General features: G+C 37.9%; 4 protein-coding genes and 1 long non-coding RNA gene across 8 annotated transcripts in view; 2 read left to right on the top strand and 3 right to left on the bottom strand.

The window, feature by feature from the left end:
* Nucleotides 1–10,677, bottom strand: part of fscn1a (fascin actin-bundling protein 1a) — an 11,346-nt gene extending 669 nt beyond the window's left edge. Inside the window, exons 1-5 of the mRNA XM_066688953.1 lie at nucleotides 9,713–10,677; nucleotides 3,707–3,863; nucleotides 3,057–3,178; nucleotides 2,538–2,705; nucleotides 1–2,268 (exon numbers count right to left, since the gene is read on the bottom strand). The exon at nucleotides 1–2,268 is cut by the window's left edge and continues 669 nt beyond it. Of these exons, the coding sequence (XP_066545050.1) occupies nucleotides 2,063–2,268; nucleotides 2,538–2,705; nucleotides 3,057–3,178; nucleotides 3,707–3,863; nucleotides 9,713–10,535 (1,476 nt within the window). The 5' untranslated portion in view covers nucleotides 10,536–10,677 and the 3' untranslated portion in view covers nucleotides 1–2,062. The remainder of the gene's footprint in view (nucleotides 2,269–2,537; nucleotides 2,706–3,056; nucleotides 3,179–3,706; nucleotides 3,864–9,712) is intronic.
* Nucleotides 10,678–63,773: 53,096 nt separating this feature from the next.
* Nucleotides 63,774–67,732, top strand: actb2 (actin, beta 2). The gene is made up of 6 exons (XM_066690354.1): nucleotides 63,774–63,911; nucleotides 65,316–65,445; nucleotides 65,571–65,810; nucleotides 66,169–66,607; nucleotides 66,732–66,913; nucleotides 67,022–67,732. Exons 2-6 carry the CDS (start codon nucleotides 65,323–65,325, stop codon nucleotides 67,163–67,165), a joined length of 1,128 nt encoding a protein of 375 aa, XP_066546451.1. The 5' UTR covers nucleotides 63,774–63,911; nucleotides 65,316–65,322; the 3' UTR covers nucleotides 67,166–67,732.
* Nucleotides 67,733–71,691: 3,959 nt separating this feature from the next.
* On the top strand, nucleotides 71,692–113,226 carry fbxl18 (F-box and leucine-rich repeat protein 18). 2 transcript variants are annotated; one of them, XM_066690353.1, is made up of 5 exons: nucleotides 71,692–71,856; nucleotides 72,726–72,923; nucleotides 73,925–75,477; nucleotides 78,387–78,605; nucleotides 112,949–113,226. In XM_066690353.1, exons 1-5 carry the CDS (start codon nucleotides 71,800–71,802, stop codon nucleotides 112,995–112,997), a joined length of 2,076 nt encoding a protein of 691 aa, XP_066546450.1. In that variant the 5' UTR covers nucleotides 71,692–71,799; the 3' UTR covers nucleotides 112,998–113,226. The 2 variants fall into 2 exon arrangements, with proteins under 2 accessions (XP_066546450.1, XP_066546449.1); XM_066690352.1 differs by lacking the exon at nucleotides 112,949–113,226 and adding an exon at nucleotides 97,755–99,915.
* Nucleotides 113,227–116,140: 2,914 nt separating this feature from the next.
* tnrc18 (trinucleotide repeat containing 18) lies at nucleotides 116,141–198,987 on the bottom strand. 3 transcript variants are annotated; one of them, XM_066689269.1, is made up of 30 exons: nucleotides 198,589–198,987; nucleotides 196,741–197,070; nucleotides 173,581–173,757; nucleotides 165,234–165,362; nucleotides 162,089–163,909; nucleotides 159,340–159,442; nucleotides 156,705–156,910; nucleotides 155,798–155,944; nucleotides 153,642–153,826; nucleotides 152,697–153,123; nucleotides 151,109–152,113; nucleotides 150,679–150,830; nucleotides 149,756–149,892; nucleotides 149,269–149,391; nucleotides 148,625–148,799; nucleotides 148,106–148,481; nucleotides 147,091–147,357; nucleotides 141,715–141,939; nucleotides 139,065–139,534; nucleotides 138,106–138,255; nucleotides 136,870–137,014; nucleotides 135,904–136,021; nucleotides 129,543–129,618; nucleotides 128,523–128,631; nucleotides 126,475–126,591; nucleotides 125,552–125,710; nucleotides 123,520–124,799; nucleotides 123,027–123,263; nucleotides 122,695–122,769; nucleotides 116,141–122,268 (listed from the first exon to the last, which is right to left on the bottom strand). In XM_066689269.1, the coding sequence occupies exons 2-30, from the start codon at nucleotides 196,949–196,951 to the stop codon at nucleotides 122,062–122,064; spliced, it is 9,009 nt and encodes a 3,002-aa protein (XP_066545366.1). In that variant the 5' UTR covers nucleotides 196,952–197,070; nucleotides 198,589–198,987; the 3' UTR covers nucleotides 116,141–122,061. The 3 variants fall into 3 exon arrangements, with proteins under 3 accessions (XP_066545366.1, XP_066545367.1, XP_066545368.1); XM_066689270.1 differs by having other exon boundaries at nucleotides 129,543–129,612; XM_066689271.1 differs by having other exon boundaries at nucleotides 138,106–138,210.
* Nucleotides 198,988–275,938: 76,951 nt separating this feature from the next.
* Nucleotides 275,939–278,543, bottom strand: LOC136712748 (uncharacterized). Its single transcript, XR_010804883.1, has 2 exons — nucleotides 278,334–278,543; nucleotides 275,939–276,664 (listed from the first exon to the last, which is right to left on the bottom strand). It is a non-coding gene; the product is annotated as an uncharacterized LOC136712748 (long non-coding RNA).
* Nucleotides 278,544–288,358: the final 9,815 nt, after the last annotated feature.

The raw sequence follows: 288,358 nt of genomic DNA, 5'->3' as shown, positions 1-288,358 counted from the left end.
GAGTAAGTATACTGAAGTATTTAAAACTTCACATTTGAAATTCTTAGCAATTTAAATATATAGTCATGGTATAGTTTGTTTCCCCCCACCCCCTTTCCTTAAACCTCAGGCCATGGTTTTGCCTGTAAACTAATTGTGCTGTCATATTGACGGACAACAAACAAATCACGCAAAGTGGTTGTGGGCTGACCCAGCAATATGCAACGCTGTCTCTGCATTGAAATAGGTCATCTTGCAGCGGAGTGGGTTCCAGTTTTTGAATCGGCTTTGCTGTTAAGTTGCTTAAGCAAAAAACAAAACGCCAACATTAAAAATAAAAAAATAATAACAAAAAAAAAAAAAAACATCTAAATGATAAACACTGTGCCTTTAAAAAGTACAAGTTTGGTAATTATTCCAGTAATTCAAAGGATTGTGCATTTAACAAATTTGTTTCTGTGAAGCTTTTGTATTATAGCAACAGCGGAGCACAAAAAGCAATCCTGCCATGGATTTGTGTGGTTCAAGGTGAATCATTTAATTTTTTATACAATTATATAATATGTTGAACCTGCAACAACTTCAGATCTGCAATTAATACAAATTGTAAACCTATGACTACAGAGTACCTCTTTTAACGGCAATGAAAGGAACTCGTCAATTGCAAGAACAGGCTTAAATTTGCCTTTTTTTTTTTACCTTAGCACAGGAATTTGATTGTAACATTTGGCCAGATATTGTGAGATGAGTAACACATCGTGCACACACTTCAGCTCAGAACACATTATAAGCATTTCCAGTTAAGTTTTTCTTCAATGAGACATTAACAACCGTTTTATGGCACAAAAGAAATAGTAAACAACATTAGATCATTACATTTTATGTTGATTTTTCACATTACAAAGGTCTTGGTTGAATATCCAACAGAAATCAATGTACAGGATGCTTTGTGTAATGCTGTGGGGGGGCATTTGAAAGCTATTTTTACCTTTCTAACAAATACTGAATCAAAAATATGGTAAAAATTATATTAAAAAAAAAAAAAAAAAAAAAAAAAAAAAAAAAATCAAACTAGTCATTCTCACCAGAACGTAGATAAATACTGTAAACAAAGACCTTTCAATTTTAAATACTGAGAAAGCTTAAAACCTTGAAATGACAGGACTGTTGGCTAGGCTCCGCACTGTATTGAATAACAGATGGTTCCCAAATGTTGGCATGTTTATTTATGCACTGCTTTCAGTTTGGTTTGTTTGAATTGCTAGTATTAAAGTAAAAGGACACCCAGTGAAGTGTCCAGAAGACTCCATAACTATCAAACCCATCCAGGTCTGAACGTCCTTTCACCGGTCTTTAGGATTACTGAAAGACAACAGACACAGACCAAAGAAATAGGGGCTCAATGAGAGCTCTTTAGGTTTCAGGTTGGCAGAAAACATAGTAGAAAAGCCACTGGTATTAAAGGCAGGTTTGTTTTAAGCTGCTAAAAGGGAATTCAACAACAGGGAACAAGAACTTATCTGCCAAAGTGGAACAATTGCAGAAATCCTCCCAACTGATTTATCATCAGTGATTTTCTGCCAATCCACAAATGTTTAGTGCACTGCTGGTTCCCATTAGCAACACATAAGCAAGTAGGTTAATGGAATAATACCATTAAATGTGCATCAGAAACAGTTTGGCCTTTCCAAGCCTGGCACTTAAATCACCTACATTGAACTATGGCCTGCAAGTAAACAGATGTACAGATCACTTAGGTCATTCATAATTCAATCAGGCACCAGGTCAAAGCTTTGCAAAAGCAAGAACAATGAACAAGCCAAGACTTACACAGGCCCTAGGCTTACCACAGGCCTGGTCTAATTGAGGTTTCTGGAAAGGATACTTTGTCTAAAGCCAGTCACTATTCCACTCAGAGTGGGGTACATGACAAGTCCTGAAGGCTAGCAAGTTTAGCAATCCATGGCAGGTCTGCAACCTTTTCAATTATGAAACCCCACATGCACACATTTGAAATATTAGAGGTAAACAAAAAACAAAAAATTTAAACAAAAGAAAAGCCACAGTAGTTGCTAAAGTGCTTCTAATACTCCCACATTGTGGAGCTCTCAATGCTGTCAGCATTGGCTTTGAGCACGCCAGCATGGTCCCCCTTCAGGTACTTGCCACCCGAGGACTTGATTGCCACCTTGTTGTAGTCACAGAACTCCAGGAAGAAGTCCACCGGGGTGTCACTGCTGCTCACCACAGAAGATTCGTTGCCAACCATCCAGTACTTACCAGTGCAATCTGAGGGACAGAGCAGACCAGTCAAGCCAGAAAAACCATAAAAATAAACCGTGCTAAAAGATCTGTCGTGTTGGCAGACGCTAAACCAAGATATTTACACTCCTACAATTCTTGGCTGTGGTAGATCCCCATGTTTTGGTAACTTTTGTACTTTTAATGAGATTAATAAAAGAAAAGCATTAAGAATACATTTCTCAGGAATGTTTTGAAAAATCTGCCAAAACCCCTAATGCTGAAGAAAAAACACCCACCCCAGCACCATTACTGACCTTTGAGATTATACGCTCCATTGTTGAATTCCAGCTGAAAGACGTCGTATGAGGAGCGGTTGGAGTCCAGGGTACCGGTCACCTTCCTGCAGCCAATGAAGCCATGCTCTCCTCGCAGGACGATGATGGGCCTGTTAATGAGCTTCATCAGAAACTCTTCAGTGTCACCTTGAAGTAAAATGAATCAGGTAGGCGATGAGGAACAGTCCTCCTTTAAAGATCATAGATCCCATCAATTTTGGAGTCTTATTGTTACACTAGAGCCCTCCTGACCATCAATGCAACTAATTTAACCGAGGTTCTAACATTGAGTATCAAGGGTGTAAAGTTACCTACACCTTGTTCTACTGGATGCCAAAAGGGTCACACCAGTGCAAGGTATGGGAGGAGGACAGATGCATACCAACTACGTTAATTTAATCAGCTGATCATTTGGGGTTAAATGTTAAAAAGAATGTATATCAGATAGGAAAAGCAGACATGGTGCAGCAAGAACAGGTGTTCACCTCCGACACTCACCTGCAGAGTCAGTGGTGGCTGCAAGTTGGCCATTCTTTTTGGCGGCCACATATTTCCCATTGGAGGCCTTCAAAGTGATTTTCTTCTCACGCCACTCAATGTCAAAGTAACAGTTAGGAGTCCTGAATACATAAATAAAAAAAAGCAAGAACTGAATAAGACATGTACTAATGGGCACTACATTTTCATTTTTTTTTTCCTGAACAAAGAGAGCTTTCCCAAAACCTGGAAGAGAAACTTAGTTCAGTGAGTACTGTCAGTGGGTCAGTTTGAACACTTACAACACTTAGATATTATATAGTTTTACACTACCCTTACCAGTCTAGACTGCTATCCATTAATATGCATGGATTCCTTACAATACAATCAACATCTAACCCCATTCTTGGAAATGATCCAAGTTTTTATTCTATTATTTAATTCAATGTTCCCTACTTGATTCCAAGGTGGACTTAAGTGCATGCATCTTCATCAACATTCAACATGTGAGGGGGGAGGGACTAAAATGATAAACCTCTCCCTGAACAAGCCAGCTGACAAATTAATGCACAGCTGGAATGCAGACCAGTAGACTCCCCCAACTCATTAGGAAAGGAATGCGATGTCCTATTTGATGTGCTATTACTCAGAGAAAGGAGTCCTGGACTCACTTGGTGGAGGCAGTGCACTGTACTCCTCCATTGGGGGTAAGGGTCCAGTACTTCCCAGCACAGGTTCTGAAAGCACACTTCTTGGTGTCTTTGCTGATCTCCATTTGAAAGGTCTCTTGGTCTCCTTCCTCATCCTGGTTAGCAGAGAGGTCCATTCCTGAAAACAGAAGGCAGGGAAGATCCACTTAATTTCATTTTTACTCAAATGTTAGTCAAAATCACATTAAATGGGTATTTGAGCTAAACCCAGGAAATAAAGTCACAGTTAATTTGTTAGCATTGATTTGCCTTTATCTTGCAGGTAGCTTTATGCAGCTGCTTCTCATTAGGCTACATTAGTTTGGCTGAAGTTATTCTGGAGCTTTGTTTGGGCCTTGCAATACAAGTATGTACAGTTATTACTAAATCCTGTATATGGAGATGCTAACCCACAGACCACGCAGATCGCCCAGTGTGTATTTCCCAAAGCCTTTATCTCAGTACATGGTGAAAATCTACTGGAATCAGATTTCCAGCATATTGAAACTAGTATAGACCAGAACCTGTGTTACATTCAATACATTTTCCCAACATTGCAATGCAAACCTATTTACTAACACTAATGTAAAAGATATTCCAATACAAATGCATAGGACAAAATAAAAATTGCTTCTAAACCATAGTATACAGTAATAAGAGATTTTGAAATATTGGAATTCCTTACATGACATCCCAGATTAGTGAAATACCTGCCTCAAATGAAATCCATAGTCCTGACTGAACTAGACACAATGAGGTAACAGGCTAACGGGCCTGTTCCATCACTCAACATTGAAATTGTGAAGTCGCCTACGATACGATTAGCTACTTTCATATAAGCATGTAAATATGTGATCTGCTGCTGTCTTGATGAGATCCTGTACTAATCAAGACAGCAAAGAAAGTAAATTATACAACATTTACCAGTATGAAGTTTCAAATAAATTGCATGGGAACATTCAAGATTAAATCTGTAAAAAATAGAAAATAGAAACGCCTTTGTGAAACCATAGTAAAAACCTTTGTTATGGGAAGCTTAAATTTCATATACAAGATCTCTTTGAAAAAACTGCAGGAGCCCTTTGTCTATTCAAGGAACTGCACATTGGCCAAGCTTTTTAATTCCCTGATGTGAATTACTACTAAATCTTAAACCCTGTGAATAATATCTTGAATACCAGCTTTACCAGGCTCAAAAGGTTTCCTCCCTAGAAATCAATGTAAGAAAACCTCCACTGGCTGATTACGTTTTTTCAGAAATATGCAAGCGAAAGATGAGAAACACATGGTTATAAGTGGCTGTTTAGCAAGAACTAGGGGGGAGGAGGAGGATACAGAGGGGTTCAAACAAGCCTGAAACTGATCCTAGGCCAAAAAAAAAGGCTCTGGTTAAGAAACTGGCAGGAACATGCCTTCACTCAGCACTTTTAATGTGTAACTTGGATCACAGTCGTCTTAGTATGAACAATTTCACAAAATGAAGCATTGCGGATATTCATCCTAGGGAAGATGTATAGGCTGTGGAGCGATTCAGAAGACGGCTCATACAAGAGATCTGGGACTCAATCTGCAATCTCTTTAAACAAGCGCCATCCACTAACACATCACAAAGGGCGTGTGTAGAAACCTGGTGCGACCCCACTGTCTACACTGAACATTTGCCCTCAGGAAATGGGCTCTTTCAATCTTTATGTAGGTCCATAAAGAGCACCAAGCCCTTTGCAGATACAAATCCTTCGCAGCCCTAAAGACAAATATGAAATATGCAGTGTAATGAATATCATGAATTTGAAGAGCCACAGAAATAACTTTAGTCAAATTACACTGTAAAAGCAGAGTTGCCCTGGATAAGGAATAATAATAAAACCATATGATGAGTTACCATTACAATTTACAGGGGAGAAGATTCAGTGACCCATCACAACAATGGAACTAGGGAGCATGAACTAACCCCCCCAAAATCAAGCATATTTTATACAAAGTTTGCAAAAAATATGAAGGCGTCGCAAAATGTGGTATTCACTTCAGCTATTGAAAAGCACAATCAGAATCAATGAAAAAAAAAAAAAAAAAAAGTAAAACGACTGTGGAAACCACAGATTCTACCCAAGACTGTGGTCCATCCAGAGACAAAAAAACACAAGCTTCAGTATTCTTCTATGACAGCCCAGGCAAACAGGAATGTTGATGGGGGAAGAGAAGATGCAGGAAGAGCTTAGGTCAACATTTCATGGGGACTCTTGCTCAATGAAGCACCATAAAGATCACACTGAGGCCAAATAGTACAAAGCCTGTCCCAGGAAACACTGGGTCTGTTTCTCCAGCACCAAAGAGCAATTTAATTTTAGAACAGCTTTTATGTGATGCATCAAGACTTTTGTACCTTACAAAGCAAAGTTCTTTAGAAAGAAAAATATATGGATGAGGATCAAATCAATAGAATTAAGACATTCCAGATTTGTTCCTTTAAGGGTATAAAGTAAATGCAATCAGAAAAAAAAAAAAAAAAAAAAAAAAACATGCTTTTATAGGTGAGCTAGAAATGTTTTATACAACTGCAGAGCTACATGGTGCAATGAAGGACCCAATCTGAAGTGTTTTTATCTTTCATCACCACGTCCCCACTTGCAAGATTTGCCCCATAAAGCATTTTCAATTACCGGTGGAAATGTGGGGTCTGGAGCCAAAAGCATGAAAATAATCACCCTGCCAGTCTCTCAAGCTCCCACCCCCGAGAGCAGCTATTGTTCAGCCAGCCAAGCTTGTGGACTGGCAGCTGCAGCACACAGGGAGCCCTGCTGACATCACAGGGCCTTTGTTCTTCTCAAACCACACTGGACGACTCTCAGCCGAGCTCGTCTCTTAATTTTTATACGAATCTAAATTTATAAGCATTTGATATTCAAAGCTGCTGCAAGGTTGAGAGATGCAACACATCAGCAAAACAAAAACAAACAAAAAAAAAGATTTGCCTTTAGATGCCATGGAGAGGGTGTCATGTTGCAGGTATTTTATGAAGCCCAGGCATGGTATTAAATTGGAAAAAAAAAAAAAAAACTTTGAAATACTCTGTGGCTCCAGCACATTTTTGTTAGTTTGATTTTCTTCCAAACGTTTACATATTGTTGGGCTGAAACACCATTCAGAAATGCACAGCCATTTAATTACATGCAGTATTTAAAACTATGGCTACAAAGCTGCCACAAAGGGGAAGGGGTGGAAACTACATCAAAACAGTACTTCAAAAGATCTTTAGTAAACGTGACTCAAATCTACCTTAAAGGGAAACTCTTGTAGGATTATGGGTCAAGTTATGACATCAGTAGTAGCATGTCTGGTTCATTAATTCAAAATTTAGATAGCAGCTACTAGTTCTTCAAGATGTATACTGTTGTTAGACAGAGCCTAATAGCATACAGATGTTCCTCTCAAACACGCATTCCTTCCCCAAGCAGTAAAATCCATTAAACCGTTACACGGCAAGGCTTTGAAGGAACAGAATCCCCTTTTGTTTAAGGGAAACTCTTCTGGTGCATTTATGAATGCGGACATCTTCATAAAATATTGTGCAACATGGGCAACAACAAGATCAGACACCATCTTAGCTTGTTCTTCCAGAACCACGTGCCATTACCTTGCTCCTGGCATTTAATCAACTGTCTGGCACAAATGGCCACATTCTGTGGTCTGAGCCACACAGACAGCACAACTGAACACTGAGACCATCATGACAGAAGACCTGAAGCATAAAACTATAATTTCAAAGGAAATGTGCTTTACCAATATTGCAAGGGCATGATCTTTACAATTGAAGTTAAAACCTCATGAACGATTCAAACAAACTGAATAATTCTGCCCAATTTAAAATGTACATGCCATTTAATAACAGGAAAGTTTAACTATTGACAATGTCTTGACTATGGATGACTACTTGTGTCACAGGAAAAAAGCTGCATTGGAAACCTACAAAAAGTCTGTTCAATATGGAGTCAAATCACATTCATACGACATGTAGCAAGAAGCTCAGGGACATGCAAGACACTTTGTAATTTTCCACTAGGTTCAAGTCTTGCTTTGGAGGACAGTATCCATTTCCACCACTGCTAGTCATACTGGGAGGCTGCTTAACATCTTATTTTGGGTGGTCTACAAGCTCATTCTGGTTTTCAGTTTGATTGAAGGGAAACCTATTAATTCAAGTCAGGTTAAACTTAGTCTTTAGTCCACATCTTGAATGCACCGTTAACTTCGAATTGAAGCGTTAACCACATAACTGACACTCTTTATATATAAAAATGGTGTGCAATTGCCTACATCCACCTTCCCAAAAAATAAAATGTTAGATTTGTTAAAATGTACTACATGCTTTGATTTGGATAGGTTGCATAGAGTTAATTCCTACATCAACAAACTGCTGCAGCTGTCAGTTACTGCTTACAACCAATTACTGGTCTTGGGTTAGTGTTAAGGTATTGTCCAGGAATAATGCATATTATGATTATTAATACGTTTAATATCTGGAGTTTCGCTTATATTTAATGCTGCTTTTTTGTTCTTAATCGTATCAGGGTGCCTGCATGCCAACTGGTTTATATGCGTGATTAAGCCCAGCAGCAGTGAAAGCATTTTGCAAATCATGCCACATTACAAACACAAACCCAGGAAAATAGTCCTGAAATGTGGACAATGCATTTATTTTGGATAAAAATAAATGTTGTGGTCTGTAAAGACAAATAACTATTAGGAAAACAAATAAAATGTAGTTGGAGGTTGTTTATTTTAGTACAAAACGTGTTCATTACAATGCCTCATTGTGTCTGAATGGTTTCGTTTATTTGATGAGGAATTATACAATGTAAGCTTAATGAATAGCAGAAATGCACAGCAACATTTCGTATTCTTAAGTATACATGTATAGAGTCATTTATCGGGTTGATTACATTAAATGACACTCACTGCACACAAATATTGCTTAGATTACAAGATTTCCATGATATTAAAAACAGGATGATATAGAAATCGACGATGCTTTGTGTTGAGGGGGGAAAATGGCTACATGTACATATACTTCATCTATGTTACAAATACCTCGACAATGAACCCGTCATGAAAAACTAGGTTCATTATTTGGGGTTGATCTCGTTTTGGAAGGTCTTTATATTGTGCAGTCTCGGAAGCGACACGGGCTGGAGAGAAGAGTTTGGTTTGCAAAGTAGTCCTTTATCCGTTTTCCTTCATATCCAAAACGGTACGTTTGTGAAAAATACTCGTATCTTGACCAAGCCTCCAGAAACCGAAATATACATACGCGTGGTTTTAACATGTGAAATCTGTAAAAGGTCTATCACTTAATGACATTTAATGACCTGGTTAACTGTATTAAAAAGCGTTTAATTAACAGATTGATTGATTGCGTTGACAGAAAATTGCGGAGAAACGTGCAGTATTTATTCCATCAGTCTACCATTCACTAAACTGTCTAGCAGCATATAGATGGTTTTATTGGTTTCAGTGTGTATATATTATGTAGGTATATTCAGCACATTTCACTAACGAATGGTACACGACATCTGAGATTGGGTGTGGAATACGATGTTCTGATTCTACAACAGATCAGTCCACCAGGTGATGCTTTCAGACAGGGTGCCAGACTCCGGTCCTGGGGGTGGGGGGGTGCAGGCTCTTGTTTTTGTTCCAACAGGATTTCCAATTAATTTAAAATGTACTCATGTAGGCTTATCTAACACTTTCCTCATTTTAAATCTTGATAGCGGATACCTTACAATTAGTTGATGACTCAAAACACTGATCCCACAGAACATTTCAGAGTCTGGAGAGAAAAGTGTTCAGTTCAGCCAGTTAATTGTTTAATTAGACCAATTAAGGGGCGGAGAGCTAGGCGGTGACGAACCCCAGCAGACACTGCGGCCCTCCAGGACGAGTCTGACACCCTTGTATTAAAGGGTACAAATGAAATGTAACCCCTACCTTGCCGGGTAGACACGTTCCTATCATTGGCAGCTGTGAGCACCACTTGTGGATGGTTCTGCTCCAGTACAAACAGCTCGTCTTTTCCCACCTTGGAGCTCTTCCCAGACTTCATGGTCCCACTGGGCCCCGAGGGAGCCAAGTATTTCCCCTCGCAGTCCCTGAAGGCTACCTTTCCCGAGCGGAACTCCAAGGTGTACCCGGTGGTTTTGTCGGATTTCTCGGCCAGCGAGCCGTCATTCTTCAGGAAGCGGTTGTCGGATGTCTGGAGACTGTACCTCTGGTCCTGAAAGACCAACGTGATCAAGGAGTCGACTCCCCAAGGGACATCTCTATCGATGGCAATCTCGTCTTGCTTGGAGCTCAGGTGAGCGTATCTCTTCCTGGTGAGGCTGAAGATGTTGACTTGAGGGTGCATGGCGATGTGGACGCTCCATTTCTCCGCCACCGAGATGGTCTGGGCAAAGCAGGTGATCCGGTCCTCGGTGCCGCCCAGGTAGCGCTTGTGAGGCTCCGACTGCAGAGACCAGCGCCCGTCGTCGTGGGCAATGATGATGAATCTGCAGTCCACGACGGTGGTCTCGCTATCCCCGGTGATGTTGCCGTCCTTGTCAGCTGCCAGGTACCTGCCCAGGTGGCTTTTGAGGAAGACCACGTTGGAGTCATCACCATCCTGCTCCAGGGTCCAGATCTGCTTCTTCTTCATGCTGATGGCAGAGGCGTTGATCTTAAAACCAAACGCTTCAGCCGTGAGGTATTTGTTCCCACAGTTGATGAGCCCAAACTGGATTTGGACCATATCGCTGATTCCGTTTGCCGTCATGGTGGTTGTAGGGTATCACAATGGAGCGATGGTTGGGTTCTGTTGGTGTGCTTTTGGAGGGAGCTGGTCTTGTGCAGGGTGGTCGTGGTGCTTGTTTGGGGGTCTTTGTGTGGAGGATGAGCGCGCCCTGTGCTGCAGCCTCAGACAGCCTGGCCCGGGAGCCTCGGCTGCAGCTTTTTATACAGCTGCGTGACGTCAGCGGCGCGACCACGCCCCCGCTTTGAAGCAGGACTTGGAGAAAACTGCAGCAAAAGCCGGCCGTCTGCGCAGGAAAGGTGGGTATGATGGCTGCAGCCGATACTGTTATGGCAAGCTGCTGTAGTAATAAATGTGTCTAGCATAGGTAGGCGAAACTGCACTTGCAAGAGCCATAGCTTCCTAAAAATGTCCCAAGCTTACTACAGCATGGGGAATGGTTAAGTCTAATACGGGTCAGATTTAAAAGCAATTCCCATGCAATGAGTTTTTAATCTAACCCAATGCTTCTTAGGTTTCCATGACAGTGAAACGAAAAGCAATGGCATGTTGGCTTGGATTCTCGGGTATGCACGCCATTTTCTCCAGGAATGAAGAGCATCCAGCTGACCTGCAACTTTGTATATTTCTGCGGGTTAACTCTTATGTTAGCTGTGTCTCTGAAGTGAGGGTATATTATACAATAGGTTAAATGTTGCAATAATACTACTGCAGCTTTATACATATTTTTAGGCTACATTGTGTCACAGTTTTATATACTTATGAATATTGAAATAGTAAGTAAAATGGAACATGTCATGTGAAAGAAATGTTCTCCCACATAAGCAACAGGGAGACAAAACTCAGAGTGTCCAACTGATACAAAGATCTATTCATTGCTGTGATAAAAAAAAAAAAAAAACAGTTCAGAAAGCACCACTGCAAAGCAAACAAAGCCCCTATCTACATAATACTGGCAAACTTCATATTTTTGTCCACAGCCCTGAAAACATGGACTTTGCTTCCTATTGTGAAATGCTTTTGTATGTTTTGTGTGAGTGCATACTATTACTGATTATAGTGTCTACAACTTTAGAGGTTCAATTAAACGTTGTTTCTTTAAAATGATCTTGTGTTTAATCTGAAACCTCACAAAAATGGCAACATCAAATTATTTGTATTAACTATATATTCAGGTAATTGTTGGTAAACAAAGATTGTATGTTTTTCCCACAAAATTGGAATGCTTGTTCAGATGATTCGAAATGTACCCTTTGTTTGGTTTATATGAGTGAATAATGGTGTGGAGAACGTTAGAAAAATTCTAATTGGAGTGTCTAGGGCTGACGTGTACAGCGGGTCTTATTAAAGGCTTGGTATGTTTCACAGTGTCAGGTGGGAGACACTGGAGAATTGGAGAATGAATGGAGGAAGGTCAGGGAGATCTGATGAGGTCACCTGGGTATTTGAGAAAGATAGACATAGCTATATAAATAAATATAAGGACCATCCTATAGGATAAATGTGTTAAAGTAAGGGCACATATCACCCAGTACCAGTAAATCCCGGTTGATTTTTTTTTTCGTTCAATTTCCTAATCTGTCCTTTGCTTTTATTGTCGTATGAGCAGGCAAACCTGCCTAATAGTGTGTGTTCTACCATTACTGTCATGTGTGGTAGACAGATCATTTAATTACAGCCCTGACTGAAGAATGACTCAGTGTAAGTAGTCACTGTAATGAAAGTGTCTAAGTTTTTACAGAAGCTGGGACGAAATGAGACCATTAAGTGCCAGGATGCCCCAAAAGCCTCAGCTTTATAGTTTCCAAATGTCCCCAGGTTTTGCTGTTATGACACCTGTGAGAAGTCCCCATCATTCATGCTTTGTTGTTCTCATTCTCTAGAAGCAAAACTGTCTTAAAAAACATGTAGCAGGGCGCTGAAAGATTTCGTGTTAAAATAGTGACCCTGTGTTTTTGTTGCTTTCTGTGTTCACATTGAAACATTTTGGTACATTTTAAGTGTGACACTGTCACTTTCAATATGTCAGCCTTCACTCATATAGGGGATCTGTCTGCCTGTGTCAAGAAGACTCTTGCAACTATTTCTGGCTAACATTTGTTTGCGTGCTGACTGCATATATTGCCATAACAGAAATCAAATATTCAGCTAAGTTGTACTTCTGTATATAGGATCCTTCTGACTGTCATCTTAAAAACACAGGTGTGCAAATGAATACTGTTAGCAGCATAATATTAACCAAAAGTGTTTATTTTGAATAATATCTTAATACAAAACATGATAGCAACCTATATTTGAAGCTTTCTCAACAAAAGCAACTCTATGATAAAGTTTGAAAAGAGGATGGTAATTGGCCTTATCATCTTGTCTTTCTCCACCTTCTAGTGTGAGGACAAAGCCAACTGGTATTGGGGGAAAAATATATATATATATATATATATATATATATATATATATATATATATATATTATATTTATTTATTTTTACTGTCATTAGTTCCAGTGGTCATTTTAAGACAGCCATTAACCAAAGCAGTATTATGCTCAGCCCTGCCCCACACTGGTCTTTATATCAAAGCTCTTCACTCAGGACAGACTAGTTCACTCTCACCCCTGATGGGGGAGGGTCCACACTGAATTGGGGATTTCTCTTCAGCAGCTTCTCACAGTTTATTATAATGCAGCCCTTTCGTCCTGCATGGGGCTATCTCACATTCCAGATGGTTAGCTCCATTGTTGTTGATGAAAGACGTCCATTTGTTTGCCGAAGAAAGAAGGCCTCTAATACTGAGCCCTTATACTTTTTAATTATTGTGAGTGAAAGGAAGTCAGGGATTTATTAAAAAAAAAAAACGTCCATGTAATGTTTCACAGCAATGAAAAAGAGAGCAAACAGAAAGATGGGAAACAATGAGCATCAAATATAAACCACTGCTTTCAAAACAAAGGTGATTTAATACAGAAGGGATCTACTGAATCTTTGGGCTTGATCCTATATTTTATTAAATGTACAAGCTGTAATGTTTTCTATGAAATTGTGATGCATTTTTTCATACTGCCCAAATATTAAGAGTTTCTAGAAATCAAAAGAGTGGGGTTATCTCCGGCCCGCCTTGAAGCTGAAGTGGTTGCCATGGAAACAGGGTTTCAGTGTGCTCTGGGGGAGCAGCAGGCAGTGCGCTGCTGCAATGTGAGCGCTTTCATGGGAAAAACTGCAACTGGAAGAAGTTTAGTCTTTCATCTTGAATATATTGCCAGGTATCTTCCCCTGATTATGATCTAAACATGGCATTACTCATTAAGACTGATCCTATTGTAAGAAAGTACCTTAATGTTGTAAGCCTAATGATCATGTTAAACACCTTAGTCACAAAAATAAATTTACATCTTAGTCCACAAATACACATGAAATGTATACAAAAATATACAGCTTAGTTCACAAATACACCCTTAATATGATTGATGACTAGGTTATTTTATTATATTGAAAGACAAAAGCCTTTAAGCCATTTGGCAACTGATTTCACATAATGGACTTCTAAATAAAAAATCTTGTTATTAGCAGGTGTATACAGATTAAAAAATGTTGGCCGTTGACAAGATATAATCTTATCCTTAACTGGTTTTCGACCTTAATTCCAAGTTTATACAATACAAAAACTCAATATTTTGCATAAAACACTGGTACTAACAACCTGAAGGTTTCTTTGTTTTACCTCCAGAGTTCAATGTAAGGGGTCCATCGCCTTTCTTTAACAGCAGTTTACTGTCAACAGTATAAACCGCACTTGTGCTACACAAAGGAAAACATGCGATATGCAATGTGCAATGCAATGCAATGTGTTAGTTAAAGTGTGCACATTTAAATGTCATTGTTACCCATAGTTCACAGTTTAGTAAGGTGTTATATGTGTTGTGCCCACTGCTTAAAACATTCTCTTGTACTTTTAGCATATAACTGTGAGCATTAGCAATGTGTCAGGGGTTCCTTAACAGAATGAAATACTCCTAAACATGTGACTGCTAAGCTTGCACTGCAGATGCTTCAAATATATTGCTAGTCTACAGCTGCAAAGCTCTTTTTAGTCAGATATAGCCAAAAGAGACACCAGCCTCATTTACATCTTTCTAATATTAATCTCTGCAGTTTTTGTGCTTAGTGATCTGCAGTTAGAAGTGCTCTGTCTGCCTGAACCAGGAGGCGGGTTTTTTCCAGTGTCACACTGCAAGCATGATAATAGTTTACCGCAACACTGCGTCAGCAAGGATACAGCTGCCCACTGATGCGACAGAGGTCTCTAACAGAGAGTGAGCTCTGAGAATTACAAACATTTCATCTGGCTGCAGAAAATACCAATTAGGTTTAATTTGATACACATTTAAAACCAAGACCAGCACATGAACACTTTGTCAAACCCTCCTGACACAAAAAAGGATTCAACACCTGAATACATATCAAATCAGTAAAATGTCACAACCTCTTCATACACAGGGAACAACAGGTTTAACACGTTAATAGTATAGTACATTTCCCTTTTTAGGTACTTGCATTGCCTTGAAGTAAGACATTTATTTATAACAGAATATTGAATGAATAGTAGTTTAAAAAAATAAGATGACTGACATGCACAGAGTCATTCTAGCATATGAAGAAGCTATGTACAGCAGGCTGTAGTGTTGTTTACTGTAACTAGAAAATACAATAATTTACAGTAACATCTGGAATTCATATTCCTTTACTTCAATTAGACATTCTCATGACTTCATAGTATACAATGCAATAAAGATTAGCTGAATATGTGGACCTGAAAAAAAACATCACTGCATATATTTACCATAGTAATTTGGTCTGCTTTATTTATTTATTAGATTATAAGTCTTTAGTTTATGATTGTTTAATTTAATATTGAAAGTACAATTCAATACATTGCTCCATCAGCTTCAAAATATGAAAATAAAAAATATATTTTTAAGAATTAGTAACAAAAGATGTTTGTTCTGTAATTCATGTCCCACCATATTTAATGTTGTAATTAGACTGATGAGTGTGAGTTCCTGTTGCACAGTGCTGCTAAGGAAATGGATAGGGTGTCCCTGACACTCAACCTAAAAGCCAGCTTTCCTATACACACCTTCAGGATCCTGCTACACCCAAAATAATGTCCCCGGTCAGAAGCCTTTCCTCTTCACATTTATAAGTATCTGCCACAAAGTTTTATTGAAAAGAAAGACAGTTAAACAAAAAATATCTAGTCACTTTATTCCAGTACCAGGTCCTAGACTAGGTAATTGCTATAATTTTGATTAGTTCAAAAGATACAAGGGTTTCCTACCTCTTTAAAAAATAAGGTGTCTGTCTTAACTGATCTCTGAACATAAAATTTTCAGTAGGTGATCTATGAGAACACAGAATGAATGATAATTATCTAGCCAAAAAATGTAAAGAGAGTTCAAAGGAAAACCAAGAAAGAACAGCCCTCAGGTCAACATATATTCTCCTGTAGGAATGTCAAAAATCAGAAGCCTGTTAAAACACAACACAGTAATGAAAATTACCCATGGGCTATCTGTCTATATATATTCATGGTCTACAATTCTTATTACATATATACTGTGGTGCACATTCCAAAAAATGGTTTGCATTTTAAATTAAATAGATTTCCATCTTTTAATTTAAGTATATCCAGAAAGAGAGATCAGTTGCAGCTAAGGCATAATGTTAATGTTTTCTCATGTTCGCATCCTCTTCCCATGATTAGATTTGGAAAATCCACTGTCTTGCTAATGTGTCTGTTGATTCACAGCATGTACATGTATGTGACAGTGTATATCACAACTGCTGAAATGTTCTCTCCTGAGAGCTCCTTGGGGTTTGAAATTCAGTTTGATTATGCATTATCCTCCTAGTTTGCTTTTAAAAAGATACAGCAAAGAGACTAGCTGACAGCACATACAAAATTAAACCTGAGCAGGCTGCCGACTACATTAATACTCATTTGCAAGTATTCCCATGTGATATTTTTTGATCCTATGCAATGTTATATCGAGATTGTTATGGTCCATCATAAATGTTCATTTTGTGCTTCTATAACTAATTGGTCATAGACTTGTTGTGTACTTCAAATCGTTATCATTATTGGCTAGTCTGTTGGTGACCAAGCTTGAGCTTGACCAAGTTTAATTGGCTTAAATATCTTGATATTTTCCCTCCGTTCCTTAGTGCTATGAAGGGAACCCGCAGCGGATGATGCATAAGAGTCCCAATGCAAAGCAGATCTGCCATCATGCTTCACACTGGATATGACATTCTCCTCAGCATAACCTTAGCCTAACTCTTGTTACGCCACATATATATCGCTCGTATCAAACGCCTTTTTAAAATAGAGACCGGTGGTTGCCATAATATACCAGGATATACTATAGCTGAAAACTGGAAACACCCTTTATTAAGAAGCTCAAGGTAAAATATTATAATTGCTATATTTTTTAATTATACTGTGCTGTTGTGTAGGAACTTTAATTTCAATGTGAATACATAAAGCAATACAGATGTCACTATGGAGACCTTCTAAGCAGTCAAGGAGAAATCACCATGACCAAAATCTATCTATATGCAGTATCTTACAGCCATCTGCACATTACAAACTGATTTTGGGAAAGTATAGTGTTGCAGTATGTAATCCTTAATGACAACAGATCGAGTATTACTTGAATGGTGTCAGCAGCTGCCTATTGTTTTCTCTGCTGAAATAATCAGAAACAAAGGTGGCATTACATACTGCATTATTCCTGTGTCACAATAATTATACGGGTCCTAGTATTATGTTATAGCTTGTGACTATAACCAATAGAGTGTTCTTTTAAGAGCTTATGTCCGTTTGAAAACAAACAAAATGCTGTCTGTTATTAGCGGGAAAGCATTTCGGATACTGCATTTCTGTTCTTTATTTATTGACCTTTCATGTTCTGCAAACAGGGTTGCATCAATTGATTAGAGAGGGAGAAAGAGGAAAGTTATCCAACAGCCTTGTTTACTTCCTCCAGGGCAAAAGTCCCATTCACAGCAGTTTTACAGAGACAGCAATATATATAGTTTAATTGTAGACTGTAGAAAGATTTAAAAATGCAAAAAAGATGTGTTACTTTACTCTAATGTGAGAATATCAAGAGCAGGTTTGGATAACTTAATCTCAGGAGAGAGACATTCCCTTGTGCAGATAGATTTTGTAACATGGTACCTAGATTGAGAAATGGCCTTGATTTGGAGGTGTGTTGGGCCTGTATGCACTGGTAGCTGAGTAATCTATACCAGCATGTCTGTGAATGTGCTGTAGGTAATCCCACTTTGGCACCTGATGACGAGGACTGATTCCCACTGAGTGCCTTCAATACAAATTTAAAGACTGATGCACCTTGTCGTCAGCTGCTTATAGCTGTGCAATTCAGAAAACTGTGACGCTGAAACCCTTCCTAGTACTTTAACATAAACAAAAGGCGTGTGAGTCACATCCTGCCATTTTCTACATTAGTCAAGCTGCTTTTCCTCCTCTTTTACATTTTAATGTCAGTCCACATATTGTCATATAACCCTACAAAAACCCTCCTACTGCAGATAAAAGGAGTGTCTCTAGAACACTGAGAAGCTTGTCCCTTAACACTTCTTTGCAGGGGTGTATTTGGTTTAATGAAATACATTCCCTGCACTATAGCTTTGCGAGTTGAAGATGTATCTAAGATAACGACAGCTGGTTAGTCTGTGATTAAAGGAAGATATCAGCAGGAACTTAATAGTTTTATACCAAAATTATATTCAGTTTCCCCACAGAAATAGAACCTGTATCAGTCAAAAAGCTCTGTAAATTGTGCAGTTTGAACATATATTACTCTTGGATAAAATTTCCCACACAGATTGTGAGCCCATGGCATAATATTTTAGTATTTCTGGATGAAATGGCAACTCTTGTAGCCACAACATTAAAAGATCCTACTAAATATTAGCCCCAGACAATGTTGCCTTTCCCATTTTAGAACAAGTTGCGCTCTGTCCTTTAAAAATAAATAAAATAATAATTCAGTGTGAAATCCCTTGTTAGTTGAATACTTTCAACGTAGTGCTGGTTGCAAGGAATGTAAAATACACACTATAACATACACCGATCAGGGTGCCCATGCTGACCCCTGTCCACTGCCGAAAGCGCCTACAATGGGCACATGAGCATCAGAACTGGACCATGGAGCAATGGAGGAAGGTGGCCTGGTCTGATGAATCACAAGTGTTGAATTGGCTTCCAAATTCCCCAGATCTCAATCCAATCGAGCATCTGTGGGATGTGCTGTACAAACAAGTCCGATCCATGGAGGTCCCACCTCGCAACTTACAGGACTTAAAGGATCTGCTGCTAACGTCTTGGTGCCAGATACCACAGCACACCTTCAGAGGTCTAGTGGAGTCCATGCCTCGACGGGTCAGGGCTGTTTTGGGGGACCTACTTAATATTAGGCAGGTGGTCATAATGTTATGGCTGATCGGTGTATTTTGCTATGTATTCAAGTTTCAGTGAATTCTACTTTCTTTCTTTTTTTTAATAAGATGAATTGGGTGCTGGGTGGGGGCTCAGGGTGATGTAATTTAAGATTGGTTCAGTTTACAAAGTTTTGCTAGATAAAGAATAACAGCAACAAGATACCAATTTATTTCTACCTCTTTGTTGCAGTACAATATTTTCTGCTTATATTTCTAACATTAGAATATAAACTTTGGTCTAAAAGTATATTTTGATGCAGAGAACATTAGCTGGTTAATGTCAGAGATGTGACTACCACAGTAACTGTCTATAGCCAAGTGATAGCATTTTTTTAACCACAAATAAAGGGCGCTAAGAATGGAGCTGCAGTACAATCTAAATTAAAACAATCCTGTGTATCTATTTTTGGAAGACATCTTTATCTGTAGAAGCCTTTATGCTCTCTCTACTTTCCTGTTAAGCAGCAAATCTATAGAAGCTAGTGACAGAATTGTGACACCCCAGAGTTCTTTCATGCTCAAAGTGTATGTTAAAGCCAGGTGGTTCAGCATTTGTAGAAATCATATTTAGTTCATCCTTTTCATTTAGTTAACAGTTTAAGGTGAATTGTAGTTTTTATTTTATTTTATTTTTACATGTTTCTTCTTATTATTGTTATTGTTATTATTATTATTATTATTATTATTATTATTATTATTATTATTATTATTATTATTATTATTATTATTATTATTATTATGTGAATGTGCTGCACTGTGATGGTCTGACATCCTGTCCATTTCATATATCATCTTGTGCTCTGTGCCGGCTGGGTTAGAAAAAAAGGTTATTGAAAACTGATGCAAATAAGAGGATAAGATATGTTTTTATTTTGTAGTTATAAAGCAGTTATTATGGTAAGTTACACAATAAGCTTGCTTGTTGTTATCACAGATAATGTAATTTTACATTCCAACTGATTTAAGTTTCTTTAAGCTATATTTGTCTATTCAGTATTCTACAATTCACTACTATATCAGAGATTCATGGCTTGTACACATATTGTATACATATTTTTCTTTGCAACCCATTTCGTTAGCCTACCCATTGCTGCCCACTATGTTTAATCCCCTTTTTGAGCACCTTGCCTGTCACTGTGAGCAGGCAGTGGTGCAGACGGAGGTTTCTTTCAGAAGGAGATCCTCCCCCAGGCCCTAGACCTTCAGACATGGGCTTAAAATGTGGTGGGGGACATTCCTCTACTCCTGAGTATGGACCATAAAAGAACAGCATTACACAAAGACAGAAGCCATTGGCAAGTGTGTTTTCAGTTAAGGAAAACTTAAATAAAATTGGCCAAAAACTTAAAAATAACAATTTCCTTTACCAATAGAAAATTTGTAACACTATAATAATCACACAAGATATTTGTGTAATGTTATTACTGTTTCACTGTTGAATAGATCACTCTACAATACTGCACAATTGGCTCATGCTCCTGTCAATCACCTGACTAATTTCAATACATTTCCTCTACTCAGTCAACAATAACAAGTGTCAGCATGGTGTGATTTAGCTCTCGTGTATTATATTGCCTACCATAGTATTTTATACTGAACCTTCAAAAACAACAGGTGTCAGACGAAGAGAGTGCTCGCTTTGTGATTCTGACTCTCTAATCAAAACAGATACAGGAGTGTGTGCAAAATGAACTGCCAGGAAAAATCCTGAACTGTGTGCACAAGCATCTGCATCTGAGTTTTCACAATGTGAGGAAAGGTTATCAGAAAGTATTTTGGAAGCAAGAGTTAACCTGATCATTGGATTCAACTTAAAACCCTGATGCTTAGGTTTTGAATTCAGTTAATTACTGTGTAATAATAACCATAAAAACTAAATCATATTTTGAAACTGAAACAGAATTAAAGTAAAATCATTCTAAAATTAAAAGAATAATGAAATGAAAGACTGGAATGCAAAAAAAAAAAAAATGCTGGTATTTTCTCTGCACAGTAGTCACCTTGACCTTTGATAATGACTTGCCCAGATGCTTTGGAGAGTCAGAACTGCGGATTAACAGGTCAAGGACCAGGACTGTTGGAAACTGCCAGTGAATTATGGTGTATAAGAATGCAATCTTATCAAACATAACCTTTCACTGTAATTCACATATACATATAATTTAGAAGTGAGTAGTTCTTCAAGATTTACGATTATACAGTATTTAAAGTATAATTGTAAATCCCAAAAAACTACTCACTTCTAAATCTTTTGTAGTCATTTTTGTATTACTTTAGTATAAATACATGTTAATTTGGATTCATATGTTGTTTTTTTCTAACTTTATAGGTCAATTTCTTAATATCACTGTCCTGGTCACAAAAGCAAAGTTTGTGGGGAATAATAGCCAATTTCTATACTTTTGAGGGATAAGCAATAACACTTACTACCCAGGAACAAAAAATTGTTACACGGTGTAATTAAGTGATAATTAAAGTGACTGGTCAAATATTAGTTACAAATGCCTAGAATGTGGTCAAACATGTCCTGTATTTGCAAGTTGTTCCTTTTAATAATATAATTAAAAACAATCCATTACAGAAAGCTTGTAATTATGTTACTTTTCAATCACTTTCAAAGTGCCCAGGCTTATTATAATTACAAGCACACAAAACGTGCAGAATGCATGTGCTTTATTTTTAGAAATTAGGGTTAATGTGAAACCTCTATTCATAATTGAAATCCATTCATTTATGGTGTATAGCTGGCAGCAACAAGAACACTTTGAACAGAAACATGAAAAAAAGCAAACAAACAAAAAAACATGAGAACGGTGGCCACATTTTGATTATTCAAATCTGAAATGTGGAGAAAAATGATTGCAGATTGTGGAACACATAGGTTATTCTTCTCTTATTGCACAGAAAGCAAACCTTTTCGAAGGCCTCTGTGTTTCAACAAAAGCTGAAATCACAGGGGACCCTAGCTGTGGAAATGGCCCAGTCTGCCAGTGAGTTCAAAGTTCACAGGTTTGTTTTGCTGGGCCAACGTCTGTCACTGCGCCCTGCGATTGTCATGCTGACAGGAAAACGATCTGCGCCTATTGGGCCAAGACTAACAGAGAGCAGAATGAGCCCACCCCCTCCCAAAAAAGCCAAAGGTTTCTCTCTTTATTTATCTCTTTTATCATTGGAATGTGTAAGCTGAAGTTTACATAACCCTGTGTTTTTTGTCTTCTTTTTGATCTGTAGAAATAAACTAATATATATGCCAACCTGTTATGTTTTAAGATATTATTGAAGAGAACATAAGTATTTACACACCTATTTAGTTACAGACACTATTGCCACAATAGCTTTCATTCCTTCAGGACCGTAGTCCAAGAAATAGAGCCACTGTTGTAGAAAGACATTGTCGACTTGATCATCAGCCCAGAACCCTGAAAATGTATAATTACACTGATTATATCATCATTATACTTTCTCAAAACTGTTTTTATACTGAAGCACTGTCACATATCCAAGGGACTAAAACCAAGGGATATTATTTAGTTTTGCATTGATTTCTCATTTACTGGCTGATCAGATAAAAAATCTGCACAGAAACAAACAAAAACTTTTTTTTTTAATCATTGTCGACAATTTCAAAACGAAAAGTCCTCTTGGGATTTTAAAAGCATCTTATATGGAGCATAGAGCTACTGAAGAATGAGAAAACTGGGCACTGGGCATATCTGTAATTTCAGTCGTAGCCCAAAGTAGCACTTAGAGACAGCCCTTGAAATACTTTACAGTCTAGCAGATTAAAGCAAACTATACTGCCAGCATATATGATTTAAACTCTCCTTGTGTAAATGCACTTTCAGCACTTAGAGCTGTAGATTTAAGGGAATACGGGCACATATAGGTCACACTGAAAAGCGGGAGTCACTGATGCGTGATGAAGCAGTGTCGGGGGAAGTTTCAGACCTTGCTGCTGACCCACTAAACCAGAGCTCACATTAGACAGATGAGATCGCTCTGCCAAAGACGATCTCTCTTTGATGCTTCAATACTACATTAACAACACACTCCCAGGGACTTTAATTCAATAGTTGTTAACATGGGATATTGTATGCCATTCCCAAAGGTCTTCGAAATCGCTGTGCTTCCTCACAGGGTTCTTAAAGAAGTAAAACAACATTAAAATACTGTTGTGCTGAGCCAAAACCAGAAATATGCACTGATGTATTAAGTCTGATGGCTTATTGTGAGTATAGCCTTTCAGATTCATAATGAGTGCTTCAGGGTTCTGTAAGAAAGGGGCCCAAGTTGGTTGAAGTCTTCTCCATCATATATTTATTAGGAAGTTAGGATATGCACTCATTCAACTCTCCCTTCTTTGAGAGCTGCATTTCATTCATTGTACAATTTCAGCTTTTACTGTGTGGCTACATAGGAACAGGAAATTTGACTGCTGGTGAAATAATTTCTATTTGTATTGCTGATGGCTGTGATCTTAGGATTTGTGAGGAGGATATTAATGAAATTGTACTTAGTCTTGCAAGCTAGGGTCTTCTGTTCTGCACTACAAAAAATACTACTAGCAGCAGGTCTGCAGGTTTGTAAACTGCAAACTTTGTTAAATGATAGAGAGAATGGTAGCGTGTACCCCAGACATTTCTGAAGCACTTTAAATAATTAATGATAAAAAAAAGCTTATTCACCCAAGCACAGTATTCAGTAGATAGTATTGTAGGATTGAAGAAAGTGCACAGCCTCAATTTTGATGGAAGAAGAGGAGGGCAGAGAGAGAGGGCTCTTTCCACATCAGTCTAACGAATGCAGATATCAAAACTGGCTCTTGGGAGCTTGATGCTGCAGTTTTTAATTACCTAAGGTTTCCAGCAAGGTCAAAAAGCACAGACACATAAAAAACATAGGAGGAATCTCAGCAGGCTCTTCTTATATTTCAGAGACCAATGCCCCACACAGCAGCCCAGCAGGGAGTCTTACACTTTAAGTCAGAGATGCCAGTGAAAATTAACCTCACTATATCTTTACCAAATTTACTGCTGCGACTAAACCAGAATGTGAACACCGTGTTAATGCAGCTGTCTGTAATACAGCACAGATAGGATTTGTTTTGTTTGTTTCTGCATCTCAGATTACTATAAACTCAAAACGTTATGAAATGTCCAAAGTGTAGCTGTACTAGAGTGGTTTCTTACTTCAATTAAAGAGAAAGCAAAGTGAAACCAGGCTTAGTCAACAGTTGTGGCTTTTGGATTTGGTGTGGATGTAGTACAGGAAGGCCTGGAGAACTTAGGTCTGCTTTAGTGCTGCTCACAATGATTTTTTGGGAGTTGTTCACTGGGAGTTTAAGAGTAAGTACATTGATTTCCCTGTGTGTTAGTTTTGTGGTTATTTCAATCATGTATCAAAACAAAATAAAGATGTCAGTGAAAAACATTTAGGTTTAACTGTTTTTGGGAAAACTACATAAAAGCTGAACATATAGTTCAGCTAATCTGCATTCTCACTAGGTGAATTAGTTTGCCTAATATTTCCCACAGTTCCAATGAATCAGTACTAGCCCTTGCCCTTTTAATTGTCAATCATCTGAGTTATTCTCTACCCCTCCCAAACACTTTTCCAATAGTTATTGAAATTGACCATCTATTACTGGCACATTCCTCATTCTGTTTCCAAGACATCCCTCCCACCACCCTCTCCCCCACCCCCACTCACATCAGGGTGGCACACATTGGTGAAATTAAACTCTGTGAAAATGTGAATCTCCACATTGAAATTAAAATAAGAATGATCAGTTATGAATACGGCAAGTAATTACTAGCACATTGGGGAACCCATTCAAGTTAATTAAAAGTCAGAGATGATTGGAGTAATTATATTTCGGCAACCACTTTTAGCTCCCGGGTGTCAAGGGGGCTAAACTCCTCAGCAGTATTTACAAGACATCAAAAAGCTCCAAACACTGAGTTTGTGTTATATTAGTTGTCTTGAAATTGCGTAACTTAATGCAGATGAACCCAATAATTTTAAAGAAGGATAATGTTAGCGAGGTAACTGATTTGCAGTTCCACTACACCTATTTTTGGGCATGAAAGGGTTAATGGGGAAAAGGCTGGTGAGGAGGCACAGGGAAGGAGGAAGAGGAGGGACCGGTTAGCTTGAGCCGGAAACCAAACTAACCATACAAAATACTTGCAACCATGATCCAGTCTCAATCTTGAGAGCATGGGGATTACTACAGATGTAGATCCCAGTTCCTGTGGGTTAAGTAAAAGATGGCAGCTACTCCTTAAGTAAAAGTAGAGTACAACCCCACCCCCCCGAAGCAGTCTAAAGTGTCTAGCTTTCGGATCATCATTGGTAACCTAAATGTGCAACTCTCTGGTATGGATCTAGAGCCATTACCAACGAACCCAGAAAAGATCACTTAAATACTTTTATTTGGGGTTAAATGATGTTCCTTAATATATACAGTACTGTGCAAAAGTTTTAGGCAGGTGTGAAAAAATGCTGTAAAGTAAGAATGCTTTCAAAAATAGACATGTTAATAGATTATAATTATCAATTAACTAAATGCAAAGTGAGTGAACAGAAGAAAAATCAATATTTGGTGTGACCACCCTTCAAAACAGCATCAATTCTTCTAGGTACACTTGCACACAGTTTTTGAAGGAACTCGGCAGGTAGGTTGGTCCAGTCATCTTGGAGAACTAACCACAGTTCTTCTGTGGATTTAGGCTGCCTCAGTTGCTTCTCTCTCTTCATGTAATCCCAGACAGACTCACTGATGTTGAGATCAGGGCTCTGTGGGGGCCAAACCATCAGTTCCAGGACTCCTTGTTCTTCTTTACACTGAAGATAGTTCTTAATGACTGTCGCTGTATTTTCCGGGTTGTGGTCATGCTGCAAAATAAATGTGGGGCCAATCAGATGCCTCCCTGATGGTATTGCATGATGGATAAGTAACTGCCTGTACTTCTCAGCATTGAGGAGACCATTCATTCTGACCAAATCCACAACTCCATTTGCAGAAATGCAGCCACAAACTTGCAAGGAACCTCCACCATGCTTCACTGTTGCCTGCAGACACTCATTTGTGTACCGCTCTGCAGCCCTTCAGCGAACAAACTGCCTTCTGCTTCAGCCAAATATTTCAGATTTTGACTCATCAGTCCAGAGCACCTGCTGCCATTTTTCTGCACCCCAGTTCCTGTGTTGTTGTGCATAGTTGAGTTGCTTGGCCTTGTTGCCACGTCGGAGGTATGGCTTTTTGGCCGCAAGTCTTCCATGAAGGCCACTTCTGACCAGACTTCTCCCGACAGTAGATGGGTGTACCAGGGTCCCACTGTTTTCTGCCAATTCTGAGCTGATGGCACTGCTGTACATCTTCCGATTGTGAAGGGAAGTAAGCATGATGTGTCTTTCATCTGCTGCAGTAAGTTTCCTTGGTCGACCACTGTGTCTATGGTCCTCGATGTTGCCCGTTTCTTTGTGCTTCTTCAAAAGAGCTTGGACAGCACATCTGGAAACCCCTGTCTGCCTTGAAATGTCTGCCTGGGAGAGACCTTGCTGATGCAGTATAACTACCTTGTGTGTTGTTTCTGTGCTCAGTCTTGCCATGGTGTATGACTTTTGACAGTAAACTGTCTTCAGCAGCCTCACCTTGTTAGCTGAGTTTGGCTGTTCCTCACCCAGTTTTATTCCTCCTACACAGCTGTTTCTGTTTCAGTTTATGATTGTGTTTCAACCTACATATTAAATTGATGATCATTAGCACCTGTTTGGTATAATTGTTTAATCATACACTTGACTATATGCCTACAAAATCCCTGACTTTGTGCAAGTGTACATAGAAGAATTGATGCTGTTTTGAAGGCAAAGGGTGGTCACACCAAATATGGATTTGATTTAGATAAATATAATCTATTAACACGTGTATTTTTGAAACCAATCTTACTTTATAGCATTTTTTCACACCTGTCTAAAACGTTTGCACAGTAGTCAGTACTATAAGTCGACTTATATTGTGAATCTACCTCAAGTTGCCGATTTATTGGTGTATTACTGTAACAGGATGTGACACACACTGGGGTTCAGTGATAGCTGCCAGGTGTTTTAATTATAACTTGCTAGGGCAAAGTGGAAAATGAAACAAGAAAAAGATCCCCCTTGCAGAGGAATCTTCAAATGCTCGGGACGGGATTCAAAAATAACAAGCTAACACAATAAACCAGGGGTGTCAGACTACAGTCCGGAGGGGCCACAGTGTCTGCTGTTTTTTGTTCATCCAGTTAATTGGTTAATTAGACCAATTAAGAAGACAATAGCTGGGCTTGAAGGGAACCCAACAGACACTGCAGCCCCCCAGGACTGGAGTCTGACACCCTTGCAATAAATTAAACAAAAGAAAGGCAACCATGAGTAGACTTTGATCACCGGGGTGTTCCAAGGTAGGGTGTTTTTTTTTGTGTGTTTTTGGTGTGTCTGCTGAAGAGAAGAAGGAAAGGGAAGTTAAATAAGGCAAGGTACAACTTTGGTGAGAGTGCTGATTGCGACCTGTTTCAGCACCTTGACTGTGTCCAGTGAAGTGGTGAGGAGCTGGTGGGAGGAAATCCTGCCCCCACCCACAGTTGTATCTGAGCTGTCACATATACACTACTGGTCAAAAGTTTTAGAACACTCCCATTTTTCAAGTTATTATGGAAATTTAAGCAGTTCAAGTCCAGTGAATAACCTGAAATGGTACAAAGGTAAGCGGTAAACTGGCAGAGGTTAAATAAAAAATGTAGGATACCAAAAACTGAAAAATATACTGTGTTACTACATCCTCTTAAGCATTATGTGTCAGTGTTACATGCAGCTCCTGTGCATAGAAGTCACACTGAATTCCTACAATGCACACATCATTTGAAAGCTTATTTTCTTGGCTACCAGGGTGTTTCATTCTGAAACACATCCGATTTACAGTCTCTGTGTCACCCGCTGTCATTCAGAGCCCAGGGGGTATACGCGCAGTGCGGGGGGTCTCATTCAGACGGTCACAAGATCACTCAGTTTCAATAGGATTTCTCTGCAAATAGACTTGTTTTGTTTGGTATATATTATTTGATGTTCTATCAGAGTTTTCCATCTGAACATTTTGAGCTCTCTACGGGTGTGTGTTGCTTTTACCAAAACGTGGATGGTCTTGTTTTGATCAGTAGACTGTCTGGTTCCAGAATATGTCACAATTTAATTCATGATTATGTTAGTTTGTCCAATTTCTTTTGAGACCCTAAAATTGGGGGGAACACATATAAAAATGGGTGTAAGTCTTACACCATTCACCCCATTTGGATGTAACTACCCTCAAATTAAAGATGAAAGTCTAGACTTAAAAAAAATCTTGATTGTTTCCTTTCAAATCCATTATGGTGGCGTACAGAGCCAAAAAGATGACAATTGTGTCACTGTCCAAATATTTATGGACCGGTTTATGGAACTGTATACCATTATTCAGAGAGTTCAGAAAAGAAGGGAACCCCTAGATTTATTTAAATAACTTATATCAATTTCTGTTTCTCAGTCTCCCTCTCAGTGGCTCATTGTGATACATTTTCAGGCCACTCCGTTTAATTATTTTTAATCAGGTTTCCTGTTACAGCAATGGTGACTGAATTGCATTGCAAATTCCATGATCAAAAACAAGATTTCCTGGCAATCCTGGTATTATTCACATCATATTAACATATTATTTTCTTTAAATACCACACCCAGCAATTACTCTCCTTATGCTCCTTTTTTTTGCCTTTTTTCATCATCATCATCATCATCATCATAATATATCAGTGTAGGCACCTGTATAGTTAGTCTTTCAAAAAGATTTAACCACTCGGCACACACAACTGCACTTCAGTGTGTTGTTTTCTGTTCCACAGCCCTCTCAAACCACACGTCCTGTTTGCTAATCTGCCCCCCCCCCCTGTGTTTCTGTCTGACTGCCTGGAACACTCATGGACAGGAAAAGTGGTCTGAAATTAAGCAGGCAGGTGCCATGCTTGCACTGTCCCATCATTGATTTCCTCCTGAGTGAAGTAATCATACCCTATTGTTTGTAAAAAAGCCAAAGGCCCGGCTTGTGCCTTACATTAGCAGACAGCACAGACCAGCTCAGATCACAATACCCTAATGGAGGCTTTATTGTTGGGGAATTTCACCACATTGTTGAACTCGGTGCATACATATATTATGTTTGTATTATTTTACCCATTCATTTGTGACTACATAAGACTATGTAAATGTCTGCACAGTTCACTATAGTATCCTCCTAAACTAAATAATCAATTTTAAGTAGTCTGCTATTATTTGCATTCTCTTATTCCCAAAAGCAATGATATTGAAATAGCAAACAAAGAAGACTATGAATGTGTTATGAGCCTTTATTCGATGCAGTACAACGACACTCGATTTGGAAACGGAGTAAATAATGCAAGATTAAAATATTAATGTCTTTCTGTTTTCCATCAGAGGATCAGAGAGTTGGTGTGCATGCCAACAGACAGGGAGAGGATACTGTAGAGCAGAAGTGTATTGTAAACCATAGATAAGCGCATGCTCACCTTGAAGTAACCAACAGGTTCCAGGTACTGAGTGCAGATGAGTGCCCACTGCACCCCAAAACAGGGAAATAGTCATAGTAGGAGACTCATCATTAGTAGGATAATTATAGACAATGAGTAAGGTGTGCCAAATGTTATAAATGTTTATTTCACACAGGTGTTACCAAGGAAGAAACTAATAACATGCCCCAGGTTACCATGCATTCCTACCCAATTTTAACATTATCATATTAACAAAGAGTAAAGTATTAAATAAACTAGGAAAACTTCAAATAAACAAATAACCTGGGACAGATGGTATATTCCAAACTGTACTCAAGGAAATGAGTAAAAGTATTAATAAAATATTCAAACCGACTAACAAAACAGGACTTGTACCTATGGTTGGAAAATTACAAATATTACACCTATTCACAAGAAAGTGGAAAAAATAATAGGGAACTAGTAGCATAGGTTATACAAATGGATCTTGTCTATATTCAGTTATGGGTGACCTTGCAAAATACCTTTATGTGGGTAAATGCAAGGTTTTGCATGCAGGGAATAAAAATATAAACCATAAACCATACAATGATAAGTATAGAACTAGAGGAAGTGGTATATGAAAAAGATCTATGAGTTTATGTAGCTCATCACTTTCTAGACAGAGTAGAGAAGCTAATAAAAAGACAATGTTAAATGACGTAATGTTAAAGCTCCAGGACTGAAGGGAATGTACTCGGATAAATTTGATCTCTTCAGCCTGAAAACAGAATATATATTTATTTATATCCACCAGCTCTGGACTGTGAGATACCTATCACCCTGTGACATGACATACAGGATGCAAAATGAGCTGATTTTTATCATGATCCTAAGTTCTGCTGTGTCTGTATCTGTTTTATTGAAGGCTGTTCAGGTGCACAATGACAACTTTTCCCAGAACCCTATCAAAGTTGCAGCACCGCAGAATGAGTGCACAGAAGACAATAGGCCTCCCAAAGCCCGAATCCTCTCAGCCTTCTGTTTTTTCACAGGTCCTGCTCGAGACGGCTGGGGCAGCTCATTAGTGCTGCTGCTGGCTGGTCCAAAGCCAGCTCTGCTCAGCAGAAAGAAAGGCCTTTCTCTGATTTGAAAACTGAATGGAAATGAGGGGAGGAACAGGACAATGTTTGATTATATGGCTGCCCTCAGATCTCAGTGAACAGTTCAAGTGAAGCTGGCAGGCTGAAGTTTACCTTTAAATACCTGTACATTTATATTTAAAATACATCTAATTCGAATCAACAAAGAGCCACATTAATTTGGGAATGTTATTCATTATTGTATGGATCTAAAAGGAAGCAATGGAAATATCTACTAAAGCTGTCCCTCTATAAATTGCTTCCCTTGCATATTGCAAGTTTCAATGCCTGTCCATGGGTTGGCAATATAATGGGGGAGGGTGTATCTGCAGTCATGTAATTGTTAAATTAAAACATGCATATCCCTGGGAGTCTTTCTGAATTGAATTAAAAAATGATATGAATCTCATGGCCAGTTTAACCATACACTGGAAATCTCTGATACTGAGTAAATGTTATCTATCAACACATGCACGTATATTGAAAACAAGGCCATTTGTGTATTATTTTTGTCATCTACATTTGTTTCCTTGTTGCTCGGTTTTTGTCGGAGCTCTTCAAGCAATGCAAATATACTCCAACAAAATGTTACAATGTGTTTTCATTGTGGCAGAGGGCCTTTTGAAGTTCATCTGCAATTCAAAACATGTAATCATGGTAGCCACCTCAATACTAAAAGACTGGCCTTTTGAAAGCCTTCCTGTTAGTAAATAACACAGACATGTTGCATTCTATATAAATGAGAAGTGTACAGACCCTTACGTTGTGAACTATCTCTAAAGATTTTCAGCCTTCTATCAAGTTGTTTACTGTGCTGCAGGAACCCACAAAGAGAAGAGGTATTATCCAATTATCGGCTAAAAAGGAATGCAAAACAGGAAATGGTATTGTAAACACAATTTTTAGCAAAACAATAGAAAACATACCTAAGAATGAAATCCCCATCCGTCAAAATAAGCAGTCTGCCGGAGCAAATTTAAAACAAGTCCATAAAAGGACTTCATCTGCATAAGCTGTGTTTCTCTCATTACTGTGTAACTGTTGATATTATAGCATTGTTCCCTATGTATCCTTTGGCGTTTAGATTGCTGGTAATGTGGCTACAGCTGGTAAAATTATTTATGTAATCTGTTCCTCAGGTGTGCCTGTGTTTTTCTTTTTATATTTCTTTCCTACAGTTTTGATAGACGACTTCCCAGAGCTAAATACAGCTGGAAAATAAAAGGCAAAAATTAGGTTGCAACCAAAATAAATCTCTTTTATAAAACATGTATATTATTATTTAAGAAACTGAAATGATTCAGTGATCGCAAAATGGGGAAGAAATATTCTGAATGTGATCCCTTTAAAGAGAGAAAAGAAAGAGGAGGGCATTTATATTTATATATAGTACTTATCATTAATTCATACCTCTCACGTGTGGTGGTGGTTTTCAAGCTTTTCAAGCTGGTAGTTAGCACCAACGTTTGGAGCTATGCACCACCAAGATCTAACAGAATTCAATCTTAACATTAGTCTAAACCAGTTTAACCCTATTCTAAACCCTAAACTTAATTCTAGTTCAAAATATTGCTGGATATAACGATAAGACCAATCCTACCTTAATCTGTATCCATAAGTAACTTAACCTAACCATAGTCTTTAACCCTAATGTAAGTCAAGGACTACAGTTAGATTAAAAGTTAATTCTGACTCGTTCAAGTTTATGAATGGTAAAAACGAATTGACTTGGTTTGCAATCAGTCTTCATTATATATCCCTTAGGAAGAATGCTCAAAGTGAGAGGGTTTGATTTGTGGTCAGATGTGCCAATGCGGACTCAACCCTAAGTCCAAGCCTAGTCTCTACCTTAAATCAACAGAAAAAAATGGTCAGATAGAAAAAAATGCAGATTTATTTTTCATTTTAAAAATACTGTTCAATTGATATTCAGATTAACTGCAGAGACAGAAACACTACTGTGAAAAGCTTAGAGGTATATCATGAGCATGAATTGGAAATGTGCACCATTCAAAGTGGACTTTTGTCTTTATGGAACCAATAAAGTATTAGCCCAGACATGATGTGATACACAGAAGAGCTCTGGGATGCTTCTTCTGAGAAGCTGACTTGACTGAAATGGCACAGGTGTCGTCTTTTCTGTGTGGCTCATTCAACCCTCCAACAGAGGATACCTCACAATTAACAAGTGCTGCACTGTCTCCCAAACAGAGAGTTGCTGTTGCCCTTAAATTTGCATATTGGTACAAAGTCTGTATTTACTCCATATTTACTACATATTTTTGCATTTATAAACTATTATTACAATATCTTCCTGTAATAAATATTGCATGGAAAACCATTATAAAATGTACTGTTACTTGGACACAGTCAACAGCAAGAAACCCTCCATCCTTTATTTCTTTTGAGTCAACCAGGCTATTTACTTTCTCTAAAATGTATTTATTTTTCTCTAGGCTATCCATACTGAACTGTAAACTGGGGCTTACTGTTACTGGTCAGGGCTCTGGACTCCTGAGCAGAGGGTTGTGGGTTCAGTCCCAGGTGGAGGACACTGCTGTTGTACCCTTGAGCAAGGTACAAACACAGCTGTATAAATGGGAAATATGATATATTGTAAAGTCACTCTGGATAAGGGCATTTATATTCCACTTAGATGGGAAAGCAATCTAATTTGCTGATTTAGGAGAATTTAATCAGGAAGTGAATGAAGTTGACTGTGAGTTTTCTTTTAATAAATCAATGACAGTGTATTTCAGTTAAACATAGATATGGTAAGACAATCAATTTTCACATCCCTTTGGCACTAAAGCGAGCCGAGTGTCAGAACAGGGATGTAGGCCATAAGTGAAAAGAAACATGTGGTTCAAAAAGCAGTTCAGGCATGGCTGCTTCATAGTCTGGCGATGTCACAGCTGACAACAATTGTCTAAGTCCTGGCAGAGGATGATGGGATTCAAGTCACCCAGTATTTCCTCAGTTTGCTGTGCACCAGCAACTCCTTTGGATGACCCTGCAAGTGTTACTAAAGGAAGCTGCCCTATAATGTCATTGCTCTACTGTTTGCCCTGTGGACTGGGAAGGTAGAAGTTGCTGGGAGAATTTAAACCATTCTGCATAAATATAAGTTATATCAAATGATATTCTATTTTAATTACCATAGATTATCCTTGTATCCTTATGGGCAGGACAGCTGGCAATAGAACCAGAAATAGACTGTGTTTGACTTATATAGTATAAAATGAGGTAGGGGTGTTTATGATTTAAGATGATGTTTAATTTCATGTTCCCCCATGCATCCTTTTTATGTACCACATTGGATTCCTCCACTGTGCCCAGTTTTCACAAAGCAGATGTTTGAGTCCAGCTAATTATAAGCAACTTGTAATTTGAAAGACCTTAAACAGAATGAGTTCAAATAATATAAATTGATATGTGAACAAGGGGACAAAATGGAATTTAATATCTTTAAGCGAAGTGGGGATGTATGTATATTTATATTATATAATGTGTGTGTGTGTGTGTGTGTATATATATATGCATAATTAAAACATGAAGTGTGTAAATTCAAGAGAGGCAGTAAGCAAACAGTTTTACAAATTCATATTTTATATACATGATGATGTAATTATTGCTACTGTTCTACTTTTCAACTTTTTCTTTTCAAGGCCCGGCCTATGAGTCTTTTGTTCCACTGTATCCCTAAGGTGACTTCTGAACATATTTGCCTCTTGATTTCCCTGCAACATTCAGCAATATACCATATAATAAGATTAAATTACTTTATTTGTAAAGGAAATCTGCAACTAGGTATTTGTTTTTTGGTTTTTTTTTTTTTTTTTGAGGTATTAAATATCTTAGCTGAGTAAGTCTAAAATCTTACACCACAAACACCTTAGGGGCCCTTGTGTTACAGTCTGATAAAGTCAAAGCAAGTCAAATGTTATAAATAACGGATCTGTGTAACTGTGTGAAAAGGTAGCGTGTGCAGGAAATGTTAACAGGGGACAGGAAGAATGTGCAGCTAAAAATGCCTATCCTGGAAACAGCATTGCGGCCCAATGATATTGCATCAATAAGAAAGAGGAGGACAAACTGATTCTATTAAAGAGACTAGAACTTGTTTGCACCCCCCACAAGATTAAAGAGATTAAAACGTTTTTTTGTGACCCTAATGTAACAAAGGATTTTTTATTTATATTTTCTAATTCAGTTTTTAAACTTTCCTTATCCCCTTCTTATCCCCCCAAGCAGTCATAATTTCACATCCTCTGTGCAGTTTGTATTTAAATCAGTGAACTCCTCATCATCTCCCACAGTGTTTATATGAATTGCACTCTTCATTTTCAACCTCCTTTCAACTTCATTTAATCCCGATCACCTCAGTTTCTGGGACCACATTTGGACTTGGTATCCATAAAGGCCTCCCTCATGGCCGAGCGGATTGTCTCTCCTTGTTCAAGCTGGGAGTGTGTGGAAGAGTGTGTCAATGGCTGCTGGGGTTGCTAGTGTCTCTTTTGCAAGGCCAGCCATTGGGCCTGCTTCATCTCCTTTGGGACTGACAGCCCATCCATGGTGTCCTACATACACCACCATGGGTGCATGCATTAGTCGATAGTACAGCAATCAGCCCTGTGGCCTCTCTCAGAATGGTCCATCTCCCAGTACTGGTGAACTCGGCAGCTCAGTTTGGCAGGATAGGTGTAGATCTCTTCACCTCACGAGAGTCAGACTCCTTTGAGAGCGGATCTGGTGTCGCAGGCCCAGGGAGTGCTGTAGCACCAGAACCCAGGTTTGATGCCGCTTTGGCTTTGATCCCTGAACAGGAGCATCTGTCACATTTAGGGCTATCATCCACTGATGTTGCTATATTTGTAGAGTGTAAGACCACAACTCCACAAGGTTGCAATATATGTACCACTGGCAAGCCTTTCAGAATTAGAGTTTGTGTGAATATCAATATCTGGTCTCCTGGTCGATGGTGGTCATTGTCATTTTTGCAGCAGCTGTTGGATGCAGGGAAGAATGCATCCCTGCTCAAAGTCTGCATACTTTCTCATTCTTTTCCTTCCTGGCACCTTGATGATATGCTTGATAGAAGGTCCCGTTTGAGCTGTTATACTCTGTGGAGCTTTTTATTTTCTCTTTCAGATAACCTGGACTTTTGTCTAATGAAAAGTAAAAAGTAAAAAAGTAAAAAGTATCATCAGGTCTGTTCATCCTCAAAAGCCACAAACTATGTTGCTGTCACTATGGATGAGTCTTATGTGTTTTTATTATATTATTATTATTATTATTATTATTATTATTATTATTATTATTATTATTATTATTATTATTATTATTATTATTTCTAGTTCATAGTGCTGCCACCTACTGCATTATTCCTGAAATGGTTGTTGTACTGCAGAAGATGGATACATTCATATACAAGCATTCATTTTTCTCCAGTTGGTTGGTTTCCGGGCTGTGACTTGAAAAAATAGATGGCGTCATGGATTATTTTATTGTTTATTTTCAAAATCAGTAGGGTTGTTCTGTTTATACAGAAGAACAATGTAAGTAAAATCTGAATAAAAACTGATGGACATGTTATTATTTAATTTGTTGTTCCCATTATACAAAATGGAGACACATGTGCACATTACAAAATAAAGAAAGTATTATCTGATACTAGAATAACATTTTAAATTATTTTGCTTACATGTATTATGTAAAAGATTGGGTAAGCAAATCAAGTTATTTTTATCTACCAGGAACACAAACCCTGCTATTGGAAATCTGTGTTTTAATGGCTTATGCTATGAGGTTCTTAAAGTGAGATACTTCTCCAGTCTGCCAGTGTATGTACATTTAAAAAATATTTATCAATCACTCATTTGTATTTTTGAGAACAGTGCATCCATTTCAATTTTGTTTTACTTTATTCAAATAATTTAGGTTTAGACTGGGGTGTCTTTAGGATCATTATCATGCTGAAAAACAAGCCATTTCACCCAGCGTTCCTGAGAGTATTACAAGTCCTTGAAGCACAGAATGATACTTTGTGTACCGGTGTGTACAAATGTATCTTCTGGTTTTATGATTACTTGTGTGTTTCTGTTGCACTTCCAAAAAAATGCTAAACTTTGTATGTTTTACTCTAGGCCCCATACATGAGTGCAAGATATTAACATACCATAGTTTAAGATACCATACCATATCTCCAAGGACAGAGAAAAACCTTGATCACGTATGTACAATTACTTTCCACAAGATGGGTATTTCTCAGAGGGAAAATGCAAGAAATATCAGTGTTTCATTTCACGAACCAGTCTCTAATCAATATAAAACCAGTTAGCTATACAAATAATATAAAAAGTAAATAGCATAGAGAATGATTATTCAAGAGTCTAATGCTATTATCCATTTTGAGTCGTACATAGTTAATTAACATTATTTTCTTTCTTTCTTAGTTGCATTTCAGTAGGATAGCACCTGATCTCATTTTTGAGAGCATAAGGGAGAGTCACAGAAAAAAACACAACATATTCATCAATTCCAATCAATGTGAGCAGTGTCTTTACAAATATCTAGAAATAAAGTACTGTATTGTCCTCAAATTTCCATGTATCTCTGTTACTTTACCAAATGTGAGCTGTAGTATATTCTGAATATGTAGCTTTTATTTAAGTACCAAAGCTATAGGAACAGGAGCACTTCAACTGTAAAAGACAAGTAACAACAATAGTGTTTAATGCCTTTTTGCTTCATTTTTTTTTAATTAATATCCCTGCCAATTTGTTATGCTCAGCAGTTCTTTCAACAAAGCTCCTCTCCAGTGACAATAGTACTTTTTAGCTATCCAAGTAAATAAAAATGGCACAGTTAGATGCTTTCTGTAACCGTTTAATAACCTTTAATGTATACCACTCTGCATAAATTGACTTAATTGTTTCATAGTCATCATAGTTTGATGTTGCAGAAATAGAATGAATAAGCCATGAATAAAAGATGAGAGCTACCAATCTTTAGTAACATATTTTCATCCCATTTTATTTGAAAAAAAAATTACTGGTTTCTGGAACATGAGCTATCCTTTGTCCAGTAAAACTAACTATACAGAGAACTCTATATCTCCACCTGCTGGGTGAAAAAATTCAAGTGTAACCATCCAGTCAGACGGTGCCATATTCAACTCAGACTAGAATATGTCAGAGATGGATAGAGAGAGAGGGAGAGAGATATGCACAGCTTTTTAAAAAATGCATTTAAACTCATTGCATTCTGTCTCCACATATTATTTTCCTCTTCGTAACTGATCCAAGTTGAACGGTTACAAATAATAAACATCATACATCATCATCACCATCAGTATATATTATTGTATGTTCTCCAGAGAAGAAATGGACCCAGATTTTACTGTGTAATCAAAATGTGAGACACAAAATGTAATTTGGCATGCATAGTGAATGCTGCATATCAATGCCAGACACACGGGTCAAGCCCCTTGTAGCTGAGCTTAATGTTCATTTTACTGGAGACTGCTGACTTGACACAATCCACACACCCCCACTATATTTTCTCAGTGTTCTTGTTTTTTTAAATGATGAAGTATATAATATTTGAAATATGCATTAATAGCTTTTGCTTTGACAACCTCTAATTCTACAAAAAATATTACTAGAAAATCAATGTGTCACTCCTTCAAAAGACTCTGTATATCAAAGTATGATATATTTATACTTCAATTACCAGTGACAGCACCTAGGATTGTTAGTTCCTATTTTTTGTGTCAATCACTCTGTTTTACACAGTCTACATCACTCCCAATGTGTCCTAATGAAGCACACTACAATGAGAAAGCAAAAAATAAAAATAAAAATCTTTGAGGATGTGCAGCATTAAAGAAGATTTCTGTGTATCAGATTGCAGATAATTTTGGTTGTATGCTTAATTATTCAGCATGATTGCTTTTAAATGTCTCTGCATTGGCTTTATGGGCAATGTTGTCTGGGAAATTATATTTCAAGGGTCAGCATCAAATGTCACCATATACATTAGCGAGCCATTACAAAAATACCAGCAATGTCAATTTTGAAGATAATCAATGTGAGACTGCAAATATGTACATACAATTTACACATTCTCTAACATGATATTATCTTTAAAATATATAGTTTATTTTCGTATTTATATTCATAAAAATCTTACTACAGTAACACTGGACAGCTCAAAGAGATTCAAGCTCTAAATATTTAGCATTGAAATCTGTCTCTGTTCCAGTTTTTAAAACTGGTATTTTTGGATATTTAAAGCCCAGGATATGTATTCCTTAACCATCCTCTGTGTGTATTGATTTCAGCCCTGTCTCTCACTCAGTATACTAAGGTCTGTGAATGCTATTCACACGGGTGGCACTTCTTTTCAATCCCAGCAGTCTATGCCATGAAATCCCTCCCTGGACATCTGCTTGACAAGGCAGCAATTTGCATACAGCACAGTTAATGCTCCCCATTACAGCCCGAGCCACTTAAAAGGCAGGTCCAGATGTCTCTGTGAGCAATCAGGTATTTTAGATGCTAATTACATATATTCATTGAACAATGCATTAGAAACCCCCTGGAGTGGCCCTTTGCGGACTAAACAGCACTGCTCTCGAAAGACTTACAGCAGCTGGAAACAGCTGTCTGCAACAAATTGTGCTATTCTTCAGTTTTCACACAGTAACTCGTCACTGCAGCCATTAAGAATTTGTTTTGTTTACTATAGCATACAATGTGGAATGCACTGTTTAGCTTTTGTTTGTATGTGATATATCCTCATATCCTCCATTTTAATGCTGTTGACTTCATCATATTAATTATAATATCTTCAGAATACAGTTTGAACAATTTCAGCTTCTGTATAATGTACATTAAATAAATATTTGCCATTGTATATATTTTTGAGTATTAGACATTCTGAGAAGTTATTTTGTCCCCTTGAGTGATTTCCAAAACACTCCATGCAAGAGCAAAGCAAGATTTCACCATAACTTTTAATATTAAATATTAAATAATCCTGTATTAATTACCAATATCAGACTATTAATATCAGACATTTCAAAACAAGGAAGTGTTTTTTTAAGACAGTATGAGGTTGAATTTGTCAAAGTATTCTTCAAAATGCACAGTAAAATCCCAAATGTTTATGGAGTAATCTATTTAAATACATTGCAAATGAGGACTTCATGTATTGTGGCTAAACTAGAATTATATAAAATGTATAATTATCCTGTTTTTACAGAATATTTTACTAAAAACATGCAGATACATTCCACTCAAAATGCATATTTTTTCTACCTGTGGTCTCATTTAGAATTGTATTTTAATCTGATTTTGGCAATAGCTGATAAAAAATGTCATTCACTCCAATGTGTTGTGTATGAAGTAGCACTATTGAATTGAATTCCCATTAAGATTCTACATTTATTCATTTTAATTTGCTTTAATTCACAGTGATCACACATACAAAGTATAACCTATTGTCTTAAATTCACCCATACATCTATTAAATATAGCAGGTTCCGTTAAGATTTAGCAATGTGGGCATTGTGTATACTTATAGAATGGAGCAGGCCCCATCTGTTTAAAATAATGTCTCATTTACAGCTGGCACAGGTGGCCAGCACACACTGCACACACCAATCAGCCCTCTGGGGTGCCACTCACTGGCATTCACTGCGCCAGGTCCTGGCCCCCTAACCCAGTTTTGCCCATCTGGCACTGGTACACATGACACATACACCAGAAACCGAACCTTTTCAAATCAGTATGAAAGGTTAAAAGACAATCTTCAGATTGTAAACTGTGGTTTCTTACAATGACATTAGGCCTGGCTACAGTCTGTAATTTTGTTTGATGCTTCTGTAGGTTGTCAAGACAATCTGCTTTACCATAAATACAAGGTTGCAAAATTCCACCCTAACCCTACCCCTCCTCCACAAACACACACACACACACACACACACATACACACATACACAATCCAAATAATTGTGTTTGCAAAGCCAACAGAAATAAAATAAAACGCTTCAACCTGGCTATTCATTTTACAACAGACTCCTACCTGCATGTGTCATATTCTCAGTATAATCAAAAATGAATACTAATACATCCTCAGGAAATACAACACATAAACAACAGGAGCTGTTCTTGACAAAGGAAATGCACCGTCATTGAATGGATGCACACACACAACACAGACGATGGCATATAACACTCCCTCTGGCTAGACCATAGTGATTCTGTACTCAACTCTGCCCCTTGTCGACCCAAACATGTAACAACAGCCTTGGAGTGGCATTTTGGAAGCACGTTATTACATTATGCTGAAGACGCCAGGGCGTGGGGTGTGGGGAGCAGTAACTCACAGCTAATTTGTCTTCGTTAAGACAAGGAGAGACAGTCTGTTAGGGTTGCTTTTGGTTTGTTTTATTCTCCGAAGCATCTTCTCTTCCGATAAAAACTAAAAACGAATTAAATGATTACACATTTTTGAAGCATATCAACACCCTTGCATATATAATCCAACAGACTGGACCTAATGGAAAGAAAGCCTGCTGTCAGTGCCTTTTTTCAAACAGGTTTTTTTTAATTTACATAATTAGTTTTAATGCATTTGTGAGAACCACTTAAATCTGAGGTTATTTATATTTACACATACATGCTTACAAAGAAAATCTTTCTTACAAAGGTTCCAAGTGTGTGTACACTTTATAGCAAATAAAAGCCATTCAAATACATCTTAGGTTTGTTGTTTGTTTGTTTGTTTGAATCCCCCCCGCAAAACATTATTTCCTGGCAACAGTTGCCCAATTTTTTCCTGAGCGTGAAAGAAAGTGTTGAGCCCCCCAAAGTGAGCCCCACTTTCACAGACTGGAAGCTCTGAATTGTTCTGCTGGGGCTGAATTGTTCTGCTGCTGTCAAAGCGTGACCACGGCCACTTGCATTCCCTCAAATCTTTACAACCCCTGCTTCAAGCACCCGGGCAGGAGGTCTGGTAACAGCTTAGAAAAATAAATCTGGTGGCATTAATTCACTTGGTAAAAGTTGTTTCTGTTTCCCTTTATGTATGATGAAGCCAGATATGGGGCTTACTTAAAGCAGATGTATCACATGAGCCACTGTCCATGCAAAACACAAAAACAACACAGCTCGAATTTGAGGAAACAGTGCAGGAGAGTTAATTGTACTTCCCTGAAAGGCCTCACAACTCCCAGCTGTGTTTCGCCGACCAGTTCCAGTTATGCAATACCGACTCCCGGGTTTATCAGCTTACTCACTGTGGCTTAAGAAAAGGGTGTGTTTGCTGTACAGGCAGTAACAGTTTATTTTCTGTGTTATCTCAGCCCACTTTCTTGACTCCTTGCTTTGCAGGGCAAAAGGAGAAAAAAAATCAATCCTTGTGAAGCTCACACTCTGACACACTGGCATTCTTTGGATTGCAGACATGGGAAGCCCTTCAGCCTTGCCTTATTTAGTCAGTAACTGTGATTTGGTCAGGAAGGGTAGGGCAAAGCGTACCTGTTGTACACACTGTGTCATATCTTATGGTACCTGCCAACGCATATGAAACACACACTGTTATTCCAGGTTTAATGAAGCCAACCACAAGAGTCTAATTGGTTTGTTTGTAAAGTGTGTTTATAGATACCTGCTGTATGTCACCTGGGCTGAGATTTGGACAGGGAATCCACTCCTTCCTCCCTCAGCTTGCTGTAAGAAACCAGATTGCCTTTTAAGGGCATGGATGTCACAAATCTGCAGCATTTTCCTTTTTTATATATATCGTTTTCTGAAGGGTTTTCACCTTAAACTGTTAGATACACAGAAGTTTTTGAAATAGTCTAAATGCTGAACATTCACGTTCTTCAGAGAGGAAAATGACAGTTTACCACAGTTTTTACCTCAGTGTTTCTTTGTTTTCCATCTACTTTTTTTATCACGATTTGAAACAGGGTGGTTTTTAATGCACCTATTCAAATATATATTCAAAGCACCGAAGGCATGTGGTATGCTGTTTTTTTATATATGACAGGCAAATTCTTAGACTATGAATGAACAACAAGCCCACAAGCTAGCACAGTGAAATGAAAGAGACAGCAAAAGGAAACTCAGGCCACAGAGAAAGCTCAACTCATTCCTGAATTCGACTGCACCCCCCAAGTCATATTCACAGAACAATTAAAATATAAACATCTGACTTGGTCTGTTAGACAATTGTAATGGAAGAGACATGATTCCCCTTGACTAGTGACTGCTGTCTGTTCGTGCTCTACATGTCATAGCAGGAATCGTATGAATTGCCTGTATGTGATGAACGCTAGAAGGGATCTCTGTGAGAAACAATGGAATATGGAAGATTGAAGATGAGAGACTGTCTGTAAGCTGTACGGTTGAGCTCGATATTCATGAAACCGAGGCAATAAGTCAAATAGTTGCATCAAGGGGCCCTGATTTGGAAGTTACTAGTGTGGAAACTAGAAAGGAAACAGAGGCTCTGTTGGCTGAAGCTGCAGTTTGCAGTCACAGGCGTGTACGTTTTGCAGCGTGCACCGGCTCGTCCTCAGCCCTGGGCCTCTCTGCAGTGCAGAAACACAGCCTTACCCCCCAGTTACCCTTGAAGGCCTCCGGCTGACCTTGCAATGCCTCTCTCTCTATAGCATCTAAGGGAGGGAGAAAATAAATTATGGCTGAAAGACCTGGTAGTCAAGCAAGGGAACTTTCCTGAGAATGTCGGAGCCACAGGAAGTGAAGGCCTGGAAAGGAGGGGGCTTAGAATTTCAAGTGGCTTGAATCCATTATCTTAAGAAAGCATTCAAAGCCCATTGAAACAGCTCCGCTTCACACACACACACACACACACAAATCTGCTGTGTATATTTTCATAAAAACAGATGGCTGGAGGTGCTGTAAAAGTCTCTTTTCAAACACAGTTATATTAACGTGCACACACAGCTAAAAACTATTCAAAATATCTTAATTTGTCTGCTAGGGAACTATTATTGCTCTGGTTTCTTATTTCAGCAGCTTCAGTGAAAGTGGGGCTGGGTTTAAAAATGAGCAGGGCGAAGTCACATTCGACAGCTAGAGAGTGCTGTCTATTTGTCTGCTGATGCACTGCAACCCTTACAACAGCAATTAAAAAACAACAACATAATTATGTAAGACCAACATTAAAATCAATCCTGCATATTCATTTAGTTTTAGTTTCTTGCAGTGGGGATACAGAACAAAAAACAATTGAAGACTGCTTTTTTTAAAATAGCAGCTTTGACAAATACTAGAAAAGAGGAAGTCTTGTGTTCAACGGAAATCTCCATGCTGGAGAATGCCATTAAAGGGACAGTCAGGTAATTTTAGCCAAATTAGCAGTACTACACTCTGAGCATTAATGTCCATATTTATTTCACTTCACAACTGTAAGAGCACAAGGATGATCAAAAAGTATCTGGAGGATCTATAAACCAAGCATGTTTCAACATTTATACTGCTCTCCAGTTCAAAAGGGTGTGGTAGATACACACACACATACACACATATCTATCTATCTATCTATCTATCTATCTATCTATCTATCTATCTATCTATCTATCTATCTATCTATAAAGCAAAAATGAATCTGTATTAATGAAAAAGTATGTCTCTATTATTATTATTATAGTTATGTATGTGTGTTTTATTATTATTTTTGGCTTTTAAGTTTACTTTTCATGTCCTCAAAATTGTTTAAGAATTAAGTCACATTCTGGCAGAGGAATATAAACATGAATTAACATTTAGCAGTGATATGGAGCTCGGCCCAGTTCGTTATTATGCCTGTTTATACCCCGTTTATACCCTGTTTCTATGGATATGAGATGTTTGGTTATGGAGACGAAAAAACCTATACATACATTTTTTTTTTTAATGAAGAAAAATAACCTGCCATCCATTTTGCATTCTTACCATTGACACAGGCCACAACCGTTGCTTCATAAAATTACCATAAATGACTCACCGCTTCAACAAGGAAGGCCCTTTTATTAAAACTTCCTTTGTCAAAAGAAAATGGATCCATCATCCTGTATTTACTAAAATCTGTCTGTCCGCTTTATTGCGTGATGTGGCAGAGCAATTGAGAGTCCTGAGAAACACAAACAAGTTAAGCAAGTACAGTCAAGCTGCACATTCTTTAGTCTTCAAACATCAAAAAAGACCGCTGTGGACATTCAAACAGTGTGGATTCCTGCTTAAAGATTGTTCAGGACTAGGAGATCAGGAGTTAGAGGAACTTCCCAAGGATAACAGCACATACATTATCACTAACAGAGCAGCACAAAGAATATGACTATACAATAAGGCAAGCAGCTCTTGGATATTAAAAAAAGAGGAGCAGGAGAGTCATTTACTGTGTGGTAACTTTAACACATACATTCAAAACAGGTTTGGCTTTGTAAATCCCATATAACAGTGCCTCTTCTGTAGTAAATCTGATGCTGAAATCCATTGGCAAGTGTAAACCAGTAAGTACAATAACGTTGGATCCCAGCATCCCAATATACAGGTTAATAATACATTTAAAATACACAACTAACAAACCAGAAAAGCAGATCTCAAACAGTTAATGCCCCAGTAAGGAGCCGTAGCAGCGCTGCTTTGTCATAGTGCTTGCAGAGCAAATGAAAAAATACATATAAACGCCCCTAGAATGAGAGGAAATCAGTTGCTGACTGCGCACTGAGTGGACTGCAGGCTTTTGATGACTAAGTTTGGCAATCACTACCTGCTAGATTTTTCCATATATGGAGGCCTTGAGAGAAGAAAGCTTCATTGAGAATGAGGCCAGGCTCCACCCTACAGACGTGGTTCTAATGATTGTTTGCAGTCTAAACAGTGCAAGGAGGAGAAGGGGGCCTGGGATTGATAGTGTGTGTGTGTGTGTGTGTGTGTGAACCAGCAGTCAGGGAGTTGAAAAGGAATGCTAAGGAATCCGGTGAGTGTGAGAGAGTGACTGCATAATTCTGCGTGTAATGGAGAAAGAGAGGGAGAGAGAGAGAGAGGGGGACAGAGAGAGAGGGAGAACACGAGCTAGCTAGCTGCTGGCAGGAGTGATGACATAGGGCACAGCACCATGTACACAAAGCAACACAAAGTCAGCCATCTGTAGCTCAGACAAAGAGCCACTCATCACCTTTATCTCAGCCAAGGCTTGCTATTTAAGGCAATGCCTGTGCCATTTTCTAAAGGCACTTCCTGATTTTTGCTATGCCAGTATTGCATTTTTTAAAACATTGCTTGTTTTAACATTAGTGCCCTGGAGCCAATACCTGAAGTAAAGATTAAACAAAGAAAACATGTTCCAGGTCAACTGTTTTTGTTTTGTTTTTAAACATTAGTAGTCAGTTAGTAGTAGCATTAGTAGTAGTCAGTAGTATTAGAATTTTTATTTTTATGTTCTGCCTATATGTGCCTGAATAACATATATGGATTTTATAGTTTCACCCCCTATTTTGTATTCCTGGAATTGTAATAGCATACAGAACAAGGAGACAGAAATACACTCCATTCACTCAATCCTGCTCAGGAGTTTTTAAAGAAAATCTTACCCCTCTGAGAGGGAAGCAGTGCAGAGAGGAATTGAAAAAAAGAAAAGTATGAAACCACAGAGAAGAAAATAAGCTGAAATAGTTTACATTCTCCTATGTAGCAAAACAGAAGTGAAAATCTTCTTTGCTGCAAATTCCCCCCTGCTTTTTGGTAAGAACCATTCATTCATTTGGCCCAGCGGTTTCAATCTGATTTCCTTGTGAAAGTCCCATGTGACAGAGGCCTTGCATTCTTGACATTGTTACCATGTGACACACTTAAAGATTGCCTTTTATGGTGGTTACTGTTACATCTCCTAGAGGGCGAGGCTTCCCATAACTAAGTGTCAAACGCTTTAAAGCTAAAGCGGTTCTAAGAGGAATAAATGTGAAGTAGCTCTAGTGAAATAAAAATAAAACGGAGACGAGAATTCAAGCGCATAACGCACTTCTATATTCCCAGTGTGAAATATGACTCTTTAAGAGCAGGAAACACTGTTTGTATTTCAGTGTATCGCCTCTCCTTTTGTTTTTTCTACCCACAGCCATCTCCTCAGCACTGTTTTTGCAGTTTCAGAAGCAGTGACACTGTTTATTAGTGAATGTGTGTTACTTTATTTGTGCGGATAACATTACATATCTGATTCTGATTTTCTTTTATATTTAATCTGACAGGCAAATGCATGTCTTAAAAAATTAGGTTGTTAAACATGTCGTAAAAATGTATACTAATACTGTTAATTTTGTTTGTATACAAATACTATACTAAGTGTAACTATAAAGTGTGATACATAGTACCAAATTAATAATCTCTGGTACATAGTGTTCTATGGTAAAAGTTAATTCAGGGTTCTCTGCTGTGCTGCAATATCTGCCTGGAATTCCAGTAGCGTGTAAAGGCCAGTATATTGCATGAACAGAAACGAACCGCTCTACAGGAAAAAACTTGTTTCAGAATAGTCTGAGGTTTCAACACTTTCAGAAATGCTCCATCAATAGCAGCTCTGTGGCTGTGTGCATTTGATCATCATTTTTTCTATTATGAAAATTAAATCCACCAACAACACACACTTTCTGCAGGTTTGCACAGATCACTATTGTTGGAGAAAAATAGCTATGAAATGCAAAACCCACTCCTGCAGCCAAATGCCTTCCTAAAAAGGTAGTTGTGCTGTAGGTTATATATTTATGATACATAGGCAGTAATTGAAATGAACTTCAAGAATTTGCTGGTGGGCAGGACAGCTCTCTCGCCCCTAACAAGATCAGACAGGGAAAGCCAGCATTCCTGGGAAGGGAATACAGATTTAGGGGATCTGTTTGGAATGCTGACAGCAACTGATGAGGTGACAATGAGGTTTTTACATTCTGGTAGATCAAGCCCCAAACAAAAGTGAAAGCACAGTACTTCACAATACTTGCCACCTTTCCACACCCCACTTAACAGGATTTCAGAGATTGAAATGTGGTATAATTGCTAAACAACGAATTGATCTATCAGGAACTAGTTTGGTGGCTCCCAAGTGTCTCAACTGGTAAATACCATTTCTCAGAAAGCAAACTTGGGGGTTGATTGTCCAGAGATTGCTGGTTGTAGTGGCCTGTTATTAGCTGCCTGACTGGGAAGGCCTGACAATGTTGTGTATACTGTCTTCTTTCAGACAAGTAAATGAACAAGACACACAGATGATTAAGGGAACTAGGAACAATTTATTTAATTTTAATTTTATATACTTTCAGACTCCTAAACGGACACACTACACACCTCTCTCTGGTATTCTATCCTGGGCCTCTAGTCAATTTATGTAACTAGTTAGGACATGTATTGTACATAGGACTTATTGCTACAGGGGTATTATTGCTACTAACCCCATTTCACCAAAGGATGAGAGACTATCAGATCTATTGGATAACTATATTTCTATCAAGACCCCTGACTATAAAAGTATAGTATAGTATAAAAGTTGTCATATCTGAAGTGACATCATTACAAGGAAGGTGCAGATAGCTAATGCCCATTCCAGCTCAATATGAGGAGACAGAAGTCTAGATGATGTCTTCAGTTTAAAATAAATTCCGATACAACCTTAATGACATTTTGAGACCTTGTGGTGTAAATAAGCAGTGTAGAGATCTCTTTTAACTGTCAGCTTTTACCACAAAGAACAGATACACACAACAAATTGCTTATTTTAAGAAGCATGATTACAATAATGCAGCCTCTGTTATATCACATGTAGAACACAAAAACCTATTTACCCACCTACATTTTCTTATGGTTCTGTGCACAATAGTGATCTGTTTACTAGTTTAGAAAAATATGCAGTTGTCATAACTCTTAAAAAAAATAAAGAAGCTGACTTTCTTACTCAATCACTACATAAGCCCACAACAGAACTTTACATTCCTTTTTTTGGCCACCCTTTCTCCAGAGCTAAAATATCTGTATGCAACTTCCTGTGTCGACTCGCTCAGAAATGTCAGACCTAAGAAATGCAGTTCCTGTTAGAAAGCCTGTCTCTCACTAAAAATGCCCATATTTGGCTACTGGGATAGGCCATTTGTTTGTGGCAAGTTCTCTCACTGTAATATGTGTCAATGCTGATTACACTTTTAAGGAAGAAGTAATTGGGAAGCTAATATTATATTAAAAGCCCATTGGTCCTAAAACAAATCATGTAACTACCGGAATATGAATTTCTAAAACTGCATTTGCCTTCCCTAAAAACCTGCCTTAAATGTCAACATATTTGCTCATGCTCATTGTTCATCATATGCAAAATCTTAGACATTTACATAGCAGTTGAATGTGATTTTTAAATATTATTATTGCTAAGCAGTGCATTATTATTATATTTTACAGGCTTTTGCTAATGCCTTATCTCACTGTGGTGACAGAATCTTGAAAAGCTTTGACTACACCACAACCTAAAGCCATATCTTCTAAAATGTCTTTCACTGCAAATGACGTCAAATCACTTCTCAGTCCTCTGTTAAAGGCAAATGACAATATGATCATCTTGCTGCCTGCTTTGTCCAGAAAACTGTTGAGAGCCCTTGAGAGGCTATAGAGAATTGTATTTCACATACTAACAGTATAACCTAACCCTACATTTAAATCAGCTGGATGACATCACGGCAGATGTGCTCTCTGGACAGGGGCACACCTCTGGGTTCTCCCAAGATGTAATAGTAAATTAATTAGTAAGCAGCTGCACAGCTTCGTATTATAATAAAAATGTAAAATGTGTCGCTCCAAAACGGGTTGTATTTGTCCTGCACTGCGGCACAGGATAGGAGGAATGCTGCCTTACCAAGATACGACTTGCTGAATTTCTAACCTTGGCTGCTGATCTGTAAGGCATTTGATGTGGACTTTTGTGCTCACATAAACTAGGGGGAAAGATGTTGTGGGGTTTGATTGTTTTTTTGTTTGAAACGCCTAGTTCATACATTATTTTAACTGATTTGCTCAGCTGACTAACTAAGAGCTTGACCAACTCAAAACTTTGACTTACCCACAAATCACCAAGCACAAACTTGTATCCTATCCCATTTTAATTCATTGTCAGAAGGAATTAGAGGACCTGTATATTATGCAGCTGAGCCCTGAAATCTATATCCTCTGCTGATGAAAATCAGTGGTTTCGGCCTACACACTAGGGCCGTCTAGCAGATATGTAAGCAATGCAAAAACATAACATTGAACCTGTATATTGCAAATTATATATTAAAAATAAAACTTTGAGAAGCTAACCTTGTCATTCTTTGAATTGAGTTGACCACTGAGATATTCCAAAAACCTGCAAATCTTGTCCAGTCAGAAGAAGCCACTGACTAAAGGGAAATTGTGCTGCAAAAGGAAGTGAATACTGAAATGGCTACTAGGATGGAGTGTGAAGAAATGTAAGTATTCTACATCAGCTTTATACAGTGAGGGAAAAAAGTATTTGATCCCCTGCTGATTTTGTATGTTTGCCCACTGAAAAAGAAATGATCAGTCTATAATTTTAATGGTAGGTGTATTTTAACAGTGAGAGACAGAATAACTACAAAATCCAGAAAAACGCATTTCAAAAAAGTTATAAATTGATTTGCATGTTAATGAGGGAAATAAGTATTTGACCCCTTCGACTTGGTGGCAAAACCCTTGTTGGCAATCACAGAGGTCAGACGTTTCATGGAGTTGGCCACCAGGTTTGCACACATCTCAGGAGGGATTTTGTCCCACTCCTCTTTGCAGATCCTCTCCAAGTCATTAAGGTTTCGAGGCTGACATTTGGCAACTGGAACCTTCAGCTCCCTCCACAGATTTTCTATGGGATTAAGGTCTGGAGGCTGGCTAGGCCACCCCAGGACCTTAATGTGCTTCTTCTTGAGCCACTCCTTTGTTGCCTTGGCTGTGTGTTTTGGGTCATTGTCATGCTGGAATACCCATCCACGACCCATTTTCAATCCCCTGGCTGAGGGAAGGAGGTTCTCACCCAAGATTTGACGGTACATGGCCCCGTCCATCGTCCCTTTGATGCGGTGCAGTTGTCCTGTCCCCTTAGCAGAAAAACACCTCCAAAGCATAATGTTTCCACCTCCATGTTTGACGGTGGGGATGGTGTTCTTGGGGTCATTCCTCCTCCTCCAAACACGGCGAGTTGAGTTGATGCCAAAGAGCTTGATTTTGGTCTCATCTGACCACAACACTTTCACCCAGTTCTCCTCTGAATCATTCAAATGTTGGCAAACTTCAGACGGGCCTGTACATGTGCTTTCTTGAGCAGGGGGACCTTGCGGGTGCTGCAGGATTTCAGTCCTTCACGGCGTAGTGTGTTATCAATTGTTTTCTAGGTGACTATGGTCCCAGCTGCCTTGAGATCATTAACAAGATCCTCCCGTGTAGTTCTGGGCTGATTCCTCACTGTTCTCATGATCATTGAAACTCCACGAGGTGAGATCTTGCATGGAGTCCCAGACCGAGGGAGACTGACAGTTATTTTGTGTTTCTTCCATTTGCGAATAATCGCACCAACTGTTGTCACCTTCTCACCAAGCTGCTTGGCGATGGTCTTGTAGCCCATTCCAGCCTTGTGTAGGTCTACAATCTTGTCCCTGACATCCTTGGACAGCTCTTTGGTCTTGGCCATGGTGGAGAGTTTGGAATCTGATTGATTGATTGCTTCTGTGGACAGGTGTCTTTTATACAGGTAACGAGCTGAGATTAGGAGCGCTCCCTTTAAGAGAGTGCTCCTAATCTCAGCTCGTTACCTGTATAAAAGGCACCTGGGAGCCAGAAATTTTGCTGATTGATAGGGGATCAAATACTTATTTCCCTCATTAACATGCAAATCAATTTATAACTTTTTTGAAATGCGTTTTTCTGGATTTTTTTGTTGTTATTCTGTCTCTCACTGTTAAAATACACCTACCATTAAAATTATAGACTGATCATTTCTTTGTCAGTGGGCAAACGTACAAAATCAGCAGGGGATCAAATACTTTTTTCCCTCACTGTATATTGATACATTACAGTTATGTCTTTCATAGGCAAGGGATGTAAGTCACCTTCCTGTGACACACTTAGCTCACAGTATTAGCCAGTTATGTGGTTTTGGAGTTTACTTTTTATGGGCCCTAGGGTTGGCTGTTTGCACTTCTCTGACTCACACAAGAACTGTGGTGCTTTAACCAATTCTCCTTTTATTTTTGTTTTTTTATTTTAACAGTCTGATGTTTTTTAATGGATATCTGAGTACAAAGAAAATTGTTTTAGTTTTTTTCTGGAAACTGGGTTTATTTTCTACAACTGTTAGTGAAGGGTGAAACACCTTTATGTGATTGTGTCACATAACATCTCAGCATGGGTGAGATATCCTGCATTTCACAAGTAACTTGATTCCTAAAAATAAAGATTAGCAGAAATAATCTACAAATCCCTTTCTGCAGTCTCAAGAGCTCTTGACCATTCATATCTAAAAAAATCTAATATCTTAAAGCCTTTCTGTATGTGAATATTTCTGAGGTGATGTTAAGTGGAGCAATCTGCACATAAAGAACAAGCCTATGCTTGCCATTGTTTGCAAGCCATAGTTTATTTTTTTAACAATCTAATCAGAAGTTATAAAAATGTTAACTTGATTTACCTGCTGAAAGATAAATGTGCAGCATGGGCAGTAGATGTATTAGTCTACTTGGTAAAGGTATTGGTGGTATTGGGGGATAAACTGACGGGTTTACTTAGGATTGAACTCTGACAGTTCAATCACAGAATTAATTGATTTGCTATCAGTAGTGCAGGCATTAATTAGCCTCTAATCTTAATGCATCTCATGGTAAAAAAAAACAAACAAACAAACATGCTGAACACATGCTAAATGTTGTACCCTGCTTGCACTGTATATAGAGTTACTGGATAGTGTCAGGATTCTGGTGTTGAGAGCTGCATACTGAAGTCACAAGTGTGACATGTTCAGACTGAAAGGAGTGGTGTACTGTAAAGCGTTGGTGTTGACATCAGTCACTCTGAATGCTTCAAGTGAAGAAGTCCAAATATGGCAGGGGCACTTTCAACAGCAAGCTTGTTAAGCTTGCAAAGAGGAAGTTAGGTTTGCTAACAGTGAAGTGGTGATAAAGGAAGACTAGGGTCACTAGTAATGCCAGAGGATGAAATGAGGAACAGCAGCTTTGTTAAAACACAGAGTCAGTAGCTTAGAACATCTTCATATCCTGTTTTCAGCGCTTTCAATGAGATGTGACTAGATTTGTAAAAATACCAGCTGTAGAACATTCACTCTTTTCTTGTGTATTGGAGGTTGTACCTAAGACTTTAATTCAGTGCTGGCACCTATACAGTCGATGATATAGATGTCATTGGACACTTACTTGTTTATAAGTATGAGAAGGAAATTAACCACCCAAATCTAAAGTAGGCAATGGCTAACTGTGGAGGCCACAATCTTACTAAAATAACAGGAAATGGTTTTAAAGGTGTGGGTATCAAATTGGATTTTCTTGTTTCCTCTCACAATAGAGCTAGAACACAAGGTCATTTTAGTATATTTGCACTCTGAAATGTGGGATTGTACAAAATGTAACCTCTTTCTACAAACATGTGTCTTTTGTCTTTCAAAATCATAGCCTGCCATATAACTCAGCCTAGCTCAAGCAGAAATTGTGTTGTTTGTACAACTTATTCATAGCACCACCTGGTTGCTTAGGAGCATGATATACAGATGCCCATTCTATTGCCAAGTTCCCGCCACAGACAGCGCGGTTCAAAATTGTCTATTAATGAAGTAGCAGAATAACAATGACAAATGTTATTGAATAAAAATGACAAATTCCTATCACAGTGTTGGACCACTTGACAAACAAGTAATGGTTGTTATTTTTTCTTTTGTACAGTGCATTTCATTTTCTTTTATTCTTTAAATTTCTGTTTTTCTATAATCTCATACATTCAGTATGTACAAAAAAACATCCTTATATATAAATCGTTAACTAAGACCTATGGATCACATTTAAAATCATAATAGATTTTCCAAACAGTCTTCATTATGTTATTCAATTGTTACATCCAAGATCAGGATGAATAAAACAGTGTTGCTGCATCAATGTAAGGAGATGCATTGTATAGTTAAAAAAACAATCTCTGTCCACTCATACAACTGCATCCTGCATACTGTCAGCATGGGTGCTAACAATAAAGTCCCTGTGAGATTTATAATGCAAAATTCCCTAGGAATACTTCCTCTAAGGAGAATACGGTCAATGAGAAACCAGATTGCTGTCTCCTGATCTGCTCTACTGCTACAATGTCTTTCTGTGAACTATCATTTTCATTATATCCAGTCTATTCTAAATTTTAGAAATTCCCCAAATAATTTAACATAAGTGAACATTACTATTTCTACTAAACAGTGCTGCTCATGTTTAGCAACTGTTAGAATGCCAGAGCTAGTGTATATATATATATATATATATATATATATATATATATATATATATATATATATATATATATATATATATATATATATTAATTGAGAACATGTAGAATACAAACAACTGGTGCAATATAGTTTGGCTAACATAACGGTCAATAGATGTAATATCCTGAGACTTCCTGGGACATTAATTTCTCTCACACATAAAGATTTAAATCAGAATCAGTATCACGATAAATGATAAGAAATAAGATACCTAGAACAGCTAGCAATTAAAGATATGTTTTTGGAAAGGTGTTTGTTGATAACTAATTCTACTGTAAGTGGCTCCCTAACGTGCCTTATTGCCTCATAATGAACACCACCACCCTGCAGACATTAAATAATTAGGCAGAACTTAACCTTATTAGTTTCAAAGCCTCTTTGGAGGGCTTTGTCCTTCCAAATGGCCGAGCCCCAGATTTAAACCTTCTTGTTGCTTTGCTTATTAACAAAGAGACCAATGCAGATGTTGCATTTGATGAATGCAGCAAAATTAAAGGGGGGTTGAGGGGGTGCATTTGCTGAGAGTGGACTAATGCACAGATTGAATCCCATCATCACTTTGGTAATTACTGCAGACATGATAAATGTGGCTAAATGGACTTACTTTCCACTGCACATCCAATGTGAATTAAGTCCATTACTCCATTACTTTTCCCCATCATCATATACTACATATATATATATATATATATATATATATATATATATATATATATATATATATGTATATATGTGTGTGTGTGTGTGTATCTATGTATGTATGTATGTATGTATGTATTCTGAATGTTTTATATTTTCTAATACCTTTTAAAATTGCAGTGAATTAACAGTGAAACTAAATAACAGAACATGAAATGAATCATCAAATATGCAACAATGATGCACGTGTACCCTGGTACTTACAAAAAATACCATGATGATACCATAGTATGATACCATACTAAAATGAAAAAACAAATGGATTTTGGGGGTTTTGTACATAATTTTCCAGGAATACAATACTTTTGTTTTACGGTACTTGGTATAGACCTTCAGATCAAATCAACTTTGACCATGTGAATAGGTTTACAACAATCATAAATGAATAAGAAATATGATTTATTAATTTGTTTATTTGTTTGTTATTTATTTCTTAGCAGACACCTTTGTCCAGGGCAAGTTACAATTTCCATAAGATATGAAACATATCTTCATGGGTAATGCCATGACACACAGTTACTTTCCACAATATGTATGCATGTAATTAGCTTTCAGATGTAATTTACATACAGTTAATGAACACATCAAAATATATGTGTAAGATTACAATTTAAAAATACGTATATTTTAAGGATCTGTTTTTTCTTTGTTAAAATACCTGGACAATTCTGGAAGAAATAATTGCTGTAATATTGATTTGGGTATAAATATGTACATACTAAGCTTTGATTAGGATTGGATATCACCCCGGATTGTTTTTTTATGTTGGTACTGTAAGAGGTGGGTGTGGTGGGGTGGGGGGGCGGGATATGAATCCATTTAGGCAGTAAATTGTTCACTAATCCAATCTCGGTACTTAGAAGCCAGCTGGTAGATTTACTGTGACTTCCTCATCTCTGGCCATCCACTGGAGGCCTGCCTGGAGAGAGCAAAGTGAGCCCTCCTTGGATGTGGCCAGAGTTACTCTCAGATCAATCTTCTGCTACAGCTGACTTATAATCAATGACCCATATGCATCTACAAAAGTGCATGCTAGTCAATGGCCGGCATTGCCAGGACACTCACACACAGTGTCTGGAAAAGACAGGGTGGGGGAGGGGCAGGCAAGCAGGGTCTCTCTCTCCATGATGCTGATAAGGGAAACAGGGGGGGAGAGGGCAGTGAGCAAGCTGTCTGAGTGGGGCGTGGGGCGTGGGGGGTGGGTAGCATCCTGTAATACTACTATGCTTTGCCTTTTAGTTTTGGAATCTGTGTTTTCATTCAAACAAAGCAGGGATGGCACTTTTTCACATAGCTATGAAAAAATATTCTTTAAATTCAAGAGCAACTCTAAAACCGCTCCCCTTCCCCTTCCCCTCCCCCTCCCCCATACCCATTCAGCATAGCTAGCACTGTTAGGGCTGTTAACGCCTTTCAGTTAAGTTCAATGCAGAAGCCTCCATTTCTGAGAAGCAAATGAGGAAGTGTAGTTTACAGAACTGCTTCTCTCACACTCAGATCAGCATAAGCCCGCATAGCTCCTCCTGCACCTAATTAGCGATCAGACAGAGACTGAAATCTCTTCTGAACGGTTTAAACTGCGAGCCAGATTCAAAAACATTTGGTTTGTGCTAGACCCCAGACACACAGACACAACAGATTAGCACCAGAATGTTAACCCTTCACTGCTCAGGCAAGACCTTAAGACCATCAGGCACCTCCGTGATGACCCCCAGGGGATAAGAGTTAGCATAACACAAGAGCCGCCCTGGCCTGTGGATTGTCAGGCCTTACAGAGGAATTTAAACAATTCTAAAAAGACAGGTACAACTCTTCTCTTCCAGATAAACCATCAATTAACGCCACAGACTTTTGAAAATGTAAATAAAGGCTCACACAGACATCCCATGCTTTTATTATTAGTATTACATTTCTTGGCAGACACCCTTATGCAGGGCAACGTACTATTGTTATTTCACATCATTTTTACATACAATTACCCATTTATACAACTGGGTTTTTACTGGAGCAATGTAGTGTCCCCCACATGGGATTGAACCCACAGCCTTCCATTCAGGAGTCCAGAGCCCTGACCACTACTCCTTTGAGCACTTTGAGCAACTTTCCTAATAATATGACTATATGATTGATTTCTTCTTTCTTTATAATATTTAAAAAAAAAAAATTGCTCCAGTCTCTGCTTTCAAAAGCACCTAACGTGTGAAAAGCCAGAACACACAGTTTTACTTGAATGCACTTCCATGGTTCATCATGAGTTCCCATGGTGAAACAGTATGGCATATTTAAAGACTACTTATTATTTATCAATCAAGGTTTGCAAAAATGCAGGCTTTGACCAAATCTCAGTCAGAAAGATACATATTACATGCAAAGTAGTTTGGACCTCTAGTGATTAAAATAATAAAGTTTAGGGTATAAAAATATTCCTAAACTGTTCAATTTAAATGTTAACATCTTAACATTTTCATAAAAACTGCAATAGAAGCCAAACTATGCTATTTTACCTAGTGGTGCTTTAAACTGCATGTCTGTAGTGACTTAAGGAAGGGGGATGTCTTCAAAACAGCAGGAAAGAGGGGGGGAGGGGCAGTATGTAGTTTTTACTGCATTGTGTATAACCATATTTGAAGAGGAAAACCCATTCCTTCCATCATGTCCTGACCACAACTACTACTCTTTCGTAAAGTTCTTGATGAATGTTGTATGTTGTATTACTCTTGGGTTAGTATGGAACTCAGACTGAGGATTCATTCTCTCCCTGTATCCAATCACACTGGACCTCTCTTGCTAAATATGGTCATAGTCTTGCCTTATTGCTTACAAACTCATTCTTGTGTACAGCAGTGGGAGCAAGTTCACATTATTCATAGAAAGCTGAAGTGTTTGTCTCACAGGGATTATGACTATTTGTCGTAAATTCATAGTATATTTCTTAACCCCCACCCCCCTGTCCTAATAAAATGTTTACATCTCATTACAAAATGTTATAGCAGTATAATAATGCTGCAGTGCTTTTGTAAAAATCCAACAATCTGGGGAAATGAAAAATGAAGATGATCATTGGATAAAAAAAGTTATAGCCTTGCTTTTTATACTGCAGATTATTTTTATACTGTTACATCATTAAAAGCCACCAGTTAAGCTTTTTACATTAGAATGTGCAGGGGATTTAAACACCTGGAAAGACGTTCCATTACATTTTATTACAAGCAATATTACATTATTCTAAGTGACTAACATTTTAGTAACAGCATCATCACATAGCTGTAAATGTAAGCCTGCACAATCAGCTCCTTTAAGAAGAAAGACATGAAAACTCACACAATTCAGACAAAGGTATATTCAAGACATTTAAATATCAAGGAGGGGTGGAGTCCTTACTTTCACAATACAATGTCTTCTAAAAGGTCAGACTGTCTAGCCAAAGAAACAAGTGTTACATTACAAATGTTCAAAAATATAGGACCAGTTTGTGAAAATGAATCCAGTCCCACACTTTAGGAGTATCAAATATGTTTTTGTTTGCGTATTTTACATTATTGATAAGTAAACAACATCCAGTTAAGTTGGAAAACCTATTGAAAACCTGTTTGTGTTTCAGTCATGTCACCATCTCTTTGGAAACTGGAAGGATATCAGATGGTTAATAAGAAAACGGGGAGATGACCAAGGACTGTCTGACTGACCGCTGAAAGGGTTTGGGGAGCAGGTGTCCGCAGTCCTATCTCAGCCCCCTGCACGCTGTCGGCAATGTGGAGTGTCCATCAAGGCAGTCTCCTGGGTGCCCTGGGAGCGGAGGCGTAAGGCCAAAAATGAAAAGAAAAAAAACACCAGTGGAGAGCAATAACACTGGTGGGTCATGACAGCTTGAGCCCAGAGAGCCGTGCAGCATATTTTGACAAGGATCAGACATGGTACAACAGACCACATCAGAGAAACCCTCTACTTGGGACAATACAGCAGCTGAATGGTGCACAGGGACACTATAACTGTAACATATGTGCCTGCATTAGGGTATGAAGTAATAATGGAAATTGCTGCTAGCTTTTGATATACACACCCATATCATAAATTGGTGTGCCAGCCACTTGTTTTTATAGCCATGGCGTTTAGTTAATTAATTTCTTTTTTAGTAGATGGTGTAATTGGAAATACTTAATTTTGTACGCTGGACCTTATATAGAGGTGAGTATAACTAATTCTGTGGAGAGTCGTATAGATTTCAATAATGTATATTATTGTTTAATTTAGGTCTTTATAGGAAAACTGAGTTGTTTTCCTGATGTGTAGCAGGACCCCACAGCGAGTTAGAAAGCTGGATAAACTGCTCTTATTTTCAGCAATGTACAATATCTGCCCATCAGCATTGCTAAAAAGGATTAGCTTTCACCTTTGACCCAGAAACAGAATAACAACAAAAAACTGCAGTAGTAAAATAAGCAAGTGAAACAAGCAGCTATAATCAAATACACAAACACCCCAACTACCACCACTGTGATAATAAAAATAACATTTATTTGTATTCTCATTTAAGACAGTATCACTAAAACATTCACATATATTACAGAAAAAAATATATGAATGCTGAAAACACAGTATTTAAGGTAATTTACTGAGGATTCTATTGGATAAGATATGTTTTATGGAAAGCCTTATGCTGTAATTTCCCCCAAAAAATATGTGTGTATTAGGTTGGCTTGACAGTAGATATATTATATTTTCTCTTGTATAATAAAAGCAAGGGAAATATGTTTCTGAGCAATATGGAAATCACAAAAGAAAATAGTAACTTCAGAATGTTAAGGTTTAAGGAGACTAAGTTACAGTAAATACATATTTTTCACAAACATCTGTTGGGGGGGTGTGGGTCTGTTGGAAATGTATCTGGTACTTCAATATTATATTTTTACACCTGGAACTCAACACCTGGGTATGAATGAAACGATGATCTCCTCAATAAAGTGACCACTTTAACTGTCTCAAGTGTTTAACTAATTGAATGAGGGCCTTTGTTTAATGAGGTTAGAGAAATAAACAGAGTACAAGTACATGTGGTGAAGTTTGTGTTGGAAAAGATTAAAAGAAAAAGAAAACACCATTTCAACACAAGCAAAACATGTACATTGGTTTACAGTAGAGCCCATCAATGGAAAGGTGCCAAGGCTGAACGGTAAGGTTTAAAAAGTCTATTAATGAATATTTTCTCATGACTCATCAATACTGGATCTAAGTGGAGCTTGTGTTTTACTCTAGAATGCTGAATTCCATACATTTTTCAATAAGCACGTGTTTATTTTTGTTGTTTCCTTTTTCTCTCCATCTTTTCCAACACAAACCAAATGTACTTGTACCCTTTTACCACCTAAGTAGTTGAGAATACAAATAATATATATTTTTATTGATGAGAAAAACAGAATAGTCTGTGACTGGACGAACAAGCTCATGCACACATGTATTTTGATTATCATCTTACTGGTTCTTGTTCTTCTTTAGTACAAAATAAACCATCTGCCCTAATGGCTGGGGAACACAGTATGTTTAATTTAGAATGCATGCCTTTAAATTCAACACCGATATTTATACATCATACAAACACATACAGCCCACAATAGCTGTTATGTAATGCAAGATGAGATTGAAGTGAAGGTAAAATGGCTTTGTCACATTCATGCTACCAGGCATATTTACTCTACAAGCCAAACAGTAATCCTAGTGACTCAGTCAGTTTTATTCTACCCCACTGATAGAAGAGATGGAAAATCAGGATTAAATGTATTATTTTTGTGAGGTTTATGTCAGTATTTAGTCATTTAGATGAGGCCTGTTAGTCTAATTTATCATACACAAAAATAGACTGTTGAAACTTCTATACATGGTTCTTACTGCTTATTTTAGATAGATTTCCTATTACAATAACCATCCTTTACATGAATCTTAAATCATCGAATGTAACTTCACCTTGATATGCACAATAAAATCGGCTGGATTTTATTTTTGTATTCTTTTTCTTTTATCAGTTTCATACATAGACTAGAGAAAGTACACATACATATATGAAATATAGTACAATGCATTTTGAGAATACTCTTCCCAAGCAGTCTCATGGTAAGCAGACCACTAAACATTCACATTTTCTAGCACTTACTACATATAAGCCTGCTTTTCTTTCTTCTAAGGCAATGGTCTGATTGTCTGTTTTGTCTACTTCAAAATCCACAAATCAATGCAGATATTAAGAACAAAGGGGGAAAGAAGGATTGGAAGTATTGTTTTGCAGTAGTTAAATTCATTTTGTTTGAATGCTAAAGAGAGAGAGTAAATAAAAAACTGCAAATTAATTCAATATAAAATGATGTAAATGATGCCTCAAAGAAGTAAGAAATAATACTAATCAGCACAGCTTAAGGACTAGTTACAAAACTGTTGACCACAATATACAAAGAATAAGAAAAAGAAAAGAGAATACAAGTGTTATCTATATCTGATGCCTTGGCTGACACAATAAGGATAAGAGAAGCCCTGTTCTTTCAAATGTGTTTCATCCAATTGAATACTATGAGTAAGGGTGGGGGGGGGGCAGTAGGAGATATGTAGACAAAACAGACATACAGTCTGTTAGGAAGCAAGAGCATCATTAGAGACTAAATATTCTCAGTATTCAAAGTAGTGAGGCAGACTATACAGGGGGTGGGACAAACAGAAAGGACACAACATCCTGACTCTTTAGAGTCTAGTACACAAAGATTTTCTCAGCAGTTTATTTGTATGGAAATAACAAAACATATACCAAATCAGCCAATGGAAAATTGATATTTTACATTACATGATCAGATGTATGCTATATGGACAACATGTTATTTGGGGACCTGGAAGGCCTTTTATTTGCATTGAAAGCATGAGGAACATCTTATATAAACATATCATAAATAAGGTTCTCTCAACAATCATAATCTGATATTTACAACTAGAACAATACAAAGAAAAGTTAGGTGCACTCACATTCATACATGAAGTGAGGTCTGATAAAGTTAAACTAGTTAATGAATACTAAAACAACATATTCTTGTACTAGTTGCTGCTTAGTTTACAATGTCTTTTGAGCGCTCAAGAAGGCTGGAAACCTGAAACTGTGTGATTATTAAACAGAGTTCAATGGCCTTAGAATGGCTGTATAATATACAGTGACTGCTGACAGAACTCCCTTTGTAGCAATCAGTCAAAGTGCAACACCAAATATTTTATCAACATGCTATAATGTTTGTGTGTTACAGGGTCTCTGCAAATAACACTGTAAAAATTGAGTTCAAAGACATAATGAATCTCACAGCAGCAAAAGATCTCTCAGGCCCTTCACTACTTGCAGCATTGTACAGCTACACTCCCTGAGACAGACATTCGCTTATCACACTGGTGCCACGCCTACCCAGCAGTTTGCCTAAGGAAGCCTTTCTTTAGTGCCTTTTGTTTAGAAAGCCATATTTGTGATTTGGTAGGAGCATATTTGCTGTACTTTCAGAAAGAAATTAAATACAGTAAAACAAAGAAAACAGTTTACTTGATGCCACAACAACTAGAATCCTGTAATCCTTCTTAAAAGCTTTGTTCAAAGTAACAAAGTATTCTCAAAAAATAAACACACATATATGCATGTGTGTGTAATTGTATATATTATTCCATTTACAAATACAATTAAACTTAGTCTGAAAGACCCTGGTTGTTCCAGACATGTGGAGAGGCCTTTTATAATTCATTATCATGTGCACTGGGGAGCTGCAGGCCATTTTGCAGACAGCTATAATAAAATCCAACATAAAAGGAAGTAGGCCTGTTACACTACATCCCGTTTAGTCACTATAGTACTCAATTAATGTACAGATAACGATGCAAGACCAATCAAATACTTTAAATGCTAAATCATAATACGAATCCAACAAAGTAATTCCCCTGGTCTTTTTCATAATGTTTCGGCTTCAAAGATTAATGTCGCCAGTCACAGCCCCCCTAAGTAAGGCGTGGGGGTCTTCCCCATGTTTCAAACATAATTGCGATTTTAGCCCAAATTCAAATTAAAACATAAATCCGATGCCCTGTAGAGTCATCATTACATCTGCACACCTGGGGCAGAATGAACACATTTCCACAGAATCACACGATTACTCTTTTTGCAGATCATTCACACTGTGATACCGGTACCAAATGAGCATTACGATTACCGTATACCACTGGAAGCCCAAGTAGTATTAACACAAGTATTAAAAGGTGTGAATTACCTATTGAAAAGTTACATGCGATCGTAACATATCGGTAGCTAACATTTACACAATACAAAAAAATAATAAACAGTAATGTGATATCAAATAACTAAAACGTGGTTATAATGTAACTTCTCTCAAACAGACACATAGACCCATCTAACATCTATATATGCATGCATACACACACATTTATTCCCATTCAAGTGTATGTATGCAAGTATGCACGTATAGACCATTAAATGTAATACTATTTATGTATAAATAAAATGTGTGTGTCAGATAAGCAAATAAGACACAAAATAAACTGATTACCAAATTCTTACAAACACTGCAGGGATGTTAAAAACACTCAAGCGCAACTCTATTGAGTTTTTTCTTCCCCGTTTTCCTCCCTCTCTCCCTGTCTCGCGCTCGCTCTCGAGTTGCAACAAACAGTGCGGCAGTGCACGCGACAGCGCGGGTGCGTGACGCCGGGCCAATCAGAGCGCCGCGTTTCCAAAGTTTACCTTTTATGGCGAGAGCCGGGCATCTGACTGAGGATAAAACGGTGCGCCCAGCCGGCATTGAGTCACTTTGAGCTCCTCCAACACGCAGCTAGTGCGGGAAATCGTCAGCCTGTATTTTCTTCTTTAAGCCGAAAAAGCCCCACACCCAAGGTAAGGAAAATAAAAGTTCATTTTAATCCTCAGTGTTCTCTATTGTCGTTCACACGCTTAAGGAGAAGTATATTTAAATATTTGAGCGATTGGTTTTGTTTTTTGAAAGATTTTTCTGCGGTTGGCTTGCTAGCACGAGGTTCTTTGTTCTCCTGTGGATGTGGGGAAGATTAAAGCTGTATAATCTTACTGAAATGGAGGGAGTTGCTTTGAGTTGAAAACTACATTTTAAAAATTGTTCGATTTTTGTAAAGTTTAATCTGTATAATTTAAAAAGCGATTGAACCATAAGTTTGTTGTCCAGGATGTGACTTCTTCAATTTAAAATGTTTTTAATTGTCTTGATTACGGCTGCGAAGAAATAGCGCGTTTTTTCCCTCCCTCTCCCCGGTCTCGGTGCATGGGTGTGACCTGGTTAAGTGGCTTCGCTTTCCGGTGTGTCAAACCGGCTTTTTACACGAACTGCCTGATCTGGTCTGTGTAGGGCAGATCTGTTAAATTGTAGCATGTATAAATGCACTACCTATGCATACTAGGGGTTTTTCTTTAAAAAAAAAAACTAGAGCCGTTAAATTCCGGCTTTAGTTAGTGGTAGAAAATGGCATCTTGGTAACTAACTTTTATTCTTGGTTTCATAAGCTCCACTTGATTCATTCAAATTCTAGGCGTGGTTCGTAGCTCTGCACGGTCTGGTTCCTTGTCGTTGCATACATGCGTTTGACCTTCTGCAGATGGGGTTTGGCTAGTTTGTCCGCCACCCCTCCCCCACATGGAATGATCTCGTTGTGCTGCAGTCCTCGCTGATCTCCCTCCATGAATGGGGGCTCTGTAATGCGGGGTGTCGATCCAGACGTGGCGTTGTGAGGGTGACCTATGCATTGGGTCGTATCTTCCAGAGCCTGCTTAGTTTGCAACGGTAAAATGGGTGGGGGGAGTGATTAAGTGGGAGCTTCATTAGACGCTGGGTAGATGAGCTGTAGAGCAGTCTCTGGACTCCAGCACGCTGTGGAGCGAGTTATTCAGATGGGTGAAGGGATTGCACAAGTTGCCCGTGTGAGGGTTAGGGAGTGGCCAGGGCCGAGCGCGCATGTGCAGATGGACTCCTCGCTGAAGCGTCCAATCTGGCCGCGTGCCACGCCGCCGGCAGCCGCAAAGCTGCTCAAACCATTGCCTTTTATGGTAATAACGAGAGCGTGCAGCGGGACTTCCTTTGTCTGCAAGAGCTCGCCTTGCACTGCAGCGCCCGGGCGCCACCTAGCGGCGGCACCGCAAGCAGGAAGCGAGGGAGGAAGCCGGTCGCTTGGTGGCATTGTCTCGCTGCCGAGTACTAGAGCACTGTTCTGCAGTCTAACCTACGTGGGATTTCTGTATTTATTTTAATGTGTACGCACTTCTCTATTGCAGTTCAGCCATGGAAGATGAAATCGCCGCACTGGTTGTTGATAACGGATCCGGTATGTGCAAAGCCGGATTCGCTGGAGATGATGCTCCTCGTGCTGTCTTCCCATCCATTGTGGGTCGCCCCAGACACCAGGTATGCACTTCTGCAATTATGCTTTAATTAAAAATGAAGGTTATAGATGCTGAAACTAATATTTAAAGGGTTTGTTTTGAATCTTATTCTATATTCATACAAGATTCTCCCCCTTTCTCCTCTAGGGTGTAATGGTTGGTATGGGACAGAAAGACAGCTATGTCGGTGATGAGGCCCAGAGCAAGAGAGGTATCCTGACCCTGAAGTACCCCATTGAGCACGGCATTGTTACCAACTGGGATGATATGGAGAAGATCTGGCATCACACCTTCTACAATGAGCTGCGTGTTGCTCCTGAGGAGCACCCCGTCCTGCTCACTGAGGCCCCCCTGAACCCCAAAGCCAACAGAGAAAAGATGACCCAGGTCAGTTAAACACTTGTCCTGCTTTACAATTTCTCCTATAGGACTTGTAGGGTCTAAAGATCTGTTCCTCCTATTCATTGTTTTCCCAACTCTTTCAGGGATTCTCTCTTCAGACCTGAATTTCTCCTCTTTTGCTGGAAGCTGCAGGTTTTTTCCTCTCCTGTACCCTTTGTTTGCAGTTTCTACTTGCTGCACTGTTTTCACTCTTCTAGTTTAGTGAATGGATTTTTAGCTTGCTTTTTCAACTGCACTGAATTTCTGAACATACTAATGTTTTTGACATTTAGCATGCACTAATAAGTGACTGCATGGGTCGGCTTCTGTAACTTGGTTTTAACTTTGAATTATTCTCTTGCAGATCATGTTTGAGACCTTCAACACCCCTGCCATGTACGTTGCCATCCAGGCTGTGCTGTCCCTGTACGCCTCTGGTCGTACCACTGGTATTGTGATGGACTCTGGTGATGGTGTAACCCACACCGTGCCCATCTATGAAGGTTATGCCCTGCCCCATGCCATCCTCCGTCTGGACTTGGCTGGTCGTGACCTGACTGACTACCTCATGAAGATCCTGACCGAGAGAGGCTACAGCTTCACCACCACAGCTGAAAGAGAAATTGTCCGTGACATCAAGGAGAAGCTGTGCTATGTTGCCCTTGACTTCGAGCAGGAGATGGGCACTGCTGCTTCCTCCTCCTCCCTGGAGAAGAGCTATGAGCTGCCTGACGGGCAGGTCATCACCATTGGCAATGAGAGGTTCAGGTGCCCTGAGGCCCTGTTCCAGCCCTCTTTCCTGGGTATGTAATCTATACTACCATCCACTTTTTAGCCCTAATTGTAAGCAAATTCAACAAGCCTAAGATGGATATTGTAATGCAGAGCTTGGACAAGGTTTTTACTGAAGTCTCCTCTTTCTCCTAGGTATGGAATCCTGCGGTATCCATGAGACCACCTTCAACTCCATCATGAAGTGCGACGTTGACATCCGTAAGGACCTGTATGCCAACACTGTCCTGTCTGGTGGTACCACCATGTACCCTGGCATTGCAGACAGAATGCAGAAGGAGATCACATCCCTGGCACCTAGCACAATGAAAATCAAGGTAGGGGTTCTCTCTCTCTCAAATGTTCACTGCAGAGATTCGGGTGTTTGTATAGCACAGAATTGCATGGTAAGTACACTATACTGAGTCTCCTCTTCTCTCCTTTAGATCATTGCCCCACCTGAGCGTAAGTACTCTGTCTGGATTGGAGGCTCCATCCTGGCTTCCCTGTCCACCTTCCAGCAGATGTGGATCAGCAAGCAGGAGTATGATGAGTCCGGACCCTCCATCGTCCACCGCAAATGCTTCTAAACGGACTGTTACCACTTCACACGCCGACTTTAACTGCGCAGAGAAAACCAGAAACAACAAATTGGGCATGGCTTTTGTTATTTTTGGCGCTTGACTCAGGATTTAAAAACTGGAACGGTGAAGGTGACGGCAATGTTTTTGGCAAATAAGCATCCCCGAAGTTCTACAATGCATCCGAGGACTTAAAATGTACATTTCTTTTTTTAGTCATTCCAAATGTTTAATGTTAAATGCATTGTTCAGAAACTTATTTGCCTCTATGAAGGCTGCCCAGTAATTGGGAGCACATACATAAAAGAACCTTGTTGTAGTATTGCTTATATGTAAATTATGTAACCGAAAACAATGTCTGGGTTTTTTGTACTTTCAGCCTTAAATTCTTGGTCCTGTATTTTTGATTTTTGTTATGCAAAAACAAAGCTTTACCTTTATACAAAAACATAAAGGTTTACATCCCCCTGGGCATATGTAATAAGCCGTATGGAAAGTGGCGGTGCCAGACGACATGGTGGGGCCTACCTGTACACTGACTAATACAAATCCAATAAAGTGCACATGTTTAAGACATGCCAATGTTTGTTTCATGACTCTGAATACTTGGTTTTCATTTTACTTCACATGGTTTCTACATGGGGAGGGGGGTTGGGGCATTGTGAAATGCTGAAGATGCACTTGCAGTATGGTGACTGGCTGTACAACTGGTAAGGTTGTGTATCCACACACTAGGGGTTTACAATCGACTGCTCCTAATACTGACTTAATGGGGGAAGGGGAGGGGAATACACATGAATTCTGCACTTCAAATTCAACAAGTTCCATACTAGGATGTACAGGCAATCACTGCATTAGTGTCCTGGTCTAATCCTAGTGTGAACGGTCTCTAGAGAAGGATGAGTGATGTAATCTCCATTGTCATTAGCATTTCTTAACATTTCCTAACACAAGTGGTGACTATAAATGCTAAGCACATGGCTATTTTTGTAAGTAAAACATTGGTCTACAGGTAAAATGCCCTTAACAAAGGAAGGAAAGCTTAATTGGTAATTATAAAATCAAACCGGTTTCTGAAGTGATGGTTTTAATATGGAAGCTGTGTCCAGGTGTTCTCCTTCATCCCTGAAGACTGCAGTTATCAAACTATAAAATCTATTAGGTGATCACTTTGCATCCTAGAGCCGGTAAAGAGTGGCTTTTTCATGTGAAGGTGTAAATGGGTTTGTTAGATAATGGCACAATCCACACATATGCGTAAGTAATGTGTACTGAATTAAGGTCAACCTACCATTTGTAGATTTATAAACCTTGAAAATCCCGTCTATTCAGTATGAAGGTAGCACTAGTCTTTCCTATTTATAAATTGTAAAGCTCGAGAAAATCTTAAAGCCTTCACCATAGGCAACAGTCCATACAAATAGACCTGTCAGCCATCACTATCCACCAATTAATGCCATTCGGAGTTGGGGGGGTACAGAGGGTAGCCTATTTCAGCACTTTGATGCCTTTCCCCTTCCTTACTGCTTTTGACTTGATTGTTTAAGTTTGTCTGTACCAGAGTGAGAAGTTACATTGAATGTAACAGCAATGTTTTTGTACATGACTAAGTTACTTCAATCAAGCAGTTAGACTGAACAGGTGAAGTAAACCCATGCCATGATGAGGCCCAACAACAGGTATGATTAAGTGAGCAGGTTTATCTGTGCATTGTGGCAAACATACTGAATTAGCATAGGTTTACTGCATTTTCTTTAGAAGAGACATACACCTGGGGCTGTGACCATAAATACTCTGCTTGTTTAGGTATCCTAAGTCATTTGTAAACTTTTTGAGCATATACATATATTTATATATGTGCAGTTTGGATTAGTACAAGTAAATAGATGGTGTTCACAGAATCATCAAGGCTTAGAAATAATCTGTGATGAGTTTGTCACTATTAGTGAGAAGTTATCTTCACCACTGCTTTGAGATCAGGATCTACATTGTTAGAATAATTTATTGTTAAATTGTTGTTTTCTTTAAATGTAACATTGGTCACATTTATTGTTCTGCATATTACTTATTTTGCATAATCCATGCAAATGTGCGATTCATTTTTTCAGTGTATTATAAAATATACAGCACTGTCTTTAGTATTCGTCATCATATATGCAACATGTAAGAATTAGTGAACACAAAATAACATAACTTATCTGATTATTTGTTTCTTAGCAGACACTTTTAAAAAGTGATGCTACTTTTGATTATATATTTATTTTGAATTAAACAGTAGTAAACCAGATATGATTGTTATCTGTGACTAGATACAATTGTATGTATATTAATAATTAAACATACATTCTATGAAAGCTAACATTATGTACTTATATCTTGACCATATTTCATTTTCTTTTATCAATATCCATGTATACACTCACCTAAAGGATTATTAGGAACACCTGTTCAATTTCTCATTAATGCAATTATCTAACCAACCAATCACATGGCAGTTGCTTCAATGCATTTAGGGGTGTGGTCCTGGTCAAGACAATCTCCTGAACTCCAAACTGAATGTCTGAATGGGAAAGAAAGGTGATTTAAGCAATTTTGAGCGTGGCATGGTTGTTGGTGCCAGACGGGCCGGTCTGAGTATTTCACAATCTGCTCAGTTACTGGGATTTTCACGCACAACCATTTCTAGGGTTTACAAAGAATGGTGTGAAAAGGGAAAAACATCCAGTATGCGGCAGTCCTGTGGGCGAAAATGCCTTGTTGATGCTAGAGGTCAGAGGAGAATGGGCCGACTGATTCAAGCTGATAGAAGAGCAACTTTGACTGAAATAACCACTCGTTACAACCGAGGTATGCAGCAAAGCATTTGTGAAGCCACAACACGTACAACCTTGAGGCGGATGGGCTACAACAGCAGAAGACCCCACCGGGTACCACTCATCTCCAATACAAATAGGAAAAAGAGGCTACAATTTGCACAAGCTCACCAAAATTGGACAGTTGAAGACTGGAAAAATGTTGCCTGGTCTGATGAGTCTCGATTTCTGTTGAGACATTCAGATGGTAGAGTCAGAATTTGGCGTAAACAGAATGAGAACATGGATCCATCATGCCTTGTTACCACTGTGCAGGCTGGTGGTGGTGGTGTAATGGTGTGGGGGATGTTTTCTTGGCACACTTTAGGCCCCTTAGTGCCAATTGGGCATCGTTTAAATGCCACGGCCTACCTGAGCATTGTTTCTGACCATGTCCATCCCTTTATGACCACCATGTACCCATCCTCTGATGGCTACTTCCAGCAGGATAATGCACCATGTCACAAAGGTCGAATCATTTCAAATTGGTTTCTTGAACATGACAATGAGTTCACTGTACTAAACTGGCCCCCACAGTCACCAGATCTCAACCCAATAGAGCATCTTTGGGATGTGGTGGAACGGGAGCTTCGTGCCCTGGATGTGCATCCCACAAATCTCCATCAACTGCAAGATGCTATCCTATCAATATGGGCCAACATTTCTAAAGAATGCTTTCAGCACCTTGTTGAATCAATGCCACGTAGAATTAAGGCAGTTCTGAAGGCGAAAGGGGGTCAAACACAGTATTAGTATGGTGTTCCTAATAATCCTTTAGGTGAGTGTATATATATATTGTTCCCCAAACACTGTGTTTTTTATTTTTGTTTGAACGGATGTTGAATTGCTCACCCACAGCCACCCATAAAACTGAACAATATAAACATGCATGGAAGGAACACATTAAATCACCTTCAACTTTTAGTCAGTCCCTAAACAAATACATATCAAATCCTGTGAAAAAAATCATGGAATAACTAGATTTAGGTAGTAGGAAAGGTAAGCAATAACATAGAGCAATAATAATTATCAATGATAAAAATATAAAACTACAGACACACACACACACACACACATATATATATATATATATATATATATATATATGTCTACACATTGTTCTGAATGTACATAAAATGTAATACACAGGATATGTCAAAACAACTGTCAACACTAGTATTCAGTCATTGAAAGCTGAAACTGTATGGAAAAAGTGGCAACAGCTAACATGCATAATAAAATGTCCCTTGCCATTATATTACCATTGGTCCACGGATTATAAAAATATAACTTTTATATTTCACAGTTATTATTTAAATTTCATAGTTATTATTCATGGTCACACGTTTACGCATTGGTTTAGGTTCAGTTTAATTACATAAACTCCCATTCTTTTAATTTAGATCCTATTGCTTTTGTCATTGGTTTTAATACGTATCCACAGAACTTTTGTAAATTCTTTAGCAAACTGACATATGGTAGTTCATCCAAACGTATTAAATTAAATACATTAAAATACAAATTATCGAATAAACAAGCTTGCACCAGTCTGGTGAATATTTATAAAGTGTTTCATAAACTGAAGCGTTTCATTCAGGAAGACCTCACCAACATGTCGACAGCCAGACAGGAAGTGTGGCGTTTACTGTTTCCGGAAAAAAAGGTCCGTTTGAATCGTGCTCCGATGTTACTGTATAGCCGAGCTGGGGAAAAGGATGGAGGACGAGCTGAAATAATAATAATTAAAACCAGACATTTCAAGTTTATATAGTAGCTTCTTTATTACTAATAATGAATACTTTCAGAAAGAAGACTTCGGAAATAGACACCGACTATGAACATGTAGAGGTATGACTGTAATATAGGCTTTATAAAGTGGGGACAGTATTGTTTAAATACCCATTAAAAACGGGGGTCTATTTACCACGGACCTATATCACTAAATCATGTTGTCAAGGGTGTTAAATAGTGGATTTAATAACATACAGTGCCATGGAAGGACACTGTGTTTTTCTTTAATATTTGTTATATATTTTGGGAAGACTGACCTGTGGAGGTGTACCGCTAACGAGCGGTAATGATTCAGTTAATCATAGTATTTTTCATGTTTTAATGCCGCATTTAATGCACATAATGCCGGACTCCTTTACTTTTCTGAACTTGTATGTCCAAAAGTAGGACTATGGGACATATAGAAGCTTTTGGTTTCGTTTTTTTATGAAGGTAACACATTGAGATATCAGTTATTCATGCCTAAAAAGTAGTTGCTTTTTCTTTCTATGGAAATAACATCGGCTATGGTTTTCTATTGGGGGACTGTACAGTTAGGTCTACTTCTGTGAAACTGAGACTTCAGGTAACTGTTATCTTAAAAACAACCTTGGGAACTGACGTTACATTTGTTCATAGAATATAATAAATAAATGCAAACAATAAATAATCTTACATTTCTTTTTAAATCTAACCTTACTAAACTTACAAAAGCTATATCGTTTCTATACAATTCCTACATGAGTATCACTAGAGAAACATATATTATGCCCACGACATAGAAACCATTTCACTGAGAGGTTTGCATCTCCTAAAAACTGCATATGTCACCTGTCAATAAATAAATCATGCCATTTCCCTCAGAGGGATCGAATCTGATGTACAGATTCAGACACAGTGGTGAGAAGAGGTCATTAGGTCATGTGGATTTATTTCCTTCATTGCAGGGTATGTGCAGTGATGACTCTTTAGAAATTAATGGCATCAACATCGCAGAGTTTTCTGATGAGATTTTGCTGAACATCTTGAAGTACGTGCCTGGTCACGACCTGGTGCACTGTGTTAGGAGAGTGTGTAAGAAGTTTGACAGTTTGTGTCTGGATAAGAGCCTCACCAGCAATGTGCAACTTTCCAGAGAATATCAGGTCAGTAAGTGAAATCATCATAATTCTTAATAATTGTATAGATCTTGATGGGTTTTGTTTTTCATCTTGGAACACAGTGAAAACATAGGAACGAATCACAACTGAAAGTTAAAAAGTGCATATACACCAATTTAAAAAAAAAAAGTATGATATTTTTTTATTATTATATATATGGCCCTAATCACAACTGTATGAAACTTTTTTTATATTAAAATGTGGATATTTTTGAAGATCACATGTATACTAGAAGTTCCATGATAGTTAGTCAGAAAAATATGATTTAAGTATTATTATTATTATTATTATTATTATTATTATTATTATTATTATTGTAAAGCTGGCCTGAAAAAAGCACGACATTTGTCTATACCATTCCTTGTCCAAAATGTATTTGTATATATTGTATAAATTGTTTTTACTGCTACATGTATTTTCACGAGAATAATACAAAAGTTATCCATGTAACTTCTTCCTTCCATTGTGCAAAAGTGTTTGATGAAATAAAGATGTAAACCTAAGAATATTTATGAAAATGTAGGTAACCAGAATTAAGAAAAAAAAAAAAAAGTCTTTACCATTATCAGTGTATAAAAAAGATAGTGTACCAAGTGTTGGGAAAGTCTAATATATGCAAACTTGCAAGAATTTTAATATCTTCAATCTTGCAAAGTAATCCTATTGTTTAAAGTGAGATTGCTATATTTAGAAAACTCCTTACTTTTAAGAATCCTTGCTGTGATATTAGAACATCGAATGGTGTATCAACACAAATTAACTCTAATAACGTCTTCTTTCTCTTATCTCTTTAATTGTATTTTTCAAATGCCCATATCTTTTTCATTAAATGTGATTCATGCTTTGCTTTTTTGACAGAAGAGTTGTTTACACTGAATTTTTCAGTATCAGCCTGTTAAATTAACCTCACAGTAAATTATTTTCAAAATGGTATTATTGTCTTTATTGGAGTGGAAATGTGATTTGAGATTATTTTAATCTTTTAGGTAAGTGACAACAAAGTAAAGGAAATGATAAAAGAATTAGCTGGTGAAATCCAAACCCTTAGCCTGAGTGGCTGCTACTGGCTTTCTGGGTCAACCATTGACCAGCTGTCCAAATGCAAGTGCCTGGTGAAGCTGGACCTTTCAGGCTGCCGTCTGACCTCCTTGCGCCTCTCCAAGATCCTCTCCTCTTTACCGAGCCTGCGCTCCCTAGCCATCGATATCAATCACGGCTTTGACTCTAATCAGCTGAGCAGTGAGAGCAAGGCCACCCTGAGCCAAGTCAAGGAGCTCAAGCAGACTCTCTACACGCCCTCCTATGGGGTGGTGCCCTGCTGTACCAATCTGGAAAGGCTGCTGCTGTACTTTGAAATTCACGACTTCACCAGGGAAGGGACCACAGTTTCCTGCCAGCTGATGGTGGGGCAGAGCAGTGTCCCCCATTACCAGAACCTCCATGTCTTTTATGCCAGGCACGCACCTGGGTATGTCAATCAAACAGTCATGAGCCTGTATCTGGCTGTGTTTAGTGTGCGTGTCCCAGAGCACCTCAGGGCCTTTGTCATTTCAATCCCCGGAAACTTTCCAGAGAGTGGGCCGGCAGCTAAGAACCTCCTGGAAGGCATGGCAAAGAACGGGGCACTGGAGGCATTGCAGCTTCCTAAGACTTGGGTGGACAGCTCTTCCCTGATGCACATTCTGAAACTCAGCACGCCTTCCTACTTGAATTTCAGTCGCTGTACTGTTTCCGGAAGCCACCTGATCCACAGGGTGCTGAACGAGGGCAAGTACCTCAAATGTTTGATAAGCCTGAATCTCAGTGGTTGCGTGCACAGCCTTTCCACAGAAAGCTCCAGGAAGGCAGAAGACGATATAGACTGCCAGGTTCTGGAGACTTTAGCAAGAGCTTGCCCCAATGTTAAACACCTCAACCTGTCTGCAGCACACCACCACAGCCCAGCAGCCTCGGAGAAGCACCTGTGCACAGTATTGGCCAAGCTCAAAAGCCTGCGTTCTTTGTCGCTGCCTGTGTGCGCTGCGTCTAATGGTGTGAAAAGTTCAGAGCAGTCACCCAGCAATCATGCTCTCCCTGTGCCTAACTCCTTCACCCTGGGGTTAAAAAAGAGCGTCCGTGTCGGTATCCAAACCTACAATCCCAAAACCAGCTCTGAGCAGCGGGACAGTGATCACTCCAGCTTTCAGGCACTTGTTGAGGGCAACCCTTTCCTGGAAGAGCTGGAACTTATTGGGTCAAACTTCTCGTCGGCTATGCCCCGTAACGAACCTGCCATCCGCAAAGAGCTAACACCCTGTGCACGGGCGCGGAGCATTGGGGATGAGGAGCTGGCCCGCATAGGAAGACTCAGGTTCTTGAAAAGCTTGACTTTGGCACAGCTGCCAGGGATTCTCAATGGGGCTGGACTGGTGCAAGTGGCCACGAGGTGCCAAGACATCCAAGTGCTATCTCTGGCTAACCTGGGCATGCTCCAAAAAGTCACCTACATGCCAGCTCTCATTGAAACACTCACGCACTGTAAACAGCTGAAAGACCTGAGGTGAGGATGAGATTTAACCAGTCTTCCCATCTTCCCAATATGTTTGTTTTTATGTGCAGCAATTTCATTATTGATTACTGTTGAACATTTTAAATGTTACATGTTGATAACTGCAGCTGCTGACCTAAGTTTTAGAGTTTGCTGTGCATTCATCTCCTATTTGTTTTCCATGTTGCAGATTTTTGACATTAAATATGATTTCATACACGATACACCCTATCACAATCACAGCTGGTTCTAGCTTCCTGCCAGTCATTTATCACAGTCCTAGTACTTGAACTGTATGGATTGAACTTCATGAGATTAAATGGATATACGTCTCCTCCATACACATGGAGAATCATAATTATTATATGCTGCATATTCCATATAAGCATGTATTTCACCCAGCATTTTGTTACAGAAAGGTTGGATTTTGAATGTTGGGGAAACTCAAGTAAGATTCAAACACAGACTAAAATCTAAAAAAATGTGATATTTATATGATCACAATTCCCTTATCAAACAAAATTAACTTTCAGATGGTTCAGTGGCCATTCTTATTTACTCAAATCCAACAAGATATTAAAAAGTGTTTAACTTTGAATATGTTTATAAAATAGCCTTGAACATTAGTGCACTATAGCATATGTAAATAGTTTACATTTTATTTTAGTAAACATTGCTCTGTATGTCATGCAATGTAGGTTATAATGGTAAGAGAACATATAAGCATTAATGCGCACAACATATCCTTGCAGTCTATATATTTGAGTATCCTTGATGATTTATAGGCAACAAGATATATTTGTTCATTTAAATAAATGGCTTTAAAGGGCTGGCCTGAAACAGCTCTGTTAAACTGTTTAAAAAGTGATTAGAACCTCTGTGGTAAAGACTGATAATTGTGCTTTACAAGTGCATGTTCTTTAGACATGCTCAATACTCCCTGATATAATTCGCCATTAATTCATGCATCTGGCCAGATGTACCCAGTGAATATAATCTATAATCGCATTATCAAATATGTCCAGTAGGGGGCGATGCTTTGCTGTTCTGAAACAGAAACTGCTTTTTAGTCCAAAGAAGCATCCACTCTATAGAAGGACCCCAAGGGCATATTTAATGAAATTAATATTCATAGGTGAGATTAGTAATTCATGTGTAGTGTGGGTTGTCAAACAAACTACAGTATTGGCTCAATTCTGCTAGTCTTTGTAAATTTTTTGTGATGATTTGCAGGGAGGGGCCTTGCATCTTTTTATTTTTCAGATTTCAAATTAACTGTATTTGAGACCCATCTGATACCATTATGCAGAAACATTGCACCTCTAAAATAAGATGTTTTCCAGTATCGGAAGACCAATCATATTGTTTTAAATTATAAATGGAAATATTGAATGCAGACCATATCCTTAGAGAGCTTAGAAATTACATAGTATTTCTTGTATGTAAATATCGGTACATTGTCAAAATACAATTTTTAATGAACGTTCAGATTGAATTTTTGTCTTTGTTATGAGACTTGTCATATTTGTTCTAAAGGTCTTTTTAGGAAATGTAATTTTGAAAGAAAAGAATTCTAACTATTATGGGTAAAAGAATAATATCAGTTGTCGAAGGAAAGATGTTGACTCTCGCCAGTTCAAATTCCAAAGGGCAATAAACAGTTTACATTTTGCATGAGTCACAATTACATCAGTCTTGCAGAAGAAAAAGAAATCAAGATAAAAAATGACGTTTCACACAGCAATTTATTCATTCCAGTTTCTCTCTTCTGCAATCCATTTTCCATGCCTCTTTGATTACCAAACAAATTGGGACTAGCACTGCAGTCATGATTAAGATAAATGTTTTTTTTTTTTTTTTAGTGAGCCACAAACCCACGTGCTTATTTGCCTTATTTAGTTTCTAGTGAGAGAACTTAATTGGAGAGCAGGTAATGGTTTGGAGCCTGCAAAGTAGTAGAAACTTAATCAGAGACTCTTCTTTGCATTTTGAGAATATACCCTAGAAGTGCAGCAAAGAATGATTCGGAGGAGTGCAGAATGCCACCAACTGAGGTGATTGACACTTAAATTTGAATAACAGCTGCACAAGGCTTTATTGATTAATCAGCACTGTTGGAGGAAGTCAGGCAAAGAAAGGGAAACTGATTTACCTGGCAGGAGAGGATGGGAATTCTTCACATGACCATGTTTTCAGTGTTTATCTGTCTATCCTGCCGTCTAAATAATAAGTTGAATGCTCGTGTTAGTCAGAACTATACCCTAGCATCTCATATTGATCTCTAAATTAATATATTTTAAAAGCAGATAGCTACCTTCCTGTCCACAACTTTGGGGGATAAAATGTCATAGAAGGCTTAGTGAGACCAAATAGCTCCTTAGTCGCTGGGGCATTTTGAAAAACAACAATTTTATGTTTTTTTGATAGAAAGCCACTATCGTCTAAAAGTATAACCCATTTTGTGATGCATACTGGTGCTTAATTATTGACATAGTTATATGAATAATAGTTAACGCTGATCACCTGGTCACTATTCCTGCCACTGGTCACATCAATATTATGGAGTTGATCTGGGGAGTTAATTGACCTTGGTTTTCTATACAATTTATTATTAATTAAAAGAAGATAAATGGTAACATTCATATAATTAATTGTAAACAACAATATAAGAGAATATGCAACTTAGTAAAACTGTATAATATAAACTGTAAAGATTTATTGTTTAACTGCCATTGTCTAGTCCTGTTCAACAATGTGGCTATTGAACCATATGGTCACTCTACACAGGCTCGTTAAAAAATAAAATAATAATAAAACCCAATCTGCACATCATCCTCTTTGCTTTCCCTCCCATTTCATACTTTGCTGGTGGCCCCTGACCTGTTTTGCTGCCTTACTGTGCCTCTTCTCTGTGTCCCTAGACTAGAGCAGCCCTACATCAGTGCCAACATGCAGTTTTTCCAGGCACTGAGTCAGTGCCGCTCCCTGCGCCGTCTCTGCATTATCTCTCGCAATGGGACGTTCCAGCCAGACGCGGTGATGTCATTCATGGGCACTTGCTGTGATGTCATCATGTGCCACATGTTTATGGGAGAGACCCTGGTGGCCTGCAAGAACTTACAGCAAGCTCTTCTCCAGAGGTGAGCTGTCTCCAGGACACACACATGTGTAGTGTTTTTAGAAAATATTTAGTCCAGGGTTTTCATTTTTACTATTGGAAGGTAAAACCCCAGGTTTGGCATTATTATGAGAGTTAAGAAGAAGTTACAATTTAAGAAGTACTGTTGTGTAAATCATGTGCTTTGACAATTCCTAGCCATCTATTCTGTATTTTTCACCTTGTGATTCAGCATGCTTCCATGCCAGTAGACGTCACCTCCAGGAAGTCAAAAACCACTGCAGCTCAAAAAGTATTAGACATAAAACACATCTGTAAAAAGCCAGGTTGCTTTGTTATTTATTCTGTGGTTAGACTGTACATTAGAGATAGGCTGAAGCAATTTACCAATTTTATTATGGCAGAGGCAGCAGTGGCAGTATGTTTATATCTATAGCTTTACTCTGGAGACACAACGAATGACCCAATTTGTAGCTGGAAGTGAGTGACTCACAGTAAGTTCCCAATACTTCATCCTTGCACATGGATATAAAGCTACTTGAGGAAGTAGGGGGGGGGGAACGACCCACTAATGTCATTTAAATGAGAATTTGAATGCTTTTGTTATTATCTTGCCTGGTCCGATATCTACAGGGTGAATTCCAGTGTGGATTGAAGGTTGAGCACTGATTGATCAAGTTTCATCATATTAGAACAATAATCAGTCTGCCTGTCATCATATTTTCAAATGGTTTATTCTGAGACCACAGTATTGAATATTTTTTTAACAGGCAGTGTTTATCCTCAGTGCAGAGAGATATTGATTGGGCTGGACAGGATGATATCACAGCCATAAAGAGATAAAAAGGCTCTGCGACTGAGATGTAGGTCTTGGAACAATATTGATGTAAAACGCCTTTCTTTTTGTCAACCCTTTGTAAAGATAAAGGTAAAAAAATAATGATTTTAAGGCATAGAACTAGCAAGAAAATCTTCTTGAAATTTATTTATTCTTAAAATTGTCAGTTCCAGTGTACCTGGCATGTACAATCTTCAATTCAACTATATTTTCTGGTGTAAATCAGATAATAATCTAAACCAACACCTTGTACAATTTGCAGATTGTAGTCTTGAGCACTTGCCTGTAGTTAAATATTGTTAGCAGGTTCCAGTATTATTTAAAGCCTAGAGTCCTCTATTTATTTAAGCATTACTATATTCTTAAAGCAAATACTTTAGTTTGGCACTAAAATTTGTGCTCAGCCTCCCCTCCTATTCTACTGTTTCTGTCTCTAGCTGGACATTATTCAAAGGTAGCACAATGAATGAACAGAAATAAGCTCACAGGAGGTGCTGTATGAAACTGTATCAAATTCACCTCCACCCTCATCCCTCTTTGAAGACTAAGATATAGAGATTAGCTCATCCTGCCATATGCTGAACATTGCTTAGTGCATAGGTCAGCCATGCATGCCTACACAAAAGCTACAGAAGCCTATTTTTTCCAAGGCTTTTGCTTGCTTGAATCTATAAATAACACCCAAATAGCTGCATTTATTGTATAGACTTTGCATTTCTAGTTGTGTAACTTTCCCAAAACCTGTGCCCTTTTTCCAATCTTGAAGAGGCTCTTAGGCTAAGAATTTAATATTTTCCTTACAGGTAAAAAGGAAAAGACACTGGCTTTTAGTCATCTTAAGATTAAATGTTTGCAGTGTTGAGTATTCAAATGCCAATCCATTTTTGCATTGTCAGTGGTAAGCTTCTTCAAAATCATTGCTAATCGCAGTGATGGATTTCTGTGACAGGATGGAGAAACCCATAAACAGGCGTAAAAAGCCAAATAATTTGATGTGGGGTTTTGGAGTAAGATCCGGAGTTTAATAATAGTAAATTGTTCTCATTGTTTGTGGTGTTAAGCAGTTGTCTGATCTTTTAAAACGTCTTGCACCATTGCTATGACTAGACTTCCTGCTAAAATTAAGTACTACAATTGTATTAGCCGCCTCCAAATGCCTGTGACTAACCTTATTTTAAACATGTTGGAAAACTGGAAGTACTTTTGCATACAGATGCCATATCAGAAGCAGAGACATAAATGCCAAAACTTACATCCTTAAAAGAAAGCATATTTCACGTTCTAATTTCCTATAAAAGAAAACTCCACTTCATATGAATGTTTTTAATCAAGATAATATTATTAAATTCTATATATCCTCCTAAGATCTGAATTTGGGAATTGGGAGGTACAAGCATAATGACTAATATAAGGAAGTCAGGAAATGGTCCATCTATTCTTAGAAGTCGTTATCGTCTCCTTGGGTCAGGGGTGTCACTCTGGTCCCGGAGGGATGTGGTGTCTTCTGGTTTTTGTTCCAGCCCAGCTCTTGGACCCTTACTTGAATTAAATAATTAACTGGATTAATTTATCACTTATCGTCAGTCTCCAAAAAAAATATGAGTACAATGTCCCAAGTAATCAACCTATTTTAAGTTGTCAGCTGTAAAAAAATAAGAAATTTAAATATTAAATAAGCCTAACTGAGGAGATGGATACATTAACTGAATTCATGAGAGCTCCTAGTGGAACACTAAGCAGCCTCTGAAGCCCTCTGGGACAGACATTTGACACCCCTGCCATAGGTCATACCAAGCAAGAGTAAGGTGACAGTAGCTCTCCAAATCCATTGCATCAACATTATTTAGTAGATCTTAATTGATAAATAAAATAGAATATGTAAGGAGCATAATACTGGCAATTATGGTAAGGGTCATTTCTTGGGTAAAATGAATTGAACAAAAATGTCCTGAGTGCAACCTATTTTCTTTACACCAGCAGATGGCACTGCTGTTCATTGTTTGTGTTTGGTACCTCTTAAAGCACCCCAGATAGTTTGACTTCTCTTCTGATAGCTCCTGTGCAGATAGGGACTGCATGACAAACAAGTTAGAATTGGGATTTGCCCATGGTGGTAAGCTCCTTGATGCTAGATAACAGACACAATTCTGATTATTAAGAATAAAAAGAAGAAGGAGAAATGAACACAGTGACAACAAAACAAAAAATGAAAGAAAAGAAAAAACATTCTTCAAACAGTGTGCACTAATAATGGGCTTTTAGGGGGTGTTCTTTTAAAGCTTTGTAAACAGTGCCTTTGTGGTTCTCAATGCCTTGGATTTCTAAACAACAGATTGCTGCCCCAGTTGCATATGATTTATGGCATACATCAATGTGTGCTGACAAAGCTTGATGAAATATGATCAAGAGATAGTTAGTGCTTGGATTCTCTAGGAGGATTTTAAATGCAGGGGACCTTTTTTCTCTGCCTCTCTTTCTCTCTGGCTCACTCTCTCTTACCTCCTCCAGGCAATTTAAAACAGACAAGAATAAGAGTCACAAAGTAGTTGAGAAATTAAATTATACCCTATTGCTCAATGAGTGGAAAACCACTTGGCAATATCTATCCTTTTAAAAAGTGGCCTTAAAATATTAGGGTATAGTTGTAGTTCAGGAGTAGTAGTAAAGTAGTACTACTAAACAATGCATTTCTCATTGAAAAAAATAAAACGCAGCAAACCTGTAATCTATATTATGAATTTAATTATATATGTAATACTAGATGTGTAACCATCAGTGTTATGTTCTCTGCTTTTTTGCATTACACAACTGGCCTTGTTTCTGTAACATTTATAGAGGCTGGGTTTATTATCGTTTCCTCTGGAACATCAGTAACTTACTTGGAAAACAAGTCAAATGTCTACTTCATTAAACTGCAATACATAATGTATTTTTTATTCATTAAAAGGCATTCAATCTACAATAACCTTTTAAACCTCCCTCCTTCCCCCCCGGGAGTTCTCTTTAAGTAAACGCTTGGGGTTTCAGACTGTGGGCCAGCATGCTTAACCTCTCATTTCGAAAATAAATAAATATAATTACAAACTGTTTAACAAGTGAATGTAAAATGAGATTGGAAAGAAAAAAAAAACCTCCTGATCTCTTCACCGTGGTCTAATTTAAAATAGCTGTCAGGAAACATTAAAATAACACAATTCTCACTCTCTTTTGCATTCTGTATGTTGCTTTTCAAAAGTTGCTTTGAAAGATGTATGGTATTCATTTTTTTGAAGGAGTCTTTTTCCATCATGTCCTTCTCATAATTGTCAGCCTCTTAAAGTATCTTATTGGCTTGTCTTTCATATACATCAATAGTCAAGCAAGCTTATAAAAGTAACGCTAAGGAAGTCAAAATAAACCAAGAAAGAAAACTGTAAGGAATGGGGCTGTAAAATGCATGTGTGTTTTGGGGGGTAATTCTTAAAATGGAAAATGAGTTTTATATATTTGGTCTGGGCTGATGTGACAGAAAGTCCATTGTATTAAAGCAATGCTTCTGGGTTCTCCTGAAATTAGTTTCGGAGGTCTCCAAGCAATTTCTTCTGGTCTCTCAGCAGTTTCACATGGTGAGCATGTTAGGAAAGTAACGTGACCAGTTCTGCCGTCTCTAACTGGCTACAGAGCAAAGGCACTGGAGGAGAGAGAGGTGAATAGTGTCCATTAACTCATTCCAGACTTTGAATAAGAGCTTTGAATCAGTGCATAGAAATACATAAAATATAATCTCCTAAGCAACAAAAATAAATGGTTAAAAACACTTGCTTTACTAGCACCGATTGCTTTTGTTATGGTTATTATTTTTTATGTATTTTTTATTATTATTCTGACAGAACTTCCAAAGCCTCTAAAACCCACACCAGTCCAGCTCCAAATGTCATGAATCTTGTAAACACCTTTGGGTTATTCTTGTATAATGAAATGATTGACATTCTCATGGTATGGCTGCCATATTGCAATAAAGGTGCATTTCCGAAAATGTACTAAAATCATCTTCTCTGAAACTACTTGTGCTATACATCTGACACTTAGTGCAAATGCTTGCCTGATGGCCTACATCTGTCTTTGTCAAATTAATGGGAAGGGTCACATGGTTTGGTTGCCATGTTGCATCACTTGAAAATCTTTCAGTGACTACTTCTACAGAATCTTAAGACCCACTGTACTGAATCTTTGCATGCATCACATAAGTACAGTTCTTTATTAAGTTTCTTCATGGCAAGTTGCTGCAATGAAACACATGGTCGATGTGGGCCAATACATTTTTTTCATATGAAAGAATCACATACAGAATACAGTAGACTTATGAAAATTAATGTAAGAACAAATCTACTGTTTGAACCTACAAGAGACTGATGCTGATGGGCAACTTGGTTTGGCAGCCACATTGAATTAAATGTTTATATACATTAAAGTGTTAAAATGTTTTTGAAAAACATAGTGCCCACTGTGATCAAATGTTACCTACAAGGTACTAGTAAGGGTCATAACTGGTACAAGTGAATCAAATTACATGTAGGGGAAATTTTCCATGCAAAAAGTTTGAAAACATCAAACTTTTGCATCACACAAAGTCACCAAAATTAATGTAATGTCTTCCATGGGGTGAGTTTCTGACCCATAACATTTCCAGACCCACAACCTTCTTCTCTTAAATTACTTACAACCACTTACAACCTATTTAAGGCCTTTTCATGACAAGTCAATCAATCCCATGATATGGTGGCCATATTGCATTGTGCAGTGAACTTTCAGCAACTTTTTCAGAACTGTAAAGCCCACTGTACCGACATTTTGCATCCTTGACATGTCCTCCATGGGCCAATCAAATTTTTGCATTGCATTATGTACAAAAGTTGCTCTGTGTTACACTCATGAAACTTAATGTACCAACTGATATTAAGGAACCGCAGCTAAGAGCTGAAACAACTTTTATAGTTTTCACTGTTTGGTCACAATGGATAAGTAGCCATATTGCATTTTTGTATACATTTGGAAATGTTTTCCCCAAAATACTCTCCAAAACCAATTGCAGAAACTATATGAAATTTAGTCCATACTGTTGCCTTATGACCTACTTTTAGATTTGTTCATGAAAAGGCAATTGGTCAAATGGTTGGTGACCATGTTACATTTGATGAGATATCTCTTATCCATACCATCTCTGAAACAGTTTGTCAGATTTAAGTGAAACTTTGCAAGTTGCTTCATTATAAAACGACTTCCAAGGCCTTATTAAATTCGATCATTGCGTTACTTGCATAGGTAGCTCTATATATCTGTGAAATGCTAAAATACATTCACAAAACATCACGTATCAACTGATCAGTTGTTTGAATTTTTTATTTTCTAATCATCTCTCAGTCCATTTGTAATATGCTTGTGAAATTTAGTGCATAGTTAGATTTGTTCAGTGTAAATTGTTTGCTTATGTCTTCGCGGCCATGATTCCTTCCACCATCATCTCCGATCTTCTCCTAGATCTCAGAACTAGTTCATGTTATCTCTTAACATTGTTAATTCCAGCTGGTTGTGATAAATATATAAATATATGGGTAAAGTGGGTCAAACTAATGCTTTGCTCTGTGTTTATGTTCCTATAGAGAAACTGTGTGTTTTTAGGACCTTGTAGAAACCTGGTAGTAGCAGCCATTGTTGCTCCAAATCCGTCCTGTGTGTGTAGAACCAAAATGGCTGCTTCCACCCCGAGGTTTCCCCGAAGTCGCAAGACCTTGCTTCCACATTACATTACACTTACTGCTCTATTGTGTATCGTACAATGCGATATACATTTGGGATCACCCAGCACACCACATATTGCTATATTTTTGTGATCTGCCATGCTATGCTTGCTAGAACACTAATAATTACTGCTTGCAGATGTATTATTATTATTGATCTCATTATATTTTGCATTGGAAATCTGTCTGTAATAATGGACACCTTAGAAACTGGATTTTCTCATCCAGAGAGAGGAACTAACAGTGTCATTTTCAACAAAAGTTGAGTTTTGCTAAATCTCTTAAATCTTATTTGGAAAATGTAATAAACTTGTATAAAATGTATCAAATATCCACTTTGTGTGCTTTATAAATAAACGTATTTGTGTGATTTTACATGTTTATGTAAATAAATAAATGTTCTTGCATTATCTTGCCCCTTTTGAAAATAATGCAAGTGTTTAATGCTTATTGAGGTGGAAAATCCAAGGCTATAAATACAGTCTTTATTAATGTTTTGATCACCACCACCACACCTTTGGTGGAAACACCAGGCTTTGATTTCCCTCACTCCTCATAGACCAGTCGCCTCCAAATATTTGCTTGTTTGCTTGCCTCTGGTGAAAACCCTGCTATTGGAGTATATTTATAGTGGCAGATTTACACAGAAGTACAGTTGTTGGGCCAATTCATAATGACAAGAAACTTGTTATTGCATTAAAGTACAAATATAGAGCAGCTTGTTTATATTGTAAAACTCCAGTGTATTAAATAACAGTCTTGATAATCTGTAATCTGTCCCTGTTTTACTTAATGTATTTAGTAGCTTTATATATTTATTAGTAGTATAAGAACTTTACAGATTCAAAGGGCTGGATTTTCACATTATCACTCAACCATGCAATCCAAACTGCCAGTTGTGTGTATAATTACCCTGGGAAGTTCTTAATTCTCCTTATGGATAATTTGTTATACTACTGCTGATTCTATTTGATTATTTAAGGAAGCGACAGATTAATAAATAATATAGTCTAACTATAATCATACTACTGTAGTGTAAACATTACAGTGAGATAATATCCCTACAAAAATCCCAAGAGCTCAACATTTATTAACCCTAGCTATAACATCTGTAACACCCACACAGTATTTTTTATTTTTTATCAACAGAAACGTATTAAAATAATTACAGAACTGAATGTCATAGAAGCCCTATGTTAGTAGCAGAAACTCTTACTACATAAAGGTCAGGTATTAACTGTGCAGTAAGATGATGTTGTCGGTTGAAGACCGGCAGCTTCCTCGTCAGTATTCTGATTTTATTTTCGGTGTTTCGCCTATTCTCTGAGTCCGCTGTCCGTGTGCCAGATCTTATAGCATGAAACAAATAACTCCTATCTCCTCATTAAGCAGGAACTTGGTAGAGTGCCAAGCCAGTGTCCTTCAAAAATGGTCTCATCTGCCAGGTGTACTCCATAAATGTTCCAGTGTCTGTTTTTAAGTCTCCCCAAATTTACCCCCCGTTATCAATGTTCAACAAGATACATTGTAGCATGCCAAGCAATTACTTCAATAATGTACCCTTTCTTTGCTTATCAGCTTACTGTGCTTAAAATAAAAGTAATCAAATAAAAGATAATCATCACTGTAATTCGTCCTTCTTTAACCAAACTCATTTAACCCTTACAGTTACTTTCAGTCACAATATTTGGAATATCAGGATTAAATATTTCCCCAGTCTTCATTTGCTTTATTTTTAATCTTGTACTTCCTGATTTATAGTAATCAATCCCACCAAAGCTGAATTAATGTGTGTATTTATGCATGTATGTATCAGCAAATACAGTATATGATTTATTTTTTGTAATAAGAACAACTGGTGTAGTTTTGCTCTAAGAGTGCTACAAACACATGTTGGTAGATAGATTTGCAGTCATGTGTCATAACAGTCCACCCATCACTCAAAGGTATGCTTTTCCTGCTTTTCAGCACATGGGCTTTATTTTTTCTTAAGATAGAGTAGTAGATAGGCCAAGAATGCCTCATGCCTTGAGGACTACGTTGACAGTGAGATAGGAATCTGTCACTGGTTTCTCCACCTCTCGCAATCGGTCGTCTTCATTGTTGTCCATACAGTTGTATGATCCTGTTTTATAATGGCCTTTGTTAATGTGATCGTGGGAGGCACTATGAGTTTAAAATAGGAAATGTATCATTTCAGAACAGTTGTCAAAGGTTTGAGCACTAGAGTTTTGAGTATTGATTCCTAAACATTCAAATTAAGAATTGAATACCTGCATTCAACCTAGGCTAATAATAAATCCCATAATAACGCAATGCCATTCAAAGAGTGCTGACAGATTACTTAATGCGCCAACAATTAAAAATAAATCTCCAGCCGTTGCGAGTTGTTAGTTTTTAATTAGGTTATGGAAAATAAGCTGTTGAAATTGAATTATTCTTATATTGCACAGATTACAGTTCACCGTGAAACCTTCTTTATACAGTTTGTGGCAGCGCTTTTCTCTCGGTTCCTGTGTGAGATGGATTGTAAGCCACGATTGAGACAATCTCATGACAGTAGGTCTTTTTTGACTCAGCCTAAGGTTTACCTTACATGAAAGGTTTTAATTTAAAGTTGATGCTTAAAAAATCTATTAAAACAAAACAAACACAAAATATATATATATATATATCTCCATGTATCTGTACTGATGTATCATAAAGGTTTTCAGTGGAAAGCTAGACACCCAAAATGCCAAATTCTGTTTGTGACTTAATATTATTGGTGGGTTTAGGCTATTGAACAAATGCTGGAGTTTGTGCATTAAGGAGTCTATGAGGTCCTTTAATGTTATGTAAGGCCCGAGGATGTGAGGATGAAAAGTAAGCAGCACTGCTCCCTGACAACCTCTTAACTGATCTCTGATCTCTGTATCATTTTCTATTTCTTTCAGCAGAAGGCAATAGCTTTGTAACACACTGTTTATAGCTAGCCTTTAGCAGACTGTATTATTCCTATCTCACTCACTCCCCCCCCCCCTCGTCTTTTGTGGAAGCTAAGAGAGTTCATTCGGTGCACACTGAACATGAGATTGAAAGCAGTCGTGCAGGTTCTGACATGAGGAAAAGCCTAAATACACTTGCTTATTGCGGCTCATTGGCACTGAGGTGTTTGAGCTGACAGGGATGTTCTCGCAGACTTGCTCTCGCCTGCTTTCTCTTTCTCCCTTTCTATCAGGGTTTATTAAGCTGGGATTTTTGTGTGCATTGATGGTTCTCCTGCTTGTTGTGCAGATCTATTTGCTGTTCTCTGAATTTAACTTGGGAAAACAGAACAAGACGCAACAGCTCAGTTACTGTACCCAGCAGTCCTGTTGGCCAGGACAAGCAGCAGTTAATCATTCCTCAGGGTCACTATCCACAAATGAGACACAATGCTTTCTACTCTAGGTTATTCATATAATGATGCTGGTCTTTGATATTAGAGGCAAACTCTGGAAACTTGCTATTCGCTACTACATACCATTTTTTTATCTTGTTTCTAATGGTTATTTTACAGTTAACTTAAATAAATCTTTTCCAAGACAGAATAATCCAAGAATGATTTTAAACTACATAAAACGTGAACCAGCTCAAAATCGTAGTCCAGCTTTTGGGATATCTTATTATCGGGGAATTAGGCTTAATTTTAATCTTTAAATGTCACTATTTTGAACTGTTGTGTTATTTGAACAAGGCAAAGAAATATAACAGCAATATATAGAATTAAATTAAAAATTAAATAGAAAATGGCATGTACTTTTTTCATAGGAGAATATATAAACTTATTTTGGAGAGAGCTTAATTTTTCCTTTGTTTTCTTCTGTGAGAATGATTTAAAAACCTTGCATCATTCTTTGTGTATATCGGTCTTATTTGCTCCAGGTCACTTTAATTCATGGATAATGTCTGTGCTGTAACAGTTCAATCGATACTGCGATATGTAGTGTAAACAAGCCCATTTTATTTTTTATTTTTATACCCTCTCAATTTAGATTTGTAAGTCAACTTGGGTCAATGCAACAAGAAGGCTATAGACCGGAACTGCACAGTGTGATGGGCCACTATAGCATTGCACGGAGCACTGATACAGATCTCTGGCCATTGAGATGCCCAGTTAGCCACAGGGGGTGCTGTTTTGCATCTTGCAGACTTGAGCCCAAGCAACTCTGGCAAATGTATGCTGCCCAATTGGGGATCCCTGTGACAGTCAACTATCACATAAGCTTTGTCATTTCCCACTTTCAAATGCAATCCTAGCCATGTGTTACATTCTACAATGTATTTTTCATCATCTAAACCATAAACCCTTTGTATACCCATGACAGAAATGTATGTTTTGACGTCTGAACACGTACATGAGTAGGGACCTTGCTTTTCAATTTAACCTGTAATGCTTTTAAGTGTGCCAAACACTATTTTATTGTATTTCAGTTTTAAAATGACTGGATTTTCATCATCGATGTAACCACACCCCCAGAGCCCTGGAGGACCCTGAATTCTACCCCATTTGCGCGCACTTTGAGATCCACTCCCTCCGTGACTGCCTGAGCAGGGCAACTGGATAGCGCCCCTCTCCAGTGAATTCACGGGCCTGAGTCTCCACGCTGACTTGCCTGAGGCTCTACCTCAGCCTTTCCCCGCCATCATCTTAGACAAGTCCCTGTTCACAGTTGCCCCATTGGGGATGTAAATGTGCAGGCGCACTCGCCCCCTTTCCTTTCTGGTTCAGGGTACTCCCCAGTCGAAGACTACGACTCTGGAGCACGGCCAGTTCTTCTCCCTCAGGTGACTTGCCATTGATGCTCCTATTTCTCATGGGTACACATTTGGCCCAACTGTCAAGGCTATGCTCAGGTGCCTATCCCTGGCAGCATCTCCACTGCCTCAGGTGACCCACCCTTAGCCTAGCCCACTTCTGCCTTGGCCCCCTAGTGACCTGTGTAACTGCTGTACGTTTTCTGCTGCCCCACACAGAGCCCACGGCTAAGATCGGTGTAGCGATGGCCAGACTTCCAGCAGAGGATGAGTCCACAGCCGCTATTCGCCCCTCGGACCTAAAGGGTTCCATCAGTCTCTGACCCACTCTTTCATCCCCCAGCAACTCTCAATTTGGCACACATCTTGGGTGCTCCAAATTTATCAACATTTTTGTAGGTACAATTTTTGCAATTTCACTCCCGCCCCCCTGCCTTCCTGGGCATACACATTTGTGAAGGACAGCCTGCAGGCCACAGTGCTTCACACGGAATTCTCTGCCCTAATCTTTGTCCCACTCCTCGCTTTATATTATTATGGTGGGCAGGTATCTGTTGTTCAGTTTTCTTATTCACTACAGCTTGGCTATGTGGCCCCTGCTCCCATTTTCCTGATTGTAGGTGTGCGGGTCCCTATTGGTTCCCTGCCTCCCTTTTGTCTACTACTATATGTTGGGGGCTTACCTCCTAGTAGTCTGTGGCCTTGGGGCTGGCCTCCAACAGTACTGGACCGTACCACATCCCTTTGGGTAGAATCCTTTATTCAAAAGATGATAATAGGTTGCAACATCATTTAGCCTAAGTTATCTGGAACTAAAAAGCAGAAGGTAAATGGAAACACTGCCACAGATATTCCTTATTGCTCTGATCTCATTGGATCTTCTTTTACCCCCACCAAAGAGCTCCTCAACCCAATGGCATTTAATGCCAATAACATCTTAAGTGAACATGTTTTAAGACCAAGTCATGACCAAAACACCAGTTGTAGTGTAGTTCCCTGGCTGAGATATATTAATTAATATAATTCTTATATGTAGATATAGTTACAGATGACTTATGAAGTATCCACATCCTCAAGTCTCACGCATTGGGATTGGGACTGCATTGTTGCTAAAATCTCATGCATTTGCCAAAAAATATTCTGCTGCTTTTGCCGGCTGGAGTGGTATCTGTCACCGCATTGTTTTAATGTGACAAATCTCATGCACTGACGTTTTGAAAACTTGAGAGCTGTGTATCCATAGTGCAAGTTATTTTGTTTTGAAAGTGTGGCCACCCTTACTTTTTCGTCTTGTGTTCCTCCTTTTAATTTAAACACAAAGTTGAATAAATACAGAGTAGGGGAGCTGTGTGCTATTGTCTCTGCAGAATGTCATAGTCAACTCCCACTCTTCCCCCAGTGCAGTACAGTGTTTACAGCCTTAAACAGCATGGCGAGCATGAAACTCAACACAGCATTTTCTATATTGTACATTCAATCATCACAAGTGGGTGAAACGAGCCCCATGCAGCTTTTCTCAGTCAGTAAAGCCGTGCCACGGGTCTCAGGTTGAGTAAAGCAGAATGCCTCACAGCTGTACATGTTCGAAATTATGCTCTCAACTTCCTCAACTTTGAATGTGATGTCTGAGTAGCTGCATTTTTCCAACGAATGTGGCGAAACAACATTTTGAAGTCCCAGTATCGCCTCTCAGCGACCTGTTGGACCATCCAATTTTCATTTTTTGTTTTGTTAAAGCATTACGTTAAACACTGGAAAATTACTTTCTCAGCTTGCATTGCAAATATACACACAAATGAACCCCAATCACTCCGTCACACTCCTGCGATGTGCTTGCATTTTCTGTCAAGGGATCATTTTGCCATGTCTCCAAAGAAATTCACTTTATTCTGACACAATGGCAGTGATTATTATGGGTGTTTTATTTCATTTTCATTTAAATCATTACTTTGTGCTTCAAAGGAGGTTAATGTCTTTGGAAATTAAGCTAGGGGAATATTATCTGTTAAATATTCAATGAAATGACAACTGTGTCGTTTGAATGTAGGTATTTTGCTCTCTATACCTGGCGTCTACCTTAAGTACAGGTCTGCCATTATATTTAAATTAGTCTCCTCGTTAGAGTCTGAATATACTAGTATTTACATCCTAGCAAGCAAGCAGAGTGTAACTGTGATATGTGTAATTATCCCAAGATGTTTAATACTTTAAAGCATGTGGTGAGGTTCTCAAATGGGTTTCTGTACCCCATGGCAGAAACACAAGAAAGGTTACAAACAGAAAATAAAATTTGGCCCATCTTTCTTGTTCGCTATTACAGTAGCTTATTGATCCATTGATCTCATGTAGCAGTTTACTGAAGGATCCAAGGAATTTGCTACACTGGTAGAGAGGAGTAAATACAACATTTTCTCATTATTTTGAGACAGAGATATAGTTCATATCATATACATTTATTACATTTCATTGTTTTTATTCTTATTATTAATTTCTTAACAGATGCCTATAGAAACAATTGTCACAAAGTATATACATTTGAAGATGCACGCACCAGTAGCAATGAGATTTAATTTTAGACCTAATTAATGCAAAATACTGTGCATGATTCTATTAAGGTGTAAAAATAAGAATGACACCCTCATCTTATATTGGCTTGACTCATCACACTATTACTCCAGGTGACAAACCTGTATCTTCCCAAGTGATGAAAATGATCAATCTTACATCTGTTTGATCCAGCCATTTTCTGAAGGTTTCTAGGGAATTTGCTTCAGTAGTAGAGCAGAGTGGACTTTGATATGGCGATCATATATTTTCTGTCTCAAAATCCTGTCTGCTTTCTAACTTGGGCACCCTCCCCTTAATTCTCTCCTGCCTGGTTGTATCCTTTTTATTTTTATTTTAACTTGTACGTTTTTTCCTCCACCCCCCAACCCCCCCCCCCTCCACTTCCCTTTTCTCTTTCCCCCTCTTACTGCCTGTCAGCTACACAGGAGATGACAAGACAGGAGCCATCAGGCAAATAATCCCCTCTTTGTTCTGCTAGGGAGAGTCACAGCTAACTAACTCATCAACAGCACAGGGAGGAGATGGGCGTAGCGAAGCAGAACACAGCAGCAAATGGTGTACTGTTTTTTCCCAGCTTCTGGGGCGTCTGTGTCGTGGAATAAATGTGAGGGGGGGCACATTCACAAAATGGACCAAAAAAAGAAAGGAAGAAAGGGGGTTGGTGGAATAGCATAGAGAGACATTTTCTCATGTGTATACTGGCCAGCACTACTGGTAAAATGTATCAAAACAGGCCTTTATTTGTATTGCATGAAATGTTTTGATCTGGTAATTATGGAAAAAAACTCAACTTTGTCTCCCCAGATTGCCCTAAAGAGTGTTAGTTACCTCAGGGAAACCAATAGGTCTCCCATTGTATTACTTGTAAGCAAAGAAACAGGTAATTTAAAAGACACTGTGTACTGCACATGCTTAACATTACAAGGGTAACAGCTTCATTCTAAGACATCAATCCAAGCATTATAGTGATAATAATATGAAGTTAGAAGAGAAGATCAGAATGAGCTTTAGGTGAAATCTAAATGCACCAGAGTGGTGGTAAGGACACTTTGGAATTATAATGCTCATGGGCAGCTCATTAAAATGTATCAGCTGGACATGCAATGTGTGTTATGTTTGCCTATTATTATTATTATTATTATTATTATTTATTTAATAACAGATGCTTAAGAAAGTACATGAGAGCAAGTGTGCTGAACAGCCCAGGTAATTAGGCTGCTGTATTCTATGTACGGTCTGAGCAGATGTGTCTTGAGTAATCGCTGGAAGGAGGTCGGGACTGTGCGGTCCTGACCTTGTGGGAAGGTCGTTCTACCATTTACAGGTGAGAGTTGAAAAGGAGGAATGGGAGCGGACAGGGGGTACAGTGCGTTTTCTGGCACAGGAGGAATGGATTAGTCGGGTGGGAGTGTATGAAGAACTGATACTGTAGATGTAGTCTGGTTGAGACAAGGCAAGAACCAAAGTCTTGATCAGAATATGGGCGGTGATTAGGAGACCGTGCAGGGAGCAGAGCAGTGCAGTAGCATGTGCGAATCGGGGCAGAGAGATCAGCAGACGGGCAGCTGAGTTCTGGAAGAGCTGGAGCAGGCGGGTAGTGGAGGTAGGCAGGCCAACCAGGAGGCAGTATTCCAGGCCGTAGAAAACCATGGTCTGGACAAGCAGCTGAGTATAGCCGGCAGTGAGGAAGGAATGGATTCTGCGTATGTTGCTCAGGAAGACTTGGCAAGTGTGTGTCAGATTGGAGATGTGCTGGGAGAAGGACAGCGGAGTGTGAAGTGTGACTCCAAGATCTTTAGCAGAAGAAGAGGGGGAGAGTGGTAGATTCCAGTGGAATTTAAATGTGGAGAAGGTGAAGAGCAGGAGGGAAGGAAGACGAGAAAAGATTTGGAAAGGCCTATACCGTTTCCCATATACCAGCTCATATGCTGCCACTGACATGATTTGGTGGCCCTCTATTGTGATGCCAGTGCAGTGGGGCCCCCACTATCTTCTCCGCCAGACAGTTATTCTGTTTTAGACGCTCTGATGCCACCTTCGAATTTGGCTTGAGCACAACTCCATTTTGTGGCTCAAAACATTACCTAATAAATTATTAATGAAAAATAACTGTCTTCAGAAAGAGGCCCTCAAGAGGCAAAGGGAAACAGCTGTGTTTCGCCAAAGACGATCTATAATGTAGGTATAAAACTGTTTGTTTGTTTATTTTTGCATGTTTTCAAGTTAAGCATTGAAATAAGTGTGTGCTCTGAAAACATGGTCTGTTGAACTCCCTGGATTGCTGCTGGCTGGAGCATCAATGTGTTACTACTGTTCAACTGACCGCCAAGACTTAATTTCAATATGTACTCGAGAACAGCGGTGGTCTGCAAATGTACAGTCCAGAGGTTTGTTTGACCTTTGGTTACAGGCTACATTTTGCAGCCTTGGCAAGACAGAAATTGTGGTCAGCAGAACTTGTGCAGGACGGTTAAAACCCAATACACCAATTAGCATTAGGTATGAATCACTACAGTTTAAAACTGGAGACTGAGAGTATGCGGCATTTAACATTGGGTTGATTTTTGTGTTTGTTGATAGATGACTATCCAGTGAAACTGAGTTTCTCTACAGCTAGGTCTACCATTAATCTAGCTGTCTGTTACACATACCATCAGCTTTCTCAAATAAATGTAATGGCCTAAGATTAATACTAACTATTTCAGACTTTTCACACTGTTCCTCATAGTCATATGCCTTGAAGACAGAGCAATATGTTATTAATGTTATTTTCATTAAACTAAACTATCCTTAAGGCATTTGGTAGCTTGCTAATGAGGGGCTGAGAAAGAACAGTCCAATCAGCAGTTTCAAATATGGTGTTTGTTTTTCTTAGACTATATTGTGGATCAATTACCGGACCTGTTAGAGAAATATAAATGAGCTCAGATTGTCTCTGATTTCCTGTGTTTAAAAAATAAATATGATTTCTACAGTTTATTAGTCCTTTATGGTAAGTATGAGTTTTTCACAGTTTTAATTTGGTAGTGTTTGCATGGAAGGGTGCATATTATGGACAGAGAATACAGATTGTATACAGATTGGTTACTTTCCATTTTATTGTTTGGACTGATTACACCTGTGCTTAAAATTACAATTCAAAGTCCTTCAGTGTCTTTTCAAAACATTTCCTGTGTTCATATTTTTATATGAACAAAATATATCTAGATAGATTTTGTACATCCAGTGCTTGTTGAGGCAGGAGGGGTGGGGGGGAGAAATTATTTCTTGTTCCTTCAAAGTTGCTTCATTAGCATCAGTTGTATTAAAATGAACAGAATTCTTGTGGCAGCTTTAAGTCCTGTACGCCCGGGTTCAGACTGGTCAGGAGGCCCTTTAAGCTGCAACAGCCCATCTGTCATCTGCTTTGAATTGAAACCACCTGGCCAGGTGTGGAGGGGACAGAAAAACCTTTATTCACATCACACTGGCTGTGATCAAAGGATCAGCTCTCCTCTAGCAAATGAGAGAGTGCATCACATGTTAACACTTTAAACATGTCGAATCAATAGCACCTGAGGACCCTTTCTTACTGGAATTATGATTAGAGAGGCAGGTTACTTTAGAAGGCTGTGTGCCATCTGTATTTTTGTCTGTCTTTTCAGGCATATATTTTTATATAGATAATACACTGATGTTTACAGTCTTTTCATTGTTCTTTCTAAGCCAGGCTTAACAGCCTATCCACATTTACTGTAGAATATACCTCTGTCAGCTTGGCAGTTCTTAGTTTAATTTTCAAAATGCTTTATAGTTCCCAGGCAGTCCTATCTCTACGTTTCAGCTAGAAACCGAACTCTATCTGTATCTCTGCTTTTAGGTTCTGCTATGCTGTATTTGTATTTCTAAAGATATTTGTTATCTGTGAAAATATTGAGGAATTCTTTTGATCAGGAACTGGAGTTATTTTTTAAAGCTCTTTATCCCAATTCATGCATCAATTAGAAATAGGATAGGAAAAAATATTGGGGAAATGAACACTTTCATGTCAAAAGGAACAGACTTGAGCTATACATGTTCAGGAATGCATGTGTACAGACATAAAGTATGCACAAATGCTTTGAAAGGAATATTTCCAGAATCAAGGGTTTAAGTAACTTATTTTTTGATATCATTTTTTTTTAATGAGACCTCTTGGCTGCAAATCATATTTGTAACAAGTTGAATCTTTGGTTTTCTATCACTCAAACGTGTGTATTTAATCAGTGCTCTATTATTGTTGCTATTTTATGGTAAAACTAACCTGAAGGGCAAAAAAAAAAAAAAAAGTGAATGGATTGACTAATTTACGGAGTCCAGCTGTTGGCAGTAGGCTACTCCCATTAAAGAGTTTGATGGCTTTTTACAAATTATTATTTAAGCTTTTAATGTTAACTGGGTCAATAATTTGATGTGCTGGAACCACACCTGCTTTCTAGATGTGTCCATTATAATTCATATGAACATACAAAATTAAATGAAGGGTCAAAGTACCTTTAAACCACCATTAAATGTTTTTTTTTTTCATTTTTTTTTCATTTTCATTATTGTTGTGTTTTTGAAATCCACCCCAGTTCCAACCAGAACAACCCCTTTAAGTTTTCTGAACTTTGAAGTTTGTTTGATGGAGACATGCCTTCACTGGGTGTTAGAACCACAAGAATAATTAATATATACTGATGAGAATATTGACCTTATATTCCATTCTTAGATTCAAGTAATGATAATGCCATTTGCAGTTTATACAGTAGGTGTGACCAACCTTTGATTCCATTGTAGAAGTTTAATCCAACCAGTACCTTATTTGCTTAATTGATATTTAACTAGTTAATTGACCTTACTGCTGAAAATCAACTTAATAATAGAACAATGATTTGCAATGGGATGGAACGGAATGATCACAATAAACCCATGTGACCAGTAGTTAATGGATTATGGCAGGGGCTGACCGCTCCAGTCCTGAAGGCCCTACCTAGGTCTACTACCATAGCTCTTTATTGGAATAACTAGACAATTTGAACAACATTTCCCTCATTCTAAAGGTGCCGATGATTCGGAGAGATGTCTGAAACCTGCTGGATGTGGTCCAGTAGGACCAGAGTTGTGCCCCCCTCTTTTGCAGAAAATATCTTTTGAATATGATGTGTTGCTCTACCTTATCTATACTGTTAATTTCCCTGTACATTTCCAGCTTTCTCACTGAGCGTCCAGCACTCAACGTGGTGGTGTATCCTCTGTTGCACGAGGCCCTGGCTCACATCATCAGAGACGTGCCTCTGGTCCACCTGGATGAGATCACTCTCTTCAAGAGCCGTGTGGCTGAAGACCCCCCCAATCTCTGGTGGTAGAAGTAAGGAGGAAAGAAAAACTTCGGAAAATTGGGATGTGCAGTAAAGGCACTTCAATAGAAGAATTTCCATTGACGTTTCTTTTAACGTCTAGATTGACACTGCGGAAAGCAATGGTCAAAGACTCCATCGAGGAGAGACTCCTGGCAATGTATCGTTTGTGCTTCAGATTGGTTTGGAACAGTTTACTGATTTTTGTTTTTGTTTTTGTTTTTCTGCCTCTTTAATCTCTGTCTATCTTCCAGTGGCCTTCTGTAAGTTTTGGAGGGAACTGTACTGGCTTTAGATTCTTATCACTGTTGTTGTCTATTCGTTTGCTGTACTTGAGAGTCTGAATCGCACATAAATGACCCACTTCCAGACATGTTTGCCCCCGTTGTATATATCTTGTTGTCTAAATAGAGCTCCCCTGCTGATGCTAAGTTTACACTGCCAGCCAGGTCTCCACAGAGGTGCACTATTACCGACTGATTGCTTTTCACCCTGTGCCGCCAACACTACTTCAATCTGACTCCCCTACGACAAATGTAAACAGGAGGCAAACTGCATTACCTCTATTAACGCTGCTGTCCATCTGCTCTTGAAGGCTTGAGTGCTGTGAATATAACTGATTGCTAATTTTGTATTGATCACCAGTAATTTGTTAACAGTGCAATCTGAGACTTGATGGGGGAGGAGATGAGAGAAGCAATATGCCTTGTGACAATTCTATTTTCTCCTTTCCCACTTTCTCTCAGCTGGTGCACTTCTACAATCACAAGGGAGAGAGGCTGGAAGTGTAAAATGTTCCTTTTCAAGAATATAATAGCCACTGATCAAACCACTGCAATCACTGTGCCATTCTGAACACTTTCAATTTTGATTTCCTGCCAGTTACCTTTACCTCACACAGGATCCCTCAAACAAAAAGCACCAGACCTTGCTTGGGTGCTCAAGTTTGTCTGTTTTAATAGGACAGCATGCACTGTACTATTTTTGTTATTATATACAATTGTCTTTGATTTCTGTCTAATCAAACCAATTCCACCAATTCACTGCTGGAAATCCACCTGGGTTTTAGTATTAAAGCTCCCTTGACAATCTGTATCATAAAAAAACAAACTAAGATATGGCAGGAAGATATCACAAACCAAGGTATTTTGTATTTATTTTATTTTCCACTTTTTGCTTTTATGCTGTTACATTGGACTCATGCCTTTTAAAAACAACCAGGATAAAAATAGTTCAAATGCAGATGTATTTACTTGGGTTCAACTTGCTGTGCATTTGGGAAGCTGGTGACTTTTTATATACATTGCAGAATGGCTGAAGTTACAGTTAACATATAAACCTCTATAAGTGTAGCGTGTGGCAGTAGCCTTCTACAAAAGTGGATTAAGCATTGAAATACAGCTTAATCCTGTATGACAATGTCCGTTGTGCTGCCTTCTGATATATTGATCATGAAATTATTACTGTGTTTGAATCACTTTATTAATCATATTATATTTTAGACCTTCAAATATTAGGTGGTGTGCGTGTGTGTGTACAGTGCAGTGTTCAGGAAGTTCTACCTGTTGAAGTAACAGAAAAATGTAAATATTTAATGTATTTACAATTTAACACCATGCCAGTAAAAGATAGCATTGCTGGTCATTGTATGTGCTTTAAGCCAAGTGCCAAAATACAGTAAAATATAAAGGATTTATAGGAATGACTTGCATTGCAATTGAATGTAAATTGTATCAACAATGCTTACATTACATGCTGTACTTCTTTCTCTCTACATCCCAAAAAATTGTAAGTGTATATTTTTGAGTAGCATGAAGGTGTTTGGAGCAGAATATCATATCGGTTTTTCTTTTTTTTTCTTATCTGATGCACTCAAAAATTATTAAGTTTTGTTTCAATAATGGGCATCTAGTTATGTTTCTGAACCTATTTCATGTGGATGTACAGATGTTGCATGGTCAAATGTTTGCCAAATTAATATATTAAAAAAATAAGTCTTGGCCTTTTGATTTATGATTTTGGTAGTTGTGTTTTATTTATAAATGCCACTGCCATGTTATCTCTTTTTAGAACTACTCGTGTCTACACCTATAATATTTTTGCACACCCCGTGTTAAGAAATGTATTAATGAAATGTTCCAGTATTAACGCATGCCATTAATGCCCCCACATCTAAAAAGATGCATGCAGTGATATACATGCAGTCGCTGTGTCTGCAGAAGCTGCATGCTGACCTACTTCGACTGCAGGGTTACTACAAAAAACTGGAAGTATTTGTTTTCTGTGAAAAACATCATGTATATGAAGTGGTATACTGTCTTTCAAATGCACCATGAGGAACCAGCATGCCCAGTATTAGCAGAATTCAGAGCAATTGATATCACATGAATGAGAGTAGTCGGTGTCATACCCAGGTTGGAGAGGCCAGGTGTGCAGATCTGTGTAACGACAAGGGGCTGCAGTTCAGTAAAGATGTGTTCGTCAAGGATCACCTGGATTAGTTTAAATGAGATCCTTCTGAAGGCTTGTGTGCTTTCTGCAGAGTTTACACACCCTTTCAGCAGATAGCAAATAAAAAATGTCACAATCCAAAGCAACAGAATAAAAACTATTTTGATTAAATGACTGCTTAGATTCTACTAGATGTTGGATCACCATTGTAACCCATCTCTTTTCTCCCGTTTCTTGAATTGTAATTAATCTATATTGCTGTCACATTAAAAGAGGGTTAAAGAGCAATTTGCTGTTTGTGGTGACTTAGTGCTGCTTTTGAATAAAAACAGAATATGCACTACTTCTACCATTTTGAAGTTGTCTCATAGAATATTTCATCATGTCCTCATTAAAGTTAGGTCTGCAGCAAAACCAAGAAGCAGGTCTGTGCTACATCATTTATCAGCACTTGTTGCAAAGCTTTTAGGCTGAATGGAAAGCCTCACTGGGAGATTTAAATGATCTCTGTGTGTACTTGCCTTCCCAAAATGTAAATCTGAAACCAACCCAAGAAGTAGCTCTCTGGTCGCAGCTCCCTTGCCAACTTGTGATTTATCACCGTTTACACAAAGTTACCTTGAGAGAATCCTCTTTGCATGTGTATTTGCATTTTTTAATATGCTGGTATTAATTGGCATGGAGGAGAATATGATCATTTTTCATGCTGGACATGGAGTTACAGCCTGAAGAATATTTGCACAATAAAATCAACTGTTCATTTCTGCACTTCTGAACATGCATTTGTTAAGCCACCAGTGACATGGATTGTCAGAAATAGGTGAACAACAAGGATCAGTTCTGCACCAATCTTGAGTTACAATGCTTTACATATGTGGTGGAAGACCTTAAATACCAGGTCATGTTACTGATTTCAATGCAATTCACCTAAAGTCTGCCTTAGAAGCAGAACAAAATGCTAAGAAAATGACAAAATTGCTTGTTTTCTGTCCAACGTTTGGAATTTAGCTTTGCATGAATTATTTTGAGCAGGTATAAGGATTATCTAAGTGTATTGATGAAGTTTCGAGTTTTTGGGAATTCTTATTTTGTTGTTTTTTACAAGTATTTTTTCCCTCAATGTTAACACTTTCAGACTTGCACAACACTTCCATAACAATTTAGTGTGGCTTGTTTATATGGGAATGGTAGTGAGGAGAAACCGTGACAGTTGTAATTGAAGACCCGGACACTAATGCATCTGAACTATCGAATGTGCTGTGGGATATTGAGGCAACAGGGTAAATCACTCTGCATTGAGAGTGAGTGAGAGAGAGAGAGAAACCCTTTAACACACCACTGTGGTGATTTTTACAGATCACCATACTAATGGGGTTGAGGCAGCAATTTCTCCAGGTCTGGATGTGGAACTCTGGAAGTTAATGTCAATGGCTTCAGCCCAGAAAGCTAACCATCCAAATTTTGATCAATAATGTTGGCTTTTTAGAACTAAATTGAGGTTTCTATTGAATCTGTGCCTGACACAAGGAAAAATACATACCCACGACTGGTGCAAAGAGGTTTTATAATCCCGTCTACTAGAATTCTCTGATAGCACGACTGATTGGTAGTGATAAAACCAAGGCATGACCAGTTTTTCTGCAGCTGTCTGTCTTGCACATAACACCCTGCTTAATCCTGCCTCGACATGCTGCAAACATTGCTAGTTAATTGCTCATGTGAAAGTCATTTAAAATGAAAGTGGCCTTGTGGGGTAGAATATGCCAAGGTTGTTCTTATTCTGTCAAGCAGCAGAAATAATAATAAAAAAGAAAAGCTTTTAAGTTTGATTCAAATGAGTCGGCTCCAGAGGCAAGGAGGGCTTGTTTATCCATCTGCGATTACTAGAGCAACAGATTTCTCTGTGACTGCCACAGCCCAGTGGGGCAAATAACAGCTTCTTATTTGTAAGCATTATATTGTTGATACTGTGAGATTTTTTTACCAGAAGATATCTTTCTATTCCAATATGATAATTTTGGCAGTTTGCGTTTGGTTTTGAATTTTTATTCATAGTGGTAGTTATATGGCAGTAGTTAAAGTGCTGAATTGAATGTCATAAAAAATGCACAAGGTAGACCAATTACAGCTATTATATTTTAAAATGTGTTCTATGAAGGGGAAAGAATGAAATGCTGTCATTTATAACCCAGATGCAGGAAAAATCCAGTCAAAGTCTGTAGGGAAAAAAAACATAAAATAACACTTGAAAATGAATAAGCAGTATCTTACTTGTTGTAAATCAATAGCTGTAGATTAGCTAGGTGGAATGTTATTATTTCTATTTTGTCCTAAAAACAGTCTCTCAGGCTCCTAAGACCTGTAGTCTCATATCATCACAATGTGAAACAAGCCTCTGAATGTAATACAGTTACGATTCAAGACAAAACAAGTCTAAAATAAATACCAGGGTCTTGTGGTGTTGCTGGGAAGTCACAAACCCAGCATCTATTCACTTGTTCTCCATGAGACAGAGGCGATGCATTGTTGATGGATATCCAATTGATGCAACAAGGCCTTGCTGTTATATAAACATGGCATAAGTGGAGTTCAAACCCAGACAATGTCATACTCTGTATTTCCATGGTAACCACTTTTTATGTTTTTTCAGCTTCCAGAAAAAAAGTATGGAGGCCATTATCAAATTGAACACTAATGCTCAACGGATTCAGTTGACTGCAACTCAGAATCGAGGCCGACTTACCTGTAATTATGATCAGGCAAAATGTCAATAACCGTACTGTGGGAGCTGGGTTTATCTGGCAGTATCTATAGTGAGAGAGAGGTCTCAGCTGCACATTAATATAACGCATTCCTTAACCTATACATTGCAAAGCAGCCTTTGAGTGACTTTAACATCAGCATTTTCAAATGAGCATTCTGTCATAAAATGGCTTCAGAATTGTTTAGGCTTCTTTGTAGATGAGGCAAATGGAACATGGCGGCCTTATTTCTTTCCATTTCACCAGGATAATGATCTGCTTATTACGATGATAATACATCCAAATGCTAAATGTCTATATCCCTGACTGGGTTGTAGCAACAGTGAATATGACAGTAAGCAAGAGAGGATTAATTGATTTTAAATACTATTTGGCTGCAAAGAATTCTTCTCATGTTCTCTTCAGTTCCTCATTCCTCGGCAGCTCAGTTCAGACACACCAACTCAAAAGAATATTTTATGCTTTTTGCTTGTTTGTTTTTTTGCTGCATTTTATTCATCTTCATTGCTTAAACTCCTGGTAACCTAATAAACACAATGGTTTCCCTGCAGCCAGTGTGTCCCTTTGGCTGATGTGGTTTTCTTATTGTGTGGGTGCAAACTCCTGTACTCCTCCAGCAGAAGATATTCATGAGTTCCCATTTGTCTTGAAGCCTTTAGCTTTTCATGCTTGGTACCACCAGGGAGCAGCGCCCATTAGCTTTGCTGGTAAAAGTTTGGGAAGTCTGGAGGGCAAAGCAAAATCAGTGAGAGGGAAAGCCTGGCTCATAAGAGAGAGGAGAATTCAAAATGGAAGAACTAGAGGGCTTTGCAAGGCTTGTAAAAACAAAGGATTTCTTGCAGCAAAATAACACTTCTTTGTTCTAAATCACATTTCCTGACTGTCCTGCTTGCTTGTTTTCTCAGTTTTCTCATTGGCTTTTCTTTGAGGATGAAACTGGATCCAGTGAAGTTCAAGCACAATGGACATACAATGTTTACTGTTGAGCAAATGCACTGTGGTGCTGTTTATCTGAACAATGAAGTATTCCACAATGTTTTGAATCCTACACTGAATTCCAGTTTGTAACACATTTTTTCCTCATTCATACCTGATTCATACTACATTCTGAAAAAACCTTAAAGGTCTTCTATAATGGGAATGTCAAATTAAATAAAAACATATCCACCGGTATTTTTTCAGATTATACTTACATGTTCTTCATTATAAAGAGAACAACCCTACTGCTTGGGAGAAAATAAACAATAAAATCATCTATGATACCATCTATTATTTCAAGGCACAGCCCAGAAACTAGCCAACCGGAAAATGCTTGTGTACGAATTCATGAATAGCACAGTAGGTGGCAGCACTGCTAACAAGCATCTGAATATTATAAACGTATAATAATTCATATAATGGCTTAAGCAATATTTCTGGAGGCAAGAAAATAGATTTACAATGAAAGAACGAACAAACAAAAAGTGGATGGAACTTTTATGACAGCGATATATCAATAGAAAATAATCTCAACAATGTACATAAATGTAATACTGTTAGTTTCACAGCATTGTAAGGCCAGTGTCTCGTAAATTTTGTCTATCTGAAAAATGTTTTGATCCAGAATCTGAAATTAAAAAAAGGGGAGGTTTCTACGTCTTGCATCATATAACTCACTTAAACTCGCAATTTAATGCTTTTCAGCCTTTCATTTACATAAAGACAACACTGCTAATTTACGATGTATCTTTTGCCAGTAAAACAATACCTTACAATTCAGTTCAAACGTTTAGGATATTGGTATTTCCTAAAAGTTAAACTGAATTAATCATCATTACTTCCACGTAGTTAGAAACTGATTTATTGTTATTAATGTAATTTATTAAAGTATGTTTGCTGGTAATAGTATTTCTCAATAAACAAAATATGTTTTTTTGTTTCTAAAGTTATCCACCTGTAACTGCCAAGTTAACAAAGACCTTCCCAAATCTGAAGTCAAGGTTGGGGGATGGTCATGTAAGTATTTTGAATAGATTTTATTTTACAGGCAATCAGTTAGATTTTGGCATGTATTTCATGAGTGCAAATTACAATTATAGTAATGGGTGATTAAGAAATTAGCAATAAGTAGGAGTATTCTAGCCCATTATTTATGTAGTGATGAACATGAAGTGTCCGAAGTTTTCAATTCAAGGAGCATTTATATTCCCTCAAAAGTGCCACTGGATTCATCCCAAAGAGATTCAGGGAAATACACCGGAAACTGAGCCAAGATCAGCACACAAATAAAAAGAGAAAATGTAACCTGTGGTTTATTTCTGCAATGCTGGTTTTAATTAATTATTGATATGAGTAGATTAAGCACACGTGCAATGTACTTTAGATGTAACATATTATTTCACATACTGAAGCACTTGCACCATGATTTATTATAGTAATTGTCTTAATTGTTTTACTTTCTAAACCTTTAACTACCTGGTGCCACTCATCTCACTCATTGTTCCGTTTTCCTGGACATGCCTGGCTTTGTGAGTTATATTTCTGAAATAATTGTCATAAATATTTTTAACATGATCTTTCTCAGGAAATATTCTCCCCCAGATAAGCTATATAGATGTGGACTATGCATACTGTATTTTTATAATTTTCACAGATTTCCAAATTCTCCAGGTCTCTGATGGCAATGATGCAGCTGCATTGTTTGGGACTTGGCAAACCAAGTCTTCAGAATTTTGTCTGGAGAACTGTAAATACCCAGACATTGTAGAAAAACTTCACTGTGAAGCTATTTGTTTAATGAAATAGACACATCAGTTAATCACAGTTCTGTTGTGTGTATAATTGGATGATTGCTTTGGATTAGAAGAAAACCAACAAAACAATATACATAAATAAATGCTTTTCGCTTGCAATGCTTGGTGCTTTTTTTTTTTAATCTTCATTTAGGAAAATAAATACATGAACATTTAACTGTCAGAGCAGGTTGAGTTTCTCCCTGCCCTTTTCCTGGCAAGTTGTCTGAGCGTTGTTCCATCTTTTCTTGAAGCTGTCCTGACATGTTGTAACCTGTCTGAGCGGATTGCATTTTTCCCTGTTTTTATTGGCTGGATGTTGAGCATTGCTTCATCCATTATAATTATGTGTGCATTGCTTTGCACATTGTCATGGTGTGTTGCGTTCTCTCCGCTCTGTTGCAGGCTGACGTTCAGCTCTGCTCCATCCCTTATGTATGCGTGATCAGAGCAGGTTGAGTCTCTCCCTGTCCATTCTGTCCCAACGCCGGCGGTCAGTCCCTCAGCTGTGGTGTTCTTCTTTCCCATTGTGTTCTGTGGTGGGTGTCTCAGCCGATCAGTCCTCTATTGTGATGAGATGGGTGTGCATCCTCCCAACGCCCTCTGGGGAACTGTTTAGAAATGGAAAGATAACATTGGGTTATCTGAAACGAAGAAACCATTTTCCAGCTTTCATGGTTGCTCTATCAGACTTATATGGCTAGGCAAAGAGGTTGTTTCTCCTGTACACATTGGCCTATCGTGACTTTGAAATAAGTCTAGTTTCCGAGGTAAATGGTAATTTCCCAACACCCTCTGGGTAACTCTTTCTTAATTTCAGATAGCCAAGGTTGCATCCACAACCCACAAGTTATCCTGTGAAGCATTGCATGCAGATCTATCGAAAGATGCATGTGTACAATTGGTTGGTGTTCTATCTGTAAATGCCTGATTAAAATGTTAATGTCTTTCCATTTAAAGGCTACTTTAAAATCCCGTCCCTTCCCGCTGAACACGGTACGATCACAGTACCATTGAAAGGAGCTTCTGCGGGGAAGACAAATCCTGTGCGCTTTAGGTGTAGTCTTTTCTGCTATCCGGTAACAGTTGAAATCCCAAAATATAGAAGAGCTCTCCTTTGGGGTATTCACATTGGCCATGATTGTGAAGAAAATGTTACATTTTAAAGGTAACTAAAATTATAGAATGGAACTGAAAAATCTGATCCTACTAAAACATGAGTGCATATAAATCAATCATTCTGGTGAGTGCAGTAGTTCCCCTGTTTTTTCCCTTATTCTGTTTATGGGTATTTACTTTTCATTGTACAAAAGTCAATGTGCGTAGCCTGTACAAACCTTTGTGGTAGGGAATTTGAATTCTGGTTCATATTTGGTAATGTAAAGCCTTTTTACATGTGCATTTTTATTTTCATTGTACTTTAAAGTTTAAGATATGAGAACAAAAATAGCCATGTCTCCCAATCATGAATGTGCCCTTTACGTAGGAAGTGAAAATTGTAAACAGAGCTCTTCAGTGCAGTGCTAAACAGGTAGTTAATATTAAAAATTCACATAGATTTAAACGTGGGAAAATTAGATTCTAAAATGGTAATAAACCCAGACACTTCTGTAGCTGAAATGTACATCAAAGCATGGCACTCCAAACTGTTTTTCTGTGCCCCGTGTTAAACTTGCTTGGTTAAAAATATTCCTGTTTTCCCCCTGGAGATGTTTAGTGTTTTCAGAATGATGATGATATGGAAAATTCTTTGTAAACTTTTCAAATTAAAGACAGATTTAAAAGGGGGGGGGGGAAGTAGATCTCTGGTGAAGGAGATTCTTACTTATTTTTATTTAAATGTTATGGGATTTTGGTTTTGGTATCTTAGACAACTGTAGAGTGCTGTTTTCCATTCTTGATATGCCAAGGATTAGGAATGCTTTAACATTAGATTAGCTCTGTTAGTATTGTGTGGTACTCTCACAACTTTACACAGACCTGTATAGTAAACAGCAATGTCTCAACCTCTTTTCCTTTAATTAAAATAAATTGTGCCATGTAAACAATGAAGGATTTTGGTGACATATTATAATAAAAACACATTCCAAGATCACAATTCTCAATTCTAAAGACTACCATAGTTTTTTTTTTTTTTACAGGTATTTGTTTTGAATTGCAAACTGTCTTAATGCTGTTACTGTATGGAATTTGTCTACTAAATTAGTTACTAAACATTTATTTGTAAAGACAGTATTTGTCTTGATAAAATGGAAACACTGAGCCAATATTAAATACACTGTGAGACAATAAAAACAAACAAAAACACTTTAAATTGTTTCTTTCATCCGTATGACACCCATTATATAAAAAATATTCAATTCCTCACCCACAGTAACAGTTTGTGCATCATTACTTATGAAAGAGATGGCTGGCAGCAAATTGTCAATTTGTCAAACAATTCTTTTTATAATTCATATGTGTCCACTCCATTATATGTGGACTATCAGATCTAATTTAAAACATCTTTAAGTAAGTGTACAAACCTATTAGAAAGCTTTTAAACTACAGTCGAATTGCAGTTTGAGTAGAGAAATAATGGAATGTATTTGAGCCCTTTCACTGGAATGGCATCATGTATGGTGCATTAATTTGTTGTACACTTGCATGTAGCAAAAACAAAGTTGTTTTCCTCATCTGGCAAGAAGATAATTGATTTTCTTTTAAAAATAATTTATGCAAGGTCAGGACTGTAAACATTACTCCTGTGGTGAACTTAATTGCAGAGAAAAGTAAGATTTATCACAGTATTAATAGCTACCTTATTCATGAGACAGTTGGAAAATATGATACTGGTACACAAACTACATACACTACACACACTACACACACACACATAACATTTAATGATGTGATTTATTTGTTCGCAGTGACGATGTATAAAATTTTATGGTTCATAGTAGTAAACATCGCTTTTATATTCTGTTTCAAATTCTGAACATAAAAGACACTTAAAATATATGATTTAGGAAAACATATTTGTATCTGCCATATAACACTATATCCTTTAGGACTGAACATGTCATTTCTAAGTGGCCAAGCAAACAAACAAAAAAACAAAACAAAAAAAAAGGCAGGGAAGAAAGGAATTACCTTCACATCATAAACAATGCCCTGTGGAAAATGTACTTGACATCATACAGATTTTTGAAACAAATTATTTGAGTTTATATAGTATTCACAAATTGGAAGAGACTTTGCATTCTTTGTTGTGCAGGATAAATAATTTAATGTGAACCTGTGAGACTGCCTTCCATTCTTTTATGCGTATCCGTTAAAATATTTAAGCCTTCAATAAACATCAAAACCCACTTGTTTTTCCCTCTCCCTCTCGCATACTGCCTGCATGGAATAGGCTGGAACTGGATAGTTTATTAGTGGTCAAAGGTGGTTTTCTGTATTTTTTGTTTGTGTCACTTCGTTGTTTACTGCTTACAAACTGCACAGTGTACTAAAGCTCAATAATCTCTGAATAACCATTGGACGGATATTAAGTAAATACACATTCATGGCCCTGCCTGATTAAAATGACTGGATTGTGTAATGCTGTAAAGATTAAATTCTGAAATTAACAATTTACACCCTGACACGCTACAACAGATACATACACGCAACAAAGTCAGTCAATGTTCTCTTCAGATTTGCATCATATTTAGATTGCATAAATGACAGAATTCTGAATGTCTGAAACACACTTTCTTCCAGGTTACTGTGCAAAAGTAGGCTGACCGAAACCAATCCACACAATGCTCAAGTGCTGTCCTGAACCATTTGCTGGCACCCTGACACTCTTCTCATCGATCTTGCTCTGTTTCTCTCCCCGGTCTGCCATTTTCACTACATTACAATAGCAACATGCAAACACTTAATTCTCATTAAGAAGTCAAAGCATATCAGGCACATGAAGCTAATTGCGTTCATGCAAGTCATGAATACAAAAACTGGAAAACCAGAAAAAACAAAACAAAAAAACCCTGCTGAATATAAAAATAATCTATTTGATTAATTATCCCAGCACTAAATATAATTATTCAGAGACTAAAAGTTTCAGTCTCTGCAAATGGATGATTACTTTGAAATCTTACTGAAATCAAAACCAGAAGGAAAACTTAAATAGTTTAATATCAATTTCAAAAGAACTAATAGAACTGTGCATGCATTATACATCAGTCTCTGCCATGAAAGCACCATCTCTTATGAGACTGCATTGGGAGTTACCTAGCAATGACTTAAATTATAATAATCCTGTATCCATATTTTTTCTCCATGAGGACGGGTATTCAGTGAAAGAGATTACCTGAAATGTTTTGCTTAACAGAGTACAGACCACACGGAAACACGCGGGTGGCTGTAAAAAAAAATAGTCATAGCATAACAATTAAAAAACATGAACAAAAGAAACTATTTTGAATGGCCAGAATGAATAAATTCCTTACCAACACTCAGTTTACAGTTCATTTAAATTCCACACCAAATCTCTCCATATGAAAAGGAAGAAAAAAAGGATATCTTTGAGGAGATGCTATGAAGGGCAAAGTCACAGAGACCAAACCTGCAATGGGGCGAGGAACATGTCAACAACACATGGATGCAATGGACACAAATTGTAAAAAGGGTACTGAATAAAAGTGCTATGGACACATCAAACAATATTTATGATTATCAGGTCCAAGGGGAAACTATTTGAGATAGGTGATAGATTATGAAAATGTTGTATGCTTCCTATATAAAGGTGGAATTGTGAAGTTTTGGCACCTAGACTGACTCCAAATATAAAGATGAGAAAAAGGAATAAAGCAAAAACAGGTGTTGGAAATTATGCAGAATTATTCCCCCAGTTGCAAATCTGAATGCCACGGAAATGTTTTGCTGTGGTATTTTTTAATGAGAGAAAAATGTAGGAAAATGCCAGCACAGAATATCGGGTGCATTTTCCTTTGAGAAAATATTCCTGCGTGACACCTGATTGATATTTCACTATAATTATCAGATAACCATGTGTATATATTTATGTATTTCTTTGCAAAGCAGCTCATTGAAGTTTTGCACAGTGCCTAAAGACTATAAGCTACATATATGCAAACTGTGTCATCATATCTTTCAATAGCAGCCACATCCTATATTGTTCTTCAGCCTGGCAGGCCCTCTATCAAATATCTTTATATATGAGCAGCTCTCATTTTAGTGAGAAATGACCCCTGCAGCAGAGAGGGGCAGTTCTCGAGTTGCACAGGGGGGTAATGTGAGGCCTTGTGTCCACGCTGACCTCATGCATTCAAATTTTCCTGACTTGTCATCATCAGACAATGAAAGCACTCCTGAATAGTAAATTAAACAACAAACAATGCCTTATGATACTTGATATCAGCGCCGCCCTGAGCTGAGAGAAAAGCAGTTTGTGTTCTTGTCTCTTGTTCAGTTTTACAGAAAGTAAAAAATTGAATTGGTACATGGGGACCTCCAGCATTTATGTATTATAAAAGCCTAGGCATTACAGGGAAGGAAGGTGAAACTGAGTCGTGTTTATTTCCAGCAGAAATGTATCATTGCATGTGCAGATCAAGCATATACTCTGAGGTCGTATTCATTACTACAGTTCTCTTGTTTCTAATTACAAGAGTTATTGAGGTACTGCCTGAGAAAGATGGAGCTAGATCCATTAAAGCAGTTTGATTAATGTCAGATTAGTGTATTTATATATTATTTATAAATAGCTAAGTAGGGAATTAGGGATACAAACATTGTCTTTAGATTAAAGCCCATGCACTAGAGGGAAGAAAAAAAAAGCTCTTAAAAAGCAGGGGCTATATTTATTAATTGTGCGCAAATAAGTCACTTTATGCATTCCCAGAAAGTTCAGAACTGTCAGATATATGATTAGATCTGATTTATCATGCCTGCTTGTGGCCTTCACACCTTATATTTCAAAGTGATAGGTGTTAATAAACCTTGGTTTCTTGATTTGTTTGTGGGTGGTAATTTACATTTAAAATCCCTCTATATTGCCATATTTGGTAGGTTTATTCTGTATCTGGCAAATATATTGTTTAGGTAAAAAAACATCTATATAAAAAAAAAAAAACAACAAGCATGTTTTCTCATGCTGAAATAGATATCTTTCTTCAAGGTAATTAATGCACGGAAATGTGTGCTTTCTGAGAAAGTTACTTAGCTGTTAATTTCATCACGAAGCTGAGGAGTGGGTAACATTCATATTATACTGGTATTATCAATTGGTTTGTGGATTGCCAATATGACACAATTAGGAGAATAGTATGTTTGCTTTAAACAAATAGTGAATAGAAGTCATATTATTAAAATATCTATCTTAATTTACTTTTCATTACAATTTCAGCCATGTGCTATTCAGTAACAAAATGTTTTAATTTATACACACAGTTTATATAGCCATGTGGATCTTAAGTCCAAACTTTAACTTCCAGGATCTTTTTAACTCAAGGAAATGATTGTATGAATAGTCCAGATTGAGCATGAGTTAACAAACAGCACCAGCCTTCTCCTTCTAAACTGATTTTGTTGGCCTGGTTTTCAAATGAAATATATACTCAGACATACATACTATAAATGTGCCACCGTATAGAAGGCACTAGTGTTACCTTTCTCTCCTGTTTGTGCTTCTCTACTAAACAGCTAGTTAGTGATATCAAAGGTTTTACTCTGATAAATCCGGTTGCCTTAGAAACTGTTAAAGTACAGTCTTTATTTCGTAGTTGCCTCTTGTAAGATAATAGTGCTTGTATGAATAGATTGTGTATTATGTTTCCCAGAACAGTACACTCAGAGGCACAGAGACCGCTCTCCTGCCAAGAATGACTGTTATATTTGAATTCACTTTTTTTTTTTCCTTCCAGTAATACTGTACAATTGAGCATTGCGTAAAAACTTTCAGAGTCAGGGAAAGGGGACCGCTAAACTACAGGGCAATTACATCTCTAGTAGCGAATGGAAGAAAAAGCACACGATCATTTTTTTGAAGCCATTGTTGTTCACTTCCCTCCACAGATTTCACAGTGGCCCATCGAGAAGCCCAGCCAGCAAAACACGGATGTAATCAGAGTGGGCCCTGTTTGCGTTTCTGTATTAGAAGCAAGTGCCAAATTGAGTTAAACATACGGTGGAGGGCTGTACTGAGAGAACTGGGCTGTGAAGTCGTGCTGTGCAAATTTGGCCTGACAATACTAATCAGGTGAACCTGTTTCACTGGAAAAGCTACAAAAGCTTGTTAAGCTTGTATAAGAAATGGTAACGTTAGCTTAGTGTTTGTACAGTTTTTTTAGTAACAGAAATGTCAATCATAAAAGCATTAAAGCCCACAGCTGAAAGCCACTGTTTCCTTCCTTCATTTCTTTGACAAGAGTAGAAAAAAACAACTGGCCAAAATCACACAGGCCCTTAACTGCCTACCAAGTAGTTGAGGCTGGGATCCTGTATATCTTTGTATTTATAAGGGAATAGTGTTTTTACAATTGTAGGCAAACCAGTTACAGCTTACATTTCTGCCCAACAATAGTTTTGTTTTGTTTTGTGCATTTCTTAAGTTTTGAAGGAAAGTCCCTATTAATAATAAGTTTCTGCTTACAGACTTACTTTACTTTTATGAAGCAGATAATGGGTTGTTTTAGCAGGTTCTGTAAAAGTGGATGCTGTAATGGAGCGTAAGGCAACCTGCCAGGAGCCTGTATATGGTGCAGCTTGGGGATATACTGATTTGTATGTAAAATCATCAATCAAGTTCCATTGTATTCCTACCCATACTTATGTATACATCCAATGTAGCTGCCACTTAAGCAAAACACCCTCCCAAAACATGTATACCAAACACAGAGGTCCATTAAACAGTGTGTGTATGTATGTATGTGTGTGTGTGTGTATATATATACATATATATATATAAAACACTGGCATAATGAAGATCAGTGGCAGCCCCACTGCGACAAAAACCACAGGTAAGGTGCACTAGTTATCGCTGTACTCTCAGACCTTCTGTCCATACCTGTCGCTGGGTCCTTTTTGATTTCCCACAGGATCCAACTACACAATTCATATTACTCTACTACAGTTGCTTATCCCCATTTCATTAAACCTAAAGCACTTCACACCAATAGAAGAGATTAATAAGCTGTTTTTTTTGTTTTTTTGTTTTTTGTTTTCCTCTTCAATGCCAAGTCTTACTGCACTGTTTACCCTGTGGAGTTTTAGTTCAGCCAGGTAGCAAAGGAAATCCTTTCTTGTGGTATCGATTACTTACCAATAACCAGCCTCCTTCTGGGAGCTCCACCAGCAATACAGAGCTTCATCCCGGGAATGGCTAGCCGAAGCAAAAACACATTAAATACATGAAAAAGCCCTCCTGTAATGACACTACATCATCCTTTAATACCGACTAGAATAGGGTTGAGATAAGGGCTTGTGTAAGCGGAATCGGGGTTTAATTGAAACTGGGAATGTCTTTATACTTCAGCTGATCTGAGATACCAACCTTTAAAAATATATTCCGGCCACATTTCAATAGCATCTCTAGGAGCCAAACCCTTTTTTATGTTTCTTTAATGAGGTATGTGTCATAAGGAGACTGCTATAGCTTCTAATAAAGTCAGGATGCTCTGAATAATATCTCTTCTTCTGGGAGACAGGGTCAAACAGACAGCCTGCTCTATAAGAGGAAAGTTTAAGCTGAAAGGGTGGTTCATTTTTTTCTTTTTTTTCCAAACAGCAGCAAAGAGCAGACTGAGGAGGAACCATAGAGAAATAGTCAACAGCGTTTTACCAGATAAGGTCTGTGCATAGTAATCCCTGTAAATTAGATGTACTATACATTTATATTGGCAGACATGAAGCGCGATACAAAAACGTCCAGCAAGTTGATTTTACATCTCCTGTCTTTCAGTCGGTGTGGTAATTTGTACAGTATGCTCCTTTATGTGTATAAACATTATCAATCTATGTGTATGCATTAGTTCTATTGGTTCTAAAACCATTGATTTGTTGGCAGGACTTATGCTAGTTTGCTTGGAAATGCCATAAAAGCTTGGATGAAACATTTAGACCTCTAATACTTTGTTGAAATTTCTGATTGTTGGGATTTGTTGTTGTTTGGTCTGGGTGTTGTAAATCTGGGAGTTGATTACTAAAAGAAAACCAATATATTGATCCTCAGTATCCACAGACCAGCATTACAGAAATGATATCAAAGATGACATCCAGTAGACAGCACTAAAATAATGTGCAGATTTAAAACCCCCACTTACTTATACTTATACATGAAAAACACAGTCTTAGAAAAAGTTTGAAACATGAAAGTTAGAAAATGCAATATTCAAGTACATTTTACCACAAAGTAGAAGGCAATCTTGCACGCACACATTCATATTTTGCTTGGGCAGATCGTTTTCCTCAAGCTTCCCCTAAACGAACATTTGTCCTGAGTTGCTACTGATGAACTCATTACAGCTCTCCAAGACTTTTTCACACTTTCAGTTACAAATCTATGCCAAGGAATGACGAGCAATTAGAAACACACCCCAGATGTAGCAGAAGGCACTGTGTAGGTTTTTGCTTTCAACAACCTGTTGCATTCTGCTCAGTACTGAAATATTTTTTCCTTTGATTTGAGTATGCTGGGGTTATAAAAATGGTAGAAATAAGAATATATATTTATTGCCCATCAGACTGAAGTGTGTAAGGCAACCCCAAGGTTATGTCCATTATGTTATGTACGCCAAAAGCTTTAATCAAAATTGTTAAAAATCAGACCGACACAGTGAAGGTTTTACTACATACATCCCTACTGTAAGGCTTTTCCTAGAGTCCAGTAAAGAATTGTGCCAAAAATCTGCAACAGGCAGCAGTTCAGGGCTCTGGACTCTGGACTGGAGGGTTGTGGGTTCAATCCCAGGTGAGACACTGCTGGTGTTGTACCTTTGATAAGGAGACTGCTCCAGTAAAAACCCAGCTCTAAAAATGGGTAATTGATCCCAAAAAGTCAGCCAAGAAATATAATAACATTGTGAGTAGAAGACACTGTGCAATAAATAAGGAATGGTGGATTGCTTACCTAAAAACTGCACAATTTGTGGATTCATCTCAGAGCTGTAATCTCAGACAGAGCCAAGACTTATTTTCTAAGTGTTGTGTCTTGGCAAACCTTTTGCAAAACATGAATGGAATGAAAGAACAGACACTTGACAAACAGCATTTCATTTTGTCCGTTTATTGATGAATAAACTATAAAATCTTGAGTTACTAAAATGCTTTAAAAAGAACACTTTGTAAAACTCTGCAGTTTATTAATAATAAAAAAAAGGTTTTATGTGAGTTTTATACATGAGCTGCACAGCCCACTTCCACTGTTGGTTTTGTGGGGTTTGCAATGTTTTTTTTTTTTTCATTTTCATAATTTTTATTTTTTATATACATGATTAAATGCTTGTACAAAGATATTCTTATCATACCCTCCCCACCCAATAGAATCATTTACAAAATCTTGACACTTTTTAAAATTCCAAAATAAGCTTTTTTTATTTTACGGTTTAGTATTTCATAACACTTTCATACAGGACCTCACTGACACTGAAGGAAAAGGAACGACAGAGCGAAGACTAACGAAGGACCAGCCTCCGGTCTCCACCCTTTTTAAAAGTTTTTTTTTTTTTTTTTCCTCAATCTTTTCGACTTACAAACTTTTGTCACCCCACTAGCAGCTACCTCAGAGGACCCAATCAGCAGTATTGCACATTAATAACGGGAAATTGCTCTGTCTGGGTGGGGGAGGGGATGGGCACGGGCACAAAACATTTTGGAGAAAAAAAATCAATACAATAGAACTGAGAACCAGCATACATACAGACATTGCCAAAAAAAGGTGGGGGTTACATTTCATCACAGTTCAAACTTACTCAAAAGGCAGTATGTTAACTCACTTTCCAAATGAAAATCGGGCACATGCAGAGAACTGGAGACCCAGCAGTATCTCACACCAATCCCCCACACGCTGTAAATGATGTCCCCAGTATGCTTCAGTAAGATCAGAAATGCATGTATATTTCATTGAGCATGGGGACAAGGCAGGGAGAAATATAAAGATCTGTTGAGGGAATAGCCAAATCGGATTTGGTTGAGTGCAAATTCACTGGGGAGGGGCTGTATACAAATGCAGTTACAATTTGGCTATGGACTCCAGTCTTCTCAATATCAACTTCTGACTATCAGTTAAAGTGGACTAAATAATGCACCCAATTGCATCATCTTGTGGGGGGGGTGCTCAATATAGCAGTGTTCAATACTTTTCACTCTGCCTAAAAAAGTGTAAGTAAAGACATGAATAAGGAAGGGAGGTCTCCTACTGCCAGTCAAGGTAAGTGATTGTCATTTTTAGCCTTAGTTTTTACAAAGACTTGCTCTCCCTATCCATAGTGTCTGTAGCAGATCTTAAGGGTCTTCCATTCTGCCGGTTTAATATGAGTGATACTGAATGTGGCAGATAAAATATATATGCTTTGTCTGACCTGTTGCCTCAGCAGGCCCAAGGAAGAGGCTCGGTGACAGCACTGAACAGGATATTGATAAGCAGCACCGCTGTACGCCGGGCTTCCCTGCGATGCCATCCCAAACCACCAACCGAAAAGCGTATGAAGGGGAAATGTGGTATTGGAACTGACACTAAGACTAAGTGTTTGGTCTACCACTCTGGTTAGTGAGCATTTAATACATAAACAAAAGACACGAGCCCTTATCAGCTTCAACAGCTGCTATTGGAGGTGGGAGGGGTGGATAAACAAGAGATCTCTGGGAAGTGACTTACAATCCCCTTTGCTTCATTGCAAAGGTAAGAAAGTACATGTCATTGTATCGGGTTGTTTGTGATTTTTTTTTACTTTTACATTTGTAACGGCAACTGATTTTGGTTTGTATTTTCCCAGGGATCTTATGACATTTCTCACTTGGCTGTGACTTCACAAATGTCAAAGGGGCCCGTTTCGCATGTGGCAGAACAGCTCCCGACAGATGGAGGTGCGTGCAAATACAATAGCAGGGTGAACATTTTGTATCAAGCTGTAGGTTAACACTGTGGTGTTGTCTTAATATTGTGCAGCAAATGTTTGTGTGTTTCTAATACAAATCAGAAAGATATAGTGAAGAACAGGGACTGAATGCAACCCAAAATGACAACAGCATATACAAAGCACAGACATTTTGCTCGCATAAGGCTTAGAGTCAGGTCAGGAATCCAAATCCATGCTTTATACTGTCAATCTGAATAATTTGGCACCGTTACAAGTTCTTTTGGGTCCCCTTTATAGACTGAGAAGACAGATAAAAGCCATTTTAACCGTTAACGCCTGTGCAGTATTACACCAACTGCTGTTTCAGTGCTGCATCATCCACCAATTTCCAATATTCATTTAATAAACTATACTTTGTTTTGTGATTCTGTCTGTTTCAGCCAAAGTAAATAATAAAAAAAAAAACTCCTGGAAACATGGTGAAAAGATAGTGAAAAACCATGTTGCATAACACGTCCCATTTAGAGGTTTAGTGGTACATTCATATGCTTCCCCTCTGCACCACCTGATCAGGTAAGGCGAGGCCTCTCAGGAGATACTTGTGCTGCAAGTCAGCAATGCAAATCATTAAAACAGAATATGCCACTAAGAAGAAGTTATGTAGGTTATGTTTATTTAACCAGGAATATGGTTTTATTTTATGTTATGATGATTTTTAAATGAAGGTGACCTGGGTGACAGGTCTTGAATCAGACTAACCATAATTACATTATTTACATATTGTTTTCATTTAGAAAGGAAAGTGAGGAAAGTCTGAATGGCCATGCATTTTATAACTCTGTCTTCAACAGTGTCACTAAGAGAGACACAAAAGAGTGGGTTAGTGATGGAAGGAGGATAAGGGTCAGCAATTACTTAAACCACTAGGCTGGGGTTTTCCAATGGGCTCCCTTACTTCACCACACCGCACATCTTCACAAAACACTCATCCATTCCCTTATATTTTATCCCTGTAAGAGGAAAAAAACATTGTGTTCCAAATTTGATTAAATGTGGTCCCCTGAAATAACTACACCATCAAAATCATGGACACTGAAATCTGCATTTCACAAGAACCAAAAACCTATGCAGGGGAGAAATTTATCTTTAGAGGTAAACATTTTACTTAGTAAACATCTTTGGGTTTGAACACTATGTAAATGAGTAATTTCCAGAAATCGCAGAGCAAGGTAAAATTATATTTGCCATTAAGCAAGTGGAAAAATATTTTTCAAACCAATGCGGCTAACAAGCACACATGGCAAATTCTGATTCTGTGACTTTACGTGACATTTGCAGATGTTGGTAAAGGACACACCTACCTTCATGCACTGTCATTTTAATCAACACAAGTCCGGTGTTAAGAATTTACTATCCCGTCTGAATTCCTAATTAGAGTTATGGCAGTTATAAATATATGGTACACTGCTTTTTATTTTATTTTTGCTTTCTTTGCTCATTACCGTTTTTTTCTAGATTTGGATTATAGCTGCTTAACAGCTGTAAAAAAAAATAATCGGCAACCAACATTCCTAGGTTAGGTGAGGGTGGCAGAACAACATACACTAAAGGAATAATCAGTATAGATTGGACTGTGTTGGACACAAACAAAAACATAAGAGTCTACCAGATCTGATTGGTCTTGGTAGTACAGTAATTAAAAACAGGTTCCCACAGTAGTATGAAACGACAAGACATTCTGACAACCATAGTGAAGCTTTCATTCGGATTACAATACAATGTGCAGAGGGGGAACAATTACAGCAAACAGTGAACAATAGGTGTAAATAAACACACTGGTCTTGGAAATATGAGAAGGCTCTCTGGGATTAAGATCAAAGCTGCAGCAAAGGAATATATCATTTTTACCTTGAATACCATTGCAAAGCTAGGACATTAATGCAAATGCTCTATAATATGCACAGTTAGCATAAAAAACAACAAATATAAAGAAAAAAGTTATTGAAGTCTCCGTTCCATTCATTTCAGTTTCCACTGCTCAGTGCTGCATTCAATTGTTTTGATTTGTTCTCAAGTTACTTGAGGAAAAGTGCTTTTAGAATAGAAATGTTCGGTGCCATTTTAATATGTCATGTATAGCCAACTGTAAAAGTAGGTCTTCAAAAAAGACTAAGCATTTTACAAAAGCACTTGTCACTTGCATACTGCTGTGGACTGAACCTACACGGCATGGTAGTGAAAACAGATACAAGCACCTCCAATTTGAATCCCATCATATAGAGAGACCTGTGTCCCTAACACAAAGACAATGGAGCAACACCCTGGTGAACTCTCCTCTTCTTTCGATTGTCTAAATAATTGTCTTCTACACAAGGCAATGGGCAGTGAATAAGTGCTCTCGTTTAAACAACTGCATTTCTGGCCACCCACAGCAGCCACTAAATACTGTCAGCATTTCAGAACCCCCCCACCCCAACACACACGCACCTCCATATGCAATTCTTTAATACAATTAGTCATGCATGTCGACAGCTACTTAGTAAAGATCCAGCAACAAGATTAAATGATAACCTCAACCTTAGGTTTCCTGACTTTTTGAATTTTATTTCACAGTTTTATAAAGCTTTTCTTTTTTTTTCTTTTTTTTTTTTTTAAAAGAGTAATTTTACTTAAAGATATAGTACATGAAATTAAAATCAATTATATATATATATATATATATATTACAAAAAATATTGGGATCCCTTAAACTCCAGTTCAACTTGAGTCATGTAAAGGATTCCCCCCCCCCTCCTCCAGTCTTTTTATGAAAAGACCACCTATGCCAAACAATATGGTTCCTTCGGGACTCTCCATTTGGAATGGGAAAGCCATTCTCACATAGTTGGACACAAACCATTACAAGTTAAATAATGAATTGGCCCAAGCGATTGGCCAGCTGAAATGTGTCAGTCTGTAGTGGCTCACAGGTGGAAGGAGGTTGGTGGAAAATCTTTACTTCATTGCCTCCTAAGTGCTTGAAGAGATCTTCTTCCTTTGTCAGAGAAGTGTCTTGATAGGCATTGCTGATGTTACCGTTGGGTGGAAAAAAGTCATGTGGTAGACATGACAAGGCCAAATCTGTCAACAACACTTAGAAATTCTTATGATTTAAAGAAGCACGATGGATTTTCCAGAAGGTTGCATAATGATGATGTCATCTTTCCTGGTGGGTTCGTTTTAATGTGCATTGTCATCTCTAATTAATTGCTTTAGAAGCTGGGTACTAGGCTATAGGAATGCCTGAGGATTATTATAAGCAGACCTTATGGCCTATGAGATCCACTGAGTCCCTTATGAACAGTGTCACCTTTAATTGAAGTTTTGCTGGTGGTGGAGTCTGCAGCTGGTACTAGCATATTGTGTGAAACAAAAGCAAGCACTCAGCTGAGCACAAGTACTTTGCCTTGCAGACAATTTCAACACTTTCTCCAGTGATGCCACCTTTCGTCATGGCACCACAATTACTGCTCGATAGATTGGGAACTTACGACCTTGGTAGCAGTCTGTCCGCCCATCCCCTTACAGAAGTATCAATAGAAGAAGTTTCCTTCCCAGGAGGCTTGATTTGCAGCTCAGGGAATTGGATAGCCTCACACGTTCTTAATGTCACTAGCCTCCGAGTGGACACATTTCAATAAAGATATTCTTTGAGCTGCCACAGACTTGTTTTTATATTCAGAGTCAAATACATTTGAGGTTCCAAGATGATAGTGCTATTTTGCACTAAGGGCATATATTTCTTGAGGCATCAAATGATTCCCCAAAGAGCTGAAGCTGCTGATGCACTTCTTTAGCGGAAGGCTGCATACAGCACTGCCACTTTCAAGATACAGGTTTCTTTCCCCCTTGCTGCCCCTCCTCCCCATTCCTACAAATACACTCATTAAGTCAGTAACCCTGGAAGGTTACTTGTGTCCTTGAACAGTTAACTACTGTTCCTTTGATTTCAATGCTATATTCATCCAAAGTTCTCTCAATGTCTTCTCTTCAAGGCAATGTTGTAGCTGTGGTACACGCCCCGAGTAATAGGGCCACAGGCCTTTGTGCCTGAGTTCTGAAGGACGAAGCTCTTCAACATATGATTGGAACGCCATCTGTGTTGAATATCATCCCAGTTGTGGGCTCATAGGTCCCTGCCAAGTAGTAAAGATCCTCACTGTCCTGATACTTCTTGGTTTTAATCATCTGCTCATACTGCTCCAGACTGACCACTAGACACTTGTGAGAGACGGTCTGTACATCATTCTCATCAATGTGGGAGGACTGGTACAGAGCTCGCTGAATGGAGAAAGAGACAGAGGTGGTTGGTTGTCATTTATATACATTTATGCACTGGCACTATTCGTCTTCAAAGACTCCTCAGTTCTACTTCTCTACAGATTCAAGTTTGCCAAGCAATGCATAGCTTTCACTATGCCAACTGGTTTTACAACTCAGAGAAAGCATTTGATTAAAAGACACAAAAAATAAACAGCTGCTACATGCCAAGCCGTTGGCATGATACTTTAGGAAACCTTGAAATTAACAAGCTTTCACTTGATTTTACACCGCACAAAAAAACCAAAACAAGCTAAAGTTGTACAAATATGATTCCCTTCTGATACACCTAAAAAACAAACTTAATGTCTTAAATTAATAAGAAATTGACATAAATGTTTTATATTTAGCAATCTACAGTCTTAAAAGAATTGTAAATGTTCTCACTTCCATGAAGTCCTTTCTCTGGTTGGAAGCCTGGAGGGCCGCAGGGAGACCTCTTCCGGACTTCTGATCCCAATTCTGCCAAGAGATGGAAATTATAAAGCTCTCCATTCAGCCCTCTAAGATAAAGTTAGTTGAAAAGAGACCGCAAGAACAATAAACCTCTTCTAATTAGTGATCACCTCAAGGTCACTGTTTAATAAGTGATACTTGTTTCTTGTTTGAGATGGAAAAAAGAATAATCCATGTTTCTTTGCCCTTTCAAGTTTTAATTAAACAGATCAAAGCAAGAGATTTTTATTTTTATTTATTTTTTCCCGAGACTTGAAACTAACCTTTCCATCATGAAGCTTCTTCCCAGGGTTGGTCTCCTCTGGGTGGTAAAACCACTTGACTCTGACCACCATGTTGTTCCCCCAGGACTCCCACATGCTCTGTATGCGTCCAATATAGGGCAGGTTGGGCCGGCCAGCAGACAAAAACACTGCACAGTCTCCAATACGAATCATCTCTTTCCCTCGCACAATTGCTTTGTAGAACAGCTTCTTGGCTTTTCCCTTCATTCCCCGTCTCTGCGCAACAGTAAACATTAAAGGCCATTATGGAATATGTCAAAAATAAACAAAGATGCACAACAAACAAACCATCATCATCATGGGCATTAACAGCTAATTCAAATAAACTAGATGTTATGAAGAACATGTTAATGCAATAAGTGCAATTAGAAATTAAAAACCATGGTTATACAAATGGATCTGAATTGCATTTATGGACAACCTGAAGGCAAAAAAAAAAAAATCAATACACCCAGGCAATTCCAAAGCTCACCTGCGTGGGTTTGCCGAACCACTTCCACAGCTGTCGGGCAGGCAGAAAGGCAGCGATTTTAGGCCTGTTCTCCACTGAAGGCAGTCTCTGGCGCTTGGCCAGTTCCTTGGTGGTGGGCAGGTGGATCCCTTCCCGTTTCTTTGGGCGGTTCTTACTCTGCTGCTGTTTCTGTTGCTGTTGTTTCTGGCTCCGGACTCTGGACTGGGGGGAGGTTGGGATCTGGTCAGACAGCTTGTCCTCAGCTTGCGGGTTGGCCTGCTGGGCCGCAGATGTTGACTGGGGTGAGGCAGGAGTTTCCTCGTCAGAGCTGCAGGAGGACTCTTCGTCTGTCGTAGTCGAAGTAGAGGATGAGCTCGAGCCAGAGGACGAGGAGGACGATGAGGAGGAGGAGGAGGAGGAGGAGGAGGAGGAGGAGGAGGTACTGCTGGTAGAAGAGCTGGAGGAGTTGGAGGAGGCAGGACTGGAAGGCCTGGAACTAGTGGAGCTGGTGTCTTCTGGTGCTGCTCCATCCTGGTTCTGTTCATCTTCCTCCCCTTCCGACTCCGAGCTGGTGCTGCTGCTGCTGTTGCTGCTGCTGCTGCTGTCTGATTCCTCTTCTTCATTTACCTCAGGGTCCTTCACCTTGACCAACCCATCCCCACTGCTCCCCAGCTTCCCAATGCTGTAGGTGGAGACCGTGGCAGTCTTTGGATTTTCCTTCTCCGCAGCTTTGGTCTTGGGGGACTTCTGCTTTGCCTCTCCTGGTATGACTGTGGAGTATGCCATGCCCATCACGGTCTTGTTGTCCCTTTTATCTTCCATCATCATCAGGGCTTTTGTCTTCTTTGTTTTGGGGGACATCACCCCTTCGTGATCAAGCTTAATAAGAATTTCAGACTCTGGCTGCTTTCTTTGTCCCTTGACTCCTGGCCCCATTTCTTGATCCTCAGGTTTCCTTCCTTTCTTGGGCTTGATTTTTCCTGCACCACTGCCGTCACTAGATATGAATGAACCCAGTGAACCCGAGAGATCACTGTAGGCTTCCACCGAGAGGACTTTTCCATACGTGGGGGATGCATATGCCGTCTGTGGTTGAGTATTTACTTTGGCTGGAGCTTTTACCTTTGCAGTTTTTTTATGGGTCTCATTAGCTGTTGCAGTGGTAGCACTGGCACTATTGCTCTGTTGGCATTTTCTCCCTGGCCTGGACCCTGGCCTCCCCATAGACTGAGCCCTCACGGGGGCGTCTGTGGCAGCGGACGCTTCTCCTTGATCAACATCTCCAGGAACAGCTTCAGGCTCTTCATAAATGTGTGAAGAAGAGAAAATATCAGGGATTAAATATTTAAGACTGACTGACATCAGCTATTTTAATCTCTGGTTACCAGGCTACAGCTATTAAGATCAATCTTTTCTTCTTTGATATCAATAATTAGGCAAACAGGGAAGCACAATGGAAGCTACATTTTGACAAACTTTCTCTGAATTACTTTGCATGTCTTATTATAATTTCAATTTTCCCTATAACATATTTCATTAATCTTAAACTTTAAATATATACCAGCTTTCATTGTCTTAGTAATGATAATAAATGCAAAACAAGTGTCTCTGCTTAAGAAAAACAACTAAAAACCAAAACACAAATGGATTAGAGCTTAAAGGAATATTCACTATCCTTTTAAGTGTTCCCACTAGATCTTTCTTTGCATTATTTTGCACGTGACTCATTTAACAGCTGATCTCATGGTCTGGAGTGCTTAAATAAAGACAAAAGCTTTAACAGTTTTCTCTAGATGCAAGTGGTAACAAGGTATTATATTTTACTATATACCTTAGTCAAATATTAGCTGTCAACAAGTTCTCTCTGCATTGACATTAAACATCCAAATACTGTATGAGTTAGACCATGCCAAATGAATTTGGGGTTATATAAATCTTACTACAACACATTCCTTGGTTTAGAAGTATTAACCCTATTACCATTCTATAATGTAAACATTGACCAAAATATTGACACAATTAAATATTGTACTGCATCCAAAACTATGATTACCAGGTTTTGGTTTGGGTTTCCTTCCTCGTCCTCGGCTCTTTGGCACGGGCTCTTCGGCTGCTTGCAGGCCTGTCTCTTTGCTCTCCCCTACATCCTTACTGGACTTCCTGCTGCGTCTCTTTGTGCTGGGCACCAGGAGGGCAGGGGAGGGCTCTGCGCCTGCGTAACGGTAGCCATCAGTGAGAATTAGCTCATTATTCTAATACAGACTCCACACCTTAACCAGACTGGCACAAAGCAACTTAATGCCTGTATCACATCTACTGCAATGCTTTATTTTGAAACAGGAAATGCCCAATTTAAATGCAACCACAACTCCACAGTTCATGAGGCACTGAACACAGTCTTCAAGAACACAATCTAAGCAACCAAACAGCATCTTAAGGGCATCCTTATGTTTGACAGTCTTACAGTTCTTGCTGGGAAATGTTCATATTTTATTTTAAACAACCACAAAAAAGCACCTTGCTCAGTTGTCTGTGTTAACCAATATCGGCAACCCACAAATGAGTGTCAGGAACTGCTAACAAGTGGGAACCCTTTGAAATACAATATATTTGTGTCTAATTTGTAGTGGTAGTGAAGCACTTTATTTTTTGTTACAATTGGCAGAGCGTACGCCTTAGAAACGTGGATATATTAGAGAGACCGGAATCAAAATTACTTTTGGTGCCAATTTTAGAAAACATATTTCTTGTGTAGCATTCATCATTAAACTTCAAAAGTTGAGCCCAAAAGTCTTAGCTGTTGGAGTAGATTCAAATAAAACACTGGTACTGTAAGCTGAGCTTAAGTTTCTTGGAAGTGCTGCCTTCTCGTTTGTTTGTCTGATTGAAGTTTGTCATGTTCTCTCTGGGTTTTTCTAATTTGAATTTGCATTTCATTTCACATGCTTATGTGCAGCTGCTGTATGCAATACCTACACTGGATCTTGTAGTCTGGAGGTAGCAGTCGGATGTGTGATAATGGGATTCTCCCTGTGTCGCCATCATCAAACTCCACAGTTATCAAGTCATCATCCTCGTCCACAACAGGATTTCCTAACAGCGAAAGGGAAAAACCTTCAGAAATGGCAAACGAAGCACTCACTAATGCAGCTGCATTTTCTTTTGACCTGTAAGAATTCATTCAAGGCTTTTAAAGTAATTTTCAATTTTAAAGTAATTAAATGGTTCAAGGGTGGCTCTTTCCAGCTCTTTCAAGTCTTCATAAACAGATTGGTGCTGCTTTTATATATTAGTTTTTTTTTTCTTTCTAACAAATGTATTCAACCAGTATCTATTATTTGAACAAAGTAGATCTGATCTGATGTACATACTGTACAGTGCAGTTGGAATCATATCCTGGTAAATGAAAACCACTGGGTGACAGGATGAAAACGTGCAGTTGTGATTTCAGGTAGCAGACACAAAACACATTTAAATGGTGCATCCCTTCAAAGCACTGTAAACATAAAGCTAGGATGTGAATGTATTGAAATGTGGAGCATGGGTGATCTCTACAAAGCTCAGTCTGACTCTGACGATCCCCAGAAGGGCAAATTAGACAAAGCTCATTTAAAAAGTAGTTTTTGCCTTCCAGCTCCCCCCCTTATCCCATGCATAACACGTCCAATCAGAACCTCAGTACCAGCTCTGTATTCCCGGCTCCTCACTGACTATGATGAATGGATTCTCTTTGTATGCCCTAGTTCCCGTTACCTTCTCCCCAAAGCATGAAAAACTCACTTTGCCCAGTTTGAACGTGAAATACAGCATTTGCTGTATTAACTAAATGAGTCTTATTTTTCTCCAAGGCTTGACAGAGAACCATCCACAGCCTGAGGACTAAGAGGTTTTTTGACCATTTTCCAAATGCCTACCACCTCAGGTGAAAGAGTCTGAACAGTCTCCGCAGAGCCAGGCCTACACCGAGCAAACCGCACAGTCCTTAACCCCATGTCACTGGGCCTCCGGCTGAATGGATGTTTAATGAGGTTGTTAACATAACTTTCCTTCTTTTATTTATTTAGTTATTTATTATTCTAACCGGTGAAAGTTTCTAGGGAGTCTGAGACAGGGGAGGGAAGCTCTCTGGCAGAACATACCCTTGAATGTTTTTTAAATAAATGAAGTCTAACAGACATCCATTTATTATAACTATTTTATAAAGTGGACACCTTCATTTGTCAAACAGTGAAGGAGCCGTTAGGATTAGGAGTTGAATGGGTTGTATTTAGTATAAATTCAGAAGCTGGTATATTCAGCAGAGGTTAGGATGCTGATAGCAATCCACACTTTCGAAGTTTTTAAAACTTGTATTCATCTATACATACAGTGGGAATCCAAACAATAGGATCAAAGAATACAGAAAGAATCAGAATAAACTTGAGTTATATGAAAATTCATCAGCCTTCTTGGAAGAAACTGCAACAAAGGACTGCAGTCATTTAATTATTCTTCTCATCCAAGTGTCCTCCTCTGTTAGCTCTCATGCTTGCACTTCCTTTGTACAAGTCATTTTGATTTGATTAATTTTGACTTCCAGTGTATGTATGTGAGCACATCGATGTGTGTGCGTGTCTGCATTTATTCAGTTGCATATGTTAGTGTTAACACCCTGTATGTGAAACACGCTAGTTAGTTAATTCATTTTGTTAATTTGGACTATTTTATTGAATATTCTTAGCAAGTATTAAGTGAATCAACTGAATTAAGAGACAGAGTGCCAATACTTATATCTGCAAGTGTACATACACACAGCCACATGGGAGTATTCAAAATAAATATTTAACATGATCAAACTAACTGGGCTTAACAACCACTGCAAACTTCTTAAAATTTAAAATAAATAAAAACAAACACTATTTTGTTGAAACATGGGTGTATCAAGGTTTGCTGAATTCTGCTTATAGCACTCCTCTGGATACTGGAGGTGAGAAAGTCGGTGTTGAGCAGGATGCTTGTGTAAGTGCTGAAGAAATGGCCCGTACCTCTCACCACTGTCCCCGGGTAGAGGCAGCGGTACTGCTGGCTCCAGTAGGCTGCAATCCGGGTCCCCTCAGGAAGGTATCTTATGGAGGGAGGCCTCACATCAATAATCTGGGGAAGGTTGTCATGATGCATTATTTTAAATTATCAAAGGGTCAGAGACACACAGCATTGGTAAACTTAATAGGCTTGAGATCCATCAGGAACGCACTTAAGGTTTTGATGAAGTCTACAGAACTGCTCCCGGCTCATGGCTCGGAATGCAGAATCAAGCCTCAGCCGGTTCTTTGGGACTTGGCCTTTACGTATAGCCAGGGCGACTGGAACCGAGATATAATAAAGCTATGATAACAGCAGCAGGCTTTCAGATACTCATAAATGTGGGTAAACAATAACACAACATAACGGGACAAACGAGATTCATTAAAGGAGAGCATATTGGTTTTGGGGTTTCAGTGTGCAGGTGATTACTTCATTACATATCAGGTTAACTTCATAACCCAATAAAAATTGGAGTTTCCTAAAGAACAGTAAATTGTTTTGTGACAAATTTGATCTATTACATGGTATTCACAGGAATTACAAAACATCTTACCACAAAAGATGCAGTGCATTAATACAAATAAATCCCTTTTAAATGTAAGCAATTACCTAATATTTCAAAGAGAACCCATTAACAAGAGTATATTTTAAGATATCAAGTGGATTTGGTGAGTCTGTGATACTTGACTTTCAGATTTAAGTGATTTTGGCTGTCCTGCTGCAAAACAGATGAGGTAATGCCAAACAAGCTATTGCAACAACATGGAAAGCCAGGGGCTTGGTTAAGATAAATACTATTTGTCTTCATAAGACCTGCAGGTTATTGAGTTTCACTTTAACACTTATTTTAACTTCCAAAGAATATAGTGAAACCTTCAGTTTGATGAAAACAGCTTCATAAATCTGTCCCATGGTGACTTAAGTAGCCAAGCAGGTTTCTTGGCATGGAAACCTATCTAAGAGCACAGAAGGGCACGTACCGCTTCCTGTAGCAGCTGCTCCAGGCAATAGATATGAGGCCGGTTTCCCCGCTCTCCCTCCACCACAACTCTGTATCTGAAAGACATCACAGAGTTCAGCACACATGACAACACAGCAAGAGCCTGGTACACCCAATAAAACCAGACGTGTATGATTTTCATTTAGCCTTATAAACCTAAATAAGAATATATACACACACAAATACTGACATTTTTTAGACCAATATATTTGTGATCCCTTGGGCCTTCATTTCCAAGCACTGTCCTCAGAAGTATATGCAGGTATACGTTTCAGGACAATAATGAAAAGTGCTTGTATTTTTCATGTTTCAGGATATCTGACTGGATGGAAAGAGTTAAGCTGAAGTCAAATAAGTATAAAAGTAAAAGCTTCTATTGTGGGTTTAAGGCCAAATCAAAGCTCCTTTGATGAATAAACACCATTTCGAGCAGAAAGTTGCAGACAGAATTGCTCAGAGCACCTTAGGCCTGGAATGATTTAAGAGCCTTAAAAAAAAAAAACTCAAGTGTGGCTACTGTACAAGTTATGTAATTTTCTTGAGACATCAAAGTCACAGTCATCGGGGTGAACCAATGTGTATCCCTTGGGAATTCCTCATCAGGGTACATCTAGATATCATTCATATGATGGTTTTCCTACATTACTATGGTACATTTTTCCTAGTAACCATTTCTTTCAAATTGCAGATGTTCCCTGACTTACATAAGGGTTCCTTGCAGGAAACCTGTCCATAAGTCAATTTCCTTAAGTTGGAAAGCACTCTTATACAGGCTAGTGTTCGGGTAAGTAATGTTTCTGAGTTTCACATTATATCCTGTCCTATACTAAAAACATCTTGTGAAGAAAATAATAAATAGTGTATTAGAAAATCTTAAGTTGAGTTATCCATAACCCAGGGAGTGTCTATATTATTAATTATTATTATTATTATTATTATTATTATTAGTATAACCTAATTTGAACTACACAGGTTCATTGACTACTTATTTGATACATCTTTTACAAAGGCATTCGGGGAAGTAATTAATCTCTTTGAAGGACTGAGCTCTGAAATGATTTTTTTTTTTTTTCAGAGCATGTCAATTGTTCATGTGTGCTAAATTGTATTGTGATTTTTTTTGTTACTATTATTTTTGTATTATATACACATATATATATATATATATATATATATACACATATACATATATATATATATATATATATATATATATATATATATATATATATATATATATATACACATACATATACATATATATACATATATATATATATATACACACACATACATATACATATATATATACATACATACATATATATATATATATATATATATGTATATATATATATATATATATATACACATATACATATATATATATATAACACATACATACACACACACACACACACACATATATATATATATATATATTTTTTTACCAAATTCAACACCTTCCTGAAACGAGAGATCAACATCTTTCACTCTTGTAATAAGAGCAGAGTACAGGAGAAGGACACAACTAGGGTGGTTCTCCGTCTCTCAAAGGACATCTGTCATTCACCAGCAGCTCCATTACTCTGATTAAGGTCTCTTATGTTGATAGCAACATCCGTATATGCTTTACTCCACAAGGAATGCCCCATAGTCAAAGACTGTTGGCCCTTTGGACTGCTGTTGCAAATGCTTGAAGATGTGTTGGGGCTTGAGTATCAGTTATGTCTAAGGGGTTTGGATAATTTAAGATCTCACAGCCCAAGGAGATGAACAGTTTGCTGCTTTTGTGTTCTCTAAAGGCACTGAAGCAGTGTAACCGACTGCATTGCTAGTCTTCAGTGCATTTGATCAGATCCACAGTGCACACTGCCGTTTCCATTAACAAAACCCCCTGCCTAGCAAATGTGTATAGTCAAATAACTTTAGCTTTTTATATGAAAAACACTGAAAGCCACACTATACTTTTAGCTAATAGTATAAATTGTTTGTCCTTTAGTGTAACCTTGTTTAGGATGTAATTAAACAAAACTCACATAGTTGCAGTCTCTTCTTATGTTACTTCTTTTTTTCTATGATCATTAGAAATTACAGTTCATAATAAAGTAGTTTTTTGTTTTCTTTTTCTTTTTTCCAAAGTACCCAATGCTTCATATTACATGAAATATGAGATCTAATCCTCAATGTATTCACGTTTGCTACTGTTCTTGCCAGCCACATGAACCTTCAGTTTCAATGCAATATTAATTGGCATAGACTTTCAATTGAGGTGTCCACTCATATCACCAGCCAGGGAACACTGAAAAAGGTCTATGTGATCCTGAGAGCTCAGGTGGATTTAATGTAAATTCTTCCCCAAAGGAAATAATCTCATCAACCCCATTGATGCCTTGCTTACCTAGCACTTGTCTAGGTATAGTATGATCTGTGTACATAAACATTTTTTAAGGTGTATTTCATAGCTTAAATGCACCGAATAAGCAGATCTTGACATTGCTCTGACCACAGAGCAGGAAAATAGAAAATCAGTTGTCCCACACTGGCTTATCAGGTCTCCGGTCTCATCTTCATGGGACAACTTCAAAATGGACTCCATAGCTCTTGGAGTGTTTAATAGCCATCTGAATCCCACATTGACAATGGTGTTGTGGTTCTGCTGTGCCCACCAAACTAATTTCCCTCTACAGAGAGAAGAAATACACAAGCATGCCAACAGGCATGTCATTACAGCAACCTATATATAGGTAGTTTTCTAGTTTTTCTTCCTAAATATGTTCAGACATAAGTGCCGAGTCTATCTGCTTCCATAAGATTAACAGACATTGTAAGAGTCCATTACCATTAGAAATAATCAATTACTGACAAAAATAAATACAATGTCAATGGGCCTGGGTCGGGTTAGGTAGTATTCCCCTAACTCTCAGGAGCAGCTGATTTCTACTCATCGAGAATACAGTTTTAGATGTCAGCTGCAACATTTATTGAAGCAAAAAGTTAAACGTAGCCTCAGGCCAAAAAATAAATAAAAATACAGAGACTGATTCATCTTCAGAATTTAAAGCAGCAGTAACGAAGACCTAAGATAAAATAACACAACAGGCCAGTATGAATGCAAGCAACTATGAAATTAATAATGCATATGATTTTTCCATACCATCAAAAAGTAAGTCATCATGACCTTCATCCAGAAAGTAGGATAGCACCACAATACATACAACCTTTCACTTCAAGCCAAACATTCCCTCAAGTATTTAAATGTGAAGCACAATAGGTAAAGTGCACAGAAATCCTAAGTGACCCGTCTGTTTTAGTACCACTGTGATCGGAATACCGAAACACAACTTCAAGAGATCACTCCTCGGAGAAGCATTGATGAAAATGCAGTCTTTATTAGGTCAGCATATTCACAGCTAACTTTCCCAAACAGCTCCTTATGAAAATAACTGAGGATCACACATCCCAACTTTAATAATGAGGCAAGTTGCTCCCAAGGTATTAGCATTGGTTTAGCATTCATAACAACATGCATTAACATATAATGCCTTGGGGGGAGGGGGGTAAAACACACCAGAGGGTAAAAAATTAAAAAAATTAAAAAGAATGCAGGTTGTTATATTATATAAACCATATATTAGTGGAAAAGAAACTAAGTTGGGAATCTAAAATTACAGTATGATTTGAAGGAATGTTGTGAGCTTCTAAAAATATATTTACATATCTTTAAAAAAGAAAAAGAAAAGAAAAATACTTCAAAACCTTTGTAACAAAGTTGTCAGGATGTTACTCGAAAGAAAAATTCAGGTTTTCTGCTTAAATGTCTATGACAATGTGTGGGGAAGTGCCTTCTTCTGCCTGTTTCAAAATGACTCTGTGAGGAGGATCTCCATTGAGCACACGTTTCCATAAACCATGTGCCAGAAAGCAGACACATTCCAGTGACTCCTGCTTCACCTCTAAACTAGCCTTACAAACAACTAACAACTAATCTCATCAATACTAATGGTGCTACTCAGCAATTTCACACATGATAACCATTCACCCCCCTTCCCTGCCTCCCCCGATGAAATTAGATCAACCAATAAAACACACAGAAATGGAAATTCACAAAAGGGGAAGACAAATTCAAATTATTCTCCCATTACCCAAAAAATAACAGCTGAGAGTCATTAGTATGCACTTAACGTAGGATACATGATAAAGCCTTTGCCAATGGCTCCTTTTTGAACTTTAAATACAGCAGTTGTGAAAGGAGAGGCTCGGGGAGAGATAAGGAAGAGCTTTTGTTCCACCAAGTTCTGGGCTTTAATTCTGTATCGATCTTTTTAATGCTGGCTCATTAAGGACTCCAAAAGGGGAACAACAGTTTGTAGATATTTCCGTTTTGATGCTTGCAGATGTATTGATCTTCTCTCTCTGAAAGGGGGCTAATGCATTCATCTATTAAGGATCAGACAAACCAATGACGATGTGTAATAATAAATAATAAAATACATGCATACATAAATTGACGTATAATCTTCACAAAGCATATGATTTTCATCTTATGTGGAGCCTACCGAAAGATCATTTAGTGCTTCAAATAACTGAATGGTTTGTTTCTTTTCATTTAAAGCTTTTCTGCACAACCAATGCCTTTTTTGCACGTTAAATGCAGTAGTGAAACTAGGGAAGATTAACATCCCGTTTTCTTTTAAAAGTGCATGGTATCTTCTCTCTCTTCACTGGGGAGATTTCATCTTTTCAGAAACTGTTAAGATGTCACACAAATCCTTCTGACCCTATGCACATGGACTTCAAATAGAAACCATCACAAAGGCACGCTTTATTGGGGGGTATAAATACAGAAGACAAATTACACTGAAAATCAACCGTAGCTTGAATTTCGTTGTTTCCCCACATTCCCCAAAAGCTGAAGCTCCTTATAATATTGTGGGAAAATTAATCTAACAAGGATTTTCTAATGAAGGTAAAAACAGTTCAAAAGGGTTTTCAAAATTCATGGCCTGTTTTTAATGCCACAGTTGTCTCCTTCATTTAAAATACATTATCTAGCCTTTCACTCCCTGTTAATTAAACCATGGTCATTGGCTTCATTTGATAGCAAATCCAATTAACTTGATGTGATCCCTCCAAGCAACTATGACCTCGTCACACCTGCATTTTTAAGTTTTTTAAGTAAACCGCATTCCCCTGACCTTTTGGGGATAAGCCGGGATTAACTTGTTAGAAGAATTTGAAATCTGCCTTGGGGGGAGCACTCATTATTCAATGAACAAGAGGGGATATCTTGATTATATACACTAATATGCAGCATTCTAGGTCACACCATCTTAAAAGCCCATCATGAGATTTGTGGTTGAACTCCAACTATCCATTTAAAAGTGTTCAAATGTGTTTCAGTGTGTGAAGGAACTGGCATCCAGGAAAGCAAATCATTTATCAACAGTGAAGTCATCCCAGCTCTCCTGAAAGAGCCTTATGGGAAAGCCTGTCCATGCAAATACTGCTCATGATTCGACTAATATACGGTTTCTGGCTCTGGCTAAGTAAAGGATCTTCACATTTTCATAATTACATATGCCACTTAATGCACGCCAAGAGAACAACTTCAATCCAGGTGTGAAGGCACTAGGAGTTTCTTTTATTAGTGAGCTGCCTAGAGGGCAAACTAAACGGCTGCACAGTTCATGAGAGAGAAACTTATATTTTATAGAGATTGGGTGATGGGATTTGAGGCGTGCAGAGGCTTCAGATCAGACTTGCCATCACAGAACTAAACTCAGAAATATCCCTACTGTGATAAGTGGTGTGCATTGCTAACAAGATATCAACTCGGTGTGGTTTTTGCAGTTATTTCAGGGGAACTATCAATACACTTTTCTTTTTTTGAACTCATGCATATTCAGGATTTTGCCTGCGTGCATCAGCCTTGTATCTTAATATACACATTAGGCAGAAGCTTGCAAAGAATATCATAAATCCCTGTGGAACGGGCTGCGGAATTGCCAAAGAATAGAGCACATCTGAAGCACAACAATCAGAACTGCCAGACCTTTGGCACATGTGGTTGCAACCTAGTTTGTGCTCAATGTCTTAGCAATTATTTTTATGATTATTTTTTGAGCAGCTAATGAACTGAAATCCTCTGTAGCCATTTCAGCAACAGACATCCAGCAGCCCCTTTATGCTGCATAATATTGGAAAAGCTATTTGACTTACATTTATTGCATCCTTGCAGGTAAAATTAACACAGTGTACTTAAAAGAACAACAAAACAGCTCAATTGTTGGTTTCCTTTTTTTTTTTTTTTTTTTTTAAAGGGATCAGGTGTTTCTTACATGTCTGGTGAGTGAACGGTTTTGACATGGCCGGCGTACAGCAGCTTGTCATCCATGGGAATGAGAACACGTAAGCCGTCCTTCAGCTCATCCTTGTCAATAACACAGCTACGAGGGGCTGCAAGAGAAGACATCAGAAGGAAAATTCAATAAGGCTCGAAGCAGAGAAGCATCTTTGTTACTGATGGGCTGAGAGTACAAATGGGATTTCGTTTCTTTTTGCCCAAACAGATACCAACAATAAAACCGTGCAGAAGCAGAGTACATTTTCACTCAGGAAAAGGAAAGCCCAGAAGGGAGTCTGCTATCCACATTCACCTACAGTCCGTTACTGGACCTTGTGGTTTCCATTACTAAATTTTTAATCCATCACAATATAATGAACGTCATTCCTATTTTTACATTCCTTCTGTGAAATAATTTGCCACGTTTACATCTGAATTCTTGAAAATGTGAATACTTAAATAGGCATGTTAGAATGCAGTGTTTATTTTTAAGGAGTATGGAAATTACTGGAACTAAACCCTCACCTTCAAAATTATTTTTGATGTTGCCAACTCTGACAACTGTTAACCGCATTCTTCATCTGGCAGGGGATAGGTGTTTATCCATCAGATACGACACCTTTCAAATATTTAGCTATTTATGTTTCCTTCTGAATTAAATGGTACCAAGCCTAAAACTGCCATATACTTGCATCATTTTATGTAGTGGTAGTAGTGTGTAGTATTTCTGATACACACAATTAGTTATTAGGTTCAAATAATTAATTTAAATGTCTAAAAAGAAAAAGAAAAAAAGTGTATAATAATGAAACCTCCACATATGATTTTTTTTTTGTTTTGTTTTAAATGAGCAAGGCTGCACATAAACAAGATATTTGATGAACATATGAACTGCAGTGTTTTTGGTGCCTGTGAATGGCACATGAGGATGCCAAGAGAGTGGACCCCTGCCTATGCTGACCTGGCGTGCGTGGCCGGTTGGTGAGGGTGCTCAGGGGAACGTTTTCATCCTCGGAGAAGCTACTGTCCTGATTGGGCTCAAAGTCCTCGTCCGCCGCCATGCTCTCCATCAGTTTACTGACCGCCCCGCCTTTCCCACGGACCTGCTGTACGTAACACACAATCAGGCCCCTGCAGCCCTGCCTTTTTAAACAGCCCCCTTGGCAGCACACCATCTCCCAATAAAAGTTAAACGTGAGAATGCAGTTCACAGAAAAGCTCTAACACAACATGAAAGCCTTAAGTTGACTCAATGCCACTGTTGGCAGCCTTCATGACGTCTTTAATCTATCACATCCCATATCAATAATCCTCCACATTCAGTCAAGCTTCTATACATTGGTTTGGCTCTGAGTTAATTTAAGTTCTAAAACCCTGACCATTCGAGAAATTGATTAGTTTCCAATGGTTTACTACATTACACTGAAAATTCACAATATACTGTAAAATAAACACAGACGCTTAAACAGGACCCTATAAATTAAAAAGTAGAACATTCTTCTAATGAAACAATTTTTAATATGAATATTATAATGTAGCCCGTGCCATTTAGGGTTAAAAGAATTAATGAACAAAAACAGCGATCTAATTGAACTGAAAGTGGTAGGCTGCATCTGTGGACTAATTATTATTCTTGTGCTGAACACTAGTGCACCTGCTGGTTATTAAAAAAAAGCTGCTCATGTTTTCATCACCCGTGCGTTAGTATCCAGCTCAGGGTGCGTGTGATTGGCAGCACATTGAAATGCATTGGTTTTCCCAATGGGAGGACAGAAGGGCTTCAAGGCTACCATGCAAAATCAGCATGAACTCCCACCTACTCAGCTGAAGCACATTTGTTTTTGGCGACTTAATATTCCTCTTGATTTCAGACTCGTGGTCTGATTTCATTTCCACTATTCTCTGTCCTGGCAAGGGGAAATCAATCCACATTTTTAATTTATTTTTCATCCACCATTAATAAATAAATCTAAACTTCAGTGGTCTACCAGAAAGCCAGAGTTTGCTGGAAAGAGTAAGGATATATCTTTTTTTTTTAAATTATAATACTTATATAAAAAAAATATATATATATAAAAAAAATTGGAAAATCCTTTTCAACATATATTGGTCAAAATCCTATGAAATATGCAATCTTAAATTTGGATAAAGTTTGATGCAATTAAATCCATCAATACATTAAAAACAGATGTTTTACCTCTTTCTTAATCTCTCTGGCCCTGGCCTTGCCTTTGCTCCTCCGCCCAGGGCTTAGTTGGGGACAGGGCAGGCACACCCGCCCATCAGAGGGGGTGCTGGACAGCTGGGGGGGGGACAAACACAGAGGACTCTCTTTACCTCTCCTCACCTAAAAGAAAAATGAGAGAAAACTACCTGCCTGAAATCAACCTGGGAAACCATGAGGGCATGTCATGTATCTGTCCTGGTCTATAACACTAATACGATGGATAAACTGTGTGACATGTAATATATATTCAGAAATTATCATGTTTATCAATAAACAGCATAAAATATTAGGTCTGTAGCACTAGATTCAATTTTGTTTTATTTCCATGATAGTCGCGATGCCATCTCGTAATAAACATCCCCCAGGGTAATTTCAGGGGGGATAAAAATACGTTAAAACGAAATACTAAAATTCCTGCAGTTTACTGCCACTTTGATTCTATTTCACCTCATATAATTTACTTTCAACAGTAAAATCACTGGTGCGTGTGTTTGGATAGTTCGGAGAGCTGAGGCAGAACAACATTTTGAGGCTGTGGGAAACACCCAGAGGAGAGAATCATTAAACAACTAAAATCACTCCTGCCTTGCCCTGTACAAGGAGACCAGAGAGGTGGGGGGAGAAAGAGAGAGAAAGGGGAGAGAGATTGACAGAGGGAGGGAAAGAGAGAGAGTGAAGGAAGATATCTAAAACAGATCACTGGCAAGCCTAGCCTGGGCCATTTCCATCTTCCATTTAATTTCCCCTGCCATGGCACGCTCAGCTGGACACCTCTAATACTACAAAGCGTTTGGGACACCTGCTGTAAAATGTGTAGTGTAGGCTGATGTTTACCAGTTGTATGGGAGGCAGGGGAGAGTGGTGGTGCTGGAAAGAGGCAGGTGCAGAAACTTGAGATGTGCTAAGCAAGCCGGTGGAAAAAAGCGTACCTTGGTGGTGTCTCTGCCTTCCTTGGCTTTGCTGGCTTCCTTCTTGGGGCTATGTGGCGCAGCCTTGGGGCAGCGGCTGGCTTTGAGGGGCAGGGCTGGGGGGCTGCGGCCTGAGGGAGAAACGGGAGTGGCCACGCTGGCGTCGTGAAGGAAAATCCTCTCGCTTCTCCTGCGTGTCCAGCGCTCGTCCTCGCTGCCCTCCGTCCCAAAGTCAAAGCTGAACTCCCGTGGGGATTTCACTTTCTTTGGCCGCCTGCCTTTCTCTGCCATCTTCAGCTTGCTGGGGCCTGCCTCCTCTCCCAGGTCGCCCAGCGGGGTCAGTGGAGGGTCCAGCCCAGACTTCTTACAGAGCAGCACTGAGGAGGAGGAGGAGGAGGAAGAAGAAGAAGAAGAAGAAGAAGAGGAGGTGGTGGGGGTCTTCTTCTTAATCTTGATGTCACTCTCCGAGTCGGTGTATTCAAATTCCGTCCCTGCAAGACCACAGAAGGAAGATGAGCTCACAAGCCAAGAGATTAATTTAAAATATTAGCAATTCAGTGTGGTATTATTATTATTATGGTATTTTAGATTTTGTATTAAAGAGAAATAAGCAAACAACGAGTTCATGTAATAAATTAGCGGCAACGGTCTTTTCACGCACATCTGCTGCCGAGACAAAGGCAGATGCACAGAAGTTCCACCTGACAGCGCTTTAAAATGGAGCCCAGAAATCCCCTTTGCCTGGTGTGTGGGAATTGGGTTTCATTCATTAGTTAAAGACAAACAGATTAGCAGCCTCGATGTGGCAGCTTCTAAAGAGTTTGAACCAGTTCAGGAGAGGTGTGAGCAACATTAATTTAGCTGCCTTTTCAGGGTCCATTTCTTCTCATTAGAAAGAAGGCAAACTGACATTATTTAGAACTTCTAACGTGAAATGTAAAAAATGCAAATGTATTTTCCAGGGCAAAAAAAATGATGCTTGTGAGTAAAGCTTATGTATAATTTGACAATGTTTCCAAGTGGATTGGAGGGTGAGTTACGGTAACACGGTTCTATTACAAAGTTGCTTTTTATACGTCATGGTGACTACAGCTCTGATTGTGTGGATGGCTGTGAGACAAATGAATTCTCGCAAGACCTTCCATCATCCTGTTGGCACCATTGCCAAGCGTGTTCAGACTGCTAACACAATGCTCAAGTCGTTGGTCTACTGCATCTGTGACAACAGCAACAAACACCACATCCCTGTTTCATTAATAGGAGGTGCAACTCAGGGCAGGACAGACCCTTTCCCATATTCTAGAAATATAACAGACGTGCGTTAACACTATTTTGTTGTGGTTCTCTTTTTGCCAAAAACAGTTGAGTTTAACCGGAGTGCGCCAGCCTGCTTCAGACACTTCCATTGTATCGCAAAAAAAACAACTACAACACAAGAGCCTTGTTTCATAGATTGACTTCACCGAAACACCATCTGCATTGAAAGGTTACCATATCAGGCCACAGACATTATTCTAGCAGCAGTATCTGCACTGTTCAGGGACCACGGAGCCTTCATTTCCCTCGTCAGCCCATCAGGCAGCCATACGTTTGTTCTCTGTCAGAAGCATTTAGTCAAGACTCATCAGCCAGATGTGCAATCCAGTATTTGTTTATTTCCCTATCCCATCCATTTTCGTTAGAATGACGGCACTGTCTTTAAGGAATAATCCTTTATAGCTATCAACAAACATGTGGGTGGACAATAAATAAATAAATAAATAAATAAAAGACTATCAGGGGTATTAATTAGGGAACATTAAGCCACATCTCTCTATGCCTTTATCCAATATTTGGCAGGATCACATGCCACTTACCACTTCTCACCAGAACACTGCTTTTGAATAAATGTCCTAGTATCAGCCTAGGCATGTGCAATGCAGATGTATGTTGCAAAAAAATAAAGACATTCTCAAGGTAAAAGGTATATTGACTGATACTTTTAAAGTCCCTAACCCTAACTCCTAAATGATCCCTTACACAGTTATTTGTGTGTTAACCCAATTGCACCAAATCGGCCTGCTCCTGTCACACAGAGCACACAATGCTCAGCAGAGGATGAATGTTAGTTAACTGAAACAATGTAAATCATTTGAATTATCAACATTACAAAACAACCCCCCCTGCCCCTTTAACATTTAAATTAAATATTTGGAAGACAACAAGTTATAAACTCCAGATAAAAACTGGATCTGAATAATGAGAGCTACAGATAACACTAAAATAATTGACTACTTCTACATTGGTATGGAGCTATAAAAATATTTATTGTTACAATATTTATTTTTTTGGAGTGGGGGGGGGGGGGTCTCTTCAAATTGATCTGCATTGATCTACACCTGTTTATATGTAACATTTTTCCCTTTTTATTAATTTTTTACCCAATTTCGTTTAAGATATCTGACTGTGTAACCAAGTCGAGTAGAGTAAGGAGTGAGCATTGAGTGGAGGCTGGGGCTGTGCTGATTAAACTATACCTTTTTATCTATTTCCTAAGACACAAAAAAACTGTGCCAAAAGGCAGTTGGAGGAAAAGACTTGGGGATACTGCAACAGAGTGAAATGCCAGAGAGTTGATGCATTATTACAAGGAAAAATCTGCACTCTCAAAGGGCATGGGGTCATTAATTACCCAGAAGGCTTTGCCTCTCTTCCTTCTTCTTGGCTTTCTGCTTGGCTTCTAACTGGACGACAGACAGTGGAGGAGCAATGATGGGGCTGGGCAGAGCACTGGCAGCAAACCTGGCGAGCAGCCCTAACCCGCTCTCATCCAGAGAGGGTGAGCAGAGCCCATCGCTCCCATCGAGCTCGTAGTCATACTCTTCATCTTCATCGTCCTCTTTCTCAGTGGTGTAATCTGCCAAACAAAATAAGAAACAATCATTTGAGGCTCTGAGAGGAGGGAGACAGGCCACCGCAAAACAGGACACGAGTCGACTTAACACAAGTTTCACATTTATGTCACACCTTGAAGATGCACAAACTAGTGAAAATACCTTTTAAAATACGTGTTGGTATTAAAATATGAGTCACCTGAACAGGAAAATGGCTCATTTCCCTTTATTATTATTCACATGGCCAACCTCAATTGAAACAGACATACTGCTTGAATTTACAGTGGAATTATTAAAAAAAAAAAAAAAAAAAAAAAAAAAGTTAAACTTGTAATTTTTCAATATTAGCCATTCTTACTGCAAATTCTGCTTTAAATGGACTCGTGTGGCATTTTGCTATAGCCAGGTTTCAACTGGTTTTGGCAGATGGGATTACAGTTTGCCAGCAGGGTTTACTGGATTGGTTTAAAATTAATTCAACAAGAGGAAGAAAAAAAAGAAAAAAAAGAAAAGAAAAAAAAAAGCGTGCAAGTACATACAGTCATGCAGAACAGATGTACGCTGAAACAACGTCACCTACAATAATGTAACATGCATGCATTTTTTGTCATACTACCACAGACATTTTAAGGTTACTCGCTCACTGCATATGTCAACATGGTTCTCATCTGTAACAGTAATCTGGTACCGAAGAGGCTAAATTTAGCTTGGATAAAGTGTTCTGTATTTATGCAGGAGCAGGCTTGCCAATAAAAATGATTACAGTCCAAGAACTAAGTCTGGTGTAATGCTGAAACTCTGTGACAAGCAGGGTGGGCAGCATCTAGTAGATACAACAGAATTAAGAAGAATTAAAGCTGGATTTTATTTTGCATGCTATATAGCATCTCTCTCAAAGTGAAAGGCTTGTGATGCAAGGCAACAGATACAGCAGGACTGAACGAGAAAGGCTGGCGCTGTTCCTTGCTGATTTAGCAGAATGAGCACAATAATGGAGAAAATAAGTCATGAAAAATAAAGAGGGGTGTGTGTATATGGGGGGGGGGGTTGACAGGATGGGGTGAGATGAGATATCAGCTGCAAGCAGAAATCCTGACTAAAGAAGACTTAAATTATTAATGGTTAATTCTGAAACAAGCTTGTCAAAGGGGAGTAAAGGACAAGAGAGGGGAGGGGGGCTATAAAATAAAAAAATATTTCAAGCATCTTCAAGGACTGAGTTTAAAAGACAATAGGTACCACTAACCCAGTATCCCACACATTTAGCTTCATTAGCTGATGAAGAACACATTAATAGACAAAGACAGAAAACATCTTAGAAGACAACATTGAAGGTTATTGCAGCCTCTTTGCCAGTAGTTTAAGAGAGCGGGGAAGTGCACAGGTTAATGTGTGAGAAAAGCACAGGTATAAAAAGCAGACGTGATTTTTTTTTTTGGTCTTTGTTTTGTTAAATGTACACATAATTAGGTTGAAGCACCATGATTTTGACAACAGAGCACGATCATCTCAAACATACAGAAACAGCAGTTAAAAAAATAAAGACAAAAAATGCTGAAGGAAGTACAAGCAAGTCTACAGCGAACAAAGCAGGCTGTTCGCAGGCAGACGTTCACAGCTTCTGGGTCTTTTTATATATATATTTTGAGTGTCTTTACAAAAGTCTCTTTAGACAGATTAAAAGCATTCACTGTCTGGAGTTTGTATGTAGGTCCTGGCCTTTTCAGCCATGGTTATTTCTTTAAAAAAACAAAAAAAAACGAAAATACGTACAAATCTGATACTACCTCTGTATTTGAGAGAAAATACTGTTTGTGAAGAATGTAAAAGAATAATTCACATTTTTAAAACAATCTAAGCTTCCTTCACTAAGCCCTGCACATAACATGCAATCACTTGTTAACACATGTTCTGTGTGTATGTTCAATTATGGCACAGTTTGTGCTGCATATGCAGCAGGATTTTATTTTATTATTAAGTCTGCTTCGATGGGGAGAAGACTTTTTCATCCCTTAAAAGGCATTAAGGGAGACATTTTTATGGAGTGAAAGATCACTTGAAATGGGGGCTGTCTTTTTTCTCCTTTGCACTTTTATAAAACTATATTTGTAATTTGAGTTAAGGTCTACAGCAGATTATACCAAAGCATGGTTTAAATTGCCAATGACACTTCAACTGATAGACCTTAAGGGATCAAAGAAGTGACAGCATAGGGACGGCTGAGATTTAAGGGACTGTCTACAATGCAGAAAAAAATCCTTAATATTCTTCCAAATGGTTATTTTCTATTTTGTTTTTGACATATTGAAGCACTTTGTCTGTTTTAGAAATGTAAAAGTGCCCAATTACTGGCCCACAATAAAACACCAGTGGTGATGTTCAAGTGTTTAACCTCCACATCTGTAACATGCACAAATTCACACCATGTGGTACCAATCTATTGAAAACCTATGAGAATACTGAACCCAAAATAAAATTTGAAAGTTATACATGTTTATTTTGTTTATCAAAAATGAATGTCTACCCCTTGTTCATATAAAAAATAATCTAAAGGAAGAGTAAATGTTTTTTTAAATCCCAGTAAATGAAATGGGATCATCCTTAAAGGAGCAAATAAGAGTCTCTCATATTAAAATATTGCACATATTTTTTCCTGCACTGATACCCACTCATACCCAAACACTTTACGCTTGTCATTTACAATTGGAAATTGGTATTTTTACTTTAATAAAAACGTGTGATAATGCCCTTGTCTTGGTGCAGATCATCAACATATTGAAACCTTATGGGCTGGTTGTTATGAAGTTAAACAAAGCAAAATTACCATATTTCACAGAGCATTTAGTTCAAAGACTTCATAACATAAAAGCTTTGGAATGATCTCTCTCAGTTTACCTTAATATATATGGATGCCTCACATTTTTTAAATAAGATTGATAGTAAAAAACATTGTCTTATGTCAAAATATCTATCCTTGAAGTTTTAGTCTATTGCTATTAAGGAATTTAATTTGAAAAAGTCACTTTCATATCCTCTAAAGAGAAGTAAAGCACATTTATTGAAACAGAACGTCTGACCAGTACACCATGTTACTGTCATGAAATGATAAGGATACTAGTTAGCATATTCTCAATACAATATAAAGACTTGTAAATAACTAAAATACAGGGGGGGATTTATAAAGAGAAGACATGTAGAGGACAAGGAGACTAGAATAAGACTTGGGTATAGCTATAGTAGTTATACACCTCCCTGCTTAAACATGGATTAAGCCATTTGTAGGAAAATTGCTGACTTTATCCACCCAAACAAGCGATTTCGACTGACTCGTTCAAAGAAATAACCATGGCATTTCTGACACATCGGCAAGGTTAAATTTGAAAAGAAAAGGAAAACTAAATGTGTTAAGATACAAAACATGTTGCATTCAAAGGCTCTGTGGAGATATATGGTCTGTGAGGTTTTTGGGTTCGCATTAATTTTTTTTGGTTTGGTTTCTCGAAACTATGGAAAAAAAAAGGAGAAACAAAATTAGTAGTATGTTAAATTCAAAAGATCACATCAAGAAAGCGTGATATCATCCTACCTACAGAACAATGTTCATGGCTCAGGTGACATGGAAAGTGACCTCAGCGCTGCGCAGCTGTCTGCCTTACTCCCAGCCAATCGCTTTGCTTCTTTTTTTTGCAGCAGGATGAGCAAATGCATAGACCGATACATACATTCAAAAGCATCATGGGTAGGAGAAGGGGGTCAGAGGTGGAGGGGTGGCCAAGCAGCTGCAGGGAGAAAGCGAGCAATCTAGAAAAGCTAGGTTATTCATTTGTTTAGTAAACAGGGAAAGCCATTAGGTACCCTATTGTCCAAATATCCCTTCTATTTAACAAAGCATTCTGTGTAGTTGAACAACAAGATAAGCAAAATAATAATTATAATTAATTATTCATTCAAAGCGGTTTCCTTTTAACTGAGCACTTTCCACAAAGGTGCCCTAAGCCTAACAGAACAACGCCCATCACCCGATAAGGATACTGAACTGCTTTAACACCCAGATTACTCTTTCATCAATATCTGCACCATTTTAGTATGCCCACTTCAGTGACCTCACTCAAGCTGTAAGTCATCATTAGTAGGTGACATTTCCAAAGTGGCTGCCATACCAAGAGCCATGCTACATGCAAACTTCTGTTTTCAGAAGCTTGTTGTGTGTGGATTTTAAAAGTAAAAATATTTTTTTTATTAAACACCACTGAGCTTCTCCCTAAGTAATTTCCATTTCATATGAAAAAGGGAAATGATCTACTGTAGTGAATTTGGTATAGAAGTTGTGTTAAATGTATTAGTCTTTAGCAAGCAGTGCCCAGAACGATGCATCAAATTTAACTCTTGCCTAGCACCAGTGCTAGCTTTTCTACCACTGGTGTGTATACTTAAAATTATTAAACTAAAAAGAAAAGGTTAATCGTTCATTTTAACCCCTGGTATTTCTTTCAAATAAACTCTAAAAGGCCAGCGTCAGTGTCGAAACAATGCATGTGGTTTGCCCAATACTAAAACAGCATTCAGTTTTGAGCTGGAAACCTTTATGAGCTAGAATTTTCAAATGACTGACCAAAAAAAAGAAAAAAAAAAAGAAAAAAAGGGATATTTGAATAACAGAGCAGTAAACTGCATTTGGGAATGAAGTGAAGCGACCTAATAACCTAATAGGAGACACAGCAAGAGAGACAAAGCACACTGGGTTTTTGTTTTGTTTTTTAGTTAAAAATTAAATCAACATGTTTAATAAAGCTCAGTACCAAACCGCAGTACAAAGAACAAGCTCTTCACACACCCACACAACATTTTCCAATTTACAATTCCACTGACGCCTCTGAACAAGGCCAAGCAAGGAAACAAATTAAAATTAAAAACTGAAAAAAATTAAACAAAAGAAACAAAAATTTAAATTGAAAAATAAGAAATAAAAAAGGGGACTCTAAAAGGAGCCAATAATATTATTCACAATAATACAGAGAGAGAGAGAGAGAGAGAGAGAAGGCAGGCTACGCTGCCAGAATCAAAGATGGCCACTTAAGATTGACACCACCACCTTTATTTTTTTTGGAAGGGTGGGGGTGTAGGGGACTACCATCTTTTTTTTTCTGAACGGATTGAGGTTTTGGTCTAGTAACCTTGGTCAAACGAGTCCTCCGAGGAATCACTGAAGGAAGACCTGGCCTCTGCCTCCTGCAGAAGTAAAGCAAAGTGCTTGTGTTTTTTCTTGAGTGCCTGTTGAGATCTGAGAGTTCCTGACACCGAGCCCCTCTTGGACGATTGTCGGCTCTTCTGGGAAACTGAGCCATATAGGCTGGGACCCCTGGCTTTGGCTCCTGAAAGACCCAGAACTGACCGTGGCAGCCATCCCTCCTTCATGGATTCCTCATCCTCCGAGTCTGTATCTGTTTCAGAGGCAGGGGTGTCAACGTCAGTAGGTTAGAAACGGTCACTGGGCTTCCAGCAGATCTATACAATGAAAGTTTTCCTTTTCCTCTTTAACACTAGTAGTAGCATGGCCATTACCTTTGGAGCAGATGCATTGAGACTGAAAGATCAAACTAAATATGGAGTTTATATAGTGATATGTGGTAATAATCCCATCAGATTCACTCACAGCAATGGGAGGCTGACTTTTACTCACTTCTACAAGCCAGAACACTGACACTTCACTACAGTGATTACAAAACATACCGAGACAACAAACAAACAGCAGATTACAGCTGTGCTGAATGCATTTAATCGGTCCTGTAAGTCCTGTATCTTTTAGTATAGCGAGAGACATTGGCCCATAATTTCTATTCCAGATTCATTGCCCCAGTTCATTACAGAGGTGCTCTATTGAGGTTGTAACTCTAAGCAGTTACAAGCAGAAATAAATACATTTAATATCCCAGGTTTCGGATATCAATCACACTCTACCTTAAAAATAAATTTCTCATTTAATCTTTTTCATACACCAAAAAAGTTATGGGCAAATACATTTTGACTGTTCTTGGCATTTTCTGGTGGATATCTATATTCATCAGAAAAACAGAAGAGGGGGGATTCCTACTAAAAGAGACCTAACATTGTTGGAGCTGCGAAAATCAATGCGTTTACGTTGTGAAACAGCGATCACACACAAACAAATAACTTAGAGATCTCACTTACTGTATGAGTAACTGCTGACCTCCGAGCGTGCAGGTGAGTATGACTTCATCTGACCTTTCCCCTTCATCCCAGGTTCCATGTTCTTTGTTTTGGTCGCCATTTTGAGTTTACCTCCTTTTGATGGTTTTTGCAAGATGCCAAGGCCTTTGGAGAGATTTTTCTTTCCTTCCCGGCTTTTCATCTCCAAGTCGTGGAGCATCATGTGCATGTTGCAACTCCCAGAGCTGTTTCTTGATTTCCCTGAGGAGCCATCTACAAACTTAAAAGGGGACTTGTTGAGTTTACTGAGTTTGGTGAGAGACAAGGTCTTATCCAGTTTGGTGGCTAACTGCTCCTGCTCACTCACTCTCCTTTTTTTCTTACTCTTTATCTGCACCTGTGAGGGAACATAGTACATTTGTAAGATTGTAGAAAATCAATTTTGAGCTTAAGAATCCAAGAAAATCCATTTGGAATATATTATTCACATATATTATATACTTTCAATACAGAAAATAGGCCACAGATTTAAAGAATAACCTCTTGAGAGTAGCTTGAGGACGCCTCCTGGTCAATCCAGCTTTTGCTTTTCCTTTTCATTTTCATGAGCCTGCTTTCCAGGACTTCATCTTCTTCAGTGTTCAGCCCCCGAAAACGCTTTCTCACTCCCTCACCTGTCTCTGAGTCTTCAGACAACAGGAGGCTCCTGCCCAGCCTGAGGAGAGAAGAGGAAAGACATTTCATTTTCAGCAATCCTGCCCTTTCGCAACAAACATTTATGGCTGGACTTGGACTGGAAGGTTTTAATAAGCCTCCAACATTTTAGTTGTTGCCTTTACATTCAGTTGATATTAGTGGGAATTTTCAGTTTTGAATTTCCTGGAAATCATTGGAGGATCCAAAAAGAAAAATGGAAAAATCAGCCCAAAACTATTTTCTTACTATTCATCACAGCTCACATGACGAGAAAGAGAAATGATCCAGTCAATAGGTCCATTCACTTTCTAGCCCTGCAGAATGTTTCAGTTTCTTTGAAATGTGAACCAAATGAAGACACAAAAATAAGATTGCCCAAGGAGTCTCCCCTTTTGACATTTCCCTCACCACAAATCACTTAAAATCAATTTTATTTTGGCATCTTTTACTTTTCAAATTCACTATACTGGCTTTGACTGTGCTCTTACTTTCCACACTTAACGTCAAGTTTTCCAGCCGGCGGAGAGAGTGCACAGAGCCCATGCTTCCTCTTCCTCGGCCTCCCAGGACCCCTCCTGGCCAGACTTCTGCACTTCTCTTCGCGCTTCTCACTGCATTGCAAGCCAAAGCAAGGACTTCAATCATTAGGAAGGATTTCTATAAATCATGTGTCTCACAACTGTCATTTTCAATAAGAATATACTACTTGCACATCTAGTTACCCTCTAAAAGAGAATGGTGCATCTTATAGGTTTAGATTTAAATTAGACTTTGTGGGTGGGTGGGTGCATGCATTTTATTCTTCTGCAAGTGTGCTATTTTTATATTCAGCTGTGGTGAATGGGGGCCATGATACATTCCCCTATTTTGGAAAAGCCAGTTCTTAAAGAATGTGAAAGAAAGAAGCCCAAAATCAGGCCAGTGTTAAGCAGATTTTGACAGTAGTTGTCAATCATCAGTGTAGTGGACACTCACTCTGCATCCCTGCGTTTCTGCAGTCTCACCAGCTCCCTCTGTTTGTCTTTGTATCTCCGCTGCAACTCGGCCAGTCTCACACGGTACTCAAGCTCCATCGCATCCATCCCGTCCATAGCCGACTTGCTGGAGAACAACTGCAGTTGAAATTGAAAGGAGAAATAGTTTATCCTTCAACGTCACACTGCAGAGACCCTTCTATCCATCACTGAGGCTTCGGTCAGTTTAATAAAGAAGTCAGGAAAGAAGTGTGGCCTAAATTCTCCATATCCCTTTCAACAACTTTGGGGTCACACTAATTGCTTTCCGAGTTGAAGGAAGCAAACAATGAAAATCAAGAGAGCACTCTGCAACACAGCTAGATTTAGACAAATGGTTTTAGACTTTATTAAAATACTGTGCGTAGGAGCAGTTGAGGCATTGAGGCAACTGAGAAAGCCCCCAAAAATAATTTTCACATACTACTGGATACATTAGCTCATAGTTCACAGTGTGAACCTCAAGTTCAGCAAAATGCCAGAGTTTAATCCACATCAAATTCTGTGCACATCACCCACTGAATTTTAATTAAAGTAAAAAAAAGAAAAAAGTATTTTTAGTATCAGAATTCAAGAGAAACATTACATTTTTAATGGACTGTCTGGGCAAACCCTGGAAAGCATGCAAATTAAACTGTGCTAATTACACGCTTAAAACACTTTACTATTACAAAACACATAAGACAGTCTGTTTGAAGAGACGTCTGTGCCAATCATACTGCAGTTGAAGGGCCTTGACAAAAAGGACTTGGAAATCCGTCTGCAAACCCTTCAAAAGAAATCAACTTTGACAACATGCAGCTTGCATGCATATATGCAAAGAGGGGGGAAAAAAAACCAACAACTTCAAAACGACATATGCTGTAACAAACTCATATTGCTTACAGGCTCATCTTTCTTCTGCATCCAGCTATACTTCTTGTTGGGGTTGAGTTCTCGTGGGAGTCGGATGGTAACTGTGGGTTTACAGTCCAGTGCCTCCATTAACACTTGCCTGCCAGCAACCAGAAGGCTTTCCAAACCATCTTGAATCATACCTAAAAACGGACAGCAAATGTTACATTAATATGCATAGTGAATGTATTCTATGAGCTCTATTTTTTCAAATGTCTTTCCATCAAATAGCAGACAGCTGTACTATTTCATGCCATTCTAATCCCTCACTTTATTGAAGGAATAGGTGGACAGGGGTGTCTCCATGGGCCTAAGTGGTTGTATATTCAGCTGTTGTCAGGCGGTGATGGTGGACTAGATATGTACTGTGCATGTGGAAAACCATTTGAACTAAACTCGGTTTGAACTGAAAAACACTTACATTGAATCTCATTCTTACGTCTCTCCAGCTCCAGTTCTGCGATCTCACTCAGCAGGGCGATGCCCTGGAGCGCAGTTGCCTCCAGAGGGGAGAAGGCCGTAGAGCTTGTGAGGACGGCGGTCAAGGTATCATTCAGGGCAGTCAAGGAAGTTGCCTGGGGCAACTCTGTTGCTGCCACTAAGGCAATCATTCCTGCCATAGGGTCTTCTGGCATGATGGCTAGTGTGTCCATTGAAGACAGCTGTGGAGGTAAGGCATCCTGCTGGAAAGACAAATCTTCAGATGGGGATTCTCTCATATCCAAAGGCTCAGCAAAGGCCTCATTCACCTGGGACTTATAGTGTACTTCATTCGTGTGTAAAACGTTCTCACTTTGGTGTTGGACTTCCTGTTTCTCCATCGGGGGTTCAGAGTATGTCATAGAGCTGTCCAAATCAGACCTGGGGGAGCAGGCTGTGACCTCATGAAACTCTAATTTGGGAAGCATCTCTAGGGTGGAATCCTCCTCTCGGTACGAAGCCTGACTGCTTTGGACGGACTCTTCTTCTTGTTCTACCTCCTGCCTCTTCTCATCTTCCTCCTCCTCCTCATTGCCTTCTTCCTCCTGCGCTACCACAGCAGTAGATTGAATCTCCTGTTCTTTGGCCAAATCCAGTGCTTGGTTGGCACGTTCTGATAAGATCAAACGGTTGTGGAGCTCTTCAAGGCTCTGTGTGCCCAGGCCCTCTTTGCTGTCCTCTAGGCCCGGCTCTTGTTTAAGCACAGTGCTGTCCTCTATCGTCTCCTCCCGCAGAGAGGCCTGTAGAGGTTCCAACATGACGGGAGAGCGCAGATGCACGGGTTTGACATCGGTGGAGGTAGCCAGGTGTTCAGAGGTGTCTGCGGGCAACGGCACATCCGGGGCTAGCCCATCTGCATCAGAGGCAGCGGCTGGCTGGAGGAGGTAGGGGTAGTGGCTGCCAAATTGGGCGGTTATCGATTGGTAGGGGTAGCCTGGAGGGACTTCTGCAAAAACATATCCAGAAAGTAAATGTTACGGGCTTCCAGAGTTGATGCAAAGAAGCAGTGAGTTTCAATGGACTAAAGCTCCCTGTGACAGTGACAAAACGATTAATCGCGGGCTTATACTTTAGCACTGAGGCTTTTATGAAAGTTTCATGAGCCATATAGCCCTTCAAGAGCAAATCCCCTCAGTACTCTCGCTTACATATACACAAGCACATTTACCACAATTATACAATTCTATTTAAACTCTACACCAACATATTAAAAATGTGTGTGTTTTTTCCCTTAACATCTATTTTCAGGCAAATGACTGAGGACACATTAAATCTGAAACAGAAACTAGCAGCCTTTTCAGGTTTAGAGGCTAGTAATTTTGTAGAAAGGAACACTAAGCAGCACTAACCACAACTAGACATAGAATTTTACATTATAGAAGCAGGAGTGATGAATGTCATGGGAAATGCTTGACTTCCCAATAATACATATTTTAACTGCCAAATACCATATCAAAATTTTTGCCTGTACTTTAAAACTCATTAAAAAGGAATATAATTTCAACAAGAAAGGAAATCATTCTTCTTACCAGAAAATAAAGCCTGGAAAGGTGCAGAAGTCTCTTTCTGCAAATCTAGTTCTTTCTTCTCCGTGTCCTCCATGGCTTCCTCCTTAGGAGGGACCGGGGATGGTGGTGGTGGGGAGGCAGGAGCGGGGCTGGGTGGGTGAGGGGCAGGAGTGGAGGGATGGGAATAGGACTGTGGGGGAAGGGCATCCTCGGTTTTCTGTCGGACCTCTGACTTGAGGGTGGCAACAGGGGAGGACAGCGGCGTCACAGGCAGGGGTGTCAGGGCTTTGCCATAGGAAGTCGAGGGTGTTGGGGAGCGAGACGGGGGCTTTCTGGAATGCAGAGTCGGGGCAGGGGCGGAGGAGAGACCCTGCTTGGTACCTTCGCTGCTTCTCTTCGCAGCTTTGTCCTCCAGTTCAGCCCGTTGTTCGCTTGCCTTTAACCTCTCCTGTTGGCAGAAAAGGCTGCCGTTAGGGCGTTCAGTGAAGACACTTTTTCCTGTCCAAGCATTAAATATGAAAATGGATCTCCAAAGTATACACAACAGCCAGGCAAGCTCTATGCCAATGGTTTTTTGTGGTTCATCCATTTTTAAAAACAACTTCATAAAATCTTTAAAAATCCTAACATTGCCATAGCAACATTCTCAGCATCTGTCTTTTTCCTGGGAACAGTGATAAGCACAGATCGGGATTTATTCATTTCTCCCTCTTTACAGTGACAGAACGTTTTAAAGACATGGTGTTGTTCATAGGTCCAGCAGGGCAGGATTAGATCGACATCACAAGAAATACCTGCAAAACTGAATGCATGTGCCTTTTCCCACCATTTACAGAAGATGCATGTCAGACTAATGCATCTAACTCTTTGAGTGAATGAAGTGTAATAGCCATTTCAACTGCAGTCTGTTTTTTATGTGATTCCAAACAGTCAAAGAACATTAATAAAAATTAATATTTAACTCACCACAAGTTGGACACTTCTTTGGAGCTCCATGACCTGGGCGGCTTGTTGCTGTATCATGTACAGTTCCTGCTGGCGAAGGAGCTGCTGGTGAGACAGTAACTGGAGCTGGTGGGCATGCTGGAGTGAGCTGCCAGTTGGTGGGTACATCGCAGACCAGAGAGGGGGCCCTCTCTCCATTAACTCGGCTATTATACATTCAATGGAAAAGGAGATGGAAAGAAAGGAGAGGAAAAAGCATTAGCATCGTGAACACTACAATTGTAACAGAAAATAACTTTAAAGGTCTATTACTGCTTTAGGAATGGACTGGCACAGAGAAGCAAGAATCCCACTAGAGTTGGGAGTCTGAGAAATACTGCACTTTTCAGAATGTGTAATGCATTGCAGTTTGTCAACTTAACGTTCTGCAAATGTGTCTTCACACAGTGACAGGGGCTCATCAGTTATTCGTGCGAGACGGGGGTTGGCAACCCCCGGCACATGTGCCAGATATGGCACACGACGAGATTTTGTTGGCACGTCAGCCCTTTTCAAAAACCTTAACCAAGTCAAAGGGGTTTCATTAAATATAAAAATATTATTTATCTATTTATGTTTATTTAAGATTTTCATCATCTCCAGTAATTTAATAGGATTTCAAGTATTTTTTGTATATATCCAACCCATCCCTGCTCTAAACCAATTATGCTGTGATATGTTCTGCAGTCATGATTAAGACCTGGATAAGAGCAAAATATGGTTTTGAAAAACATATGAAACTCTGAGGGTTCGGATCTGTACCACTCCTCTTATATATCGAGCATAAGCAAATAGAATTAATAATTTGAACGTTTTAGCCAGCGTGGAGTGAAATGGATTCGTGCTAAAGGGGAACATGTTTTTTGCAGCTTGTGCAGTTAAAGTGTGGTTTCTCATACTTCCAGTATTTCACACCATTTCACAACCAACACGTCACACAACTTCTGTATTTTCAGCCAACGAGCAACAGCGCATTCGAAATGTAACCGATTGACTTCCATAGCTCAAATATTGGGGTGTCACAGTTCACATTACTGCGCAGTGAGCTTGAAAATGAGAGAAACTGGCAACCCAAGAACATGCAATGTCAGTCTTCCCTTCCATCGCTGTATGCCTGCATTAAAATGTTTAGTTTTTGCCATGTTGTCAGAATTTGGTTCTACTTATCGTTGTGAACAGATTGGTTTTCATTTGTGAAAACAATTCTCAATCCAGTAAGAATTCATCTTACCACCCACCATTGTGAGGCCTGTTTGCACCTAATGACAACAAACTACCAGCCTAAAATATCCCAGAAGCAGGGATAAGGAAGTCACCAAGATGAGACAAGTAATTTATTTGAAATTGATAGTTTTTATTTTATGTATTAGTTAATTCAAGTAATTTGCAATGTTTGTAATGTCATTTAGTATTTCAAAGAAATCACCCTTAAACTTATACAGAACATAAAGTAGGTACCTAATGTTTAATGTTTATTAAGTGATTAACCTTACTGCCGTGAGTGCTGAGAATCCTTGTTGGTGTTCGGGTCAGTTTCCCGTTTTATTTGTCGCTGGCCTACTGTTGCAATTTGGTGGTTATGTAACACCTGAAAACTTAGTCAGTTTGTCATTTATTTTACGAAACCATAACATTGTATACTTTGCACACCAGCATCTTTTGGCACTCTGCCCAAAAAACATTGCCGACCTCTGATGCAAGACATGTGGGATGGAAGCAGGTTGAGCTGGGCTTTCCCTGGAAGGCAGTGGGTTCAGATATACATCTTAAAAAAGGGCAGAAAAACTAAACAAAACCAGCAACAGGACTAGAGGCTTTTTGCCCTGCTGTTTAGGTTTAATTGTTAAGCAATGAAAAGCTTTCTTTGGAAGATGTCTTTAAAGCTTTGTGTTGATCCATTTCTTCCCCTATTTTATTTCTCTCCAGTGACATGAGAATTGATGAGAATAATCAAAGATCAAGACCCTTCAAATCTATTTAAGTTTAGGAGATTTCCTACATGCAGTATATTAGGGGATTTAACGGATAAGATGACTGCATTTGATTCCCTGAACAGTGTTCTGATGTATCGTGCACATGTACAAGAGGGGTGCCTGGAAGAAGGCTGAAGACAAGAGGAACAGACACAAGTTCCATACCAAAGTGTGGCAGGTGCTCTGTTGGGATAACTAACAGCTGTCCAGACTGAGGGTCCCGAGCAAATTGGTAGGGGGACGGGATAGACCCAGGTAAGGTTGGTGGGTACCCAGGGGGAAGTCCTTGGTGGAGTGAGGGGTGACTCAATCCTATTCACAAGCAGAGGAGAGAGAGTGTTATTTGTGCATTCACTTTCAAACAGTGCCATTTCATTGATGATGTGGGCTTTTTAAATGCAATGTCACCACTTATTTTTGCAACATTAATATGCAACTAAATTCCTAGAGCTGCTTGTGCTCTTCATGCGCTTTAATTCTTTGAAATTAACTGTGTTTCACTTCAGCCAGGAATCCACACTGTGATTGTAATCAAAATCACCGAATTCTCAAACTGGATTCTGTCTGTAGTCACTTCCAAAAAACACACAGGACACGAAATAACTCTACTCTGCCCTCATCTTTTTTATTTTTCTCTAAGTAATTAAAAGAATAAAAACACTTGATAGCCTTGTCTTAAAGAAATCTAGAACAACAAAATGTGAGTTGTGACCTAATTCAGCCTATTTTAACTGGTTGACCGTTTTATTCAGTGAACTTTGTTGAGATGACATTCATGTATTTTAATTGAAAAGGTATGGCTTTGAATTTCAATTACAAGTAAAATTAAACAATAAAATCTAAGTGTAAGCAGACAGGCGATTCTGATCTAAGAATTACTAGAAGATCACTCAACAAACCCCTGTTGTGAGCAACACATTATACTGAGCAGATACTTGGTGAACAAAAGCCTTCAGCTATTTGTTTGTGGGGCTCCATCATGATGTTTTAGTAGGTTTTTGCACTTTACAGCCGTTTCCAAACTACCAAAACAGCCTAAACACTTTTCCTGGTATAGGATTTTCCAGCCTACCATAGGGAGAGCCAGGGAGCCACATGGAGGGGCTACCAGTGCGGGGCATCCAGGGGTGGGAGGCCAGGTGGGAGGCAGGGTCAGCAGGCCACCGCCCGGAGCCAGCCAGGGTCGGGCCTCCAGTCACCATCAGATTAGGGTTTAAGCCACTAGTGGATACGACAGGGGGGTGAATCCGTGTATAATCCGCCAACTCTTTACTCTCTCTGGAATACAAAAATCAAAGTTTGAATGAGAATGGAGGATAGAATGTAACCCATACAGAGTTGTTCAAATATTTGTATAAAATACTGGTATGAAGCCTTAGTTTTGGAACTCAAGAACAAATGGCTATTATTTGTCTTATTATTTATTCCTCAGCAGAAGCCACTACCTGATGGTGATTTTAGAAATGGGAAATGCTTGTTTAAATTAAATTAATACATAAAAAGGACAAAATATGGAAGCTGCACCTTGCACCTAATGCATTAGGCTTCATTATACCATGAGTATAACAGTGCCAGATACATGAGGTCAAGGATCACAATAGTATGCTGAACAGTGGATACTGTAGTAACACAAGGTGTTCTGTAGCAGCTGTGTCATGCAGCACAGTGTTGGTGATAACAGTTTATAGGTTGTGAGGCAGGGAGACCTAGTTAAAGCTTTAAGAGGTGTCTATGCACTCTAAGTGCTTCACACTTCAGCCCTGTCTAGTATCCACTCAGGTTCTCTCACTTTTGCTTCACTATATCAGCATTTGTACTACAGGAAAAACGGCACGATTAAAGCAAACAGAGGTCATAATGCACTTGACAGTTAACAGCAACCTTTATAGCTGTATGCAGAGATCTTTAAGTTGTAGACCAAAAACCAAACATTATTCTTATTATCAAAGAAGCAGCAGTTAGAATTCACCTCACTATAAACTGTGTGCTATGGCAGACCGGAGAGGTAATGGAAAGGTAGAGTCCTGCTGAGAAATAGCCAGTCATTTTATTAGCCAGCTATTTCCACAGTAGAGGTGAATGGGTTTTTATTTTTATTTTCTCTCTACTCTCGATGAGTCCAGCAAGCACTTGGAGCTGGGAAAGCATTTACAAACATATCTACACAGATGTGTACAGTGTAGGAATTCACGCTGAGACAGGAGAGTTGAACAAATAGATCTTCAAGAAATAGCCAAGAATATTAGGGAGAGAGCATTACCTTAGAGATATTTCTTATACTATTGCTACCACAGGAACCATTTTTTCAGCCAATTTGTTTTTTTCACAACAACAAAAAATATAAATATATCAATGTGTTTATTTTGGTCTTTTCTGACAAGACTCGTATCGTTGTGGTGAACCTTCACTTTCCCTTCCCAGCTTCTCAGAATGGCCAATCATTTCTAAACTAAGTCTCACCGCAGGCGTTGAGGGATTTGTTTATATGCTGCGAAGGACAGATTTCTCTTGCTGTAGTGCACACCAAAGCAGCCTGTGTTAGTTATGGGAACTGTGAGTTCTTATAACAAGCAACCTTCAAAGGACAAACATCCTCGCCTTTTATCAGCCCTTATCACTGCGCTCCACACAAGGGCAGGAAAAATAAATCCCTTAACAGCACAGTGGTTCCACACCTTTCAGAGAAAATTGGGAATAGACTTTTTGTTCTGGCTTCATTGTTCCTCCTACGCGTGCAGTTCTGACAACAAGCCCCTCAAACAAACTGGCTTCAGGGCCAAGGAGGACAACATCAAAAACCTCTAGACTTTAGTGTTTACATAAAAAAGAAAAACTCCTTTCATCTCAAGACAATATGAAAATACATCATAAAGACAACACCACAACAGTAACAATCCCTCCCTCTTTCTTTGCGCTAAAAAGCCTTGTTCCATTGTTAAGAAGTACATTTTAAAGAGATGCTGAAATAATGTGCTGGGGAAACAGTTTCATTATTAGATACATTCCTACATGTAATTAATAATGACACAAATGTAATAGTAATTACATGAATTCCCTTAGTTTTTATTTGTATACCATCCAAAGCAGCCTCTGGTTGTGTCTGGCCAAAAGTTATCGATGCACATCATTCGATGATGTAGGCTAACATGACATTGACACCAAGATGTATTCCTTTCAGAAAAACACTGCAGGTTGCAAAGAATTTCAAAATCTATGAGCAATGATAAAACAACTGGAACTGGTTAAAAACATATTTAAAAAAAGAGATTACTCAAGACATAAAGCTTAAAAATGTATGGGTTTGTTGTATTTGAATTCAGAAGCAGAAATAACATTGAAATCATTACAAATCGAAAATGTTATTTATTTACAGAGCAGGAACAGAAAAAGGAAAAAAAACAAAAAACAAAAACAAGGATACATCTCAATAAAACTCTTTCACAACACTCCTCATGACCTGGGGTGTAAAATTAAAATAACTAAATACATGAATAAATGATCTAAATAAATAAAAAGGTCAGGGCCTCCAGCTTTTCCACAGTGTTTTACTGAACAGTTTGTTCGAAGCCGTGTTCTCTTTCTAGCCCCTTAATTGTGTTGCTTTCACAGGCCTGCTTTTAAGCGCATCATTATAAAATTGTCTCATCTCGTTAATGACTGCAAAACAATAATGAATGCAAAACGCAGGCCCAGAGCCCTGCACTCACCGGAGAAGCTTCTCCTGCTCTCGTTCCAAACGGCCTGCCAGGAGACGGTCGTCACGGTGACGGCTGCGCTCATCTCCTCGATCCTCCTCTGGACGGCCTGAGCCTGAGTAGGGAGTGAGGGGTTGGTATTGAGCATAGTGTTTCCTCACACTATTAAAGTCATAGGTTGAAAACTTTAACATCGCAGTGTGACTTCAAGCGCCAAGGAATAGCCATATATAACTTGAACTGTAACCCACAGCACAGAGGTACCGTTTGATTTACAACTTTCTCAGAATTCACATGCTGGCAAAGTTATACTTCTTGTTTTGTGTTTTATTCCCCAAAAGATTTATTTTCATATAACTAGTCTTCAAAACTGTTAAAGATGTAGTAGATGTCATCAACAAACAAAGCACTCTTTTTGACAGCGAGTATAAATCCATCTGTCTACATGAAATGTTTGAAAATCTTCGAGCCACTGGCTTTTTAGAATGCAATGTAGAGAGAACATAACAGATGAAAATAGTCTAGCAGCAAATATATTCAATCCAATCTTCTGAATGTCAGATGTTAAAACGTGTTAACAGGTTGCAATCCATTTTGAATTTTAAAAACAAGAATGGGAAAATATTGTATTATTTTAACAATCCACTTTCTTTTCCAGAGATTTTTCATCTGAAAATACATAATAGATAGATAGATAGATAGCTAGATAGATGTAATCTGAAAGGTTTGCAGATATCATGCCCACATTTCTTATTTTGCCTCATACTTGTATGCAGAAGCAGTTTAATTCTTTTGAAAAAATATATAAAACACTGAACCTTGATTCAAAGCACCTCAGCCCCACCTAGCTGTCACACTACATGCCAACAAGACGACCCCAAAACAAGTGCACAGCTTTGCATTTTTGTAGTGGAGGAGCAATTTGATGCATTTTTTAATCTGAACTGTACAGCATACCATACCTGGAATGTCAATAATTTCAATTGTAATTCCAGATCATATAAAATATATGTAATTTTCAAAACATGTGAAAAGCCTGTGCGTTTGATTAAACATTAAAACCTGTGAATTTAAAAATAGCTGCAGTTGTTACAGCACTAAAGGCAAAAGGGACACTTTTAAGGTGCAAGTTATCAAAAAATATCATTAAATGCAAAACATAACAAATATAGCAAGAATGCTAATTAAATCTAGTCTGAAGGCAGTTTAACTAGGTTATAACAGACAGCTAAGCCAATTCAAACCCAGAAGGAAGCATGCTTTTCTAGTGTGTTTATGTGTCGATACTACTATTTAAGGAACAAGCCTGTATGTGATTCACACATTCGGACTAGTACATATATCAAAATGGCAGCTTCCATTTGGCACAGCAGAGGAATGCCTCAGGCTGATGTCCGTCTGCCTGTGGTCATTCACAGATGCTAGAGAGAGACAGCAGCTACTGACATTTCCATCACAGCATAGGTTAGGTGAAGGGGGTTTCTGTGGTAGCTGTGAGAGATGTCAAATAGACAGCTGCCTGGAGAACACACCCCTGATACACATAACGAAAGCTGACACCTTATGAGCACGATGAAAAGAATCCTTATTGGAACATTAAACAGTTGTAGCAACAGAAGTTGATATATAGGCTAACCTACATTATCCAAATCCTGCCGCATGCTGTGTCAACCCCTTTTTTAAGTAGAACACAATTCCTTCAAAGTTCTCTACTCTAACAAGAAGTCGGAGACATTCTGGGGGCCGTGGAGAAATCTGTTTATTATCAGTTTATTTAACCTTTCAGCGTACACAGCAGCAACACACACAGGGAGGTTTGTCATTTCTCAGGGAAGAGAGATTCTGTCTCTGTTTATCTTAGAAGGGGCAGGGAGAGCATACAGATCTAAATCATGTATGCTTAGACGAAAGGTTCAGGCCCGTTTCCTAGGTTACGGAGACCAAGTCCTAAATACCAGCATTTTACTTCACAAACACTACAGATTAGTCATCTAAAGCCTGCTTTCTATTTTTTAAATACTCTGTAAATTCAAACATTCTCCTCTCAGCACAAGCAGGCTAATGTTATTACTACAATCTCCTGGCACAAGGGAGGAAATAAATTAATGCTTTTTCTCGCTCTCTCCCAAAGGCTGATTCTATTGCTTAGCAACAAACCCGAAGGCCTATTAGAATTCAGTCCTTGTTTGCAGCTTTTAGTTCTGCTCAGTAAATTACATTTAATGCAGGCAGGCAGTGTCTTAGTCAGTGAAAGGCTTAACAAACTGTTCCCCTATGCTGGCAGGGCCTACTGTGGGCCAAGGAGGCCCTAGCAACAGCGAACTTCACAGACAAAGGTTTGGGCTGTGCGTCCCACATGATGTCTCGGCTGATGAATGACTGCACAGCTGCTTCGAGGGAAGAAAAGGAATGGAATGTGTTCCCATTTCTCCACTCTCATGGTGTTGCCAATCAAGTTTTTTTTTGTTTTTTTAAATATGGCAGGCATGTCTGGTGGGAAACCAGGGTGCTCACGTGACGTGGCTACTGTAGTGCAAAGGTGAAACTCAAGAGCAACTCTTGACTGTGTGTAGAACAAAGGGACCTGCTTGTGCAGTTTACAGAAGAAGTGCCAACACAAATCGCAAATTGAAAAAAAAAAAAAAAAAAACACAAGCTCCTAAATAAGGTACATTGTAAGAGAAAATGCACATTTCTTTATTTATGATAGACAATAAATGTCTCCTGACTACGAGGGCAATATCGAGTGACTATTCCTTACCTTTGACGCTGCCAATAGGAACTGTACGATCCCGGTCTGTCAGGCTGGAGCTGAGTTTATTAGTGCTGTCCTTCTGGCGGGCTACAGCCACTGCGATCCCAACTGGGGGATGCCTCACTTCCACCTCCCCCTGGGAGCCGATACTCTCCCTGCCAAAGGACTTTGCACTCTCGGGTCTTTCTGGGTCTCTCTTCAGCTGCTTCCCAGGTTGCTGGGGTGGGAGGTGCTGAATTTTGGATGCCCCAGGTTGATTAGCTTCCAGCTTCATGTGTCCAAGGCCACCAAAAGGACTCTTGATCCCACTGTTGGGCCTAGCGGTGGATTCCTTGACAAAACTCCCACTGTATTTAATCAGGCTCTGCATGGCAGAAACTTCCCCATGCGTCACTGGGTGCAGGACCTCCGAGCTGCCTCTGGAGCCACCACCAACGCCAGGCCGCTGCAGTCCAGAGGGGTCAAGGAAGATCTTCTTACTGTCCTCCTCCCCTCTATTCCCATGCCCATGGTGTGCAACAAGGGCTGCCATCTGGCTGGTGGCATAGTTACCCATTTCAAAAGGTTTCCATTTGGGCTCTGTAGGCGCTGAACTCTTGAGCTGGTGCTGTTCCATGTGGATTCTGGAAGGATCTATTCCACTGTAGATTTTCCCCGTGTCTCTCAACGATGCCCTTTGAATCCTCTCACGTTCTTGACTGCGAGAGTCAGCCTCCAGACCCATTTTAATCATATCTTTGGAAGTGGCGCTGGTTAAGACTAAGTCCCTAGTGTCCAGGCTGTGCCCTGCTTTGCTCATTAATAAATCTGAGGATGTAGATCTTTTCATTGCCATAGAATTTGACCTAATAACAGAACCCTCTTCCCTTAACATTTCCATCCTCTTAGTGTCACCATGCAATGGCGACTCTTGTGCATGAGGTGGCCGTGCAGGGTCTAGCGGAGTCCTTTCACTGGTGCCTTGTAACGATCCTAATCGATTGCCCTCTTTCTCCCTGTTTTTGTCGTTTTTGTTGTCCCGAGCCTGTGAAGCTATTTGGATTGGCCCATTTCTCTCATCATAAACCTCAACAGAAGGCACAAAGGTGGGTGCAATCACTTTGTGTTCCCTTCCCGGCTCCCTGGTGGTTGGGTAGAGAGGGTACAAGCTGGAGGGAGTATGGTGAGAAGGAGGGAATGTGCTAGAAGATACCATTCTAGGAGGGAGTTGTGAGGAGTTACTGTGAGGGGAAGGACAACTACAAGAAACATGTAAAGTGCCAACTGATGTCACAACTGTGTCACATTTTTTCAATTTGTCCGTGTGGACGGGCACCCCCGGCCGCATGTTCTCATCATGCTGGCTGAGGTCCTTGGCACACCTGTCCTGCTCTGTACCGGCGTACCTCAGAGAGGTGCTATTGCCCCCACTGTTGCAGTTACTCAGAGAGGAGGTCTGTAAAGGGTTCTTAGACTTTGGCTCTGCGCTGGCCAGGCCAGGCAAATGCTCGTGAAAGAAAGGTGATGCATGCTCCGCACTCTTGAAAGGCCGCTCAAACTTTCTCTCGCTTTCCATTTTAGCATCCTGGGTGAGGTCCACCACGCTCCTTGGCCTCTGCTCCTCTTTAGGTCTCTCCCTCTCCTTCCGCAGAAGGGCCTGGCCAAGATCAGTCCTGCCAAATTTCTCCCTGCCTGACTCTTTGTGGGAGTCCTTTGAGTTCTTGTGATGGGAAACAACATCCTTCTCACGGGTAAGGGAGCTGGGTGTGTGGCTGCCTGCAGTCCTGGAGATGGTAGACTGAGGATGCAAGGCCGACTGTCCTGCATGGCCTGCTAGGTAGAAGCCCTCTGTGTGAAAAATTAAAAGAATCAATAAATACAAGAAAGCCAAGTGGAACGGTTCACAGAACAAGCACTCCTGCGGACAGACCAGTGCAAAGAATTTATGCCCAGGGTCCACTCACCCCTCTCTCGTTCTCATTTATCAGTCTCCACCCTCCTTGCAGTGTTACAGTACATCTCCACAATAAAAATCACTGAAACCAACAAGCTTGAAGTGCTGTTGTGTGGAAACCACTGCCAATACCACATAGATGTTCTTTTGATTCAGCTCAACTGAAGTTGAAGCAAGTTTAATAACTTACAATAGCATTTTATTCAAGTTTTATGATGAATAACAATGTTTGGGCTCGCGGTGAGGTGCTAGGCATGAAGGTATTGAAAAATCACATTGTGTAATGACATCTTCCCTGACATAATCCCACACAGAAATAAGCACATACACACAGAATGTACTGTCAATATACAGCAGCTGCCTTCATGGAGGGTATAGGCCTAATAAAAGATAAAGTAATTAAACGTGTGGAGGAAAATCAATACAATAATAATAATAAAAAAGATAGCAGTAGACCTCCATCTGTTCTATTGACCAGTGAAAACATATGTTTGAGCAACATCACACGCTCCAGTTATTTTCAATGAGAGAGCACTTTTCTTGAAACACGCTCCTCCCCTGTTCATTAGCTGAACTGTAGGAGGTGTTTTGAGTGTCCACAACGCAAGGGCATAAAACCATGCTCGCTCACGCTGTTGGGAGTGGGAGGGATCGACAACAACTCTTCGTTTGAAGCCTCTTTAATATCAGCTGTAGTCAATTAAGCAACTTCAGTAATTAAATACTTTAAAAGGGTATAAGCTAAACAGAAATAAATAAGACTGCCATCTGGCGAGTTTTAAAATGTTAAACTAAAGGCTGGATAGCTTACAATCAATAGTGGATACTGCATATGCAATTCAAATGGAAACACTTGGGGTCAACTTACACTGATATGGAAGAAAAGTAAGAGGAACAGAGATGTAAAAGAGGAGAAGTAACAGTTTATTTAGCTGCAGTGGCCATACAGTGTATGTAGTAAATAAATAGGATCATTCTAATACTGTCAACACTTTGGCAAAGTAACTTGTAACCAGCAAAAAGGTTGCCGTGTTTCTTAATGTTTGTATGCTGTTCATAGATTTGTTGATGGATACATTAAAAAGTAGCTATATATGTAGTGACATTACTAATTACATAGCCATTATAGTACAAGAAAAGATCAGAAATGGACAATCTTGCTCATTTCGATGTGAGTAGCAGAGTGATCAAAGGTCCTGGAGGAAAATAAGCACTGACCTTTCTGGGAGTCAAAGAGCCCGTGCTGTCCGAGCTGGGCGAGCAGGGGGCTCCCGCTACTAGGGTGCTCCATGTGCCCAAGAGGAATGTAGGGGCTGGGGTACAGGCCGCCGGGCAGGTGGGAGAAACCTGTGGACAGACATCAGACAATATTTACACATCAAGTAAGATATGTTTCAAGACACATTAGTGATCTGGTACATATGGGGAACAATTCACAAGCCAAGAGCCAGCAAACATTTGTTGATGCTCTACTGGGTTCCTACTTTAGGCCCAAAAAGTAGTCCTTACTTAGCTCTGAAAGGAAATTGTATTGATGTATTTGAGAGAAAGCAGTCAAGCTGCATATATCTGACAGCCATATACATAAAGATTTAAGAATTAAAAGTTTGATCTCCAACAGAAAAGAAATTAAATGCACGAATGTTACATTTTGCTGTCAATACCATTTCCATTTTAACTTCTGATATTGAAGAATATTCCATTATGGGTCCTTCTTTTAGATTTAATGCTTTATATAATAACTAATCCATTTCATGCCAAGGCAAGAACTCTCCTTGGTAGAATCATAAAAATTTGAATTATTGTCATGCAAATATTGAGGGAGGTGAAAAGGTTTAGTTCTTACTCCTGACAGTTAATGATTGAAACCCAGTAGACCATGTGCATCTCGGGCCTATCTATTCTTATGTACATTTTTTTTTTTATATACATCACAAATTTAATTCTGGATTTTGCTAGGAGGAGAATAGTACATATGGCATGCTATCCAAATAAGGAGGAGATTTAAGTTCTAAATCTATGAAATACTAAATCTGCAATGCAAATCAGAAACCAGACTTTAAAAAGAGAACGCAAAGTCTTATCTGTTTGAAATATAAAGAGAATATGCATAAAGCTGAATTCTCCCTGTTGGATGAAAAAGTCTTATCTAGTTGCTTTTATCATTATTGTGCCCCAGGGATAACCCTTGGTCTCAAATCACAAAGATAGATTTGGAACTTTTAGTTTTACAAGGCAGAAGGGTGACTAAGTCTTCAATGAGACTGGAACAAAAAAGCTTGTAACCAGCTGGGAATGTCTGTATTTATAGAGGCAGAGTCATGAGGCAAAAATGTGACCCGTCAAAGCTTTGAGAATAACCTGGCAAAGTGAGACAAACCAGCTGAATGCCTCAACTCTAGTATAAAAGGCAACTGAAAGGCTTATGCCATCATTACAGAGGAAAGACTGACAAATTAAATTTGTTTTCAAAAGCAACCGATTTTGTCAAAGAGCACAATGATTAATAATAGTGGCGGGAGATGCATCAGAGGCACTGAACCGGTTAGAAAAGGTCGCAGAGTTCTTAGCATGATTAATAATAAATAACCTCTCACCTTTATAAAATAAATTAAAAAAATTAAAAAAACACATTGAAAACCTGCTCTTTACATAAAGAATATCCATGACTACAAGTGGTTACAATAAAAAAAAAATATATATATATATATATTTGTTTTAAAGGGCAAAATTAACACCTTTGTGCTTTTGATGTAATAAATTGCTTCAAGCTTTCAACCTCAGAGGAGAGAGGAACTGATAGGTCTGATCGCAGTGGATTCACAGCAAGTAAAAGGTTCTCAGTCTGTATGTTACATTTTCACTATTTAACATTTTGGTGAAGCCTTCTTTATTGCTTAATTTAAGACACAGGAAGAGAGAAAGGACAGTCTAGCCTGTTTACAGCTTGAGACTGACTACTAAACTATACAATTAAAATAAATTAGCTTATACCGAAACCAAAGCTTGAAGCATATCACCACAGCTTGGATTATCTGCTTGCCTTCTCAGTTTTCGCTCTACATTACCTCAAACTACAATAATAAACAACATGGCCCACTCTATAACAAAACAGGCAGAATACAGTTGTGAACGATTTTGAGAGACAATGGAGGGGGAGCTGGGGGCAGTTTAGGGGCTGTGGAATCAATGGAGCAAATATTTCTCAAATTGCACTGATGTCAAATGCTCTTCAATTACATTAATGTCCAGGCGCAATACAAATTAGACCCTTTGTCAAGAGATGCCAATAAGGGACAACCAAAGTGGTGCAGGATAATGGAGTAGAGGTCCGAGAGGGGCAGGGGGCCAGGGGTCAGGTAGTTTTAATGAGAACTACCAGAGGTCACCAGGGAAGTTTATCATCACCAACCCAGGAAACAAAGTGGAACTGGGGCAAGCGGAGGACACATGCTGAGTCTATTTGTAGGTGCTTTTCTGCTGCATGTCTGACACATTTCAAATACACAGGCCTTTCAGCTCCTACAATAACTCTGAACGCAAACTCCCCCGAGGGGAATTTCTGCATCTTTTCACGTGAAACCAGGTAAAGTAAAACGTACTTTATTATATTGGAAAATATTAATAACACTTTCAGTCCCACACTAGCCATTTGTATCATACTGGACTGCTGGCAGTTTGGAACATTCTTGCTTTGTTTTGAGACATTTAATCAATAGTTTTTTGTTCCTTTTTGTCAAGCACCTCATTGTGATACCTTTTTTGTGCATGTACCCTCTTTGATCTTATAATATAATATAATATATATTATATATATATATATTTTTTTTTTTATTATTATTTTTTTTTTATTTCCTGTGCACTACCCTCTTAAATACTTCAGCCTTTTGGCCACAAAGTACCAGTCCTCAAAGCAGCCAAATTATCATGCCTATCAACTACCAGATGTAGACTTAAGAAAAGAGTAATCCCACAGAACAGATTTTAAATGTTAAGTTAATGCAATTGTAAATATGGAATACAGTCCATTCAGTGGATAGAACCATGATTTATTCCAAAATTATGGGATAAGGCTATAGTAGTGCAGTGGATACTGCACAGATCTGGGACAAGGAAAACGGCACTCTCAAGTGAGAAATATCTGTGTGGTATAGTTAACATTTAGAGAACCGAACATTTCAAATCGCATTCACTGAACTGTATAGAGAACAAAAGGGTTGTTTTGTTCGCGTTCACTCTACTCAATTTTACAGAAGCATACATTTAAGACAGAAGATATGAGTTGAGCATGTATGTTTACATCACATGAAAATCCTTTTGTACATCAAATATTGAATAATAGACCATATTATATTTTGATCCATTAACAATCTTAAAATAAACAAAGCACAGAAAATAATAAATCTGATGTCAAAGAGATTCTGGGCTACGCCTCATTCTAATGAGAGTTCGATATTGTAATGCCTAACTACAGTCATCCAAAGTAACTGTACTGTAAGGTATGTACTAAAAATACTTTTTACTATTAAAATATATAATACAAAATAAATACATAAAATAAAAATAGCAATTACATCTGTCGGACTGCAGATCTATTTGAAAAAGGTTTACCTGCACCGAACCTTAGCCAGTGAAATCAGGGCTTACGTGTCCCCATTTGTGGTCAAGTACTTGCCTACATTTAAGTAATCGGAGGGAGAGAACTATCCAGACATGATTTAACCTTCTGCTTCTCAAACATTTAAGAAAGAGGGAGCCGAGTGGTTTGTATTGCACAGTTTGTATTTAAGGACTCCTTAAAAGCCTCTTTGACCAAGGTCAGGCAGGACTGAAGAGGGAGATGGAGAGAGGCCTGCCACCTGGCCACAGTGTGCCATGGGTCATTAGTGGCACCCTTCACCTTAAACAGAAAACATCACATGATTATTTGCACAAGACAGGAAACCTCCAAATCCCCCTCAAAATCCCAAACCTTAAAAAAAAAAAAAAAAAGCAGATGCATCACCCTGCTTGTGTGCCTGTGTACACTAACCATGTCTAACATGTCTCTTCTATTCCCTAATGACATTTCACTGCATTTCGGTAGGTTAAGGCAAAATTAGTCTGCAAAGGGTTACTCTATAACCTTTTTTTTTTGTAACACTGAAGCAGTGGGTGTCAGATTATAAATGCCTTTCCTAAAATAAAACCACCTTTTTTCCCTAAATAGTGCCCTAGCTAACATGCCTTCAAACCTATCAACAAAATCTTTAAAATACGAGCTTGAACTTCTCTTCAGATTGAAAACACATGTCGAATGAGAAGAGTTGGCTAACAAAATGTGTAGAAGTGTGCAGGGTAACGTGAGACTCGACATCAATCAGTTGCGTAGGGGGTGTGGGTGGAGTGCACAGTGTGCAACCCACTGCCAAACTCCTTTGGCAAAAGGTAAGTGTTAGAGCGATTAATAGAGATGTACACTTTGGCAAACACCCCCTCCCCCCCCCCGGACCGCACTTTACTGGGACCCAGACTTCACCAGCAGTCACCCCCCTTTTGGTCCCAGTCCACCCCTGCATTCAACTTATGAATAACGGTTTCTTTCGATTCAAAACAAGGCCCCCTAAGAAAGAGTTAATTGTATAAATTCCTACAAAAAATTTGGGAAGATACTGTTAAGCATAATACCAATGGAATTCTTTCGCTTAATGTGGCAAAGCAGGAGAGTGTCACCTTGATTTGTGCTATAACTGCAAAAGATACGGTTTATTTCTGTGAATGCAGCACATTTCTAAAGAACAGAATAAAAAGACCTCTGCTTGCTTTTTACAAGAATGAACATTCTTGAGAATGTTTAAAAAACTGAGAAATATATATGACAAACAAACCTTGGACACAGCAAATCGGTACAACCCCCACTTCATTCCCTCAAATGCACCAGTCATGTCTATCATAGAAGGCTCTCACTTCTGAAAAAACAGCTGTGAACAACTGTAACTACGGCTAACTGCTACAGTCTCCTTAAAGGAAACATTCACACATATCAAATGGATGACTAACAACCCTCTGTAAATCGCAGGTAATCACTCACAACCAGCTCCAATAATACCAATGACAAACTTGCTGTGGTTATTGGTAAACATTTCTAGGGGCAGTGGCTCTAATCCATTAAACTTTCGCCTCATGATAAATTTACCATGCCTGTTTAAAATTACAGCAAACTAACACCATATGGTATAAAATTAAAAAATATAATTTAATTTTGTTAACACTGACACTGGTGTCATAGATGTTGATAAGCATTAGTCCACATTGGTCAATAGGGGAACCATCAATATTATTATAAAACACTTTAAACATAGAGAAATAAAAATAAATAAAATGATAGTTCTTTTTTATGGCTATTAAACTATTTTTGTATGGATACTGTTAAAGGAATCTACAGCAATAACCTCAAACTCAGGATGTAAAGCCCAATGTAAGGTTTTCCCACTTATACAATACAGGAAAGAAACGGTTAAGGTATGGAATGCTGCTATGTACCAAAAAAAAAAAAAGTACAGCTCCCCTCCCTGTCCCCCTGTTCATTTTATCAGGACCAGGTGCGTCCTTTATAACAAACATACATGTTCAAATATTTTCACAAGCAACAGAAACAAAGTACACTTCAATGTCAGCCATTCATCACATTGCAGTGTTGGCTGGGCTGGCAAACACATCTTTGAAAATTATGACAGAGAGATTTATAAAGCGCTCACCCCTATTTTTCTCTGAAGTGGCTGCCACAAAGGCCTAATGGTTACCTGGTCCTCCCGTTCCTGATGAATAATACATACAATCAAAGAACTCTAAATGAAGCTTTGTTTTACTGAGGCTGTGCCAGGGACCAACGATACCTTTCAAAATTCACACAAAACCTTTTTTTTTTTTTTTTACAATGTTTAAAAAAAAAAAAAACTCTTAAGCTGACAGAGCTGGTTTTTAATATTATTATTGGACTGTCAACTGTGTGGGAATATATATCTGAAAGTTGTGCATACCAAGGTTGATTGGAGCTTGTGTTGAACGCACAATCGCAGAAGCCCCACCCTCACTGAGAAGGGCCCCTTCAGCTGTCAACACTCCCCTCACATCATCTGTCAAACCGAGTGCTGGGCTTTTACAAGACCATGCCACCACGTCTACTGATAAGTAATTACAGCATGGAGTTATGAAATTATGAAAGTAATCCACAGGATATAACTGCAGAGAAAAATAATGAAAAAATAATACTAGGAATATTATGCCTTGCCCCTCCCCTACACAGATCATTCATAGACTAACAGCTGCTGTTTTTATATTAAAATAAATGAACCCTTTAGCACTTTTTTCCTAAGATGTCACACTGCTACAGTTCCAGGCTTTAAGGGATGAGATGAGTTACTAAATAAATAAATAATAAAATGAAATTTAAATTAAAAAAGTGCTTTATTAGGGAAATGTTTTTACAAATGCCCTTTTCAGAAAACACTGAAGAAAACACATCACATCAGTAATTCTGCACAGTGCTGTACCAGTTTACTTTACACACTAAGGGCTTGGTGTGCTAATGGATTGTGCATGTACTAAGCAAGAACAGTGACATTTGCGTGGTTTGAACCGTTTTGCAGAAATAATTTGTGTTCGCAGTTAAGCCGTTAATGAATATTTCATTCTGGGTGTTTCTGCAAAAAGCCACAAAAATGGGGTGGAGATTGTGCCAATAGAGGTTTACCATTTATTAAAAAGAGCTGTACTAAAGCTGCCAGTCTTAGCAACACTTCGAATTGCATAAGTTAGTGAAGAACTGTGGAAAGCATGTTTTAAACAGTGGCAATCAGCAATCCTTTTAAAGGATATGGGGGGGGGAAACAGTGTAACCTTACCAAAACCAAACAAAACTAAAAATCAGGAACAGGTCCAGACTCGCCAGTCACACAGTTACTGAGCTGCTCGATAGTCTAAGTTGACCTGCAGTCTGCCAACCAGAGAAGCAATGCAATCCCTGCAGTGGAAAAACAATTATCCACCCTGCATTGTCTTGCCTCTAGACCTGCTCAGGGGCCAGTGGCTGCACAATATAGTCCAATCTATAATCTCCAATTCATTGCCAGTTGTGCTTAATGCTTTTTTGAGACAAATGCATACATTGCTATTTTTCCCTAAAAGCATGCTTTACTTACAAGCCTTAAAAAAAATAAAAAATAAAAATTATATATATATATTTTAATACATACTTCAAATTTCAGGTTTCCTCCAACATGTTGGGCGTAACAAACTGTACACTTCTGCATTTTGATAGAAATAGAAAATGCAAGGTAGCCTATCCCAGGTCAATACACACCTCTATTATTTTTAAGGACACTCAAATATTAAACCAGCTGAGCAACAATAAATATGGAAATGACTGACTCTTAGGTAAGGCACACTCAAACATCTAAATAAAAAATAAAAATAAAATAAAAACTCATGTCTCACACTGACATTAGTGCCTTTAATCTACCTTTGTACTGACTTTGATTTAAATTGTTCAATACACTGATTTTTCATATAACTTTGGCATAAAAGGTGATACAAGATATTGAATGTATGTATTTTATTTGCATCTGTAGATTCTGACGCCGGTACCGAATCGTACCTACACAGAGGAGCGCAGTACCCAGGCGGCACATATCAGGACCAGGGGGACTGAGAGAAGCTTTGATGTGCTCCAGACCAGGCTGGAGTATTGTAGTAGGCTACGCACATCAGGCTAAGTGCAATTCAGCTGCCACTATTCATTTCTTATAATGTCACAATGCTCACAAGACGCCGCACATGCAAAGATGGTTTTAAATAGATTGAAATCATTATTCTATGCCTTTCTTCATTAACAGATTTTCTCCCCCTTCATAGAATAATTTTATTTTGCAACTTGGCGCAACAAAGATGGTTATTGTGGTAAGTTTGTGCTGTGACTGGACTTTCTCAATACATCTGGCCTAAGTGTTGTGGTTGCAACTTAGCGGCGACAGAGTGACAGCTATGGTGTAGAGAACACGAGCCCGGCTGTGTTTAGGGTTACCCTGACTGGAAAAAACAGAAGCTGGGAATCCTGCAATAGCTTTCACGGACACTGATGCAATAAGGATCATGTGCATCGGATACAACCTGTGACAGTTTTCCCAGACACTGAAGTCAAATTTCTAAGAAACAGGATGGAACACAGGAAACCCAAATTCAATGTTAAAGTTGTTAACACTTAATTTCAGTTATCAAATATAAAGACGTTTTTTATTAAATCGATTTGTTTTAAGCCCAGGCCCACTCCCACTCCCTCCCCTCCCCTCCCAGCTACATCTACAAACACAGACCAGCCTTCTGCCAGCAGTAGGGGCTGCTTTTCATTATACATCATCTAAACCAGTCTCCCATTTCGCAAGGCACCACATCCTTCTTTAATCTTGGCTGAACCCTCGTCTAATAATAAACCCGTTTTGTTCCAACATGCTAGTTTCAGAACAAATATCAAATGAGAATGATGCAGTTGGGAGTGACACGGTAGGAACACCCAGGGATGCAAGGTTACCTTCATGAGGATGGGAAGCCCAGAGCTGTGCCATTTGCAGGTTCGAAGGAGTGGGCGCCCTGAAGGAGGGGTCGGAGGGCATGGGCGTGGGGGCACCATGAGGCGTGGAGGAGCTGGCTAAACCACTGCCAACATAATTGCTGAGGAAAGAGCTGGAGCCACTGGAAAAGGCATCGCCTAAAGAAAACACAGGAGACAAAAGCCACAGTGAAGGAGACCATTGGAACAAGAATTAATTGAGCAACGTGTCCTTTTTATATAGAAAATTATGTACAGAGCAAATAGAGTGTTCCTGCCTGTCCCCATTGCTTGTAGCACTAATATAATTGTTACCACATTTCTGATAACACTACTTCTGAACTACACCACGAATCTGCACTGTACCCTGTAAAATTAAACTTTGACTGGAAAAATATTAGATCCTTTGGAGGAAAATGTATATTTTGTGAGGACTGTAAATCATCTGCTCAGAAATAAATAAGGTTTGCAAACCCCCCCTGTCAAGCAAAGCTTCATTAAACTGCAAGAAACTTAATTGCCAACAAAGGTTTGTTTCTTGAATTCATACTTTATGAAGTCAGAAAATATCTTCTGAATGCTGAAAATAACTTGAATATACAACCACACTGACAAATAAAAATATGTAATTTATACCTAGGCTTTTATTCAGTAAGGTGTTGACTTGGTTTGACATTAGACCATTAAAAGTTAAAGTTACCAAAAAAAATGTATGGCAGTTACTTAAATTCAAGCAAATATCCCGCCTCACACCCTACATGATATTTGCTTTAACAATAGCCTTTGTTTTCTGTGTGACTGACAGAAAACCATAAAAATCACTTCTCATTTTCTCAACCTTGGCATGCGGGCAGGAATGGAAGATGATGCCTTGAGATTTTGTTAACAAAAAGCCTCTCTAACCCTCTCCACAGAGCCCTCGTGAGACTGGAGCTATTCTGATGGCAAAGCTGCCTCTATAGAGAACTGCCAGGCTATTCTTAAACAGACGAAGGCTTTGGGGAGGATGGGGGACAGAAACACTTAGATGGACCAGCTTCTGTCCACAAACAGAATTTCTGGCATCTCTGAAGATGAACACAATATTGTAACTCTGTCTTCTCCACAAGGCCATTTGTTAAATAAAACATCCCTGGGGTGCTTCTACTACTCTCTGGCCAGGCCTTGCAACTGCTTGAATTTTATCCCACATTCATGCATTTCTCCCAAATTGCTGGCTGTGTCAGTCTCCTGCATGACTTGTCTTCTGTGTTAGTGTAGGAAGAGATAACCGTGCTTTTCAGGACTGCATAAAGAAGCTGTTCGTTTTCACACATTCTTCCACAGAGAGATAAACGTTTCCTCAGAAGTCCGGGCAGCTGTTGGCTAATGGCTTTGTCTTTGCATATGCCAACAGTGCAGTTGCACAACAAGAGGGGAATGCAAAATCACCCCTCACTAAGAAAATGTTTTGGACCAGAGGTTGATGTATAATTAACCAGGGAAGAGTGTGGGTGTGTCATGCTTATGGGGGGAAAAAAGATTAGAGATATTAGAAGTAATCTTAAACAGACAGGAAAGCTCAGATAAAATGCACATATATAGATCACTACTAGGCCAAATACTCTGAGTGGTTGGAAGCTAAGTATTCTCACATTTGTGGACACTGATTTGACAAATCGTGCGAATTAAGCCATTGCTTTATATACATATAGACGAAAGGACTGCTTTCACACTGACACACAGATTTATGAACCAGTCTATAACAGTCCCTAGTCTCATTTTTATGTACAATTATTATTATTTATTTATTTTTTTTTTTTTAAGGCTGTATTTATGCGAACAAGACTGCCCAGCAGGTCTCTGCACACCCCAGGTCCAAGTAAGCCTGGGAACCTGGCAGGCTTGCACCCCCAGCTCCTGCCCTCCGCTCTGAAAGACCAGGAAGGGGCCAGCAGCAACACTTTAACCTCCCTACCCAGCCCATGCAGCCTGTCAGCAGGAAGACCAAAGAACCTCACTCTGCACTGTGTTAGGAACTCGAGCTATAATTGCCACTGGTTTGAATTTTCATTAACCTGGAGATACAGATCCCCCCCCCATATTAAGGAGGCTGTTACAAGCATTTCATCCAGGCAGATCTCTTTTTTTTCATGTTTATTATACAGGAACTGTCTGTTGACAAGTCGAGAATACACTGGTGTCATAGTGCATGAGAAATGCAATGCTTTCACACTACAAAAAGACAGGTCTCGCCAAGGTCATGCCTGCCTCACCATATTTATCTGCGGGGGGAAAGATCCATCTTGTCATGGGGGGGGGGGGGGGGGGAAACATTGAATGACCGTAATCTACAGGGACTGGTGGATTCATCCCGTGCTTTTAACTAGCTGAATTACAGAGACATTAGTAAAGCACTTTAACTGCGTGAGCAAACATTTCAACAAGGGTTCTGTCAGCAGCTAAGGTGTGTAATATTAACTAATTTCCTTCCTAATCACCCTGCCTTACAATTAGAATAGCTATTAAAAGTCAACTGCCAGAGCATTTAGGAATAATAGGTTTAAAATATTTTAAATCAGCCAACAGGGGCTCCTCTCGCTATATTGTTCCTGTCCTATTGTTCTCTGAACTGGTGAGACAAAAAGCAGTCTAGCTGAAATCAGAACTTGTTGTTTAAAAAGGAAGTGAAATGAGGATCCTTTCAAGTAAATAAAACAAAAACCTCAAAGCAGACAGTCTGCTGGCAGTTTTTTTTTTAACATATAAACTCTGCTATATCAAAAATAACCAGCATTGAAATATGAATTTGGAAAACTCAAGAGGGAATTACAAATATTTAAACAGAAAGGTAAATCAAAATGACATCCAGCAAGAAGGACTAACTATGCATTACCATTTTTTTAAATCTACTGATCCTGTCTGTATAAATCTCCGTCAGCTACAAAAATTGCTAATTAAAAAAGTCACAATGATGTGCAAATGTTTCCAATCAAGATGGGATTACCAAAACCAAAAGTAAATCATTCTTATTTAACAGAGTTTTTCACATAGTAATATTGCAGCTAGTCTAAAAATCTTGCAGTTCAACAGGTCAGGTACAGTTTTGTGCTGTATGCGGTGAACCTTTCTGGGGGTATTCTGTTATTTCTGCCACAGGGTCCAATCAGCAACAAACTGGAGTGGGAGCGAGAAAAGAATGCCCTAATTGCCAACACCACTCCATTCAACAGCAGTCCCTGTACCTAGGACTGTGCCTTCCCAGTACCTTGCCAAACTCTCCCATAATTAAACACAGACCACTGCAATGCACACTTCAGAAAGAGCAGTTGTAAATTAGAAGCAAAAATACACTAATTATAATTCAAGCCCTAGAACTAAACCAAAGAAAAATGAGGCCATTAAAGTTTCCCCTGTACCTCACCCCCCTCCAAATAAAAAACGTATTAACTTATAGAAGAAAATTGAACAACTATCAAAGTTTTAAGAAAAATAATTCACCAACAAAAACACAGACTGATTGGAATAAGCAACAAATTGCAATAGCTGAACCAATGCAAAAAAGATCAACCTTATTCTAACACTCATAACTGTTTATAGTATGATATCTACCTATGTATTTATTCATTTATTTATTCTAGAGTTGTAGTATTCGGTCAAAACTAATTGAAAGTACTATTCAAAACAATGATACACAATTCCCGGAGGGCACCAAATCTACTTTGCAAGGAAAGATAAGAAAAGAGGCAGAACTACCTGCACAGCCACAGGCTTAAATTACATCTAATTTGAATTAAATACCAAAGTGAAATTAAATACCAAATATCTCTGTGATCTGCCCAAACTGTCCAGTAGAGAGCTGCTTTATCAGTACATGCATAGTGAGAAGGAATGTTGTATTACATGACCAAATACACCAGCAGTATGCATGCAAAACAGGCAAGGTAATTTATTTATTTATTATACAAATAAAATCATATTTAACGTGTTGTTTGTTGCATTATTTTTATTGCAAATTCTCATTTACATGGTTTGGGCTTCCCTTTATCCTGCTTCTTTATGTTTTACCAATACGATGTCTGCCTAGGAGGGTTTGATTTTTTCTTTTTAAATATTATTCTGTTGTGACTTCTTAATTTACTTGTAGGCCTTGACAAAGGATGAACCCTAACTGACATGTCAGTATCTGTACTTCTTACCACATGACAGTAACAGGAAAGGGCTGTCGGTCAGAGGCTTATGCAAGAGGTTGCAGGGAGGGGGACGAAAGAGAAAAGAAAGCCCACATTTTGGTGGTATTCTGCTTTGTCACAGCACTGCTGACCAGCTGAGATTTTGCAAATATTAAAAATAAAAAGAGGAAAAGAAAGAGAAATTCAAACCCCCTAGAGCAAAATACAAAATAAGTATGCCTAACTATTCCCTTAATTCAATACACATCTACATTAACTTCAAATTATATTGCATGTATGTAGAAACATTTTTTATCTTACTATTATTTTTCTGCATTATAAACATCTTGAATATCTGTGCTCTTCACTTAATTAGAAAAATATTTTTCTAACTCTTGAAATACATAGGGTGGCAGTGTGGAGTAATGGTTAGGGCTCTGGACTCTGGAGTGGAGGGTTGTAGGCTCAATCCCCAGGTGGTGGGGGAACTGCTGCTGTACCCTTGAGCAAGGTACCTTACCTAGATTGCTCCAGTAAATGCCCAGCTGTATAAATGGGTACACAAGTAAAACTAATGTGATATGTTGTAACAATTGTCACCCTGGATAAGGGCTTCTGGTTAAGAAACCGGATAATAATAATATAGTCTGAATGGCAAGCAAACCCTTGTGTCCCATTGGTTCTCTCAAGTTGATTTGGACACTGAACTGCTGCAGGGCTAAACATCAGACTGTGAAAAAAGTTTGGATTCTCTGTGTTTGTTTGTTTTGTTTTAAGACAGGTGGGTGAACAAGATAATTGTTACAAGTAAGTCTGGACAAATATGCATATTGCTTCAAAGTATACCCCACAATATGCCAAACATTTAACTTTCTCTGGGCCTAGAAATATATTAACTTTAGCAATTTTCACCACATGCATGTGGGGACCTGGTTTATCAGTCTGAAATGTTGAGGCCAACTCATTAACAATCAAATAAGCACAAGTATAAACAGTAATGTAGTCAATTTCAATAAAGACAGTTCCCCTTTGCATCACACACACACATACACAAACAAACAAATATATATTTTTCAACTGAAGCCACATTTGCACTAATCATAATGCTTTTCGACCGACTTGTTCTGCAAAACAAATTTTAAAAGCATCTGTTTTTCATCCAGCCATGAAGATACATCTTTATTGAAGTCATTTGTTTTATAGAATGCTTTTCAAATAACCAAGACCCTTTTTTTCTCCTTGTTTTTGTCTGTTTTTTTTTTAATTTTTCGGCCAGATCAGCTGCTGGTCTGCTGCATAGGGTAACTGGCTAAGAAGAAAAAGAGAGAGAGAGGGAGAGATGAAGAGAGAATGAGAGAAAGAGAGAGACTGAAAGAGAGGGCACACTTAAAAGGTCAAACACATCCGCAGACATCAGCATAAACCTCTTCTCCAAATGTACAATGCCGTGGTGTACATTAAACAAGTAACATTTGTTACATGGCTTTGCCGTTTGGAAATCGTACTTGATGTATTTATGTTGGGCCTGTGTTTTACGGCCCGCCAGGCAGTGTTTAAATAATGTGAGTGACCCAAGGATTGCAGAGGGGGCACTGCTGCAATTTTCTTTGCTGGATTGCAATTACGTGACCATGCCTAATGATGTGAAACACACAGGGTTTCTCCACATAGCAAAGCCATTCCCAGCAGAAAGAAGGGGGACCGGAGAGGAGGCGGGGGGAGGATTGGAGCTTGAGTTGAGCAGATTTATATTGCACAACAGTTACATTATTAATGAGTTAATTTCCAGTATGTGGCCGCTGCAGACAAACATTTCTTACGAGATCAGTGGGGCAAGAAACATGTGCCGCTACACCCTACCTTTCTGCAGCTCCCACACCACATTTATATCGGAGTACAGCTCTGCCCCTTTCCTGCTATTTAATTAAAGCCACATTACCACTTTCACGGGCTAAAAACAGTGGATGACATTTCTTCTGTTTTTAAGACAAAACAGTGCTTTCAATATGGTTTACTTTATACAAGATCAGTTCCCTTATAAATCTCAGTTACAACACATGGAATGTTTAACTATACTTTACAGCAAGATGGAATCAACAAACTTCACTTCATAGGACTAGTTTAGCAACACTGACATCATGCAATCTGGTTTAAATAATCAAGTTTATCTTAATGTAAGAATACATATTAGCAAAAGGGGATTTAAAACCTAATTATTAACAACCATAATCAAATCTGATGTGTTGTAAAAAATATTAAAATATGTATACAAAAATAAAAAAGGTAGTTTCTATTTACAGATTGGTGAAGATTAACCTTTTCTTTATTTGTCACATTTTATATTTAACACTGCACTCCTTGATGCTGGAAATCAAGAAGATTTGTGATTTGAATAAGAACTTATGCAAAGGTATAACCAATTTCATCAAAAAGTAACAACAACAACAACAAGATTCAACTAACATGTCCATGACAAAGTAATTAATCACTAAGCAGACTGTAAAAAGTTGACTCACTCTGCAGTTTGAGTAGAGCTTAGCACAAGATAAATCATTCCTGACTGCTTAGCTTATGATAAACAGACGCCAGTTCATCTGTCTAATAGAAAAGGTACAAAAAAACAGTACTGTGAATAACCTCTCTGTCCAGTGTCTTGTCACTGACTTTACTATTCAGTGTTGAGGTTTGTGAAACAAGCATGATGTTCAAGAAATACAATTACATTGTATTTCATTGTATTCATTAGAAGGCCTTACCGGTTTATTCTTTCCATGTAGAAACTAAAATAGTGTGTAGGTGTGAAATACACTCAGTAACTACACTGATGAAGTGTAAACTATTTCAAGTGTTACAATATGGGGGAAATGTGGTTTAATTTCCTCTTTTCAAGTTTTTTTTTTTTTTTTTTGAGTGTGAAACTTGGAAAGGCTCTCTAACACCAAGAGGTGGGGAAGTGCACAAGAATTGCCGCACATAAACCTTATATTTAACTTCAGAATACTCCAGAAAGGATCTGAAGCTCTTATAACTTTAATTTCAAACAATTCCCAAACACAATGTGCAATCCATTAATGTATGGCTTCTGGTTGTTTGGTAGATGTTAGAAGGACTGTTTATAATAAAGAAATCCAGCCCGTGCCTTTTACATTCCCTCATATGCTACATTTCAAACAACTTCAGCTGCACAGTAACACTTAAAGCATCTCACACTGCTTTTTTAGGAAATGTTTCCTTTTGAATACATTTAAATAATGAAGAATAGTACATCTGGAAAATACCTCCAGACAGCAACAGAAGTCTTAAACAGACAAACCTCAAGTTAAAAATAAAACAATAAAACAAAGGAGGTCCCTTCTCACAGGGAAGTGACCAGTTGGTTGTAAAGCTTTTAGACCAAAACGCAAACAAAATAGTTTTCAAAAATGTTACAATGGGAATAATAATAAGAATAAACTGAAAACAAACAAGGTATAGATGTCTAACACCTAGAAGTCACAAGACCTAGGCACCAATGTCTAATTAATGTTTTTTTTTTAAAAAAAAAGCTACATACAGAGCACTCCACACTCCCCTATTAGAAATTGATTAATACTCAGGGGGGTTCTCTGCAGAGTACGTTTAAAAAATTCTCTTTTTAATTGCTTTCCTTGCAGTGTAATTTGTAATAAAATGACTAATTACATCATCATCATCAAGGGATGCAGTAATTTAAGAATCATTGGCATGGCTAACAGGTAATCATTATAGCCACAGATAAAAGATCCAGAAATGTAAAAACAAACCCCTCACACTTTTACCCCATTTTCCAAAGACAATCATATTTTCCATAAACCAGAAGACTAAAAAAATCCAGAAGTTAACTAGTGTTACATGGTATTTTCTGATACATATAAAAGATTACAGAAGAAAATAATGCACCACACTGTACAACTCAGTTAGGTGCATTATGTCAACCTGTATTTTAATATTTGAAGCATGAAAACAGAGCTGATAACATGATTTGTGAAGTTCTGTCCACACATCTGCCATCATGTTTTTGATAACTTGTCAACAACTGTCAAACCTTACGGAGAATAAGTAGACAGAATTGGTGTTAAGTGAAGTTGTAAAAATTGTTTTATTTATGTTCTGCATTGGAGAAAAAACTGAACCACCATTAGAAATTGTATTTAAATGCCCTGTGGCCCTAAGTAGCTTTCTTTTCACACAACACATAGTAACTAATTAGTCTCTTGTACCTTTGTAAACATAATAATCAGTGCTGGTTAAATCCATGCTTATTGTTGAGCAAAACATATTTGTGGCCTGACTGAGGTCATGAGTGGGTACCTCCACCCTTAGTGTGAATAAGCTGAAGAACAAATCTCCATCTGCAAAGATTAATTGTACCCATCAACTCATTTCAATACAAAAGAAAGCAATCTGCACAATACAGAATCTGAAATATTTAGGATATTTGTAAATATATATAATAAATTAAATTACGGACTATAATAGCAACTATAAAAAAGCAAAACAAAAAATAATATTGGAAGAGTTACTATAAAGACAGCATAACATCTTCAGAGAACCTCTTTCCCATTACCAAAGGGCAAAATGGGTCAAGAATGTGGAAGGTAAATAACAGAATAAATCCAAAGTGTAATGTAAGCAAGCCAGGTAGTGTACTTTATGTAATAATAATAATGTGATGCACCTATTATAATTTCAACAAAGTTCTACAATTCCATGCACTGTGACTCCCTATATATATATGGAATCTAACAACATAACGAAGCAGCCTAATTTCTCAGGCTAGAGAGACAAATTGCGGAGAGAAATTAAGTAGTGCAGCAGCTTGATACGCATTTTCTAGGCCAGTATTGCACAGCACTGAAACTTGATCTCATCAGTTTTCAAATCACTTATCACAAAATTACAATTTAATAAGCCTCTCCTACTGCGGTTTCTGAGCAGATGTTAAATGCAGGATTTATCGAATGTAGGTGCTCTTTTTAATCCTTTCCCCGTTCAGTGTGATTACTTTCCAGGGTATTTGCATTACTTTGATTGCATTTCTGGGTTCTGACCTCTCTCCTGCTTAATAATAATTAACAAAGATAGATAGACAGATAGACAGATAGACAGATATAGATCTATATTGAGAGAGAAATATCAACATACATTTAATAAAAATAGATTAGCTAACGTAACAAATTTAAACGTAACGATGCTTATTTATTCATTAAATAGTTATATCTGGCACAAAGGGAATTAAAACAGATTACAGACTCGCCTTATTTCTTGTTTTGTTTTTTCTTCAAGGGGACTTAGTTGCCACAAACAGACATGTAATCTCCAGGGTTTGAGAAGATTATTTGTTGATGATGAAAGAGGCTACTGACTGCAAAATACTTTCTGTATGTATGTAAACACATAAACACATTCACTCTCACACACTCATACAGATCTCCAAATCTCCAATACAATTCAGGACTCTACACAAAACAAGGCCAGAGACAACTCAGCCCTGAATCTGCGCCTCTATTGGATAATTCAAGCTGGAGACACAGATACAAAAGGGCTCCTTGGAGACATCTGCTTCTTTAAATGCATCTTTATGCATCATGATTGTCCGGCAATCATTGTGTCTCACATTTAAAAGGCAGGTTTCATGCTCTGGGCATCATGTTGAACAGCTAGTGTTCGGACAGGGGGCCTGTCCTGGGCCTAACCGTGACGTAAACTGGCGACGACAGAGCTGTGACCTACTGCCGAGAAACGCATTGCCCAAGCTGTGAGACGGAGAACAAATCATGACCAAAAAAAAGAGTGTACTGTATAACTGGACCAAACTAAAATAAGGAAATATGTCATTATGATTAAAATAAAAAAATAAAAAATAAAAAATAAGAACTAAAAAATACAATTGTCTTATTTGTGAACCAGAAAACCGAGTTCACTGTCACTGATGAGAAAACCATCACCATCGTGAAACTAATCATTATATCATCCACACCTAGTGTTGAGTTTGTAATGTAAAGTTGTTTATGTTTAGTTCCAAAGTTCAGCATAATCCTACATATACTCTCTATGTTCTAAGTGACATCTAACACTATAATAAGCCAAAACAAACAAACAAACAAACAAACTAAAATAAAAAATTAAACACAGATGGGCTCATCAAAGTGCTGTGGCTTTGATCTGGGCTTCGGCTCCACGACAGCAGCTGGACACATTACCATGCACCAGAACGAGGAATAGTGCAGCTCAATAAGATGTATTAATATGCACCAAAGAATCGATGTTTAAGGCGGTATAACAAGGCTGCTTTGCTACCAATGCTGCTTAAAAAGCCACAGTAGCAGCTATGGGCATTATACTCAAAAGCAAGTAATTTGGGAATTTTGATTCTCTCTTGATTCTGAAAGCCAAATATCCTCCACATCCCTGCCCCCTCTTCCCCAATTCCTGCCCCCCTGTCTCTTTCAGCCTTGAGTCTGTGTGGAAACCCAGAGCTTCAAGACACAGGATCACAGACCAGACTGTGACGGGAAACAACAGAGAAGCTGGCAGGACTGTGCTCGATTGGCCACGGATCAGCGAGTCCTTACAGCCAGGGAAGACACTTCCATGTCAGCCTTCATGGGCTGATCATTGGCAAGTTAACTCTCTGTTTTCCCAAAACACTAATTCTGCATTCATTTCATAAGCACTAAGTTTTGCATCAGGCAAACAAAATGTGTTAGACACATACGCATGACAGATTTTTTATTTATTTTTTCTATATTACTTTGCTTGCTATGAATCAAATCAAGAACTTGACAACTATTTAGGTGCATCAATTTTATTAAAAAAAAAAAAAAAAAAAAATTGGCTTCTAAAAACTGCCAAAGCCATTCATGTGAAATTTAATAAAAATGCTTTCATACTAATAAAAGATTTAGTAGTGGAAAATATTATTTTCTACTTGGCTTTTGAAGATAATCCTATATTATTATATGAATCATGGTGATTCAGTTTGTGTTTTTTTTTATATATACAAATATTTTTTTTAATCACTAATATAAAAAGGATGTGTTGGTGGAAAAAATACAGATGTTATCATATGAAGCAGTTTGCATCTTCAGAGGTTAACATACATGTTATCATTATTGGCAAGACTTTTTGACCACATTTGAGGTCTACCGATGGTTTTGGTCAAAACATTCTGCTGCTCATATTTAAAAGGTTATATGCTGAATCAATAGCACGATGAAACAAAAGTTTTAAAAAAGGATCAGAACAAACTTCCAGCCGACACATCCACCGCCGTTTAACAACCAACATTCTCACTTTAAAATAACATTTTTTTTAAACCAATAAACCACTGACAAAGGATAAGACTTTACAGGAGTTTACCCCTAAAGATTAAAACTGATAAATTGACTCATAAGTGACTTCAAAAAGATTAACTGAACCTTGGCTTATATTTTCTTGTAACAGTATACTTTATATATAATATATATATATATATATATATATATATATATATATATATATATATATATATATATATATATATATGTATATATATATATATTATATATATTTCTTAATATGTTTTATTATAATTTTTACCCAACTTGAAGAATTCTTCTTATAAAATAAATAAATAAATAAATAAACACAACATACCTCACTAAACATTAACCACTGTTGTGCTGCACATATCCAAGAAATTAAAAACCAGACATATAAAGAAACAAGAATTTTAGAAGCCCACCCAACCTTGGCAGGTAAACACTGATGTCTGAAATGTGCTTTCACTGGCTAGTTGTAATGTGGTTAATAATCTAAGGAACTGAAACCCTTAAACTGAACAAAAATGTTAAGTAATAATGTGTAGTAATATTTTATTGCAAAGCTGTTGTGATTTCTGCTATTTTATGCATTTATTTTAAGTAAGTGGGAATACACCACATTTGACAGCACATTTATAAAAAGCTGCTTCACAAAATAAAAACATCTGTACTACTGGACTACAAATTCTGGTGTGAGAATTTCATCCATCCCAGTATAAGTCACCCCCTCCTCCTCCTACCTACTTTTCCTCTGCAGATGCCTCAGGCCACGAAATTGACAGAGATCAACACAGAAAAGGAGACAATTGCAGTGCATGTCACAATCTTAGCCTCAGCACATTAGTCTAATAGCAGCTAACAGTCACTACAGGAGCCCAGGCCGTGAAGGAAGGGGGATAACCAAACAAAAGAGGGGTGCACTTGGATAAAAAAAATACCTTTTCTCAATTATTCTTAAATTACTAGATTGCTTGCTGCTGCAAATTACAGTAAACAGAAAGAAAACCTTGAAAATAAATCATCAGATTTTTTTAACTTCTTAAAAAAGAGAAGGCCTTAACTTAGAAATTCAAATTTAAAATAGCAGTTTCTGAATGCAAATCTCATACTGAAAATGAAAAAATAAAAAAATATTATCTGTTCAAAGTGTATTTGATTCATTGTAAATAGCTACATGTCAGAACAGGGTATTCGGAGTTAATGCAGAGCTGTGGGGAGATCTATTGCTTACCAACAATTGTTTGACAGCTTTCTGTTACCCATAATCATCAGTAACTACTGAACAAAGAGCACACCAATATTACACAGAGGCCTTCACCTTTAGCATTTACCCTGGCTTTGCTCTCACTCAAGGAAAACCAAAACCAAAATGAACGCACACTGCTGACTTCTGCACACGAAGACAAGTAATCCAAGTGGATTTTTTTTAATGTTTCTTCAACTACACCACCTGGGCAAGACTTACTAAGGGGAGGGAAGTTTCTCACAATCAATACATCTCTCCATCTCCATCTCTTTTCCTTCGGTTCTTTCAGGTCAAATAAAAGCCGAGTTTGTTATTAGGAGCTCCTTTCTGATTGAATACGGGGCACTCACAAAGGCATTTTAGCAGGAGCTTACAAATGAATACCTAGAAGGAGAATACATTTGAAAAAATCTTATTTTAGCACTGTACAGAAAGCATCCAATGTTATGCAAAACAAACCATTTATGCCAGAACTGAAACACTACAAAATAAAACTAAATTAAATTGCTGTACAAAAACCTGCTGGTGTTTTACAACAGTAACACCCACTTACACATGCGTCTATAAATTACTGCTAGGTCTGAACGCTAATTCAAAAAAGGCTTTGTTTTAAATATCTATGTCCCTTTGGTTGAGTTCTATTTTAGCATGTTTATTTTCTCTTCAAAGGGATATTAGGATATTCGATAATGGCATGTTAAGATGGAGTACTGATTAGACAGTAAACCATTCCAGGAATTGTGGTGATTCTCTCTCAACGTCACAATAAAGAGTGTGTATTTAGAGAAGGAAAGAAATAATTCACAAAAGCTATCCTCCTGAGCAGTAACCGTTTCCAACAAACAATTCCATTTGTCAGCATCATCATCGTATTAACTGTTTCAGCAATTGTCTTTTTCTTATCTGCTGTAAGATGCCTGCATCTCCTACAATTATTACCTTGTATTTTCAGAAACTGTCTGCAGTTATACTACTGAAATTCAGTTTTCTTTTTTGCAGGAGAGGGGTAAGGGGTTAAGCACCAAACTCAGTGTTGTGATGCATTACCTCTGGAATGGCCCTTTTGCTTCAACCTTGTAAATATTTTTTTAACAGTAACTGTTATTTGGTTTGGGGGCAATTTGTTAACCAAACCTCTTTCTTAGCAGACCCTTCTGTCTGGCTTGCGTCTACTCAAGCCCATATTCCTTCAAATTGGCCAAATGACTACCAAATCACATCAACCCCAACCCCCTTTTCCCTTATCAAATCACATCAACCATCCACCCCCACCCACCCCCACCCACCCACCATCAACCATCCCCCACCCCCACACACAAAGAGGAGGGGGGGGGGGGGATCTGCTGAACATTTTAAGCAGACCCTCATCTATAATTGATAGGAGAGTGACTGTTGGTCATAAAAAGGAGGGAAATTAGTGAGGCTTACAGAGATATAGCCAAGGGACTTGATCCCAGGACTAAAGAAGCTTAATAAATCTGTCACCAATCGTCAGTGTAAGGGAAGAATTTTATTTTAAAGACAGTACAGATTTTCAGATTTCATATTGCATAACTTGAAAATTGAAATGGTTGCATTAATGAAATCCTGATTGTATAACTGAAGTCCTCACTTGTATCAAGGTAATTGAAAAATGTCTGATTACATTAATCCTACAAAGGTATAATATACAAACCAACAAAAACAAAAAAAGGTTTGCACACAAGAAGTTCTCTGTAAATGACATCAAATCTGTTCCTGTTCTGTTTAAATGACGAGGGTTAAGTTTGGAGAGACACACAACTCCAATGGTTAAGCATGACAATTAAATGGTTTGTAATGCAGCCATCAAAAGGGAATACATTGAAGCATTTTGCCAAACATTTTGGCCTGATGCAACAATTTCTTATCCAACAGTACATCTTACCTTCCATTAACAAGCTTTTATGGGTCTGCAAGTACTCCGCTAAATTCTGAAAATAGACCTTTGGCTTCAGTCAGTTCTAAAAACCTTACACACCCACTTTATTTCTAAATGAAAAACTGCATAAACCTCAAAGAGAACAAAGCTACCATACGAGATGGAACAAGATTGTTGCTAAGAGAAACCAATAGAGACGACCCATTAAGATTTCTGAACAACAATTTCTTAGAGTCTAATTAAAGGGCTTGCTAAACAAAATAATTGCCCTTACATCCATTTATTTTATGTTCACAGTGCACAATTTACATGGATCTCGTTTTTCAGGAAATCCCATAGGGCACTTAAAATGTTACTGTAAAAAAAAAAAAAAACTATATTAAAAAATATTAAGGGGAGAGAAAAAAGAAGGAGGAGATATAATACAAATATGTTTCTCATGAAATCAAACCAATACTCTGCACAGACAGATGAGGAAAATATTTTCAGGACCCAAGATAAACATTTTACCCTCAATTAAAATGAAAAATGAAAACAAATATTAAAAAAAAATGAAACACAGCCTTTCGGATTTGAGTCACAAAAACCTATAGGGATCGACAAAGCCCTGGCACCGTTAATGCCAGTTTATTAATTATTAATTAATTATTTATTAGTTATGAATGACGTTTGCATGGTTTAGCCCACCTGAACGTGAGCCTAAAACCATACCTTATTCCTCACCTTTCCATTGAACTAAATAATTCAGACCACTGCATTTAAAAGCACTGATCAATTTTAAATAGTTGTCCAAGAGTATCGAGTTCCTCTCTAAATAAACTAAAACTAAACACTGACTTAATGACTTGGTCTTAATTTGTATCTGATGGTTTCAGAGAACCAAACAGCCTGGTTTTAAGGGAACATTTATTTAACAAACTCGATATGTCAAGCCCACGTTTCACAACTTCCACAGATTTTGAAAGAGCATGCTCGCATAAACACAAATTTCAACAAAGTAAACAAATGAAGCTAATAAAGCGGTGCTATTAAACTGTAAAAAGCAGCTTTAAAACAGAGCTGTTTTCATAAGCAGGGAGAGCTTTCCCTTTAATCAGGCCCTCTCTCCGCACTGTGCCTGTGCGCTCAACGCAACAGACGCTGAACGCTACTGGATATTCAGCGAAGAGAGCCGTCCTGTCTGCGAGGATTTTACTCACTCACATAGAGTTAATTATCCAAAGTAAGCTTCAATTTGTTTTACCACATTGATGTTTTATCATGGATATCTCAGAAGACAGAAAAAAAGATAAGACTGACAGAAACTAATGTGTGGTTGAAGGGGGGGTTGAATTCAAAATCTCTCACGCACACAAACAGACTCACAAATAAATAGGAAACATCTCCACTAGGACTATATAGGCTTGCAGACTTCCGATAAAAACGTTCTTTAGATGTTTTAAATAAATTTCCACAGGGCTCTTTTTTATCAGTTTGCTATACGCACAGGACAGATATGCAGAAGAGAAACAATATTGTTTGTGTGTGTGCAGTTTAGATTTTAAAAGACTATTAGGACTAATCGGTGATAGTGCTCAGGAAGCTAGGCCTTTTAAGGCAAAATTAAAGATGCTGATTTCCAAATTAATATTGGTAAAGTATTTCAACTCATGGTTTCATACCATGTCAGTACAGTACCCTTCAGTCAGCCCTTCATAACATCAAACACAACCCTGCTTAGAAAAACATTCTGCAGACAAGCATTATGCTACCTGTTTGACATTCAGTAGTTGCCATATTCTGGAGTGTTCTCCTTGTTGTGAAAGACACAAACTGTACAGTGTATCAGCTCTTTTTATACAGCGGGAGGGAAGGTAGGCATAGCTGTGGGACTATCATTTAAATATAAAAGCTTATAGCATTGAAGGAAGATTGCAAACCCCAGGCACTCCCTCACACACAATTTTCTAACGTAACAAAAAGAAACACCTTTTCAACTGAAGACGGAATAGTACCATTATAGAGGTGCGAAGGATTTTAAAGGACCTAGTACAAATCCAGACCACTGAAACAATGCTGGATATCACAAATTATGAAGCAGCCTACCCCAGACTATACATTCTTGGTCTCTAGCTACAGCACATATATGGTCGTTCAGACACACTAAAGCTAATGTGACATGGCTATCACAATAAATAAAAAGGACTTATTCTCAGAAACAATATTTGCATTTCCACACAAGTCTCTGTAGCAACATTATTTTTGAAACCTTTAACATATCTGGGTTTTGTTTTAATAAGTGGACATTTTTATTTCAAAGTCTTTGCAAGTCTGTTGAACAGCTGTTGTCATTCCTTTGAAGAAATGGGGTCAAAACTACAAGCATATACCACCCCCCCACCCCCACCCGTCATACAAGTGAGGCTAAAAGGTTTCCAGTAGGGGGGAGGGTGCTAGGGGTATCTAGACTGTAAAAGCCACAATATTAGGGGGCTGTAAAGATAACCTAATGCATGGAACATTATAATCCCAGCTGGCAATGCAACATTTTATGGAAACAATTTGCTACCTTCCATTCAAAATATTTAAAACAAAACAGATCTTTATTTCCAAAATCCACCCTCAGCTGACCAAAATAAAAAAGAAAAGCTACCCCAACAGCTAATGTAAAAAAAAAAATACGGGATTACAGAGGTATAGTGTAATTTAGATAATCACATGTTCTTTGTGGTCTTGAGTACTCCCTTAATGGAAAAATATATAAAGCAGCTGACTGTCCACGAGTCAAAATAAGCTAATGTGATAAAGGAGTTTGACATTTCAGACTAAGACGATGACAAATAAAATGAAACTGATATGAATTAAAACCCCTGGGAATTACAATGAATTAAAGAAAAGACGGCTTTGACATCAAAATTACAGAAAATGCATCTCTGTCAGGATATATGGCATAAACTACTTTGCTCAATATTTCAGACAGAAAACAATATATCTGAGAATATGCTTTTGTGCAGAAAAGTAAGCTAAACACAACATATTTCAAAGCAAAATAATACACCATGAGGGTGTGTATTACAAAAAATAAAACTTTTTTTTTTTTTTTAAAGGTTTCCCTTAAATTAAATGCAATGTATTCATGAATACGTATTAAATATGTATTTTTTAATATGAAACATTAATAAAATACTGAAAACGAATGAATGTTTTAGTTTTGTTTAATAGGAAAGCTTTAATTCTTGATTAATGCATCACCTTTGATGTACAGTAAGGTACACATCAGTACTGTAATTACACATTTGTATTGTTGCATTTTGTGAAATTCTTTTTAATCACTTTGGCAATGAATTACTTTCAAATTCCAGCATTTAAACAGAGATGTTTTGATTCCTTATCCGTTCCTCCAGAAAAAAAAACAAAAAAAAACTTACTTAGTTTCAATCAACATACGCACTCTTGTAAACAGACAAACACTTGAATGATAAAGACCTTTCATCTCCTAGTTTTCCTTTTCCATTATGTACTCCTGATTAGACCAGTTCACAAAACAATAATACAAAAAAAAAAATGATTCCAACTAGTATTGTCTTTCTTCACTCCCACCACCTTTTTTCCTTTTCAAGATGAGACACAGAGTGGCTACAACTCTTAGCAGACACTCAACAGGACATTCTTCACAAGCAGGTGGTCTTTAAAAGATGTCCTGAGATAGGTAAACATTGTTTCCCCCTCTCTCCCTCCTTTTCCCAAAAGACGACACGGTTATAATTTGAATAGGAGCTCCCCCGCTATTTATCAAATGAAGGTACTAGAGGCAGAGAAAGTATTGAGTATTTCCGTCCTTGCAATCCCCACTAACCCAGAGTACCCAGCCCTTTGTGGGAATGCTGAAGAAGTAGTTTGTGATTTGCTCTGCCCTTTTGTGTGCAGCTAAATCAATGCTGCAATTTTCAATAGTGCAAGATCCTACTGTCCTATGGGTTTTCAACCCCTCTTTTCCTTGCCCCTAACCGAGAGGCCAGCAGGGAGAACTTAGCCTCCATACAAATATGAGACCTGGAATGAATCACCTTTTTCCACATTTATTCTGCAGCATCCACCTCTGTAGCCATGTCCTAAATTAAGCTGGCTGGCAAACTGTGCTACTTTCTTTGCTTTATATGTAGTACACATACATACATGATGGTTGTTCAAGTTGAGAAAAATGCACCCCTTTAACATTGACGGTCTTTAATTGTGCTTTACAACAGTGATTAAAATAAAAACAAAATCACACCTTGATTTTGTGTAAAGAAACTGAAGGACTGTTATTTGGCTTCTCTATTTCACATTTCAAAATATATTGTCCCTCCAAAAGCAACTGGAATGAGGACTGCCTGTGGATTCGTGTCTATAGTTTCCAGATTTGTCTGCACTTGGGTTACTTTTTTGCACATTTGTAATCGCAGGAAAGAACAGAATTGCCTCCCGTGGGTGGATCATTTCTCTTGGGGGTAATTCAACTGATGCTTAGCCTTTCTGTTTCTTAATGGAACCACAGAAATAGGACACCATTGAGATCATCCCGTTACACACCATTCAAGAGAAATATATTTTGCATACATGCTGTGCAGGGGTAAAAACTAAAAACAATAGTGCTCTCCTACCTGGATGCACCAGGTCTACATTTTCAGATTATAAATGGCTTTTCGTGGCTCTGAGACACAACTAGAGGCTGTTTTATGAACTTTGAAGTGAAACTTCTGCTGTAAACTCCGATACAGTCAGTCTTACAACCTAAAAAACGTTTGAAGCAAATATTTAACAGAATACAGTGGGCATTCCTCAGCAGAGTCCCCCACTATGAGACTGTGCTTCTAATGGGCTATAAATAGAGCTTTCTGAATTTACACATTCCTGCAGTGCTATCTAAAATTCAAAGAGCACTGAGATCACACAAGAAAGATCTGAGGGAACCTTATGGTAGCACAACATTTTTTTACTGTGCAAAGAGAACATTATCATTTGCTACAGTAGCATCATTGTTTATTAGTATAGATAATATTGTATTGGAATTAAATTAACATTTTCTTAATCATTGATTAACTCTCAAGAAGTCACTTAGATGTATTATTAAAATAACTTATAAATGTATTTCTGTATTTATAATAAATATTATTAGTTATTAAAGTGAACAGCAAGCAAAACAAGACAGACACATTTCCCCCCCCAACAAATGCAAATATGAATAAATTACAATGATCAGAAAGACAACCTACATGATGTTTTTTCCAGGATTCTTCATTTATTGGACTTTACGGTGTAATTACTCTGACAGTATTCAGTATCTCTATATCCAGTAAGATTTCCTCCCATTTTTAAAGGTTTTCTTACTGGGGGAATACTTTCTTACAGGATATATCATCTAAGTAGTAATGTGTTCCATCATATTGATTTACACAATAGATCAAACTCAGCACAGTGACGACACGAAAACGGATGAAAATGTCTTCAAAATCCTGAATGTGCCACAACTAAATTATCTTGTGTCACTACAAACAATCAATTAGATCTTGCATTAAAAACCCAACAAACCAGATGTAATCAATAATCTGACATAGTCCATCTTAAAACGACTTGCTTTACCACACCAGTTTGAGAATTTAAAAGCAGTTTGATATTTTTGAAGGGGCAAATTATATGTTTCTCAAGACTATTTCCATTACTAAGCAATAAACACGTGTCAGTTTCTGGTTTATGTCTTACCTCTCAAAATGAAAGACAAGTACAGAATACCGTACCTGAAAGGTTTCTCAAATGAAAGCTCAAAATACTAATCAAACTGGAGTCAGCATACCTCTGGACTGGATCTGACACCAGCTTAGGTCACAATAAGGTGAGCTCAGACTATTTTTACTCTGTCGTGGAAGAAATGTATCATCCCAAATGTACTGCAATTGGCAATTGCTTGGTGTAATTATGTCATTCAGCTTTAAAACAGCCATTTTACAAACTGCTTTCAGGTTACTCTAAACAGTGTCGAAAACAGCAGACATGCTCAAATATCAGCTCAGCTGCTGACCTGCAATAACAAAGCATTTCCTTGACATAACCAGGCAACTTTACCCTAAAGTGAACCTATTTCTCAGGACAAATCATGCAGCTGTCTTATCTAGAGTGTTACTTCATAATAAACGGATCTCTCCCTCTCTCTCATTATGCAATAAACTATTTTGATATTACAAAACTTTATCTTAGGAGTATGTTCTTCAGTCTGTGTTCATAAAAGGAAAATATGGTACTATGCTTTGAAATCTGTTTAGCTTATCCCATGTTTGTATACTGCATGTTCGAGGAGCAGGACAAAAACAAAGCAATCCTGCAGCAAAACAGGATTCCTTTTCTGTCCATGTACGAGTGTCGGACAGCTTTAAGTTAATACCCACGTCAAGTTCAATGCAACACATTAATAAACACACTTTAGCATAACCGTCTAAACAATTCAGAAAGCCCTGCAAAACTTGCATGCAATGTCCTAGGGTCTAGCGTATTGCATAGCGTTTACCGCAGAAACCTCCTATGGTCTTGAAGAGTCTAATGGGATAATTGATGAAACGTCAGCCTCGCACATTGTACCCTGCAAGTCCTATTTGAAACGCTTTCAGTTAAAAAGGAAACTGTAGCATAAAATGTTTTTTTTTTTAAATCCACATAATCACAACAAATGACTTGGTAATCCAGACTTTTCAAGGCGAAAACTACCTCATCTAGTCTACAAAAGCAACAATTAAAAACACAATGGCTAGATAGTTAAAATAAGTATTTTTGTAACTTATTATTTATTATAGCAGCTTGTCTTTTTATTATTGCAGTTGCAATGTGATACATGACCTTTGCCGCCTCTCCCATTATGATCGGTTATGCATTGAAATGATCTACAACCTCCAAAAAGTTCACGCATTCCTCCAAGGTAGTACAGTATTTCTCATGTTAATTGCACTGATTTGTGTTTTCTTTTAACATTGTCATTTTATCTCTGCGTTTCATATGTATCAGTCACTAAATGGTAAAAACAAGTTACATATTTTTCAGGTTAGTTTACCTTTACATCAACAACTGTAATAGAAAACATGTCACACGTTTCTCTATGTACAGAAAACGACGTTATTAATGCACCTCAGAGAGACATTTTTCCCCTCAAATTTCATTAAATTACGAAATGACATCAATAATCTGTAGGGTGATTGGGTCTAAGCATTTTACAGAGAAATGCATGTACTTAAGAGAACTTATGGGCATCGAGGTGGATTAAGCACTACTAACATTTATGAATGGCACTACAATTCCCTTATACACTTCATAACAAGCAAGAAAACATGCAGGACTTGATTTTGTGTTTCCACTCACAGGTGTGTGCGTGTATATTATTTTGCATTAGTATTACATAGGCTACACACACACACACACACCAGTTATAAACATAAAAACACATAGCTTGCTAGATTTTTATGTTACAAAAGGCTAAATTTATGTTGACGGTATTATGATTACTCAACCCCACTGTCGATATATAAACAGGCTACTATTATTTAACGTGGGTAGTCGTGTCAGGGAAACTAGCATTTCTAGTTTTTACAACACATGGACTGTGGCCCCAACCGCACCTAATTTCAAAAGTGTAAGCATTTAAAATACTCAATGGTGAAAGCGTTAAAAAGATCCCAATACATTTGACAGCCTTGTCTGAATTTTAATTTGGACGGATTTAAGACTCTGTGGCGGATCTATAATGATGGAGAGACAGATAGTGTAAGAGGATTTGGCTGTCCAGCATTTTATTTCCCTTCTTTCTAAGAGGTGAAAGCAATATCGCAGCACCGAGAACGCCCACCCCGTTCTTATGTGCAAGTCTATGAACTTCTGAGCAGGGTTTAATTAACACGAATAATGCTCCATTCAATCATTTTTACACACATTACAAAATAAATATCAAAAGTACACTGATATTTCGATTAGCGACTGTACGGTTTTCTGAATTGGTACCATTTCTTCTTTATAAAAAGAAATAATTCATTGGCATTTTCGAAAACAGGAACTTTTATGGCAAAGTGTGAGGAGTATAAAGTGCAAACCGCAATGAAACACCGGCTGCAATACTGACACCGTGTATGCGCGCTCTTCTAATTAACCGGCTATTGTTATTATTCTAAAATATGTATTAAATTATGTTTTCTAAAATGTCAAAGATCTACCATTCAACAAAGGTTATTTTTTGTGTCGTAATAGAAGCACATCTGTATTTCTTGCAAAAACGTGACTTCAAAAAAAGCCAATGAAATTATAATTACAATTATAATCATGATCATCATAATACATTTTCTAATTAATACATAATACTCCTACAAGCACATAACAAAATGCACATTTTATTCGTGCGGGATGAAAGTGACCTAATTTAATTAGAGAACGCAATATTATGCATTACATCTAAAAGTAAAATGCGAAGGTAATAAAATATAATAAAAAGGCAAAATCTTAATGAACAAAATGAAATGAACAAACTCTTACCGTGGTGAGAATGAAGGTTAATGGCCGATGACATATATTTCCCACTATGGAGAGGCGCCGGGTGCCCTGTGCCCAAGTGGCCGGGGGACGGAGGGATTCGCCCGGCAGCAGTGGCCGCTCCGAGTCGGTGCGACTCCATAGCCAACCCAGAAAGCAAAGGAGGGGGTACATGGACAGATCTGGGGGGTCCGAAATCTCGGCCATCCATCATCCAAAACAGGTCAACTTGATAAAAGAAACTGTCCAATCAGAAAATCCGAGAAAGCCAGGCTGTTAAACAGTCCCTGTATTTCCAGGCAATTCGGAGTCCTTTTCAGGCATTCTGCTTACCTACAAAAACACAAGAAAGTACTTCAAGATCCCATTTTTACTGAAACGCTTGAAAGGTGCAAACATTTTATATTCAGGATACTTTAACATCTGAATGCAAATAGACACATAGCCCGGTACAGGGTACATTACTGCCCCATCATATCCTAAATCATTTTTTACTGTCCCAAATCTGTCGCAGATTTGGTTCTTTTTTTAGCAGCCGACAGAGAATTACAACGCCATCGCTTTGGATCCAGCAAGTAAGGACTGGCTGCTTGCCATCTGATTGCTGTATATTGCTAAACTGCGGTTTGAAAACACATTTATAAATAAAGAAAATGATACATTCCGCATAAAATACATTTGGCGATAGACTGCTGTGCAGACTTACAACTTTCTCTTCTGAAGACCCCGGTCCCCAAAAAAGGAGAAGAGGAATAAAACGGGCAGCCTGATCGCTTTACGAATAAAATGTCTACGTTATGGCAGTCGTGCATGCCCTATAAAGTGTAGCCCAAATAAACATGCAAAATAAATGTTTACAGCTTTTACGGTGTTTTTAACCTACTACTGTGATGAAGATTTATGTTGATTTTTGATGGTCAAATCAATAATCTGCACATAAATAAATAAATAAATACATAAATCCGTTTATATATCCAGGTACAGAGAGAAATAGTATGGATAAAAACGTTTAACTTGTATTATAGAATATATCTTATTTTACAGTGTATATTATATAAAGGGTCATTAGGTGGCAAATATGCAACACATCCACGGACCCACCGTGTCTGAAGTCCGATCTTTTAATTCTATTTGTAACGTGAAAGATTTCAAATCGCCCAACAGAAAACATGCAACTGGAAGTTGTTTTCTCAGCTGCAAAGAATTCCAGATTCTCTGTCCAAACATTAATTTAGTATGTATCTGTTATTAATCTCGGAAATACGTGAAATCAAGAACAAATATATAGACTACCTATTTGTACCTATACAAATGCAAAAATAAAACGTTCATTACACTTTTTTTAATCTACGTATGAGGTATTGCAATGGCGTACTGCATTGTACTTTTTCTTATACATTTTCTGAAATACTATATAACATTCACGCATTACCTATGCCTAGCGTGTTGCTGTGTAGATACACATTTTCCTTCATATAAGCTATCTTTAATATACACTACGTATGTCAAGATTATCCCAAAGAAATTGTGTGTGCATATTGTTATACACGGTGTGTGTGTGTGTGTGTGTGTGTATAGATAAACAGCACACATACGCAATACACCATTCGTATGGCTAAGCAATGGCCAATTCGCAATTTTAATTAAGAACAGCTTGCTCTGCAATCACAAGATCGCTTACATGTACTTCATTTAACAAAGTAACAGATTTCAAGGGCAAAGTCTTAGTTTCATGCTGGAAATGCAGCAACCCAGCGCACAGAAAGAGAAACAGAAGCAGAGCTGGTTAAGTTTAGACTCTCAAACCTTGGAATATGATAGGCACCACTGCTCTGCAAACTTTGTACTTACAAAACTTCTTCTAAAACAACTTCTTTCCCCATCTTTTCCAATGAGATCTTCAGTTAATTAGAAGGACGTTGTTTATGTTTGGGCAACCGTCTTCGGGATTAAATCCCATTTTATAAACTGTTACCCGCCTTTTCATTTAGTAAAAAAAAAACGTTTAGGAATCAATGTATTCATCCATATGGTTGTTTTAAAATAACCTCCGCCTTTTAAAAAACACCGGAGTCCTTTACTTGTGATCTACCGTCCAACATACAAAAATCCAATCGTTTAGATAAATCCAGACGTTTGTTGAAAGATTTCAAAATACTCCACATACAGACCATCCGTAGATAAGCTATAGGCTAACATTGAAAAAAGCCCCTTGCAAGTCCCTCTCTGTAGATCTCGGAAAACTCTTTAGCAATGAAACAAGCATTGTTTTACAAGCCCCGCCTCCGTAAACCGAACCAGCCAGATTCTGCAGCGAGCCCTGCGATTGGCTGCTTGGTGTGCCGATCAGCGCAATGTAAACACTTTGGCTCTACGCCAGTCCTATAAAACCAATTATGGACCAAGGAGGTTGTGCGGTTTCAAGCCCCCCTTCCTTCAAGATCGAGTGATCAAAACAAGCAGTGAGAATTTTTAGGAAGGCAGTTTCAAGGCGGCTCTCCTTTTCAAGCCTTGCTGATCAAAATAGTAGAAGACGGACCTAGTAGAGGATTCAGTTCAGTTCAATTGTACTCGTTTAGATCTCAGGAAAGCTCCTGTAGTTCAGTTTTAAACCGAGTACGTATTTTTTTCCCCCGAGCAGATCAGAGCTATATAAATGTTTTCTTCTAGAATCTACATTTATTTTCTATAAGGCGTACAGTTTGCTAAAATTGTGTGCTTACAATACCTGCATTTAACTCACAATCTCTGATGTGTATAAATATATCAATTCCTGGTAAGTGAATGAGAAACTTCATCCCAAGAAGCTACTAATGAATATGAATAAACTAATATTAATAATACAAAATGTTTTGCATATAATTAAATCAAGTTCTTTTTTTAGATGACGATGTAAAAGTAACAATACAGGGGAGTGTGGGATACTCAAGGACATACAATTTGAGTATTTTCACTTATTATATGAACATTGTAGTGAATAATATATTGTTCCTCCAAATGCAATACTAACTTGGTTAAACCGCAACCACGTCTTTGAAACTGGTTAAGCAAATACAGAGACAAACTGAAATGTAATATTTTAGGACGAATGAAAAATATATTCTTGAGATGTGTGACTGAATTGCTAAAGTGGAAATGTTTAATCATCCATTGGTGATTCAAAATTACAAACAAGGTGACTGCACCATTATGGTACTGGAGAGCTCAGCTTTGATAGTACTGCCCCTATTGCTTATGTATTTGTGAAGTGCAATAGTTTATTTACAATTATTATTCTTTTAGTCATTTTTTTAATTGAAGTAATCCCTGCCACTCCAATCCAATCTACCAGTATGTTGATACAATATTTTGTATTATTTTGCAATCATACCACCCAACTGAAGCTTAAGGTCATCCTTATGCTATTATATTGTAAGATGAGACTCAAGAAAACAACAATGACAGTTGAAAACACAGTTTCCTTACATGACATGTCGTCCAATTTTAAACTTACTTAGGTTACAATGTTTGTTGCAGCAGTATTATCTGAATTATAGAAGACTGCAATATATATTTGAATGGTGCTTCTTTAAAAACTCCTGGTAGTTCAAAACTGGCACCCCTTTAGAGTAATATGTTACAAGTAATTGTTTTGTGTCCTTGCAAATGTTTTATGTGGGTGTTTATTCACAATAAAGGGATCACTACAAATAAAATAAAAATGGAAATGTACAAAAATTTACAAATTGCTACACACTTGAAATTAAAGTAAGTTGCTTGATGAAGCTCTCAGTCTGGTTGGAATTTATTTAGTCCATGAGTTTGCATTGTTTTAGCTTTAGCGAGTCATATATAAAATTAAATAAAAACAAGCTGCATATTGGAATGCACACATAAGGGTACCCTGAAAATCTTTAAATCTTTGTGTCTGAGTTCAGGTTCTATTGTATATTGAATTTGGGTACATTTACTCAAAAAATAAAAATGTAATCCCATAAAGTCTAATTTAACAAATTCTAATCAAGAGTCTCCTAAATGCTGTTAATATGTAGGTGGTGTATAGAAATACCTGCTATTATACTACTGAATAATTACATTCAGGGAAACAGGACAACATATGCATACATGAAACATCTAAACATGACATGTTAAGGTATGCACATAAAAACTACAGATCTACAGATTTTAAACAGAAGCTAGAAAAATGTCAAATACTTGTCTCTAACATCTCATGAATTTGATGTTTAGGATTAAGCCACCACATACTCCAATCCCTAACGTCATTGCTCTCCACCTAGAGAAAGGCAGAGATGGGCATTGTCCTAAATTATCCCCGATGGCACCAAACAAATGGTCTCACAGTAGGTTCCAGGATATAAATTCAATACCCCTTGCTGTCAGTAAGTCCCTTGACATGGAGATCTGTGGAACCATCAACTACAAATTCTGTGCAGACCATAACCCAGCCTCCACCAAAAGAGCTGTACAGAACAATATTAGTACAAGATGACCTGGATGTCTCCACAGTTTAATATGTCAGTCATATATGCTTACACACTGGCCTCCAGGATCAAAGTTCCCAATGTCTATGTTCACAAGTAAAGCCCACTCTGGTCTTGCATGGTGAGAATCAGACCTGCAGATGGTCACCTAGTCTTAAGACATCTTTGCACAGTCTATGATAAACTGGTTGACCTGAAAATTCACACCAGTGGCTCACTGGAAATTAATATAAAGTGTACAAGCATTACATAGTTATGTGGTGAGAGATAGTCCAATCTATTCTGTCCTCCTAATCCACTGCCCACTCTCATGGTACCTTCTCCACCATCTGCAACTATGTTACTTCCTTTTGTGTGGCTCTTTCTCTCAGCTTTCTAAGTGCCCTGATCCCTTCTGTCTGATCCAGATAGGGTCTAAATAATCCTACAACCCCCAGAAAACTAGACACAATAAAACTGTCCTATTTAAACCTAATTCTCCGATTTCTCAAGGTGACTAACAAAAAAAGACCACGGATAGAACAATACATAGGTGTACCTGTACCTACGTTCGGTATAAAAGTCTAGCTTGATTTTCTTTTTTCTTTCTTTTTGTATTTTGTATACTCTGACCATGGAATCTGAACAAAACATACATCAAATTACAGTAGCTCAAATTTGGCATTTAATAATTGTCTCCTCTAATTATTCTGAGCCACATGTACACACACACACACACACACACATAAAGAAGCGCAGTTAATTTTAAGAAGAATGTATGTAGGTGACTACAGTAAATACCAATTTGGTCCTTGGCACTGTAATTAGCCAATGTCGTTTTTAAAACCCTTTTATGTATTTATTTATATTATTATATATACTCCACTTTTATATGTGATTAATATTACGTACATGTTTTGAATTCATAAAACTACATGAAGAAAAAAAAAGTTCATTAAAAAAACACTTCAGAAAGGGTTTCAAACTGCCCTTGGCCAAGCCCCAGCGTGACGGTTTCAAGGCCGCCCTTTTTGGAGAAGCAGAAGGGAAAAAAAAGACTAAAATAGTAATGAGTCAAGGGGAAAAGCAATGTCTGAATGTTATAGCAAAGGGAGATCTCATCTGAATATCACCCAGGCACCATCTCAACCCCCAATGAAAGGAAAGCAACTTTTGGAGGACTCATAAACACTGGATTGCTCCCAATTTGGCCAAAGGATCAGCAGGAAGAAAGGGGGAAGATTGGGAGATGGGGGAGGGGGTTGTTGTGGTGAAGAAAATTAATGCAACAGCAAGGCTGATGGCTGCCTGAACAGAATGCAGAGAGATTTTGAATGATCAATGGAGCAGCAATGAATGACAACCTCCCTCTAAGCTTATTTTCTTTGCTTTGCATGTTTCCTCCTTCCAATCTTTATGCAAACACTTCACATGAAAAATGTTTTTTGTTGTCGTTTACAAAAAAACAAAACAAAAACGTGCTGGAGCCGACGCTTTTGTTCCCCTTAAAACCCTGCGAGCAAACGGAGGCTGCAGCGCTGGATTCAAATGTTTCGCTTTTGTGCAAAAAAATCAATAAAGCGGCCACAGTGTTTTTAGTGGCTTTACAGGGCGCGCTTTACCGATGTAAGTTGTGTTTATTACCCGGATGCCACGACAAGCTGTACATTTAAAGATGGGTATGTATGCAATAAATGATTCAGTTTGTAATAAAAACAACGTGTACATAATGTCCTTTGTTTCTTGTAAATGCCTTTTAAAATGCATACTCTCCACTGCCGAAATGACTGCAATATGTCTGATCAAAGCAGTTTATGTAAGTCATGTTATATGAATAGTCTACTACGTATTATTATTAAAATACTTTGCAGACCCGTGACATTATTTTTAAAAATATTGATATTCGACATTAATGTTATTAATATTAATTAATAGTTTTTTTCGCCAGCTTTGTAGTTTGTTTGGGGACAAGGAGGGGTCAGTTTATGTTTTAAACAACCATTCTGTGAAAGAAAATAGCATTTACATTTCAACCCCCCCACCCCCCGGAACACATCAAACTGTAAATGCGTAAAAAGGTTGCCATGTCTACTAAACCGGGGTCGCTCATGGTCCTTTGGGTTCTCCTGATAAATACCATGCGTGGGTCTGTAAAGTAAAACAGGTCTTTAAAAACATGAAGTAATGCACAAATATAAGCAGGAGCCATCTTTTTGGGTGTGGCAAAAGCTGCTGGAAACTGAAACGTGGGTTTTAGGTTGTCTGATTTGAAATATTAGGAGATTGTTTACAATCCCAAGTCATTTCCTTTTCTAAATTTGAATTTGGTTGTATCGTTGTTTAGTATAATTTATATAGAACTGCTGCATCTGTTGACTGCAACGCGTTTCCAAAGCAGGTTGTTTATACATTGGATGAAAAATGGTCTTCCTTATTTCCCCAGAATAACCTTGTCCAAGAGACTCGTATGACTGTTTGGAAATTCAGTGATCGATGCATATTTAATTTAATTTAATTTAATTTAATCTAATCTAATCTTAAAAATGGGTTTCCACCGTGCAAAAAAGCACTAAGAAATTAACAATAGCAGACCCTTGCAAACGGCGACTTAAGTTGTTGTAGAATAAAATGGATATGTAAGGAAAGTTTATGTATGTATAGGAGATATATCATTTACATATTTATTTTTAAATACACCTAATTTTGCCAGAAAAAGTATTGTGTCCATAAAGTTGGAAATGGTTACAGGAATATTACAAGTAGACCTACGTCAAAGTAATACAAAAACAAAATGATCAGTATATTTTAGAATTATTTCAAAGAAATCGATTGATCTGATTTTCCTAAAATACATTTATTGTGGATGCGACATTTTATTTATTATAGTAAAAAGTACATTGTGGAATCGTACATTTAATCGTATCAAGTAATTTGTGGAGGTTACTGTTTTCTTCTATTTATGGGAATAGTTCACTCCCTTCGCAGCAATGTAACACTGTCATATATAATGTCTTAAGATCTTGCCCGAGTTTGTACTATTGATTACAGGGGCACTGCTGTATATCTAAAATAAATAAAATGATCCCTAGCTTGACAGCAGTTGATTTGCCAAGAGAGCAGTTGTGCAAAATGTATTTCTCTTTACCCCCATGGCAAAGCGTCGACGGAACACGTGGCAGATTCATCTCCAGGAATTAAACGCAACATAAAAAATAAAGTATTTCAGTCTGTATACTGTGCAATGCAGATTGGGTATAATGTTTAGTTTTTGTATTTTAGATGACCGAGAATACGTTTGTTAATATGCATTACAATGATATCCGTACGATCTGTGGCGTCAATGTGGTTAAGTCGAAAAAGACAACGTTATTAAATTGTGTTTGAGCACTTTTCTAAATGCAGTAGACTATTTTAAATACAGTTTCCAATTTCTGATTTACATTTATACAGATTAATACTAGAAACGTTTTTTCAAATATAATTTATATATTATTTTTGTTATTCATATTATTTTTCTCTCATTTTACGTACTCCATAAATAGTTCGCAATTTATTTTTTAAATTGAAATGGGTGGGGTATTACACGTCTACATAGGCATGATATATGAATGTGTAGGAATTCGTGTGTGCGTGTGTGTGTAAGTTACTATTGAACATTGTACTTGGTTGAATAACCGTGACTGTGCATACAAACCAGCTTTAAGTACACAGGGACAATGCTTAGCTTACATTCAATTATCTGCGTGAAACAATGTTGGGTTTTAATTTTATATACCGTGACTGTGAGGTTAAAATAGGTATTACTTAATGGATCAAAATATACTATCCATAACTGTATCACTAAAACCAATGTTCATTCAAGTAGTTACATGTTTCAGTATGTATTTTGACCAGGTTTTAAAAGCAAATGATTATAGTCTAGGTGAGGTTTATTCACCGAGTTATTCTGGGACTGATCTTAAATCTACTTTAAGTTTCTATTGCGTGCTTAGAAACCCTTTCTGGAAACTGTATATCTAAATAACAAAACACTTACACTATAGTTCTCAGACAGTTGGGAGAGCAGGAGATTTATATTTTATTTTATCGTAAATTTTCCAGGGACCACTGACACATGACCAAAGATACATTTTTCAGCGTTTAATGTTAGACTCAAAGCATTTTTCTATATAAAGTTGTATCCCACATCCAAGGGCTGAGAAACACGGTGGTATGCCAGGTGTCTTCTGTATGTTAGGAGTAAGAGCCGCAGAACAGAACCAGTTGAGCTTTAAACATCTACATTTAAAGTGAATAACAATCGTTTTATAGCCATCTTCGATAGTTAAATTCCACATCAGATTCATTACACGAATAGACAATGAGCTTGTGAGTGCTGAACTTGGTTTCACGACTATTTTCTACCTCAGATATCACCTTTAACATGGTTTAGCCAGTTCTAAACTCTTACCGTGGGAAACGCTTAATTAAGAAGTCCAGTTATAAATCAATATACTATTTTGAGACCTCGGTATCGAAAAGAAATAAATCTTAAAAATGAACTTCCTATGTCTCGCAGAGGTGTCAGACTCCAGTCCTGGGGGACCCGTGTGTTGGTTTTTGTTCCAACAGGCGCTCCCAATTACTTAATTAATGTCATTATTTGCTTCGGTAGTCTTATCCTAAACTTTACTATTTTATTTGTATTGCCGATACCTTAAAATGGGTTGATGACTCAAAACACTGAACCCACAGAACATATCAGAGTCTGGAGAAAAGTGTTCAATTTATCCAGTTAATTGTTTAATTAGACCAATTAAGGAGCCAAGAGCTGGGCTGGAATGAAACACAGCAGACATTGCTGCCCTCCAGGACTGCAGTCTGACACCGTTGTAACTTAAGACGATGAATAAAGTCAAGACCAAATGTGTTTATTCACGAATGCCAGGGCTCGTTCATTTTCAGTTTCCGATCAGTGTGTTATCAGAGCTATGGTATTTCCACTGAAAAACAATGAGCACAAAAAGTAAGGTTTATTAGGGTCTAAACTGACCATTCATCTAAAAAAGAAAAGTATTTATTTCTGTATATGGTCCCAGCCCGTATCCAACCCAAAAGTACTGTGTCCCTGAACCAGTTAGCTCAAAGATAGGTTAAGTCAATATGCCCATATGTATTGGTACTTACATTATATGATATATGTACTATATGATATAGGTCTAAACCTATGGGATAGAGTGCAGCAGAGACTGAAATAGGCATTTGCAGTGGTGAAGATCATTACTGACGAATGAAGGTTTACTTCGCTAGCATGTTCATTATAGTCCAACCATGCCAATCTGTGCACTTGGGGAAAGGAATAAGACAAACGACAAATTACTGCTATAATTAAAAGTTTATTGGTTGCTATAATAACTTTTTAATTGAATGAACCATGTTAAATACTGCACAGTGACATTAGACAAGTTAAAATTATTTAAAAATAACCGTATACTTTGTAATTGTAATTGTGCAGTAGGATGCAACAGCCATGATTTATTTGTAAAGTGAACCTTAATAAATACGCACTTCCACATCTCTTGTCATTGATTCCCCGGTGAGGTGTTTGTTGCTTTCGGAAAAGGGAAACTGCTATTTGTGGAAATGATTATATAATTTGATCGCAGCTAATAACCTTCTTATCATACATGGCTGGTTCGAGGAACCTTATACACTCAATTCGATACATTATTTTTTTCAATCAAAATCGATCCTGTAATTAAAGTCTTGCATTTTTCTATGTTTATTTTTTGCATTATGAAAATATCAAAGCATACACACGTGGATAAAAAAAAAAGTACAAGTGTGTCGCTGCTTTATGATGCCTGAAGTGGTGTAGAGGTAGAGCATGTTTAGCTGTCAGACATGAATATAGGTAAACATCCATATGATTTAATAGGCCTAAACTTATTATATGTCAGTATTTTCCCTTCCTCACACACAAATAGTTTCTTTAGATACAAATGCCCATGGGCTAGATTTGAATGTGTGTGAATGCATTTTATTGGAGCTTAACAAAGACGCATGAAACTGCAATTAGATAGTAACACAAGAGCTACATTCATACACATTCGTTAGTAAAGATGCCAGTGTCAGTATGCGAATATTTCGGGTACAACATTTCTGCAAAAGCAAAGTGTTTTCAAAAATAGTTAATTGTAGTCCCTGGTTATGTGTATATTTATTAATTTGAGCAGTAGATTGCCGAGATAATAGCAATAAACAGAGTAATGGGAACATACTGCCATGCATCAGAATTGTACATTTGATTTATGACTTGCTTAACATTATTACACTAATAAAAAATAAATCAATTAAAACGTTAAATAGGCTAAACATAAGGACCCTCTATATTCACATTTAATGTGAAAGAAGGTAAACCAAAGAAAAGATCAAATAATCTTAACAAAATACGAAATCCCAGAATATGTGATCTAAAAACTGATTTGTGTTTTAAAAAAATGGAATAATATAAAGTTAATGAAAAAGCCAGTCTGGCTTTCAATGCTTTCAATGGACAACGCAAAACCCACCTCTAATACAGATATATAATGAAACACCATATTGAACCATACAGTTACTAATAATAGATACGGTCATTATAATGCAATGACCTTCACAAAAATGCTACTTGTGAATACATTGTACTCCCCAGAACTATAGTAATAAGGGGTAAATATCATATCAGTCCATAGTGCTTTATGAGGGTCATAAAGCAGAGAGAACAATAAAGCAAGTATGTCCCAATAGCTTTTTTAGATGCTTTTGTAATTTCCATACTGGGAATAAAACATCAATGTCGATGACACCTATTTTTATGCAAGAGAAAGCAAGCCGACCCTGTTTCATCTGTTTCCCGAGTAAATGAGTAACTAAAGACGATGCCTTAATGTTGTTGTACAGTCAGAAAAGTGTGTACTGTCAGCTGTTAAGTGATTTTGCGGTCTGTCTTACACTGTACTTCAATATGCTGTCAATATATTTGCTACACACTAGTCCAGGCACACTCAAGCAGCCCAGTTTCCTATCGATTAATAACTGCTGCAAGTTGCTTGTTAGTTTGTTGGAAAAGCGAAAACAATGTATGAGGACAAGTAAACACGTTGTAAACACAATGATATTACTACTACTACCAGAAATTCCCAAACACGTTATAAATATTCACAATAAACAGTACTCTATTCTTTACATGAAACCTCCGTTTTTCGGCCTCTTGTCTGTACTGAACTGTATGTGGTGACAAATATCTATTTATCATCTTTCTAAACGCAGGACTATTCATCCGATGGGCTACAATCCGCAAAGTTATTGTTTTTCATTGGCTTTTCTATGGCAAGGAAGCAGGCCTGGGACCGGCCTACCGTTTCCCCTGATTATCACGAAAAGTGGGACCCCCAGCTGGGAGGAGTTGTTAGAAAGATGATGGGGGTAAATTATGAATTTGATAAAACCGTTTTCCCACTTACTTCTTTGGAGGCCAGAGAATCAGAAAAGAGGCCAACAGATGACTTTGTAGTCTCTCCAATGACACCAGTGTAAAGCAAAGCAAAGCTGTTGGTAATAATGTTGTTTTTTTATGTGTCAACTTTCATGTGTAGTAGTGGAAACGACACTGCAGCGTCTCATTGGGCAATTTGACGCATCCTTTAAATGCCCGTTTTATTATCGCGAGAGTACCGTGTGTTAATTGTATTAAACTTGGAATCCCGGGTGCGTAATGGGAGTTGTCTGACATGATTATTATTATTATTATTATTATTATTATTATTATTATTATTATTATTAAAGCATCATGTCCCTTGATTGATACCACCTGCTTTGTCAACTACACTGTGCCTTTAGCGTAAACATAAACCTCTGAACTGCAAATATAAGATCTGCTTTTTGCTTTAATTTTGTCTGGGAATGATTCAGTACCAAATCCCCCATTCGATGAACACCGACATGTCCAGCAAAGGAATGTCTTGTGCTTGGGCCAGACTCAGACACAAGGGCCACTTCTGCACTGGGTTTTATTTGTGGAAATGACCTTTGGTAGGAACATGTCATATTTGCCCAGTATAATTTTTTAAGAGGCAGTACTAAACTTGTTGATTTCTGATTCAAATGGTATGTAGTGCAAAGAAGAAAAAACAAACAACAACAACAAAAAACACAAATAGAAGGGAAAAAGTATTAGTAAGTGGACAAATGATTGCATTGATATATACATATACCCCATTTAACCCCTGAAACTCTACTCCCTCTTATGTTGTATTTTGAAAGTCACAAACTTATATTTGTTTAATCTTTCTAAGAGCACAGAGAATAATATATATATATATATATATATATATATATATATATATATATATATATATATATATATATATATGTAATATTTAAAATATATAATAAGTATATATGCCAGTACATGCTATACCGGACGGTTATCGTATAGTGGCCTGGCCTGCATGTTGAAAACGATGCTTAACCTTGTTGGTGTATCTATCAAAACACCATATTTAAGATAACAGTCAAACTTTATTAAGACAGGTTTATTTTAATTTTATTTTAAAATGGCAAATGTATATTTCATATATTTCATATCATATATTGTATCGCATTCATAATTTACTCTACACAATATGAAAATATTTGTGTGTGTGTGTGTGTGTGTGTATATATATATGAAATCATCATGTGCGTATCCTGTGATATTTTCATAATGTTGTGTGAATACTTGTGACAACTTTCTCCACACACATATAGGCATAAAAATATATTACAAAATATATTACGGTTTCAAATGAGGAGTATGAATATATTGAATATCGTTCTATCTATCTATCTATCTATCTATCTATCTATCTGTCTGTCTACATGTATGATTGTGTGTAATTTCAGGAGATTTTAAGATGTGTGATAAAGTCTAGCAATTGTCTGTCCTATTTATAAAAAATGTGTGCTATTGATTTAAATATAACCATGGCTTAAAGTCAAGTTGTATTTTTTTTAAATCATACAAATGTGTCATACAGGACATGCGGCTAACCAAAACCATATTTTACTGTGTATTTTCAGAGTAATTATGCTTGATGCAGAACAGCTTCTGAAATGCTTCTTCCATGATTCGATTATTTAAATGATGAGATGCCAAACAATTTTACAAAGTTAAACACAATAATAATTTCAATAATAATAACACCAGATGTATCCAATTATCATAGTGCCACATATTCAATTTATTGTTAACATGAATAGTGTTTTTACTATAATTTCCAAATATGTCATATTTATGCTAGTTGCTACTGCTCAGCCACAGAAGGCACTGAGACAAGTTACATAATCACATAGAAAACAGTGCACACTCCTCTAAATAGCCCAAATGTATTATATTTACATTTGGTTACATACACGGAATATGCAATTAATATAAATGTAAAGTAAATGAAAACAGTAATCTTATGATTTACCTTCAACAATAAACCCAGCTAAACTGACCTAAATCATTCTCAAAAATAAATTATCAAAAAACTTGAAAGATTCCTAAATTCTCAAAAAGCTCTGCTTTGTATATACTTGAAGTTCCATTGATTTATGATTAATCAAGTAGTCACACGAAGCAGCCTTAGCAGGCCAGCAGAGAGCTTTTCAGTTAGTTAGTATGCTACATTATTTTTAATTTTTAAATATTTCAGGTTAAGAAAACATGTAAAATGACTTACTGTATTAATGTATTAAATACTTTTAAATACAGATACAGTACACTAAGTTATCTAATTGTAAGTATTCACATGGATCACTAAAACTCCCAGTCTAGCTAGACCTGGTACATGTAAGTCATCTTTTACTTTTAGTTGGTTTGCAATTAAAACTTGTTTTATTACAGCAGAACTGAAATGAACATATTTGATTGTTTTTTTTAATACACCATTCTACAGAGTGTATTCTTGCACAAGAATAAATTAAAAAGGGGAAGGAGTTAAATGAGAAAACCATAAGCATTTAACCTACTTCACCAAGACATGAACAGTTGACAGTGGTATGGTTATGTCCTGAGTAGTTAAATTACATTTATTTAATCTAGGTACTTCTGTGTAAAGGTATGATTAATTTCAAAGTCCACTAACAATGTCATAGAAGAAGGCTGTACATATTATTAAATAGAAGAAAAAGCAGTGTTTCCTTTCAGAAAGAACTTGCATTTGATTTTGTTGTACAATTACATCAATAAACATCTAATAAACCTCTGGATGCAAAGCTTAACTCTTGGAGTTTGAACATGTAAAAGGTGACAACTATATTCCACTGGTCACACAATATGATGTACGCTGCTGTGAGAGTGTATACAACTGGGTCATCTAAGGAATATGTGGTATACAAATCTAAGATATTAACAACTTGCTATGCTTTGAATATAGCTTTGCAACAGGTATTTCAAATTTCACAAAATCAGCTCTTAGTGAAAAATGCAAGAATGCATCTTATCTAAGACAGGCACAAAAATAAAAACAGTTTGTACAATGCAATCAGAAATTATAAAGCTCTTTAAAACTAAAAAGCAGGACATAATGCACTGGACTATTTCTACAAAAACAGTAATTTTGCCATCATGCTGAAATTGTGGGCACTTGTGGGTATTATTGCCTCAGCATGGAAAAGTACATACAGCTCTAACTAACACCCCCCTATCCGTGTGTGCTTACTATTCATTTATGGTTTTGTCCTGCAGCAAAACAATAATCTCGAGTATGCAACCTTCACTGCTGAAGCCCGTCTTGCTTCAAATGCAATCAGTGTCTTTATAAACTTTTCTTGTGGTCCAATTAATAATGCAAATGAAAATACACTCAACACAAATAAGTTACAAGAGTTCAAGAAGATGTCTAAAAAGTATTCCTAAAACAAAGATGTGTGTAGACCCACGCCCTGTTTTGCTGCTCTGTTCTATCCCCTTCTTAACAAACCCCTCATGAGAAACTGACACCAAGCCCTGACATCACCACACATGAAAACCCATCTCCTCTGGCCATGAAGGGCCTTGTCAATTAACAGACAGCTTGTTGCAAGAGGAAGGAGGGAGAGCAGTGAGAGCTCTGCTCCCTTTCCCCTTCCCCTTGGGGGAGATCGAGTTTCCAATGATAGACCCAGACATGTGGTGTAAAATTCAGGCCAGAGGGGGAAAAAAGAGATTTCTGATGGGAGAAAGCAATCGCCATCACTCAACCCTCTGCTATTCCTGTTGAGGGAGCTTGTTTACCAAAAGCTATTATTGGCGTATTAGTGATAAATCAGTAAAGCACACGGCTTGTTCCAGAGCTGACACATGCTATTCGCTGCACTTGAGGTGTTGCCCAATTTGAGCATTTAAGGCAAGTAAGTTTACACAAGGGCCCTGATGTTGAAATGCTGAGGATGGTGTACATTTTGTATGGTGTTTTTGTGTATTGTTTGCAGTAGGGGGGGGGGAATAAACATTGCTTTTGCAGGCCTTTTATAAAGCCAGAAAATGTCTCTTCACACTGATTAATTCATGAACAACTTCCTCTGAAATATTTAGCAAATACTAAACTAAACATATGCTGGTACTGATACATTTCAGCCATAAAAGTCATTGCCAACATCAAGTCTGAGTTACATTCCAGTGTGGTGTTCAGGCACAGCTGCTATAAAAATGACAAGTATATTTGCTGACAGGAAATGCTATTGCAGTTTTGGTTTTGTGACCCATAAACAGAACAGGAATTCAGGTTCCACCTTAATTCCATTTGATCAATCTACCAGTGAATATGCAGTTCTTTATATGAAATTTAAGTCTTTTCAGTGCAATAACATCTGTACAATCTTATTTGGTGAAATACCCCAATGTTATGTGGATTAGACAAGATCTCCTTCCTCCTGAAACATGCATGCTTGCTATTTAGACAAGGCTGTTTCAAAATGTCATTACAATCTGTGAAGAGTGCAAGAAGACAAAAAAGAAAGAAATCAGAATTGAAGAATCAGTTGTGAAGTCGAAACACATACTGTAGAACTTTGTAACTGTCTGAAAAGACCTCCCAAATCAAAAGCAAAACATCAGAAACCAAGCGTACCTTTTTCCCTTTCTGCACCCCAGCTCAGAAGTCACCCAGCTTATTCACACATATTATAATATGGGAGCTTGTGTGTGCAGTGTCTCAGGACGATGTTGTTTTGTGGCTAATGAAAATGACAAAGGTTTGGCACATTTGCTAATTCAGCTGTTTAAACTAAGTCAAATCACTTGACCCCCTTATGCTTCAATTCCAGTTGGTAATAACATGAGGGAAAATAAGCCATTCTGATATGTAATTAAGTTTCATAGGTGTTGAAAATCTTTTGAGAGCTCTCAAAGATCATGGAGCTACAGGAATAAGATGAAAGCTTCTAAGAATTTCACGGAAAATCATGGTTTTATATTTTTTGTCAAAATCATGTGGTTAGCATTGCTGCCTTATAGCTCCTGGGACCCTGGTTAGTGGTTATTGATAATGAATGAACTAATGTCACTTGGGTGATTTGTTTATCAAATGAGTAATAATAGTTTTAAATGATACATATGAAAAACCTAAAGCTTGGAGAAGCATTGCTGCAAAAATGTAGTCCAACTGAACAAAAGCTATGGGTCCACTAAACATTTTAGATGTATCCTAGGGTCTAACACAATAGCCTAATTATGAGGTAAACAGCGAAGGATACGAGACCTGAATGGATGTATGGGATGTGCTATCAGTTCTCATAAACACGTAACTCCAATCTACACCATCTCTACAGATCATAACCTCAGTGACAGAGTATGTTTTTCAGCACTATCAAGATCTTCTTAAGACTGATAATCTTGAAATCACTGGCAATTACTTTTTATTTTTGTGCTGTATTTGAAATTATCCTAACTAAAACAAGTGCTGGATTGCTCGTTCTTTATTTATGGAGTTTATGTTGTGCTGCCAGACAAAATTTATGTAAAGAATGAGGGGGATTGGGGTGTGGTAAGAAGGGCGGGGGGGGGGGGGGGTTAATCTATTCCTTTCTATTCCTCACTCAGACTTGGGAAATAGTCTGGATTCCTGAAGGGGTAGCTATGTCCTCTTTAAAATAAATAATTCAAGGTTAAAAAAAAAGAACATGCACAGAAATCCCATGACATTAGAAATCTTCTACACATATTGTAAGAAGACATCTACAGACAGCAATAAAAATAATGAAGAAGTATCATTAGCATGTGTATGGGTTTAGACAGAATGCAGCTCATCTCCAACCACATGGCATTCTTAGAAAGGAAAGAATGTTCTGGACTGGATTGCCCATTAAACCCTTTTTTAAAACCATTTTTCACAGTTGACATAAATCTTCTCAGTGATCCCAAGGCATTCTGCAATTCCCACCATTCCAGCCTTACACTGCACTCTCACACAGTGATGTATCTACAGTTGACCAGTAAAGGCATAAGCACAACCAAGTTAAAATGACTAGTGCTCCAAACTAAGCTATGACTTGATTACAAAACTTCATGACCCCATTTATCTCCCCAGCATCTCTTAATAAAACAGTTGTAAAACTGAACAGTTTACATGTCAGAGGTGGTTGTGTGCAAAGTAGCACAGATGTTTGCAACAGTTTTGCCGGCCGTGTGAGTCATTCAAAATAAAGATAAGGTACTGGAGCTTTTTCAAAATCAGTATAATTTTTCTCCGTAGGAGTGCAAGGGTCTTTAAAAGTGAATGGCATATCTAATATATGTGTAACACAGATAGGAAATCAGGTAAGGTGGTTTGATATCATTGTAGGCATAAAAAAGGTATTCACTGCTAAAAACAGTCATTGGCCTTGATTAGAATTTCCAGAACAAAATAAGCCATTTATCACATATATGTTATACATATACCTATATATATACATCTCAACCCCCACCCCCTTTTAGAAAGCTTTCAAACAAATTGCAACACTAAAAGCTTTACCATCAAGTGGTGGTGTGGATGATACAGGCAGCAGTTTATGGATAAGTAATCTATTGCTTTCTTCTATATACGTCTGTGCCAAGGGAATATAAAGTACTTTGAGTACAAAGCTTTCTCTAGTCCACAGAAAGGTGTATCACATCCACTATGTTTTTCTTACACCTTTCTTTAGCTTACCAAAGCTAATCAAATACTTTTCAGAAGTGTATTATGATACACTTAGCTGAAATGAAAATGGAAGTTTTAGTAAACAGTTTAATGACAGTTGTGTAATCACAAAACATTTTAAGAATAACAATACAGCTTGAGAAAAGCCAGATATACCATCTTAATCAAACACTCCACTCTTACTAAAAGCATTTCTTGAACATTTCATATTTGTGCAAAATATTTACTGTATTTTTCTTTATTGACATAGCTTTATCTTACCTCACATCATATTTAGTATTTTAAAAGGTGATTTATTCATACGCAAACTAGTCATTATTTCTTCCCTAAGTTACACATTTCACAAGTCTGCATTATGTGCTGTGCTGCACAGTGCAGTGAAAGAGGATTGTTAAAAATATTCATATGTGTGCGTGCACACACACACACACACACACACAAACATATATTGTTTGGTATATATGGTATATAAGGTATAAGAAGTTGAGATAAGCAGTACTTGAGTGTTTTGGTGGGAGCTGTTTGATTCTTTTTAAGTCTGGCAAAATACCATTCCGCAGGATCATGTCAATATTAAACAAATACAATGACTAATCAGAAAGGTTATTGAATAATTATAAATAATTATATTAATTTAAATACAAAATAAGTTTTCTATATTCTCTTACTGTTGTGAAAGGCAAAATATAAAGTTGCCGAATTAGACAATAGGGGGTCTTACAATGCATTGCATTTAAATACTGAACTCCATATGTAACAATTTAATGCATTTCAAACCCTTTTTATGTTCTGTAAGATTTCTTTGAACTTCTAAATCTTTTTAAATAGAATTTGTACAGTATTCACCATACAACTGCATAGAAAACGGCTATTAACTAACAATAAAGTCATATAAACTGAACTTCACACGTGTGCACATTGTATCACTTATTGTATATTATATATGATATACAGTTTGACATCTGATATTAGCCCTTGATATACAACAAATCTCATCCATTTTAACGCACGATTCTCCGTTGCTAACTTTTCCAATTGATAGAGAGAATAGAGAGAAAGAACAGCTTTCACATTCGGTATACACGCATGAAAAAGAAAATTACTGTACTCCCAAATCGCATTCATTAGGTTACTAGATAAAGCTAGCCCCAGTTTCCTTACAGTATATATATATATATATATATATATATATATATATATATATAGATATAGATATAGATATAGATATAGATATAGATATAGATATATAGATAGATAGAGAGAGAGAGAGAAAGAAAAAAAAACCTGTGTCTACTGAAAAGTCAATTAAGCAGAACACACAATAAACGATGGGGGTTGAAGAGGGATAATTTACATGACAAGTATTTTAAAAGCAGTGGCTGCCCATGTTGATAATATAAAACATGTATTCAGTTTTACAATTTGACCGTACCTCGAGCCCATATCTCAAGGCGCGAGTTAAAGCCGATTATGTTCAAATATTATATCACAACCATTTACAAATATATAAAAAAACTAAATAATAACATAAAATAACGCGATTCTGAAACCGGCTTGGACCAAAATGCAGACAAATAAAACGTTTCATTAATGGAGTGGAAGTCACCTTTGAGTCGATCACCATACTTTCTGAACGCATCATTACTTTTCTCGTTTAAAATGCTAGGTTCATTTTGCCATTGCTAGAAGCTAGATGCTAGAATAGAAAAATACCTAAAATGAGAAGAATAAAAGATAAGGAACAATGACTTTTTTTGCATGCTAGTTCACACTCCAAATTACCATACATTTAATTTTAGCTACAGCGCGGTATGAAATGCATGTAATAAAACATGAAACGTGGGCGGAATAGGAAAATGCAAATAGACAATTCCAGAAACATTATAAAACTGTATATTTCCCATTCCCATTAAATAGCTTATTTCGGTTCATGAACACCTTGTTCTACCGTAGACACAACAGTGATCTAAAACAATATTTAAAACCACATTAAAACAATCCAGGCAATTACCAGTTTATTTTTAAACACATGGATACATATTTGCAACATGCATTTTATTATATCAAAGATGCCAAACAACGACTGGAGAGCAGAAATCCCAAGAGCATTAACGTTTTTTTAATTTTATTTTAATAGACTACTTTCCTATACTTTCTATAATAATTTGATCATCTATTCTGCAGGGGATCGTCGTGCCACGTTGGGTGTCGAAACTGCTGCTTCTTACGATAATGTCCCGGGTCAGTAAATTATGGATGACTGCTGTGAACCCCGTCCAAAAAGAAAATATTCATCCCATAGATCATAACGAAATGTAATTGAATTTGTTACAATATTTATAAGGGCGAAACACACCACCTAGTGGGAATATCTTCTGAAAGACACAAAATAAGAGAACTATAGTTTCTGCTGTTTTCGGCAAATCAAATAAGAAAGGACATCTTTGGAGACAAACAAAGGAAACAAAACCCGAAAAAGACCTATAAATCACAGAACAACAGAAACACGCAGGTGATGCAAACACACAAACGCGAATAGTCAATGTATGGGGCAGGGTTTCAATATGGCAATTGTTTAATAAAGAACAACTGAATACATTTGTTTTAATTTGCGCAGATTTCTATATACCCTCAGTATTCAGATCACTGGTCCAATTAATGCAGTTCACCCAGGTGCCCCATGATAAACACACACACACACACACACAAGAAATCTGGTTGTAAAATTAAAAATAAAAAAAAGCCAGCTTGCGCAGTCTGGGCAAATGATGACCTTGGTGAAATGCTTACCAAATTCCCTACAGAAACCATTAGCTCATTCTGCATGAATCATGAGAGATCAGTATTAACACATCAAAGGAGAGAACCAAAAAAAGGGCTTAATCCCAACAACAACAACAAAAATGAAAATGCAAGAATATAATGCAGTTGTCTTGGTCAAAGCGATTGAAATCATTCTTCTCGTCCACAGACAGTAACAGCCGTTTTTGTCCAGGTCAAAGGCATTGTGCCTGTGAACCAACGCTGATTGAAACGCAATGCCGGGCTGGCTGTTCTGGCGAAAGGAGCGGCCTCCCCGGTTTGTCCCCAGGATCTTCCGAAAACAAGGCTGTCCCCCCGCTGCACATTCCAACTGTTCCAGTCCGGCTGGAATTGACTCTTAAAGGAGCCGTGCACCATGAATCACACGGTACATGCACATTATTATACGCAAAGTAAACAAACAAGCAAACAAACAGACTCTGTAACTTGATTTGACAGATTCAACCATTGATACAAGAGTGCATGTTGCAGTGTGTGCTTAGATGCAATAGTTTTAAACAAGGGGATCGGCATGGTGTGAAATGATGAATTTATCAATTTCTGTTTGATGAAATTAAAAAAATAAAAACAATGAGGAAATGAATGAAAAATACAAAGGGCCATTCAAATTACATACCCCTTTTATTTTAAATATACTAAGGAACACAGCATGTTAAAATGAGGAACTTAACATTAGTCGATGGGTACATATTTGTTGAGAATATATGTGTACATTGTGAGACCCCCAGTATGCACAATCCACACCATGAACAAATATATTTTGATAAAGAAAAAATATTGTTTTTTGAATTACTAAACTAAACCCTCCTGTTTGAACAATGTGCCCTCATAGACCATACAAGAGGATGAGGAATTTATTCTACACCTCTGTGTGCGGTGACACTTGGACAGCACTGGACAGCCTCTCCAACATTACAGTTGTTATATCAACCTAGCACTAAAAATAGGGGACATTTTTATCCCAAGAAATACTTATGTGTCTCACAGAAAGGGTGGCCCAAATATTCAGCATGATTCTTCACACCTAATACCTGTACATTCTACTCTATATGTGTACCCTTTAAGATATCTGTTTAATACAAGGACACTTGGTATCTAGCTGTAGTCAATTAAAATGTACCCCTTCCCAAATTAAAAAGTGGGAAATCTCAGTGAGAAGTAACTGCCCTGCTTTCAAAAGTCTATCTGGCACCATTTAAACATGTATTATCCGACACCACTAAGTGGACTGCATCCCTGGAGTAGACTGGCACTTTTCAGGACTGTGTTTGTCAAATTCAGCTCCTAGTGAATGCAGACAGTTCAGGCATTCGTTTTAAATATATTTTTTCTCCACTTTTACACTTGGGTGGATTTTCATTAGAGACCATAACTTATTGGTCTCCAAATTAGTATTTTGTCTGTGTTATCCTATGACCTGGATCAATTCAAAGAACCATTCCCTCATCAATTCCACCCCCCCACACAAAAACAGTATTTGATGGCAGGTGGGTACATTTTTGTAATTGTCCCAGTACTATGACTGGGTAAAGTACCTATTATGTATTAATTGACTGATTGATTGATTAGTTGATTCTATAACAAGTTTTAGATCTCCGGTTTTAATCAAATGCCCAGACAGTTTGTGGTCACCAGGGATTGTAGTTGATAAATTTCTTTAAATATTGTCTGGGCAGCAGAGATGACAACTGGCATGTAACAGTAGTAATGCTTCACATCCGTAATTAATGTGAAGTACTGCCACTCAGTACATTCAAGACCGACTTTATAGAAGTCACCTAACAAACCACGGGAAACAATTCACAAAACCAAAAAGACGTTTTCACAATAACAATGACTGCACACAAGATTAAGAACAGGATTTGTGTCATTTAATTATTTTTGTTTTGATGAGAAGGGACCCAAAAGAAATCAATGTAATTGCTTTGCCCTCCAAATATGTTTTAAATGTTATTTTGAATAGCAATGTATGTGGCTCTGTCAAATCTTTAAAGCCATTACTGTTTGCTGTGGGTAAACCTTAGATGCCTTGAAATGGAATAGTTTCTTTCAATCATAAAAAAAATACTAATTTTCTTATTCACTATTAAAGTTTTCCAGACCCAGAGCAGCTCTGTTCAGCAGCTGAGATGACATCATGCATTGATAATTGACAGTGTACAGTGGAGTGCAGCAGAATGGGAGATAGCTGCAGTACAGAAAAGAGATGAGGGAATTATTTGTATAAAATTACATTACAAACAAAATAGCCTTAAGCTCTGGGTACAGATAGGAAGCTTGGAAAACAGATTAGATTTATTTGTGAGAGTAAAACAGACAATAGATTACCCACCATTATGTCTTATTTTAACTTGGTTTGGTGTGATATCATTGATAATTAATTAATACCATTGTAAACCCTACTCTGTTACAAAAACATCCACACAGATACAAATGGTTTGCTCAATAAACTAATACTTTGAGACACAAAGCTAGTAAAATGCATTCAAATCAAAGTACCACAACATTGGGCATTCAAATGATAAAACAAAACATTAGATTGATGACAGAATTGTAAAAACTCAGACTTGCATATATATATATATATATATATATATATATATATATATATATATATGTCTGTGCTTATACAAATACAGTACATATACATATACATACCACTTTTAAAAAGTTTAGTTTTGTATTGGTTACATAACACCCAACATTGATTATGATTCCAGGCATGTGTATGAGGTTAAATAGTGATTCACCAATACAGATGCACAGCAAATGGTTTTCCACCAAAATAAATTCCTATCAAGCCTATCACTTACTTGTGATCCCTACATAACTCATCGAAGCTCTGCACTGCCAGCAAAGTTATTGAACGGATATCAGTCCAGTCCTGCTCATTTCTCCCACAATAAAAAGCTAAGGTTTGACCTGAAAAAAACAGGTTGAGGTTGACATTTTTTCATTAGACCTCATTTCAGTTTGTGATTGGTTCTGTCCACTGCTAGGGCCCATTTTTCTTGTCTTTGTAGTCTATTAAAAAAAGGATTAATAACCTTAAGTTGATCAATTTATCTCTCTTATGAAGATCTGTAGGATGGGGTATTGACCGTTGCTGAAATTTATTGCTGGATTTTGCTGTTGTGTCACTATTTACCAATAAACCACCTCATTGGTCAATGTTACATCTACGAGGCTGCCAGCCGTTCTCTTTCCACAGTAGATAGCTGCACAGATCCCTTCATAACTCACAAGACCAAATATCGCAAATGCAGACTCAAACAATAGGCTCTTCTTTATCATTTTTAGGCAGTGACACTGAAACAAAATTGTCTCTCACCAGAACAATTATCAGGTAACAACAAATATTGAAATACAGTTGCATAAAACCCTTAGAGGATCTACAAAAAGAGAATGAACTGAAATGAAAAGGTCTTAGAAGGAAATTGTTTTCTGTAGATAATGCTTCTTAAAGATTCTTCTTTAAAGATGCACAGAAATTATCATGACAAAACACAAGAAGGAAAAACAAATAAGTATTTAATTCAACATGATTACATTAGGCAGATAAGCTCCAATCTCTGCAGCCAGATTGTTAAGATATCTAAATTGTTCACCTGCCTCGTCCAAAATGTTTTTGTAATTAAGTTCCAATGTGTACCCTCACATTCTTGGCAAATAATAATAATAATAATAATAATAATAATAATAATAATAATAATAATAATAATAGCATGTATATTGTCAATTATATTTTTTCTATCGTTATAAACCTTTTTTCAAATACACGTGCTTTATGCTTTACAACACAGAAGTAATTTGTGAAATATATCTGAAGAGTAAATGGAAACAGACATCTTTTATACCACACATATGAGTTTCATTACTACAGGCTTTCTTATATGAAACAAATACCAGATTTTGCAAAGTCAATAAGCATGTTTAACCAGGAGCTCCCAAGTGGCTCTGAGGGGAGGTTGTGCGCTACACTCCAGACACTGCTGCTTCAAATCTGGACTATGTCACAGCCAACCAAGACTGTGATTTCCTCTGGGGTGTCGTGCAATTGGCTACGTTCTCCAGGCTTTGGATGGGGTTGAGTTGGCAAAGTTCTCCTTGGCTTGCAACTGCACATGTTCCAGGGTGTGTGCATGTGTTAGCTACCTACATCCCTCCTGTACTGGTACGGGAGTGCTCGTGGCGAGCTGAGTTGATTGGCAATTCAAAACTGGGACAAAGTAAAATTAAACAATCATGTCTGAGCAAATCTGCAAATGATTCACCCCACATTTACTCAGGTTATTTTCAAAATGTTAATAACACTCAAGCAATAAACATGTCTGCGATTATAGTTTTATACATATAGGTCTACATTGTATTTTTGCACAGTGCACTGCAGCTTTGAACTCCAGTGATTGTTTCGTGAAAGGATTTGAATTGCAATACAGCAGACATTTGGTTACTTTAAACTGAATTTCACCTTTGATATTTACTGTTGTACTTTGGTAAGTTGCATTTTACCCTTCATTAAGTTCGGACTCTGCATTAGAGTTATAGTGCCTGTAATTCAGTCAACATCCATACCCATGTCTGGTCTTAACCCCAACAAATCTAGAATATATAATTTATGTGCACACATATACATAAGCTATATAGGAAGTATTCACCACCTTGGACAGGTTCACATTTTGTTGTGCTAAAACCTGAAATTGTGATGCATTTGTATAGGATTTTTCCCCTTTGATTTACACAACCTACTTCACACATTCAATGTGGGGAAAAAATGTGGGGTTAAAAAATAAAATAAAAACAAAAATAAAAACCTGAAAAGTCTTCATTGGAAAAGTATTCACCCCCTTTGCTACACTCCTAAATTAGCTCAGGTGCAACCAATTGCCTTTAGAATTCACATCATGAATGGATGGTTGATTGTACAATAAAATTGGTTCACATGATTTCAGAGTAAATACACCTATCTCTGTAAGGTCTCACATTTGGGTAGTGCATTAGAAACAAAGATACTTCCATGAAGACCAAGAATCTTTCAAAACAACTCTCGGATAAAGTTGTGGAAATATTAATAAAAACGTGAATATCCTAGAATATCCTTAATCTGATTGAGAAACTGTGGCAAGACTTTAAGATTGCTGTCCACCAAGGATCCCCATCCAATTTAACAGAGCTTGAACCATTTTGCCACTAAGAATGGGCAAATATTGCACAAACCAGATGTGCAAACCTGTTAGAGAATTACTCCAAAATACTCACATCTGTAATTGCTACCAAAGGTGGTTCTATCAAGTATGGAGTGATGGAAGGTGAATACCTTTCTAACCAATACATTTCTTTTTTTAATTAACTGTTATTTCACAATTAAAAAGTATCTTGCCACTTCAAAGTGTTGAGTAGGTTGTGTAAATCAAAGGGAAAAATCCCATTTAAATGCATCAGAATTTCAGGTTACAATACAACAAATTAGTCCAAGGGGGTGAATACTTCCTATAGCCACTGTATCTCTCTCTCTCTCTCTCTCTCTCTCTCTCTCTCTCTCTCTCTCTCTCTCTCTATATATATATATATATATATATATATATATATATATATATATATATATATATAATGTACAATTTAGAACATTATTTTTTAAATTATATATTGAAGTGCATACATTAGTAAATCTGAAATCTGTCATGTGTTAATTTAAGTTACATTAAATATAGATCACACGTTTACAGAATGCCACAGCATACTGAGGGGAAGGTCTTTGGTCCACTGTGTAATTTTCCCCATGGTTTTGATCATGGGAAATCAATTTTATACAAAAATACAACATCTTTCATCTTAATAATGGAATCAAGTATTTAAGCAAAGGAAAATGGTATATTTTTATTTATTCTGACAGATATAGGGCAAATGTATGTAACTGTGCTAGGGTTATACAAATTATAGTAAGATTAACTCAGATGACCTAGATTCATGTAGTATTACTACTGAGTTTTTGAATCATGAACATATGCTTTTCTTCTCCCCCCTCAGATCTTAAGAGCGCACAACCTTCTTGCATCTTGAGACTGGCCTCTTGGCACAGTTCTGTTGACTCTTTTTGGCCGTCAACAGTGCACCAGTGACCATAGTTCAGATGTGAGCTCTGACACATACATTTCATGGAAACAGTGTATGGCAGAGAGGGAGAGCTGGGAAATCATTGCTATTCATGGGCTGCAGGAGGGACAGACAAACCGAACACAGGTCCTCTCAGCACATTTATTATCCTTGGCAGCAGTTCATGGAATTAGCAGTTTTCTTTAATGAACTAGACTGAAATTTCATTACCAGAAAGCAATTTAAATGATATTATATGATACACATGCTTCTGTTTCTTATATTGTTATGTCTATGTTTGTATACAGTTATATTTGAAGTAATTAATCAACACATATTTTGTGATTCATTTAGTTGAATAAATATTGCTAATTAAACAATTCTTACTTAATCAATAATATATTTTCAGATTTCCATCCCAGACATTTTTGTAGGGTTCTACTTAATTGAAGAAGAGGGATGTAAACTATAAACGGCCATTCCACAGAAATCAACTGGTCAAAGGAGCATTGGATGAGAGTGTAGTGTATACAAAATAATGCTGGAATTTGTTGGTACCTTAAGAAAATGCTAGGAATTAGCCTGCCAAAAGAATACCAGGAGAGAGGTTGTTAAACAATGTATAATGTCTACAGTAAAATATGGAAGTTGAAATGTGAAGGTTTTTGATAATTATGCTGGTTTACAAAAAGGAGATCTAATTGTTCCATACTGCAGTGTCCTGCATACACTGTAAAATGCTCTTGGTGCTGGAAGGGCTTGTCAACATGAAAATGATCCAAAACCACAGCCACAGAAAAAGAACAATAGGTTTTGAAACTGGTCTGCCCAGCTGCCCAACCTTCATCCCGCTGACATGTTGTGGTAAGATGTTTTGATGAGAAAAGCCTGTAGTGAAATGTCAGTAAAAGATAACATATGTTGCTTTTCTTACATTTTAATATTACATTTTGATGCAGACCAATAGTAGACTTGTATTTTGATTATGTTTCCAGGTAGTGCAATAATTTTGACAATCAGTTAATACAAAGACAAACAAAAAAGGGAAAGCTGTTCTTACCTTTGCAGTATTATAAAAAGGTTATTATTTTTTTAATTTGTAAAGTATAGTAGTGCTTTATGATATGCATCTGTAAAGTTGGCTTTGGAATTTCATCTAGAGTAGACAATTTGAGATGGCACATAATGGCACGCATATAATCAGTTATGTGCAAGCCATCAAGACATTTCTTAAGCTCCTGCTTACAGATTAATTTAGAAAAAGCACTTTATTTACCAGGACAGCACACTAAACAGATCTCATCTTGCCTGCAATGATGAAGTCAGACCTCTATTTGTCAATTTCACTTCTTTGTGCCCCTTGAGAGTATGGGATGAAGTGTTATGAATGCAGCTGCAGAGGTATGATTTTTGCAATAAAAGTATTAACCCAGGAGAGACGGCCTGAAATGCCATATCATGAAGAGACCTGACCCTAAAGTGACCTGTGATTTTTCAGAAGAACAAAGATATAAAGTTCCAGTGTCATTTTTGTTGATAAGAAACATCTTAAAACTACTTGGCTCACTCAGAAATCTCAAATCAAGAGATTATATCAAGATTTAAACTCTGATTGTGAACAACATAGTGACTGCAGGGGCTGTTTAAGATTTGCCGAGATAATTATTCATAGAAGGGCAGTGACATTTAAAACCCTGTTTCTTGGCCTCACCTGCCTTTTCTCTGTCTTCTCACAAGTTTTCTCAAGTTTCATGTTAAGAGAAACTGTCAATAAAAATCATGACAAGGCCATTTCTGCATGCCCAGTGAACATCATTATTTTAATTTAAATCTTCACTTAACTTCTGTTTTTTCATTTCCCCATGACAGATGCACAACTGATTTACCACGAAGGACAGTCCTAACTTATATAATACGCTCATGCTCATTGTGTCAATAGCTGTAGGTATTGAATACTGATTTTGAAGTGATGCAATTAGGAAGATGGAAATTACATGTGAACCGGTGTGTTTAGGAAACCCATGACAAAACACAGCTAACGGAGGACACCACCTCAGTTACCACTGTCAGTATGAAAACTGCATGGAAATCTAAGCCAGTTCAAACAATCCAGGACTGATATTTTAGGCTGGCTGAAGATTTAGCAATCCCTAAAAAGCGTTGATAGTTCAGTTTCTGGGTAAATAGTGTTGTGCCGCCAAATAAGATGCAATTATTGTGTTTACAAAAAATCTAGAAATGGGGAAGTGGCCCATTTTAAACCTGCACCTGATAAGATTTAAAAAAAAAAACTGGAAAATGAGTTACGCAGTGACAGTTACTCTATCTGTGCTGTTGTTGTTTTTTTAATCCCATCTGGATTCACATATGGCCAGAGTTGCAGTGCAAAGACAGTGGGTGGGTTGCAAATGTGTCTGAGAGACTGACCTTTATATGAATAGCTCACTTCCTGAATCTCCAGCCCAAACTGCCCACATTTCGTTTCTGCTCACTCTGATCAACTGTTTATAGTTTGTGTCCATGACAACTGAGAAGTGTAATGCAATGAGACAGAAGAGCTCTGCCAGGAGCTATAGAAAGCAATTAAAAAAGAAATATTACTATTATTACTATTACCATTATTCAAATGAGAAACACCAAAATCCCCAATAACTGTGCTTTGTCTTGTTGGCTGAATTTCAGAGCACTCTAGAAACGAGGGATAGTGCTGCCGAGAGGAGTAAAGCACCTTCTTCCACATTGCCAGACTATAATAAGGAGTCTATGCTTCTAGAAGGAACACTATAAGGATTTTTTTTTTTTTTAATTTGAAGAGTTTTTTTGTGTGGCGTTAAGAAGCTCTGCCCTGCAGTGATTACCCAGCCTGCTCTTGCGTTGACCTCATGCATTGCTGGTGTGGACTCAGAAACATCAAACATTTGGAAAAAGACTTATCTGAAGGAAACAGAAGAGCCAGATGAGTAAGAATAGCTCCATATGGTTATGCATTTTGGACAAAGGGCTTTAAAAAGAAAATGTGATGTGTGGGATTGTGAAAGGAAAGAGATGTTCCTGTGGTAAAGGATGTGAGGTAAAATGGGAACTTTGCGTTAAAGGCTGCAAAACCATGGGGAGAATAATGCCGAGTCTAAATCCTCTGTTACAGCCACTGCCCCGCGATGCAGTGAGCCTTAGTAATTGGCTTCTCAACAGATTCCCATAGAAAGCCTGTCATAGTTTGAATTCTTTTATATGGGGTCTTGTGCTATTAGGCATATAGGAGCTCAGAGAAAAGCAGACAGCCTGCTGTGATAGTTCGTCATCCCTGGCTATTAAAGTATTATACATGGCTCAAGGCTAGCTGCAGAGCATGAACCAATAGTCTACAGTGATACACTGTGTTTGCACCTAATGACAGTCACAAGAAAGGTCTTAACCCCCCATTTTGAGCCCTGACAATGAATTCCAGGTAAACAAGGGGAAGACTGATGAGAAAGATAGCTCAGATTCCAATATTGTCCTTGATAGCAAGATTTACTCTGTTATTTGCAAACTTGAGGATCTGCCCTTTTACACTTAGATGCTTGGAAGAGACCAATTCACAGCTGGAGGAAACCTGAGCACCAATGATGGACGGAAACAATAGCTTGAAATAACAGATTAAGGAAGCAGAACAAATTTAAAATAAAATCCCTGATGGTTTTAGGAAGTTTTAGGAAGCTCTGAGCAGGTGGTGCTGGAGTTGTGGTCATTGTTGGGAAATGTGTCAACAGGGGAAAGGGTGAGGCTCCAGAAGTAAAGAAAAAATGAAGTGGCTAATACATCTGATGCACAATCCTATAACATATGGAATTTGACATCTATAGCTTAATTTTATGCATTGCCCTTGAGGTTCATGCTTATTTATTTACAGTTAACAAACAGGTAATAATTGTGTTAATGTGCATGTGTTTTTGTTGTCAGTTGTTAATTAAACAACTATATATATATATATATATATATATATATATATATATAATTTTGATCTGGCTTTATTTGTTAGCCCTTGTTTTATTGTAACATCCATGTAATGCAGATTTTTACAGACATTTATTTTTCTGTTGATTGTTAATATAATCATTTACTGTAAACATCACCAAACAAACACATCCCATTCTTGCAACACTGTGAGAGATCACAGTTTGGTAATATTTTCTGTTTTTGTAGAAGCAAATTCCCCCAGATGCACATTCCTGTTAATGTTCTGTGATTGTTGCTCAGAAGACACATTTCATTGGCCAGTCTTTGAAAACTCATTACATATCATGCACAATTCTATTATTTTGCACGCATATACACAGTCTATTTTGTTGAATCTTTTACATTTACTTTAAATTAACATTTTAGTCTATCTATGTTATTACTGGTGCATATTGCTTTCTATGGAATGCAGTTATTTTCATTTAATTTCATAAGGTTATTCTGCAATGTTATGGCAACTCCCTTGGAGTCGACACATTTTTGTTGCCACAACATTATATGGTTATCTGGTGTGGTGCAGTATGTGTACTAGTACTAGGTATGACACAAAATGACTGCTATGAAGGGCACTACAATTCCCAGAAGCCTGGGGGGGATGAATCATTGGGTGTTTTGCTTATTTCAAAACTCCTTCAAAACTATTCCATTCTCTTCTGCAAGTAACTCTTTTAAAAATGTTTAAAATCTACTTTTTAAGGACTTTGCCTGATTTTAAAATATATTGTGCACTTTTACTTACTTTATTTAAAAAAAAAACATTTTATATCACGTTTGACAAAATTATTATTTTAAAATAATCTGATCAGTAGGATTTATGTTTATAATTTCTCACGCTATTTGCGGTCTTGGGGTCCTAATATATTAAATTTGGTGTCCCACGCAGTCCAGACTGAACAACTCAAAACTGGCAGACAAATTGTCCTTAATGTTAATGGTGAGTCTCACTGGCCTTTTATCTCTGGGAGTGTGGTGACTCACCGAGTTATTTTTTCTACAGTTCATAGAATGCCATCTGATGACTTTAACTACAGTTTGGTGATCACAGAGACTTATTGGTGAGGCATCTGGTGAATGAACAACCCATTGCTGGGGAGCACCTGACTTACAGGACTCCCCTGATTGGCCCAGTTCCTGCATAAGAGCCTTGTTTATTGGGGGAGAGCTCAAGTGGCTCAATTGTGAAAATGGAGACAACATAAAGGAACGGAATGGTAACTTGTCAATTATTAGTTGTATGGTTTGAGACACAACTGTTTAAAATTGTAGTTTTGTTTCCCATCAGTTTTCTTTGGATTCACACTCATTACACATAAATCACTTCCATTCACCATATCCCTGCCTATGTGTGCCCAGACCCTGCCTATAAATGGAGTGACCATCCCCCCAAGGTGTTACAATGGCTACATGCTTTTACTGTGTGTACTTGTAAATATTTGTAGATCTGGTAATTAACAATGACTTTGAATAAAAGTTTTAAAATAAAAGTTTGGGTTAATGTATTTAATTCTTTGTTGTTAACAAATGCATACATTTCCCCCAAAATATAGCAGAGCCCACTTTTGTCTAGGAATTACGATTAAAGCAACTGTAATTTGTCCCAAATGTGTCAGTTTAGAGGCCTGACCTGTTTCTTGCCTGGAAGGTGATGTAGATAAAGTGATTCAAGGTGAATATACACCTGTATGTCAAACATGCATGACTATGCTACACGACCATGCCACCTCTTTTGTAAATGAGAGATGATCTTGTTCACCCACTCTAACTCTCTCCCCGGGCAGGCTCGACATGAAGACTGTACCATAGCGGGGAACACAGTACATAAGGAAATGGGAAGCTAAATCTGTATAAAACCTAATCTAAAATTGCTTTTAATAAACGGGGCAATAAAACTAATAAAAACCCTATCCAAAATAAAACAAGAAAAATAAAATGGAAAGATCTAATTAAGAATGAATAAAACCCAATTTCCTTGTTCTAAAATAACAAATAGCAGCAACCATGAATTCACAATCTCTTAATACGTTCACGGGAAAGTGCAATAGCGCTGAATAAATCCCCCTTCCTCTTGGAGAATGTTGAACAAGTTTCTTTCAGCTGTAGCCGGGACCCTGTCGGCCAACTGGGACCCCAACCGGACTGCAGGTAAGAAATAAGTATTAATGTCAAGTCTCAGATTGCACAAGCCCCAAATGTAATTGATCACTATCTTTCTCCCTTTTTTATTTATAGGCACGGATCCACACTGCAGGGACTATGGAGAGGGAAAGCCAGTGACAGTTTCCACAACTCAGCACAGAGACCATTCTCTGTCCAGGTAACCACAGTGAGCGGGGATAAATCTCCAAAAAGTCTCAATAAAAAATTATTGATATAAATGCCATGCATACTTCTTTTCTTTTAACTATCTCCTTCTTAGAACAAAAGCAGAATACTTAATGCTGAAGATGTGCAGGTAAGTCCAGGTGAGAATGTAGCCAGCGGCGTGCGGATGGCAATAAGAATAAACCAATCCCAACCCCAATAAACCCAAAAGAAAAGTAAACAACAATATAAGTGTCACAGCTAAGGGTGGCGAATTTAACTGGAGCACTATCGACCACACCACCCTCTGTTTAAAGAGGGAGGGAACTCGTGCCACCAACCACACCCCATGTGCAGGTTTGGACCAGGACCCCAGAACACCACAACAGACCCAGGTAAGTAAGTTGTATTTATTCCAATAAACGAAATGAAAGCAGGGCATGAAGTCTGCAATCATAAAACAGTGTGCAAATTAACAAATCAATAAAACCTAACTAAAATTGCCTTTAATAAAAGGGGGATAAAAGCTAAAACCCTAAGCTAGTCAATAGAAACACAAATTTACAATGATGGTAAGTATTCATCCAGTCACTAGAATACATTGTTTGGGGAGAAACAAATTCGCTTGTTACCAAACAGTGTAAGCTAGAATATCTGTCTTTATCCTCCTTTTCATAGTTGCTGTTGCAGAAGCTCTTGTCAGGTGAGTGGAAACGTTCTTAGGTAAGCTATACACGGGGGAATACAATGTTAATCTTCTTCCTGGTTTCCAGTCGCCCTGCCGACTGCACAGAGAAACACCCCACAGCAACACAGCCTCCAGGTTAGTAAGTCCCGTATGTAAACACTCTGTTCCTGTTCAATGTCTTTCCCCAACAGATTAAGCCCAAGGGAGAGAGAGGGGGAGAACGGCAGGAAATCAACACTGCAGCTTAGCGTCTTAAGCTTCTCTGTACTTCCACACTCCATGGAAATAACATAAGAACAAGAACATACGAAAGTTTACAAACGAGAGGAGGCCATTTGACCCATCGTACTCGTTTGGTGTCCATTAATAACTAAGTCATCCAAGGATCCTATCCAGTCTATTATTAAATGTTCCCAAATTTTCAGCTTCAACCAAATCTCTGGGGAGTTTGTTCAGATTGTGACGCCTCTCTGTGTGAAGAAGTGTCTCCTGTTTTCTGTCTTGAATGCCTTGAAGCCCAATTTCCATTTGTGTCCCCGGGTGCGTGTGTCCCTGCTGATCTGGAAAAGCTCCTCTGGTGTGATGTGGTCGATGCCCTTCATGATTTTGAAGACTTGAATCAAGTCCCCACATAGTCTCCTCTGTTCCAGGGTGAAAAGGTTCAGTTCCTCAGTCTCTCAGTAGGACTTTCCCTTCAGACCTGGAATAAGTCTGGTTGCTCTCCTCTGAACTGCCTCTAGAGCAGCGATAATGAAAACAAAACTTCACTCCCTGCAGCCTCTGGAAGAAACCGTTCCTCTCTGTCTTTCTGCCCTTCCATGCCGTGGTGATCCTGCTGCCCCGTTCTGCCGCCTCCCCTCCTGTCTGTCAGTAATTCGCGAACTGGCTCGCCTGCTGTCCCATTTCCGTGGAATGCAGGTGGACCCAGGTGAGTTGTGCGGCGGTGATTCGCTGAAAGGAAACAAGTTATAACAGGCCACACGTGCAAACAATCATAATAATAATAGTGAATAAAGAATTAAACAATAAGGTATATTGAAACACAATATAAAGGCAATATAATTACCGAAACAAAATACACACAACCGTATTGAATAAAGTGAAAGTGAAAAATAAATGTAATAGTGAGTAAAGAGCTCAGTAACACCATCCATGAGATAAGGAAATAAGAAAACACACTTCATAAGTGAAAAAGACAATCGTGATTTAGAAAAGAATAAGTGCATAGTCAAAATAAATAAGTGAAATAAATTGTAATAAATCAATGAGGTGCATTCAATTAAGTGCTAAATTGCCCGTCACGCCCCGCTCGGCACGCCATTACACCATACAATACTGTCTAGATGTCTTTACAATTAAATTAAAGTCTCTAGCCAGCAGATATTTTTTTATATGATATAAATAGGGACGATGATAGAGCTGTATGACATGACACAACATGTCTACATTTATCAAATCCATTTTTATAAAGCTAGTTCTAATCATCATATGAAACCTATGCTCTTCCATTCCCATACCCAATAAATAGACCAGCACAGCTAGGAGAAGCATATACCAAGCTTTGACAAATATCCACTGTCACTAATGATGTTAGGTACACATTAGGGGACCGGACTAGATTGCTTTAGATTGTGCAACTCTGGCATTGCTATGTACCTTATTTTGATTTCGAAAATATGTTGAAAATAATTAACATGTTAAACAGCTATACATAGTTGAGCGTTGATTATCATTTTAATTGTTCCTGATTTTGGATTCAATTCTGTGGCAGGCGTCTCTCTCTCTCCCCAGATTGGATGGCCTGAGGTCATAGATGACAAGTAAAAATCGGAGGGACAGGTTATTACGAACTGCAGTTCTTAGAAAATTATCTGTCAAGCAGGTTTCTGCGAGTCTTCCCCATGCTGAACTGTGACCTTGGCATCCCTGATAACATATTGCGAGGGCATCCTGCTTATGGCGTCCGATAACAGTGACAGCATGAAAGTGGGTAGAAAGGTGAAAGCAAATGAACACGTCGATCTGCAAAATTTCCAAAGATCTGTTAGGAATTGGATAAGGGGTAATAATTCACAAACGACAAGCCTTGCCCTGAAGCGTAAGAGAGGAGGAAGGGAAATTAATAACCGCACCCCCCCGCCTCAAAAAAAAAAGTAGATACAAAAATTCCATTGGCATAAACAACCACCTCCTTATGAAAAAACCTAAAAAGTCAAATGGATAAAATCAAAATAAAATAATCTGTGATGTAATCTGATATAATACTCCAAATCAGTAATTTAATCAGATTACTTTTTGGATATTTTATGTAAAAAGGGGGGAAAAAGGAAAATCACAACAGTGTGTCTTCTGTAGTTACTGTACAATTAATTTGAATATGGAAGTTTTGATTAAGGTTTTTTTGTACCTGACAATTTATTCAAAATCTATTCAGCTCAGTTTTTTTTCCATGCAGAGTCTTACAATAATCAGAATACACACAATCTCCTGAAAGCTTTTCACTACGAATCCAGGAAGACAAAAAAATTGCGAGACTCCCCCAAAACAGAGCATACACACCATGTATCCAGTTGATTTTTCATTTCACACTCACTTATCTTGTGTGAAGTTTGTAGAGACCTTGTTTGGATATTTTTGTTTGCAAAAGAAGTACAATTAACATTACAAACTCAACAAAAGCCGGGGTTTCTTTGGTGCCACTGCTTGACGCCAACATCAGCATGGCATTAGTATTATTTTCGAGTGTACTGACTAATGTAATGATGAAATTCCTTAACTCCTGCCATGGCCTTAACATCTTCTTATTGTTGTAAGGCTTTATTTATTTATTTGTTGTCAGAATCTTTTTTATTATTATTTCAGTGAGACAGCAATAGGCCTAAAAAAAAAAGCTTTTATCCACTTTTCATTCATAAATATAAAAAACACCATCAAACACCGTGGTTATGCTTTATTTAAATACCCCTCTATGTAGCCTACATAAAGGCTACATAACACAGCCATAATACATTCATAACCAGCCATAACCATTTTTCAACTGACATAACAGGCACAAAAGTATTCATAACACTGATCTTAGCATGAAATGTGTGACATAACCCTACATGCCACATGTCTGAATGATTCTCCTGATTTTGGGGGTAAAGCGTCATAATGCAGGCATGAATACATATAAGACATAATGTTATAACACTCTGCTATAAAACATGGGACATAACATCTTGTCATAGGACACCATGAAAAATGTGGATTTCAGTTGAAGAAAATGTGTGCACAGCTTGGTACATATTGTTCTCATCATTATTAATATTGTTTTCTGTTTATTGTGGACCTAAATGGATTATTGATGTAGATCTGTATCTTACTGTTTGATCATTTCAGTCTTTTCATCTTTTATAATAAATATTTACCTTTGTAGTTCAAATGAAGGACCATGTCAGTCTTTTACTTGCTGCTTTTTTGGTGCTGCTTAAATGAAAGTAAACTGCGCATTTCAATATGTAGATTATATATATTCAATAAATCAGGACATGAACCTGTATTATAACAGTGGTATGAGGTGCTGCAAGAGTTATAACACACACATTACATTGCTATGAAGGATTTCGTGCAATTCAAATAAAGTTACAAATATTATTAGTTGTATCTTTTTCATAAACCCTTTTTCCAGTGTTATTTGCTTGAATACAGAGTAATAACACACTCAACACCAAAGAAAGTAAATAGCTTTATTACAAAATAAAAAGGCTAGTTTGCCATAGTAAAATGTACAGGTAGGCCTTTTCTGTCAATGTAAAACATACAAACAAAAATATATAGATAGATTTACATGTTCTTGTATTTTTTAGATATAAATTGAGTTTTGTGTGTAAGTGTTTCCTCATATGAAAAACAAACCAAAAAATGTTTTGTCTATTTTTTACATTTTACTAACTAGCCTTTTTTGCACAAAATACTTCATAGCAATGTAATGTGAGTATTATAACTCTTGCAACACCTTATACCACTATTATAATACATGTTAATGCCCTGGTTTATTGAATATACATAATCTACATATTGAAAGGGGCTTACTTCCATTTAAGCAGCACCAAAAAAGGTAAAAGATTACATTGTCCTTCATTTGAACTACAAATGAAATCCACATTTTTCATGGTGTCCTATGACAAGATGTTATGTCCCATGTTTTATAGCAGAGTGTTATAACATTATGTCTTATATGTATTTATGCCTGCATTATGACACTTTACCCCCAAAATCAGGAGAATCATTCAGACATGTGGCATGTAGGGTTATGTCACACATTTTATAGTCAGTGCTATAATCAGTGTTATTAATACTTATGTGCCTATTATGTCAGTTGGAAAAATGGTTTTGGCTGGTTTTGAATGTATTATGGCTGTGTGTTATGTAGCCTTTATGGAGGCTACATAGAGGGGTGTTCAAATAAAGCATTACCAATAAACCGCACTAACAAATATCGCATTACATTTGAGCCCCCTAAAAATATCTGTTCACAAATGTATAAATTACTCATTCTTTCCAGAAAAGACTGAGTTATATACAAAGCAAGACATATATTTATTTTCAATACAGGTTAGTTTTCAATGAATGTACCTGTCTTTTTTGCCAGGAAAGTAATACATCAAGGAGATTCAGGAAAATATTATGAACAAAAATACAATATAAGGGCTACTGTAGTGAAAAACAATGGCTGACCTTCCAAAACTGATTTGTCATATATTTATGTTTCCCCTGAAACATCTTTCCCTTCGCAGCTCAGCCTAATTTGTCTGATTAGTACAAAAAAAAAGAAAAAAGAATGAAATAATTTGTCAATTATTTTCCATGTCAGTTGTTTATCTTTTGTGCCATGTAACCAGATTAAAGCCTGTTTATTTGACACTGTGATGGAAGACAGCGCTCAGAGGTTACTGCTTTGCCAACACATACACGAGTGCAGCTCATTTTGCATTTTTTAAATCAAATATTCTTACTCACGGTGACTGTTTTTGCTGGCTAGACAGTAAAACAATAAAAAAAGAACCTTCTCAGCAAAAACAGGCAGCCTAGAATGCTGGTGTAATGTATATATCTCCAATACTAATAATCCTTTATTTGAATTGATCTCTCCAAGGCCTTGCTTTGTGACTCATTTAAATACAATGAGCTAGCAGATATTTGGTACGCTAAGTAAAATTCGACAGTGCTGCACTGCATCTGAGGGTAATTGGACCAAGAGTGCTTGCTGGGAAAAGCAGTACCATTGCTCAGAAGCAGCTCACATCCACTATAAAACAACACAAAAAAACCCCTGTTTATTTATGCTTTTGACCTGCTTCAACAAACCGAAAAGAATTACAAACAAAAAGTTGCCTTTTTCTCCTAGAGCCAAGATCATACGTGATTCGATATGATGCCCCTTTGAATTCAAATGAAAATGTTTTGATTCTAAAGCTTCTGCCCCTTTCCTGTTATTTCAATTACAGAAATGGCTTTAAAACGGATCCCCGGGGGCCAGATATAATCTGCTTTACAACTCCTTCCGTGGTTTATGGAGATACCATGGCGATTTTGGTTGAAAATACTTGAGTACATCTGAAGCAGAATTACATTTTTAACAGCTCTTTTGAAGCAATGGCCAATTCTTTCCCTCTCAAAACGAGGACAAATCATTCTGGCTTCTAAATGCCATATACCTTTTATGTGAAGCACTTAAGTGAAGTAGCAGTAGTGGGGCTAGGAAATTTATTGAACTTTTTTCTACTCCCCTGTCACCACAAGGTCCTAGGTTGAAATCCCACAAGAGTCTGACACTCGCCCTTGGTGCCTTCCATCTTATCAAGTCTGACAGTTTCTCTCTTGACAACTGACTGAGACAGGCTGCCATGTGTCTGAGAATCTCTCCCAAGAGGACGCAGCCCACAGAGGATTTAATCATGGTATGGAGGTCCCATTTTCATGATACATTTTAATTCTCTTTAGGTGCAATTCATCCTGTATTGTCTGTCAAATAGGTTTAATCCAATAAACTGCTATATTCACATATTGGGCCAAATTAAACCAAGTAGTTTTAGTCATATTTATTTGACTTCCCCCCCACCCCCCAGTCCTCCCTTTGTCACCTTCTTCTGCTCTGTGGCATAAGGAAAAAATCTAAATGTTATACAAACTTGACATCATGAGATGGCATTTAGAGACAGGCCAGTGAGAGGGTGGAGATGGCATTATAGGCTATTTCTTGGAGATTGACTGCCCACACTTTCCTGTCCAAACCTTAGAAAACTGGAAAGAATTCTGGACAGGTCAATTACAGAACTGAGCCACTGTGCCACTAATGAAATACATAAACATGGAGAAAAAAAAAAAAAGAAACTGTTATGCCTCAGGTCTCACCAACCATGGATTATGTAAAGATTTTGGCCACAGACATCACTGAAATTCAGCCAGAAAACACGACTGTTTTATGTAATTACCAAGATCTTTATTTGCATGAAATAGATCATATTCTTTATACGTTCAGTGCGGTACAGCACATTACAAAATGTATGACACAAAGCAAATCAGGTTTCATATATAGATATAAAGACTATGTACAGGCAAGCATGGACAAACAAACTCCAAGCTGTAGAAATAAGAAAATATGTCTAAATGATCTTGTGCTGGCAATGCACTCTGATTGAAGAGACTGATATAGAAAAATCTTTCTCACTGAAGATGGTGTATGCAACTGGGCCATAGTAAGTACATATTGTTTTGTGGGCCTTTTCACACTAATGTTGTAGGAATGGAAATAGGTCTCCCATTGCATTGCAGTAAGAACCATATTGTGTTTAATAATCTGTAGGGAGTTTTAAATAAGCAGCACCAGATGCTCGATAGTTCATATGTGTTGCTTTTTTAAAATAAATGTTATGGTCTCACATCAAACTGATTATAATATCATGAAATAAGACCTTTATTATTGTATATGACCACACATACAAAAAACTAAGATTACCATTTTTAGTGTTTTTGACTTATACTACACTTTGCAGATAATTATCAATGGAAAGCTGATACACTTCTGAACACACAATTGTATAAGAAAAGCAACAATTATGTGTTATAGAGACTTTCACTAATGATTTATTTCCAAAGCAATTTGAGAGGCAAGCATAAAACTAACATAATTATACTCAGATTCATGTATCTTGAGGGATTATTGTGCTATAAAATGGGTATTGCATATTATGACAAGGTATTGCTCTTCTACTCTGCTTGTTTTCAGGTTTGTATTTTACGCCATGTTAAATTTGCAGATTATTATTGATGTTATTTGGTTATACAGATGTTAAGTGTAACATATAAAAAACAAATTCTGTTAATATATCAACAAATAAATGTGTACTTAGGTTGCTTTTCATTGTGTGCTTTTGTTCTATTTGCAAACCTCCAGAAGTTTTAATTTCTGTTTGGACAAAACTTTTTTCTCTCTTTTTTCAGTAATCTCTGTTTTTGGAAAGGAGAAAAGATTAACTCCATCGTCATTGTTTTTCACTTAGCCGTTGACAAAGCAACACTTCATGATGTCTACGAAAACTATAATTACTACCAAGGAGTAAGACCGTGAAATGCTAACACTGTGTTGACTTCATAATAATGATGTGTTATCATGGGGAAGACTAATCCATTTCCTTTTTTTTTTTTTTCTCTGCGATGTTAAAACTTATTTATATGATAGAATGGAACTGCAAAAGTGCTAGACATCTTACTGATACACTATAGCAACACATAATTTAAACAATCATGATAATTGCCCTTTAAAGTAAGTTCTATACGTCACTAATAGCTAGTGTAGAACGTAAAACAGGGTCACGTTGTCCTTTTCTTCTTAGAACCTGAGCAGCACCATTTTAAATACATTGCAGATAACACCAACCAAGAAACCATTGCAATTACAGAAATAGCTTGTGTCAAATTCTCAGCATCAGGTATTCTCAAGGATGATCTTAGGTGAGCAGTATTACATAAACGGAAGAGAATTGGTACATGTTTAACATGGGTGTCAAAACATAGTGTAGAATTAAATATGACATCTGGATTTTTTGCTTGAGATATAGGGCTAATCTTTAGCACATCAATGACCACACTAACAATACCAACTAGTGCAGCTAGTGCAGAGAACAGCATAACACGACCTCTGTCTCGAATTGAATTAAATTGCCCACAATTGCCGCAGCCAAATCCACAGTGAGTGCTCAGAGGGGAGAACAGGCAGGGTGAAATTACAAATGCTCAGAGTACTGGACGAAGGCAACGAGGACAGAGAGTACAGATTCTATGAGAGTCTGCATCTTGTAAAATCAGATATAGATCAGGCCACTCTGCAATCTTATAATCTTCTGTGTATTTTCCACATGTCCCGAGTTGCTGGTGTGGGGGATGTAGTTTTGAGGGGTTATAGATCTTGGGCGAAGGCCTGGGGAGCTATAAAAGTTCCCTGTCTTACACTGCTAAGCAGCTGTTGGTTTTGGGCAATAAATAAGAGGCTCTGTTCCTTTTATCTGCAGTTCAAATTGACGACCAGTTTTTATTTTGGGAGATTTTTTTCTCAGCCACTGCTACTGTCGTACTACTAGAGAATATCAAAATTATAATAACATGTTTCTTTATTTATTTTACATATAGCATACAAACAGTTTTTAATATATTTGTGTATTTTATATTTATAGTCACAATATACATTGTACCTATAAAAATGCCTTAGTGTGTCTTCATATGCCACACCTAAAATGAACTGCATTCTATATTCTTTTATTTTTCTCTGAAAAGCAAACAGTCTTTTTTAAGTGATTGTTTATTGTGTCCTTTAAATCATTGGATAAAGATCCATTGTTGAACCCTTTTGGACCTAAACCAGAAAGGGATCCCATTGCTTTAAAGTCTTTCAAGGAACCCAGCATTGTGAAGACCCAATTCTCAAAGTTTTCAGGAAATTAAACTCATGTTGGTGAAAAATGAAACGCAGCTCGACCGAGGAGGATATTGAATAAGCCACCAAAGAGGTTAGAAGACATTTGACATTTTTAATTAACAGGGGCTTTGCAGAATCTCAAGTTAGCTGCAAAGGCAGGATAAACTCTAGATGATCTGAGGATTGCAGGGAAAATGGTAGCTTACAACTGTTTCAGAGTAGTATTTTAACTCCTTAATCTGATGGATTCTTTGTCCGAGTTCCATCCTGCAGAAAAGGGCTCTGTTTAGAAAACAGCTTAAGTGAAGTGTTTCCTGTGGAAAATAATGGTGCTATTCTGTCTGACAGTGCCCACTGCATCACATTTACACTTCAAGGAATCAGGCAATAAAAAAATGTTTTGAGTTCATATGAAACTTTAGTGGGAATGGAAGAGAACTTACCATGCAGACAAGTACATTTACTTAAACAAGTGAAAGATTGACGAATACAAGAGACCGATAGCAGACAGCTTGCTGGATGCATTTTCTTTTCCCGATTGAGTAGTAGCATACTGCTTTGATGTATATTATTAATGTTTTTCAATGTACTAGTCGGGGTCAGCATGAACTTCAGAATAAATCCAAGTACACAAGTGTGACAGAAAGACCATGTGAGTGGGTAAAAGGTTGACACTCAGTTGACCATGGAGTTGCCGTGGGGAAGACAAATCTGGTCGTTTTGTAGTTTTTACACTTCCCAGGAAATTATAACAACACATCCTGAAAAACTGAATTTTCATGCTGGTTTTGACATCGGCCATTATTCGGTACATTTAAAAATGTTGCTTACTATAACACATAAAAACTTGATTTTTTTAATTGCTGTATTTAGCCTTTAATTACAGAATGTAGAATGTAGAAAGACTATTTTTGTTATTTTGTAGTTTTTTTTAGAAAAGAGAATTATCAATACCAGTTTCTTCAAGAAGGATCACTTATGTTCTACAATGCAAGTTCTTATAAGTTAGATTCATTGTAGACCGTGACCTGAAGGAGCACCATTAAGGAGCTCTCCCATGCATATTAACCCATATCATGGAGCCTCACAAAATATTGCCGGTTTTATGTTGTGGAGGGGAGAACACAATGACAAAGGCAATTCAGATGAAGACAGAAGTGACCTTCTGAAGCACTAGGGGAAAGTTGTCATGGAAACTGACCACAGTGTCACTGTCTGTATCTCAGCGTCAGCCTTACTAAGAATAGTTTTGGAATAGCTGTGCTTGTATCAAATGCTTGAACTGAATCCTCATGCAGTTTGAGATTGGGGGTCATTTTAGAAAGCAGTGTCTTTACAGGAAACCTATGTGATAAGTAAGGAGAGTCTTAGCCTGGCAAAGGACAGATAAGCTTGCAAAACAGCAGATGCCAAGCTAAGTCTTCAGTGAAAGATAGGGACACTCGTCTCTGTTCAATAATTTACAGGCCACTGCTGTCAATGAATGGAAAGGAAAAATTATATATGTTACCTGAAACTAATATATTCATGCTGTACTCTCAAGTTCACCTCCTCCTTCCCAGCTTCCACTTGCTTATTTAGATTTATGTGATTGGTGGAGTGCCAACTATCCCCTCCTCGGTCGGCGTTTGCAAGTTCTCCCGCTGTTAAGGGACTAATTTGAGCATCCTTCTAATTTGGGGGTACCCCTAAAGGAGAGAAAGTGGGCAAATGTAATATATGTGTATAATGACGAAAGTATTGTGTCCAATTGTGGGCCATGTACTGCCAGTTAGTGTAATTAGAGACTTCATCAGGATGTTAACTTCAGCTCCCAGCAGTTTTTATACATTTTTTTATCTTTTTCACCACCACACACAGAGAGGTGGAAATCAGCCTCATACCACTGCCACCTCCTGGGATGATTATGTTCTGATTTTATCTTTATACCTTGCCTAGAGAAAGCTTACACACTGTTCAGAAAAGAGATCTGAAAGCTCAACTGCCTTTTCCTAACAAGACAACACTGCTGAAAAAACTGCTGCCCACTAGCTGAGTTGTATTTGGAATTTACAAAAGTCTAAACTACTCATAAATTGTAGAAGACTATATATCCTTGTATACATTATAGTATATTTTTGGTTTATTGGACCGTGTCCAAAAAGGCATAATTTCCTTTCCAACAGTAATGATTTATTTTCCTGCTCTCTAAAAGGCATCCCCTTTCATGTTCACAATAATTATATGCTGTGACTACTGAAAGGCTCTGGGCCTTCTCCCTGTGTGATGCACTTAATCTATTTTTATCTTATTCTCTAAAGCTGTGTTTTCTTTGGATTACAGCCTCTTTCCTCCTGTGAGTTTGAGAAACACTCCAATTGACAATGTGTTACAAAAATACTTTTTTTGTCAGAAGGTTGTGTTAACCACCTCCCCACCACTGCTCTCGAAACCCATCTTTCCCACCTAAATAACATGCCTTGAGATTTCTCCTCAGATGAAGAGAAACATCAAGAACAGGTAACCTCTGTTAAGGAAGGTAGATGACAGCATTTGTTCTTTGAGGACAGAACAGGAGAACAAAACACATAAGTTTCTTGCTAATTCTAAAAACTTCTATGATTTAAAATAGACAGCTATATAGAAAACAAATGTTGTTACTTTAATTATAATGCATTATATTTTCTTACTATAATGATGTTTCATAATTTTAGTTTCTCCCTCAGAACTTTCATTAAATTTCATGTTTTTTTATCCTTTTTAATGTTCATTTTCATTCCATGGCATTTTCCGCAGTTGGAGATCACAGCCCTTTTTACCAAATATGCCATTTGTGAAGTGCCCCCCTCCAAATACTTGCTGGTGCCCAAGGAAGATGATGGTTTCCGTCCCATCTTGGATCCAAGTCTTCTGAATCGATAACTTTGGGTATTACATTTCAAGATGCTCACATACTGAGCCATCATCCAAAGAATTCGGCCAGGCAATTGGTTCACAACCATGGACTTGAAGGACTTGTTTTTTAATGTTCTGATCTGACCCGGTCATTGGAGTTTCAAGTAAGTTGTATGTCCTCCTGCTCAGTATGTCATTCACTCGACACATTTAAACATCATCAGCACCTCATCAACTAGCTACCTTGGAGCATTTAAGTTACTGGACTCTTATGTAATTTCTCTCTTAATTTTGGTTCTGGAGGATTTATAAAAATAGAAACACACTTCCTCACCTTGGTAGGTGAGTGGTATTTCTGATACAATGCCCCCTCAGAGGCAGATTTTGATAATGAAGTTAAGTGTTAATTGTTCTGGATAAGATCTGTACTGCTATAGTCTGTGTAATTATAGTTATACCATATGTTTCCATTCAGCAATCCAGCAAAACTGAAAGGAAAGAAAAATGTTGATTACAGTTCATGTAGTTATATGTGCAGTACACTGGTTGCTGTTTTTCCTTATTTGGATTTCATATTGGTGCGTAATTAAATCAGCAGTCTCTATGTAATTTATGCAGGAATGCTGTACGAATACGCATGAAGTTAGTATATATATATATATATATATATATATATATATATATATATATATATATATATAAAAAATGGGCGTACACTTTTTAGCAATAAAATGTAGTACACATACAAATGGGACCAAGGGTAAAATTCCATCTCAAGATTTCACCCACTTCAATGCTGAGCAGCTTCACACAGCTGTGAACCATGTCATCCCACACATGCAGGCCATTGTAAACACACATGGTGTGAGCTCTAGTGTGTCCTGTTACTGTCAGTGTGAACTTCATGGCTCCACAGGGCAGAGTTCTGGATGCAGTGGCTTGAATAGTCCAACTAACATCAAAAAGCACAGTGTAATATTGTTATTATTATTATTATTATTATTATTATTATTATTATTATTATTATTATTATATATGACATATGAAAAATAATAACTATTTGATGGAGTCACTGTCAGAGTTTTGAAGATCAGGGTTATTGTAACCTTGGCTGCAAGTTTGAGCAACCTTAAGGCAAGTGTACAGTATTTGTATGCTTGTAAATCATCCAAAACAGAACAAGAATATGAAAAAGTACACAAGAACACAATCTTAAAGCTTCTAGGATAGCCGATACACTAGTAAGCATATCATCTTGGAAGAATTGCCATTAGATCTTAATGTGATTTATCAGTTTCTAGATCAAAGGGCTATGAGAGAGCCTTTGAATATCAGTCAATGTGTAACGGAGTGATTTTTTAACGTAGTACTGTAGCACAGGGCGTGCTATTTTAATTCATACTTTCAGTGAGAAAACTCCTCTACCATATAAACAGGGTCATCCTTAAGCTGCATTTGATTATAATGCATGAAAAGACTGTCTTAATGAGATTCAGCCCTCTGGATGACATTTGTACGCGTGGCCCATAAAGCGGAAAAATATTTCAAAAGGTAAATGCCACAGAGATTTTGAACGACAAGTTCTCCCTCTGGGAAAAGTTAATTATCTACTACTGTTTAGCCCCTGAGAAAGAAATTTAGGCCAATTCAAAACTCATGTTTTTAATAAATAAATAAGTCTCTAATTTATTTATTTTCCCTCTAAGAATGTTGATCAAACTCTACAGGGAACATACTAGTGTGGGGTTTTATCAACTTGTAATGAATAGATTTAAAAACTTTTAGAGACCCTACCAAAATAATCAATTTTGGTTTCCATGGATTAAAGCTACTAAATAGTTTGTTTAGTAATTTAAATTGGTCACTGAGAGTTAATAGTTAAACCATTGTATTTTTTGTTACATGACAATATCAGCTGTACTAAAATCTTAAAATCTACAGTGAACAGTTTTAGTATAGCACCATCTGTACCTACATTTTATATAGTTGAAGGTGTACTGTAAGTAGTTCTTACTACTGTTTTTATGGTCACACTTTAAGCATCTGTTAGGCATATATATCAACATTATTTGTGACTGGATAGTCATTCTTTAATGTGATGTTGGTTACCCGTGCTGCTTATTCCCAAACATCAAATAAATGACTAATACATCACTTTAAAGTGCTGGCTCACATTAAGTGTTACTGCATTAGTATTGATTTTTATCCAGTCTTGCAGGTGTCCATGCTTTGTTAAATGTAAGTTAGTCACAAACACAGGACCCTAATGTGCTTTAGTGGATATAGGGGGTCATAGTTAGTTAAGTGCAGTATAACACATGTCTAGAAGGAAATTATGAAAATAAAACTTTATAGTACTGCTACTGTAGCTGCTGTTATGTAATGTAAAGTTACAATACAATCCATGTTTTTTGCATTTTTTTTTGGAATGCAGTACCTTTCGATTATATTTCTGTTGTACTTACAGCTTTATTGTAGTAGGATGCTAAACATTTAAAATGCTCAAATTAAGGAAGCCAATGAAAACACTAAATTAATGTAGGATGCATCACCCTTTTTTTAGTTTTGAAGACTGTTTTTACATCTGTAAGCACTATTCTTCACAAATCCGTATCTTGAATGATTTGCCATTGGAGCACCATTACAATGTCTTATTCATTTAAGGTACCACTTCTGAAGTAATTTTACTCACAATGCATGTAAACATTGAGATGTGTATAAATATGGTATAACAAATTGGAAGTGTCTTGTCAATAAAAATGTTTTACACATGTAGCCATTTTATTTTTACACTTTTAAACAATAACAATGTAAATTCCTCCGAGGGAAAATAAATAAAATAAAAAACGTGAACTTTTTTTGTTAAATTGTGATTTTTCTGTTTGAAGCTCATATAGTTCCCTTGAGGTTGGCTTTTTTGTCAATCTGATATGCCAAGGTTATTTCTTAAACACTCTGAAAGAAAATGAAAGGGAGACAGTCAGCATGCTGTGGATTTACCCAGAGCTTCAATCTTCCGAAGTCCATCTTGTGATTAGTGCTGGCATGACTGCTGCCCCCCAAGGGACCTGGGCAGAAAGGGCTCAGCAAACCCAAGCCCACCAGCTGCAATAAGCAAAAAATATTCCCAAAAAAGATCAATGCACAGCCATGACACAACAGCAAAGACAAAATGAGCAAACCTAGAAAACACTTACTGGGGATAAAGCTAACCTCCTCTCCACATCGAAAGCTGGCAAAAGCTCAGTGAGACCCAATTTGAGAGGTGGGTATAAATTAGTTAGAAATGTGTAAAGTCCCAGTGTGGGCAGCATCCTAACACAGATACACATGGATCTGGGGTAATATAGAACTGTAACAGATGCTGCAAACATGCATTCCTTTCCTGATCCAAATTTACCCAATTATGGTGGAGTCCAGGAAAATAATGAAACAATCCACAAGACAGTAATGTCAGTAATTGAACAGTGTATTTTTAATGACAAAATCAGTGTCAAAGATCAAGTCTTGCTGATATCCAGAATGTTGATAGGATCATGACCATGGAGTTTGTTGGTTTTTAAAATGATCTGGAATAGTTAAATACAGCACAGGGATAGTTCAGGCAATTCAATTTAATTAAACAACAGCGCTCAAACGTAGTCAGCATATAAAATACAAGAACACTGTGGATGTGTGTGCTCAACCACTCAGAAGCTTGTGAACACACAGTTTCTTTCATGTTGGACAAGAAAATGGTGGCAAACCTCATTTGACTTTCAAAAACATTCTAAGAATGACAAAGCATTGCACACCAGTAAAGTTAACACATTTATTTAATTTTGCAAATATATTGTTTAAAGAATTTAAATGTGTAGTATTATTTTTATAAATAGCATTGTATTTTAGCACCTAGCATTCCTTTTCGATTATTTAAGGACTTGATATGTTACTGCCAACTTTCTTTAAAACTTCATGGAAAACTTCAACTATAATGGCTGTAGCCAAAATAAATGTTTTGGCTTTAAGACTTTCCTTGAACTTGTATTGAAATTACTGCTTTCTGAAAAACACAACAACCTAAAATTAGAAGAATAATTGAGTGATTTTAAAAGCAAGGGGTTCTTTCCAAGACATCCATTGTTCAATACCAAGGGAATGGCTGCAATAATAGTCATGTGAAGCATGGATGATATCACTAAGCCTTATGTTTAGGGTAGAGCTGGAGTGCAATCCTATCAGAGGAAACGCTGTTTTGTCATATTTTGAAATGTGCAGGAAGGAATAAATAGTGTAATGTCTAAGCAAAGGATTATCTTTTTCACCCTGTATCGAAAATATGACAGAGATAAATCCCTGAGCTAAAAAGTAAATAACTTTCAAGATTTGTTTGTTTTTTACACAAAGAAAGCAACACTCTAATTCTTTCTGCTAAAAGGAACTATAGCCTTCTTTGATGAGACAAATTGGAGAGAAATGTGTTTCTACATGCGTGACAAGGTGGAGGTACACAATAAAAAAGTTAGAAGACATTTTTGAGTTCAGTTACAAAAACACACATAATCAGTGTCATCTAGAATCTTGCATAATAGGAGTGTCAACACCCTTTCCAAAAGCAGGCACTGAAGTGGAAATAATTAATGCAAACCAAATGCTGTTGTTTTTCTTTATCCAAAAGATAAAATCAAACAAATGACAAAGAAATAAATTAAACCTCAGCAAATAAGAGAACTTTGATAAGAGCAGGCATGACTAAATGAGCATAATCCCTCCTACCTCCAAAACGGCAGGAATTTCCCTTCAGTGAGGTTAGTACAGTCAACCTTATCTGATTTAACCCTCATTGTCGATCAGGTGAAGTCTGGGATTAGATAGGGATCTTCACCTTGATTGTATTGTGTTTTATAAGAGATTATACAGTGTTGTTCCTCAGGTCGCATAATATGTTTGACAACAGGGAGGTTAACATTCCAAGATGCAGGAGTTACCAGGACTGAGAAACACTAAACAATGCAGTTCTTGTATTTTCCCCCCGACACAGTGAGTTTCCATGCGTATCTTTAGAAGTGGAAGTGTACGTACCTCAAATACTCAGCAGAGAGAGGCAGAGCGAAGGGGCTAGTTATTTGTAACCTTTAAAACAACAATAAATGATTAGTTCCTTTGAGGAAAAATATATAAAAAATATTAATGAAACATGGCAATATTTTAAAAACTGGTCTGAAAATGTAATTGAAATACATTTTGAAAATCTGTCAAAATATCCCTGTACATTTAAATGCATGTCAAGCAAATGCTGGCTAAATTTTTAAAATGTATTTTATATAAAATGTATTTTCATCTTTTCGTATTGTATAATTATGTCCTTGATGGTCTCTTTAAAAAGAAAATGAAAACAAAATGGAAGATACGTAAAAATAGTCTCTTATTATCCAGACACTTAATTTTTTTATGCAAAACTACCAATAGAGGAAAACACAGAATAAATATACATCGGTTTTGTTGTTGTTGTTGTTTTTACAGAAAGCGCAAGATAAAACAACAGTAACAGGGGTTTTTAATAACAGTCTAACCACCAATTGGAGGTAATCGAGCGCCTACAGTGACTCATGTGTGAGGTAAACCAGTGGAAATGAAAGCCGCCAGTGGGAAATTAACATTGGATTACATGTGGGTTTAGGATCCGTTTGTTCGGCTTGCCAAATCTCCTGGCACAGTGAGGCTTCAGACGCTGTAGATGTTTCAAAGCAGCTTCCCAGTTATCCCATAGCTTGGCAGTTTCCCAAACGGGGGTTAGAGACATTCTTTAAAATATCCCATAATGGCTTCTTCACAGCCTGGTGTAGGCTGCTTTTCCAACTTAGTACTTACTTTCAGACACTGTTTCTTACAGAGTAACGTTGTCCTTTTTTTCCATTAGAGGCTTGGTTTGAAATAACCAAACTCCTCTCAACTGTACTATTGTGCATGAATGTATTGCACAGCATTACATTGCCATGGCCTTACTTAACTCCACCACTGTAATAACGAGAATCATAAAAATTACAAAGCCATAAAAGGTTAACATGTGAATGGTTCCCAGTAGTAAAAGTGTCCTGTGGACTTAAATAGCTTGCAAGTCATATTATATGTTCTTGGGATGCAGTGCCATGTTCTGTAGACTCTGTCCTGAGTTCCTTCTCCTACCATTTCTATGCACAAGATGCCCAGATCTTCCTGACTTTTCCCACTTCTGACCCACAAATCCCCTCTAAATCTGATGCCCGCTTCTTTCCCTCCTCCTCCTCACCTTCTACTGATCTCTCCATCTCAATTCCCTTGGAGTCTACCACACTCTCCCCCTCTTACTGCTAAGAACCTAGGAGTCACCCTTGATCCTGCTCTATCTAGTCTAAGCACATCCATGAATCGGACTACTCAACTCATCTGCTTGTCCAGACCCTGGTTCTCTCCTGCCTGGATTACTGCAACTTCCTCCTGACTGGCTGGTGTGCCTGAAACTACTACCTGCCTGCTCCAGCCAATCTAGAACTCGGCTGCTCATCTGATGTTCTTCAATTTCGAATTGCACATAGTACTCTACTAGTCTGCTCCCTTCACTGGCTCCCGATCTCGGCTCTCATCCAGTTCAAGACTTTGACTCTTACCTACCGTTGTCTTGACCAGACTGCACTGAGCTACCTTCAGGCTCTCATTCCTTCTTACACTCCTTCCAGAACTCTCCTGTTCTCCTGTGCCAGAAGACTATGTTAGCCCCCTCTCCACTCCCCTTACTCCAAAGCCTACTCCTTTGAAGCCCTTGCACAATAAGTGGTGGAATGACGGTCCCACTGAGGTCAGGATAGCGAAGTCCCTGTTCACCTACCGCCGATTACTCAAGACCCATCTGTTCAGATTGTACTTGTAATAGATCTGCTTATTCTCCTGAGCTGTTCCTTACTTATGCTCCCGCTTTCTTATACATTGCTGGAACTCCTGTTGTTTTCTATGATTTCTCCCCTTAGCACATTCCTAGGACTTCACTGCATCATGTCTGTACTTGTTACCTCAGACTAGGATTATGCTTAATATTTTATATTAATTGTATTACTGCACTTTTGTAATCCTTTTGTAAACTGTAAGTCGCCCTGGATAGGGGTGTCTGCCAAAACATAAATAATAATAATTGGGATAAAATACCATTACCTTACATTAATCTCAGCAGGCTAAAATATACTGTGCAGAGGCAAAACATTCTACAGGTCCATACCAACCAGCTCTAAAGGGGCCACAGTGTGAATTGAGCAGCTTTAAAATGAAATTGTGGGTCCTTTCTCATTTAATTGTAACACAAAATTAAACCTGGCCAGAAATGTCTACCCCAAAATGTCCAGCTCTTTCATTACACAGTTGCCATGCTTTGTCATTCAAATGTTGAGGTAGCACTAATTGTTAGCTTGGGTTCTCTTAAAGTTTGAGAAGTACCCCATTGCAAGGGATTAGTCTCTCCCCTTACTGACGTAGTTCAAGAGATTATTTAGGCATACCCCTGTCCTGGGCATTGGGTTGCACACACCTGCAAAATAAATAAACCTGTCTTAGAATGGGGAATTCTGACTATGTGGCATTCAAGGTTTCTGGAGTCATCCCTGAAATTAGATTCACAGTCTCCCCAAGGAGGACAAAAACAGTCAGAGTTTAATCTCAAAGCGCTGGTCCACGTCTACACACCCCAACACAGCAGGCATCAACAACCTCCTGGATGATAGGCTGGAGAGCTGGCACCTCCAGACTTTCACGGTCCTCGTCCAGTCGCTCCTGGTCAACAGGAACACAGGACAAAGCATCTGCATTGCTGTTTGTCTTTCTGGACAATTATTTTATGTTGTATGTGTAGCTGGCCATCTTTGCTCAGCACTGCCCAAATTAGCTGTCTGCAAATTAGATTATTATTGAGATGAGAGGATTATTATCAGTAAACACTGTGAAGTGAGAGCACATCAAGTACTTTTCAGTCATGGCCCATTTCAATTCTTAAGAACTCAAGTTTGAAAGCTGTAATTTGAGTAATTGTACTCTGACTAATGTAAGCAATTACTTTTTCCTTTCCATATTGGAACTGACTCAAAACCCTCCTAACTAGCATCATGTGCAAAATGAAAGGAAGGTCAGAGTTAGCAAAAGAAAGAGCAATTTAGGTGTATGACAGCAAACTCACACTCAGTGATCCACTCCCATAACTTTGAGTTTCATTTTGAAGGATACTATTTTCTCAATGTCTTTGAAGAACCTATGGTAGTAGGTTAGTCCCAGAAATGACTGAAGTTCTCATACCGTTGGAAGTCTTCACCAGCTACAATATGGCCAAGGTATCACACCTGTCACTGGTAAGCCTGCAAAATGTGATCTGTAACAGTGTTAACATGAGAGGTGGAACTAGTAGGACCCATTGGACCAGACCTTTGAGGTTCAGTGCTGATTTCCCCCAAAAATTCCATAGACATGGGAATATCTGAGCAACTGTGCTGCATTCTCTTTCTGGTAAGATTACAAGCTGTCCTCTGGTTCCCTCTTCTAAGTGATTATTAGTCCATTTTACCTGGACTCTCTTAGGAAATGTATGCAACCTCAAGACTGCAGCTGTGCTTTCCATTATGTGAAGCTAGTTTCAGATTTATAACCCATGAACTTTGAAATCCAATGATTACCCATAAAATATAAACAGGAATAGGAGGATTATTCATTCTAAAAACAAATATTGATATATGACTAATGACTACTTACTTTCTCAGATCCTGCCGACTACGCCAAAATTCATTTGTAGCAGGCATTTGAATCACTGAGTGAAGCCAGTCATACACCAATAAAAAGTTAATTATACAGCACACCAACTCAATTTCCAACTCAGTGTCCACCGATGTGTAGCTAATTGCATTAATGGTACAATTAACAAAACCCCCCACAAGAGTACTAACTAAACAATCTTAAAAGAAAAACAAAAATCAATCTTTCAAAGTGATAAAAGGTAATAGTAATAATCACAACAGTACCACCCTGCTATATACATATAAAAGGGAACATGGGGAATACATTCCCATGGACAACAGTACACACCAGAGGACAGTTCAGTCTGACCACTGTTTGTGCCCATGATGGCTCGATTGGGTGGACATGGCACACAGCTGCATATTCAGTGTTCATGAAGAATATATAATATCAGATGGAACGTTCCCTATGGTCCCATTTGTCTGTGTACCAAACAGAATTGTTCAAAGGTGTACATTATTTTTTATTCTCCAGCTAACTTTAAAAGTATTGTATAGTTTTCCAGCATAACGCACATAGAGACTATGGGTTTCTAAATTTTTGATGATATCTGTAAGAAATAGCCCTGTCTGGAACCATTGGAGCAACAGGGTTTGAAAAGAAAAAAACTATTCAGTAGTTACGGTTGAAAAAGATTTATATAACCATATTTCTGCTGGAGGTGTATGTTTTGCTTCAGGTAAAAACAACAACTAATAATCATACTTGTGAATTGACTACATATGATTGTATCTCTTCACTCAGAGCTCTATAATAATAATGAACTGGCAAAAATGTATTACTGATCATTATCTAGACTGCCATTCTGACACATAAGCAGAACCCTGTTAAAGAACACAGTGATATTGTCTTCAGGCCTTCAGATTATAACTCTGTAGGCTTCAAATCACATTAGCCAGAGGCTCAGATATGTTGAGATAGCTTTTGATTTGAAATGATTACATTATTATTTTTTTCTTTACTTGACTCAATAAAATACGACTGAACTGGGATTTTATAAAAGGTTTTGTTCTCGTGTTACACTTAAAAGATGGTGTGCTCATTATGGAATTTGTAATTTTCCTTTATTTGTGTGAAATAAAAATGAAAATGAAGACAGGCAACTTAGAATCTGCCTACTGAGCACCAGACGTAATTGTGCAAGGGTGTCTTTTAGGTGCTCAGGATTGGCTCCTGTAGATGGTGTACTGTGCATCTGTGATGTTGTATCCTGTTGTAATGTGTATATATGGTGCATTGTCAAGTCACGCTTACCACTCTGCTCCACTTATAAAAATGGTAAGAGAAATACATTAACAATAGGTGATTCTCAATTGGGAGGATATAATGAGATATAGAAATAAATAAGCATAATCACACCTAGAATTTCACAGAGAAAAAACAAGTATTACATGCTGTATGTCTTGGCATTGGTTGATGGGCTTAAAGGAACCCACTGAACAATAATTCTTCCTTCAATCTATTCGTAACTGGGTGACTTATAACTAGCTTCATTGTGGCATTTATTTCTGACTTAAATAATCAATGTGAATATCGAATTTGAATTAATTGGCTGAGAGAAGCCTAACCATTTGAATGCAAGAATTCTATATTTATTTATTTATTTTTGAATGGCAACCAAAATCCTGCAAGACAACCACATTTGTTCTACTGATCAGTCAATTAGCAGAGCAGACGAGGCAGTTGGTTTCATCAGCACTTAAGCCCGAGCTTGTTCATCGGCAAACAATTGGATTTATCATTCAAATGTGCTAGTAGTTAATTCTGCAACTCTGAGACCACTGAGCTCATCATTAAAGACTGGAATATTCACATTCAAAACCAGGACAGATTGATGGTTGTTTGTTTTTATTTTTTCCTTCTCCAGAGCTTAGTTTAATATTTATAAAGACAATAATCTCCACTGAGATTTAACCGTTTTTTAAACATGTGCTGGTTAACATTTAAATGAGCACAGTCTGTGTAGTAATGTCTTTATATCTAAAAATTACAAAATGTTATGCCATGATAGGGTGGTGGTAAAGTTCCCCCTCAACAAACCTTGAGTGGTTAAGGGGATAAGGTGTTATATACCACCCGTGACAAAAATACATTTAAATGACTGCCTTTTCTTCTTAACTTTGTCTGGATTTTTCCAGTTCTCCTTTAAGACTGACCAACAATACAGTAACCCCTAGGTTTACACTGAGAAAAACTACCAGTTTCTGTAAAATTTCTGCTTTTTCCTATAGCCAGTGCTGTGCCTACATAATTTCTAGGAAATGGATGCAACTCTCCGTTTCTCCACATTGAGCTGATACCAGAGTAAGAGCTTTAGTGATTTACTGTTAAAACACTTTCACAAAGGTCCTACTGTCCTGTTGGGCGTGCCCTTCAGCAGCACTTCTGGGCTAAACTTTTTAGTCAGATGAAGAAATAATAAATTTGACTGAAAGGCTTTGCGAGAAATGAGCATAATTTCAATCACACATGAATTTCATTATACTCCATTCCAGGAACTGCCAGGAAGGGGGGTGGGTGGGCGGGGGTGACTACTACAACAAGACACAGGCAGTAAATCTATTTTACCCAAAAGATGGGCTGAGATTATTTACTGGAAAGATTTGGATGATTGATCACACAAACACACATGCACGCACACGCGCGCACACATTTGTATATATGGAATAGAGTGATATTGAATTGTTTGTTTAATCCTAAAAATATCAAATAGGTGTACTGTTCAAAACTTTTTATATAAACCGCCTTATTTGAATATGATGAAGGCTCCGCAGAGTGGATAAAAGTGGATTAACGTAAATGGCAGTAACATTACATATGCAAACAACAGGTGTTTATTTTGACATAACTATTAATCATGCTTTCAACACAATATTTTGCATTTATTGCTGTTGCACAGTAGGAATTTTAATGCCAAGATCTTAAAAAATAAATAAAAAATATTGACAAATATTGAAGTACAGCTAAGAAAGGTAAAATCCACATCTGTTTTTATGTATTCAACTTCTGAAAATAAATGCACAGTATTGCAATGCCAGTATAGGTCTACTTTTACAATTCCAGATTTGTTAGTGATCACTGCACACTCTAGGTCAGCAGTTTCCAGCACTGGTTTTGGAGGGCCCCAACCCAGTAAGTTTAATAGGTCGCCGTTAAATCAATTTATAAAGCCTTGGTCAGATTTAATTCAGTAATCTAGATACAATTCAGAATAAAACACCTATGTAGCTTTCAGCCCTGCAGGACTCTGGTTGCCTTAATGGAACAACTGACTTGCTTGATTGATCAATAACTAATACATGTCCCAGTTTTAAGACATTTTGATTTAGAATGACCTCTACGACAAACTGGACTGGGGCATTCTTGGACCAGGGTTAGTAACTGCTGCTCTAGGCAATTTGTAATTCGATTTTGGTAGTATATCTCTGCTAGCGCTGTCCATTCCTTCTTTACCATCACTCAAAACATATTTATACAGGTTACAATCTGCGCTTTCATTCTTCTCAGCAGCTCATCCTACAAAATTCAGTGCTGCGCTTGCTTTGGAGAATGTGAATGTATTCTAGTGAAATGTATTCTAGTGAAGTGAATCAATGGTTTGCACTGACTTTAATTTAATTGACAATATCCACCTGAAGCCATCGTTTTTACTGCCAGTGCAAGTACAGTGTATGGCAAAACAGAAAATTAAATATATACTGATGCTTTCATGGGGAAAAAAGCACAAAGAAAAGGAAATCAGAATATAAAACTTGGTTGCCCTCCCAGGGTTGAACCTACACATAAAACACAAGAGAAAAGGAAAGGACACCTATCAACCCCATCCCTTGAAAAAACACAGACACCTCCATATGGCAGATCCACAGGGTGTATATTTGGGTATATTTACTGAGAACATAATAATTTCGTAATAATTAGGGGTTGAACTATAAAGCAATAGGATTTGTTCCACGAGAAAATTCTTTGTATTCTTCTATGTACATAACATGTGACAGTCACAAAAGAGGGAGTCCCTTTCAACTAAGCACACAGACTGCTAGCAAGAATAAAAACATCCTTGCTTAAGCAGTGTCTCAGGTCAGCCTGAATTGTCTACAGACCAGCCCTTAAAGAAATGAACATTAGCAGACAAACAAATAATATAAGGAGGGATATAATTTTCAGTTTTCAAACATTTCCAATCACATGGTGAGATGAGATCATTTCTATATTGTATTTGTTCAAGTAGTGTGCAATTGCATCTTTATTTATTTTTTAATCTATTTTATTTTAACAAAACTGCTACAGAAGCCCTGCTCCTTGGAAACTCAATAACGTTATGAACACAGCAGGTACCGTGGCCTTGCAGTTCAACACCCCCAGAAAATGCCAAATGATATAAATGTCATAGGTCTTGTGTATAATGAATTCTTGCATTTGCCAGAAGAACCAAATCACACAGTAGCTTTTGTTTGTAAAATGCAATTCTTTTTTTAATTCAGTATCGAATTCCCCCAACCGCCCTTCAGAAAATTAAAGTTAAAATATCACCATGGCAGTTCACAGATGAATTAACACACACCTGAAATGATGTTAATTTTACAGCGAGATCAACATCCATGTTGAAAGTATGAACAGATCAATATCAAAACCTTTTTTGGAAGTTACAAATGAACCACTGCAATTTAAAATTTAGCTGCCAAAAACTTTTATGATTTAGTCATCAAAGGCTTCTTCATCAGAACTGGTTTTAGCACATTCATGTTATAAATTTACTGCGAAGAACTGTTAGACTATACTGCAGCTTGAATGTAGTTATCGAAATCATTTGCTATCAATAAGAGATAGTCTTAAATCTTGTACAGACCTTGAAAGTGTTTATAATTGGGACCATCCGGGCACAACAAAGCAGGCGATCTTCGTGCAGACTTGGAACAGCTGGTTGCTTTAGTCCTGAGTTTCCACAGAGAAACTACAGTTTAATGCAACAAGCAACCTTGAGATCCTAGCTCCAGCAGACTACTTGAAAAGGTTACTGTCATGTAGCGTTAAGAACAGCGGTGTTTTAACACAAAATGATTCCAAAAGGTCTCGGCTGTGGCACAGGGGGGTAGCCCAGTATCCTGCAAGTCCATAAAATTATACCTTACAAGGGCCCGTTATTGTAGTGCACCTGTTTCTCTGTATGCTAGCTGTAGAAATTTAAATGTTTGTCAATGACTCTGCACAGCAGGCCTCGGCTGTGGTAATGAGAAGCTGGTGGTGCTATTGAAAATAAAGCACGTCAGCTATAATCATTTGAAATCTACTGCCAACATAAATACTGTATCACCACTTCTCCACTTTTTTTTTAAAAAACTCCTGCAAGGAGCAAATTTAATTGCAATGCATAGAAAATATTACACCTGTCCAGCTCCATTCATTTCTCCACACAACTCAAACATGAAACTGCACATGTCAAACACAGGCATGATAAGCATGTATTGCCTGCTAAAGCACACGCTGACATCTTCAGCTCTGTACTACACTTATCCTTCATGAAATGACAGGCGCCTTTGCCATAATGGTTAATGCTTTACAGTGGGGTTCCTGACTACATGTCATAATTGTCACATTATTCGTGTATTATAAAGATACTGTTCCCATCTTCATAGGTGTGAAAGTCAAATGTTTACACACATCCTTTCTTTACTCAGTTCAATCAGCTGGAATCTTTGCTTTTTTTTTGCATGAGTCAATATTCAGCAATGTCTGAAAATATGCAATTGTTTAATATGCAGACTTTAATGAACATTATATGGAGATTCCTGGAGAAACCTAGCCTGCATTGTGAATTAACAATATTTATTATACTAATTTAATTATGGCATAAAATTATTTCAAAATGAAGGGATTGAAAACATTTTGACCATAGCTGTATATCCTGTATTTATCACCTTAGTATCAATGATGCCATTTCTTTAACTATGCATAGAGAAACTCATGCACATTTAAAGTACTACTGAGCTACATGCACATATCAGAAGTTAGGTCAGTGGGCATGGTCAGTAGTCAGATGGGAAACAAAGGCAGACTCGGAAGTGGTATTGATAGAACAATAGGTGGCACTGGAACTAAAACCCCAAAACAAATGCCCCAGTATGATGACAGTGGATAATGTCCTGAAAGAGGGAGCATCTTTTGGATTATAAAGTAATAGGAGACATAATCAAGTCCAACAAACAAGCTAAACTAAAATGAACCTTCCAATAATTTATTCTTCTTTAATGTAGAATTATGTTTACCCTTTAACAACCAAATTGGAATCACCAATCTTTTTCAAGAGGGAAGAGACCAAACACATGCCTCTGCAACACACATTGTCAAAAGCAGTTACTATTTTTCACACTGCAACCCCAGCATGTTCATGGTCCAGTTACTACACCAACAAGAGGATCTAATGTAGCCGGACCTGCTAACAGTCTAAACTTGGGAGTGCCTGAGAAGTCACAGGCAGTCGCTGGTGTTCAGTGAACTGAGGATTGTCCAGTCCAGTCTAACCTCCCTGCCCTGGTGGCACTTGGCCAGCTGTGCTATCCCCTGAGAACTCTAGAAAGCTGGCAGTAATGTAGCCAGGATTGTCGGTCAACTTAAACAAGTCTACAGGATGCATGCTTCACACTGGGCTGAGGCTTTTACCAGATGCATCATTAAAGCTCAATTCCCTTGATTGGAATTAAAATCTGACCAAAGGTCTTCCTTGCAAGATAAAATCTGATCTAAATGCAAAACAAAAAAACAAGAAATGCAGAAGTAGCATACCTTCTTCTCTGTTCCTCTGCCTGTGCAAATTTTAATTCTGCTCAGGTTTGTACATTGACAGCCCTGAATGTTTTTGGTTCATTAAACTCAGATGTTCCTTTCTGCACCACTAACTCTGACAAGCACATAAAAAATGAAATAAGAAAAATCCAAAAGGGCAAAGTTTATTTAATCATTAAGGCTTTGGCTGTGGAATTTCAACACTCACTCCTCCTTTTTTTCCCTGCTACTTCTTTTTTTCACCAAAATGTGGAGTAAAGTCCTCCAGGTCAGGGCATCCTTGACTTTTTTACCAATGATCATTCAAATAAACAAGCCATTTTTCACATGCCACACACTCGTAAGAAGCCCCACCTACCCCCTCTAAAGCAGGACACACAGACATCCATATTTATGTGTTTGAGTTGGGAAGGGGTGGAGGGTGCAGGGCCAAGATGAGTAATGCTCGATGGGATGCGATGTAGTGCATTTCTGCTGGGGACCATAAGCACACAGACATCTCCACCTCAAAGTTTATTTGACCCGTCATGCTTTATATAATGTGGGCTTCCTTTAAATAAATTGAGATGCATTCATTGACAGATGGAGAGGGCATTGGCAATTTTAAGGTTTAAATGTTTTTGAAAGGAGAGCACAGACAGTATAAAGGGAGCATAACATTTTTCCTGGCAGGAGCTCTAGGCTTTGGCTTCCATATTATTGTTATTAAAACCTGAAAACCCTGACCTTAAAGGTCAGTTTTTGTATATGTAGTATATATAACTGAACTTGAAGATGTAAAGTCTTCAATGGTAGAAAGAGGGAGAGGCAAATGTTTGTTACTGTAAATCTCAAGGAGCAGCTTTTAGAGTATTGCAGCTGTTTAAAAAAATATAATAATTAATGGTGACAATTAAAAAAACTATCAAACTCCGGGGAGTTAAGATTTTATCCAGATTAAAATCTGAATCTGTCTGCCTGAACGTTAGAGGACTACAACATTTTTATCCTTTTCTGTTTGTTGATAATTTCAGACTGAGAAAACTTTAGGCCCAGTCACTTTTCATTTCAGTCACTTACCATTTTGAGGATCTTCTAGTTTTACAAAATTCTTAACAAAAGTGCACTGCTTAGAAGTAGACACTGTGTGTAAAGGCAGCAGTGTGGTGTAGTGTTTAGGGCTCTGGACTTCTTGAGTCCAGAGCCCTAAACCAGTGGGTTCAAATTCCTGCTGTTATACCCTGGACCGAAGTACTTTACCTAGATTGATTTAGTAAAAACCCTGCTGTATAAATGTGATAAATTGTATGTTCCCCCTGGATAAGGGTGTCTGCTAACAAATAATACATATTTAAGTACATACAATAACATTAATGAGCATTAAGTTAAAAACTATAGCCATCCCAATTTACTGTGTATAAAGTAGTATTGCATTGTTTGCACTGCAGGTGTGGTATAAACTAATCTGACACAGCAGGGGCTTAGAACTGTGTGACTTTGGGGGTCAGGGTTGGAATTCAACAAAGATTTGGTTTTGGGAATATAAAACAGAAAACACAACAGTGACATAGTGACCCTAATGGAAGATCACTATTCACTCTCAATGTCCAGACAAACAAACTTAAAATAAGGTAGCACAGTAAAAGCAGTATACAACTGACAACATTAGGACTCTGAAAGCAGCTTACCATTTTCCTTCTTCCTTCACCAAACCGATCCTCCTTTATTCTATCTGGGAGCACTTTAAGCAGCCAATACGCTAGCTATTGAACCATACCTGTTTGTTGGGAAACTGGCAGCCATTGTGGCTCTAGACCCTTCCTTTCTGTATGGGGGAGCAAAAAGGGCTGCTGTCACTAAATTTGCCCCAAGGTCCTAGAGACCACATATTACCCATGGTAATATACACTCACTTACAAAAATCTAGCCCCAATGTAGGGAACTGACTCTATGACTGAACTCTCTAGCTAGTTTTAGGCCACTTCCAGTAAAAAAACGATCACTCAGGTCAGGGTCGTGGTTATAAACTGGGTATCTAACATCATCTAGCATCATGCCCATAATCATGGTAAGATAAATCATTACACTCTCTCTGCTCTTACACCATCCCCCTCCTGCATTTCCCCTCAAGTAGAATGCAGTTGGGTGTGTGCTCCTTATCTCGGCTTGTCTGATGAGCCGCAGGTGACAGGTCTACTCATATCTTTCTGTATATCTTTTGGGATTTTTTTGAACCCCCAGTTAAGTTAATAGAGTTAGGACAGGTATTGTCACCACGGACATGTTTAGACGGTGCAGCCCAACTTACCAACCAGTTCATCAGGACTCTTACCTGCTGGCCCATAGGATAAATAAGTGCTCAATAAACTATGTACCAAGTACTTCTGTCTTTGGTTATATCATGCTTTTGCAGAATATATATTTGTAATGGCGTATTTCTTTTTCCCCTGGTGTTTTGATCTGCTTCTGAAAGTGGACCTAATCAAGATGTCATGTTTGGGCTTTCCTCCTTGCATGAATCTTACATTAACGTTTTACTGATTCCCTCAGCAGGCCACAGGTAACCCTGGAGACCAGAGATCAATGAAGTACTGGGCATATTGAACAGATCATGTGAGACATGGCTGCTTCCATCGTTTCATCCATCTTATGGGTGATGTACCCGATTGATCCTCCACAACAGACGAGAAAACAAGCCAGGCTGAGCAAACTGAGGTACTATTATTTTTTATTATTTAAAAAAACACTTTTTTTCTTTTTCTTTCCCTGCTTTGGTCTTATGAGAGATGGAAAAATAAACAGAACTAAAGCAATGACGTTGTGCTCTCATTCCAATCACATATTTTTTGACAACAAATACAAATGTTTCCAGGAAATTGCACTACGCTCCCTCATTGTGCAAATAATTATACTATACCCAGGCCACATAGTTAGATATCTGTGATTTTAATTTAAAATGCTGTTTTTCAATGCTTTATTCCTCAAAGGAATCAGAAAGGACTTCTTACAAGGCATGTTAATATCATCCATTGAATTATTCTTAAATGCATTAAACTGTCATACATTATTTAGGCATCCCAGTTTTAATTCAGTTATTATTAGCTGCCTAAATACAGGCCGGATAATTAGCGTTCTCTCGAACATGAGATGTTACCCCACAGCTTTTTTAGCCCTGCACTTCCTTTAATACAACTAACACATTATCTAATTGCAGTGCTTGTATCTTCGGGGATTGGCTGTTGTGCATAATAAACTGTGCCTCAGTGTGGCTTGTCGACTCCAAACACTGCCTATAGTCCCGTTTCTTCCAGAATCAAGGCACTGAACGGGGTACAGCAGTAATGTACTGTTGGATGTCCTCATTACTTGCATGTTGGTACACCACTTCATTTCCCAGCCCCAGGCGGGCCTAATACATCCTGGCCCTTCGTTTAGGATTTCTGGCTCTATTCTGGAGCTGCATTTGCATTTTAACCCCTTTGTCTCAATGTTTCAAGTCTTTTAAAATTGATTAATTATGGAGAACCTGATGAATTGGTGCTCTTCAATACGAGGGTTAGATTGCCTTGCTTACAATATATCACTATATATTTAAAATATTTTTCTTTCCCTTATGAATGCGAGTTTGATTTATGCTCATCCTAGAATTGAATTTGTACATTGGGAAGTTTGAAATGTCTTTGAGGGAAGCAATACTTTCCCTGCTGACCTGAAAGGTTTATGTGGCCCTGTTGTCCTGTGATAGAATCCCTGCTTTTCACTGTCGGAAATCTAGGTCACTCCCTTCTCTCGGAGGTTTTATAAAGCAGGCCAAGGCAGAAGGAGGGGTATTTTTAGAAGGAAACAAATTGAGGTGTTTGACAATGAATCAACCCATTATTCCAGGTACTTTCCCTGCAGGGAGGTGAAAAAAATGAACTGACGTGTTAATCAACTAAATATAATGAGGGTAACAAAAAAGAGTAATGTTATGGATTAAAAAATAATGTATTATAATTTTTTGTCTGTTTGTTTTTGCATCTTGTGTCCATGACTATCTGCATGCGATATCACATTTCACAGCAGTTTAGGCAGAAGCACCTTTTCAAGTCACAGAGCTGTGGAGACACTTCTGGAACTAGGCCCTTCCTGGCACTGTGCAGAATTAGATCTCCCAATTGAATTTTAAGCTTGTAGGAGCACTCAAAGAATACCTAAAATTGAAACAACAAAGGCATGAAAATGACATTTGGTGCTTCCGTGCACAGCGTGGAAGCCTATTTAGAAATCCTTTTTCGCTGTGGGGGCACGAGTCCTCTGAAGGGCTGTGTGGTACACAGGCTTCAGCTGACACACTTGAGCAGAGAGGAGGTGTCTTCATCGCAACCTCCTAAAAAGGCTTTATTAGGGACAGACACAAGAAATCAAACATTATTTCAGTCTTCTGTTACATTAAAATGTTAAGCTTTTTTGGGGGGCATTTCAGTTAAGTTGCATTTGAGTGTAATTTACTGTCTGTCTCTGGGTTTCTTTTAGCAAGGCCAGAATTTAAAAGCTGCCCTTGAACTGAAAGACGTTATCATGTACATACAACATTACATCTTTGTCAGAATTAATACTGGTGCTTAAGTAAGTTATACTGATCAGCTGTTTACTAATCCTCCTCGGACCAAGCGAACAGCTCATCAATGTAACTGATTTCATCAAACATTGGGTTTTATATAAGATGTATTACGAATTAACAGAAGACAAATAGTGACTTTAACTTATTAATAACTGCACAGAACACAACATAAATAATAGAAAATTAATACTTAACAACACCCATAGGATGCAAGCCTTTTACGCATTATTAATATCACTGTCAAGGATAATTACACAATTATAATAAATGTTGCAAAAGTGTAATGCTTAATTTATACATTCCTGTTTTTCTATCGACTACAGTGTTGTAGGTTTGAGTAGCCCACAGCCAAGCATACCTCCAGAGGTAACATAGCACAAGAATAATTCACCAAAGACAAATCATAAGAGCTGGAAAAAACTTATCAATGATCTTATTTTTCTGAGTATACGCAACATCTGCACACATGAAAATCACTCCATGCACTCACTGATCTTTGCTTTGAAAGTGCTCTCTTTGACTGTAGCCTGGAAAGTAACCAGGGCTGAGGAGTTGGTGTGGAAAACCTCGAGAACAATCCTTTTGGGAAATAATACAAATTCAAGGAGAAACAAAGCAATCAGAATATTGTATCCTTACGGGTACAAAAAATTAAATAGAAACAAATAAAAAAGTTAATTACAAACAAATGTACAAGATGGAAGACATCTGACCTCATAAGGGATCTTTAATAAAGAAGATTTAAAAAAAAAGAAAAACTGTTGATGGGCAACATAAATGATTGATTTGGAGTTTCACATTGCTATTAACACAGTACAAGGCAAAATAACCTGGGGATAGCAAACTTCATGGACAGCACAGAAAAATTTAGATGCCATAAACTAATGCTACAGCATCCATACAATCATCCTGATCCCATGACTAAAGCTAAGATAGTAAGAATATGCCATAGTGGTCTTATTGATCATGGAGCATCCAGGTAAGAAGGGTGTTTAGGGAGGAGGGGTTGAAACAAGTCTATAGGATAATAAAACCAACATTAGCCCAACGCTGAAGCTCAACCTGAAAGGAATTACTGCACTGCTTTGATTCATAAAAGTCTCTCATTGAGCACTGACTAGAAGTGACGTCAGCAGGTTTATGGTTTCAATAAAACAGCCCGCCCTGCTCCATCACAATGCCCCCCCCCACTCCTCCTTGCAGCCAGCTGTGCTGAAGTTAGCAAAGCTGTAAAAGAAAGAAGAAACGGCACAAGAGAAAGAAACATGAAGAGGTATTTGTTTGGCCTTTTTTTTTTTAAAGGACGCATTGCTCTCTGTAATGGAACTCCTGCCACATAGAAGCATAATTAAGTATGTTTACAATCCTGTGGTAAAAAACCCCAGTAATAATATAAAATAATAATAATAATAATAATAATAATAATAATAATAATAATAATAATAATATAGACATAGAGATAAAAGCTTTTCCATTAAAATTGTTTTTCATGGCTCTTATAAACAGGTATTTACACACACACCTACACACACACTTACATATAAACAATTTAAATGAAAAAGGTTTTCCTTTTTAACAAGGGGAAACTAGTTGTTTGCCTTCAACATCCTGTGACACATTTCTACTAGGCCGACTTCTCCCTGTTAACTCATTCCTCATCACGGGGAGTGATTAATGAAATGGCTCCCTTTTATCAAACTTGTCTGTAACTTTGCAACCTCTACAGTTTCCCTTCCAAATACGTTCATCTTTGGAAGGAAGCAAAGAGTTAAAACCAATGAGATAATACCTGAACCATTGTCGAAAACATACAACTGCTAAACCAGGTGTTCACAGAATGAATTTCAAGTTTCGGAGGTTTTTCCAGATATTCAGCAACAGAATGTGTTCCTATGTGGTTCATCACAGGAGGGCTCTAATTATCTAGACAGTAACTTTATTCCTTTTTTAAATGATAAGGTCCTCAAGTCACAAAACACAACCTAAACCACTTTGGTAGATATCAGAAATCAAATCCTATATTTAAAGCACATGAACATTCTGGTTTTAAACAGAGGTTGCCTTAATCCCTAACTTTGCCTCTTACAATCGAACAATAATCCAAATCCTTAGCCTACCCATAAACTCAATATAAGCCTAATTCTTACTGAACACCCATATCCTATTGCTAAAGCTGTATGGTCTGAAATGGAAGCTTTTCAACGAAGTGATGAAATGATTCATGGAATTCTGTGTTGTCAGTATGAAGAGATTTACATTTGTTTAGCACACGTCGAGCGGTTTCATTCAAATCACAAGACAACTCAAAATAAACAGTCTGACTGATGGAACTGAACATCACTTTAAAAATATTATATATTTCTTTCTCAGACAAGCTTGGATAGAATAAACCCTTTGTGAATTCCTCAGTTTAAGTTAGATTTTGAACAGCACTCAAAATAAAATAAAAATAGCATAATATATAAAATAAGTATAATTACCTACATTTATTCCTGGGAATAGAAAATACTAAATACGACTAGGTGTTTTTGTATGGATTTTGAATTAAGAATAGGAATTACAAATCTCAAGAAGCCACACGTGTTCATGCTCTCTAATACACTGGAGAGAAACTGTTGTTTGACTTCAATCCCTCACTGTATGCCAGCAACCCCTTCTTAGCAATCACTCACTCGAACACCAGTCATATTGACACCAGACAGGTGTCACCGTCTCTCAATGCCCTCTCTCAAGAGACACAGACAAAATATTTTCAAAAGTCAGAACCACATAACTTTTAAATTAGCTCAAGTTCCCACTGTATGGGTCAAACTTCCTCATTTTCTTAGCTGCCCATGGAAAAACTGAGTTTCTAGTCACCCTTATAATCTACACTGGCTGTCTCATTAAATCTCTTTAGTAAGAGGCTAGGTTGACAGTGTGCTGTTCATGGTTGTCATATTCAGTTTTCATATTAAGTCCCTTATTAAGCAAAATGGGGTTTTACCTGAGAATAATATATAAATCAGACCCACCATCATACAGTGTTTCTCAATCTGTATGCCTGTCTTTGGAGAAATAAACTGTACGCGATATTTTACTATATTACTTTATCAAGTTGTCTGATTTGTAGTCAGGACATGCCTCAGTTAACAGAATGACTCAAAAGCAACGTATATTGTTTTAAATCCTACACGTATTCAGGATTAAATTGGAGAAAAGACATCTAAGTAAAATACATTATTTTTCCATATAAAAACAAAAAAAAATCTGTTCTATTTACACTTCACTTTAATCCCAAGTGGCATTAAAATCCACAAATAAATATTAAGGAAAAAGGTTTTGCTTTGCACCCACACCCCAAACCACAGAAATACACTCCCCAAAGCAACGTTCAATTATAGGGGTCTACAGCAAACTAAGGGCTCCACCTGGTGGCGAATTCAGGTATAAATGCCCATATAAATGCGCTGAATATACAGTACATGCATGCATTCATAAAGCATACACACATGGAAATTATTCAAACACCTCTTTCATAATATTTAAAATTCCTCATATCAATAATATATGCATAGTTTCCATTTTAATGTAGGCACGCCAGCAACATTAATTGCAAGTAACCTTCCTGAAACGATTTGGGACTGGCTTATGTATTTTGTTTTTGCTATGTAGAGCTAATTTATTCTGTTTTGTTGAAGTTCTTTCCCTGTACTGTGTCACAGCAGGTACTATATTTACTTTGCTATATTTAATTAATCCTATCTGCATAATGAAGCGTTTCTTCTCATGTGTAACTAGGATGGGGAGAGGGGTGGTGGTGCAACTGCAAGATATATCATAGGAGCTAGGATTCAATTGTATTAACCAAAGTAGGGGATTTTTAAGCAACTCAACTGACTAAGAAAATAAACCTTCTATATTGCTCTATAGATGGGTTTATTAGGACGCTACTGCACTTTGAACTGTTTAAAAAGCAGTCCACAGACATAAAAAAATATAACTACAAGGTCATATTGATGGTGTTCAATCCCTACCCTTCTTTGTGCACACAGCAGAGAAATCTTTTAACACTTTTACTGTCAATCATAGACACCAATGCTTAAGGGACAGCGATGAATTCCAGAGGTTGACAGCTGCTTGAATGAAAGGCATCTCTTTTACCCGCTATACAACACTTTCATGTGCCATGACTCACCTATCTAAGAGAGAAGCAGATAAAGGTGTAGGAAACATACGAAATAGAGAATACAAATCATCAGGCATACTGTTAAGTAAGACAGTTATATTCAGCAGTTGTAAGTGCAGTTAAATGCATCAAAAATATACACTGCATTTGCATTGAATATCTGTTTGCAAAGTATTTACTTTTGGTAGAATGTACTTTTCAGATTTGATAGTTATCTTTCAAGTATACTACGTTTAGCAATTGTTACTATTTAACCAACTACAGGTGCAATAAATAGGACAGCAATTAGTAATAAAATGTTTGAGTAATTACAAGGTCTAAATAACTTGTGCATGTATAGGTATGTAGAGTCATACCTTCTGTTTTGCTTTGGGGCTGTTTCACATCCTTCAGTCCTGGTGCCCTTGTAAAAATGGAGAAACGAATGGATTCTAAATCATACCAGAATAATTTAGCTAATAAACCTAGTGTCTTCTATGAAGAAGCTCAAGCTTGGGTGCAAATGGACATTCCAGTGCAATAATAATCTGAAGCACACATCCAGGTCTACAACAAAATCACAACATCAAATGAACACCCAATAAGCATTCTTGATTGGCATCACAATCTCCAGACCTCCAGACAACTTGTGGCACAACCTGGAGGAGTTAGAGAGTCTGCTGGGGGAGGGGTTGGATTTTCCTCCTGAGAAGCTAGTGAACCAACTAATACAGCATTCATTTCTTGAAAGCCAAAGGAGAATTTCCAAATACTGCTATAGTGCATAGTTTTGACTTAGATGATATTGATTCATACAATATTGAGATTAGTTTGTTTCTATTGAAGAAAATTCTGAGGGTATACCTGGATTTGCTTGCTAATTCAAGATTGAATTACACTTTATTAAAAGTATGAATTAATTTGAAGGCTTATATATGTATGTGTGTATATATATATCCATCCATCCATCAGCCTTTATCATTCCACTGCAGATTGAGGTCTCCCTATAGGGAATCATTAGCCATAGCTCACCATTCCAGTCAGACGGGTTGGCAAGAACCACACACACGTGCAAGGCTACAAGGCAATTTAGAGTAGCCAGTCAACCTAAGAAGCATGTCTTTGGGATGTGGGAGGAAAGAGGAGCACCTGGAGAATACCCATGTAGAGAACATTTCAAACTATAGATAGATAGATAGATAGATAGATAGATAGATAGATAGATAGATAGATGAGAGAGACAGAGAGACAGAGAGAGATACATTCATACATTTTTTCAGACATTGGATGCAGATTCCTCATAATCATCCACAGAAGTGCTATATTGGCAGCATATGAGATGGCTTTTATCTTCCTTCATACGGATAAAGTCACTTTTGACTCCCATTAATAGTATCTCATAAAGTGGCTAGCTATATACTGTCCTTCACATCCAGAAGGATTAAAACTACTGTAGAGTGTGAGATGTAGTCTGTTTTAATGCCATAAATTCTGTACCATCCTCATAAAACCTTCAAATTCTACTCAGTGGCTAACTGCTTGAGGTCTTAGCAGCACACAACCCTTTCAGATAATTCGCAAAAACAACAAAATTGAACTCAGTCTTTAGCTGTTAAGTCCTTTCACTGGATCTGTCCATGAGGTGATGCATTGTGAGGCACATCTGTCTGGAGTAAAGAAGGATTGGTGGCATCAGATGACCTTTGAACCTCTACAATTATGAAAATGTTATTCTTATTAATTCAGAATTAAATGGCGGCCCACGTAACCTTCAGTTTGCTTTAAACTTTTGAGGATGAGGTAAGAGGTAGCTGTGACCTCAAGCTGGCAAAATAAAGCTTTAAAAACAGATGGAAGGACTTCAGTGTTTCAGTATTGTCACAAGTCAAAAACAGGATAGGAGCTCTGCCAATGGATATCAAATTGAAAATAGAATCACTACACCTTTCTTGTATCACTTTACATGCAAATGAATGGAATATCCATTCTATTCACCGGTGATGCTGTTTTACTGTCCAACAAACAGGACTCACACAAGACACGGCTTCATTTACATGGTTAATTTTACACAGAAGTGTTCACGGCACCGAAAGAGGACACAATAATTAGAGCTGCGAGCTGATGTGAAGTGAAAGATCATCACCTGATTAGCTCACATAGGAATCTGGGAAGTGGCAGATCTCCAAAAGTAGAAAGAAAGAAAGAAAGAAAAAAGAGCTACATGAAAAAAAAAAGACGACATAAGAATTTCACAGCTTGTCTTCTTGCCGTGTTCAATTTAAAATAACTCCTACTGTGAAAAGGGAGGTGTGGAGGTGTGTGGAGGTTTACCTTCTGCAAGTTTGCATTCATTAATTTATATTTTTAATTTCCTTTGTTGACTGCTAACGCTTCGGCGAAAGATTTTGCAGTGCAAACATTTCTTATTTAATCCGAGTCCCTTGTGTGCATTTGCTTAGATTATAGGTTTTTGCTTGGCTCCATATTTCAAGTAACCATCTCTCCTGTTACATCTATTAAAAAGGTAAGTACCCTTTCATCCTCCAGCACTGCATTGATTATACTCCTGTACTGGACAGTATTGTGCTCTTTAATTAGATAAGCATTTTTAGCAGGATGCCAATTGCTGTTTAGTTTTGTGTTTCCTCTAAATAAATATGATTTTACAAAAATGTGCTATACTGTGTCAATCTGTGGCTTATATTTATTGCTTTCTAGGCCATAACTGAGACCAGAGCTATTCATTTATCTTGTTGCCTGAGCACCAGCAAGGTCTCCAATGGTGCAATGTAAGTGAAGTTTGAATCCAGTCCACTTACATAATGTGTGAATGCTATCACTCTGCCTGGACTCTGTCCTAGGCCCAACATGCATGAATCAATATGTGTCCTCACTGCAAAAAGCCTGTGACACGTATAAAAACACATTACTATAATTCAATCCTCTTGCTTGCTTTGTGGTTCAATAGAAAAGTGTTGTATGTTGTATGCAAAAGACAAACAAGTTCAGACACTTCACCACAGAAATCCTATTGCAATGGAACTGTTAAAACAGGCAGCCTTTTTAGATATTCAGGAGGAACAGCTCTGAAAGGTTTGTTTCACGCACTCCAGAAAGATGGGAATGGCATTTCCATTTCAGGCATCAGGCTGGAAAAGTATTTGAATGGATTTGCCATCATTGTTCAGCGCATCAACAATTAGCTTGTTTTGAATCTTGCAGTGGTTTTGTTTGGGTAATAAAATAATCTGCATAATTGTTAACTGGAGATAATACAGGTGCAGAATATTAACACAGTCTACCATTGTCATATTTAAATTGTAATTCAATTCAGATTTTAAATGCTTTGTCATGGAGTCAAAGCCTTCCAACTATTCAGTGAAGTTTTTCATTCTGGTAGAAATGGAAGTGTGATTGAAATAGTGGTGTCAACCAGTCGTGTTAATTGTATTTCAAAGTGTACATCTGGTGGTTGTTGAGGTGAAACTACAATAAGTTTTCTTTGCAGATACAAGTGAACAATAACAATCATCTTCTAAAAATATCAAAATAGACATTGAATTTAATCTCATCTAGACTTATAATAAAATACCACTATTCGCGTAAAATATACTGGACCTTTTTATTCAGTGTCAAGATATCATTTTCTTACTACTGGTTTACCTGAATTGAACATAATTGCTATCAGATAAAATATTACCTTGCAAAATCCCCCAAAATAAGAAAACAATTTTCAGCTATGATGTAGTTGTAATGTTTGATGTCTTGTACTTAACTGTATTTTTGCATTTTGTATTGCACTTATGTTGTAAGTTGCCCTGGATAAGGGCGTCTGCCAAGAAATAAAATAATAATAATAATAAAAAAAAAAATAATAATAATGCACAAAGCTCTGATGTGATAATCACATTTTGATTTGTATTAGAATGGGAAAAACGTTTTTTCTTAATTTTGTGGGCTCTGCCAGTGACAATTTATCCTTGCCACTCGTTATATAATCCACATGAATTCAGGTTGAGGGAAGGTTAAGTTCAAGCATTTATGTGTACAGATTCCGTTCCTTTGAATAGACCATTCCTTGTGGTAATTTTACCGTGTGCTGACATGAACAGCCGAGACCTCTATTGACTTACAGCGTCTGGTCTATGTTGAGTACCATTGGAGTGTCAGTGAAGGTGTATCTTATTCATCATTGTTATGGCTTCTACCTTAATGCACCAACACCTTGAACGAATGACATGCATTAACACATAAATAACAGTTCTCTCGCCCCTCTCTCTCTCTCTCTCTCTCTGTGACAGGCCACTCTCACAGGCCAGCGATTAGTTTGGGTGCTCTCTCTCTCATGCCCATCAAATTAAACCCAACAGTGAGGCTTAAAACAGAGGGGCCTTCTTTCTGGGGCCATTTAAATACAAAAGTCAAAACCTGCAGTAGATCTGTTTGAGTAATGGAAGATTTTTTACGGTGCAGGAATATTTGCCGCAGAACAATAAAACCCTGGTGTGACGACCCCTCATAAACATTTACTGTGCTGTGCGGTGCTAAAGCAAATAGCAGAACATTAAAAACAAAATGTACAGTACTGCACCAAACCTGCTTGACACCGAACAGGCGAGGTAATTGTTTTTATGAAGCAAAGTGAAATAATGTCCCACACTTATCTTTCATTCTGCACTAAAAATATAATGTCTTGCTTTATTTGTTCAGTGAAATGGCATCTTTCCAATTGTTTTATGATGAACCCAGCAATTGCTTCTATTCTTTTTTCTCTCATGAAGAGAGCTACAATGCATCTGTGGAATGTAAATTCTTATGTTAAGTTGATATTTGAAAAAGTACAAGCGCTTGGAATAACATGTTGTTACTGTTGATCAGCAAGAAATATAGACACACCATTTTATTTGTTCTGATCTTTTAAGTTGAAAAGAAAGGAAAATGTTTTTGGTTCACCTATATTACGCTGTTGAACAGTTAACCACATCATTCCAACAAACCCAGCACAAACGAAGAATATAAAACTGCATTCCTCCATCTCCCTCCTTAATTTCCCACTATCATCTTCCAATACCACATCTCCCACTTTGGTTCCTATATAATCTATAAAAAGTCCATAATAACCATGGGTTTCAATATAATATTATATTACGTTCAACATTGAACTTCAGTAGCTGTAGTGTTAATAATCTAAAATGAGAATGCATTAGCTGACTAAACCTGAATATGCTTGTATTTGTGCTTGTTCTTTATGAGTATGTGGTATAGCCTTGACATTCTGCATCGTAGCTTTTAAGCACATAAATACACACTCTGTCACAAGCATATGCCACACTCTCCAAACTGCGGCCCATTTGCATGTGGAGTTTGCTTCTCTGCAGCGGTAACCTCAATCCTGTCCTTGGAAATGTTGGAAGTGTGGGATTCCTTTTGCAAAGCAAGCAGTGCCGTCAAGGGAGGACACATAAGAAACCTCTGTCACTGCTACTGAATATACGGCAAGATTAATATTCAATCCCCGAACCCCAGGGGATGCATTTCATGTGCTACATGGCTTGGCTAGTGGATTTACTACATCTAGGGGGTTTTGTAAGCCTTTGGATGTGAAAACCAAGCGCCAAGTGTGACAAGAATTTGAAAGCCGTCCTGAGTCGGTCATCTGATGCTGTCATTGTCAGAAGATTTGCAAGTTACGGGCAGTTGACAGAAAACATTCTCCTTCAATGACATCCTCTACAGCTGCTCTTTGGAGAGTGCCTGAGGTATTGCCATAGCGGCTCCTCAGCTGCTTCTGAAGACAGCAAATATAATATTAACAAAACCATTTTCCAAATAACCCTACAGTAAGTCACTGTAGTCCAAGAGCTATAGGAAATATGTGTTTCTGTTCCACAGACATGGTCATTTTTCTGCCAAGCCCAGAAAAATAAATATACATTTTCTAGCCAAAATACTACAGAAAGATAAAGTAGTCTTAACAAATTCATATTTATATAAAATGTACTGTATATTTGATCCAATACTCATTGTTGTAATTAATTTAGTGAATGTGTAAGCACCAAAAATGTTTTGTCTAGAAAATGTGTAACTTGAAAAATGTCTATATTACGGCTACTTTGGCAAACAAGTTATTTGTAAAAACTGCTTCAAAATCAGATGGCACTTCTAAAACTATGTGGACTGTGGTTTTAAAACAGCAACTACAACTGACACTGTCATATGAACATATATATTTACTATTTTTCTTTCTTTCCCATACATATATCAACCCAACTTTCCACATAAAAACACCACAGAGCCAATGCAGTGAGGCAGTGATGTCATTCCTGGGAGGACGGCCTGTTTCAGTAACTGCGTCTTTAGTTAATTGGAATTACCAGGATTCTACATTCTAGAGCAAGAAATAATCCTGGTATTATTTTGGTCCTACCCATAACTTGCATCAATGTCAAATCTCTGAAGTAGGAGGATTTAAGTATTTTCAAACAATTCAGTCAGCATTGATTTTATTTCCATTATGTTTAAATGTTAAAAAGAGGCTTAACAGCAACACTTAAATATCTGCTGCCTTTGCATTTTATCCCTTTATTCCCACTCTAATAATGTTATGTAAAAGTCTTTCAATACACTTTACCTCCCATGCTATGGCATACCAATGAGAGTATAAAGTGGACAGCAAAGAGTTTATGCACTACTGTAACATTAATTTAAAAGGAAAAATGTGCAGCAGACAGAAGCTTTGCTCAGGAAATTATATATGACCCTAAAAGAAGAGCATAGCAAAACCGAGTCAGGGTAGTAGAAGGAATATTTGCTAAGGAATGGTGCTACTTCACAAATAATCATGAATAACAACTCAACAGCACAGCTATCATCAGCTACCCACTCCTTTAATAAGAGTCAGACCATTTAATATTGAACCAGTAAATCAAAAGCAAATTGAGAACATATTTTTTCCCCCAAGTGAGACAGGTGAAGAAGATTTCTTACACTTTTTCTGGCATTTAGTTAACTTTCCAAACTGAATGCAAAATGGCAAATTATCACCAGAGTTATTCCACAAGACACAGGAGACCCTTCTATAGAAAAAGCTGTTAAATAGTGCTAACAGGCAAGTTTTCATATCTGTTTTACTCCTTGCACAATGTCATCATTAATTAGCCCACCTTAACAAGCTTGTAAAATGGAACCTGCCCACGCACTAAACTAATCTGAGCTACATTTGTGAACTTTTAAGTGTTCTTTCACAACATATCAAAATAATAATAAAAATAGATTCAGGGCTGTTAAAGCTCATTTCTAAAGCGCCTTGTAAAAATTAAATCTTTAAATATTCATACATAAGTTAACTAAAGTTTTTTTCCCTTTTTCTTTCCTTAATGTTCAGTTGGTTGATTTATTTGATAAATTATTATAATTATTTTGCTGAGAAGTCATTAGCTTTATTACAGATGTAATTTAGCTATACATTTTCAAAACATGGAAATTCACAGTGCCCAGTGGAAATAAATACACAAATGGGTTTTTGATGTTTAGCTGCTCTCCTAAGAATTATTACCATCATATACATACCAGATATTTGCACTGATGATATTGTCTTTATATTAGTTTAAACTAAATCATACAACTCAGCTTGATATGTGTAGAAGTTTCTGAGATGGTCCTATGAAATGTGCAGGAAAATGTTACTGTGCAACAATCAAAGAACATTAACAACAAACACTGTGTGCTCAGGGATAATACATTTCTGCTTTTCATTACATAGTTGTTAGAACCAAAATACAACCAAATAACTCTCAAATAACATTGCTGGAACTAGTTAGCAGGGTTAATTGGTGGTTGTTTATATACAGATTATTTTTATAGGAAAACAATATATATATATATATCAGCAATATATACATAACACCAATTCACACAGGTTGTCTAGATGTTTCATTTGTTTCTACTAAATATGCAGACATCACTTAAATAATTTTCCTATTCATAATTTTGTTTATTAATTATTACCAATCCAGAAAAATTGGAAACATTCTGTGTAAAAGTGGAATAAATTACTGAATCTTGTCATGCCAACAAAATACACTATACTGTAAATACAGATACACTTGGATGAACTTAGGCTGTATACCAGTTTAAGGAAACAAACACCATTCTCAATTCATCAATGTCAAATTAATGTTGTTTATTTATCGTACATTTGTTTTAGTTTTTTTAATTTAATAGTCAAACGATACGAGTGCACACCCCTAGAAATCAGCGTGGCTTACCAGATGAAAACTGACATACCAACGCAAACAATAGATGACAATGGCAGCAAAACAATCTTCTCCATTTTACATGGTCAAATGATTTTACATATATTTTCAAATGGGGTGATTTACTGGTGTCCTGAGTCATTAAAAAAAATCTATTTCATATCTAATGAAGACTGTCCACATTTGACAATATAATTTAAATTGGAATTACAAAGAAAAGATTCAGACTATAGGAACCTATTATAATAGTGCTGAGTATGTTAAAAAAAAAATACAGAGAGCTCAAAGACATAAAAGCAATTAAATCTGAAAAAGACATCAAAGTCTTTATTGGAAGATGGGGTTTTTAACCAATTAATGGAAACAACAGAACAGAGAAGAAAGTCACCAAAAACAGCCTTAAAGCAGAAAGGCTGAAAAATGTGTTATTGTATAACAATAAATTGTATTATTAAATATTCATAATTAATACATGCTTGATATAATAATACTTCTAATTTCATCAGCAAAAAAACAACACAATTACTAAGTTGGATACTCTTAGAAGCCAACTAATTTAACAGATGTCTTTATGAACCATGGTTTTACAAACACTAACATTAATGTTCAGTATTCAAATTATCATTGCCTTAGTAAGATGCTAACATTGAAAATAACAACTAAAGATTGTACATGGGATATCTAATAATAATAATAGAATTATATTTGGCAAGTCATATTGGCAATCAGTATTTTGTGCATCCTCCATTGACAATAAAGACCCTTCCTGTAGCCTTTTTATGAGGTTCTGGCTCTTCTCAGGAGGGATTGTGACCATTTCCTTGCCACTCTTCCATGAACAGCAGATTCATGCAGCTGATGGAAAAGTATGTTTTGAGACATTTGTATTCTGATGATGCCACACTCTCTTGGAGATCTCTAACCATTTGAGTTTGCCTCCTGAACCGCTTTTCTCACAGCATGTAGTAATATTTCCATCTCTTTTTGGCAGTGAGGTGGCAGCTGTTTCAGTAGTCTTGCACTTCTTGATGATGGACGCTAGAGCGGAAAGTGGCAGGTTCAGCTTTAAATTATTATTTTTTTCTAGCCATCACCCATCTCGTGGAGGTCAATGACCCCTTGCCTGCAATTTTCAGACAGGTCTCTGACTCTGACCATGACAATGAATACTACTAATAGATTGCTTCTGTATGAAATCTTTTATACCCTGTGGAAACAGGTGACCTTTGGAAGCTTCTATGAAAGTTCCAGAAGCTTCCCATTCACTTCCAGACAACAGAATATTGATGTAGGATTATTTTTGCAGGATTTAGTTTTGAGTGTAAATAAATGTGACTTGTGTGTTTTTCTTTCAAATACATACATTTATTTGTAAAACATACATCTGTGCATTGTTGTTAGTATTAAAATCTTTCATATTTTAATTTATTTGACCAAAAATGTATTAAATCATATTTTTCAAATATATACATATTTTGTTTTACAAATGTATCAAGGATGTGAATGTGTGTGGAAGGTATTGTGTGTATATATACTGTACCTATCTATCAACATCACCGTCAGCCTATATCGATCCATTGCTGGATGAAAGCTGAAAGATGTTTTTCATCTTTCAATGTTGTCTCATCTTTCAATATTCTCGGACCCATTTATTTTTTTATATATGGTATATATATTACTACAGTATAAAAAGTAATGAGAAAAGCTTTTCTCCACTGGTAATTAATTACAGTGGGGTTATGTACAAGTAGATTGTTTATTTGTTTAGTTTTATTGGCTAAAATAAAGGTTTAACACCTACACAAGAACATAGAGTAAGAGAGACTATAGAATTTGAGAGACTACATGAGAGGAGACTATTCACCCCTTCTGGCCATTTTTTTGGTTTTGCAGCTAATCTACCCCCAATTTCCATCCAGCAATTAAGTAATTTTTTGGTTTAGGCCTGTCAATTTACCAACACAACAATGCCAAGTCACAAAACTGGGAGTGTAAAACAGCAGTATCATGATAATAGCATTAAAGCAGTGAATTCCCTGACTGAGTCCTGAAATCTATTAGAACACTTCTGGCATGATGAAACATTCCCTGCCTTCAAATAGAAAGAAAATCAGTCAACAGAATCATGGAGACAAACAGTATATCTAGGTTTCTTAGAATACTTAAATATAATATTTTAAAGGTATTTCTTTACATGCATCATGCTCTATATCTTTAAAAGTGAAGCGTTTATATGCATGTGTGAACCAGTTATTTTTTGGCTGTTGCGATTCTTTTTATAAATCTGAAAAGAGTATGCAAGCCAACAGCATACCAGTCCAGTCTTGTTGAATGTTTAATACACAATCAAGCCTATTGTTGTAACTATCAGCAACATCTGCTAATAAGAAATATTAAAGGGCTCTTTTGGGGAAGGGGATAATTAACTGTATCTCCTTTTGTTCAGGGGATTACATTAATAACAGTATATTATTTCTGTCTCCACAGTGCCAGGAAAAACATTCTTTATTGTCAATGACAACATGCTAAACAAAGTATCAAGTATTAATATGAAATATTATGGAGATATACTGGAGATACTGGGTTATAATATGTAACGAAATAAGCATGACTGAGAATATTCTAAACCAAATTAGTAATTCAAAAAGAAGCCTTCTACATATGAACACAGAGTAAGAGAGATTATAGATGAGAGGGGACTACTCACCCCAGCTGGCCTGCTAGTTGTGTAGTTAATTTACCCCCAAACTTCCATCCAACCATTTCTTGAAGGAAGACTGTGACAGGTTAGCGCTGTCAGGGCTCAGCTGTTGGAGGGTGCGGGATTGCTTTCCCTTAGCCCTGGCAGTGTTTAATCATGAGTGTTACGTACTGGTTTTGTACATGGCTGGCAGCACCATGAGCTGCAATCAGCGCACTCGCCATAGCTGTGTCTCTCCTTATTTAAACACTCTCTCTTTCAATAGCTATCACCCACCACACCTGAAAACGCCAGACACCGCCTTGGACCCACCCTATCCAGGAGCTCTGCCCTCTTTGCTTGTTTTAGCTTTTAGTTTGTTAGTCTTGACGGGAGGATTGTTTGTTTTGTTGATTGTGAAGATAAAACGCCAAAAAGCGTTATGCTTATATCTACAGTTATTTATTGGTATTATTAGTTTTCAAATACCATGATGGAAACATTATTTTCTACTTCTAACCACCTGAATTATTCTATAAAACAAATGGAATATCAAAAAATAAAAATCTAAAATATGGTAAGAATATATTGTGTGCTTGTCTGTGACATATATAGCACTGAAGCACACAAAGATAAATCAAATGTATTGAAGGTTTATAAATGGAAACAACAGAAGTGAATATCTTTTCAATGTTTAAAAGCCATAACAGAAAAAGACATTAGCAGTGATGAACACAAAATGTAATTAGTCTTAGGTAAGCCAAGATTTGAGATGGATTCACCACACATATGTGAATTTGTGAAGTCAAATATTCACACAGAAAAATATAGGCAGTGTGACAGTGCTGTGCGGATACATAAAAATGTTAACAAGAGATTCAATCAAGTCTTGGTTCACAGCATATGCTACCTACCACCCCCCCCCCCCCCACACACACACACACTGGAAGTTTGTCTGCAGTTCTTTGTTTTGCATTGTGTTTTAAACTTTCATAACTAATAAACTGTTAATACAGTTCAGTTCACTTTAAAGCAGAGGTACATATCTCCAGCATGTTTTATCAAGCTCCCTGTATCATCAGCATTTTAAGATCATGGAAGTGTTACACTGGTCCAGCTAAACTAATATCGAATTGTTTTACGTAGGTTTTAGATCAGGTGGCACTGTTGCTCTCCAGAACCAGAATTCTGCATCCCTGCTCTTGGCATTGTACACATACACCGTACACCGATCAGCCATAACATTATGACCACTGACAGGTGAAGTGAATAACACTGATAATCTCGTTATCATGGCACCTGTCAGTGGGTGGGATATATTAGGCAGCAAATGAACATTTTGTCCTCAAAGTTGATGTGTTAGAAGCAGGAAAAATGGGCAAGCAGAAGGATCTGAGCGAAATTGTGATGGCTAGGCGACTGGGTCAGAGCATCTCCAAAACTGCAGCTCTTGTGGGGTGTTCCCGGTCTGCAGTGGTCAGTACCTATCAAAAGTGGTCCAAGGAAGGAAAAGCAGTGAAACGGCGACAGGGTCATGGGTGGCCAAGGCTCATTGATGCACGTGGGGAGCGAAGGCTGGCCCGTGTGGTCTGATCCAACAGACGAGCTACTGTAGCTCAAATTGCTGAAAAAGTGAATGCTGGTTCTGATAGAAAGGTGTCAGAACACACAGTGCATCGCAGTTAGTTGCGTATGGGGCTGCGTAGCTGCAGACCAGTCAGGGTGCCCATGCTGACCCCTGTCCACTGCTGAAAGCGCCTACAATGGGCATGTGAGCATCAGAACTGGACCATTGAGCAATGGAAGAAGGTGGCCTGGTCTGATGAATCACGAGTTCAAAGTGTTGACTTGGTCTCCAAATTCCCCAGATCTCAATCCAATCGAGCATCTGTGGGATGTGCTGGACAAACAAGTCCGACTTACAGGACTTAAAGGATCTGCTGCTAACGTCTTGGTGCCAGATACCACAGCACACCTTCAGAGGTCTAGTGGAGTCCATGCCTCGACGGGTCAGGGCTGTTTTGGGACCTACACAATATTAGGCAGATGGTCATAATGTTATGGCTGATCAGTGTATTTCCTCTCAGAAAGAGATTTAGGCCTTCCTGGTATCTCTTTTAAAATTGCAAGCTTTTATAACATTGTGTTTTATATTAGCACAAAATATATCCCATTGACTGAACAAGCGTGACTGTTTGAACTGGTGATTTAATATCTGAATATATGTACCAGAAGAGAGAAGATCCCTGGAGAAATCAGCAGGACAGTTTCCAGTTCTTAGAACACACCATCTCCATTTGATGTGTTTAAGACAATTTGATTATTGATTTAATTCCTGACACTGCAGCAATTGCCAAAACTGCTATGGATTTGTTCCCTTTAGGACCTTTATTGCATATTAGGTGATGCATCGTGCTTCCATTAAATGCCAAACATCAAAATGTAAGACATTTTATAAGATTTGTATCAATCTTCTAGCAGTCTAGCAGACCCCATCCAGGTCCTACACAGCCCCAATCCAGTTAGTTTTATATATCACCCTATATCACCCATTTTGAAAGACTGGGAACTTGCTGGTCAATCATGCAAGTCACCTTTTCAATTAAAATAAGTGTTCATTTGGAACTGAAGGGTATTCAGGCATTCGTTCACAATAATTTACAAATTACTGAATTTACCAAAAAACACCTGCTCAATCGAATGTTTCTAAAGTCTTTATACATGTATTATTTCAGGCTGACCTGTGGAGACCCCTGAATAGAGAAATGGTTGATTTTGGGTTTCCAGATGGTGCCATGAAAAGAAAGGACAAGTTTGAAAAGAAATCAAGGCACACAGCTGTAAACCCTTGCTAGGTTGATATTGTCACAAATGGTGCAGGATGGCTGGAGAACCATGTATATATTTGATATTAAGTAAATATTTGTATTTTATTTATACAAAAGTTAAAGATAATTGCACTTATTCATTATACACAACCTCTAATTTGAGCAGACTTTCCCCCATTAATTAATGCATTTAAATTATATAACTACAGTGGGGGAAAAAAGTATTTGATCCCCTGCTGATTTTGTACGTTTGCCCACTGACAAAGAAATGATCAGTCTATAATTTTAATGGTAGGTGGATTTTAACAGTGAGAGACAGAATAACAACAAAAAAATTCAGAAAAACGCATTTCAAAAAAGTTATAAATTGATTTGCATGTTAATGAGGGAAATAAGTATTTGACCCCTTCAACTTAGTACTTGGTGGCAAAACCCTTGTTGGCAATCAGAGGTCAGACGTTTCTTGTAGTTGGCCACCAGGTTCGCACACATCTCAGGAGGGATTTTGTCCCACTCCTCTTTGCAGATCCTCTCCAAGTCATTAAGGTTTCGAGGTTGACGTTTGGCAACTCGAACCTTCAGCTCCCTCCACAGATTTTCTATGGGATTAAGGTCTGGAGACTGGCTAGGCCACTCCAGGACCTTAATGTGCTTCTTCTTGAGCCGCTCCTTTGTTGCCTTGGCTGTGTGTTTTGGGTTATTGTCATGCTGAAATCCCTATCCACGACCCATTTTCAATGCCCTGGCTGAGGGAAAGAGGTTTTCACCCAAGATTTGACGGTACATGGCCCCGTCCATCGTCCCTTTGATGCGGTGCAGTTGTCCTGTCCCCTTAGCAGAAAAACACCCCCAAAGCATAATGTTTCCACCTCCATGATTGACGGTGGGGATGGTGTTCTTGGGGTCATTCCTCCTCCTCCAAACACGGTGAGTTGAGTTGATGCCAAAGAGCTCGATTTTGGTCTCATCTGATCACAACACTTTCACCCAGTTCTCCTCTGAATCATTCAGATGTTCACTGGCAAACTTCAGACGGGCCTGTACATGTGCTTTCTTGAGCAGGGGGACCTTGCAGGCGCTGCAGGATTTCAGTCCTTCACGGCGTAGTGTGTTACCAATTGTTTTCTTGGTGACTATGGTCCCAGCTGCCTTGAGATCATTAACAAGATCCTCCCGTGTAGTTCTGGGCTGATTCCTCACCGTTCTCATGATCATTGAAACTCCACGAGGTGAGATCTTGCATGGAGCCCCAGACCGAGGGAGACTGACAGTTATTTTGTGTTTCTTCCATTTGCGAATAATCGCACCAGCTGTTGTCACCTTCTCACCAAGCTGCTTGGCGATGGTCTTGTAGCCCATTCCAGCCTTGTGTAGGTCTACAGTCTTGTCCCTGACATCCTTGGACAGCTCTTTGGTCTTGGCCATGGTGGAGAGTTTGGAATCTGATTGATTGATTGCTTCTGTGGACAGGTGTCTTTTATACAGGTAACGAGCTGAGATTAGGAGCGCTCCCTTTAAGAGAGTGCTCCTAATCTCAGCTCGTTACCTGTATAAAAGACACCTGGGAGCCAGAAATCTTGCTGATTGATAGGGGATCAAATACTTATTTCCCTCATTAACATGCAAATCAATTTATAACTTTTTTGAAATGCGTTTTTCTGGAATCTTTTGCTGTTATTCTGTCTATCACTGTTAAAATACACCTACCATTAAAATTATAGACTGATCATTTCTTTGTCAGTGGGCAAACGTACAAAATCAGCAGGGGATCAAATACTTTTTTCCCTCACTGTATGTACAGTTATGTTCTCTATTAATATAGCAACAATTTAGCAAAACGTTAGTGTTCAGTTTACACAGTCATTACTTTCAATATAGGGACAAGGTTAAGAAAACCTTTCCTGACTCAAAATATAATTTAATTATGCAGCAGCCTTAGCTTTATTGCACAGTCTAGACACAGTGTCCAGGCTATTTGATAGGTCTGGAATGTTTCACCAAATGGTCAAGCCACTTTCCATTTTCCATAAAGCAGTTAGTTAAAAGCAGAAACTGTGCCCAATGGTAAAATTAAACTCCCCTTAACTACAATTAGAAGTCTCATATACTATTTATTTTATTTTTTATTTTATTTTTTAAAGGCAAGGTAACATTCGAGGAGTCAGGGTCATAGCTATGTAAGACTGTACACAACTATGTTCTGTTCTGTTGCAGATTTAATGGAATTTCTTTATAAACAATGTGGGAGTATTACATGCTATGAAACAGGGCTGAATAGAATTGGAAACACATGATGTTATTGGCATGTCATTACAAGGAATCTAGAATTAGTTGCATAAATGACTTCCTGAACTTTCCTATTAAATATTAACGTGGTTATCTGTAGATGTACTACCTATAGTAATACAGTCCATACTGAAAGTAAATTGACCATTCTTGTATTGCAAAGGTATACAGATTAAAACAATGTTTTTATTAAAGATATTCAAATTTGTATCAGTTCTCTTGTTGAATTCAGTAATATTCTGGATAAAGAATGGAATGTGTACACATCCCCTTCCATATATTACTGGGAATTTTGTAATTTGCATTAGCGGGACTTGTTTATTTCCTGTGATTGAGCAAGACCCATCCCTCTGTTAGACATATGTTTGTTTAACATGTTTGATATCATCATTCTATGTATAATATTGCAATTATATACCATAGAATGCAAGCCGTTATGTGATTTCTTACAAAACCTATTTTGGAAAGGGTTAATTAGGTTAGTAAGGAAAAGAGAACCAACAAAGACTTACCTTGGGTGTGGCTGAACAGTGGCCATATTAGTGAAGGAAAGCAGGTTACAGAGCCCATTAATCATGCTATGAGGAAGGGCTTACTGTGTTACTTTTTTGGGGTGGTTTATGTATTTTGTTATTTATAATTTGGATATTTTTTGTTTAGAGGTGATGTAGTGTAATGGGGAGGATCGAGGAAACGGTTATGAAGACTAGAAATCACAATGACAATCGATGCTGCGGGAACAGGAATTGAACGATCAACAGCAGGTCGATTTTGTGTGTGGGGCACTAGCAGGGTACACTCAACAGGGTTTTTTGCTGCTGGAGCCTGGGGAGAGGGCAAATAAAGACCAGGTCTTCTTGTTGTTAGACCGACTATATCAAGAGCGAGTGTAAAAGGCAAGATTACAAGCTCAATTCTTTAACAGTTGACAGGAGAAGGGGGAGACCTAGGGGGCACTTACTCTACGGCTTTGCAAACTGTTTTCTAGGTGGCGCCGGGAGGAGCCTGGTTGAGGGTGCCCGTGTGCCCTGTATATTGGATTGGATTCATGTCTATGGCTTGATAGCTGCGGAAGTGCCTCTTCGTACAGAAGGAGGTGGGTTATTTGGACCACTAGATCAGTCGGAGCGGGGTGGCTCCAGACCCGGAGAAAGTGAGTGTTGTAGAAGAACGGGCAGTGCCAACCACGTTGAGACAGGTACAATCTTTTCTTGGTTTTGTGGGCTATTACCGTCGCTTTATCCCCACATTTTCTAAGGTGGCGGCCCCCTTACATCAACTACTCGTAGGATCCGTGCATACTACGAAAACTGTGCCTGTCCACTGGACTGCCACCTGTCAGGAAGCCTGTCATTTATGTGTCTCAAGGCTCAGCTATTAAGGGCACCTATCCTAGCTTATGCTGACTTTACACAACCATTTGTGGTGTATACTGACACTAGCTTAGAGGGGTTGGGGGCTGTCCTGTCCCAGGTTCAAGATGGAAAGGACCGGGTCATTGCTTATGCAATAATAATTAATTACATGAAAGTAACGGCTACTGACCCTTCTTTCTTATGTTTAGCAGGCAGGCCCGGCTTCCCGTGAATGTGGCCACAGGGGCATGTCCAGCAGAAGTGCCACAAATGCTAGAAGGGTGGGTGGCCAGTCATAATCGGAGGTTATGGGATGCGTATAGTGCAGCAGCTAGTAAGGCCCACCAGCACCAGTCACGAGATAGTCGAAGTTGGGACCGGCAGGCCAAGAATGTCCCCTTGGTGCTGGGAGACAGGGTGCTGGTTCGTAACTTTCGCAGGTGGGCTCAGGGTAAAATGGCACCTTATTGGGTGCCGGAGCCTTTTGTGGTTGTAGCACCGTTTGGTGGGGATGTTCCTGCTTATCGAGTTTGGCCCTAAGGGTGGGGGGGGCAGAGTGTACATTACATAGGCGGCATTTGCGTGTTTGCTATGCCCCTGTGCCCCAGGCTCCCGCAGCACCAGCTCCCGTAAACCCTCTGGGGGAAGGAGGAGAGACGGGGTGGTATCCCCTCCCTATGAGGATTGTAACTCGGGCTGCCCTGTGGTTGGTTCCTGTGGTAATAGAGGGGGAACTTGATGGTCCAGAGGTAGACCCAGCACTAGATCCTCCACTAGCTCAGGGCAGGGAGGTCCGGAGGTCTCAATGGGAGAATATAGGTGTGAGGCCCTTACGATATTGAGACTAGTGCTAAGAAAACAACTTATCCGGCTGAGGATGATGGTCAGGACGACTATCTGTTGGTGGGGTGGAGTGTGGACTTTGACAGCTAATGCAGCGCACCTGTTTCACTAAGCATCGCCCCACCCTTAACTCACAGCACACCGCATTAATAAAAGCTGCCCTGACCAGAAGGACAGTGGGAAAGCAGTGGAGCAGCAGCAAGAAAAGGCAGCTTGTGAACAACAGAACCGTGACTGCAGGACAGGCTGTGGAGGGCTGTAAACTGGCTGTGAGGGTGCTTTTCCTGAGCCTGTGCCATTCTTTCTCTCTCCCTCTTTTCCTGGATCAGCGCTGGTTGCATGGATGAGCGGGGCTGCTTGGAGGAGAGTGCCATTGCGAGGATTTTCATTCCCAGCCTGGGATGGGGGCCGTGTTTTGAGCCAGGTTGGGTGGCGATTGCCGTATTTAAGACTATGCATTGGGACTATTTACTTTTTTTTTTTTCCGCCTTTGTATATTGCTGCTAGTAAATTCATGGGATTAGGGGGTTTGGTTTTGGGCTTAGTTAGGGTTTTTAGTATAGTTTATTTTTCTACTTTTAGCTTTTGTATTGGTTTTAACATTTTATTTGCCCAGACCAATTAAAGGCAATTAAAGGCAATTTTAAATGTTGGTTAAAAATACTCCTGGGACTAACAGACTCCGTGCCTTGTTAATTGCCCCTGCTGTGATCGTGTATGTTGGATATCATTTAACTAATTAGAATAAAAAACTTGTTTTATTGACAGCCTTGTGTCTGTGGTGTGTGTGTCCTGAGATTTTGCCCAACCTGCATGTGGGACTACTTGGGTAAAGTCCCCATCTCACATAACTAAACTGGTGTGACGTAGTGAGACTACATTGGGACCCAGTGGTCACTGCCACCCGTGACAGTTAGCACCTGCACCTTTTTGATCCTGCTTTATTAGTTTTAATTAGGATTAGTTAATTTTATGTTTTCTGTTTCTTTTGGTTATCGTTGAACTATTGGACTGAGTGCAGGCAATTAAATGATCACCCTGTTTTGCTGTTTGTTCTGAAAGACAATAATTGTCATGTTTCTTAGACAATTTCTCTGTTTTTAAACGTCTGATACATGATCCACCACACTTCTTAAAACAGAAGTACAGTATGTCTTAACTATAAGACTTAATTTGAAATGTAAGAACAAGGGATCATGAGAAAAACAGTTATGATGTCTCCACATTATTGAGAAAATAATGTTATATGGGGGAAATCATTTTCATTTGTATTAAAACCATTATTCAGCAAATGTTAGAATCACTTCATGTTCATATAATTTCACTGATATCAGTTGCAAAGCTCTTGTAGGCTTATATTGTGAAAGCTTAAATAAAACCAAATATAAGTTTTGCAACACTAAGTTAGCCTTGTGTATTTACAGGCTATAGTACACCATCTGGTGGCTACATGCACCCTGTACAAATGTCTACCATTACAAAAAATCTACCATAGGATTGTACATATTTTTACTGGGTTACAACAATGTGCGGTAAATACAATCAGTTCAAAATACAATAAGTATACATCCTAGTACAAATGAGCTAACACTCATTGAGTCCACATATAAGAGTTTTGCCCCTGGTATGTGCCAAGGTGTGGGGTAGGCATAGGAACTTCAGAAGTTACAGTACAATAATAACAGTGCGAAATATACATATATAATCAGGAGCATGAGGGAGCAGAGTTTAATAAGAAAGTACATAAGAGCAAGATTGCTGAGATGCCCAGGAGATTAGGCTGCAGTATTACAAGTTCAGTCTGAACAGGTGTGTCTTGAGATGCAGATACAGGCAGTTGCAGTAATCTAGACATGAGAGTATCAGGGTCTGGATGAGGAGCTGAGTCCAGTAGTTGGTGAGGAAGGTTCGGATTCTGTGAACGTTGAGTATGTGTAAGAGTGGAGATGTGCTGGGTGTAGGACAGAGTGGGGTCATGGGTGGCTCTTACCGGGAGGAGAGGAGGAGTGTGTGGTAGAGTCTAGGGAAATTGAAATAGAGAGATCAGAAGAGGAGTGAAAGAAGAGAAGATCTGATTTGGAAGGTTAAGTTTGAGAGATGCATCCAGGAGGAAACAGACAGGAAGAGATGAGAGGATCAGAAAAGGGAAAAGACATGAAGATCTGGACATCATCTACATGAAAGTGGTAGGAGAACCCAGGGGATGCAATGAGGAGGCCCAGAGAGTGAGTATAGAGAGAGAACAGGAGGGGGCTCAGGACTGATCCTTGGGGTTCACTTGTTAAGCTAGAAGTTTGAGGAGTGAGTAGTTTTAGAGAAACGAAGAGCTGATGGCTTGTTCAAGGGTTTTAGAAAGGATGGGGAGAAGGGAGACAGGATGGTAGTTCTGCAGGGAGGTAGGGTCAGGGGTATGGAGCAGTCAACTAAAAGTTGGGAGTGGGTCCAGGGTGCAATAATAATTATAACAATAGTGATAAAGTTTCTAGAATAGAATACCATAGCAAATGTAGGATCACTATATAGGAAGCTTATGGGCAAGCTAAATCCATCACCAGGTATAGGCAGCAGGTGTAGAATGACCCATTCAACCTTAGGCACTGCTGGCTCTCTGACCGTTTTTTTAATGGAAGAGAGAGTTATATTGAATCTTTAAAATGAAAGATGTTAAAGTCAACTATTAAGGATGTTCTTTTGTAGAAGGCAATAAATAGTATTTGCTGACTCCTATGTATTCTTAGTA

The sequence above is a fragment of the Amia ocellicauda genome, chromosome 17, assembly GCF_036373705.1.
Source record: "Amia ocellicauda isolate fAmiCal2 chromosome 17, fAmiCal2.hap1, whole genome shotgun sequence".
NCBI lineage: Eukaryota > Metazoa > Chordata > Actinopteri > Amiiformes > Amiidae > Amia > Amia ocellicauda.
Note: the sequence above shows the minus strand (reverse complement) of the source record. Positions and strands in the feature narration are given on the sequence as shown.

Coding starts and splice junctions, on each gene's coding strand:
- actb2 (XM_066690354.1), top strand. CDS start 65,323: ATGGAAGATGAAATCGCCGCACTGGTTGTTGATAACGGATCCGGTATG. Junction 65,446..65,570: donor TGGGTCGCCCCAGACACCAG/GTATGCACTTCT, acceptor TTTCTCCTCTAG/GGTGTAATGGTTGGTATGGG. Junction 65,811..66,168: donor ACAGAGAAAAGATGACCCAG/GTCAGTTAAACA, acceptor ATTCTCTTGCAG/ATCATGTTTGAGACCTTCAA.
- fbxl18 (XM_066690352.1), top strand. CDS start 71,800: ATGAATACTTTCAGAAAGAAGACTTCGGAAATAGACACCGACTATGAA. Junction 71,857..72,725: donor CCGACTATGAACATGTAGAG/GTATGACTGTAA, acceptor CCTTCATTGCAG/GGTATGTGCAGTGATGACTC. Junction 75,478..78,386: donor AAACAGCTGAAAGACCTGAG/GTGAGGATGAGA, acceptor CTGTGTCCCTAG/ACTAGAGCAGCCCTACATCA.
- tnrc18 (XM_066689269.1), bottom strand. CDS start 196,951: ATGATGGATGGCCGAGATTTCGGACCCCCCAGATCTGTCCATGTACCC. Junction 149,893..150,678: donor TGCAGAAGAAAGATGAGCCT/GTAAGCAATATG, acceptor TTTCAACTGCAG/TTGTTCTCCAGCAAGTCGGC. Junction 128,632..129,542: donor AGCAGCTGCTACAGGAAGCG/GTACGTGCCCTT, acceptor AACCTTCCCCAG/ATTATTGATGTGAGGCCTCC.